General features: G+C 32.1%; 19 protein-coding genes, 3 long non-coding RNA genes and 1 other non-coding gene across 60 annotated transcripts in view; 13 read left to right on the top strand and 10 right to left on the bottom strand.

Annotated features, from left to right (window-relative positions):
• Positions 1-5,299: 5,299 nt before the first annotated feature.
• LOC122516488 (neurogenic locus protein delta-like) lies at positions 5,300-30,624 on the top strand. Its single transcript, XM_043634335.1, has 6 exons — positions 5,300-7,313; positions 9,665-9,967; positions 15,803-15,866; positions 20,915-21,166; positions 24,783-24,843; positions 27,989-30,624. Exons 1-6 carry the CDS (start codon positions 7,254-7,256, stop codon positions 30,144-30,146), a joined length of 2,898 nt encoding a protein of 965 aa, XP_043490270.1. The 5' UTR covers positions 5,300-7,253; the 3' UTR covers positions 30,147-30,624.
• A 13,804-nt stretch (positions 30,625-44,428) lies between these two features.
• On the top strand, positions 44,429-46,035 carry LOC122516265 (serine/threonine-protein kinase RIO3-like). The gene is made up of 5 exons (XM_043633939.1): positions 44,429-44,741; positions 45,018-45,142; positions 45,229-45,410; positions 45,505-45,605; positions 45,758-46,035. Exons 2-5 carry the CDS (start codon positions 45,048-45,050, stop codon positions 46,019-46,021), a joined length of 642 nt encoding a protein of 213 aa, XP_043489874.1. The 5' UTR covers positions 44,429-44,741; positions 45,018-45,047; the 3' UTR covers positions 46,022-46,035.
• A 1,338-nt stretch (positions 46,036-47,373) lies between these two features.
• LOC122516263 (FAS-associated factor 2) lies at positions 47,374-51,414 on the bottom strand. The gene is made up of 8 exons (XM_043633938.1): positions 51,084-51,414; positions 50,924-51,004; positions 50,607-50,835; positions 50,330-50,516; positions 49,099-49,272; positions 48,902-48,997; positions 48,509-48,821; positions 47,374-48,430 (listed from the first exon to the last, which is right to left on the bottom strand). The coding sequence occupies exons 1-8, from the start codon at positions 51,141-51,143 to the stop codon at positions 48,266-48,268; spliced, it is 1,305 nt and encodes a 434-aa protein (XP_043489873.1). The 5' UTR covers positions 51,144-51,414; the 3' UTR covers positions 47,374-48,265.
• A 156-nt stretch (positions 51,415-51,570) lies between these two features.
• Positions 51,571-52,460, top strand: LOC122516264. Of its 3 annotated transcripts, none has more exons than XR_006303525.1 (3): positions 51,571-51,742; positions 52,167-52,256; positions 52,322-52,460. It is a non-coding gene; the product is annotated as an uncharacterized LOC122516264 (long non-coding RNA). The 3 variants fall into 3 exon arrangements; XR_006303524.1 differs by lacking the exon at positions 51,571-51,742 and adding an exon at positions 51,749-51,998; XR_006303526.1 differs by lacking the exon at positions 51,571-51,742 and adding an exon at positions 52,004-52,089.
• A 70-nt stretch (positions 52,461-52,530) lies between these two features.
• On the bottom strand, positions 52,531-56,778 carry LOC122516260 (2-hydroxyacyl-CoA lyase 1). Its single transcript, XM_043633936.1, has 12 exons — positions 56,563-56,778; positions 55,165-55,306; positions 54,989-55,073; positions 54,695-54,876; positions 54,408-54,584; positions 54,060-54,301; positions 53,788-53,973; positions 53,633-53,708; positions 53,332-53,569; positions 53,122-53,229; positions 52,927-53,050; positions 52,531-52,856 (listed from the first exon to the last, which is right to left on the bottom strand). Exons 1-12 carry the CDS (start codon positions 56,605-56,607, stop codon positions 52,761-52,763), a joined length of 1,701 nt encoding a protein of 566 aa, XP_043489871.1. The 5' UTR covers positions 56,608-56,778; the 3' UTR covers positions 52,531-52,760.
• LOC122516261 (sialin-like) lies at positions 55,528-66,618 on the top strand. The gene is made up of 6 exons (XM_043633937.1): positions 55,528-55,764; positions 55,842-55,918; positions 61,068-61,917; positions 62,000-62,319; positions 62,393-62,637; positions 66,377-66,618. The coding sequence occupies exons 2-6, from the start codon at positions 55,849-55,851 to the stop codon at positions 66,539-66,541; spliced, it is 1,650 nt and encodes a 549-aa protein (XP_043489872.1). The 5' UTR covers positions 55,528-55,764; positions 55,842-55,848; the 3' UTR covers positions 66,542-66,618.
• A 793-nt stretch (positions 66,619-67,411) lies between these two features.
• On the bottom strand, positions 67,412-74,851 carry LOC122516372 (arginyl-tRNA--protein transferase 1). 5 transcript variants are annotated; one of them, XM_043634121.1, is made up of 10 exons: positions 74,720-74,851; positions 73,723-73,840; positions 71,907-72,079; positions 71,669-71,795; positions 71,464-71,594; positions 70,961-71,391; positions 69,682-69,843; positions 68,011-68,183; positions 67,675-67,936; positions 67,412-67,601 (listed from the first exon to the last, which is right to left on the bottom strand). In XM_043634121.1, the coding sequence occupies exons 3-10, from the start codon at positions 72,001-72,003 to the stop codon at positions 67,446-67,448; spliced, it is 1,539 nt and encodes a 512-aa protein (XP_043490056.1). In that variant the 5' UTR covers positions 72,004-72,079; positions 73,723-73,840; positions 74,720-74,851; the 3' UTR covers positions 67,412-67,445. The 5 variants fall into 5 exon arrangements, with proteins under 5 accessions (XP_043490056.1, XP_043490055.1, XP_043490057.1 ...); XM_043634120.1 differs by lacking the exon at positions 74,720-74,851 and having other exon boundaries at positions 73,723-74,289; XM_043634122.1 differs by lacking the exons at positions 73,723-73,840; positions 74,720-74,851 and adding an exon at positions 72,518-72,757.
• Positions 74,852-75,464: 613 nt separating this feature from the next.
• Positions 75,465-80,426, top strand: LOC122516374 (prohormone-2-like). 3 transcript variants are annotated; one of them, XM_043634127.1, is made up of 9 exons: positions 75,466-75,647; positions 77,067-77,187; positions 77,257-77,349; positions 77,427-77,562; positions 77,678-77,887; positions 79,446-79,547; positions 79,685-79,752; positions 79,840-80,084; positions 80,284-80,426. In XM_043634127.1, the coding sequence occupies exons 2-9, from the start codon at positions 77,067-77,069 to the stop codon at positions 80,371-80,373; spliced, it is 1,065 nt and encodes a 354-aa protein (XP_043490062.1). In that variant the 5' UTR covers positions 75,466-75,647; the 3' UTR covers positions 80,374-80,426. The 3 variants fall into 3 exon arrangements, with proteins under 3 accessions (XP_043490060.1, XP_043490063.1, XP_043490062.1); XM_043634125.1 differs by having other exon boundaries at positions 75,465-75,647; positions 77,067-77,349; XM_043634128.1 differs by lacking the exon at positions 79,446-79,547 and having other exon boundaries at positions 75,465-75,647; positions 77,067-77,349.
• Positions 80,427-83,089: 2,663 nt separating this feature from the next.
• On the top strand, positions 83,090-83,524 carry LOC122516505. The gene is made up of 2 exons (XR_006303584.1): positions 83,090-83,224; positions 83,329-83,524. It is a non-coding gene; the product is annotated as an uncharacterized LOC122516505 (long non-coding RNA).
• Positions 83,525-83,834: 310 nt separating this feature from the next.
• LOC122516042 (FHIP family protein GK23746-like) lies at positions 83,835-90,403 on the top strand. Of its 9 annotated transcripts, none has more exons than XM_043633565.1 (11): positions 83,838-84,117; positions 84,470-84,640; positions 84,760-84,971; positions 85,079-85,559; positions 85,653-85,898; positions 86,684-86,731; positions 87,869-88,036; positions 88,152-89,426; positions 89,527-89,725; positions 89,946-90,102; positions 90,181-90,403. In XM_043633565.1, the coding sequence occupies exons 2-11, from the start codon at positions 84,491-84,493 to the stop codon at positions 90,341-90,343; spliced, it is 3,099 nt and encodes a 1,032-aa protein (XP_043489500.1). In that variant the 5' UTR covers positions 83,838-84,117; positions 84,470-84,490; the 3' UTR covers positions 90,344-90,403. The 9 variants fall into 9 exon arrangements, with proteins under 9 accessions (XP_043489508.1, XP_043489504.1, XP_043489500.1 ...); XM_043633568.1 differs by having other exon boundaries at positions 83,838-84,140; XM_043633566.1 differs by having other exon boundaries at positions 83,838-84,314.
• Positions 90,404-92,573: 2,170 nt separating this feature from the next.
• On the top strand, positions 92,574-99,444 carry LOC122516041 (nuclear factor related to kappa-B-binding protein). The gene is made up of 15 exons (XM_043633563.1): positions 92,574-92,997; positions 93,197-93,445; positions 93,529-93,761; positions 93,836-94,101; positions 94,233-94,585; positions 94,666-94,997; positions 95,075-95,317; positions 95,405-95,638; positions 95,734-95,955; positions 96,035-96,405; positions 96,490-96,810; positions 96,922-97,111; positions 97,212-97,977; positions 98,106-98,471; positions 98,571-99,444. The coding sequence occupies exons 1-15, from the start codon at positions 92,992-92,994 to the stop codon at positions 99,024-99,026; spliced, it is 4,608 nt and encodes a 1,535-aa protein (XP_043489498.1). The 5' UTR covers positions 92,574-92,991; the 3' UTR covers positions 99,027-99,444.
• LOC122516040 (inositol-trisphosphate 3-kinase B) lies at positions 99,065-104,248 on the bottom strand. 4 transcript variants are annotated; one of them, XM_043633560.1, is made up of 8 exons: positions 102,555-104,247; positions 102,028-102,398; positions 101,484-101,805; positions 101,134-101,383; positions 100,952-101,032; positions 100,511-100,879; positions 100,149-100,361; positions 99,065-100,053 (listed from the first exon to the last, which is right to left on the bottom strand). In XM_043633560.1, exons 2-8 carry the CDS (start codon positions 102,350-102,352, stop codon positions 99,724-99,726), a joined length of 1,890 nt encoding a protein of 629 aa, XP_043489495.1. In that variant the 5' UTR covers positions 102,353-102,398; positions 102,555-104,247; the 3' UTR covers positions 99,065-99,723. The 4 variants fall into 4 exon arrangements, with proteins under 4 accessions (XP_043489495.1, XP_043489496.1, XP_043489494.1 ...); XM_043633561.1 differs by having other exon boundaries at positions 102,028-102,392; XM_043633559.1 differs by having other exon boundaries at positions 102,028-104,247.
• Positions 104,249-104,657: 409 nt separating this feature from the next.
• Positions 104,658-105,952, top strand: LOC122516777 (protein FAM136A-like). Its single transcript, XM_043634892.1, has 3 exons — positions 104,658-104,932; positions 105,121-105,261; positions 105,340-105,952. Exons 1-3 carry the CDS (start codon positions 104,846-104,848, stop codon positions 105,532-105,534), a joined length of 423 nt encoding a protein of 140 aa, XP_043490827.1. The 5' UTR covers positions 104,658-104,845; the 3' UTR covers positions 105,535-105,952.
• A 44-nt stretch (positions 105,953-105,996) lies between these two features.
• On the bottom strand, positions 105,997-120,887 carry LOC122516775 (DAZ-associated protein 2-like). Of its 7 annotated transcripts, none has more exons than XM_043634889.1 (6): positions 120,727-120,887; positions 111,258-111,326; positions 111,035-111,132; positions 110,789-110,953; positions 110,520-110,695; positions 105,997-106,139 (listed from the first exon to the last, which is right to left on the bottom strand). In XM_043634889.1, exons 1-6 carry the CDS (start codon positions 120,740-120,742, stop codon positions 106,127-106,129), a joined length of 537 nt encoding a protein of 178 aa, XP_043490824.1. In that variant the 5' UTR covers positions 120,743-120,887; the 3' UTR covers positions 105,997-106,126. The 7 variants fall into 7 exon arrangements, with proteins under 7 accessions (XP_043490824.1, XP_043490822.1, XP_043490819.1 ...); XM_043634887.1 differs by having other exon boundaries at positions 111,035-111,138; positions 120,727-120,885; XM_043634884.1 differs by lacking the exon at positions 120,727-120,887 and adding an exon at positions 120,572-120,720 and having other exon boundaries at positions 111,035-111,138.
• A 481-nt stretch (positions 120,888-121,368) lies between these two features.
• LOC122516774 (V-type proton ATPase 21 kDa proteolipid subunit) lies at positions 121,369-123,349 on the top strand. Its single transcript, XM_043634883.1, has 5 exons — positions 121,369-121,709; positions 121,849-121,897; positions 121,977-122,060; positions 122,134-122,539; positions 122,620-123,349. The coding sequence occupies exons 1-5, from the start codon at positions 121,640-121,642 to the stop codon at positions 122,650-122,652; spliced, it is 642 nt and encodes a 213-aa protein (XP_043490818.1). The 5' UTR covers positions 121,369-121,639; the 3' UTR covers positions 122,653-123,349.
• Positions 123,175-126,994, bottom strand: LOC122516773 (carnitine O-palmitoyltransferase 2, mitochondrial). The gene is made up of 7 exons (XM_043634882.1): positions 126,767-126,994; positions 126,614-126,663; positions 125,181-125,742; positions 124,505-125,038; positions 123,910-124,402; positions 123,611-123,803; positions 123,175-123,491 (listed from the first exon to the last, which is right to left on the bottom strand). Exons 1-7 carry the CDS (start codon positions 126,809-126,811, stop codon positions 123,362-123,364), a joined length of 2,007 nt encoding a protein of 668 aa, XP_043490817.1. The 5' UTR covers positions 126,812-126,994; the 3' UTR covers positions 123,175-123,361.
• Positions 126,995-127,769: 775 nt separating this feature from the next.
• Positions 127,770-131,144, top strand: LOC122516772 (mesoderm induction early response protein 1). Of its 3 annotated transcripts, none has more exons than XM_043634880.1 (5): positions 127,770-127,912; positions 128,021-128,156; positions 128,412-129,473; positions 129,564-129,691; positions 129,830-131,144. In XM_043634880.1, coding segments are annotated over exons 1-5 (1,959 nt in total). In that variant the 5' UTR covers positions 127,770-127,910; the 3' UTR covers positions 130,461-131,144. The 3 variants fall into 3 exon arrangements, with proteins under 3 accessions (XP_043490815.1, XP_043490814.1, XP_043490816.1); XM_043634879.1 differs by having other exon boundaries at positions 129,827-131,144; XM_043634881.1 differs by lacking the exon at positions 127,770-127,912 and adding an exon at positions 128,249-128,328 and having other exon boundaries at positions 128,065-128,156; positions 129,827-131,144.
• A 421-nt stretch (positions 131,145-131,565) lies between these two features.
• On the bottom strand, positions 131,566-138,130 carry LOC122516771 (nucleoporin Nup188). The gene is made up of 6 exons (XM_043634877.1): positions 137,930-138,130; positions 137,529-137,739; positions 136,957-137,424; positions 136,761-136,885; positions 136,154-136,682; positions 131,566-136,084 (listed from the first exon to the last, which is right to left on the bottom strand). Exons 1-6 carry the CDS (start codon positions 137,959-137,961, stop codon positions 131,651-131,653), a joined length of 5,799 nt encoding a protein of 1,932 aa, XP_043490812.1. The 5' UTR covers positions 137,962-138,130; the 3' UTR covers positions 131,566-131,650.
• Positions 138,131-146,693: 8,563 nt separating this feature from the next.
• Positions 146,694-148,658, bottom strand: LOC122516598 (flavin-containing monooxygenase FMO GS-OX5-like). Its single transcript, XM_043634534.1, has one exon. It carries the CDS (start codon positions 147,952-147,954, stop codon positions 146,695-146,697), a length of 1,260 nt encoding a protein of 419 aa, XP_043490469.1. The 5' UTR covers positions 147,955-148,658; the 3' UTR covers position 146,694.
• Positions 148,659-148,994: 336 nt separating this feature from the next.
• On the bottom strand, positions 148,995-152,525 carry LOC122516031. Its single transcript, XM_043633545.1, has 5 exons — positions 152,401-152,525; positions 152,136-152,313; positions 151,041-151,868; positions 149,452-150,968; positions 148,995-149,027 (listed from the first exon to the last, which is right to left on the bottom strand). Exons 1-5 carry the CDS (start codon positions 152,506-152,508, stop codon positions 148,995-148,997), a joined length of 2,664 nt encoding a protein of 887 aa, XP_043489480.1. The 5' UTR covers positions 152,509-152,525.
• A 2,580-nt stretch (positions 152,526-155,105) lies between these two features.
• On the top strand, positions 155,106-155,180 carry Trnaf-gaa. Its single transcript has one exon. It is a non-coding gene; the product is annotated as a tRNA-Phe (tRNA).
• A 6,593-nt stretch (positions 155,181-161,773) lies between these two features.
• On the bottom strand, positions 161,774-162,218 carry LOC122516475. Its single transcript, XR_006303578.1, has 2 exons — positions 162,161-162,218; positions 161,774-161,893 (listed from the first exon to the last, which is right to left on the bottom strand). It is a non-coding gene; the product is annotated as an uncharacterized LOC122516475 (long non-coding RNA).
• Positions 162,219-167,888: 5,670 nt separating this feature from the next.
• LOC122516394 (cysteine-rich motor neuron 1 protein-like) overlaps positions 167,889-243,793 on the top strand; it is a gene marked incomplete at its 3' end in the record, with an annotated part of 339,788 nt that continues 263,883 nt past the window's right edge. Inside the window, 6 exon segments of one of the 11 annotated variants that reach the window (XM_043634157.1) lie at positions 170,137-170,297; positions 170,580-170,658; positions 171,079-171,570; positions 179,601-179,743; positions 217,220-217,444; positions 225,565-225,621. In XM_043634157.1, coding sequence (XP_043490092.1) covers positions 171,422-171,570; positions 179,601-179,743; positions 217,220-217,444; positions 225,565-225,621 — 574 coding nt within the window. 11 annotated transcript variants of the gene reach the window in all.

Genomic DNA, 243,793 nt, shown 5'->3' with positions numbered 1-243,793 from the left:
TATATCGAAAGAAATATAGGCGCGAGGACAGGCCATTTACCTCGGAAGAAGAAGAAGAAGAAGCGCACTTTGGGAAAGTCGACATAGCCGGTGGCGCTTACACTCACTTTAAACCCTTTCTCCTCCCTTTCTTCCCCCTTCCCTTCCCTTCCCACCAAGTACACGGATAAGTCACAGTGAACGGGACGAACGTATTCATGATACGTAGATATAGTGAATTTGCTGAAGTGGTGAGACAACGATTAAACCGACGGTACATTGATACACGCATACACCAGCTGAAGCGTTTCTTTTACCATAACAATACCGTGGTTCGTCATAGTCATCGTAAACGCGCTTCGGTCGTATTGTTCTACGGTTTCCCACACGCGATGTGTACGTGACGCGAATTCATCGTCTTAATGGGACTGCGACGAAAGAGAGAGATGAGGAAAGAAAAAAAAAGAGAGATGGTAAAAAAAGTATCTCCTTAGAAGTTGTAGGTATTTTTTAAAGCTTCTCAAATATTTGCAGAAAATGTCGTATATTCATTTAAACCGCTCTCTCAAATCGATTGACATTTTAAATAAAAAATTAGAAAAATTCACGAAGTTGTATACATTGTCGTATTATTTATTGTTCAACAGACATAAAAAGTATTTGTTATTTAATGGTGTTAATATCATATTATTAAAGAAATTAATTGTAAATATAAGAAAAGTTGAGAGCATCCGTTAAGTATACTTTGATATTAAAATTTTCATATAAATCGGAAATTAGATCGATAATTATCGATTTTTATAAAATGAAAAATACATTTTTTCGTCGAAGTTTCGAGAAACGGATTTTGACAGAATTATTCGCTTGAAATTTGGTTAAGAATTGTCTTTTGTTAGTTTTAAATCAAAGATGACAAATGAAGAAGGAACGAAAAAAAGTTTTTTCAAAGATCCCATTGAACCTTCTGGTCCCTTTTTCTTCTCCCCTTATCTTCCAACCCTTTTCCCCCTTCCAACTAAGAGATGTAACCCTTTTACCTTTCTTCCTTTCTCGTTCTTCGTTTCACTCCCTCACTACACGTCTTCCGACAGACCGAAAGCGAGCGACAGATGCGGCTGTTGCTGCTTCTTCTGCTTCTTCTTCGAAGAATCCCATCCGTCTCCTTTTCGATCATTTTCATAGCATATACGTAGTAGGTACACTGCAGGTATACACTCCTAGCAGCTAGCTAGGCATAATAAATGGATATGCGAGCTTTTTCTATTTCAATGTGTTGTAGTTGGAATTATCTACTACTAACATAGGTTTATCGTAATTTTTTCAAATATTATTTCAATTTTTCCAATCGACCGTATACGCATCTTCCATTTTTGAGAAAAAAATTGAAAAAGAACTTTTAGATTAAACGAATAAACAAGATGAGAGAGAGAGTTGGCAAACGCGATGTAATAACCAATAATAATCATCTATAATTTTTAAAAATGTATGGAAAAAAAAATGATAAGAAAAGTATTTAATAATTTTAAAAATTATTCGTGTTTTTTTTTTTTACTTAAAATTTTATTCAATTGCTTGATATTATAGACAAGGATAGACAAAAATTCAAGTATATATCTTTCACAGTTTAATATTTGTTTAGGAAGTTAGTAGGTAAACGAAGGAAAAGAACGTATGCGAGATAAACAGGATGAGGAGAGCTCTACTCTCGGAAAGAAAGAAAAGAAGATGGAAGGAAGAGAAGTTAAAGAACGGAAGGAAGAAGGAAAGAAAGGAGGTCCGCTTCGGGCCGGGAGAAACAGCAGCTGCATCACTCGATACGTATCGTGTTGGGACTGAGTGTGGTGGGGAGTATACCCGCCGGGGTTACTCCAGAGAGATTATTATCGGTCGGATCAAGAGCTTCGTTCAAATTCGCTAACATTCGGAAAAGTTCGGGCGCGTGGCACCGCGTGCCGTTCCCCCACCATCGAACTGAACCAAAAGAGGACCTCAGACCCGCTTCTTTTCTGACCTACCATCGATACATTTGGTGACTTCGATTTTGTTACTCGTATTTATATATATATAAGATATATTATTGAAGAGTTTTAAGGTAAACCCCAAATTGTTTCTCTGCAAATACAAAGTTTATATTATTTTAAGTATTATTTACACTTATATCTATGATATCTAATAATAAAACGATTACAATTAATATCCCACCTGCAAATACAAAGAAACGACATTTAAGGTTTATTAATATCGCTTCCTCAATTATATCCCTAACTATCTTTTTATTTAGTTTTTATCACAATAAAATACAACAATCCGCTATTCAATTACTCGTGAATCCCCCCCCTATGCGTTATAGACAATTTATACCCGCGCGAAGCGCGGCAAATTTGAATTAATGAAATTTATTTCATTACGTATATATGTGTTTTCTACTATTTTATTGTCCCGATCAATAGCGATCGAATGTATTTTAATTGATTCGTAAGCCTTCTTTTTTTTTATATCTACTCGTAATACGATCTAAAAAAAGCAGAAGATAACCTAAGTACTATATTCACGGAATCACGTTTTCGAGAAACAATACGACTTCGATGAATCACGACATGTTCAGGTTTATTATTCCGAGCGACGCCTTCAAGCGTGCCGATGTACGAATGCATCCTACGTTTCTTCATGCTTTCTGTTAAAAGAAAGTGTACTTACATTTCCCACGGTGGTACCAAATTCGAGATTTACTCCTGTCTCGTCTGTCCTTGATAGTTTCCCAACACTTCGTAATCTCCTGGCGTCAATATTGAAACAATGATCGTTAGAAACAACCTCTTAGAAGAAATAAATCTTGAAATTTGTATTGTTCGTTGGCGCAATAATTTCAATTACCTTGCTTGGCACACAAATGATATTCATGAAAATATGTATTTTCTTCGTTTATTTAAAAATTCCGTATAAAATAAGCTGCAAAAACCTTAAAGAATTTATGAGTAAATTGGTAAACATAGATGCAAACAAGTTTTGTAAAAGAATAGATTTATATTTGACTAGAATTACGAACTATATGTTATTAGTTCTAAATTATGAAATAATAAAATAAAGTAACTAATCTAACAAAGAATGTAAAGTGATGTAAAAAGCAAAAATTTAAATAATATTAACTAACAAAGTAGTAGATGAATGATAACGAAGAATAATTCATTCAATTATAATAAATATTTTCTATGTTGAAAATAAAACATGAAGAATAAATTATTAGTTGGCTAATTTTCTTGGATAAGCTTACATTCTCACTGATATGTGAACGAAATCGTAGTTTGTAAGGACAATAAAACTTGGCTCTTGGACGATTCATTGAGTTTCTTGTAGCCAAGTATATGCATATGTAGTGTATACGGTCATACGGTAAAGAGAGCTCGTACGTCGCGATCTCGCTCGTAACACACGAACCGAACGAAGCCCATACGTATGTATGTATTCGCGATCGGCCGTATGAATGAAAGAGTGAGGAAGGAAGGAAGGAACGAACGAGCGTAGAACGAAGGGAGTCGCGTGACGGATCCACGTGCTGTGTGTGCGCCAGTTATGGCAGAACGTAACTACGTTTACTGCTGGCTTATACACGCATCAACAACGTATATGATACATATATAAATATGTATATGTAGATGTGCGCACGCGCGCGTACTTATATATAAGGAAAGAAGAAGGAGTTTTAGTTTCTTACTTGTACAGGTTACATATGCGTGCATTAACGTGGTAGTCGTGCACGCAAGAGAAGGACGGAGTCAAGTGACGCAGTGAAGAAGACATAAAGAGTAAGGGGATGAAGTTAAAGAAAGAGAGTGAGAAAGAGGGAAAAAGAGGGAACTCGATGTGGCGGCGAAGGTAAAGAGGCCGGAAGTGGTTCCATCTGGCTCCCCCGTTGGTTTGACCTGTTGAACCACTCGTGACCGGAAGTATAGCATACACCTACGGGCTCTATGGAGGCACCACTTTTTTCTCGCGACGAACGATACGACAAAGGCTTCTTTTTACTTCACGATACTTTATCATTTCGGAACCTGGCGTTATTTACCAGATATAACGTAGCCGTGATTTACTTACCGGAGTTGCTTCGTTATTTTTCCACCAACTTCTCATTTTTGTTATCATTGAATAAATATAACCGCGTAAACGCCGATTGTTGTCTCGCCTTCGCGATTATTTTTTTAAAGTGGATGATCGTTAACGATAAGACTCGGCATCAAATTTCCCATACCGTGTATTTAAAATCAAATCGACGCTCTCTTCTCGTTACGGTGGAGACGTAAAGTGACACTTGGCGGAGTTTATGGCGGGGGTTGAACTTGTAATAGCTAACACCGGGGAGTAAGAACGAAAAGTGCGATTCGTTTTGGGGAACAATAGATCGCATCGATACGTGCTCGAGACAGGTCCAGAGCATTATGTTCCGAGCACAATACCTCGAGCAGGAGGCAGTATGTGCACCGTAATAATCTGTCACCCCCGAACACTGGCGCGTACGGAGTATGTTAGGGTTCACCGCACCCTATTTGATAAATATGACGTCACGAACAGAAAGCTCTCGAATAGGAATCTTTTCATATTTTATTCCGATAGTAGGAAAATTCAGATACCACGAGCGAAATTCGCGAAATTGAGACAATACGAGCATAATTAAAACTGCTTTGCGAATAAGGGTAAAAAAGGGTAAGGGTAGAATGTGCGAGGTAAATCGGAAAGATTAGTCGAATCAGAGAGGAGGGTCGGGCGATTTCACGCATCGTCGCTAGTCTCGCTTCACGTAAGAAGCGTAATTCGCTGAAAAAAGGAGGGGAGTGTGACGTCACGAAGTGTAGGACGCGGCGCGTGCCAGCGGGTCCAGAAAGAGAGAGAAAGAGAGAGAAAGAGAGAGAGAGAGAGAAAGAGATGGATAGGAGAAAGAGAAAGAGAAAAAAAGAGAGAGGGAGAGAGAGAGAAAGGTATGGGGTACGTCTGGTAGTGGCATAGGGAGAGAAAAGAGCGAGAGAGGTAGATGGAGGAAAAAAGGGTGAGGTGGCCAGGGTGTCGCGCGGCGGAGGTAGATCGTGGCACGGTGGTGGGGGTGGGCGCGTGCAGCCGGCCTGCAGCTGCCTTCTTTCTCTCCCCTCTTGCTCTGCGCACCAGCCAGAGTCCCTACGGTCGCACTCTGCCACTGACGCAGCCGCTCCTTGTGCCCGTCACCCCTCTAGCGTGCGCGTTCTGCCACACAACCCCTCTCTACGGGGAGCCGGCGGGACCACAATTATAAGTAGGGGTGCTCCCGGCCTACTGCCTTCAGTCGAGGGTTGAACTCGCTCTTGTCACGCTCGCGTATACGTTCGTCTTTAATAGAAAACGCGAGAAACACGCGCACCGAGTGTTGTTTACGCACGAAGGACGGCGTGTTATTTATATCGGGAATAAAAGTTCGCGTTTAATACGCCAAATAAACGATAATAAGGAAAAGGACGAGTAGGATAAGAACAACGCAAACTTTCTCAAAGAGAAGTGAGTTTCGCGCCCGGTAACTACACGCACGCGCACATATTTCGCGTCTTGTCGGTAGATCAACCTCGCCATCTGCCGGCCTTCCAATCGGATACAGTGTGTGCCCTGAGAGTCTTCGGTTAGTCAATGTCAGGATGCTTGCCGTTCTCCCCGTTGTGTGGCGCTGATACAACTATTTTGAACCACTAGGACGAGAGAGAAGTCAAGAGGAGAGAATACGGTCTTCTCGGCGAACGAAAGAATAGGGATATTACGAGCGGTACGAAGAAGTTACTTTCACGCGAGAGAGGAAAATAACAAGTGTACAGAGGAGGGAACATTTCTTGCCGGTGGATCCAGTGGTACTTGGTTCTCGAAGAGCCGACTTTCGTGACTCGTCTTCTTTCCTTCTCTCCTCTTTTTACCTCTTCTCTCGCTCGCTCTTTTGCCTCCCACGAAAAGTCATTCCTCCCTCTTGGAAGTCCCGCCAGGAGCAAGAAAGCAGAGCTTTTCTCTCTCCCTCTTGCCAACGTTCCACCTCCAGCTTGGTCTTGCTGCAAGTCCTGCCCTACCAGCGACAACGCACCCTTTTCTTCGTTCCTGGGCCTTCTCTACCTCTCCCCACCATCACTACCGCTATTCGCACGCTCCGTCTCTCTCTCTCTCTCCCTCTCACTTGATCTTCCTGCTGCAAGGAGGGCAGACTCGGCGGCTCGTGTCAGTAGTGTGTGCGAGACAGTGCGGCAAGGCAGTACGGCGAGTCAGTGCACGGCGACTCGTCGTTGTGTTGCGACGGTTGGCGCGGAGAAGAGTGTTTAAGAACGTGTTACCCTTTTTTTCTCTCTTCTCCTCGGTGCTGCTATTTGCGTATATTTCTGCAACAAAGTATGTTCGTGGGGAATTGTCGTCCTCTTCGTGCTTTTTCTTATTATTATTATAATTTATCAATTTTTCATGGCTAAAGTAGTGCTTCGTGCTGCTACTACTACTACTTACTGCTACTACGTTACGACAAGCTGCGAACTATCGCATTGAGGACCTCTTTCTTCTCTCGCTATCTTTCTCAGCGTGGGAACGACGTAACAGCGAGGAAGAAACATCGAAGAGAGACCCCTCTTCCCTGCTTTGACCCCTCCCCCCTGATCGAGGCGTCGTCCTTCCTTTATCTTCATCTATATCTATATATCTATACATGTATGTGTTTTTCGGATCGCGTCTTTCTCTCTCTCTCTCTATCTCTCTCGCTCTCTCTCTCTCTCTCTCTCTCTCTTACTCTTTGCAGTAAGTTAGAGAAATAAAAGGAATAAAGTGTGATATATATCGGGGGAGTGTGAAGTGATCGTGTGCTCGAATATAAAAAGGGGAGTAATTAAGCGATATTCCCTTACAAGCTTATTACAAAATTCAACACGATTTTTCGATTTTCGGAAAATCTATAATAAGGAGAGTAAGTGAAAAGTGCTGCGAACGGCAAGACGCTGCCAATCTTCTTCGCGAGTTCCGAATACCGGACGGTGTATACGCATATTTAAAGGAGGAGGAGGAGGAGGAGGAGGAACAGCAGCAGCAGCAGCAGAATTAGCAAAAGAAGGACTAGGATATATCTCGACTGAAAGAAGGAAAGAAGAGGAAGGAACGTTATCGTGGCTATGCAGCCTCGCGAAGCTATTACCGGAAGAAGATAACGCCGACAGTAAGTCGGACAAAAGACGAATCACCACGGTGGTCCACGCGCACAATAGACGCGTAAACATTTGGAGGCTTCGATTAGCCGAAACATGTGGACCATGATGTTAGTGTGGACGGTTGCCGCCGTGCTTCTACCGTCACCCCATGTGGTAAGTTTCATATGTGTACGTTTACTACCCTCCTATCTTCCTACAATGAGAATATGCCACTGCTCGAGACGCCCTTTACCACGGAGACACGGAAACTTTGCACTAGAAACAGTCGATTGTGAACCTGTAAACACACCGAGACGTGTGAATGGCGATGTAAATACGCGAACTAGGATAAATAAATAAATTGATTAGTTTCGTTGCGATTAGAGAACAGCAATTTATATCTTTCCCTTTGAAGCTCGCGGTAAATAGACGAGGATAGGTTATCCCGTTTTTCAAGAAGAGATTCCCCGAACTTTATTTCGCATTACGCATGAAGATCCCTACTTCTTTTATTCTTTTTTTCTTCTTTTACTACATGGCCAGCTGGATCGCAACAAGCTTATTCTTCCTGGGAGATGTTTCTTTCAATTTATACTCTTCTTCTTGTTTTCTCTTCTCTTTTTCTCTCTCTCTCTCTCTCTCTCTCCCTTTTTCTTCGACTCTTTCCTTCTCTTACCGTGCGCCGGCAAGAGGCGGGGGAAAAAGTATCGAGATACGCTGCATGCAACTCTAAATCTGGATCCACTCTTTTAGAAGTGTCTAGCTTCTCCTCCCCCTTCTCGAGACCGTTCCAGGCGCAAGCAGCTCTCTTTGCTGGTAGAAGAGCCCAAGCTTCACACGCTATACCTACCAATGGTTGTTTCTTCCATTTGACCTTCATTCATCGAAGATAGTATCACAGTTCAAAGGTTTTAGACGCGCCCTGTTTGTTTCCAAGATGCCGCTTTTTTGGAGTGCTGCGGCAAGGACAGCTATTATTCATAAAAAAGATGCACGTCCTTTGAAATGATTTTGTGACGAAACATACCGGCGGCCTGTTCCGAGAATACGCAACGGCGGCCATTCTCGTTCCCTAAATAACCTTCCAGCGCGCCAAAAATGAGAATTTCTCATCGAGATATCTTCCCGGCGCGTCTACAACCCTTTTCCCGATGAGATTACATTCGGCTTAGTAAGGACTATTCCAAGAAATACCAGCTACGAAATATACTCGTGTATTTTTTCTCATTCATTTTAAACATTGACGTCACGTTCGTCATCGTAAAATAGATTCCAGATTAATGAATGAGAATCATATATCGAAAGATATCATGAAAAAAACTAATGTTTTGACGTTTGTCCTCCATCTTTTTCAGAGGTCGTTTTATTTAGAATGTCGAGTACCTAAAATACGTTTACGCAACAAGTATTTTCGTATTTATAAATGAAAATAATTCCTCGATGGTTCGACTTTCTCTTATGTTACATTTAAAATAAAAAGATATAGTATATTTTTGCAGAATTCCGAGATGACGTATCGAGGGTGGGAAGGTGTCCCATGAAAAGGCTAGTTCGTTCTTTCGACGAGTAGGTGCGGACGTGCATCGAGCACGTGACCGCTCACAGCGACCTCTTTGCAAGTTCAAATAGCCGAAAGGCGTGTATCGCGCCTATCGGCTTGTAACAACCACCACTGCATACTACTCTATTTCCGTCTTCTTCCGTAATACTTGGCACAAAGTCGTGTTTCCTATTCGGTAAAAGACTATCATTTTCTTCCTTCGTTACGAATCTAATTTGTTAAATGTGCTGTTTAATGAACGTGCCGAAGGGTGTAGAAACCGACGTAAAATGTATGAAAAGAAGAAGGAAGAAGAAGAGACCGGTCCCTTGATCGTCGTTTACATACCGTGGAAGGTTTGCCATTAATTTGTTAAAGAAGAGGGAGATAGCGCGGTCTCGCGTGTTAATGTATTTACGGGCCACATCTTTCCTCCTTCTTTCTCTCTCTCTCTCTCTTCTTCTTTTTTTTTATTAACGCGAAACCGCCCACTAGCAAAAGTACCATGCGCGCGTGCGTATACACTCCGAAAAGGCACAGTTTTTTTTCACTCTGTAACGGCCCTCTTTCTCTCTTTTCCTCTCCTTATGCTCTCTCTGCTTCCTGGGAGACGCGATTGCGCGCGCGCGCGCGCACTTGCTCTTGACAAACGCCATACGCGTGCGCAAAAACACGCGCGTGCTTCGAGCCTCGAGACCTTCGGTGTCTCGTGCCTTCTTCTTCGCGACTGTCGTCTCGACCCCACGTCGTTTCTGTCCTTTCGATGGAACCACAAGTAGAGCGGAGCCACGTTTTGCCCGACAGATGTTGTCTTCCCGTTTTTCTTTTCCTCTTTCTTTCTTCTTCTCTTTCCTTTTTCTGCAGTCACTTTTAAAATTTAGCAATCTTAATGTAAATCTTACGATTAGTCGAGCGAAATCGAATAAACCGAAATAATAAGAGCTCTGTGATATTACAAACGATTAAATAAGCACATTTTTTTCAGGTAAACGCTTCGGGGGTGTTCGAACTAAGGTTGAAGTCGTTCGTTAACGAATACGGAAAGGATAGTCTTGGTAAGTGCTGTTCAGGCACTACTTCAAGAACAGGCGAATGTTCGGGTGCTTGCAAGACCAGGTTTAGGGTATGCTTGAAGCAATACCAAGTGAAGATTGACACAACGACACCGTGCACTTATGGAGATGTCGTTACACCTGTCCTCGGCGAAAACATCGTTAATCTTAGTCCAAACGTCGCCCTACCTAGTTTTACTAACCCTATCAGATTTCCATTCGAGTTCACATGGCCGGTAAGTTATTCATTATATATTTATCTTATTTTCATAAATAATTCGCATTATCCGTGCCATCGCATTTGTTTCGTTTGCTTAACTTACATTAGTACGAATCAAATTGATCATATAACAAATGATGCCAGATGCACTGTCAATGAGAGAAAAAAAAGGAAACAATAAGAACGACAACATTTGTCTTTTCCCTTTTTAACCGTTGCCATTATTATTGTTTATTCCTCGGTTTTCTCGTTTTCAAAAGAAACTACCTATTTACTGTAATTTCCCATAATAACGTATTACGTTGGAGATAATTGTCAGGTTAGTTCGATCGAGGAACATTGAAATACTAATTTGAAAAACAGCGTTGAGTGGTACCGCACACAAAGTTATGATCGTTACGATGAAGGAAGTTGTTCGTTATGAGACCCACCGGTTTGGGACCCTACGATATATAACTGTTGACTTTAACGAATTTAGATGACATGCGCTTGACCAAATTCACTAAAAGTAATAGTAAATATATAAATTCAGTTAATACGCATGACAAATTGACATTTATATTTAGCAGACAAATCTTACCTATGATGACCGTGTGTTATAACAATTTCTTTAACATATAAAAACTTAGAAGAGGAATCGGGTATATATATAAAGTAGCAGATAACATTATGCATCCCCTAGGATTAATACTTTGATCCTATCGGCACTTCTCACATAGCTCAAGCTATGTGCTATCTGGTAGTGCACAGTGTGCCACTGGCAGATGGCTAGGCCTTTTGTGCCTCTGTACGTCCCTCGTGTGTTGCCCCAACTCTCTCTCTCTCTCTCTCTCTCTCCCCCCCTTCCTCTTTCTCTCTCTTTCTCCCTTTTTTCTCTCTCCTCTTCCATCCCATCTCTCTCTCTTGCAAACGAAGTTAATTTTACTAACCCATATGGCGCCCCCTGCGCGCGTTCACACTCCACACACCAAACCAACCAGCCAGTCTCTTTCCATCAGCATCTCTTCGTCTTACACGAGTCTACTTTTCCGTTTTCCTTTATACTCTCGTTCTCTTTCAGACACATTTATATATTATCGCTTGACGTTACGAAAGTCTGTTATGTCGGGTCTGAAGTGACAGAGTATTTCCAGAAAAAAAAAAATATCAATTAAAAAAAAAAGATACCTAAGGTAACGAAAAATATGATTAAATGAAAAACAATGAATGTCCAGAACGTGACACGCTGATTATAATATTCTTAAAATTAATCGAAATAAAAATGATGAGATATACGAGAATGGTGATAACAAAATCGTGCGTAAGTAGTCAGGATAAATTCGACGAGTCCGAGAAGAGTACTCATTTTAATCGATCACGTCGTCGTACGTTTGCCTCGCCTCGACAAGAATCGCATACACGATCCCCGTTCCTAACTCGTATTCAGGTGTGCGTGTACTCTGCGCTTTTTACGCTTCTCTCTCTCTCTCTCTCTGTCTTTCTCAGTGCGGCAACCGAACGATTCAAAGAAATACGATATTTTTAGAAAACTGAGAGAAACTCGAAAGCGAGAGCTTCGTGAGTTTGCACATTTTTACTTCTTTCCTCTTATGCCTTTTTCTCTGTCTCTTTCTCGAAGAAACGTTATGTGCGTATGTACAACACGGTATGATGTCCGCGGAACGTGCGTTTGCTTCAAAGAAGAATAAAACAGAAAGACAGAGAGAGAGAGAGAGAGAAAAGGATGCGGTGTCAACTCAAGTGTGGGATGGAAAAAGAGAGAATACGACTAGAGAAGGTGGGCCCGAAGGGAAAAAGAAAGAGAAAGACGAAGAATGGTGGTCCCACGGCCGAAAAGGCTGCGTGATTCGCGTCCGGGAGAGAAGAAGGAGCGGAGAAAGACGCCGAATGAATGGCTGACTCGGCGCACGACGATGCGCGACTTCCACGACGCGAAACGTTTAGCATAAATTACTCTCCTCTATGCTATGAGAAAGAGGAAGACGAAACGTTCTTCTTCGTTCGTTCGTTCGCTCGCTAGCTATTCGATAGACTCGTCCGTTCGGCTTCTAAAAGTCCGCAAGAGCGCGTAGTTCTGTGTATTTTTAGTAGTTTCACCGCGAGCTACAAAACTCACGCGATCGACCTCTTTTCCCTTTTTCTTCTTCTTCATCATCATCATCATCATCATCATCATCTTCATCATCATCATCATCTTCATCATCATCATCATCATCCCCTTCACTCCCTCGAGCTAGAAGCGCCACCTTGTGCGCCTATTAACGATAACACGCTAAACCTATGCTTATGATCGGTTTCTGTTTAGCGAAGTTATACAAGAAATAAAAAAACAAGCAAGCAGGATCGATGATCTTTTCTTCGATTTCCTTTGAGAAAGGATCAGCGAAATGAATGAGAAGGAAAGAGAGAGAGAGAGAGAGAGAGAGAAAGAGATTGTGCGCGGCACGAACAGTGCTCGAACGCTCGACGAAACTCGTAAGAGAAAAGTACACGAGGAGATATATAACTGACATAGTGATCGGTGCAAACGCACCACGGGGTCATCGAGCTCGAAGTATAAATCACCTGATCTATAGTGAGCAGCTATAAAGATATTTCACTTTTTCAAATTGAATAACTCTTTTAAATTACACGAAGTGCATTTCAATTGTTGATTATAGCTACAGAAATATTAATGTCTGATATATGAAATCGCGTGAAAAAATTAAGAAACAGTTTTCTTTCTCGAGTCATTTTACTAATTTTTTATCAATCAATTTTAAAAACAACAAATATGTATCTATCCGTTAAGTAAATCTTATTAAATGCTGTAAATATCATGACAATCTTTATACGTGTCAGATTTTTCTAAATATTTATAAAAATATTAGTAAAGATCATTGAAAAAAATGTATTTTTTAATTTCTTGACATAATTCATACGTAACACACCATACTCCATAGTTATTTCAAATTTATAAATATTTTCGTTCGATCTAAAGTAAATTATTCAATTAAAAAATATTCTTGAATATTTTTATAACTGACTGTATATTTCCACGGGCGATCGTTAGCACACTGTATTATGAACATTAGCTTGCTAGGGATCCACTAGTTCGATCTCTCTTTTCGGATCAGACCTATTTCACGTTCATATTACCATAGTCTCTACCAGACTACTAGCAGACTTCCTCAGCATTAACGTAACACGTTATGTCTGGCCGGAGGCAAAAGGATACATTGGTGTCTCTTGCTTCCATCATTCTCCCCTACGTTTACACCAATCATTTGTTTCTTTTACCGTTTTACTCGATGATTATTCATAATAATTTTAAGGACAACAAAGATCAAAAAAAAATAATAATAATAACAACAATAATAATAATAATAATAATAATAATAATAATAATAATAAATCGTGTGCGTGGAAAAGAAAGAGAGAAGTAGTTAAATAGAAAGGGGGAAGCTGGGAGAGAGAGCCGAGATTGGAACAGAGAGGGAAAAGAGAGGCCGAAAGAGGAGCGCACTGGCTCCGAGAAAGAGGGACGACTGCTACTACCTCAAGGAGAGTACAGTGAAGAGGGAAAAGAGAGGCGAGAGAAGGTGGAGGTATGCCGCGCAGCCGTGGGAACAGACTCCCGAGTGAACGAGCTCTCTCGCCCTCTCCCTCACTCTCTCAATCTTTCTCACTCGCTCGCTCGTTCGCTCTTACTCACTCTCTCCGTCCTGCTCCTACCACTAGTGTTCACCTGTTTCCGTCTCTTTCTCTCTCTCTCTCTCTCTTTCTCCTTCTGTTGAGTTCAAGCCGACGAAACACCGTTCTCTTCTTCCTCTTTTCATCTTGCGCCTATCTCGCTACCCTCCTCCCACTTCCCTCTTTCTCTCTCTTTCTTTCTCTTTCTTTCTCTCTCTCTATCCTACGCTTGCCTTTCTCATTTTTCTTTCTTCCTTCGGTTCCATAGCTTCTCTCTTCTCAACTTTGGTCGCGAAGAGTTCTCTTCGCTAACCGGACCTCGAAACACACACCCAACGAACACACATTGTTCTCCGAATACCGAGCCGAGCTTTTTCAGCTTTTTTGCCGACATAATTTCGATCTACGTAATAAATTAACGGGCGATCACGGTGGCATTTGTCTCCTTGACAATTTATTTCCTTCCCTATCGGCGACGTTTACCTCTTTCTACCTACCCTACCTCTCTCGTCTTTGTCACGAAAGAAAAGGGCGTTCAGCTACTTCTCTTCTCTCTCTCTTCTTCTTCTTCTTCTTCCTTGTTCTCTGCTTCTCTCTCCTCCTTGCCCCATCTCTTCTCTTCTTATTTTCCTTTCCATGCGCTTTCACGAAGAATCTCAGAATAGTTGAGATTCTGCCGGTACGCTAACGGAATCTTTTTGCGGACCGGGTATCTTTCTCTCTTTCTCTATCCCTCTCTTTCTTTCTCTCTACGCAAGTAGTCGGTGCCAAAGACAAATCGCACTGTTAAAGAATATAGCCGGTGACGCTCGAATGATCAAACAGTAGAGTAGAATAAGGTGGGACTGAATTACTGTAATTTAATCCGCGTGGTAAGAATCGCTTAATAGAGTGCCGAGATGCTTTTCAATCTGGACACACCATTCCTAGTTCTTTTTTATATTATATATTTTTATTTTTTTTTTTTTTTGAAGTTATACTTCTTTTGGCGCGTTTGGAAAAATGTGTTGGGAGTGTGTGTGATTTTTTTCCGAGCGACACACCACGAAGTTTGTCGGTATTTACGAAGCGCGGCAAAACGATTTCAAATTTACAGCATGAAGTCGTCTTTTTCTTCTTTTTCCACTTTTTTTTTCTCAAGCGGGTCACCCATCCAAGTACTAATTGTACTCAGCGCTGCTTGACTTAAATGATCGAGCGGGAAGTAGTTCTATCACCGCGCCATGACAGTTGACGCATAAAATATTTCGATATATCTCCCTTATATTTAGTGTAGATCGATTGAAAATATGTTTCCTTTCTTTTCTTTGTTAAATAAATAAGTAATAATAATTAGTTGCTTATGTTCTCATACTTCCAATCCAATATTTTTTTCATGTTATTTTTGAGGTTATATTCGTTTCGATACGCCGTGCGTACATAAGTACACACACCAGTTTTTTTTTTTTAATTTCTTTTTCATTTGATAATTAACTTACTTCATATTCGTAATATTAATTAGCAAAAAATATTATTCGGCAACGGATTATTTGTTCTTCCTTATCACAGGGCTCACTATTATCAAAGGGGATGAAAGCAGCTCGTTTACGCGACGTCGGCCGGATATAAACATTTATTATTCAACGTGCGACAGCGACTAACGAGGTCGTCGTGTATAATACCAGCGTCTCTCTCTCTCTCTCTCTCTAACTCTCATCATACGTGTGACGTTAATAATTAAACGTTGTATTATCACCGTGCACGTAACAGAGTAGTCGTACGTGTAGTGCACGTACTCGTTACACAATATGTACCGTCGTATGTTACTCTCCACGGCGTCGTTACACGCTATACATTACCGATCGTAAACAGATTTATGAATGCGCAACACTCCTATCTATGTCGAATGATTACCCTCTGACAGTGAAATGCAAAAGAAAATTATTATCACGATCTTTATTATTTATTTATTCATTTTGTTTTATCTTCTTTCCTTTTATCCAGGAAAATCGGATAAATATTGAAATCAGATCTTTCTATTCTCTTTTCTATTTTATAAGCATTACGAACTAGTTGGATATTTTAAATGTTCCAATAAGAACATATAAGTTACCGCAATATAACCATAAATCTTTTTTACATGTATTATAAATAATGAAAAATATATCAAATAAAATAAATATCTTTTGTATTTTTGCAGGGAACGTTTTCTCTGATCGTCGAGGCCTATCACGACTCAAACAATACAACGCATCATTCACTCGGTGAGTAATATTTCTCTTTTCTTAACATTAACCTTCACGTGTCACCCGATATTAATTAGCGAGGGTTAAGGGGTATTCGAAAGCGAGCTTGCGTGAGCTTATGAGTAGTTCATACAAAAAAGAAAAAAAAAATAAAGAAAGAAAGAATATAAAAGAGACAAGAGAGAAAAGGATTATCATAAAATTAGTCGTCCAACGACGCACGAGCCCTTCTTGATGCGTGACACACGCTTCTGCCTGGCTGCCTGGCAGAGTTCTCGACGATAGATAGATAGGAAGTAAGAGTGAGAGAGGAAGAGAAAAAGACGCGAGCATGTGCGGTCCAGCTGCCCTCCCGAATCTCGATGTGTCTTGCATCGTGTCCGAACTAGTCGAGAAGCGACTTCCGGCCTTGTCACGACATTCACCAGAGACACGAGACGAAACTTCGAATCTCTTTTCCCAGTAGCAACCCTCGACTACTCTTCTGTCTTGACTCGACTAGCTCGTGCTTTTCGTCATTGAAACGCACGGGGAAAATGAGCCAGACCCTCTTCTTCATTTTTTTTCTTTTGCTTCCTTTTTAATACTTTATTTTTTTACAATATTTGCCTTTCGATCTCTCATCATCAACAAACTTCTGTTTAATGATTTGAAAAAATAGTTTATATCATCATCTCTCTTCCTCGTTTTCGTAGCGTTTCTCGGTTGATGCTTTTATGACCTGTTTTTCATTTATATTCGTCGTCGTACCGAAGCAGTTATTACCGCAACACGTCCCACGTGCGCATGCACAAAGTACATCTCGATGGATCCGCCGGCGTCCTCTTGCTGCCATACGCGCGGAGGATAAAAGAGGAGCTGAGAGGAGGACGCCCATAGACACTAGTGTTTCCTTCCTGTGTAATCGTAGCAGCCACCTTCCACTACTCGTGGTTCGTGCGAGTAACGCGATACCCTTCGTAGAACTTACGTTAGAACACGTTGTATTACATACATTCGCACACAACACGTATAAGTATCTCATATACTTTTACTTACTCTTGCTCGATGTTTTGAGAATTTTTGAATTTATACTTCTTTTGGCGCGTTTGGGAAAATGTGATAAGAGTGTGTGTGATTTTTTTCCGACACCAAAAACGACACCACGAAGTTTGTCGATATTTACGATGCGCGGCAAAGCAATTTCCAATTTACGGCTTTTTTTTTCTCAAGCGGGTCACCCATCCAAGTACTAATCGTACGTAGCGTTGCTTGACTTAAATGATCGGGGGGGAACTAGTGCTACCACCACGCCATAGCCGTTGACGCATAAAGTAATTCGATATATCTGATATCTATATTTTTATATTTTTTTATTCTTTCTTATATATATTATTATTATTTATCTTTTTTCTTTGAAGTTATTTTTTTGAATTTATTTTTGAGGTTATTGAGGTTATATTCGTAACTTCTTACGTGCGTACATAAGTATACGCACACTAGTTTTTTCATTAAGAAACAAACGTGATGGTCGAATTTATTTACTTGATCGATCATTATCGTTTTGATTTTCTGATAAAAATAAGAAAAAGAAAGAAAGCGAGCGAAGAAAGGAACAGACAGAGACAGACAAACGGGCAGAATATAAAAACCGTTGGCTCTTCATACACGCGTGTAACACGAATTCTTGCGCGCGAGCAACCGTCTCTGTGTGTATGTGTGTCGCGCATGAGAGCACCGCGCGGCCGCGTGTAACTTCCGCTCTCGCCACCCGCACCGGTAGATACTAATTACCTGACGGTAGGACCTCGAGGAAGAAATTAAGTAGTCGCACACTTCTTATTCCGTTTTTAAACCCAGTCCTGAGAGTGAACAAACTCGTATACCTACCGAAAACAAGAAACAAGTCCTTCGTGTCTAACAATGAAACTCGACATGAGAATATATATATATATATATATATCCCTAATAACATTTTTCTTTTTACTCTTTTTTCGCGTGTTAAAAGACAAATACGATGACGTCGATGAGATATTAATGGAGAACTACTCGCCCTTTATTTCCGCCCTCGCGAGCGTGTGGATTTTCTATGAACGGACGGATGAATGAACGGCGGACCCGTGTGTATGAATGAATTCAAATACAAAGAGGGATATATATATATATATATATATATATATGAACGAACGAATGAATGAAACGGAGATCTCAAGTCTTGTTTAATAATACGCGTTACGATTATTTCTTGAGACAGTAAATATGAATAATAAGAATTAATTTAACGTTATAATTATATATTGATTTTACACATATTAGATTTTTCATTTAATTGAATTTAATAGAAAACAATTTTGTGATAAGGAAAATAAAATGTGATATAAATTGGTAAAAAAAATGATAATATATATATTTATAAATGTATGTTAAAAATAAATTAGAAAATAGAAAAGAGTATCTAGCGTTTTTTCTATAATGTTCACTTTGCTAGAAAATTGTCTGAATTTTTGGGCCTTTATCGTCGAGACATTAAATCGTATACCGTTTTGTCGGTGATATTTTCTCTCTCTCTCTCTCTTTTTCTCTCTTTCTCTCTTTCTCCGTCTAGTGTGCCTCGAGTATAATATAATACCCACAACGCGGAGGCGAAGCGAACCCTTTATTGCCGTGCGCTGCTCGGATGCTGCTTCCTTTCTCAGGCTCACACCCCTTCTCACCCTCTGTCTACTCTTCTCTTTTCTCCTCCTACTTTTCTCTTTCCCTCTCTTTATTTCACATACACACGCAAATATACACATACGCGTATACAAACACATTATATACTTCGCTTTTCGAAAACGAAATCTCACACAAATAATCACATCCTTATTTAATGTAGTAGTAGTAGTAGTAGTAGTAGTAAAAAAAGCTTCGGAGAGTTTAGAAATATAAAGTAGCAATTAGGAAAGTTTCAAATTATCCCATTTTCCTTTCTACGATCGAGTACTATAATGATATCCTTATAACACGTAAACACACAAGCTGAGAGAGTAACTTTGTCGACATTCGCGAAGCTTACGTCATCGTCGATCATCGACCCTCTCTCTTTCTCTCTCTCTCTCTCTCTCTCTTTTTCCCGTTCGGTTTCGATGGGGAGACAGTAGCGGTGATATGCAAGTCGTTCCACTCACGATGCACTCGACTCTCGAGATGATCCAAAGCGAAAAGTTTAATCGATCGTTTCTTCTCTATCTACCGATAGCTCTTCTCTTGTTTTTTTTTTTTTTTTTTTTAATGGTGCATCAAGATAACATAAACAGCGATCGAACAACCTTCTCATTCACTCGAACGTATATATCCTTTGACAACCGGTTGCAGAATAAATTTGGGTCGGAAAGAGATGAAACTGTAACGGTTAAGTAATTTCTAATTGCATCATTGTTTAGCCAAAGATAAAGCTCGTTAAATAATATAGAAATAACACTATTGACTACCTGCCAGCTTCGGGCTATACTTCGGCAATCGGCCGTTTCTGAATGAACAATAGAAAATTCCGGCTACTCACGGCACTCTACCGTCGTTAATGAATACTTTGAATCGGACTGGCCTCGAGCTTACCGGGTGTTTACAAGCGGTGTACACTGTATGTATACATCCTCACGGTCAATGGTCCAAATTGTAAAAGATATAAGAAAGAAAAGCTACGACAATAGAAATATGTCGTTATAATAATGATCAGTGGTATTAATATACAACCGGTGTATTTACGTTTTGCAGGCGTATTTCTAATCTTTGTTTAGAATTATAATCATTATCCCATTGTTAAAATCTTGATCCGAGTATTTACTAATGTGTAATTGTATTCGATGATCGAAGAACAATAAACAAATGTTTAAATATGCGTGTACTGTAGATAATAATAGTAGCAGACGTCGGATCCCATCGATGCTTTCGGAACTCGTAAGAGCATCACCTGGGAAGAAGAGATGGGCCAATAAACTGCTTCTCTGACTCCCGTTTCGCCGGCAACGAAATACTACTTTCCTTCTGGGAAGGAAGGCCGGTTTCCTTCTTTAACTATCCCAGGACACGCCATCGGGCAAAGTGTTTGTTCTTTTGTTGAGTTTTAGCTACCTTCAGTGGCGTAGCCAAAAGATCGATCTGCCTCGGGTCTCTCGAGCGCTATTACATTTAGTGTTACGGAACGATCTGCCCTCTTTTTCACTCGATCAGAAGAAGATCGATGAGAATCAACGAAGCCAGCTGGCTGCTTCTTGCTAGGCTCTCTTGTTCTCGTATTGTCGTTGGCAATAGTGGTAGTGATAGTTGTAATGGTAATAGTAGTAGTATTAGAAAAAGTAGTTGACTTAGTATTAGTAGTGTTAGTAGTAGTAGTAGTAGTAGTAGTAGTACTGGTACTACTAGTAATCCCTGGCCCCCGCAAGATCTGTTGCCGTGAGACAGGACTTTTTTCGATGATGGTGCACCTGATCGAACCATCCTAATCTACGTGGCTATTATGATAATACGTTTAGACGGAAGGTTATGTGCGGGGCCTGCTTTTTCTCCTTCTTTCCTTTTGCACGCAGAAAACAGGTAAGCAAGTGGGAGGAAAAGGAAGAGAGAAGAGAGAAGGACGGAGAACGCCTCTTTCCCAGAGGCAGAGAGCCACAATGTTTTCTTTCTCTCTCTTACTCATTTGCTCACTCACTCTCACTCTCTCTCTCTCTCTCTCTCTCTCTCTCGCTGTGGTATACGCTTACTCTCTTTGTGCCGGATGCGTACCGCCAGCAGAGTAGCAATAGCGGACGAACGTCCGGCCTCTCCTCTCTTTCTCTTCATCACGCCCCTCACTCACGTTACTACTCGTCTTTTTCTCTCTCGAAGAGCCGGTACACTTGGAACGCATCATTGGTCGACTCTCTGCCCCTGCTCGGGCTCCGCACGGCTAATTACATCTTCTCTCTTTCTCACTCTCTCTCGTAAACTCTCTACCGTACATCGCCAAAAGTCGTGATTAATTTGTACCTAATAATACCCAAACGTAAACATAATAGAAGGAAGGAAAAGGCACGTATTTGATCATTAATCGATATCTATGTATTTTGCAGAAAAGGTACTGATCACCAGGCTAACCACGCAAAAGTGGCTCGACGTGGGCTCGGAATGGATAGAGGAAGAACATAGGAGTGCCCATTCACGAATGGTCTACGAGTATAGAGTGACGTGTGCGGCACATTATTATGGAAAGGGCTGCGAAAATCTTTGCAGACCCAGAGATGACAACTTTGGTCATTACAGTTGCAGCCCTACTGGCGAACGCGTCTGTCTTTCGGGATGGAAGGGCGACTACTGTGCTACTCGTAAGTTTTCTTATCACGATACTCGTCGTCTGACTTTATTCGTATCTTTTCCATCACGACTGCACACGATTGACGCAACCTTCGCGTTTTTTTTTTTTTGTTGTTTTTTCTGTTTTGTTTTTTTGTTTTTTTTATCGTTCCTACCGCGATTAAATGCAAATCTTATACGGCTTGTTTTGTTCGCCGCTTACGTAACGTCGTACCGAACTACGTTCCGCGTTTGAAAGTAAAAGTAGTAGCCCCGATGGTACTCGCAGCAGCAGCAACAGCAACAACAGGAGCGAGGCCCACTAGTTGATCTTGGAGGGACTTGTCTAGACGGAGATTCACGAAATGAAATTCTTCCCCTCTTTCTCTATTTTCTCGGTCTTGTCACGTTCGAGCGAATCCGAAAGCGAAGCTTTGTGCGCTGCTGACGGCTTAGGCCGAGAGAGACCAAACTCGGCGATGTCGGCGAGACTCTACGGCTACGGCATCGGCACGACTCGGTGTGTCGGCGCACCGGTGCAACGCCGGTGCAACGTCGGTGCAGCGAGCTGCTCGAGAACGTGCAGCAGCTTCCCACGCTTGGCTAGCGCGTGTACGCGAGACTCTCTCTCTGGTCTGGTCTCTCTCCCTCTTTCTTTCTTTCTTTCTCTTTCTTTCTCCCGTTCTCGCTCTCTCCCCCGTCTCGGCATCCTCTTTGTTGCTCTCCCGCTCACTCGCGTACCTGAGCCTCCCGTCGAGAGCGTACGACGAAGGCGTGCAGCCCCCGTCTCTCCGTTCCCGCCCCCGCTCTGATCCGATCCTTGCACATGCACGCGCTCCGACCTTTCTCTCCTTCTCTTTCTCTCTCTCTCTCTCTCTCTCGTTCTTTCTTTCTTTCTTTCTTTCTTTCTCTGATACACACATATACGTCAGAGTTCCTCAGGAATTGGCCGCCGAAAGAGATGCGCCGTGGATTCAGCGTTGCCAATCGTTGTATTAGACATTCCTTTTGAAGAACTTGATTCCCTTTTCACGGAAAAATTGTTCCCCCTCGGTTCGAGTAGATGTTCTCATCTGGAACATATTTTTTCTCGGATTCGATATATATTTCATAGTTCAAACGGACAATCTCGATACTGTGACTATTCTTTTAATTCCATTACGACCTTGTGGTTTTCTCAAAGTCTCCACCTTGTTTCGTACGCAGCAACCTGTTCTTTTTTACTGTTTATTCAGCTTCTACACGTACGTATGACCGTATTGGGCTCGTTCTAGTGTAACGGTTACGTAGAGAACATTGAGTTATAAGAACGAATAGGTATCTCGTATCACGAGGGATCATCGAGGCGGAACGCAATCTCGTTTTCGAGGCTGTTCCTCGAGGCTGGAGACACCGACCAGCCCGTTGGTAGCCAAGTGCCAAGGCAGAATCCGAAAATGCGAGGCTACTTCGATCTCACCCTTGATAGAGCTAAGTCAAGCTGCTGAAGAAAGGTCTCCGATCGTGAACCCTGGCTATCGGTCGTTGCACCCTTTTCTTCTCGAGGAGAGCACGAGTCGACCGGTCGGCAAAGTTTGCGCATTGATTACTAATAGACTACTTACTCTCTTCGTTTCGTTACATTCCCCGGCATTCGAGGAATCATGAGTTCGTGCTCGGTTTTGCGAATCGGAACTTTCAAGAATCGGAAGGCGCGTCTCGCTTTTGTCACGCACTTCTTGCTGCGATCGGCCGATCTTTTCTCACGTCTCTCTGTCTCTCTCTCTCTCTCTCTCTCAATCTTGGAAAAAAAGAATATATGTAGACGTATACACGTACGTACTTATATATACGCGTTTATACGAGATCTCAATAACGCGATTGAACTCTTTGGTTCCGAGATTCTTTGAAAGTCTTCACGATCAACGTGAGAAATAAAACTAACGTTCTAATCGTTTCTATTCGTTGAAAAGAAAAGAAAAAGAAAAAAACAGAATTTTTATAAGAAAAAATCCTGTATAAATTGTAGAGCCCACTTTCTTTCTTTCTCGAAAGCTCACTCGCTCGCTGAAAGGATTTCGAAGAACATCGAACGAAAAGTGGCAAAACGCGTTCTTTCGGAACGCATTATACCAGAACATCGAACTTTCACTCGCTAGCTAGAAATGTTCCTCGATGTATAAAATCATGAAGTCCTCCTCATGTAGTTTCATGATCGAAGGAAAGCGTGCTTACGAGCCGGAGCAAAGAGCTTGTTCGCGCACGAGCCATCGTAAACCCGTTCATCGTTCTAACTTAATACTAAAGTGGAGAGACACGAGAGCAGCTGAGGTGCACGTGAATTCTTTTCCCCTTTCGACTTAACGTCGTAACAGCTACGTTTCTCGTTCGGGGAAGCGACTACGCGCAAGGGGTTAACGAGATATAGAAATAGGGGCTAAAAATGAGTAAGGGTGACTAGTAGTAGTTCGAGCTTGCACCGCGGAGATAGCTTTCGGCACCGCAGACGGTCTCTTTCGGGGGTACTACGACGTTACATGGGGATTGCGGGGAATAAAGGCAGCTGCAACGCGAGGCCATGCGCGAGTGGGCCTGACAGCTGCTGCGAAGGTCGGTGCTTTAACTAACAGCTGCACCAAACTCACGTTCACAGTCCATTTCCATTGGCAACCTTCTCCCTTTGCTCCTCTTCTTTATTTCTCTCTATCTCTCTCTTGCTCTTCTTCTTCGATCCCCTTACTACGACCTCGTCCCGCGTCCTTCCTCTTTGGGCGACGATATTTTTCCAAAGTCTTTCTTCATCTCTTTATTATCTATACCTACCTGCGCACAACTTTTCATATCTTTCCGCATTCAGCAATTTCTAAGAGAGCAAGGTGTGCGAGATACAATGAGTACCCAACCTGCAGGTAGTCTAAGGGAAAAAATCTCTCCCTTTTTTTGTTGCTCTCTGCTTTTCTATATTTTCTTTATCTCGAAAGCACTGATTCCATGCTTCTTTGAGTCCGACTATAATATCCCGTGGGATCTATAAATATAATGGCGTCTTCAATCACCGCGCTTCAACTCATTGTTTATTTTGCTCGATCTTCCTCGAATAGTTCTATCTCGGCGTTGTACTTGGTGCCAAGGTTACGGTCCTCGGTGTCCGATCATCGGCTCGCCTACCTTTAACCCTTTCTTCCGAGTCGTTTTCTCGCGATGGCATGACCCCGATCGAGGAGGGAACGTGCACGCAACTACGGAACTCGCGTAATCGAAGTAGTCACTGTGCTAACCACGCACGAATCCGCAAACATTTGCGGTCAGCCCATTCAACGTATACACATATCTCTTTAGGAATGTTCATTCCTGTTCTTTAACAAAAAATTATAATTGATTAGCATCATCTTTCCATTCCTTTTATGACCGATGGAACATTTAATGAGTAATAATGTCGACTTTAAAGGATACGAGGCTGAACAATCGAAAGAGAGGATTTCGATTCTCTTATTCAACATTCCGATCCATCGTAAATTATCCAACTCTCCGGTGACTACCATACGCGTGTGTATATGCATCGTATATATCGTAGAAGTTGTACGTATCGCTCGTGCAGTCGTGAGGGACGCGATCGACCTCTCGCGGAGCGTTGCCTTAACCTTTTGGATTTTTTCTTACTCCTTTCAGCCCGCTGCCTGCCCGGATGCGACGAGCAGCACGGACACTGCAGTCAACCCAACGAATGCAAGTAAGTATCTTCGCATACATACGTATATATATATGTACACCTAGTTTGCGCGGTTTCTCCACATGCATGAACGAACCTGTAGATGCATATATAGGGTGAGTCAGTAACTATTGCCATTGAAAAACAATTTTTATATTTATATACTTATTTTAAGAAAAAAAATCTTAATGCATTTCATATAATAGACAGCTGAATCATCGAAAGTACGCTTAACACTTTCATGTTGTATATAAATTTTGTTGAAATAAATTGACGTATAAAATGAACCAATGAAAATAATTCAGTTATCTGGCAAGTAGTTATCGTATCACCCTGTATATATGCCGACTTTTCTATACCTGTACCACGTTCCCCAGACTCGGATGTTCCTTCCAACTTCTATACGCATTCTACACACACATGCATACATCGACGTATACGCGACGCTTGCTTGCTTCTTCATGCTCGAAGAAGAAGAAGAGAACGAAGAATTCGAAGCGTTCGGCTGTTTTCCGTCGAACGAGACTCGCCGCGGCCCGTTCGAAGGTGCCGATCTTTCTTCTCAGCCAACGAGACGATTCTTTCCCCAGTCTCCCTTCTTCCATTTTTCACTCTTTTCCCCTCTTTTCTGCAACGTGTCGTTGAACCTCGGTACTATTACCCTTCACTTGCTATTTTCGAAATACACGTATTTTGGTTAACGCACAAGCGATTGTATCGTGGCAAGTGAAATTAGCGAAGAAAGAGACGAGACAGAGCGCGAATCTCTGCCCGACCGGCGCTAACCCGGGCTTTGGAGTTAACTCGATCATCTAATTACTCTACGACCGGGGTTAATTGTCCCGTTAGCCGCAGGCACTAGCTCTCTCTCTCTCTCTCTCTCTCTCTGTCTTTCTCTGTCTTTCTCTTTCTTTACGGTTGACTCAACGTGCCGCCGTGTCTCAGAACTTTCCCTCCTCTCTCTTTCTCTCTCTCTCTCTTTCCCTTCCTCCGTATCTCTCTTTTTCTATCTCGTTAAATTTTCTTATCATTTTTTGTTCTATAACAAAATAGATAAGAAGAAGAATTTTTCTTTTAAAAGCATTGCTTGGAACGAGCATGGCGTCTTAAAAAAGAAGTAGAGCTCACGATTCGAGAGAGAGAGAAAGAGAAAGAGAGATTAAAAAAAAAGAAGAGGAAAAGAGAGATTCTCGTGCCCCTATTAGATTGCGAGTATTCACAAGAGTGCACTATGTTGATGATGCGCGCATCCATGGCGCCATGCAGGTATAATATGCCAGCTCGATGTTTCCCAACTGTGTAATTGGGTTAATACGTTTTAAATAAACTACGTACACACGCATTCGTCTTTGTCCTCATCCTCTTTTTGCCATCATTTGTCTATAATTCATGATCGAATGCCAACGTAATTTTGTAATTACCGAAACGAAAGAAAATACAAAAAATAACGATGTTATCTTCATTTCTTTATATTTTTTTCTTTCTTTCGTATCTCGCGATACAACGAATTTGTTTTCAAGTGACTATAGAAAATCTCGATATGATCGATTGTCGTGAGAGAATATGAGGAAGAAAGAGAGAGAGAGAGAGAGAGAGAGACTCGTGGGATATCGGCCCCGCTCGTGATACGTGAAAGAATCACGGCTATGGTGTTCCATTGAAATTTCGGAGTCCACGTTCGGCCGTGCGTTCGTCAGTTGAATACAGATGACGATGCACAGACTATGCATCCTTGTACGTCCTCTCTTTTTCTCTCTCTTCCTCCGCGATTCGAATGAATGTACTGTATTACTGTGAAACGGACTGTTCTATTCGCCTCGATCCACGCAAAGTGAACGGACTTCGAACGTTTAACATCTGAGCATCGTCTTTTAATCCGATCGTAGGAACATTCCAATGTTCCTACGATCGAACTGAAACAACGGATTTCTTTAGAAATTAAAATTTTTTCTACGTTTTCCTTTTAAAATTCAAATTTTTCGACTTAAATCGGAGAGCCATCAGAGATTGGAACGTCTTGTACGCGACGCGACGATACTCTCGAATCTCGTCGTTATACGGAATTTGTTTAATAGTATAGTAGTAGAGTCATGCGATGTCCGAAGTGCGCTCGTGCGGCCGCGACTCGACAACCGTGCGCGGCATGGCGCAGATCGCCAATATATATAGGCGGATGGGTATTAGTGGGCAGAGCGAGGCGCGCGCACACGCACACACAGGAGCGTAACCTTTCCTTGACCCGCATACTGAACGGCTGTGCCGAGGCTCGAACCGTGGGAACACTACTCGACGACTCATCCCCACTCTCTTACGAATTCTACCTTCTCTTCTGTCTCTCTTCCTCTTTCTCTCGCTTCACAGATCCTCTCCCCACCACACGTCAACCGTCTCCACCGTCACCGTCATCGTCATCGTCGTCGTCGTCGTCGTCGTAGTCGTAGTCGGCGTCGTCATTTTCATTGCTTCGTCGTCGTCATTGTCGTCGTCGTCATCGTCGTCGTCGTCGTCGTCGGGACTCTTCTCTCTTCACCATCCCACCTTTCATCTCGTTCTCCCACTCTTTTTCTTCCCCCTTCCTCTCTACTACTCGTTACCTGACCGGCTGGCTGTCCTCCTCTTTTCATCTTTCTTTCTCGCTCTTTCTCCATATAACCCCTTGGACAACGTAATGGCCGACCACCATATACCTCTTCTCTACCCCTTCCTCTTCCTGTACCTTCGTCGTTTCTCTTCACACAGCCTTTATCCACCTTTGTATGTTCTTCGATATATGTAGGTACCTACATTTTCACCCTTTACCTCCTCCCGCGCGCGTGTTCACGTTTACACACAGAGACAGACAGACACACACAGAGTCAAACACACAAAGATACTTAGCCTCGCACACAACGTGCACTTTTCCACAGCAGTAGCTATCTCGAACACTCGCTTCGTCTCTCTTTTCTGTCTACCTCCGTAGCGTATTTAGATACGATTCCTTCTCATACGTGAGAGCACGAATTCTCTCCCTTTAAACAGGCAAACGAGTTTCGAACGGATACCAAGACTTTTGATAATAACCGTGAAGAAGATACATATTTATGAAAATCATATAATATGAATCTTATATCTAATGAGATGAATTAACAAGCATATATTTGATTCCTTTTTTCATTTTTAATTGCAGCTGTCATAGCGGTTGGGAAGGAGCCTTTTGTGATCAGTGCGTGAGATATCCCGAGTGTCTTCATGGCAGTTGCCAAAAGCCTTGGGAATGTCTATGCGACGAAGGCTGGGGCGGACTGTTCTGCAACCAGGATCTAAACTACTGCACGAATCACAAGCCCTGCATGAACGGCGGCACCTGCTTTAACACCGGCCAAGGATCGTACACCTGCTCTTGCGCGCCGGGCTTCACCGGCACGGACTGCCAGACACCGCTTTTGGACTGTCACTCGAAGCCATGCTTGAATGGAGGCTCCTGTTCGATGGAAGCAACATACTCGAACTCGAGCGTATCCTCCGGTGGCGGCAACAACGCAAACGGGAATCATCATCATCATTTGGGTTCTTCCTCTTCGCTCGATAGCTCATCGTCATCGAGCAAGTTACAACGAGCAGCTTATCGATGTACTTGCCCACCAGGGTGGAGAGGTCGCCACTGCGAGATGACATCGAGATCATGCCGAGATTCGCCTTGTTTGCATGGTGGTATCTGCGAGGATGACTCATTGAACGGCTATATTTGTCGTTGTCCAGCGGGATACGCGGGTACCGATTGCGAATCCCAACTCGATGAGTGCTCGCCGAATCCTTGCACGAACGGTGGCACCTGCACCGACATGGTGAACAATTATCGTTGTACCTGTCCTCCTGGTTTCGCTGGAGATCGTTGCGAGATCAACATCGACGATTGCCAAGGCGACCCCTGTCTCAACGGTGCCACGTGTGTCGACTTGGTGAACCGCTTTAGATGTCAGTGCGTACCTGGATTCGTTGGAAGACTCTGCCAAGATAAGGTCGATTATTGCCTGGCGAAGCCATGCGCGAACGGTGGTAGATGCATTTCAAGAACAAATGATTATCGTTGCGAATGCAAGCCTGGATTCACCGGGAAGGATTGCAGCGTCGACGTGGACGAATGCCTTAGCGCGCCCTGCAAAAACGGTGGCACCTGTAGGAATCGAGTGAACGGTTTTCTCTGTGAGTGTCCGAAAGGTTGGCACGGAGAAAGTTGTACGGAGGAGGTCGGTTTCGGTGGTACGGCAATTTTACCGGTGGCATCAGCCGCAAGTTCGTCCAGCGAAAGTGGTACTGCTATTTTACCGGCAGCAGCGGCAGCAGCCGCTGCGGTACCACCCTCGGGTGCCAGTTATTGGTCGGGAAATTTATCGAAACACGTAACCTCCGCAGCCGAAGCTAGAGACGCCGGTCTGACGACCGAACACGTAGTGGTGATAGCGACTATCTCAACGGCCGTGCCAGCTTTTGTCTTGGTCGCAGCGCTGGCAGTAATGTGCATGAAGAGGCGGCAAAAGCGCGAACAGGCGAAGGCGGACGAGGAGGCGAGATTACAGAATGAAAGGAATGCGGTACATAGCAGCATGAGCAAGCGCAGCGGAGGTGTTCTCGGGGGCGGTAGTAACAGCGTCATAGGTTCGACCGGCGGTGGATCGGCCGTTGGGATCGGTAACGTCGGGCTTCTGAATGGTATTACCGGTGGTTGCGTTGGTAACGGAGTTACCGGTGGTGGAATCATTTCGGGCGGGGGTTCGATCTCCGGATCTGGATTGATCGGTTCGGCTGGTGGAAGTGTCTGCACTCTTGGCACTGGAGATGCCCACATGATCAAGAACACATGGACGGCAAACAAAAGTGTAAACAACGCGAGTAGCGTCCGGCAGGATGACTTGGATTCCTCGTTTCAGACCGATGTTACCTTGGATAGTTCCTGCTCGGGCTATAAAGCAGAACCGGTGCTTCAGGACGGTAGAACGAGAACGACGAAACAGTTGAACACCGAAGCAGCAGCCCACCGAGCGTCTCATCTCTTCCAAAAGGAGAAGGATTGCTTAGGTCTGGGTCTGGGTCTTGGTGTCGCTGTACTCGAAAATGCCAAGAAGTCCTCGGTCTTCGCGAATACTCCGAGCGATGCTTGTTGTGCGGCGGAAGCGACCCTGTTGAAAAGGCCGACAACGGTGACGGAAAGTTCTGGTCCACCCGGCAGTGGAGGTGGCGGCGGCGGAGGTGGTGTCGTCGACAGTGCCTGCGGTGTTTATGTTATAGACGATCATTACAGGCACGACGCGACCACGCTAGCGACAACACTTGCGACGGAAGTGTAGCCTCGAGTAATACTGTGACATACAAAAGAACGCGTGCTTGGGACACGAATCAATTAGAGAGCGCGCGAATCACGAACTCGTATTTTCTCTTTTTCTTCCCCCAATTTTTTTTTCTCGTTTCACCCGACGCATCAGAAACCGTGTCGATCCTCATTCTTCTTCGATCTGAATCAATGCACGCATTGAAATAACTCTTAGAAAGACTCGCAGATTCTTCGTTCGTATTTCCTCAAAGGCGTCTTATTTACGACGACGAGGGGAATAACGATGACGATGACACTGACGAAGATGACGACCACGACAACGATGGTGAGATAATCATTAAGATCTCTCGTCAAATCGAGCGACGGACTAACTATTATAAATAGAAGCTCGTGAATCGAGTTAATAAAGTAACGATATGCTGTGGGGGCGGTTGGCATATTAGCCACTTACCCGTCTTTAGATGTTAATAATATTGTCATGCCTCAAAACAAAACTTTGTACAGAACTAATTTATTATTATTGTTATTTACTATTATTACGATTACTATTATTATTATTATTATTATTATTATTATTATTAATAATAATAGCTATTATTATTATATTAATATTATTATTATTATTAATATTATTATTATTATTATTATTATTATTATTATTATTATTATTATAAATATTATTATCATCATCAATTATTATTATTATTATTATTAATATTATTATTTTTATTTTTATTATTATTATATTATCGACATTATTATATTGTATCGCATTATCATTGTTCCACTAGTTCTTTTTTCAATTGCGTGACCGTGCTTTGTCCTATCTTCGACGCGATATGGTAACGGAGAACAAGCTTGTATTAATGCGTACATGTATGATCGCGAATGTGTGTGTGTGTGTGTTCTCGCGCGTGTATGTTGCGTATGAAGGAAAGGGGAAGAGGTTTGTTGAGAGAATTCGAATCAAAATTTTCGACCTGTACCTTGTTCGCGCGAACATGGGAAATATGAAAAACATTTTTTGGGTCTCCTGTAGATCGTATGGATCGCTTAAAAAATATGCCTCATCTGAATGATCATTGTATGATGACTTATCATCATAAACTAACATCTTCTATTAATAAAAGGGATAAAGAACGAAAATTAATTCGGATTTTAGCCCTTTTTAAAAAAGATCAGCAAGAAAAAATATTGAACAAGACAGGTGATCCAAAAAACGGCGTAGAAAAGATTTCATTTCTCATGTGTCGCGCGATTAAAGAGGAAACAACAAAATATAGAATGGAAAACCTATTTCCGTTAAGGGATCAGTGATCCGACCCAAAGGTACAATACCGCGACCTCGTTTTTTTCTCTACGCGCAGGTAGATTGGAAATTCGTTCGATGAACCTGGGTCCCAATCGATCGGCTTTCCTCTTCGTCAGTTAGAAAACAAAAATTATAATAATATAAAGCATTTTGTTTATCGCTTAATTATATTGCGCACGTGTTTTCGGCGAAACAAAAAAATTCCATCGTTTCTCGGTCATTAAAAATCTAATCGCGACTTATGTGTATATAAATTATCTAATGTGTGTATATATGTGTATACATATGTATATATATACACACATATATACATTTAAATATGTATGTATAAAAAAAAGTACCGGCGTCGTCATCGGTAATAATGTATCAACAACGGAATGGATTATTTCGAGTGTTTTTCACCTTTTTTTTTTTCGTGTGATTCTTTATTTCTCATTTTCCTTTTTTTTTCTTTTTTTTCGTTTTTAGTGTTGAGTATTATAGCAAAATTCGATTTATAAAAAAAAATCCGAATGAATCTATCGAATTGATCGGGGATCTGCGTTGAGACGCGTTAGTGAACCAAAAAAATTAGTACACAGCTAGATTTGATTTTGGTTTAACAACGCAAACAACGCGTGCCTCGTATTCGTTCGATCTGATATCACATCAATCGTTTCGGTATACTGTCATTCCCTTTATGTATATATTAAAATACATTTCTTTTTTCATCGACGAGTAAAGAAAACATTTAAAAAAAAAAAAAGGAAGAACGCTCGTTATCTTCGACCGTCGATGGTACGAGAAATGCGATGAATATATGTTGTTTTCGCACGGTTAATAATGATTAATTAATTTATTTATGAATGGTGATTATCGCGTATTATGAATCAGTATGCCGATAGTGATAATGATGATGTGAAAGTGATGAGAGATGACGATATATATATATATATGTATATACATATATGTTTTGTATATATATGTGTATATATATATATATATATACATATATAGAAACGTACGATGACGATATAACGAACAAAGATTCGATGATGTTCCTGTTATAAATAATAATAATAATTAAAATAAACGAACAACTTTACCAACTAAGTCATACACAGGCTTTGGGTCTTGATTAGCGCGATTTAACGAAGGACCTAGGCGCTTATAATTATTATAATTATATCGTACGCGGTTCAACAAAGTGATGGAAAAACGGGCAACGTTCGGAGGATCAGCGGAATCGATTTTGTATCGTGTTCCTTCTTAATAAGGATAACAACAACAACAAAATATATATATATATATATATATTAAAGTAGAAAATCGAAAATGGAAACTAAATATAAAGAGAAAGAAAATTAAAAAAAAAAATAAATAAATAAATAAATAAATAAATAAAAATAAAAGAAAATAAAACCCCCGACGATCCTAATCTGCGAGACGAATCACGTACATAAGACCGATTATATTATATAAATATAATGTGTAATAAAGCTGTTGTCATTTTTTGTACTTACACTTCTTTGAACAATTTGATATCGTCGCCTTCTTCCATAAACGAGCGATCAACCCATTCCTGATTCCTGCCTCTCGTTATTACTTCTCTTCCCCCTTCTTCGCGACATTTTTTCAAATTTATAAAACCCGTCCACCGACGAATTTGTTTTATTAAAGTAAACTTCATGGGGTAGGTCACGCATTTACGTGATCCTCGTGTTGAAGTATTACACGAACAAAATCTTTTAAAACGTAATCATCTCTCTTTCGTATAAAAAAAAAAATAAAATAAATCAATAAGAAAATAAACGTGCACAAGAAAATAAATAGAAAAAAAAATAAAAACAAGCAGAATTATACAAGAAAAAAGAAAGGAAAATTAAATATTTATGCGTTGTCATTGATATGTACGATATATAAAATAGATATGATAATTACGTGACGAATGTGTATAGTTGTATTAAAATTGTATTGGTATATGTATTACTATTATGATTATAATACTAATGATAATAATATTAATAATAATAATAATAATAATAATAATAGTAATGATATTAATAAAATAATAATAATAATAATAATAAAAAATAATAAAATGATGATAATAAAATAATAATAATATAATTATTATATATATATAATATATATTAATTTTTATTATTTAATATATATATATATGTATATATTATATAATAATAATTTTTATTATTATTATTATTATTATTATTACAATTTATTAATTATGACGCGCTAATTATTATATTATCACGATCATCATCATTATCTTCGTCATCATCATCATCATCATCATCACTTAGGAAGTCTGTAAATAGATAAAGAATTGTCAATATTATTATGTCATGCAGACGACAGTCGAGGATCAATAAGGATATATTGAAAAAGAAACACAATGCGTTTTACATATTATATATTTACCCTTTTTACAAACGACGGATTATTCAAGTTTATCCTATTCAATCGAAGGAGCTACGAAAGACAGGAAAGGAAGGTTCTTCCGAAAGTAAGTTAAAAGTAGGAAGTTGCATCCCTTAGGAAACGAAACGAAATAATTCGACTGACGTTTTGCTTTAATGGTCACTTGTAAATCCTCATTTTTTATTGTCTCTCTCTCTCTCTTTCCCTCCCTTTTTCTTCAAATTACTAAATTTGTTATTAATTCATATATTTTGATTAATTCATTATGGACACAAAATTTTAGAAAAATCAATCTTTTTTTTCCATGTATCCATTGTACATAATGTTAAGAATGTAGTACAAAAATTCTGAGATAAAATTTCCATTATTTTAACTTTTACATAGCTTTGAAATAAAAATGGCGCGATATTTCAGAACGTTATCAGAAACTTTTAGATTTTAAAGAAAAAAAATTAAAAAAAACTACGAAACCGATTCCATTGTAATTTTTAAATGTTATTCTATACACTATTAGCTATTGAAAAAACTTGAATTGCATATTTACTAATTTAAAAAATGAAGAATATCGAAAATTAATCATTTTTAACGTACTAATTTTATACAAATCTAATCCATAGCAGCATTCATATTGACAATGAATAAGAATTTTCTCGAATTGTTCATTTGGAGTCAGTAAAACAAGAGAAATCATCTACGTGAGTCACTGAAAGGATTTTAGAAACGTATATATTGGAAGTTGAGGTGCTTTAAAAAATCTTTTTTTTTTTAAAATTACTTTTTATTAATTAAAAATATAATAATAAGACCATTTGACCAGAATGGTCCCTTGACTCATTTATACTATAATTCTTAATACGAGATATTATATCAGAGATATTCGATTGACAATTGGCCCATATCATCGTGAATTTTATTGAAAGATATAAAATTAAACTGTCTTTTAATTTTTATTTTTATTAGAAATATTTAACAATCGATACCGACGACCAGAAACTTTTGAATAATTTAACAATAATTTAACAAAGTAGAATCTTATAATAATGCACTATATATATATAGATATAATAGTTCTGAATTTTTTATATATTGATTATAAAACACTTGAAGATTACTCCATTATTGATGATAAGTCACATTTGAGCTACCTATTTGTCAAATTAATTAATTTAATATAAAACAAAAAATAGAAAAAAATTAATAAAGTATGTAATATAGATTGTCTTCTGATATATTATTAAACGGCCATAAGAATTATTGCCATTCATTAATATTAAGTCTAATTATTAAGGACATTTGTTTTTATTATAAAAATTTAAGTATTGATTAAGTTGTTTGATAATAAAAATTTTTTTAAATTCTAAAAGTGAAGTTAGTCACTTTGACCTGCGAACAACTTGGTTATCGGATTATACCTTTTACGAAATAATCTTCTGAGTTAATAAATAATATTCCTCAAAATGAACTTCAAGTTGATTATTCGTGTGACCATTTGCAAAAAATAAATAAACATGTTAAACATAACAATTAAATTATAATATGAAATATAAAAGAAAGGTATGCAATTAACGAAACTACGAAATGGAAACTTTGAAAATATTCTAATTCGAGTTAGTTTGCAATCTTTGTTCATAAGCATACATATTCGAAAGGCACACATCGAACATAGAGGAAGATGTGGGCATACACACATATATACATACACATACGCGCTTATACATCAGACAGCAGTCAGGGAAACTCGTGAAAGTACTCGAAAGAATGAGATACATCGGCCGCCTACCCAGAAATCATCGTGTCGTTGGTTATTACGCGATGGTTATTACTTGCTCCACCGTTGCAAAGCCATTACGAGCGAACCTTTGTAGCATTCTTCGTTTCTTCGTTTCCCTCTCTGATCACCCCACTTCGTCTTTCCTACTTCATAAACTCTTTCAATGTTTGTGACAATGCCTGTGTACGGATTTTCTCCCCCTTTCTTATAGTAAAACAAAAAGAACAATTTGTAAATTACATCTATAGGAATACAATTAATACACAAGATCTAACCACAATAAATTCTTAGGAATAACATTTAACGTATAAGCAATCGAATATGTTGCTTGAAATTCTTTGTTAATTCGTTTCAATAGAAATAAATATTGCATAAATATCTACGTCTGACATACACGCAACTCTGTGACTACTTATTTATGTACATATCAAATATTAACTGCCATTGCACGAACCAATGCCGCAAAAGTGTTATATCATTCGCAATCTTTTCTATTTTTTTTTCTACGAAATTTTTAATATAATCTTTCCATTTCTAAAATCCTTCGTTGTTATCGATTCGTAAAAAGTTTGACGAGTAAATTATTTATCGTCCTCGCTATCAACGAAACAATCAACGCGAACGATTAAAACGTTTTTTTAAATAATTTATATCATTCGCATTTAATTTATTGAATTTCTTTTGCTACGTGAAAGCCGCACGATCTCAATATTCCAGCTACGAATCGATCGGAGAAAAAGAAAGAGAGAAGCAACTGCTTGCTTCTCCATTTGAGAGGAGAACGCTGATGATCGGAGTGAAGAAGGAAGATCCTTAACTCTGTACCATGTATAGTAGTTATAAAGTTTGCCAGGCCGATATGCCGAAGCGGAGGGCAAGTGAAAGTCCCACGAAAGACGTCGTTACATCGTGTAACACGCATACACACACACACACATATATAGACACACATATGCAGCACGCTACTCATACATACAAAGAAAGAGAGAGAAAGACATGCATATACCCTATGCTTTTTCCTCTCTTTTTAGCACGCGTGCATACACGCGCTTATATACCTTACGATGCTTACGTTATCGCGACGACGCATGCACACCGTACGCAAGGTAAAACCAGCGTGTACTCCTCTCTTGCTACGTGCAGCTTTTTGTTCTGCCAGAAGGAATATCATCCATGGTGGAAGAAGTTGCTAGGCTACTACGCGCGCAAGTATCTTGTTTTTCATGGCAAATACACATTTTGCATTTCAAACTTCTATCCATAGAAAGAAGCAATTGTCTTCTTGCCCTCGTATGGAGACAGAAGAACTATAATTAGATTACTTAAATATCGTTCATTTCTTTCGTCACGCTTATACACGCACATGTTTGTGTGGTTTTTGAAGTTATACTTCTTTTGGCGCGTTTGGGAAAATGTGATATGGGTGTGTGTGTGTGCGTGATTTTTTTCCGAGCGCATGGTAAAAATCGACACCACGAAGTTTGTCACAGTTTTTAGGATGCGCGGCAAAGCGATTTCAAATTTTACGGCATGAAGTTCGTCTTTTCTCTTCTTTTTCCTCTTTTTTTTCTCTCTAGCGGGTCACCCATCCAAGTACTAAATCGTACTCAGCGCTGCTTTACTTAAATGATCTCGAGCGAGAACTAGTGCTATCACAGCACCATGGCCGTTGATGCATAAAGTAATTCGATATATATATATATATATATAAAATTAAATAAATAAATAAATGAATACAAATATAATACTAATAGAAAAATAATCGGCTTACATTAGCGAATATTATTGATCATCAAGGAGGGTGGGGAACAGGTTTCTTTATCAACTATATTCTATGTAAAAAGAAAATTTATAATAATAACAATAATAATATAATAATAATAACGTTAATTAAAAAATGAACAAGGAAAATTAAAAAGTTATAAGAAAAATTAATAATGATGATAATAATAATAATAATAAATTTTTTCTTTTAGGTTATTTTTTTTCTTTGAAGTTATTTTTGAGGTTATTGAGGTTACATTCGTTTTGGTACGCCAAAGAAGTATAACTTCTTACGTGCTTACATAAGTACACACACCAGTTTTTTTTCCAATTTGTCAATATCTCTTTTTATCGTTAATTTATTTAAATTAATAAATCACAGCCGTTCAATATCGAATTAAATACGATATTTAAGATTTTTTATAAGATATATTTGGTTAACGTATAATACACGTTTGAACTTGTTTTAAAAATGGAAAAAAGTATAATCGATTTCGCATAGATCCTTGTATAAATAAATTAAACATGTTAATCCTCTTTTTGGCATGGCATCGAAAAACCAATCATTAGTATTTCGTGATGATCCTATTATGGCGCAAGAAAAAACCCCTTATTTCTCTCTCTCTCTCTCTCTCTATTTATCTATCTATCTATCTCTTTCTCTCTGTTTCTGTAACGCGAAAAAATTAATTGGCGGATGTTATTCGGGATCGATTTCCCACGATTCGCCTATGGTACGTTGAAGCACCTAGTGAGTGCTACAAATCGAACCGGTCCATTATCATCGACAACCGGTACATGAGTCGTTTCGTGGCCCGTGTGGCCCTTTTAACAGACGCCAACACAGACTATTTGCTTCCGCAATTGTTCATTCGTTTTGATCGCCGAACGGAAATCCGTGGCTGGGTATTCGTTCGCTGGCAAATGGATGCTTAATGTCCCACGATATCAGAGGAAAAGAGGAACACAAAAGAAATGACGTTCGATAGTCAAATATCCTGTAATTTACACCTTTTCCCACGTGTACATTGTCGAATGATTTTATCGATTCGAATAGTACCAATCTAATTGTAAAATATTGGATAAAAAACAGGGTCTTTCCAAAGTCGCGTTACCAAAAAAATACAAACGAAACAAATAATCAATATCGGTTTATTAATAAAATTGCAACATTTGTTTTCAAACAATATTACGAATTGTTTAATTTTGTAAAACGATTTTTGGCATACCCTCTATAATAAAGATTTAATAAATATTCTTATCGTCGATAAAATAAAATTAACGTTTGATTAATATTGAATTGTCGGAAGGATTCGTATCGATTTCGAAAGAAAATTTAAAAAAAATCAAAACTTTTATATTTGAATAAATATTTAAACACATATATAATATCAAATTGAACTTTCCGGGTAACTCAACGTAATAAAAAAATCGATGAAAATTTGTTACACGAAGATTATATTTTATCTACTTGTCTAGTGTTTAACCGATCGAAGTTTAACGGTCTACCAGAATACTACCACTGTTGTTTTACTCATATCCTTAACGTTTAGCATGGCAGAAGAGAGAAGGGAGGAAACGTAAGAAAGTTGAAGAAGAAGAAGAAGAAGAAGAAGAAGAGAAAGAGAAGAGTCTCACCATCTTGGAGACTGGATTCGACTCAACTCATCTCGACTCGACTCGACTCCGACTCTCGCTTCTCTCGGTACCTTCGATATTTTTTCGAGAGGGAATCCTCGAGCCGGAGGTGCTACCATCTGACCTCAGAGTGCCAAGTGCCGCTAAGTTTATGCCCTCTTTGCGATCCACTTCAATGTCAGGGTCAATGCGCGCTAAACTCGCGAGTTTACCAAACTAAACAAAATTTACCCAAACTACCTATTTACGCATCACATATGATGAAATAATAATCGTAATCATGGACTATTAGAATTTTCCATTGATTTGTTAGCTTCTATCCGTTGATCCTGCCGATTGTATTCTAAAAATGTAGATCTTAGAACGATTATCTTAGGTACAGATCGAGATGGAACGTTTGACGATTCGTTACGGGAACTCTATGAAGGAGTTAGTGATATTGGCTCGATTTCTCGTACCATAAATAAAGCAGCTTCGTGAAGACTATGTTAGAAGAAAGGGATGGATGATGAAGCGGAGATGGGGAAAGGGAGAGAGAGAGAGAGAGGAAAGAAGTTGAGGAAAAAAAGATCGTAAGCCGTAGGTCGCATCGACGATGCAACGATGCAGAGCGTCACGATACTGCACGGTACGGTACGGTACGGCACGGTACATTCACCAATGACCGAGTGGCACGGATCTTCTCCCATCCTTTTCTCCCTTCTTATCTTTACATCGTGCAGGTGTACCTATCTCTCTCTTCCCTCTCCCCCATCCCCCCTCCCTCCCTATTTCTTCTCTCTATGTAAGCATATGCAGTCTATGCGCTACGATACGAGCTTAGTCCTCTTCTCGAGTGTAGTTTGAATATTTCTACCAGCTCTCCTCTTGAATATACTATATTAATAGTCCTCCTTTCGTGGATGATGTCAGTATACTATACTCAATACTCTTTGCTTTTGAGATCATCCGCGTAGACCAATGCCGATAGGAATAAATCATGCGAAAGTACATTTCCTTTTCCTAGACGCAGGTATCCTTCGATTTAGCGACTTTGAACTTTCTTAAGCATCTAATCTTAAACATCTTACGTTCCTGGAACTTGGCATTCTCGCTTAGTGCATTAGAATGCACTTATATAGAATGCATACACACTAGAATGATTGAGAAACAAAGTGAGCGGTCTACTTTTTCCTCTCCTTTTTTTTTATTTTTTTTTTTTTAAATATGGATCGTCGATTGTACGATAAAATAATAGTCGATCGTCAAAACGATTCATCCGTACATTATTATAGTTAGTCACGATACGAGTGATGGATATTTTTCTTGGAGAAAAAAGACAATTGAAGAAAAGTATGTATCGATGGGACGGAACTTCGATCGAGTTTCTCTTTTTAAATGTTCACGCCGAGTATAGTTACTATTGTAACTATATTACTATTGTTATAAAAAGAAAAGAAAAGAAAAAAGAAAAAAGAAAAAAAAAATACTTTTCCACAACGAGTGCCGATGCTAATTACAGAGCCGAATGAATAACGAATTGCTCAGGTATTCGCCGTTCTTAGCCGGAAGTCGCAAAAGCAGCGAAGCGCTCATTTCGTAGCGCTCTGCAGAATGTATTACATAAATAAACGGAACTTCTCGTTGAACGTTATATAAAAGTTCGCATTCGTGGAATCCATAGGCGATGACGATAACGACAAGAAACGATGACGACCACGAGGACGCACGTTGCGATTCATGAAGAAGGCGAGGCTTGTCTTTACAACAGAATGTCTATTAATGCCTGAGAATTCCAGCCGCTTCGTTCTCATCCAATATCCATCTTCTCTCTCTCTCTCTCTCTCTCTCTCTTTCGCTCCCTCGCTAACTAACTAACTAATATTTTCACATGAATCAACTAGAAAATACACACACACGTATATGATATATTTTATTTGATATCTTGTATGGTAAATTTCCAATTGAAAATTTCAATAATTCTTTTATCAATGAAATTACAAGTCAGTCTTTATTTTCTCTTTCGTCTTATCAAAGTTAAGGATCAACATTTCGTCGCTTTCTTTCTTTTTATTTCTCTTTCATTTTTTTTTTACTTCTTTCTTTTTCTCTCTCTCTCTCTCTTTCTCTTTCATTCTCTTTTTTTTTTACTCTTTTCTGAATATAATTAAGTGTAATTACAAGCGAGAAGCAATTAAAAGAAAGAAAAGTAAACCACTTAATTCTCCAGTAGTCGTTAACTCGTACAAAGTAATTCAAAGATTGTGTCTATATAAGAATTCGCACGAACGATTTAAAGATTTTAATTACTAACGAAAAAAATAATTATTCAGCATATATATATCTAATGCTTCTTTCTTTTGTCTGACAGATACGATAAAAGATGTTAATGATTAGGATTCTAAATGCAATTTTCGTGAGCGTAATAGTACCATTAGCTGGATATCGATCATTTCCTATCAGGGTTCATTTCAACCCCTAAATGGCTTCTTCTTATCAAAGCATTCCGATAGGAAGAAGCTTACATACACGAGAAAGTTATTCGTTTCCTCGTCCAACTCCACCTCCAGATCTACCTCCTCTTCCTCTTCATCCTTTTCCTTCTTCTCCTCCTCCAGCACCTCTTTAACCACTTCCATCTTCATCTTTTTCTTCAGACTTGTACGAAAGTACAGCAACAGCAGCGTTGTAGGTGGCTCCTTTGAATCTTGATTTGCCAATAGCTCGGCGCTACCAACAACACGTAAACTAAGGAGCATGCAAACTCCGCTTTGAAAGGCAGAAAGCTTAGACGAACCTCACGACTACGTCATCTTCGTCCTATCTCAATCATGTTAAGTGGATTTTATCTTCGTACTCGAAGCAACGACTATCTATACTTACGGAAGCATCGATGCTCGTCTCTCGTCCTTCGTTGAAAATTTTACAGTACCACAGTAAGCTGTCCACTTTCTTTTTCTCTTTTTCTCTCTAATACCATACGTTTTCAAATAAGTTCATTATGGGAGAATCTTGTCCACAGAGAAAGAGTTGATGAAAGACCGTTAGGAGTCTGCCGGAAGCTATCAAAACTCTCACACATAAAAGGAATTTAAGAAAATTGTTCTTAAATATGCTAGATTATGGATGTATTCAAATACTTTCTTTAAATAATTTTCTATTTATTTATACATTCTTACAATTTAATCCTTACATCGTTATTTTGGAAAGAAATTTTAACTCTTTTGTTATTTATAAACTCGACAGCTTCCATGTTTAATTGCAATGAAACGTTTAATAATCGCAAAATGATATTAAACTTCTGACAAGTAAAGTTATTATCTTAACTAATGGAAGCAAATTAAACAATAGAATATCGCAGCATATATGTTTTCTTGCTATTTCTAATTGATCGCGGGAACTTATTTATACACCTTGTACAATGCACTACTAAAGTGGCTTTTAATCGAGAAATTTATTTTTAATTTTATCTCATTTATTTTCCTGATTTAAAAATTTGTATGCATTGTATAAATAATGTAAAGTTACTTTATTTGTTTTTATAGGCGTTTCTTTCAATACGCATTTTTTTCTGGTAATCTATTTTCGTTTTATACACATGCAATGGCAAAGAAGTCCATATTAGCGATACAGCGCCACACCAGTCTCTCCGTAGGTAAGGGAATAATCTTCATGTATTTTACAGTTAGAAAATGATTAACCAGTTAGCTGTAATTAACGAATATATTAGTCATGGAAAAATAATAATATTTTATTATCACTTCATTTTTGCGGCATAATTTAGATACACTTTTCGAAGAGATCATAACAGCTAGCCGATAAATAGCAAATGGTAACTTTACGGCTACTTTATCCGCGTGACGAGTATACTCGTCATAACACAAAATATTGTCATTTCTCCATGACAAATATATTCGTTAATCATATACTATATACAATAACTTACTGGTTGAAGGAACCATTTGATAGTTGTTTTATATTTTTTTAATAAATGTTTTGTGAAACTACTAATAAAACGATGAGAAATCCACTGAGCGTTACTTCTACTAAGAAGGATAACGATGTAATTGAAGAAATCGAAATAAAATCAAAGGGTTGAATTTATTTCAGTACGTAAAGTACGAATGAATATATTCGTTACGCATCTGCGCTAATAGAAGCAGTAAACCATCTCGAAAATAACGTTATCTATTTGCTGTGTATATTTCCAATGTATTTACTAGATAATCACGTTAGATTGAAAAACTGAATATTTTCATTCTTCGCGATTTCTCCCTTATTTATATCTTTTTTTTTTTACATCGAGAATAGTCACCAAGAACTCTTAATAATCCAAAGTTTAAATACTTTATTCAAACTATATTTTCTTTAGTACAATAGCGACAAATCAATATGTTTTTAAATATACAAATTAATTATAAAATCAAACTTTTGAAAAGAATATACACATTTAAATATTACCGATACATATTAAGAATCATATATAAAATTAGATATTCTCTCGAGCTTGCAATATATCATACCGTACGTTGGTAAGAAAGATAACAGACAATAAACATTGTTTGAATAATCAGTAGAGAAATTGTTATTTTTATCTTATGAGATTTAACTGAATATAAACTTATCATACAGAAAATTTCAATCAATACATACATTCAAAAGAAAATTATTTGAAAAAATTATTATAAGTTTTATTTTAGTAATTCCAAAGAATACAGAAGTACATAGAAGCTCACAAATCCACTTTTTTCTAACCAGATTCATCTTAGTTACTAACCTGATCACCAGTGGGCGACAGTAAGTACTTAATGCGATAACGATACAAAATACTATCAAAGAACTGTACATCTATCAAAGATCGGTACAATACTATCAAAGAATACAGTATTCTAGCTACTATCGCTCTCTGGTGGTCCCGGTAGTAACTAAAATGAAACTGGGTAGATAAAAAAGGGTACTTGTGAGCTTCTATGTACTTCTGTATTCTTTGGGTGCATCCCCATTATGACGCTTGACGCTGATTTTGAGCGTCAAATTATGACTCTATTTAGTTGAAATAAGTGGAGTCATGTCCAGTGTCTAATTGTAAAAAGCTACAGATGAATGTACTATCCATTTGTAATAATAGTCTTGCAAGGAAATACATAGGCAAGAGGAATGGTACATACATTCCATCTATACCTACTTTTAATATTCTCAAGATCCACGAAATAAAATCTTTGTGACACTGTTGTAAAATCTCTACGTTTATGATAAATATATTTACGTTTCACAATCAATTACAGTATTCCTTTAACACTCTATTAGATACTGGTTAGACGTGTTTTGTTCTTTTTTACATTTATGCATAAAATTATCAATTATAATCTTTCCACCAATAAGAAAAAATATTAAGCAAAAATAGGGAAATAAAGAGACTTTGTAACTAAAGAGATCCGTAAAGGATTCCCCTTTATGCGGGTGCCAACTGTCATAAATAAACAGTACTTATATGTATAGTCCAAATGAATATTGTACAAAACAAAATTATATTGCGCTCCATCTAACTATCTAGGCACAAAGTTAAATTTGTAGGCAGTTCCTTATTACCGTATATTCCTTGATATTCGTATAAAGTCAACGAGTGATTCTATTTTTATATTATACTCTATTTTTCAAACATATATCTCAACGTATTATAATTTTACGTTTTGTTATAAAGGTTCGTGTCTCTCTTCTTTTCGGTGGTAAGTTTATTTTGTAAAACAAAATATTTCTATATTTATATATATATATATATTTAAATTCATCGAATAATTACTAATTATGTTTTGAGAATTACACTTTTTATTGCAACTGATATCGATATTTAATCTTTGTAATGATTTCAATGTCATGTGACGGACAGAATATAAATATATTAATCTTTTTCATTTATCTATCTAGAAATGATTAATATCTTATCTATTTCGTAAATAGTTGCAATTTTTGATATATATAAAAGGAATTTATTATCTGTTTAGCGATTTCTACATAGATATCATATTCTAATAATGACTTCACCGTGGAGAAAAATTCAATCTGTCGAAGGACCTCTCAGTTTATTGGAAATTACTTCTGATCAACTTGCAGAAAGCTTACAAAAAAGGTAATTGTATTGATTTATATAAAAAATATTTTGACAGATGTAGCAAGGTATACATATCTTACTTTATATTATATTTGTTTACATAGAGAGTTTGAAAAATGCAAAGACTCTTTAAAAAAAGAACAAAATTCAAAAATATATGATACATATGAACCAAGTGATACTGATAATGATGCAGTAATTGCACAACTGTTACAATCTCAATATAATCAAGAATATGATACTATGTTAAAGCGTACCGAAACGAAGGTTAACCGTGATTCCAAAGGTTACCATTTTTATATACATATATATATATCTAATTTATATCGCTTTGGTTTGTATCAAATTGTATATTAATTATATCAATGTTTCTGTCATAGTAAATATTTCATATTCTAACTATCGAATGTCTTCATTTGAGGAACCTGATGAAAGAAAAACGGATACTGATAATACAAATGAAGATTTTGATCGTTTTGTAGTAAGTAATTATACAATGAATTTTATTTATAGGTTACCAAAAAATACTATACAAATAATTACAAAATTATTTCTTAATTAATATATTTAAAGAAGTTATACATTTTATCAAATAATTATAATAAGCGGTGATACAATGAATAAATATTTTAGAGCATAGAGAAGGAGTATGCTTCGATACCCCGTTGTGGCTACAAAAAAGTAGGTGAAGGATCACAGATTGTAACAAAGCATGATATGTTAATGTCTTCGAGAATAAATGCATGCAGGGTTTTTAAATTTCCACCTGGTATTGAGACGGGAGACACAGCTGGATTTGACGTGAAGTTAAATAATAAGGTATTTAATAGTTTACGTGCTCACAGTCATGCACAATGGTCAAAAGAAAAAGCAAAGACAAGACCTCATACTAAATAAGATATCAAAAAGTACATACTCTATTATTGTTAATATTATTGGTTTCTTTTTTTTTAAATAGTTTCATGCGATAAAAATGCAGTATTGCTTTTTTATTATATTCTTTATTAAATTTATAATTTTAATTGCAATACATTGTAAAATCCAAAAAAAATGCTTGATATTAAATATGTATAGAAGTATTTGATATGACAAAGTTCATAACTATTAAAATTTTATTATTTATATCTTCTATATTTTTCGCGAAATAAAATTTATCGTTAAAGTATCAAATTATGGTTTTTTCCAGATATTTAACCATGTATTTTTTTCTTCTTTTTTTTATTTATTTATTTATTTATTTATACTGTAATTCGTAAGAGAAACTGTTTTTTCTTACCTTTTTGATATAAAATTACAATACGTACATGGGAAATACTATAAATATCGGAAAATTACATGATTTAGATAGATGAGTGTGTTTATTAACATTTGATATTTTGATATATAAATAGTTTTTTAAATGATAAAGTATTAATCGCAAAGCACCTTCCAGTGCGATGAGACTAGAAATTTGAGGAATGGTATATTGATTTAATTGCATCAAATAAAATGTAAAAAATATAATCTTAAAATTACTATATGAGTTATGCACAAATTTATATAATGTAAAGCAATCCTAACAATGCAACATAATTTCATATATTAATTAGTAATATCATCATTAAACATTGAATAACGAAAAGATACTCAAAATTTATTTATAATATCCTTATGCGCATTATCTTACTAAAAAAAACCATCAAATCATATTAATTATCCTTATTTAAATCCCATTTGCAATTAATATAATTTTCCAATTCATTTATTGGATATAAAATATATATAAAATTTCTTTTTTAATGTTAATTGTACTTATTATAGTTACTAAAATTTATATACTTACGTATACGTTAAATATTTGAAACAGTAGAAAGCAAGAATGTAAAAAAAATTAATACATGAAATATTTAGACACATAAAATATGTTTTTCTTTATGATAAGTTTATATATCGTATATAAATGCTAGGAATGCATATCTATTCCATTCGATACAGTTTTTTGTGCAATAATTTTTAAAAATTTAACTTATTCGTTCATTTATAATTTCATATTTTACATAAATAAAAATAACTAACAGAAAGGTCAACGTTGCTGTTATGTTAAGTATATAATGAGTTACTTAAATAGATTCTAATTGTTTACTTTTTTTTTTGGTTTATGCAACCAATATACAAAGTTATAAAATAAGTTATACTTTTCTTAAACATTCTGCTTTCTTGTAATTTAATATATTTACATAGCCATGCGAATAATTGCATAAACTTTCATATGCAGTAAAGTTAGTTTTGTTTTAATACCATTTTTATCTGCATAATAACAAGCAATGTAGAAACGTGTTACAAATTTATTAAATCATATTTAAATGCAATAAAACCAATGGTGTTAGCATTGTTTTTGTACATAATAGTATATAAATGCCAATTAAATACTAAAATTATAATTTTTTTAATAAAACAGAAACATAATGTATAATCCAACACACATTATATCTTTTTATTACTAAGTCCCATTTAAATCAAGATATTCTTTATTTTTATAAAATGCTATTTGCGTTACATAGTCTTATATTTTATGTACGACCAATATGATTTGGAAAATACTTTTCCTTGAATTGTACATAAATCTTTTCCTTTATCAATCTTTTAGATCACATGGTAGTAACGCATAAGGATTTAAAATAAAATACTTTACTTTATTAATATATATATATATATATATATATATATAAATTATCTCAAGCAAACTATAATGCACATTTACCTGTACTTTGAACAAAAACGTTATTATTTCCTAAATTTTTCAACAAAATTAAATCTTTTTCTAGTTAAATATTTCAAAAACATATTAATTATGGCCGCCATTTGTAAATACCAATAATTTTCTCCAAAATTATAACACAACGAACACCTTTTCAATTCTTATCTTTTTATCATACTGTTCATATAATGAAATTGTTGTATAATTATATTCTCATTTCAGTAGACTGAACTTTGCATAAAATACTAGAATGTATCAAATATATATATATATATATACATATACATATATATATATATATATATATTATAATCTTTTGATAAGTTTCTCTTGTGATAGTATCATCTTTTTATCGGAATGATACTTAAAATATTAAGAATGAATTATTGAATTATTAATCAAGGTTAGTCAGCTAAATCATTAACATGCAAAACTTCTCTATGGGTTAAGCCAGCCGATGATAATGTTGAGATATCTTTGCATGGATATAGAATTCTTTTAGGATAACTCGTTGTTATTTCAAAACTTGCAGGGGAATCCGGTTGACTAAATATCCAATGATATACATCCTATAAATAATATATTAATCATTAATATTATTCTTACAAAATTAAACTTTACAATTAAAAAAGCAAATATCATATTACTTCAATTGTGTCAGACATAAGAAATCGCCTTTTCATTGTCCTTTCACCCAATTTAATTTGTAGGTGACAAGCATTAGGATTAGCAGGTTCTGGTTCTACAGGTATTTTTTGCACAGTAAGCTCTTTTTCAAGACGAATTCTTTCTATTTCTTGCTCCTGCGCATTCAATTGTTCTTTTTCACGTGCCTCCTGTTCTTCTCGAGCCCTACGTTCTTCCTCTCTTATACGATCTTTTTCCTGATCTGCACGTAATGATTCTTCATATGCACGATCTTGTTGTTGACGTAATGACTGTGCAGCACTACGCTCTGCTCTGTAATGCATAAATAGTTATATTAAATCTTGTTACTTTATAATTAGCTAATTCTATGTGATTAAAAGTTATTTTTTTACCTATCTTGACGTGCTTGTATTAAGTTAATTTCATTCTGCTGAATAATTGTTTGTAAACGTAATATTAAATCAGTAGCAGACGGTGTACCTTCCATCCTAAAAAATTAATTTTTTAAAATATATAAGCTTAAACTGTTAGCTATGTTTTATGATAAATGAAGTATATATTTCTCAAGAATTTTATTTCTGCTACATACCGTCCAACTATCGTCATTCGATTGTCTTTCAAAACGATAATAGCCAGAAAAGGATAAGAACCAGATTTAAGAGACTCTGCAACTTTATAGCCTTCTCCAGATTGTACATTACAAGCCCAAAATAGTGTATGAGTATTTATATATCGTATAACTTCAGGATCGTTTAATGTATTTCTAGAGTAAAAACTTATTTGATGTTAATTATTTAAAAAAAAATGATTTGCTTATTGTATCTAATTCGCTCCTTATTTACTATGTATGTTACCAGAATAATGGAAAATCAGGCAATGTTAGCAATTCCCCGGCATTGTCCTCAATGCAAAGCGTTTTTTGATAACGTAGGAAATGTATTCATATCTTTCAAATTTCCTAGAAATTCTGTAGAATGACAAATGAGAAACTGGTAAAGTAAAACAGCAGATATGAAACATTTCGTTATAAACCTGCTTATCTTCCGATACAATAAGGAACAAACGATACAGATTTTCCATGGTAATTTCTACGAATATCGGTTTAAACGTAATATATTTTTCTACTACGATAAGTAATAGTGGGCCTTACATAATAAAACACCGTTATTAAAAGTTTCAGTTTATAGAGGTGCGCATAGTATAGCAGCACGCCACAATCTCAGAAACCTGTTCCATGCTCGCTTTTGTGTGTTTGTGTGGGAGCGGAGTGTGTTTAAATGTAGGATGAGGTTGTGTATGTGTGTGTGTCTGTTGCCCAATAATGTATTCTTTTCAATATTGCCTAAATAGCATTTGGTGTTCTATAGAATGTCTAAGTCCAATGCTTAAGAAAAGACAGTAACAATACTTCTGTTTCCTACGTTATCAAAAAATGCTTTGCATTGAGGACAATATCGGGGAATTGCTAACATTGCCTGATTTTCTACTATTCTGGTAACATATATATATATATATATATATATATATTATTATAAATTAAATCACTCATTTGTCAAAATGATTAACTCCAAAATACAAAACAATAGAAAAAAATTGATAAAGTAATATACATTGTTATATCATTTATTATTGAATAGTCACAAAAATTATCATTTAGTGATGTTAAGTCTAATAATTAAAGAAATTTATTTTAAATATAAAAAGTTAAGTATTAATCAAGTAATTTAATTAATAAAACTTTTAAAAATTCTAAAAGGAGTTAATAGCATTGGCCTGCAAACAGCTCAATTATTTCTAATATTAATTGCTACAAAAATTACCTGCACCATTGATCAGTATCTTGGGCCTCATCTTTTTGTAAATAAACTAACAAAAATCTTAACTCTTGTTTGGCATCAGATAGAGCCTGACTGTAAGAACCCTGATAAAATACAGGATGGGTAATGCCATAACGTTCCTCATAAGATCTAATGAATGTCATTACATCTTCCACTGGATCAGAAGAAACTTGAAAAAGAAGGTATATTTAATGTTTAAATTATTTAAATTATTAATTATGTACTAATTTTATGTTTCAATTATGTTTGTTATACATACTGGGCCTGACTTCTGATCTAAATATTGCTAGAACTAGCTGCAAGATACTGCTTACTATATTATAACACATAGAAAAGATATAAGGTAGGAGACCACCTCCTCCACCACTCGAACCAGCAGCGTGATTAAAATATATTCTAGAACTACTATCGTCAACGACTTGTGGTGGTCTTGATCGTGAATCTTGTGCATACATTGAAGGACGTCCTTCATATAAATTTAATTGTTCCTACCATAACATAAAATAATGCTTTTTCATTATGGACTAAGCGATTAAAGATTGAACAATTTTCGGTTAGGACGGTATTCGCTAATACCTGAACAGCCACTTCCAAATTCCAATTATGCCTTTGCAGAACATCTCTACAAATAGATAAATCTTCTATTCCTGTCAAATCCTAAAAATAATGGGTACATTTAATACTGTAATTAGAACTAGTACTTTGTATTATAACATAGAAAAATATATTCATTTACCTGAAATTGAATAACTTTTTCAGTCTGATCACCATTTAATTCCTCTAGGAGGTCTGCCATGACAATATTTTTGTTGATGAAATGTGTAAATATTAATTTTTTAAAACTTTCCTCACGTTATAGTAAATTCATCAGCTGATACAAAGAATAAATGTACAATCAAAATATCGAACAAACTGTGCGAACATTTGTAGATTTATTACAAAGAAATTAAACTTTTAATTTATTTATCGCAAGTTTTCACGGGTTTACACTTATTAACGTTACAATACGTTTCGTCTCATTTCTTTGCTTTCCGCCGAATGTTTTCGATGTCATGTCTCTTTACGATAATTTACAATTTTAAGGTTCTCTTTCATGCGACACGACTGTAACTAACGTCATATCCTTGCTTATCAAAAGAGCACCAATCGACGAACTCCTATATTGTTATTGGTAGTCCATTATTATGATCCTTAAGTAACGTTTCATAGAAATAAATATGTTTCTTTTTAGATTATCTAAAGAAAACGAGTTACAAATATAAAGTAGAATAAATACTCTCACGATCACTTTTAAAAGAGATAAGTAATATTTTCATATATTTTTAACAAAGGAAGTTATTGTGAACCTACTGTGAATAACCAATAATATTCTCAAATTTCTCAATGAACTGATTGGTTGGTAGTCAATAAATAGTCTTAATATTAGTAGTTTAAATTGTGTGAAAGTTATACTGTTTTTACAATTTTCAAACAAGTAGTTTTTGTATTATAAAATTAACGAGAACATATTTCCACGTATCTGATTGATTATATATTAAATCCGTAATAACAGATGGAAATATTGTACTTCTTTTTGTGATATTGTTTTCCTTTTTAAAAAATAAACTAAAATTATTTAATTTTTTAAAACAATTCCGAAATTTTAGGAGAAGTATGTAAATATATATTATCATGAACTCATTCTATATTTCTGACAATATATTCATTAACCTCAATTTGATTCCTTATTATCACGTATAATGGTTATACTCAATATACAATTTTTATTTCGATAAAATAAAAAAGAAGTTATTCTTCTACTTCTTATGTTTTTTTTTAGAAACATGTTTGAAGAGGAAAGTAGTAGTGATGTTAACGAAACATTGATTGAAGAAGTATTAACAAACATTTGGAAAATTACATTGAAAATGTAATGATATTAAATTTTATGAAATATTGTTAACATTTGGTAATACGATACTCTTTAATTTGTAGAAAGAGAGAATTAGAAACAATAAATGACCTTGTAAAAGAAAATGGAGATTTCTGTTCAGCAGTCATACATACAAACCAGAGCTTAATGAAAATACTTGAAGAAAAAGGTATAGATTTATCTGCAATTGAAGAAGAAAAAGAGAAAGATGAAGATAGTAATATTTTAAATTGGGAGAGTGAAAGTGGATCAGATATCATAAATCCTCTTGTACCAGTTATAAATAGATTTTCCAAGATTCCATAAAATAGCTAATAACTAATTCTAATAAATAATTACATTGTAATATTATACAGTTTTGTAATTTCTTTTTTTACTATAATTTAAACGAAATTATAGTTTTATATTTGCCATAAATATTTCCATATATACCACTATAAGACCCAGTAATTTATTATTTTAAATTAATTATTTAAATTTAGTAAATTGATTTCAAAGATTTCAAAGATTAGACTTGGTGAGCCAAGTATATTGTTGTTCTTTGCGATCAGCTTGAGGATTGATCATTATGTTTATTAAATTTGGACCATTTAATTCCTACAAAATTTAATTCTTTGTTAAAGTGAAACTATTATTTAAGGTTAGAGTTTTTCAGTTAAGCACTTACTTCAAATGATTTTTTTAATGCTTGCTGAATGTCATCTATAGTTACGCAGAAGTGACCTTTCTTTCCAAACATTTCCATCATTTTTTCATAATGAGTTTCAGATGTTAAGCTATGAGGTGGGATGCTTTACCACAAAATTTTTAATTAGAAGAAATCTTTATATTCAATTATGTGTAATTGTGTAGAATAACTTACGCTTCTGTTGGCTCACCAGACGCTTGTATTTCTTTAAATGTTTTACTATCTAAACCAGTATATATACCATTATTATTTATTATGATAATAATAATGGGTAATTGATATCTAACAAAATAATATACATTAAAACAATTATGATCAAGTAATAATAAAAATACTTTCAAAAGAGTATCTTGGATTTAGAAAAAAATTAAAATGAAGTATTACCTAAACATAGTTTCAATTTCCATTCCAGAAAATCCAAATGCACTATCTCCTTCAATGCAAAGCACTCTCTTTCGAGGTGCATTGTCTTTACAATATAGAGCAGCTGCAATTGCAAAACCTAGACCTACACCCATAGTACCAAATGTTCCAGCATCTAAGCGATGACGAGGTAAATCATTTAACAGAATAGTACGTCCAATATCCATTGTATTGGCACCCTCAGAACAAATTATACAGTCTATAGAAATCATAAGATATAATTAGTCTTAATATAAATTATAATATTGAGATATAAACTTACCATTTGGTATAAAATTTTGTATACATTTAAAAACTGTGTAATAATTTAATGGTACTGACTCATCCAAGGACATTTGCTGCAAGAAAAAATATCATATACAATTATCAATAATATTTCAAAATGTTCACAATATAACGTAATTAGTGCTATTTTACCTGTACAATTTTTTTATTTTTATCTGCTTCTGAATGAAGTTTATTCCACCATTGAGCGTTTTTAGCAAGTGACCATTTTCGATGCTGTAATGGTTTTATTAAACACTCCACTGTACACTTAATATCAGCTTGTATAGCAACTGTAGATGGAACGGAATTGTGCAATTCTTCTGCGCAAAGATCAACCTAAAATGAATTTGATTTATTTGTAAAGTATTTAAATAAATCAGAATGCCAATATAATTAATTTCTTATAACACTAATCTGAATACCTGTATGATTTTAACAGTGCTTTGAAATCGAGGCGGACGCCCAAAATGCAACATCCAATTGAGTCTAGCACCTAGTAATAATATTACATCAGATTGTTGCAAAGCATATGTTCTTGCACTTGAAACACACAATGGATCTGTATCTGGAACAACTCCTTTTCCCATGGGTGTTGGAAGAAAAGGAAACTTGATTAAATGGATAAGATCCCGAACTTGTTGCTCAGCTCGAGCGTATGCAGCTCCTGATATCAATTATTTGAAAACAATTATAATTTTATCAGTATTTTAAAAGATTATTATTTTTATAGGATTTTTATATATTTTAATTTAGAAACGAAATTGTTTTACCTTTTCCTATTATAACCAATGGTTTTTTTGATTGTATTAATATATTAACAGCTTCCTCAATTTTTCTACTATCAGGAAATATGAGTGGTGGTTCAGGGCAAGGTGAGACTAGTGCAATTTTATCTTCATCAACCATTTGTGTTAATATCGTAGCTGGTAAATCTAAGTAAGTTGCACCTTTAAATAAAAGATAAAGTATTACATTTATAGAAACTTTAAACAATAATAAATGACATAAAAAATAATAGAAAATAAAATATGAAATAATATTTATAATATACATCTACCTGGTCTACCATAGGTTGCATATCGTACTGCTTTTTCTACATGCATAGGAATCAAAGCTGCGGATGGTGGTCTTGCTGCATATTTACAATAAGGCTTACTAGCCTCTACTTGAGGCCATTCTTGAAAACCACCAATACCTTCATGATCTTGAGAACATGAACCTCCTAATACTAAAAGTGGCCTATAATCAATAATTATTCATAATTAAAGATTTTGTTGGGTAATTTAATATCTTATTACATATATTATTAAAATTATAAATATTACATTAGATTTATATGAAATATTCTTACCAACAATTAATTTGTGCATTAGCCATGCCACCAATAACATGAAGTAAGCCGGGTCCAGATACACATAATACAACTGCAGGCTTTTCTAATCAATCATAAATTTAATATCATTAAATTTATCTTTTCTCCAAATATATATAATGTGTTAAATATTGAATTTGATTAATAGTATTTACTTGTTAAGTAACCATAAGCCTGAGCTGCATAGCATGCAGATTGTTCATTTCTGAATCCTAGATATCGCAGACCTGCTACTTGCATGTTAATAGCTAGTTCTATTACTGGATGTCCGCAAATACCAAAAACATATTCTAGTCCCTATAAAATTATATGAAAAGTTATATAAAAAAAAAAGTTATAAGGTGTAAAACAATAGTTAATGAATAATGATATCAAATTTAATCAAGTCAGTAATTATTGGATCCAAATTAAATTTGATTGAAAAGGATCAAAAGTCGTCATTATTATCATTAATATTTGTCATAAAAAATAAATAGAAATAGATTTGAAATAAATAGAAATAGAAATCAGAAATAGAGTACAATTTATTCTATTTATAATTTTAATTAAAAAAGTTTGTATAAAGATATGGACATAGGGATATGTATACAAATGATTATTTGACTTGCAGTGGGAAAAGCAAAGATAAGCTTTTATATTAAATCTATATATATTGTATTATTACGTTCGTAAGTTTGTATCGTAAAATAGTTCTTAATACGCTGATAACGAGTAAACAACAAATAAGTTATATTTTTGTCAAAATTATTACATTAGTAAGAGAACATATATCAATAACTATTCGTATTTAATTTACTCGTAATAATGTTATTGTGGAATTATTAATTTCTAGTAAAGATATGGATTATGGAGAAGATAATGTTCGAACACCACTTATTGAATCACAGAAAAAACATAAGAATCATAGAGGTAAGACAAACAAAATATTACAATTGGTTCGTCTATCATTTGTGTATTTAAAATATCATTAAAATGTAATGAATAATTTATAACCATTAATTATATAACCGTTTTTGTATAATACTCATAAATAGTTTATATAAAGATTTATACAATAATATATATATTATAATATATTATATTAAAGAAACTCTATCTATTATTTATTTATTATAAAATCTAAATTTTCAAAATCATATGAATATTTTGGTGACAAAATTAAATTATAATGTTCGAAGTTGGATCAATAATTTTGAAATTTTCTTCTTTAGAAAAGTAAGAAATTTGTTTTTCGAAAAGATAAGAAAGAGAACTTTCTAAGTCATTAACTGTCACTAATTTGAATAAGATAGTTATATATACGCCAATACAATTAAAAATTATAATATACTTTCTAAATATGAAATTACAAAACAAAGAAAATAATTAATTATGGTTATTTAAATAAATTCAATATCGAATAATACAAATTTCATAGTATAAAATTATATTCAATTATGTTCGTTCATTTTCAAAGTAGTATTTATAATAATAAAAATAATTATAGAAATAAGATGACAAACATGAAATTATTCATAACCTCTAAAATCTAATATTAATTTATAAAAACGCACTTGTTCTTTAAGAGCCTCTGCCATTATTTGATTACCGTCTTTCATTTTTTCTGAAAATGTCAAAAAACTCAGTATATTAAAATAAACTATTTTATCTTATTTCGTTTTGTTTAAATCAATGATTAAGCAAACGTCAAGTAAAAATATTTTCACAATACGTCATAAAATGATATGCCGTTTAAATAATTATCGTAACTGATAAGTCTTGAACTTTACTTAAACAGATATTAACATAAAATATATAACGTGAGGTTTTTTTCCGAATAAATTATTATAACTAAAATTATCTATTAAATTCATTCGTACTAAGGATATTACTTAGTTCCGTAAATATTCATTAAAAATATATTATTTAATTGTGAAATATATATTAGGAATAGAATTAGAATTTTAGGAATTAGGAATTTAGGAAAAAATATAATTCTCATTACTTATTTTCCTTGGAAAATCTAATCAGTATTAATTCTAAATTTTCGAGAAATTTTCTTAGGATTTCAAATATTGTGATCTCCTGACTTATAAAAAATTATTTACAATTCATAAAAAGACAAGATTATCAATATTCTTTTTGAAAGAGAAATACATTACTTTAAAATTTATCTATATTTCTTTTAAGTTTAAGATCATAAATCGAAAATAAGGAAACCTAAGTAGGTGCACTTACGACAATATTTGATTTGAAGATTATTTTTATATGGATTTAAAGAAGTTATATACGATAACTATTATTTTCGAAATTATATATTAAAGATCTAATGGTAAATTTAAATCTTTCGTAAATTTTTAAAATGTTATTTATTTATAATTTTTTATAACATGTACTTTTTTATAAGAACAGAAAAATAATTAAATATATTGAGGGAAAAACTAAGAAAAAAAAATAAGAAAAGAAATATTTATAAAAATATTCGTAAGTGATCGTAAATAAATTAATTCAAAAATATATGATGTAAATACGAAACAGCTATAGGAATGACAAAATTAAATGCTATCTATATAAAATTATATTAAATTATTTATAATTCGGGTTTAAATATAAATAATCACCCGCCATTTTATAACCGCCATTTCGATGAACAAAGTATTCCAAAAAAAGGGAGACTATTGTGAAGAATAACAAATGTGTGATTAGATACTTTATAAGTAAATACTAAATTTATTACAAAGTATATGTAAATATCATCATATCTAATCATTATTATCATATCATCATATCTAATCATTATTATAATAAAATATAAATATGTTATTAATTGATTTATATGAATAATTTTTAAGTTGCTACCCTTAAGATAAGCTCATCCAAACCCCACTACTGCACTTTTACCTGTTGTAAGATATATAAATACGCGGTTTGATGACCAATGTCACCAGTCCTTCATCTAGGTTGGTAGAGTCTATTTCGTGTGACAAGTTTTGAACTTTTTATCTTGTAACATTTTTAAAAGTATTTTCACGAACAAGTATTGTGTTAAGTAGAGATCGTTAAGTGTACTTTCTTTTTTTTTCTTTGTTTTGCAATGAGTAGAATGAACAAGAAGCTCCAAATATACATTTCAAGTAAGTTATTTAATTCGAAGATTTGAAAAAACATTAAAATATTTCGTTATTAGAAATTTTCTTATTAACACTTACAATCAATATACATATTTTTTTATGATGTCTTAAAATTAATGGGGGAAACTCACATGCCTTTCTCGAATTTCTTTTTTTAGTTATTACTTTTTTCTTGACAACTTAAAAGAGCAAATTAATAAAATATTATTACTTACAAAAATTTATGAAGAATATTAAATCGCGAAAAATATGTCATTCTTTATGCAGCGCGCAGTGTAACTAATTGTAAGTGAAAGTAATGCGTTTTTTAAACACGATAATCTAGTCGTTGGTAAAAGTAGCTCTAACAATATAAAATGCACTCAATTCCGGTTAGTTAATAGTACAGTTATCCATTAATTACAATTTTCATAAAAGTAATTTACGATAATATTATTTTTATGAATAACATGTCATTTATATATCGAATCCGCTTACTTTCTTTCGATGTTCTACTCTTGTTGTCATTATTGTCGGACGTTTATATTGAAGAAAGTCAAAGGTTTTCTTTTCTACTTTACAGTAGCGTAATATGATTAATATTGGCGATTTTATATTTATATTTATATGTATATGTAGACATTTTTTATACACATATCTAATTGGATTTTATTTGCTATTTTGCGATATCATTTTTGGAAATTCACGCGACCTGATTTTTCGTTATTTTCTCTAGTAATATTTAAAAAATATTTATTTTTTCTGCAGAAGTGTGAAATAATGAAATTCAACGTAAATTGCTGCGCCATTGTCAATCCTTCGATCCTCGGCAAATGTAAATTTCTTGTAGTTCGACATGACGATTACAATTGCTTTCGGCATTTTTGGGATGGTTTGCATTTTGCGTCCGTTACTTAACCTTCTTACTTGAAGCCTAACTTGTTTGAAGTATCTTTTAAAACATCTATAAAATTTATCATGTTTTACAAATAATAAATAAGGATGTTATTTTTCATAAAATAAACGAAATAAATACGATTAGAAGAGTATTTATTTATTATTTTCATCGATTGACTACAAGGTTAAGAAATTATAGATCATATTACATAGAAAAATCGATGCATACTTCTTCACAAATATTTTGTAATTTGATAGTACAGATTATCCTAGCAAGTCTAGCAGCTACGACAGTTCAAACGGTATAACAAGAGAACATATAAATTGCAGTTTTTATTTCACGGTGATTTCTCGTACCTACCTATTCAAGTCACGATATTACAACATCGACGGTTAATATGTAACCAAGTGCTTTCGATGCATCCTTGAACATGAACTATCATGATTCTTTAATAAAAATAATTAAGTAGAATTTTTAATCCATAATTTCGAGATCACTACATAATCATTCGAAATTTTTGAATTTATTTGGAGATTAGTTATATGTATAGTCGGTCACAAAAATATTGGAACACCAGTAATATTTTGACGTTTACATCTAATGTCGTTAACAAATATACAACAAATAACAAATTAATATTACACTCTGTTGCAATACAGTCTATGGATGTCAGAAACAAAAAACTGTTGCTTTTTTACATACGTTAGTTTAAATATTGCAGAAAAATCTAAAAAAAACACGAATTTTTATGTCACAAAAATATTGGGACATTTTACAAATCTTAATAATAAAATTAACTTACATTTCTATTTATGATTATTTAATATTTTGTCGGATACCCTTTATTTTTCATGACATATTTTAAACGTTTTGAGATATTATGTATTATTTTCTGCAACTTAACAATACCAATTTTTTGCCTTTTTTTCGTAATCTACGATCTAATTCATCCCACAGGTTATCAATTGGATTTAAGTCAGATGATTGAGGGAACTGGTTTAAGTAATTTTTTACAGTTATAGAGCAGGTACTCTTGCACTATACGGGTTTTATGCTTGGGATCATTATTCTGATAAAATTTAACGATTAAACGAACTTACCAATGTGAAGTTCTATCGTAATTGTATGAAGCGCCTTGTGATCTGAGGGGAAAGCGCGTAATACAATTGAAAGTTATTTTCAATACCCATATTTGCAGCACTCTTTTTTAAATTATGTTTTAAAATGTTTTAATATTTATTTTTATCTAAAATGTCGTCTATGAAAACCAATTTTCTAACACTAAAACTGAAGATACTTCCCTATATCATTACGAATCCGCCGCCGTATTTCACCGTAGGTTTTAAATGTTTCAGTTTAAGTTCTTTTCTTTGTTTTCGCCATACTCTAATCCTTCCATCCCCACCATAGACATTAAATTTACATATAATATTTTATAAGCATACATACACTAAAATGTATTTCATATAAGTTTGTACTTCGTCACTGGATAAAGTATATTTTTTCAATTCACATGTCAATGTGAACTCGAGAACCTTCGAGAAAATGAAACTATTCTATTGAAAAAGAACAGTCAACTTCATGATTATATTCGTTGCTATAACGATTTAAACATCATAATACGGTACAGTTAGAAACGATTAGAAATAAGAAAGTTTCCATTCCAAGTTCAATTTTAAATAATAGATCTTGAAGATTCATATAGATTAGTGATCGTAATAGTCCTATCAGCTTGTTGACGGTGATGTGCATCAATGTTTACTGCAATGTACGTTTGGTAATACTTGATCACCGAGTCGCAAATTAATTCGTTTTTCTTTCCCGTAATCATTGTCTTTAAAGAAAGAAAAAACGGCTAGCCTGCGAATCGATCGTCGAGTACTACTAAAACGTATGTATTATTATTTTTAGAAGATATCCTACATTCATCTGGAAACTTTTACGTAAGTTACTAGAAATCTGTAAAACGATCCGATCAAATATCAAGCGTCTGAAAGTTTAATGTATTAGTCATTCCTACTACATAATTATAAATTAATCAGTTAAAAATTCCTCATAACTGTTATTTCAGGATGGATTCCAACAAGGATATTAATATGCTTAATGATGTTCACCTGTTGCTGGACCAGTTACATGTGTCGTTTGCAAATGCCTATCTTAGCGGTACCAATGATCAAGGCTCTTCCTAGTGAATCTGTAAGCGGTGCTTGTGTGAGTGATGCTGAACGTCATCGAAGATCTCTTCTAAAATTCGAACCGGTTGATTTTATTGAAGAGTTTACCTTGATTAGAAGATTGAACTTTCACGAATCTAAAACTATTGAGGTGGAAGGTGGAGCCGAACGTACTCGTCGACAAACGGATGATAAAATCGAGCAACAAGTTCGACCTTCAAATTTTGAGCTTTTTAATGGATTACCTTTTGATTGGAGTCCTCAAATTCGCGGGCAATTAATAGCCGCTTACAGTTACGGAGTTGTTCCTGGAAGTTTCATCGGTGGTTTGATATCCTTAAAATGGGGTCCCAGACGTGCGGTTCTTTGGACGTCCATATTAGCGGCCTCTATATGTCTAATCAGTCCTTTGATCGCGCAAATCCATTGGACTGCTCTCTTAATCGCTAGAATTATTATAGGAATTACAGGAGGTGTCACTTTCCCAGCTTGTCACACATTAGTCGCCAAATGGGCACCTCCTAATGAACGAGCGCGTTTTGTTTGGTCTCTTTTAGGTGGTACATTTGGTACTATCTTTACGTATCCCATGGTTGCTGCTATCGCTGATTATATAAATTGGGAATCTGCATGGTATATACCTTCCTTGTTGATGTTTGTATGGATAATTTTTTGGGCATTGTTAGCCTATGATTCACCAACGGAACATCCGGGTATAAGTGAAGAAGAGAAAGAGTATATTTTAAAGTAATTTATCATACAAATAATTGATTTTGCTTTTTATGAGTAAATAGTCAATATTATGATTACTTCTTTTATATACTTTTAGTGCTCAAGCTGGAACAGTCAAAATGCAAAAACCTACGCTAAAGCAAACACCGTTAAAAAAGATATTTACTTCGATTCCGTTCCTCAGTCTTGTTGTTTGCCACTTCGGCAATCTTTTTCTACTCTACTTCTACCAAAATTCGTTGATGTTGTATATGACGAAAGCACTAGGTTTTCAACTTACCAAAGGTGGTGCTGCTGCTGGTCTTCCTTGGGCAGGAAGAATGCTATTTGGCTTTTTTTTCTGTTGGGCCGGTGATACTATTAAAAAGAAGGAAATTATAAGTATCACTAATCTTCGAAAAATTGCGACTGTATTTTGTAAGTAGTAAATTTTTACAAATATAAAATTGTAATTTATAAATATATAATATTATTGATATTTTTTATTTAGCTCACCTATTGCCAGGAATCTTTCTAATATTAGTTGGTTATGCTGAATGCTCTCTATTTCTCGCTAACATATTTTTGTTCCTTGCATTGGGTTTCAACGGAGCAGCAAGTATAGCGAATCTCTCAAATAATCAAGATATCTCTCCTAACTTTGCCGGCTTTTTATATGGTATAATGAATACTGTTGGCAGTACTGCTGGAATGATAATACCAGTGTTGGTGGAAGAAATTGCAGGCAAACATGGGGTAAGTTTGTTCATTTGATAAAATTAATTTCACAAGATTATTGTAATATACAAGGTGTTCCAAGAGGTTAACAAAAACCTTGTGCAGAAACTGCACAATCGCATTTTTTGCATAGACAAAATTCTTTTTTTTTCAATTCATAACGAATCTTTAATCTAATCATATAATAGCTCCAGTTAGACCCAATTAAAGAATGGTTGTATACTGTAGTAAAAGAAAAATGCTTCTTCTTAAAATAAATAAGTATGTGTAGATATTCACTGATAACTACGGGAAAAAGGAACATTTAAAATAATATCGAAACTGTAAAAAAATGATCATGAACAGGTTTTGCTTGTATATAGTGAAGTCTACTAGTACTCGAAGATTATGTACACATTTGCAAATTCCACATAACGGTATAAAAAAATAGGATAATTGTTAACAGGCTTATCTTAAACAAAGCGATTTCAAAGTTATATATATATATCTAATCTTTTTGCATTTTTTATTTTAATTATATAAATATGCTTATGAAATTCAGTAGGAATCTTCTGGAACACTGTATATACACCAAATTGATCAATAATTATTACAATTCATTTATTAATTTTCATGACTTTTGCTTTTGTGGAAATAATAGTTTTTCAGTCATTTTTTATTAAACTTCATGATTACCGTGTATTGTTGTTAATTATATGTCAAGTATACATACATCGCACTTGCATAATAAATTTAATCCCTTGGCCTACACGACATCTGTCGATCGCGCGAGCTATAGTAAACAAGAAGTTCGGTCGCACGCTGTGCCATTTCGCTGTTCAAAAGAACGAACGAAGCCTCACACTGAACTAAACAAATTATCCAATTTTGTCAAAAACAAATGGTAAAAACAAAATTATGATTAAAACAGAATACTTACATTCCAAGAAAAGATACTCGATGTGAAATAACTTCAATCGCTGATTCAAATAATAATACGCGGCATTTTATGCAAAAATTCCTAACCACGAGCGAGACTCGTAGTTTTAGCTTATAGCACAAATTTTTTACCACGAGTCTGACTCGTACATATACGTGTATATGCTTCCTCAAAAACGCCTAATTATTTCGGGTAAAACTTGGGGATTCCACGATTAAACTGAATTATATAATTTAACGTTTATATTTGCATTGTGAATCTTATTGTTAGCATAAAATGAGTCCGGGATACAAAGAGGCAAGAGAAACTATACGTTCATTCCATTTATTTCTACTTTCTGATTTTTTGTAACAAAGTCGTAAGATCTCTATATTTACGGTGAGCATACTTACGTTTTACGGTTACCCATGAATAAAAAAGCATTTGAACGCCTACGTCAATGCATTATCGCTTTATCCTACTGTTTCGACGTGTTCCGTTCTTTTTCTTCTAGTTAGCCGTTATGAGCCTTTTCACTGATAGAGAAAATATTTGTGGTATAAAGTTATGCCAAGCAAAAGTAAGGAAGCTACTGGCTCTTCTGACCAATAAAACCCAAATTCCTTATAGAATTCATTCTTGGTTGAGGTTCACAGTAAACGGTTAAATATTTGTTTAATCGTAATATTTTATTGAAGTATATATTATATGTATTTACATATGTACACATGTTGCATGTAAAATTGCATTCGGATACATCCTGTAAATTACTTATCTCGTATTATTGGTGATTTTAAATAGTTTTATACGTACATGCTTTGCAAATGAAGTGACTTTTTGCACGTCTAATACTAACATAAGAGACTAAATAATAGTTTCTACTATCTTGTACTATATCATTTATCTTATAATACAGATCGTAACTTATTAGATATGTGCCTTTCGTGGAAAATTGCTTCTTTCATATCAAACCCTTTTCACTATTCATTATTAATATTATGTTCTTCATCTCATAATACAAGCGGTTTTAAGTGTTTGTATATTATATACGCTTTGCGGTTAAAATTCCTTTTTACATATCCTACTGTATAATTAGTACTGCTTTGTATTTTGTTGTATATCTCCTAATACGCGTCATATTGAACTATTATATCTACACGTGCCTTCTGTATAGAATTCCTTCTGTTATATCCAGTATATACCTTGATACTATGCTGTACAATGTTGTGTATCTCATATTACGTGCCGTGTTGTGCAATTATATGTGTGTTTTATGTGTAAAATTTCTTTTTACATATCATCACAGTACTATCCTATAGTATACTGTGTATCTCATAATACGTGCCATATTATTTCGTTAAATATGTGATTTATGTGAAATATTGCTTCTCTTATCTCCATAATACGAGCTTTACAAATACATATTTAAAAAAGAAAAGAAGAAAGAGTATGGAATTTAAATTTACTCGCGTCATCTTTAAAGTACTATGACGAATTTACTCATCATTCTTAGCTAAAAGGTTAACGTTATTATGCCAGTTTTCTTTCATCAAATTCATGTTATTGTGTATAGTTATTGGATTAGAAAGGTAATTCGCCTACGAAATGTTGAAATAGTATATTCCAAATATATAGGAAATATTTTTATATATTATAGAAGTGAAGGATTTGTTTTCAGTAAGACTCGTGATAATAACGACTAATTGATATTACTCGTTTTTATGTAAATCAATAATTTCTAGTAGATAAAATTTTATGCGCAAATCGTGTCAATAAAAATTTCACATCGCATTGATTTTCGTACACGCTTGTCTCTAATGTATCAAGCATTCGTTATTGTCAACCGTGATGCTTCCATACGCATTTATAGTATACAATAAGGAGCAAAATTTATTCAATAGAGAAAATCTTTTTTCCTGTGATCAAAGCTTACGATATTGAAAACAAATATTACTGACATATTTTTTACTATTCTCAGAATAGTAAACACAAAATAAATAACATTTACCGAGTCTAATAATAGTTGTTTAAATTGATGTTCTGTCTTTACTTATTACTCTTTAATCTACTCAGTCAACGAGTATAATTTACAGTTATCATAATAAATTCAGTATAAAACGAAATGAAAATGATTTTACTTGATATTAGAAACAGAATTATTTCTCTCTTAAGAAATATTTTATCGACACAAAATATTGCTGAAATATTTTCAGTTAGTCAGAATGCAAGATTCATAATACTACCTGGAATAAGAAGATGACTAAAATTATTAATAGTTCTTCTTATCATCATGCAATAAAATACATTAAAACATAACATTCTAGTTTCTTAGAATTTGATTAAAAGGTATTAGAAATCTTATATGATATCTCTACAATTTCTTTTTATTATCAAGAATAGTAATTTTGTTAATAGTAGCTTTTTAGAAATAAATTAAGACTATCATATAAATAGCTGAAAATATGTAAAATTTACATGATTTTTTAATAATTTAATGATTTTAAAATAATTTAAAAGAAATATGAAAAATAATAAATTTTAATTGCTCATGAAAAATAATATCTACAACATACATCAAAATTATTGCATAATGATAATTATTTAGTATTACGTATCACGTTTTATTTTATTATATAATAATCATATTTTATTTATTTGTTATAGAATATTTTTATATATGCATTTATAGGGTGTCCGAAAATGTTAAGACCTTACGTATATGTAAGTTTAATTCTGATCTTTTCGGACATGCTATATAGTAATTGTTTTTTTCAATTATCTCAATATATTTTTTCAATAATCTTGTATTTTAATAACTCTCGGCAATCTGATAAAATATAAGTATATTTTTTTCTTTAGAATCCAATTCATAAGTGGCAAGTACTATTTTGGATTGGTGCTGCTGTTTGCATTTTGAGCATGATTATCTTTCTTGTTGGTGGGAGTGGAGAAATACAGAAATGGAATGAAATTGAACAAGATGCAGATACGGAGGAAACAAGGGCAGAAAGTGCAAGGACATAGAGATAGATTTTTAATATTTTTTAATCGAAAAAATGGAATTGGAGAAAAAAAAATATTGATATAAAACCAATGTTACTTTAATTGATATAATATATTATACAATCAAAATTTTATATAAATTATAAAAATTTCTAATGGCAACATAAAAAAATTATTAAATTATTTATTCTTATTATAAATTTTTCAAAAGATCGATTTACCGATTTTATTTTTATTATTTAAATATGTAAAATGTGTTTATGTGAGATTTATTGCATGTAGAAAAATAGTAATTGAAATTGTCTTGTTCCGGAAACAAAACGTGATGTTACATAAATGTCGCATATATATTGCTTTCATAAATGTGTTTCATAATATCTAGACATCATGATGTTATCATTGATAATCATGATATATTAATTTATCCGAAACGTTATGGTTACGTTAACTAAAGATTATTGTTTTTATTTAAATAATTCTTTAGAACAGCTCAATTTGAAGATAGCGATAAAAATATTTGAATAATACGTTCAAAATATTTACAATATGTACAATATTGTAAATTAATTCTAAGGTAGAAGAAGAGAAATATTTCTGTAATAATAATTAGAAAGTAAATTATTTTTCATAAAGGATGCAATTTATTAATATATTATACATATTTGTTTTATAATATTCAAATTTTAAAAGAAATTTTTAAAAATTAATTTTTTGTGTCTATATAAGAAATTAATTGCATTTTAATAATTAAATATATTTGTCTTTAGGTAAAAACACATGTATTTGTATGTAATAATTGTTTTTTTTTTTTTTTCAAAATTCATTAACAGCACAAAATTTAGAATAACAAATAAAATTATTCATCATTGTCATTAAAGAAAATATATATACTCTCAGAAAAACAATGTCATTTATTTTTTAGAAATTAGCTACGATAAAGAAGTAGACTTTGCGCACATTTCATTCCAACTAGGCTAGCGTACATTTTTAATTCGTTTTCTTCTCGTTTTACAGTCTCTTTATTCGCACGTATTTTATAAATTTCATAAGGCATTGCTATCTCACGATATAAAATTAATATCTGAAAAAATACAATTTTTAATTAAAGTAAAAATGTAAATAATGTTCTGAAGAAAGAAAGGGTATAAACAAACCTTATTAATATCAACTATACCATCTTCATCTATGGCATCTATATCCTCATTGAATCTACAATACTTATTTTTATCTAAATTTGCTAAACAAGGTTCGATGTCGCACCAAACATAAGTTTCTGGACATAAAAGCTTAGACGGTTTCATTCTAGCTTTGTATCGCATCTTGGGGCAAGTATGTATATAAAATCCCATGTAGTAATATTTTAAATTACTTGCGATTTTATTAAGATGTCTTGTTAAGTAAATTTCTCTTAAGGAACTGAGAACAGTAAATATACATATATTTCATCTGAAAAAAAACTTAAGAATTTCATCATTGTTCTATCCACTGACCTGAATGTCCCTAAAGAAAGAAAAGAATATTCTGGATCATAAAAGAAATATACACTTGAAACACACGATGGCAAAATATCTATAACGCCAATAGCAATCAGTTCATTGTCCAACCAGTATTGCTCGTGAAAGGAACCATACCCTTGAGGTGGGCCATTTTCAGGTGTCCATTCCTTTAAAATTACATATTCATGTGTATCATATAAAATATTTTTATATAATTATTAATTATATTTTTGATGTTTAATTTAATATATAATTGACATTAGAGATTTTATATAAAGTATATATGAATAACTTTTAATAAGTTCAAAATATTGAATGGAATACAAAGTGTACCTGCAAAGGACTCTTTACAAGAAAATTGACAAATGTTTTTTTATTACATTCCTGTGGTTCATCTCCGTGAACCGCCATTTGATATTTTTGGTAAAGATTTGCACTTCTATCAAGAGTTTTAAGAAATTCTTCTGTCATTACCCTCAATAATTTTATCTAATAAATTTGTGAAAGTAATTGTGAATAGAAAAAATACAGTTATTGTATATATAACATGCAAGGTAAATCATCAGTTTTTGTTATGGAATTTTAATATTTTAAGCTAATATTAGAGTTAATCTCTCATAAAATCTAAATGGAAAACAATCTTATACACATATTTTTGGTGTAGTTCACCTTGTATGTTGAAAATAAATTATTAATTTAAAAGGTCCACTTTGCTCCAATATAATTTCTTCTTTAGATAAATAATATGTGTACAACGTTTTTAAAGATAAGTACAATATCAGAATAAACAACAATTTCTATTATTTACACTATGTTATTTGAAATATTTATGGAACATTATCTAATACTTTTGAAACTATTTTGTTGTTTCATCTTTTTGAATTTTATATATTTTATGAAACATTGAGAAAATTTGTTATGATCTAAACAGTCCTAGATTAAATTATTTATAAGAAATTATTACTTATTGAATCAAAATTAACACATTCTAGACCAACGATGTAGTCTAATGTCATTTTAAATTCTTTAGCGGAATACCATTGATATAGTTTTATGTCATTTCAAAATCTGTAGCTAAATATTGGTAACGTAATCCTGTATTATTAAATATTAAATTGTAATTGTTAATTTATTTGTTAAATTTCATCTGATTGTTAAATGTTTAGTTTTATTTTATTTTCTTGTCAAACTTGTCAAATTATAGTAATGTTTTTATTATTCTATTTTTTATGGGTTTGAGGGAGTCTTATTACAATACCTTCTCACACAGCCTACCTTTCCAAAGAGGTTGTCTTACCACCTCTTTGGGATCAACAGTACAAGTTGTTCCGAAGTTGTCACTTATCGAAGTACTAATTGTGCCCATTGTTACTTAACTTTAGTGATTATACAGGAACTAATTTCCCCAACAAAGCGAGGTTGTTTATTTGTTATAAATTGTAGTATTATTTTTTAATTTAATAATATATTTTAGATCTCAAAAATTATATGCGGTATCCAGCTAAACATCTAGCCCGAACAAACGCCAGTCATGAATGCGTTAATTGATACTTTTACATAAATACAAATAATATACGATATCAAGAAATGTAACTAAAATTTTTAATACTTTCGCTCATTTTTATAATATTTTACAGTTGTGATTTTGGCACATTTAAAATTTACCTGTAATGGAGATCTCACAAGAAATCTTGTATACTGTTGCTCTGTAATCTTCTCTGTTGGAATCCGGTGTACTGTGTTTTGATATTTTTTATAGACCTCATAAGATTTTTTTGAAGACATTAGATACCCAGAGCTCATCGGCGAGGTTCTAACTAGTTTCAGCTTATAAAAGTCATTAATTTAACACAAATTTATCCAATGAAAAGTAAATCAAATTATCTTTAGATTAAAATACATAAGTCTCCATAACAGTTAACAATTGAATTGGAAGAACAGAAAAGTATTCTGTAAAAATTATACTCCTTTGAAATTAACAATCTTAAAGTTACAGAGCACTAATATATAAGACTAATTTCTTGAATATTTAATGACTTATCTGCAACATAATGTTTCATAAGCTTAAATTTAAAATACTATTGGAGAAAAGAGGACCATATTAGCAATTGCAGAATGTTTTATTAGAACTATTATGAATAATTTAAATTATTAAATACATCAGATTTACTATATTTGCAATGATTACTCGAAATAATCTTCTGTTTTAATGTACAAAAAATGTTTTCTTTCTATAATAATTATAGTTGATGAAAAAATATATAAAAACCATGTATTTTTTTTCCCTTTCTTTTCACAATTAACTAATCCTTTTTTAGAAATGATATAAAAATAAATAAAACACGTGATAATATACAGTAAAACCTCTTTTTGTGCGGTCCTTTTTTATACGATTTTATTTTTGTGCGATTTATTTTTATGCGGTATCTAAATCTCAGCAGCGTTGCTACCAGTTTTATGTTTTCTTTCAATGTACATATACATGTGTGGACGAACTCTGATTACATGGTCTCCTTGACGACGATGTATCCGGACTTCGCGACGCTGTTCATCTGATTTAAACAATCTCCTAACAATTATTTAATTTGATTGAAAGCATTTTCACATCTATATTTCGCAAATAATTGATGTATTTTCTAAGTGCGACTTTTTTTATGCGGTCCCTATCCGCCGCATAAAAAAAAATTAGGTAGTATATCGTACAAAGTTGTTTATAATATGTAAGTATTTATAAAATTACCGAATATTTTTTTGTACGATTTTTTTTATGCGGTCCCTATCCACCGCACAAAAAGAGGTTTTACTGTATATAAATATTAATATTTCTTTTGATAGTACAAAAGAGAAAGAAAACATTTTGATTGATGATTATTATTAATGAGATACTGGAATATATAAGATTTTTGTAACTTATTTAAAACATTTTTATCTTAACATATCTTACCTCTAATTTTTTGGTTCCAGTCCATATTTCTTCAAAAAATTCTTCCAAAGTTTTAACATTATTTTGTTGTTTGCTTTCTTTAAAGGCAGTTTCAATCTCTTTTAATGATTTCCCTTGAGCTAAAAGTTTCTTTTGTTTGCGTTCTATGCGTAAAAGTTTTGCTTTTTTACAAGGTATATTGCTAGAATTATTACTTCCTTGTATTGTACTTGTTTTTAAAGCAACGGGTATACTTCCATCAGAATTTGTCATAGAAGTACTACTGTCTAAATCTGATTCTTTCTTTAAATCACAAACATTCTTGCTACAATTTAATGTATTAGGATTTAATTTTTCATTAGGTTCGTTATCTATAGATGATACATTTAATTTGATAATATCTTTTTGCGCTAGTGTCGTGGGTTTATTCGGAATTTCTTCAAAATTTATATCTGTAAGCATAGCAGACTTAAGGTAAAGAATATTCAACATTGTATTCTAAATAACTATAATCATAAATATACCAGTAATATCTTGTCGTTCATCATTTGTATCCATAATATCATCTTTCTTTAGTTCATTTTTTAAAAATTTAGTCATACGTTTTAAAATTTTTTTTTGTGACTTGGAAATTTTAAAGTTTAAAACTTCACACCTGTAAATTACAATGTACCTGTAAATTATCAATTTATAGATTGTTTTATTTGTATATAAAAAAAGTATACTTACTTGATAGTATACATTGGACAACATGTTTGATCCATTGTAGGTTTATAACAATAACTACCACTTCTTCTCCATCCTCTGTCTATTAAGTTTTGATAATCATGAACTGTCAAATAGTGTGCCCACATGCCTATAATATTTTTAATTATTCACATATGTATACACATAACAATACTGTAGATTAGGTTATGTTGTAATATTTTATAAACTATTATTATTTTAAGAAATATGATGCTTTTACCATGACTAAAATTTGTATCTGGACTTTTACAGTAACCACATGCATGTACTTCTTCTTGAGCATAATACTCAACAATACTGAGACATTTACGAGACATCCTCTTTTAATGTTTATTTGATTTCGTCCAACAATCACAAACCGACTACTTAATGTATTTTTCACATATTGTAATTCTATAATTAGAAAAATGGAACTTGTTATGAACACATTTTTGATCATACATTAAAACCAGTTGTGTAGTCAATATTACTAAAGATTGCTAATAATCACAAGATCATTTCAGAACATGCTCTTTGATGCGCCATCTTGAATTATTGGAAACGAATAACGTCCAAGTACGAATTTTCAAACTCAACAATAATTAACTCAAATCATTTTAGGAAGTCCACGGATACTTTAGACTATTTCAAACGTACTAATTGTTTTTAAAAAAATATTATTTTTCTACATTTATTTTAATATATTGAAATGATTAGATAGCTGGAACAATATATTGTTTAAAATCAATATATGTATTTATATATTAACTTAGCTGACAAAATAAAAATTCTATCGTGACATCATTATTAATTTTGGCAGATAATTAATTAAGTATTTGTCAAAAAAATAACCTGCAATAATTCTTTCAGTAGTTTATGAAGAAAGTAGCGGTCGCTTTTATGAATGAACCTATCTCTTTCGTATGAACGAACAGCTATTATTATGGTTACACAAACATTGATCTGCCTTTTGGGATTCCCCCTTTCAACAATTTATGATTTACGAACGGGATTTATTTGTTCTATTAATTTATTATATAATTGTAAGATAAGTAATGACTTTAATTTCTTTCAACTTTATTATCTGAAAAAAGACATATATCGTGTATTAAACAAAAATAATAAAAAATAAAAATACATCAACTTTTTTTTACAAGGTTTTGAAATAACACAATTTAAGTGTTCCATTTCTTTTACATAATTTATTTCTTTTAATGTGATTTCAAAATCATTTTCCTCCTATTCGTTTGTTTTATTATAATGCATTTAACGAAACATTTTCATTAGAGTGAAGTGTAAAGTTTGTGTTATCAGATGTATTAGAGTTTAAAATAGATACATATGCTTTTTTTACAAATTTACGTTATTTTAATTGGAATTATTATCAAATTTACGACAAATAATTTATTAAATGTTACTTCTAGTATTATTAATTTTAAGTTTTTTCTTTTTTTTTTTTTATATTAATGCGTTAATAATTTTATTATAGTTAATAATTGAAATATATATATATATATTTGATTTTACTGTTAAATATATTTATTGTACATAAATACGTGTATATATAGTTTATATATATATTAGTTTTGATTACTCTTCCTTTGACGGGTTTGAGGGAAACAATTTATATATAATGAATAAAATAACAAGTTTTTTTTTCTATTTGGAGAACATCTTCGATAAATATTAATTTTTATTCTATTTTTGTATCTATGACCTTGAATGTAGATAGTCGATAAAATTGTCTTTAAAAGGACAAAAATTGTAGGGGTTAAAAACGCATCCACTTAAAAAAATGACGATGAACTTCCAATCCCCTTAGTGTCTCCTGGGAAAAAATTTTCCTTATAACTTAATTTGTCTCTTGACAGCAAACAACCATTATTCGAAATATTTCTTTTTATCACTACAATTGTAGACATTATTCGAGTAATCATTCTTCCACATTTTTCTGAGTGATTTGAACATTTCTATTTTATAACACTAAATGGATTCTAATCACAGTTCAATTATTCTTCTGTCAAAGGATTTTTAGTTTAACAGTTCTCTTTTCTCACCTTTCTCTTATATTTTCGTGTTCCGTCATATGCGCGTAAATTCCCCCACCAACTGAGCCATAGGATAGTGGAGATTCGCTGTTTATAAAATCAGCAATTGACGTCAACGGAAACCACCCTTCAGGACGTTAACGCAAAATTAGATCAAGCGGTACCAACAAATGACAAGTATCCTATACTAGAACACTCCTCAACAAGATTCTTCTTTGCTTTTTTTTTCATTCATTTCCATTCATAATACTCGATAATTAGATGGTCCTTCGTTTGTTATTAGCCAATTTTAATTATATTTTTTGAAGAAGAAAAAAAGCGTTTTTTATTTTAATAGGATGTGACGTAGTATCTATTAATTCATTGTTAATGAACATGAGCTTTAAATACCTTTAAAATTATACAATTTTCTTTTTTATTGTTTGTGCACACATTCTCATGAACGTGATTTTACGCAAGCGTATTACTTATCATTATATTGAAAATAGGTCAATTACGGGAAAACTCTATACTGCGATAAACTAGGCATCTTTTACAAACGATTCGATGAAAATTCCATTAAACGGATCGAAATTCTTTCAATTTACAATTACATTAAAATCTAAGAAGATAATAGTATTATTCACAAAATTGTTTACTTCTAAATAAAAATTATTAATTAATAAATTAATAATATACTAATTAATTAATTATTAATAAAATAAAATTTTAAATAAATACAAAATATTTTAAATCGCACTTGCCATATTGATAGCTTCATTATGATTAAAATTGACGAAGGTCATAGGATTTAATTGTTGCTTACTATGCAAGCTACATATAATTTATTTTTATGAAAAAGATTTATTTATATCTCACGAATTCGTCAGTGCACGCACACATTAATAATATTCTGCGTTTGACAATTTCAATGAAACCGCGACAATAAATATTTCCTTTGGGATTTAACATTATCATGCAATGAAGAAGCAAAATATTTATTAAACTCTTCAGCTCCTCTCAGTACCTTGTTATCCCTAGCGATCCACTATAAGTTGACGTAACAGCTACGTGGGTGGTTTACGTTTTCACGTGGGCGTTTGGCCTGTTGCGAGAGATGAATTGGAAGATCTGGTTTGAACAAAAATTTTACCTTGCTTTTTATAATCATCCAGACAAGAAGTAAAACTATTACTGGAAAAAGAAAAAGATTAAATAAAAAAATATACTAATGAATATTTGCAATGCTTAATGAATATGAAAGCTTTTTCACTTTATTATTAAAAGATTTGCAAAAGCTTACGTGAGAGGAATGGAAGAATGAGGGAGAAGAAGCGAATGAAGAGGAGGGGAGGGGGTGGGGAAAGAAGAGAAGGGGGCGGAAACATCCCGAGGGTATCTACGTGTTGGGGTCATTGCGTGGGTAGATCAAATGTATCACGGTAAATGAAAAAGTGTAGGTGGATGCGCGCGTTCGCAATTGCGTCTCTTCTTCGCAAATGACGCGGCGCAGTTATGTGGGCGAAGAAATAGGAAAACAAAAAGGGATGAGAGTGTAGATGAATGTACAGGCATACACTGAAACACAACCATAAATGTACACATATGAATAAGAAAAAACATATACGTTCTTTCATTATATTCTTTGACACACACATATATTCTGTATATTATATATCTATATACTAAGGTAGGTCTGTGTTTGAAAGGTAGACGGAGGGTAGGAAATGGGGGTTGAAGCCAAGGGTGGGGGTGGTTGATCGACCGTACCAGCCACTGCTTTTCTAGTCGTCCTGCCAAGCTCCGACGTTCATTCCAGGCAGATCCGCCAAAGCTAAAAGGACGCGACCAAATCGCGCTACAACTTTCAAAAGGACGAAGAAAAATCGTTCGAACATTCGACGAACTTCAAACTCGTCGTCTATTCTATCTGTGTGGTCACAATAGATATTAAGGTAAATTTTTCTTTTTTTTCTCTCGATTGATACGATATATTATAAAAAAAATAATTATTTTTGTCACTTTTTGTTTCTTTTTTTTTTTTTTTTACATAGCGCGCAAATAAATTTCTTTCATTAATTCTTTCTGTTTTTTTTTCTCCATTTTCTTTTTTCCATCTTCTTCTTCTTTCTCTTATCATTTTCTTTTAACTTTATATTCATATCAATTTGTTTATAAATGTGTTTGGAATGAAATATTTATTAATTAAATATTTCATTAATTTACTGGTACGTTTATATTACTTTTTCAAAAATAAATATAAAAACATATAAGTTCAATCTTATGTCTAGCACACATAATTTTCTCGTCTTATTTAATATAATATAATTGCTACAAAAATTTATGTATACAAATTTAAATAACTGCGACTGAAATATATGAGCACTGTTTTTTTTTTCTTGCACCTTATAAACATGATAGGGAAACGATATTCTAATATCGGTAGCCACGGTTGACGTGACATTTACCGGAGGTATATAAGCGTGCATTTTTAGAGAGAAGATCATGCGATATTAATACTTTCTACGTAATCGAAAACGTCATAGAATACGTCATAGATAGAGACTTTTATCAATGAATGGATGATCACTGGAAATATATCTTTAATTATGAGCGACACAGCTGTGAACGTCGTGTTGCACGATAAGTAACTACAGTATACCTAGATGCAACAAGTGTGCGATTTCTAGGTCTACTATATCCGGCTTTCTGATACAGAAGTTGGCCCGCTTTAATTGAGGAAAGCTTTTCGTGCGATTAGATTATTTACGATCAAATTATAAATTAACTAATGTAGACCCAGATTTTGATTAGTAATCCAATATATCGTTAAAAAACACACATTCTTTTATCAGCTTATTTCAAGGATATTTATTTTCGTTTTTTTTCACTTATTTAATTATTTTTTTATATATTAAAAAATTATTTATTAAGATAATAGAAATTAATAAATTTATCGCATCTACAATATTTAAAAAGTATGTTATAATAAAACTACTATTTTTTGCGTTTCATATAAGTGACTTTTATTGTATATAAAGCATATTATATATAAAATGTTATCACATCGACAACTTTATCGTATCTTGGAGTATTATATTGTTTAGCAATTGTAACACGAACGAACATTTTCTTACGTAGCTTCCTACGAGGTATACCTATAGATTAATTTTTGATCAGCAATGTATACTGAAAATAGACTCTTGACATTCCGCGTTACGTGACATTTAAACTTCCCTCTTTTTTTCTCTCAAAGTGACCTGATGCCTTTAATTGCTTATAATACTAAACGTAAAGTATGAACCCCAATTAGTTTATAAAAAGAACTTTGTGAATTCTTGTGTGGAAAAACAATTGTTATTTATTCCTTACAGATGTTTAATAGTTGGACGCGGTGTTTGTTGATACTTTGCACTTTAACTGCTCTGAGTTTTTCCTTACCCACGAGTTTGAATAAGGATGCGAAGAAAAGCGATCAAATGACGAGAATAAAACGTGAGCAACATCATCCTATCGAATCGAACAAAAATTTTATAAAAGATATCACAAAATTTGTATCCCTAGCGAAACGAGCTCAGGAAACGTTGATGTTCGGAAATCAACAAAATCGACAGCCCGAAAATAGAGGCAACCCTTATGTTTCAAGCACGGAAAAAAGTAAATAACATTAGTTAAACATACAGTAGTTTAAACCAAATCGTATCGAGAATGTGCATGAAACTTTGTATTTTCAGGGTCACTAAACGCGGCAGGATTAGATAGTTTAAAGATGTCCCTTACGAAAGAGAACAAGTTCCCTAATGCAAAATCACCGAGAAATTCATTGGACGAGCGCAAAGTATACAATCCACGTGATAATAAAAATTACGAGTAAGTTCGGGATCGAATAATCGAATTTCTAAGATTCAAATTATAATCGAAATCTATTCTAATTTAAAGTATCTAGCTTTTCAATTGTTCAATTTGTTTTAATATTTCTACGCAGATATGGAAAAGTCATAGTGACCGAAGAAGGTGACGAGATTCCTCAAGTATCGGACGTAGCATCTTATACTCGTTATTACATGAACGACGATCGGCGAAAACGATTAGAAAAATTCATTCCAAATATTCATACAACTACTGTTCCACCTTCGTGCACGGAATATCACATGGCATATCCAACCCAGAACCCGCCGATTCAAATGAAAAAAAAGTAAGTTAACGAATTATTATTATAATCATTATTATCATTATTATTATCGACAGTATTATCATAAGTTCGAATAACTTTCATATTGGCGATGTCACACCTGTAGAATGAGAATCCCAGGGGAACTAAATCGAGTAGTACACCCTGAACTACCCTAAAATACCCAACCATTTGCTCCCTTTTTTCCAACTATCTCGCTGTTTCTTCGACGCTTTCTCTCAATGGGGGCGAGAAAGTTGATGGGAGGGCGTTGCCCTCGGTAGGAACGGCGGTCGGCTTGACGACCGAGTCGTATTGAACAACTCGGAGATGTGTCGTCGTCGTACCGATCAGTAACCAACCCTTACCGACGATAAAAGTATCTTTTCAAGTTGGTCTTATAAAAGAAATTCTTTCTCTATTTACTGAAGCACTGAATCACGTTTCACACTTAAATTTATATTTATTCAAGAAAATGTTTCTATGTATAATACTTGTTTTACATTTTCTACGTCAGCATTCTATTTTTATCACGGAAGGCTATACGTGACGAACACTTCTGTTTGAACAAACGTCGATTAAATGTCATAGGTCGTAGAGTAGATAATCAATTTTAACTATACAGGTGTTATTTATTTCTCTCTCTCTCTCTCTTTTCATCTCTCATCGTATCAACGATAATATTTTGATCGAAATGAAAATAAGTGATATTCTCTCATTCAGAAAAAATCTCTCGAGTCACCCTATACAATCTACTGGAACCTTCTTATTGTTAGATCTTTCCCTTCCATCTCCTTCCTTTACGTATTACGTATAACGTAGCATAAACGCGCACACTTTCTCACAAGCACGTAGATGAAGTTTGGCGCAGACTATCGTTCGATACGAGTGACGCAAAAGAGGTGGGGGATAGTGGAGGAGTTATGTGGAAAAGGGTTGGTAAGAAGGGTGGGAGGGATGTTTTCCACGGTAGTGTGATCGTACGAAAAGCTGAATGGAACCAACCAGGAAAACTAGGTCACGGTATTACTGCCGGTATTACTTCTTATAGAGTCGGACAATCAGCTGATATCAACGCTTAATTATTTTTTAAATTATTTCCTTTCTCATTGCATTGTAAAAAGCTTCTTTAGTATTAACGAAAGATAGAAACAAAAAAAAGAAGAAAATTACCGGACTAGTAATAAAAACTGTTAGTTTTTGAACATAAACGATAATATCGAACGAATTAATCGAATATTCAAATTTAATTAATTGTTGGAAAACTAATGAATATAACGAATAAAAAAAGAAGAATTTTTTGATTTACCTTGTCGAAGTATGAAACCAACGGAAAAGGTATTAGCGTTACGCGATACTCGTGTTATTACGTAGTACCTTGCGTATCGGTAGATCAAATCATTTTTTCTATGAATAAATGATAAATTATCGAACTATCGAGTGTTTTTAAGTGTCCATCAGAAAAAGAAAATTCAAATTATATTTATTTTCGTTTTCGTTTGAATGCGAATTTTAAGGACGAAAGTAATCTTATAATTTATAAATATCCGTATTTAAGCGTTCTGTTGTACGATCATTTTAGCATTCCTATCTACGCGGAACCACGTTATAAACGCGAAGTGGAAATTCACCCTGAACCTGTATGGAATCTTTTATCAATGTGGGGAAACGGACATCGCAACAGGTTACGATTCATTACGTATATATACTTATACACGCGTGTGTATACTTCGATTGACAACTTTGAATTTTTCCTTAATGTAAATTAATATTTACTTTTGTTATACAATTATTCAAAAGTTTGAATTTAAATTGGCACAGATATACGAACGAGGATTACGATAACGAAGAAGACGGTGACCTGATAGAAGATGAAGATCCCAGAAATGGTAAAAATCATCTAAAAATATTGATTTTATTAATTGATACAAATTTCGAAAGAACTTTATTTATTATCGATAAACAAATGTGAACAGCTCTAGCTTGGATGAATGCTCCTGGATATTCTTCGTATCGTTATGGTACAGATACCCTTCCACCTTCTGAAATCGGTATCGTGCACACTCATCCATCTGCTTATTACGATCAATATGAAAATCAATACGGACAACAGTTCGATAATGGTGTCCATCCTTATATCAATCAATACGGATCTCTTTATTCTCAAGATTCCTATTATCCCACAGAGAGAAAATATATAACTACGAAAAAACGAACACCGGTGAGACACGATAATAATTCAAATAATTCTTTAAATTAAATACGTATTTTTTAAAATTTTATGCTTTTGCATTTTTATTTTATTAAACTTTATTTAATAGAAAAGAAAGAAAATAAAAGAGTATAACGAGAAGAGAATAAAAAAAAAGAAATATTAGTTTAAATTATTCTCTATAACTAATCTGATTTATTCATTTCAGAGTTACGATTCGTACGTTAATGTCGTTCCACTACAAATGGGTATCCAACCACGTGCTTATCCTCCCTACCCTCATCATATGGTTTATTAATTTATTAGTCTTAATTAAAAGCATAATTGAAGAATTTTTAATTTCATCGGGAATATTGGACAAAGAAAAAAGAGAGTTTGTAAAACTGTTATGTACAAGCTCGCTATTATTTGGACATAGTGTACGACACGTTTCTTGTAGACACTTCTCTTTAACTATATAATAATCCTTTATCGCAATTGAGGAGAGTGCCCGAGAGTTAAAGACTATTTACTTTAAGAAATACGGTGCTGGAAAAGACTTATTTCAATTTGCAAGAATTTGCTGAAATAGAGGCACCATGGTTTCTTTAATAAACCATGTTTGCGCGTTTGCGCTTATATACGCAAGAATAGGTAAAAATGTATGTATTATGTATGAATTTCTACATACTTTTATTTTTTTTTTTTTTTATAATTTCATCGATACGTTTCTTAACAATTTTAATCTCATTTCAATTAATCAAAATTATGTATAATAATAATTAATCGAGAGATTTTATATATTATTTTGTACGTTAAGTTAGTTTTTATTTATTTTTTTTTTTTTTTCGAAAATATTCGACTAACGTTTCATTATTTAATTTTAATTTCAATTTTTCTATGAAGAAAAGACTGCTATTACTTGCATGATGTACAAATGCAATTTGTAGATAGAAAGTTTTACCTGCCTAAATACACACGAGTAAAAAAAAATAAAGAAAAATATAAAAAATAAAGAAAAAGGAATTATTCTTCAGCACGTTCTTGCAATTTGTTATTTTAAATTAAAAAAACTTTTCTTCAAGTATTCTCTGATGAAGTTCCACTGTTATAATACGATCGACGACTGAACAATGATAAAATTAAAGAAATTTAATTTCTAATTTTTTTTACAATTAACCGTGTAATTATAACGAGATTATTACATTCAAAAGATTGATAAAAGGTATGAATCCGAGTTATGATAAGTAACCTTTTGCATAGTGAAAAGATAATGGCAAAATTTTCAAAAACATTCCACACTTATTGTTAAATATATTTGATATATATATATATATATATATATATATATATATATATATATAATAGTCAATATATCTTTTATTAAATTGACACTCGTCGATTGAAGCACGATTTCAAAATGATCATCATCTATTTCATATACTCTACAATTTTGCAACATATCATTGCATTTATTATAAAATGAAAAACAAGTACAGATTAATCGAAGATAATAGTAATTAAAAACAAAAATATAAATCAAAAATGCGCATTGAAAACAAAAAACATTGTTTTACGAATGCAATAATCACCAAATCGTATGTTTCTTATGTTAATCACTAACTGTTATATTTATTAACTCATTTAAGAGAAAGCGATTTCAAAGTGTTAAGTATCCATAGGGATAAGACCGAGAGTGGTGTTTGAAAATATTTTTCCTCTATATAAAAATACAACTCACATGGCCTTCCATAATAATGTATACTCTGAGGAGACTGAATAATCGCTTTCTCGTAGATCCGCTTAAAATACAAAAAAGAAATAAATTAGTTAATTAATTAAAGTAATAACTTGAAATATAATAGCGCAGACTGATGAGAAATCATAGCTTTTAATGCCTTTGGTAATCGTTTAGTATTATATTTACGATTAGATTTATTTAGAATAAGTAGATATGATTATGAAGAACAATAATTCAGTATTGCCAAGTAATTAATATTATAAATAGTAAAAGTGTTTATTATACTATAAATTAAATGAACAAAAATTTATCGACTGAGTTTGCTACCTTATACTTTTTTAGCAATACTTTAAAAAAAATCTAGTAAGAAAGAATATTAATTATGCTGAAAGAAGTATAATACAAAAAATACCAGAAGATTATTTACTATAATTAATGAATTTATTTTTCTTTCTCGTAGGCTGATTGAAATTTGTATATGAAAAACAAATTATAATTTTCACATACTTTTTCTTACATAATTCTTTATTTTTATAATGTTATTATTGATTATAAATTCGCTTAATACGAAATGCAATTTCGTCATCAGCAAATATGTTACTATTTTAATATATCGTCCCTCCTCTATATTGACGTTGTGCAACATAATATAGATTATTTCAATGTGAAACATTTTATCTTTCTTAATGTAATATATTTTCGATATAAACAAAAATGAAAATACTTGCACTAAAAAATCAAATATTATTAACTTATTCTATTTTCCTCTACATTATGTACGAAAATCATGATTATGATAAGAAATCTTTACTATTATCGATTATTCTACGTTTTATAAGTTGATGACAACTATCATAATATAATATACGAGTAAATAATTATATACTTAAATTAAATATTTAAAATATATTTTTATTCTTACGCTGGAACTGGAACCATAAAAAAAAATTATATTCATTCAAAAAAGATTATAATGATTGTGACTTTAACTAAAATCATGCAATAATTCATATACCGTATCTCGTTGTATGCAAAGCATTATATTCAATATTGGAAAAAATGTAATAAATAATGACATGGAACTCGCGTAGTATTTATATTTATATTGAAACTACCTACATTTTCTAATTTGTTTTATTTTTATCTTTAATTATAAGATTACAACATTTTGGTTCTTTTTTTCATTTCATTAATGATGTTAACAGTAATTAATATTTCCTACTTTATCAATAAAGATAAAACAAAATGTAATACCAATGAATACAGCAGTATATAGAAGCTCACAAGTCCACTTTTTGCGTAACCACATTCATCTTAGTTACTAACCTGAAAACTAGAGGGCGATAGTAGGTACTTAACGCGATAACAGTACAAACTATCAAAGAATACAGTATGCTTGGACTTTCAACTATGGATTTTGAAGGGGACGGTACATAAATCATATATTCGGAGCTTTTAGACAACAATAAACATTTCCTTCGATTAATTAACAATTATTTTAATAATCTAGTGCACTTTTTACTTATATTACAGGAAAATTTTATCCTCGAAATCATCACTGCGCAGGAGCGTTAAAATAATTACTTAAAAACGAAGATATTCTTCGTACAGAAACACGATATATACATTTTTTCGACATACTCTGCATTTTATGGATGTAGGCTTCTCATACTTACACGGGTATTTCAAATTGTTAAATTTAACAATAAACCTTTGAGATTTTCTTCTATTTGAACGCCTTAAAAAACTACTTTTTAAAATATATGTATAAAAATAATTCTGAAGAGACACACATGTGTTTATACATTAAAAATTAAATATAATTATTTAAAATTCTATTACAATATATATAACTAAATTATATTAATATTTAAGAATACTTTATTCTTTGATAGTTTGTACCGTCATCGCGTTAAGTACCTACTACCGCCCATTAGTTCTCAGGTTAGTAACTAAGATGAATGTGGTTACGCGAAAAGTTAACTTGTGAACTTATATGTACTTCTGTTTTTTTTGATAATACCGAATAAACGCCATCTAACGAAACGCAATAACATCAAATGCGTAGATAACAAAGGATTGAAAATAAACTATATGGAAATATATTTATTTACTTAATTTATATCAAAAAATATTATAATTATGTTGTAATTACTTGTAATTAAAATATTCTTACACAATAAATTGTCATAATTTCTAATTAGCATAACTATAGTGTTAGTTTGATTGAAACGTATTAAGTAATTGGTACACTTCGTGTTAAAGTACAATTTTGGTTGTCATCCCTGGTCATAATATTCTTTTTTAATCAGTGAATAATAGGTAATTGTGAATCACAAAAAATGGTATTGAAACTCAATGTATTATAGTAGTCATAGAATTGGTGTAGAATAATTTATCTTATTTGAAAAGCGTGTTAAGGTCGAAATGTCATGTAATTCGACTTATCGTATTCGTCCTGGCACAGTTGGCTTAGTGAATATGTATTCTTTTTTATCGTATGTAGTGGCTTTGTACAGGTGGGCGATTAATGTATTAAGTTAGACATTTTTGACAAGTACTTTGTGTAATCGTGTTTCCAAACATTGCACGTTTATTGTATGCAAGAAACGATCGTTAGAGTGTAATACAGAAAAAATATGAATAAACATTAAATGTTTTCCAACTTTTGAAGGTATAAATTTTGCTCTTAAAAATGAGTTGGTTACGAAATAGTCCATTGAGAACAAGTTTTACTAAACAACGATCTAGAGATTCACCACCAAAAGATGCCGATCCATCAGCATGTTATGATAGCTTCTGCAAACATTGGCAACAAACTTATGAGATCATTTTACATACTATTGTAAGTTATATCAAATATTAGATGTAGTAGTTAAAAATATGTTTTATGTAAATATTTTTCAATAACTTTTATAATATTTTAAATTCATTATACTTAGTCATTTAATTGTATCTTTACAGCCACCAAAGGGAATACCTAGTCAGGACGATGTTCTTGGTGTTGTTAACCACATCGACCAGATGGTAACTCTTCTAGTATTGGAACTCAGAGAGTCTACTTCTTCCAAGCATTATCGTCAAAATTCTAGTGCAACGCATTCTCCATGTTTAGAGTACTTATTAAGTGAAAATTTACTTGTAAAATTATATGAGTGGAGTGTACATACCGGAAGGTAAATATTTCAATTGGTTTTATTATATATATATATATTATTTGAATATGAGTAAAAGTATTACATGTATTTCTTATTATTTTTACTAAACATTATTTTACTTTCAGGTTTAATAATGCTGTTCGTTTAGAACAACTGAAACTTTATGAATTATTAGTATCATACAGCGGTACATTGCTTGCACACGAACCAGTAACAAGACCGCTGTTAAGACTATTAGAAGAATGTGCTAATGACATTATGCTTTTGGAAATAGAAAAAAAATTGGTTGTTCTACTAAATCAATTATGCGTAGCTTTAATGCAAAATATGGCTCTACTAGATCTATTTTTTCATTCAACGGCAACTGGGAAAAATAAGTTAATAAAAAAACTATTTGTTTATTTTGTAACTGTATGTAAAAGTATTTTCCTGATATATTTCGCATCGATTTTCAGGTTTATTATTTTTACATTATTGATACCTCACGTTCATAGGGAAGGAGGTATTGGACAACAATCTCGAGATGCTATGTTATTATGTATGTCTCTTTCCAAAAAAAATGATGAAGTTGGATTATATATTGCTGATCAATCCAATATTTGTCCGGTAAATTATATTTTTCAATATAAAAATAATGTCAAGAAATAAAGCAAAAGATGTATAAATTTACAATATACAAAAAAATGTTTATTTCACTAGGTACTAGCTACAGGTTTGAGTGGCCTTTATTCTTTATTACCTCGGAAACTTCATATCGAAACAGATGATTGGCATCGTTTAACACCTGATGATGTTAATGATATACCAGCACTTATACAACTTATGAATTCTTTGGAATTTTGTAATGCTGTTGCACAAATTGCTCATCCTATGGTTCAAAAGCAATTACTTGAATTTTTATATCACGGATTTCTAGTACCAGTAATGGGACCTGCTTTATTACAGGTAAGTAAAAGATTTTAAGCAAAATAATTTTGTGATTTATCACATAATTTATTTGTGATAAAGAAAGGTATTCACTTAATAATAGCAGTGTACTTTTTAATGATATAAACTCTTAAATTAACTTTTATAGAACTAAATTATTGTGATATATAAAAAAAATTAGTAGAATTCAACAATTCAACAAATCCTTGACATTTTTAATTGCTTTTTTTTATTCAAAATTATTCATACTATATTATTTGTGATATTTTTTTATTTTATTTATTGTTATTCATACACATATATCCACATGTAAAACACAAAAGCTGTTATTTGATTAATCAAAGCGCACGCAATTTAAGACACAAAATTGAATATAAATTTATCACTGATTATTAATAATACCTATTAAGTAGTGTACATTTTAACATTTACAAACTTAATTCTAAATTATTTTTATAATAATTTATGTTCTTTTATAAAATAATTAAAGTATTATTAAATTTAATAATTTATACAATTAAAAAGAAATTTTACTATATTTTATTATATTATAAATATAAATAAATTGCATTAATTTTGTGTAATATTATACATATTATTATAATATTACAAAATTATTATACGTAAAAATAATAAGCATTTACATAATATCTACGTAAAGCATTGCTTAATATTTTGTGTATTTTTCAATATGGTGTTGGTACTGCTAAAACTCAATTTTCATGCTAATGAGGCATAAGTCATTGATGTTATCCTTTATGATTGTTGGTGGCTATCTGGTGATACGCTCATGGTGCTCCTAGGATTCTCTTGGCTTGACTCTAGAACAGCTAGATGCACTGGAGCACCGGGTTAGTACAAAATATATTTTTGGGTATATAAAGATAGTATCTCAGTCAAGAAAGGAAATTTTTGGCATGATAATTTGCTTTTAAAGTCATCTATTGTAAAAAAAAAAAGTCGAAAAACAATTCTTTTTAATGTTGTAAATATAGCATTTTCTACTGAAATACTGTCTTCGTAAAAAATCTTACTCCAAAAAATTTTTATAAACTTATAAAATTCATATCTAATCTTTTAGGACAAAATATTAGTCATAGATTTATTTTAACCCTTTCAGTACAGCTATGTCGTTTACGAATACACTTCTGCTGTATGAATACTTAGATCACTAATAAAGTTCTACTGTACAGGCCAGTTACAACATGAACATAAAATTTGACGATGGGTGACTATAGTCACCATTAGTACACAGCAGACGTTAAACAATGAATGACTATAGTTACCAGTATTATCGAAAGGGTTATCAAAGAAAAGAATAATAGTTTATAAATATTTTGCTTTACATCATATACGACATTGTACTATAGCATATGATACTTAACAAATAACTGTAGTTTCTGAGAAACAATATAAATTTGTATTTACTTATGCTTATGATATTGTTTAATTATCTTTTAATTTTATTATTTCAGCCGAATTTATTTAAACCGCTTTTTTGTCATTTATATTTTTGTGTAATGTGCTTTCTGTAAATTTATGCTTCATAAGATATCTTATGTAAATGGTAATGGTTCTTGTTTTCTTTTAACAAATTAATTTTAATATTTATTTATTTTATGTCACTCTTCAGCACAATATTTTGAGTTAATTACTTAAACCATTGATTATCTCCTTTAACAATATACTAAAATAAAACTTTCGTATTTGTTCCTGAGTACCCTTCTTTTATCACATAAAGTGAATATCCATCTTCATTTATTTTTTTTAAATTTACCAGGTTCAACAATAGCAGTAATTAATTTTATAATACATAAAAAGGCAACTTTTTCATTTTATTACTCTTTAAACAAATAATAACAAAATTCGTAAAGTTACAATTTTGTATACTGTGACATCAGAAAGAACTAATAATTTGAAAGTGTTCTGCAATATTTTAACAAAAATCTGATAATTTTGTATAATTTTTCTCTATGTAATATTTCTAGACAACTGTGGATGAGTTAGTAGCAGCTACAGCTTATTTTGATTTATTTCTTCGATCCGTAACAGAACCAGGTCTACTAAGATCACTAGTTAGATTTTTGCTAGAAGATAACTATGACGAATGTAGGATATTGGACAGTCTTATACAAAGAATATCTTCCAGATCAAGGGTACATATCTAAAATATATTTCAATATATTTTTCGTGAATAATATTTAATCTAATGATAATTTTCTCTCTTGTATTAATATTGTATGTTTGTATATGTTTCTCTCTTTTTTATAGTTATGTATCGTAACTTTGGCATTATTTGATACCTTGATTAACTTAAACTGTGAGGATGTAATGCTGGAGCTATGCTTAGGAGCCTTAAGCCCTTGTTCTCACGTAATGTTATCTCAGCGCCGAAGATTGAAAGATATAGATCCTTTCGGACGAGGTGCAGAAAAATTTTTAGCTTTGATACCAAATTGTTGTTCTCCATTTTCTCCATTGGCTACATCACCTACTTCATTACCAAACACTTTGTCTGCTTCACGTGAAGAATCTTTAAATAGTGCAGATACATTGAAATCGTTACCATTATCAATAAATTATGGTACCAGAATATCAGACAGTCTATATGGGAATTATCATGCTTATCTTTGTGATGCTAGACAGAAAATAACAGCTTGTAGGATAGCATGTCGTAATTGGTCATCTCGTTACGATGGAGAAATATCTCAAGATAATAATACTGGAAGTGCAGTTACTTTAACAGATGAAAATACATTACTTGATCAATCGACAAAAAAAACAGAACAAAATATAATACAATCTTCGGAAACACATTCAATTGCTGTCATTGGTACAAAGGAGAATATTTCTTCCGATAATATATTAGCTAATATTCAAAGTTTACTAGAAAATAAAGAATTAACGAAAAATACACTTAATACGGATATACCAGTAACATCAGATGTAGTATTATCACTTGAAGAACAAGCTAAATTAGATGCTGATATTGCTGAATTATTAAATGAAAATATAGGTTCTTCAGAATCTATTGTTGAAACATTTTTAACAGCAGATAAAAAAGGCTCTGATAGTGGTATAGATGATTCAAATACAGCTATGAATTCTCTACTCTCATTGGGAGAAAGTAGTGGTTATGAAAGTTTCGCATTTAAAGGGTCGTCGGAGTCAACGCCAGAAAATGAGCCAAGTGAAAATCAAATAAATGAACATGAAGAAACAGATTCAGAATTCAATCACGAGCCTAATGTACTTATCCATGATAGTGTAGAGTCTAACTCTATAATATCAGAAGAATCAATAATAAATAAACAAAGTAAAGATACTGCATGTCGTCAAGATATATTTAATGGACAGCCAAATGTTGGCATATTTTTGGATGTTATTTTAAGAAAACTGGAATGTATGACAAGCAATAATTTATATGTTAATTTACATTTAACTGGTCTTATCAGTAGATTGGCAATTTATCCACAGCCATTGTTGCAATCATTTCTATTGAATCATTCATTGGTGTTCCAGCCTAGTATCAGATCATTATTTCAGGTTAATTTATATTATTATTAATATGTCATATATATATATATATAATTTAAATATTATATAAACTAATTTTTTCATTGATATTTGACACCTTTTTTTATAGGTGCTTGCATCTTTAAAGCATAAAATAGATCAGTTTCTATCCAAACATGACAATGTCGACCTGTTAGTGGATCAAGCTAGATCATTTTTAATTGGTCGTGAGGATAGATTAGTAAATGCACGAAAAAATGCATTAGAAGCTACTGCGCAATTTGCATGCAGTAAAAGGAATTCCTTAACAAACGACTCATTTTTAAGAGGTATCATTTCTTTTCTAAACATAATTTAAAGCTTAGGCATATATTTTATCATCTTGTTTATCTTTAACGCATACGGACATGTGTGTACGCGTGTATTGGTTACCATGAAGAAGTACTCTATTTCGAAAATATTTATATAACATAGGTGAATATAAACAAAAGGTTGCAGGTAACAGTATATTATTAATGTTTAGTTTTAATATCACTTTTAACTGTTTAGGTGAACCTAAAAGGAGAAGCTTAACATCGTCCTTTACACAAATGTTCAGAAGAGCAAGTAATACATCTGGCTCAGTTAATTTAACAAATTCTATCAGTCAACCATCTAGTATATCAGAGAATCAATTAGAACCTGTAGGATTTGGAACAGGCTATCGGTAAAATTTCTGTATTTAATGCATTTCAAAAAAATACTAATTATGTAATTTTTAATATAAAAAAATTTGTATTAATAGATATTATATTAGATCATCGTGGGAATCTCCAAGTGAAATAAGCCCAGTACAAAATATAGTATTATGTGCAGTTGTATTAGATGAATGGTTAAAAGAATTAGCAGCTATTACTCAAGAACATGCCATTATGTCACTTACAAATGGTTTAGAACATAAAACATAATACAAGGATCTATAATGATAGAATTGCTAAATGAATCTAAAAAAGGTAAATAGATATTAATAAAAAATAAATAGCTTTGCAAAAGTGTTCATTATTTTTTTTAGCAGGGTTTTTAGAATTATAGCTACACATTATATAAGCTTTATTACATTTTTTAAAAAGTTGTTGCATTAATTTAATGTATATAAGATTTGTATCGTATAAACTAATATGCTTTTCTATTATTTTGAATCGTAGCATCATATTTGAAGGCAAATTACTTTAACTATCTTTTGAATAATTAGTATTTAATTATAAATTACTTGCACATTTGATTACATTTCACATATATGTATATATATAAGTTACATATATTTATGTTACTTATATAAATATGTATATTATAAATATGTATTATAAAAGTAAAATTATCTATAAGATATTCTTATAGAATATATTCTACAAAAATCTATGAGAACGTGAGAAAAAGAGAGAGAGGAGTGGTATTATTATCTTTAATTTATCTAATATTTTAATTTACCAAATTAAATACAAAAAAATGTACAGATTCATCAAAATAACGTTGGGGCAAGTAAGCATCAATTTTGAATAAAGTTTATGCTCGAACATTAGGCTTTCTAATATTAAATATCATTTATATCAGATAGTTTCCTAATAAATTATACAAAGCAAAATAGTTCTCAAATAAAATGTATAAGATTTTTGATTTTTTATCAACACTTTCTCTTATACAAATAAAAATATATATAATAAATATTCTTTTTAGAAAATGTAAATAAGTATATCTATTTTTAATGATTTACATATGATTTTATTGTTATTTAATATATATAAATATAAATATTTTGATGTTTCTTGTTAATGATGCGTACTTATATTAATTGAAATAAGTTTTAAATATTATTTACAATTTTAAAACAAAATATATTCTTGTAGCTTCTTTATGTAATATACTAACATTTTAATATTATTAAGATGACATGTCTATATTTTAAACATTATATTGAAAATTGTAAGACTCGTTTGGCTTGTTTTACGATTATAATTTCAGTAAGGAGTGTTAAATGAATTGCCAAATATAAAAATATCATTTACTCTTTTTTATAAGTATAAAAAAAAAATTATTATTTATGATAAAATTGATGAATTTTTTATGCAATCTTATTATATGTATATTGTATAAAAAGTTAATCTTGCCAATACAATAATCATGACAAAATCAAACAAAAATATAACACATATCAAGGTCTAGTTTTAAATATTCAGGATTCAAATATTTATTCTGATATTTTTAAATACGTATTTGATATTACTTTTGATATAAGCACAAAAATTATATTAAATGGTAAAAAAAATGCAATCCTATATAATGTAAATCAAGCTAATAGTTTTGTTAACTTTAATAATATAATTTTTGTATTGTTCGTTTGTATACAAGATGTTTTCAAAAATGTGGACACAACTTTACAGATAGATTCAATATGCTAAAATAATAAAAAAAGGTTCATATGAACATATGCCCAAAGTTATGCCTACATTTTTGGAAACACTCTGTATACATTTTAATGTTAAATTCTTGCCTCAATGTGATATTATAATTATGATGATATAAAAATAATAAAATTACCTTGTAAAAACTATTTCTCCGATACAAAATAAAATATGAAGATACAATTTATTTAAAACAATTGAATGTGATGAAATTTACTAGAAAAATTATTAATTGTTGTTATTGACTGTAATGACGATCATGCACAATTTTTATTTATTTTAATTAATAACAAAAAAATATATAGAATTATATTATTTTATAAATAATATATTTGATAAGCTATATATATTATTTTTTCATACAAATTGTATATTTTTTTTTATAAATGGGTATATATGCATTCAGTTGTATTCTAAATAATAAATATGTTTCTGAAAATTTTAAAAAGTAATTAAATTCAGGATCAATCTGTAATATGTCTAGTAATATTGGCACCGTTTTTTTTTATAATGACTGTCGATAAAATAAAGCATAACAAAAATGGTAAAGAACTTTAACCACAATCCAGTTAAAATAAAAAAACAATAATTCTCTACCAAGTTTCATTAATAGTAAGTTGTGAATGTGATTAATTATTTCAATATAAATTTAATCTTGTAAAGTTATTAAATTTAATTAAATTTCCGTTTAAATTATACAATCAATAAGATTAATTACATATGTTATCTTTCTTTACTAGCGCCCTCTTAGTTTCCAATAAGGATGGTGAACTAAATACAGAATTTTCTTAGTATATTTCTTTGTTATTAGAGTAAAACATAAAAATATCGAATATTTCTTACTTATCATCGATCCAAAAATACGAAAAATATCTTTGCAGAAAATCTTTGATGCGTAAAAACCTTAACTTTGATTGTATATTCGTAGAATAATGAGTTTATTCCGAAACAGTAGGAATCTATAATAGTAATCATGACAAGTCAAACAATGAATAATAAGATTACGTATAATAGTTTAATATGTTATATTACTTTTTTCTTTTAAAAAATTAGATATGTGCTGGACATTTATTTTATAGTCGTAATAATTGTATTATTTTAATATTTTCTCAAAAGTATCAAATACGTCAAAAACAAAAACGAAGACACTTGCAAATATGGAGGTTGGTTTTCATGAATAATACTAATTTTCATTATAATATATAAACAATTACATTTTATATAATTCAAATATATATTTTATATATTCAATACTATATTTATAATTATATTTATAATTATGATGTTTTTAAGCTTAATATGTTAGTACATTTTTGAAAAGCTTTTATATAAGTAGTGAGATAATTATTTATTATGAATTAGGTAGATAATTGTTCAGCTGGTGGTGATACCGGAGGAGAAGAAGATGAAGATGATGCTTCTACACATGGATCAGTAAGTAACAGTAGCAGTAGTGGCATGAGTGGTAGTAGTACTTCAACTGATAGTGGAGAAGACAGCGGAGAAGAACGGGATTCCAGCGATACAGATAGTCATAGTTCTGCGGATGAAGATGATGATGAAAACGAAAATACAGAATATTCAGTAAAAGCAGAAAGTTCAAATTCTATGGTAAATATATAAAATACATTAATTTCTTAATAAAATAGGTTTTCTTAATAAAAAACTTTTCTTTTTAACTGCTTTATTTTCAGAGGTGGGAAACTTGCGTTGCTGCGAATACAAGACTAAAACTTCCACAAGATCTTTGCGAGAATCCTGCTATCTTCAAAGAACTATTAGATTATCCGTATTTTTGGAATGAATGTCTTAGTGAAAATCAAAGAGAATCTTTATATAGCTTCTTACCGACTTTTCCAAAAGATTGTGATATCGAAGCTGAAATGGAAAGAACACTGCAAATGCTATTCGACAGGGAGGATCATAGGTAATTACATGTTTAAATTTTCAAATGTAATATTTGTAGATATTGTTTTTTATTAATTAAATTAATTCAACTAGATTTGGAGTTGCAACATTAGATGCATTTCATAAACATCTTTTAGCTGGTTATTATAGACCAGATATCAAACGAATGCGCAGTTTGCTGCATAAAGCACAACACAAAAGACTGCTTTTTGAAGAACGTAAAAGATCATACGAACTTGCCAATCAGTTACTTAAATCACGAGAGAGTTTATTATCTAATGCATATAAACAGGGTTTTAGCCACCCTGTACATCGAACAATGTCTAAATTTTATTGGAAGAAACCAAAACCAGCAATGGGTAAGTGACTACTCTTATAATAAATACTAAAATTTTCCTGGCTGTTTACATTTGCCCCACACTTCAGCCTTTTGGCAGAGAAGTATATAGTAACTTCCCGGGGACAATACTAACAAGCAATCAACTGATAGTTGAAGAGAAAACCCAGCTACGCTATTTGGAGGAACTGAGTATCCTGAGGACTGAACTGGGAGCTAGTGCAAGGTTAGCACCTGACACAACATCTGAAAATGAAGAAAATTGTTTATATTATCAACTATCTGGAAATAAACAAAAGAAGAAAAAGCGCTCCATCATGAGTCTTCAAGGACTATCAATCAGGGGGTTGCAGATCAATCAAGAAGATGAAACTATTCGACCTGTATTTTCGACGTTCCAACGAACAGACTATGCATCAAATAGGTCACTATTTGTTCGTGAACAAACAGAAGAAGCATATCGTTTAATGTTAACAGCTCATAAAAAAAGAAGAGCACGAAATGATGTATGTAAAACTTGCTATATTATTAGTGTATTAATCAAATTATAAAGTTTGTAAAACATTTATTTATCTTCTCTTTTCAGATTCATCCAGAATTAAATACTCAGGGTATTGCTCTTGCTGACTTAACTCAAAGAGCACAGACTGGCCAAAAGCACAAGCTTTCAGTTAATACTTCTATAAGAATTCCTCCTGCTAAGAAACGTATTAAACAAGAACAGTCTACACTTTGTCCACCTGTACCAAAATTAATAAATTCAAATTCTATGAAACACGAAAGTGATAACAGTGATTATTCTCATACAACAGACGATAATAGACATTCTAATGCAATGGATATAGATCACAAGTTGACACCCATAAAATCTGAACCTGTAGATGTATATGATATACCTCAAGTGTCAAAGAAAAAAATGTATGATATAAAATTAACAAATTTTCTCGATTTCTTTTAATTATTATTTATTCTTATACTTTTAATTATTTATACAGGAGCCCTGTTACTTCTAGAAGTAATAAACCTATTCCAAGCACAATAGAAATTAAGAAAGAAGTAGAAGAAATAGACTTTGATGATATCAAATCAGAGATTAATACAGGCACAAATGATGATGTTATGCCAGAAACAGAGGATGACGAGGAAAATGATAAAAAAGAACTTGACTTAGGTAGCATTGACATGATGCAAATACCTATTCAACTTGATGATGGTATTGATATTCTTGATGATGTGAAGTAAGTTAAAAATATATTACAATAATATCTTATCTCAGATAAAGAAACTAAGTGTGCATTCTTCAAATTTCTTTTTCTCTGTTTAAGATGTGAGAATGAAAGTGTTATAACTATGAGAGATAAAGAAATTTCAATACCCAGTGGAGAAGATACTATTGATGTTAATAGTGGAGCAGAACTAATGCAAGAAACACATGCGTCATTTTTCTCTTTGCTGAGAGATGCTTTTACCTCTAAAGGAGAATTTAGAATGAGTACTGGAGAAATAAAGGATGCTATCACACAATGGCAAGGAAATCCAATTTCACCACTAAATGACTGGTATGGAAAGACACACACATATAATTTAAAAATAAAACATACATTAAAAACTAATTAAATGTTTTAAATAATTTTCTATACATATTTTTGTGCAGGTATTCCTTAGCATCCTCATGGCCATCATTAGTTCCATTAGCTTTAGGATTTCTTGCCGGTGAATTAACATATTCTCAAGAATTGGAACAACAGCAGGAACGGGAACAAGAACTTGTTCCATACTTAGAAAATAAAGGTAGTGGTGTATATGCCTGGATTGGTGCAGGCAGAGATTCTGATTCTCGTCTATTAGATTTGTGTACAAGATTTCTAATACACAGGTAGCTAAACGTGTTTTTATACAAAAGTTCTTGCTATTTTCTTATGTTCTTAACTGTATATATAAATTATTTTTTTCAGAGACTCGCTAGGGCCATCTTATATTTCATCAGCTGTTGTTTCTGTGAAACAAATATCACAGTTATCAACGTCAAGTAATAATAACAATAATGGAAACAATACAACCAATGGAAACACTAGAAGTGGAAGCCCTGCAGTCGAATCAATTAATATTGATACGAGTTCTCTTGGATCTATTACAGAATGGGAACCACCAAGAGCATTATGGCCTACAGAATGGAAAGTCCGACCTTCTACAATAGAAGAACGCGAAGAGTTTAGAAGACAAGAACAAATGCGGTATGCAGCACCTCATAAAGCATTTACTTATCGCATGCATGGATATGCATCTGTAGTGGGACCAGTCAAAGGCATTTATCAACATAACGTTGGTATGTTCTCCTTTAGTAATTAAAATCATTTTTATTTCTAAAATTATTTTTCTTTCATTATATTTAACATTTTTTACGTAATAGGATCTGGATTAACTAAACCACGAGGGCATTCTTTATTAGTAGCTGATCGACCAAATTTTGTAACAATCTTAGCATTAGTCAGAGATGCCACAGCTCGATTACCAAATGGAGAAGGAACTCGCGCTGACATATGTCAGTTATTAAAAGATTCTCAGTACATCAGAGAACAAGGAGAAAGTGATGATAAAGAAGGGTATTTACATTCAGTTGTGTCAGGTGCTTTAGACAGATTACATTATGAAACAGATCCATGTGTTAGATATTACCCTCGGCGTAAAGAGTGGCTATATCTTCACAGAGCACGTTCAGAATCGGAATTTGGTATGTACTTAGGATCTCATTATTTCATACTTACATATTATTATATATGTATGTATTTTATATATATTATTTCATAACTAACTATACTCTCTTTTTAAAACGATGTTTTAGAAATGTATCATCAACAGCTACAAGGTGTAGCAAAAAATAAAAAAAATGTAGGAAATACATCACGAAATAAATTATTACAAGCGTCTATCAAACCTATCATACATAAGGAGCAATCTCCTAATAGTAGCAAAGAAACTACTCCCAAAAAAGAAAGGCGTGCTGTTACTGTGGTTCAACCTGTTATTACTCGGTAAGTAGTACATATGTAAAACCTATATAAATAAAAATAAAACAAAATACAATAAACTACTACGTAATAATCTAATTTTGATGTATTATTATTACTATAGAAAAGAACAACGTAAAACTGAGGAAAAAGTTACTGTTGATCATTCAACTTCTTCTGAACAACCAGTTGTTAATACAACAACACTAACAACAATCAATGCATCAACATCAGCTATTTCTACCGCTACTAGTACTGCTAGTACTACTGTATCTGTAGCAACGGTTCCAAGCTCTTCTACGCTAACTACAACAGCTAACATAGAAAAAAATAATGTAATTTCTGAAGTTAAAACTTTAACGACGTCAAATACAATTAAAAAAGTAACTAATATAGGAGGAAAACCAGTTGCGGTAGTAAAAACGAATGCGACACAAAGTTTATTACAATCAAGTCAACAGCATTTTCCTCATCATCAAATACAAGTGTCCACATCTGCAGGACTCCAGACCATAAGATTGTCAGGACATTCTGTACTTCATTCTGCTCAACCTACTTCAACAAGTACCAGTTCTTGTATAGGAAACACTACGACAAACTTAGCAACAATATTTCCTAATACTAAAGTTCAAAATCAACAACAATCACAAGCTGTGGTAACAAGTCAAACTGGAAAGAGCATTTTGCAAACTTCTAATATAAAACAACAATCTCAACAACCACATGTATTGCCTGGCAAAACATTGCTGGCATCTCAAATAAAGTTAGTGAGCTCAGGACAAATAAAATCATTACTCACAGGACATGGCCTTCAAGGTCAAACGATATTCATTAAACAATCATCTCCATCAAATAATCAATCTCAACAATTACAGCAACAACAATTAAAGGTACAGTATAAAGATACTCCTTTTATTTTCACTTCATTAATGTCAATCTTTACCACTATTAACAGCAACAGCAACAGCAACAACAACAGCAGCAACAGCAACAGCAGCAACAACAACAACAACAACAGCAACAACAACAACAACAACAACAACAGCAGCAGCAGCAACAACAACAACAGCAACAACAACAACAACAACTTCAAAGAGTTGTGACTAATCAGCAACAACAAATACAGACATCAGGAATGCAACGTATAATTGCACAAATAGGCGGTAAACCGATTGCTGTGCAAATCCAACAATCTCCGCATCAATCACAACAGCAACAGCAACAGCAAAAGATACTAGCGAAAGTTTTAACTAGTACAGGTGGAGGACAACTTATCTCTGTAGAAAGTTTACTTGCACAAAAAGGGTTAAAACTAGCAACCAATACTTGCCATACAAACCAATTAAATAGACAAGGAAAACAAGTCATACAAACTCAGTATCAGGTATCTATGTAAAATATATATATATATATAATTTCGTTTGTAAAATAGATTATACATAATGTACTTAAATTTATTTGTACGTTCGATTTATTCAATTAGGTAGTATCGCAGGGTCAAACATCTTCGGTACAATCGAAAATTATTGCTAGTACACATCAACAATCTCAGTCACCTCAAACTCAAACAGTCAGAATGGTCACAGCACAAATTGCTGGAAAACCTATTGTCCTGGCAAGTGGAAATAAAAGTGTTGGCGTTGGAGTAAGTGGGAGTGGAAACGTAGTTCTTGGAAAACAAAACCCACAACAACAACAAAGCCAACAGCAACCAATAATTCTGCCAAGTCAGTTGCTAAATATTAAAACGTTACATGGTCTTAAGGTGATACCAACGCCTACAGGACTGAAGACAACAGGTGCAGCGGTATACGCTAGAGTTATCGCACCGACAACAATCTCTTCAACAGTAAATCAACAGCAACAACAACAACAACAGCAACAACAACAATCAGCTCAAACACAATCGTCAAAGAACAATTCACATAGCACACCTTGACAAAATTAATATGGTATTGTTTTATTCTATACTTCTTCTTTGTTTTTCGTCCGTTTATATTTTGAATACTTTAAAACTATTACAGGTATAAACCACGTATGATTTACTTGTAAAACTGTAGTTAAAATATGTAGCACTTCATTGTTGCATTGAATTTAGTATTTACAACAGAAAGTGTTGAACACATAGAAATTTCAAATTTTTCATACAACACACACTAAAACAGAACAACAGCTTTGTATGAATAGGAATGAGGTGATGGATAATATATGATTCATAAATGAAAAAAATACGCGAAATTTGTATTATGTATGGAGTATTTACAAATGCATGATATAATTTGAATACAAAGCATTACTTGCTCTTGTGTTCTGAAAATATGTAGCGTTAAGTATAAATAAACTTACATGTAAGAAAATATTAAGTTATTTTTTTACAGGTTTCTGCCTTTGATAAAAAAATCTAATTAGAACACCTAGGTAGCACTAGCTACCGCGTCTTTGGTTCACCCTTTTTTCAAGGATATCATTAGAGACAGTCAATGTGTTCTTACAATATTGTATAGATTACACTTAAAATTAAATTTGCACAAGAAGACGTAAGTTAAGTCTATCTGTTACAGCAGAAAGCTATAAGAGATAAATTAACGAAACGCTTGTGTTATTATTACATTTAGCACATTAGAATAAACTTGAAGTTATATTTGAGAACTTCTTATTTCTTCGAATATGTCAATGAGATTATTGACACCTATTAGATAACCATCTTCGTGATTTCCCACTTGCCATTCAACATCATGTCGAATTTCAGATAAATGTTGTGGTAGAGGTAATGTCTTTGCGAAGTCAATCATCCATATACCGGCATTTTTAAAATCATGCACAAACAATAAACTCGAACCAACAACTTCATGTGAAGCAAAAAATGGAGATGCCTTAAGCGTTGTTCGTATAGCATTAAGACGTTGTAAATATTTTGGAACTGCATGTGCGTAACCTTCAACAAAACGCTTTAGAGCTTCTGTAACCTAAAGTAAAACTTTGAATTATAATATGTAATTATTGTTGAATTTAATATCTTAAAATTAAACTTAACTAGTTTAACTAGTATATAATGGCAAACCTGTTCACGAGTTTTAGTTGTTTTAAAATCTTTCGAAGTTCCACCATGCGCTAATTTTATACCTTCAACGCGAAATCCGAGTGTAGCCGTACTAGAAATGGTTTCTCGCCAAACCATATATCTTGGCTTTGTAACACCTTGTAATCGATGTTCTTCGACACTTGGTGCAGTTGGATCAATTTGTATCATTTTCTCATACATGTCTTTCCTTAGCTACATAACAAAAAATTATACAAAAGTTCCAATGTACATAATACGTAACGTTTTCCTTTCTACGTAAATTCATCACGGTTATTATTATTATTATTATTATTATTATTATTATTTTTTACAGTATTTCGTCATATCGTATCCTATGGTACCTTAGGTCTTTCTTTGGCTTTTGCCAATTCAGATTCAAGATACGTTCGCACTCCAATTTTACAGTCCATTACACAAGGTTGTTCAAAATCTCCCAAAAGATCTTGAAGTTGCAAATATGAGCTAACAATGGATTCCTTCTCTATCACTTTATCTTCACTTTTATTCTTTGTTTTTAATTCTGAATTTTCACAGTTTTCTTCTTCAGATTCTCGAATATTCAAGACTCCTTTAAATTCAGGTACATATGGTCTTAGAATATCATGCATTAGCAAACGGAAACAAGCTTCTTCCTGCGAGGAGAATTTCTTTAAAATAGTTCCCGATGTTGGTCCAGCATGAAAATTTCCTTGATGGCCAGCTAATTGTACCTAAATTAAGGATTAGGAAATAAATTATCCAGAATATCATTTAATATATATGCAAGACCATTTAATATATACCCATGGATATCGTTGTTTTTTATATATTTGAAAGAATGGAGCCCAATGCACAACATTTCTTAATTTTCTCCAGCCAGATGTCTATAACAAATACATGATTATTTTAAGACGAACATAAACAATGTGAAAAAATGCAATCTTAGTATACATCTTTAATTATATTTCTAATCAAGTATACCTACTCGTAAAGATTTAACTGGTTGAAGTTCTTCAGAGATATCACAGTCATCTCCGCTTAAACTGGAAGTAGTAGAACAATCTGATACTTTACGTACAGGTGGAACATCTAATAATACAACTTTTGATTGATCTTTTAGTTCGGAAGGACTATCATCTGTATATTCGAGAACTGGAGGATCATCAAATTTAGTGTAATATTGACCAGTAGTCTCCACACATGAATTTCTTCTGTTTCCTGCTTCGTGCAGATTTCTGAAACAAGTAAAAATTTCTTTTTTATATTATTGTTATTACATAAGTATATATAAATGTCTTAATAAAACTTAATATATATTATAAAATATAAAAATACCTTATAGAAGTGGTATTAGCTTGCCCTAGGCACAAACAACAGGAATCAGAATGTCTACGAAGGCGACAAACTTGAAGGAACTTTATATTTAATGACTCTTGTATCTCATCACAATCTAAACAAGAACAACTACTAGTTTGACTCGGACTCCCACTTGTTCCATCATACTTTTCGACATCAAGATTGGTTCTCTCAAAGTTTTCATCTAAGTAAGAATAATCTGAATAATCGCTAACAACCACGCTTGGTGTTCTCCAATATCTTGGTCGTCCTTCAGTAGATTCACATTCACTACCTTCTACCATGTTAAAGCAATCCCATCCTGTTAAGGAAAGAATAATCTTTTATTCTATTTACTGAAAGTTCTGACATCAAACAAAAAAGAAATATACATTGGAAAGTTTAGATATAAAAAGTTCTAAAAAGAAATGAACATTAATGATGAAACATGATTGATATGATAGTATAATCAAATTCTCTTGTTCTTCTTTCAATGTTTATATTCATTTGTATTTTCTTTCTAGAATTTACTCAAGTAACTCACCTTTTCCTTGATCCTCATCACTTAGTACTGCGCTATCGGAACTGTAACATCTCGTGACCCTCAGTTTGTGTCGATTTTGCTGATAAACACTGTTCGATGTATCGTCATCACTCGGCAAGGTAGAATCAAGACTCCAGCATCGAGCTACCGATCCTCTTCTTCGTTCCGTATCGGGCTCAATGCCCTCATCGTTCGGTGGACTTTTACTTAAGACACGTACAACCGGCATCCTAATCGTATCAAACTTGTCATATCTTTCATTCGCTTCCGTAGAATCATCATTATTGGTATCATCTTCTTTTTGAGGAAGATTCTTCGACTTCATCACGGTGACCCCATTCAGTGGCTGGCGGTTGTGCTGGCAGCTGTAACTGCCGTATTACAGACAAATATTCAACGATACGATCCAATGGAATGGTGGTCGAAAGATCGACGCGCTCGAGCGCATAATAATAAACGTAAATGAGGAATGAATGATGTTCGATCGTTGTTGATTGATACTATTAATTTCACAAAATAATCGTTACCTCGGACTTGACTCTTCTTTAACGTGTGCTCTTTCATTCGATATGATAGCCCATAGTATGAATGTCGTATCGGTTATATTAGACTTTAAATTGAATGCTTTCCAAGGACGATCCCGATGCTACATATCGACAATCCTACTCGACGCCATGTCGCGTTGAGAAACACGAAACTCGACGGGAGTATGCCCAATAGTTGTTCGATACATGCCTTCCTTCGTTCGCACTCACCCACCGTCCCCACTCTATTCTTTAAAGGAATTTCCTTGAAGAAAAAAGTAACCCTTTTTGATAACTTCTTTCTTTCTTCTCCCTATTTTGATTTGTTTCTGTTATTGTCAGTCTCGAACGAGTTCATAGAGTACAACTCAACGTCTCTTGACACAGTAGTTTATCGCTCGTAGTAACACGTTCATATTTATTCGTTTTACAAAGAATTTAGAAAACATCATTTTATAAAGAATATCGAACGATTTTCTTCGATTACTTTATCTCATGTTCCATTTCAACGAATTCGTCTAAAATTTGTCGATTCTTCTTTGACGCATCGATATCGAGACATCCTTCTTTTTAATTTACGCGCGCTTTGTACTTTTCGTCGACTGTCGATTGTTTTGACCATCCTTTTTTTTTTTTAAGCACGCAATCGCAGAGATTTATTTATTTCAAATTAATTAGAAAAAGAAATTGCTTATGGCGATAAACGATAATAAATAAGAAACAATAAGAAGTTCAAGTTCGTGGAAGGCAGGAGAAAGAATCTACAAAAAGTGTGCTTGATAATGCGATTCGGGAAAAAATGTAGAAAGGATGAGGTTGGAAAGGTATACTGAAATTGTTTTTTATTCTTTCGTTTGACGTCACGCGTGCGTCAGAGAAACTGTAGAAACGAGAAAGTGCGATTGAATGATCGTATTTACGATCATCTCGCAACTATACGTTGTCTGGTATCGTTAATTCTTTCTCCTTCTCTACGAACGATCCATTATCTCGTCAGTTCAAATGCCCCTCGGCCACTTGAGCCTATCTGTGTTCGCTTCGTTCTATTCAACGCGTATCAACTACTTGTCGTATAATAATAAATGTTCCTTATTCATTTCGGAATATTTCAAATGTTTACTAGATATCAACGACCTCTATCTATAATTATAACTCAATATTCAAATATTCACTTTCGTATCGCATACAAATAACTCTTGAATGTTATAAAATTCTTTGTTTCAATCGCGTTACTGATCACTTTTCAACTTTGTCCGTTACTTTTTCGTATTATATGACTGTTCGAGATCATATGTATACATTAGTATTATTTATATTCCTTCTGTGTTAAAACTAGAAAACGTCAGGTGTGTTAGAATCATGAACAGGACGAGTAACATTTGTCATGGAATTAGGTCAATGTTGTCTCAAGGCTATTCTCTCTCTTTCTCTTTCTCTCTCTCTCTCTCTCTCTCGTATACTCTAGATAAATGATGACACATGTGTTAATATCGTATCATCGACTTATAAAATAGACTGCATGTTTCATAGTAAAACGTTTTAAATTCTAGCAAACAGAAGCAAATAGTATATTATACATTATCATATTACACTTTCTTTTAAAGATAACGTGATTGGCTAATGCGTTTCCACGGTAACATATACGCAGAATAAGCATCTACAGTATAATTTTTCAAACTATGTATATACTTATTTAGACATTTGTTTTTAAATATCATGAAATATAAAAATTATAAAAAATAACAAAATAAAATTACTTATTTCATTTACAAATTTAATTTAAAAAAACTTAAGAATTGTTCATTTAAAATTTTATATATTATATGTACGATTTTGTATATAATAAAGATAAAATGCCCTAATTTACTTTTTTCTCTTCGTTTTCTAAAGTTCACACGCAACTTATTATGTGCCTATAATTACGAAAGTGGTTAAGTTATATTCTCTTGTTTCGAGATATTCAAAGGATTATATTTGAACACTAAATGAATTCTATATAAAATTGAAATAACAAACATATCTAACGGTTCATTTTTGACAATATCATGAAAACTACATTGAATTAATTTAGTTTAAAATAATGTGGTGTGACATAACTGATAAACTTATTTTTTTTTTTTGACTTAATCACTTTCATAATTATGGGCACATATATATGCACATGCATGCATACAGTTAATATCTAAACATATATAGATGGTCCACTTTATACGTCCATGTGCTTTATTGATTGATAACGAATAAGTCGATTTGACTGTGTTATTTCGTTAAGGTTTAAAAAATATTGACAAAAAATGGTCGCCCAACAAAGAAGACGGGTCGAGGACCTTATGACAAAAATGATTGAAGAAATGGATAAATCATTTTTAAGAAAAATGCAGGTAATTGGTAATAGATATTATTTTTAGGTTATCTTTGCCTCTGAACCTCGTGCTTTATTAGATGATGTAAAATAGGCGAAAATAACACTGTCAATTTAAAATGTTTGTCTATATGCCAAAATAATTCATAAGAATGGGACTTTCATAAATCATAATGAAATTAATAAATTTTTTCTTTTTCAATTTAGGCTAATATGCATAGATGTGCAGCTACTTGCTGTGATAATGAAAGTTACAGCATAATGGAAGTACAAAACTGCGTTGAAAATTGCAGTTCTTCGTTAAACGAAGCACAGAATTATGTTCAGAATGAATTTGTAAGAATACAGGTTTGTACAATGACTTTATATACCTTCTTAGCATTGCTTCTCGTTATACTTAATATATTAATATGTTATACTCATTAGAATCGATTACAAAGATGTGTGATGGACTGCAATGATACGATAAAAGATAAAATGAGTAATAATTTAACACAAAATGAAATAGATAGATATAGCAATGAATTTGATAAATGTGCAACAAAATGCGTTGATACTTATTGCGACTTACTGCCTTCGTTGGAAAAATCAATGAAAAATGTGCTTTCAAGTAAAGTTTGAAAATAGTACAAGAGTAAATAAATTATTCTTATAAGACTTAATAACAAATTTCAACTGTCAATATATATCTTTTGTAACTTTTATAGGTTTTAAATATATAAAATAGATGTGATGTTAATGAAAACTGTTAATATTTAGAAACTTTCTTTTTTTTTAAGTGCATTAATGCATTGGTGGTGTATAATACTTAAAGTTTTACATACTTTATAGTTAGTTTTCCTGTATTACAATTAAATACAGTAGTTTTATTTCAATTATTACAGAAGATTTTACTTTGTCGTTTTTAAAAAGAATTTAATCGCTTCTTTTTTGTAGGCATAAATACTTGTTCATTTGTACATATATAAAAAATATGCACTTGTTCAGATTTGTTCCTAATGTTTTCCAAAAAAATATAGAATATAACAGTTAGAAATTACATTGTCGTTGTAACTTATTTTTTAAACATTTTAATTCCAAATATTCAGTTTCATTTTTTTTCTATTTATAAGTTTTAAAAATAATTCTTACAAATTGGAAGTAACATTCCGCCGCTTCGTTTTTCTTAGATATCATTTTGACGTGTACTGCCTCATCTAATACTCGCTTCTTCTCAAATTTGTTTCCTGCAAACAATAGTTGTACAAGATGACGTTTTTTATTAGACATAGTGAATTAAAAAAAAAGGAGATAACGAACTGTATGATCATGGTATTTATTAACTGGTACATTTGTTCATTGCACCAATACATTTTCGTTTCTCTTTTTTCTCTCTCTCAACATAATAACAAATTCACTGTTGCAATCAATATCTTTTCTTTATTGTTACAATAGACATTACGCTTATTGCACACTTTTCCATGATATAAAACCTTTCCACCACTCTCGCTCAGTACAAATAATTGATCAAAATATATCGCACGAATTCTGATCTAATAATATGTAGAAATCTGCAAAGAAATCGTTTAAATAATAATAATAATAATAATAATAATATTAATATTAATAATAATAATAATAATAATAATAATAATAATAATTTAATTATAAATATCAACGCAATATATTTAATTTTATTTCGGTCTGCTTATGAGTTTTCTATGAAAATTCGATATTGGGCTAGTTTTCTTTTTTTTCTTTTTTTTTGCATTTTTAATATCTATTCGATAATATACTCGTACATTAAATTAAGCTGTTCGGTTCTTTTTTTACTTCAACCTGAGAAAGGCTGTGAGAGGCATAGTGCATCATTATTGCGCAATGTTGATTAGGAACGAAGACGTGCACTCTTCGCTGATATGCAACACACAAATGTTCGTTGAGAGTATCTTGTCGCACATATTTCTAACGATAGTGACGTGAATATTCTCTATCGTACACGTACGTATATTCATTTTTATTTATTTATTTTAGTTATACCAAATGCAATTATTGTGTTATGTTGGTGTGCGTGCACGCGATTTGAGTGCGTGTACGTCTACATTTTAAACATATTTTAATATCGCGTAGTGGAATGGAATGAGTTTTGGAAACTATCAAATTTTTAATTACTGAAAGTATAAAGTATTATAAGTGAATGTTGCGTTATTTATTTCGCACCCTATTATTGTACTGATTGAGATAAAGATCTACTGAATAAAATTTCATTTCTCAGTCAGATCCCTTATCAATCAGACTCTTCGGACTAGATTTTTCTTTTCAGTGTCTCATTGAAATTATGCATTTTCTCTTCGTTAAACGCTAGTCACATCTCAGAGTTTATCTGTTCTCTTTTTTTTCTTTTTTATTTATTCTTTATTTTTTTTTTATTTTTTAATTTCCCCTAGGTACGTCTGTTAAAGAAGAAAATAATAGAAAGATATAAAAGAAATTCCAACTTTCTTTTATAGTTTTGTTTGAAGAAATTTAGCCAGCCACGAATAAATATGTACTCTTTTTAGTAATGGTACATTAAATACCGATCTCGATCGTACAGAAAGAAAATCTAAATTGTTTTTGTTCTTCGTTTTTATTACAATTCGAACAAAAAATCGTCTGATCATAAATTCTGCGAAGCTAAAATGAATTTATGGTTATTTCATATATCACATTGAACGTCAATATGTGCAGTAACGAAAACATAAAGATACATGCTGATTTAACGATCGTAGATAGTTTTTCTTTATCGCGGGTTTGTTTAAGGATTCAAAATTTAAGTAGATTAACTTTAGAGTCTTCGTTTGTAAATATTCTTTTTTCTCTCTAATGTGATTATTATAAGAGATTTATATTTAAGCGGGAGGAAAATGTTCACACACATACTGTTAAAATTGAACAATTCATTTTAAGTGTTTTTTTTTTAAGTTTGCGATACGAAAACAATCCACGATGTTTAGATCCTTTCATCAGTGTTTATTATTCTCATAAAAGTCCAGTGTGAAACGTAATGAGAGTACTGGTCAAGTTTGCCGGAATACCGATTTCAAAAATGTCTAAATAGAACTGTATCTTTTGGTCCTATCCTAAGCTATCACCGATTGTAAATTAGCTCCTTCGATCTTCATTGCTTAATTAATATCGTGTTTAATTGTGTGCCTGCAGATGGGACACGCGGAGTCCTTTCAACAGGCCCACACCGTTTACTATACGCTATTATCGCGGAGCTAAACAGTCATTTCGTAGCTGCGTGACTGCCATTGTCTTCTACAATCTCCTGAAAATCTCTTTCGTCTATCTTTTTTTTTGTCATTTTCACAAAAAAAAGAAACGTATCATCAAAGATTTAAAAAAAATTATTTTTCTTGTTTTTGTTTTCTTTGCACCCGAATTTCTTCTTTTCTCGGTCTTTCTTTTATTTTTTTGGTTTTTTTTATTTTTTCGAATATCTAGCGTCATTAATTTATAACATTTTTTCGACAGTACGAATTCACTGCATCGCTACCGAAGTAATAAATTGCGACACTCGCCTAATATGGCTGACTTCGAGAGGCTTGACCACGTCGTTGGGTATTTTTTTCGTCTGCATCCACGCGCGTTCGATTTGTACTTTGAAATGCTGAGACAACTAATCTGTTACAACTTCGCGAGCTTTCGTCAAAAGCAGTTGCCATGCTATTTATTATGTGTGTATGTATGTGTGTTTGCGTCTCCTGTGTGTACATATTATTTATAGAAAATGAAAGAAATAGACAGTAAGATTGTCGACAATAAATTACATATTTATCCTTCCTTATTTCTTATTATACTTTTTTTTATTACTACTCTCTTTGTTCTGATTGAAGACAAATGTTTTCAAGTGTAGAGAATGATCTGAATTATCTCCTCGTATATATATATATTTTTTTTTTTTTCATGGAAACTCTTTCAACAAAAGCTTTTTGGCCAGTACGAATAAATCCGAGCGCCGCGGACAAAACTTTCGCTTTTCATTTAAATAATAACTTTAAAAAGAAAAGAAATAATAATAAAGAAATATGGAAAAAAAAAAAAAAAAAAAAAAAAAAAACAACTAGAGGGAAGGGACTTCCTATTGATTTTTAAAGAATAGAGTGCGTAATTTTACGTAGAGTAGTAAGTATCTATGTAGTCGAATACGCGAGAATCTACGATCGCTTAATTATCGTCTGTTTTCTTTTTTGGCACTCGAGCCTCGGGCTTACACGTTCGTCGTAACACATTCCAAAAATCGATTACACTATTTACGCGACATAATGATGAAGAATCGAAAAGAATAAGAATAGTACTTCGTAAAAAAACGAAAGGAGGATAAACAAAAGTAAAGTATATGAAAAAAAAGACTTTCAGTATCATAATAGTACACGGATGTTACAATCACGAACGATTCTCACGCATTCCGTTTATTTACGCTCTTATATATCACTTAGGTATTTTCCTCTAAACACATCAGGGCCACTCAACAATTTTTCGCAAAGTACTGACGAGTTTACTTTGCAAAAATGATTGAGATGATCTCACTGACGTTCGTGGATAGAACTCCAGTAAGAATGATCGCAAAACCGGTCGTGAAAAATAACGGAAATCATACGAGTAGCCCCCGTTTTGCTCTCCTGCAATTCTTGCAGGAAATCAAGTCGCGTTTAAAAAAGGCTTCGAACACACTTTGAATATCGATCCCTGTAGGCGAATGAGACAACTCGCATCCGCTGTGTGCACGTATTCATTCAATAACTCTAAAAAGAAGAACACCGTGTTCCCTACTCTCTCTTTCTCTTCTTTTCTTTACGCGATTCACTTTCTTATTTAAATAAAAAATAAAAAAGGAAAAATAGAAATAAACATTTGGAATATCTCGTGCGCCAGTGCAAATGTATTATATAATTCGATGCGATCGAGAAAATTAAGATCAAGAGATATTTCATATATTAATTGTAAATTTTTAAGCGTGTTTCACATAGTTAACATGTGCGTCTTTATTTAAATATTCTTTATAAGATAAAAGATTTCAAAGTAAAACGTTAATCTTTTGCTCGATCGCTTCATGTCGAATTTTTCAACGACGCATCGTTTTAATTTTTATTTAATATTAATTATAAGTTTAGGTAGTTTTTAATAGCAAATAAAAGTAATTATATAGAAACATTTCGTAAAATATCAGTTTGATTTTCGTCGATTTTTAATATTCATTAAAAATCTCAATGATTTGCCTTATCTGTGTTGAATTTCGCACGAGTCTTCCTTTTATGTAGTATTTAATTAATTTTACTGTAATTTTTTTATATATACAGTACACGGATCGATCGTTGACGATTACTCTGAGATCACAATCACAACAGGCTATTTGTATATTAATATTTAATGATGTTATTTGCTTCTCATTAAAGTATTTCTCTATTCGCGTTAAATTATTGCATACAATCGGTCCGTGTAATTAGTATACTAAGTTCATAACTGCTCCCAATGAGAAAATAGTTTAGAGCTCTAACACAAATCAGATTTGCCTACATGGATCATCTTGACAATTATGTCTCCGATAGACTTAGTGTTTCACAAAAGTTATAGAGGTTTACCAAAAGGTGTAACCGCCCTCCGTTCCTCCTCCTAGGAACGAGCCTTTCTTTTGCGACAAGGCCACACTATGACCAGCCATTGCAGCTAATTGTGCAGCATTCGCAGCAACGCCTGGTGGTGGTGGTGGTAAAACAGGCTGTGAGATACCATCGAATCGAGTGCCATCGAATCCATTCTTTGAAGGAAATATAACAATTAGTTATAAATTATATAATCTTCTTCTAACTTATATACAAAGTTAACAAAACCAAAGTATTGTTTAACTTACGGGTACCATGATCGTGGGCCTAACTGGTGCAGGTTGCATTGCAGCTGCTGGATAATATGCTGCAGCTGCAGCTAATGGTGGATAGTATTGCAATGGACCATACGCAGTAGGATAACCTGCCAAATATCCACCAGGATAACCTTGGCCATACATTGGTTGATACATCTTTAAAATAATGTTATTTTTGTTAAAATTCATTATAATAGATGAATGTATATATTTAAGTAAGAAAATTAGTAATCTTACCATAGGATGTGTGAGAGTCTGATCATATGTTGGCTGCGGTGGTCCTTGTGCTGCATATAATTGAGGTTGATTTGGAAACACTCCATATGGTGCTGCACCTGCAACTATTTCGCGAATATTGTTTATGATAATAAACTTTAATTTTTTATCTTTGCTTAGAAATTCAAAACTTAATTTAGCTTTCGGAACATTAAAAATATATTAAAATATTCCTTATGCATACCACCATAAGTAGCAGGTTGAGCTGGGGCCGGAACAAAACCTGTTGGTGGATGTGGTGCCACGGGATACGCTGTAACATAATGTGATACAAAATGCAGGAAGGTTCATTTTTCCGATTTATACTGGCTGATCTAAGCCAATGGTACGCGGTACCACTGCCAAAAAGGACAAACGACGACCCGTTTTACGGCTCAACATGGCTTCTTTTTTTATAGCATGGATCACGTGTCTATAACATTTCTTGACTTTTTATCTTTCTCTCTTTCTTTTGCTTTATTAGAAATATTTTTAGATATTTATTTCCTTACTGAGTACGTAACTCGGGTCGTCAGTATCTAATCGTTTTGGACAACTCGCCTTCATCTTACTCATATCAAACATATTACACAATGTGATTAATTAATCTTGACAAATATTCTATCGACATTAATTTGTTATCTTAATCGATGTTTTAAACGTTACGATTGCAAGGAGTTAATCCAAAACGTTTGGATCCTATAAGTGGTACTCCCACACCCAAGTATATCTTACACATGACATACACCATTTTTATCAAGGTACTATTCAAAGCTCAAACAATGTTAGTCACTAAATAATGGTGAAAAGAAATAACCGAAAGAACGGTATTGCTGCCCTATTGTCACCATGTAAGTTTATCGAGTAAACGCTTTTATTTTTTATTTTATGCTTTTATATTTCAAACGATCATTTAATAATTAAACGCTACAAAAATTGTTTACAAAATAATCGTTGATCCCGCATAAACTTTGATGGTACAAATTGGGCTTCAGAGTAAAAACATTTACGAAACTATCGAAAATCCACAATGCGTCGATTTCTATCGATTGATTGCGATTATTTTCATGATTGAAATCGCGCACAATAAATAAAGGTAAACCGGACAATCGAAAATTATGCATGTTAGTGGATTATCAACAGTAACGTCTTTGAAAGCGAGTCACACTTGAGAATAGCTTTAACAAGTTGGACTTCTGATATCCTAATTCAAAATACATGGCAAGTGGTGGAATTCAAAATCTGGAGCAATCTGTGGTATATATATCTTGTCACTAATATACTAGCATTATTGAACACCATTCAGAAATGATCCAATTTAGATACATATCAAAGTCTTCACCTCATCTGAACATGATTCATAGACATTATCATGTTTAAATGTTTTTTAATTTTTGCCGATTGTTTGGGTTCTTATTTTTTTTAAATTTTCTTTTATTTTTAAGAAAAAGATAATAGTAAAATACAACAATAGTGATTACCAATGCTTGATAGTCAAAAGAATCATTAGGAAGTCAATCATAAAATTAAATGAATAAACTATTCTCAAATGAAAACTCGTGTAATTGACCTACCTTTACTTCTAAAACTAAGATATAATACGAAACCGATCTCAAAGCAAATAGCGTTACGCAATCAAGGTAAAAGCCAAATACATTCGTCTAAAATAGCCAAACCTGAGAAGACCCATAAACTGCTATATTGTTAGTATTAATTTAAAACATTCAATTAAGAAAAAAGTAAACTAGTTATAATCTCTTCATTCGTCATTCTCATTAGCACATTAAATATTATTCATCGCACATCAGAAAAATAATCAAAGTGTGTCAATTGATCATATTCACCGAGAGTTATTCGTATAAATCTTGTCGTAAGTCTTGAATTAAGCGGTACCTTACGGTCAATACAAGAAACGAATTTGCAATAAACTAAATTTGGATATTCAGCTATAACTAAATATATTCACAAGTGCTAATAATGTCGCACATTTACGATGTTCTATCTCAGGTTTGACTTTACGGAAAAACAGAAATTACAAAAAACAGAGCTAAAATAAAGCCAAGGGTAAGAAGGATAATGGTTTGTTTCAAAGAGTGATATTAAAACAAGCCCAGTAATCAAAATTCGATTAGGTGAGGCATTTTAACCGTAGGAATAATTCAAATTCAATTGAACTTTCACAAGTTGACCGAATAGTCATGTTCGGGCGGTGAATGTGTAATTTATACAATGAGTACAGTGGTACAATGAAAATATATATGTATATATATATGTATATATGTATATATATATATATATCAAGTTCCACACATTCAAAAAGTCGTGACAAGATTCAGCAAACCACAAATTTCTGCAAATATCCATAAATAAAGATCAAACATGATTAAAAGTTCTTTATAATTGCGTAGTAATATATTATCAATTGGGCGCTCCTTGCCTCATGCTCGACGATCGTTAATGAAATACTTATTTCATCGCGTGATAGTAGAGTGGTGATAGTAGTAATAGTAGTAGTAGTACTAGTAATAGTAGTAGTAGTAGTAGTAGTATAGTGGTATATAAGTAGTATAGTAGTAGTAGTGGTAGTAGTAGTGAAAGGGCTGCTCGTTAACGAACCGCTCGACACCATCGCAGAACGCCCAATTTTTGTCTTTTTAGTAGTCTAAATTATGCCCTGCGCTGTCGCGATTAACATACGCAAAGTGTATCCTATATATATATATATATATATATTATCAAATTATTTTAATAAGTTTTTATTTATTTATTTTTACTCGATTGGTTAATTCCTTTCATTTTTTTAAAATAATTTTTAATAATTTTCTTCACGAAAATGATATAAACGGGACAAAAATAGAATAGATTTTTTAATTGGACGATACAACTTGCGTATGATAACTAGCTCAAGCTCAGCAGCAGTGGATGGACATGTTGTACTCTAACATAGACGTCAGCCCACACCAAATTTTCCATGGTAATTGAATGCCGCTCCATTATTGAGCATGGAAACGAGCGCTGTTATTATGTCATTTTTTTCTGCGATCCTCCCACGTTTTAGTAATTTTTTTTATTCACAAATAATCGTTGCTCATTATTTTGTTTTTCTTTCTTTTTTCTTTTTCTTCATGCATTCCCGCACGTAAATATATATACGATTAGATTTCTCAGAACATTTAAAAAAGTGTTAAACCAAAGTAAGATTTATCATCACACTCGTTGCCCCATTGGTCGTATCGGAGTGGCATTCAAAGAATAATAAGTTTTATGTATCAGTGCCACGGTGCAAACAATCATCGAATCCAATAACAATTGATTATAATATTAATGCTAATACGAGTTTTACTGGATAAACTTGAAAAATGTCCTGTTCTCTCTTTTCCTCTTACTCTCTCTTTTTTCTGTCTGTCTGTCTTTGTCTTTCTTCCTCTCTTTCTTCCTCCTCTCTCTTTTCCTTTCCCACCTTCCCTCTGCCTCTAACTCTTTTTCTTTCTCTCTACCTCAATTTGTCCCAATGAGCATATTCGACCCAGTTCGCGTCAGAGCCAAATGGAAGGATTTTCGTATTTATTAATTTCTTGCTATTTTTCTTTTCTTTTTTTTTTCTTTTCGATAAACGTAATGTAAAAAAAAAAGATAAGCAATATTTCGACACTGCTCTATCGATAATAAATAACATTTGTAGTCCATCTGTTTTTTTGTTAACAACGATAATTTATCGAAATGCTTCGGTGGAACAGTCGTGCCTCCAAAGTCAAAATCGAGTTACCGGTATGAGAGATAAATTGTTTGTACCTCCAAATAACTTCTATCTACAAGATATATATATATATATATATATATATATATATATATATATTATAAAGTTAAATAGTAGATAATATTGATATAAAAGAATCATATAATATTAAATCACGTTTGTAAGCATCGAATAATTGTAAGATTTCTACTCATATTTGAGGTCGAGAACTTCCATCTTTCGTACCATTACTCGTTTCTTAATAATGGAGGCATTAACACCCTCAAACTTTCGACTAGTTTCTCATAAAACATTATATCATTTAAGCTCACTATTAACAGTATACATGGTATAGTGTCTGCCAACACATGCACATGCAAATAAAAATTTGTGAGAGAAATTCCTATGATCCTAATCACGATGTCCCGATAAATTTATTTTTTATATTTATCTCTCTCATTCCTTCTTTCTTTCTCTGTCTTTTTTTTTTCTCTTTCTGTCTAGGCAATTAAACGCGAAACAAAAATGAAGGAACAAATGATACAATTTATTGTGATTTCTAGATATATTTCGTAAATCTTAAATTAAAATAATCGTTTCAATACGGCGAACAACCGAAAGGAATAGGAAGATCTCTTGGAAATAATTTAAATTAACTATAAAACTATTTCATTATAATATACAAAAAGTTCATTCAAAATATCGTAAAAATGTCCTCATACGATCTCTCCATTTGTAAAAAAAAAAGAAAGCGAATATTTCGTCGATGATTCAGAATCTCTTAATATTGATAATCAAAACAATTAATTAATCAAATTATCTTATATTGATACAGAAAATGGTTTCATTTCTTTATTTTTGTTTTTAATATTGGAGAGAATTAATTCAGAGGAAATTTCTAACATATATAATATACCATAAGCATGCATAATAAATATAGCAACATATCAAATATATAAATGTCCAAGCGTCTTCGGTTTTTTTTATAGAATAAATTATTATCAATATTCTTTTATTTCTTTGCAAACGAAAAAAGATTAAAGAAATTTTCGATGATTCTCATTGCAATTTAATTGATGACGCTTGTTCACCCGTTCAAATATGTGTGTATATATATATATATATATATATATATATACACACTATCTCTACATTACGTTCCAAACATGCAAACTAAAATACAAATACGTAAAAATCATTAAAGCTATACTTGCACATTAACCGATTGATGCAGGCAAACGTAATTTCACTTGACGTTATCGTTTGTATATTATGTATAATTCCACGCTTCCACACGCCCAGAGATACCCACCCTCTCACTTTTATTCTTTGTCTTTCTTTGTCAACTAAGCACAAATTCAAATAATATTTTCTTTTTTATTATATCTTTTTTATTTGTTTCTTTCTCTTTCACTTTCTCCCTCTCTCTCTCTCTCTCTCCCTCTTTTTATTCTTCATTTAATTCAATTTTTAAGCGATCATGATATTACGTTTTTCTTTTAAAATGTATTCTTATTAAAAAAATACTATTATAATTATGTCTACGAAAGATAAATACGTAGATATACATATGTATGTATGTATGTATGTATATATATACACACATACATATAAATACATATATATATATATATATATATGTATATGTATGTATATATACACAGTATATATACTCAAACGATTCAATAATTATATAATAGTATAGAAAGAACTAAGTGTCTTCTACTATTCTCGAATGAAGAATAATTTTTTAAACTACAAACGTGCAAGATCGACCACAAGTTTCGTTAGATAGCAAAATTATGATTTAAATCTCCCACGCGAAAAACATTTATTGATTTTAATTTCATTTTACTAATACTTTGGAGACAGAAATATTTAACAAATTACACGTATAATCACACGAGAGAGCAAATGTTAATTTTTTTTCTTTCTTTCATTTTGTTAATTTTTATTAATTTTTTTTCTTTTTTTTCTTTTCTTGTTTTTTTTTTTTTTTTTTTTTTTTTTGTAATGTCGAGAAACTTGTAGCCCGAGATAAAAAGCAACATGCACTATTGTTAAAAGTGAGCTACAAAGTTTCTATCAAGTAGAAATATTATAAATATACGCTGAGCTTTTAGATACAGCATTCGTGTCCACCCTGGTGTCACGCCGTGTCTTAATCGCGTGATTAATCTCCGATTTTTAACATTTTTTGTTTTTTTTTCTCTCCCCCCCATCTCTAAGCCGTAATCATCATCATGATCTTCATAATCATCATCATCATCATCATCATCATTATTACTATTATTATTATTATTATCATCATCATCATCAAAAACATTGTAATCATCATTATCATTATTATTTCTATTACTATTATTATTATTATTATTTAACGTTACCCATAATTTAATTGATAAGATAGATTCGAATGAAGATCATATTGTGCACGCTCGTTTGGACACGGCGGACACTGTAGAAAAAAATAAGTTAAAAGAAAAAAAGTAAAACGAAAAGACAAAAAAGTATAAATTAAGCAATCAGCCAATACCACGTTTTCAGTACGAAATATTGGTACACCCATATCAATATCTTACGTTCATATTGATTTGGATATATAGCAGCCGACGTCTCCAATTCAAAAAGTATTTTACTCGGTCACGTTTAAACGCATTCTCAAAAAACTTACAAATACGTCGGTGATAGTGTGAGATCCTAAAAGTGATCTTTTGCCTATCTTAATTTCGAATCCTGACAAAAGCACGCGTCGCAATCCTATCATCGAGAACTATTTATTTCTCTACCATTAAATCACGGAAGGAATATCTTTACTTCCGTGCCACGGCCATTCAACGAATCTTTTTCGTTACACGTGGGAAATTCTCTCGATCCTCGATACCGGTTGATCGTGCGTCTTTTTTATTGACGTGTATTGCCTGGAATAAACGATGATGAAATTAGTGGGAAAAAAGTCAATCATAGGCATGGATACATCCCTTCCACGTAACAATTGATCGTTGATCGGTCGATGATCACTATACAGTGAGATAAGTACCACTTAATAGATAAATAAACAGTTCCATTTACTCAAATACATTAACATAATAATGCTTTATAAACAAAATATCAATGATAGCAAGTAAGAAGATAATATATTATTAAAGAAGTATAAGTTGAACTAATTGTAAGACAATTGTTATAATCGAAATCTTATATAAAATATTATATCCACGATGCTACACTTTTATTCTTAAATTAAAAAATAAATATAAGAAAACATAACTCAAGTGTGAGTTAACGAATCATCTAAAGCAAACTACAATAATGAAGTTTACCTCATTGGTAGATATCATGATCAACGCGAACTATCTGATGTGAATAAGTTTATTCTTGTAAAAGATAAAATCGAGATTGAAGGTGATAATATGAATAGAACGATTACAAACTCAAGTGGTACTTAAAGTGCTAAGCAGAAGCGATGCGACCAAGCCTTATTATCTCGAAATGATCCTAACACATGATTGCGAATTACCCGGACTGTCGCAGATCTTAAGGGCCATCCGTTTTCTCGAGACTTTTAAAGACACGAGTAACGAATTCCTGACGATCATAGGCGGGGAAACCCGGGCCGGAAACGGAAGTTATGTTTCATTTTTCATCACTTTTTGAATCAGGAGGCGCACGGCGCGTCTATATCTTCATATATATATATATATATATTAAGTGGTATTCGTGTTTTGTGTATATGTGTGTGTATATATTGCATGTAGATATGCATATAAGTGTGAGTATATATATATATGTAATATACTTAATATATGTTGGTATATAAACACGTAGTGATTTAAGGTAATATATTAAGTAAGGTGAGGTTAGATACGTGGCTTAAGCTGCGCGAACGCCGGTCTCCGAAGCTCCACCTACTGACTGGGATCAAATCGTCTTTGTAATGGTCCGCTGCAAACATATTGACAGCCACAACTGTAGGCACTATTCTTCGTTTCAGTAGCTATACCATCACGGTAATAAGGTCGCAGATTCGCAGGCAGCGTATCCTTGATACTCAATATTACAAAAGGAGTATCGCAAAGGGCCATACCATTTTCTTTAACTTACAAACTAAGCTTTATATATCCTTAAAGCTATACTTTCTGACACTTCACCTGGTTAACGATAAGATAAGATTTGGTGTAACGAAGTATCAGCTTGAGTGTTTAAGTTCTTCCTCATCAAAGGTCGACACGAGGTAAACACAATTAAATTTATGATTATTTGAGTTGTATGTCGAATGAGTATTTTCTTTCAAATCTTATATGAGCTTGTAACTACAAATTAAATACTTGATCTGCACAAAATTATTATGTTGGTGATGCACTGATTAGGGATGGCGCTTGTGACAAAAGTAACATGCATAGAGATTAATTAAACTCAAAGGTTTTAAATTGATTGAAAACTTAAAGAGTTGACAGAGTACTTTCAATAATGTTATGGATATTAAAAAAATTTGCGTTTCAAACAAAATTACTAATTTATGATTATTCTGCTCCCTCTAGTGACATCAAGATCAATGTATTTGTGTTTTTGTGATTAACTTATTTCATACATACAGCAGATATATTTTTTGATAAAGTAATACGATATTACTTTTTGATTTAATTAACTGATATTATATTCTTAGTCTTTGTAATGAAATATGCAAACTATGTATATTAATAACATGCAAATTTTGAATGAATTTTGTTTCTTAACTGTTTTTAACACAAATTCGAAATTCATATTAAAACTCATATAATTATTAATATTTATCTTTTATATATATAATTACATGAAAAATTACAATTAAATGACTTCCAGAGATATGTAATTTAGATAAATAAAGACTTTGGTGATCAAATTTCTTTTATTCTTTCTCTCTTTTTTTTTCTATGTATCCTACATAAGCATACATCTTATATATACACGCGCGCGCGTGAATATATCTATCGCGTATAATCTATATATATATATATATATATAGATTATATTTGCATTAGAATTTTTATAACATACAATAAGTTATAAAATTTATATGAACATAATATTGTAAAATTTATTTAGACAATTTTTTAATAATAATACTATCATTTTTATATGAATATTTACTAAAAAAAAGCCATAAAGATACTTTTCTTTTAGTTACAATGTTAGATTTCATAACGTCATTTATCTTTTTAAATACCAAGATGATAGTTTTTTAAAGTTCCTAATTGATCCGATATTGTTTTTAGATATACAATTTAATAAGATTCCCCCCCCCTCCCCATTAAAAAATGAATTTACTTTATCGCAATATAACATACGTTAACTTTCTAAAAAAAAAAATCATTTATTTTGGATAATTTCCTCGGAAAGAAACGGTTAATGGCGTACTATTAGACAAAATTGTCAAAAACCTGTAGAGCGTATATAATTCGTAAATGCAGATGCATGCTGCACGTTTAATATATATTATCATTTGCTTAACGAGAAGAACATCGATAAAGTCGCATTAAATCATCTCAGCCCGCTAATCCTTTGATATTTTCATTATAATAAGAAATCTAATCTATATTCGTGGCAAATGAAATTTTGGAAATAAAAATATAAAGCAAGAATAATCCGGGACAAACTCTGGAGGCCATTTTGTATTTCTCACACACAGTATGCGGTATTGATTTATCTGTCACTAAAGACAGAGAGAATTGAGTTTTTTCTCGTCGATGCACGACGGTGATCCGATCACGTAACAACAATACGAGCTCTAATACAATCGAACGTACACCGTGTCTCGCAGGTGTCGGTCGGCATCGCTGGTATAAGAAACTTTCCGTCATACGAGTGACAAGTTGTTACTCGCGACTCGAAAACACGGGATAATCTTAACGAATGTAACACATATCGCTAATCGTACTGCGCGATTACGGCGTATAGTTACCTTTCTTGTCGGTCATTATTGCTTAAAGTTTGCACAAATTCTAGAAAAAAATACGGTTATTCCTAATTAAATCACCGATTTAAGTCACAATACTGAGGAGACAGGGAACGGCTGTGACACTTGACAGACACTAGCGCCCTTTATTGAGCGTACCCGTGGCTCTACTGGCTCGAACAATCTCATTGGTTCTAAGCTTAGAAATTCTTAACCAATTATCTCACAGCTATACTATCATGTGTCTTCTTTACATAAAAGTATACATCTTAACGTGCACGCCTCAGCGAATCAAAATGCTATACAGTGACGTCATATTGTATATTAAATCTATCTTCGTTTTTCATTGGTTATTTCTTATATATTCATACACTATAGGTTATACACATGTGCGCGCGCAATACATTTTATAAATATATAAGCTTATTCAAAGTTGCAAATTTTTCACTTATTGAGACAGGATATAGATTAAAAATAAAATTATTATTTATGAGTTTATTATAAACAAAGTACAACATTCATATAAAATATAATTAGCAATTAATATGAATTGTGACGTCATTATCACGCGTGCGCATATGTACCTTTAAATAAATCAGTTCTGTTTAATTACACTAGCTGGAGCTACTGCTATTTGTTTTAGTATACTTTTAAGCCGGAAGATAGTGCTTAACAGAAACTGTCTGTTTTACCTGGATGACAATTCTGGGACAACACAACTAAAATCTTACTTTGAGCCCCCCCCCCTGATCAGCAGCACAGAGTAGTCAGTCACATGATGATGGGTGTGTGTGCGTTTTTCTGAATATATCAGTATATGAAGTATCTATTTCTTTAGTGTTTATAAATTAATATTATTTCTTTGTAAAATTTATTGATTATCATCACTTAGTGTAAAGATTCTTTTCAAGTTAATAAAATGGCTCAAATGCGAAGTATATTGGGTACCACTTTTGCAATTACTTCTTCTATTACAATCGTAATTTTAGGTATGTGTCTAAAATTTTTTTATAATAAATAATTTTATAATATTTATCATTCTTTTAGATACATACATGATTATATAACAGTACTGAAATATTATAAATAGTTTAAGCGTGTAAAATTAAATGTTAACTCTTGTTACAGTGTTGTATCATGTATTTACTGGCAAAGGAGAACGTGTCAGTGTTGCATGGTAAGTTATGAATCAAGACCTTTATAATTTAGTTCAACTAAATGATATTAGAACGATATCAAGTATTTTCATTATTTAGGTTTTTGGAGAAAACATCACCATATATGTGGGCTACCTTAGGTATTGGACTTGCAGTTGCATTATCTGTAGTTGGTGCAGCATTGTAAGTTTATAAAATATATTTTTATATTAAAAAATAAGACTAACTTTACTATAAATTTATTATTCTATTTTAGAGGCATCCATACAACAGGAGTATCTATTATCGGCGGTGGTGTTAAAGCACCTAGGATAAAGACCAAAAATTTAATTTCTGTGATATTTTGTGAAGCAGTAGCTATTTATGGTTTGATTACTGCTATAGTATTGTCTGGTATGCTTGAAGAATTTACTTATGAAAAAGTTAATTCACCTGATGGTTTAGATGTGAAAAGTCAGAATTGGCTGGCAGGTTATTTAATGTTTGGAGCAGGACTTGCTGTAGGTCTTGTTAATCTTTTTTGCGGCATAGCTGTAGGCATTGTTGGTTCTGGTGCGGCATTAGCTGATGCAGCTAATTCTGCACTTTTTGTTAAAATTCTTATAGTTGAAATATTTGGATCAGCTATAGGTCTTTTTGGACTCATTGTGGGTATTTATATGGTAAGTAATAATTGAATAAAATTATTAATTCAATATTATTGTATTATTGTTTATAGATTATATTCTTTTTATTTCCATAGACTTCAAAAGTGAAAATGGGGAACAAGGCATAAATGCATTTATTAAAATAATGCATGAAACAATACATTGTGGTTCGTCATGTTTCATTCCATATTTTATCATCATTAAGTAAACAAATGTAGAAAAGCAGACTTCTTTAATATTATCAATGGATACCAAAATGTTTCATAGATGATGCACATAAAATATAACTTCGTGTAACATATACATAAGACTATTTGTGGATAAACATTTCAAATGTTTGACAACTTCCTGTGCATTGCTAAGTTTTTAGCATTGTCACACTTATTATTGTAGTTCAAAGTATATATTATAATAATAATTTAAGTTATAATTCTTTAATTAATGTATAATTTAGTGTATATAAAGTGCTCATTTCCCAATCGCATTTGTGTTCATGATAATAATGAATATGAATTCGAAAATTTCGTTAATCATAAAAAATTCTGTTTCTTTATAATATTTTTTAATCTAACAGATATTTTAATGTTTAAAAATGATGGAATTTATTTTATCATTAAGCAAAAGTTAGAGGGTGAATTAACACTTATAAAAAGAGTAAACAAATATTTATTCAATATCATGTAAAATATGAATAATTTAGATGTATAAAAGTATCACAAATATCTTAAATGTAAAATACAAAAAATAGTGTGATGAAATTTGTGTACTGTATACTTCATAAACAACATTTAATTTGGTCTTAATATATAACATTTGCATATGTTATAGAATTTTATATTATTTACTTATTAATAGTCTATGAATTTTTTTCAGTGCATTCTCTAAGTTTTTTGCATAATCACTGACATTACGATTACCTTGATAACCAGTAGTTATAGTTCCTACCATATTATCGTGTATTATGTACCTAAAAAATATATTATTGTTTCTTGTAGAAGAAATATTTTAATTTCACATTTGGAAGAATTTAACTTTTAATATCTTTATAATATTATATATCTTGGAATTTATAGAATATTAATTTACCCAATTCCATATCCATCATTTACGACAGGCCCAAAACCACCGCAAAGTATTGCTGGACTTGATAAAGTAGATGTAGACAATATATTATGGTTTAAATTATTGTATGATGGATCTTCAAATATAGCAGGCATACGTGTACCTGATTCTTCAGAAATTGATTTTAAGCTGAATAAATGTCTATCAAATCCTTGTCCTGTGATAGTATAATAATAATAATGATAATAATAATAATATATCGAAAAATGATTTTTATAACTTTATAAAAAGATATTCAAAAATTAAGAATTAATTGAACTTACCCATGGCAGCTTCTTTTATAAGTTTATTGTGTATAAGACTACAATCAAAAATCAGTTTTTTCAATTCTGCAGTAGAAATATCAATATTTTTCTGTGTTAAAGCTACACAAGCAGCTTTAGTTTGGGATGTACATGATCTAATAGTTTCTGTGCGCCCATGTTTAAAAGCTGCTGTACTGCAAGATTCATAAGTCGGTACCATTTGACCTTCCTGTTCATATAATGCTAATTGAAATGCTAATTGCATTATTGCATCTGTACTAATCCCTATTTTTTTACATTCGTTTTTACCCAATCCTTCATATAAAATATGACTGAAAAGTAATTGCTTTATCCACATTTCATAATTTTTTCGTTCTTCCTCAATAATATGTTTAATTTTTGAATCCAATGCAAATTCAAGTTTCTCAACTTTTAAAAGATGCCTAGGAGAAAGATCTTTCACATTTTCAGGATGAAATCTTGGTTTTTTTGATATATCTGCTTGTACATCCTGCAACAATAAAAAACTATTAAAATTTCTATTTTCTTACATAAAATATTTCATATCAGCATAAATACAAATTAATATTAATTTTCATCCTTAGTATCTTACATTGAAATATCTAAGAACTGATACTCCATCTCCCCAAGAATGTTCAAAATTCAAACCAGCATATCCATCTTTTGTAACAATTAAACAGAAAGATTTATCAAACCAACGATTTGTTCCATCACTATGAAGGTATGTTTTGAATAATTTGTTGTAATCATCACCGATATGATTATCATCCAATATCAAAGTAAATAAAGCTGAATCTATTTTTTTTAAATTATTTTCATTTCCTATATCTATTAAATGTAGTCTAGCAGATGCCCATTTATTGCGTTCTGATGTTGTTAATATGCCAATAGGATATGGATTGTAAGGCTTGTCATCTTCCAAAATTAATTTTAAAGAAGCAGCTATTTCACTAGGTTGTCGAATATAGCCATTCTCATCCAAAACATCAAATGCATAGAAATGACCTTTACGCATCACAATTAGATGACGTCCTTTAGCATCGTGATAAATTTTATCTTTTCCTTGTTCCGGTATCCTACTTGTATTGAAGAGACGTTGATATTGTGACATATCCAATGGAAAAGCCTGCGAGAATAATTTCTTCTTCTAACAGCTTAAGAAAATATATAACTGAATGTATTCCATCCAGTTATTACTTGTTAATATTTTTGGTAATCATATCTGTAAAATGTTTGCTGTTGATCAAACTTTATTTATATTTTCTTACCTTAAACAAATAAGCACCATACCAACTTATACTAGATGGAAGTAATCCTGTAACTTTTTTAAAGAGCTCAGTATCTGATTTTTTAGGATTCATGTGATATATTTCTGGTATTAAAATTTCTTTTCTTAAAGATTTCATAAATCTTAATGAAGATACAACAAGATTAGTAGATCTAACCAACTGATCATTGTATCGTGTATCAGTCTCTGGCAAAAATACTAGAAAAGGATTATAATTAATGGGTAATGGTTTACGGTCTTTCAAATACATATTAAACCAAGGTTCATTAATATAACTTGTATGGCGATTCTTAGAATCTTTTTGAATAAGCTCTTTTTGTAATTTGGGTCCATCTTCATTAAGAAAACGTGTAACCAGAGACTCAGTATTGCTGAATTTTTCTTTATTTAAAAGAGGTCGCTGTGCATTTAAATACTTTTGACATGAATTTTCAAGCTTAGGAATTGGTAAACGAGGTAAGGATGGTTGAAAATGCATGGTTGGAACTTTACTCATCTGTATGTATTGATATTCATCTGATGTATATGATGATAGGGTGTTCCTGAAAATAATTAAACGGTATAAGCTACAGTGAATTACATGAGTATTTGTACTTGTTCCTACTGTAAATTTTAAATATTTAACATTTGCTTGTAATGTTATTAATATATATATAATAGAAAATATACAAATGCATACAGTGAATCACTATTTTAGAGTTATCCTCAGAATCCTATTTTAGAGTTATTAAACTTCCAAATTAATATCAATTTTATTGCAGAAGAATATTTTATTAAAAAAAATATAAATTCACTTAAATGATCAAAAATTGATCTCACAAGAATATTTGTATCTACAAAAGATATAGTAATAATACAATAATTAGTTTTGTAAGTAATAGTTTGCTGGACCTTCTTTGTATTTTATAATAATTTTGAGATGATTGTTTATACTCTTATGAGATCTACTTTTTTATCAGCTTTGTAAAATTTTACTTTTCTTATAATAAAATGCTCTTTCACAATAAAATTTATATTAATTAATAAATTAAATAATTATAAAATATATTTCTGTATATAAGAATTTAGAAATACTTTAGAAGAAAATATTTATTGTTTTAAATTGACAGAATACTCCTATGATTCACTGTATACATTTGTATATTTTCTATAAGTAAACATAAAATAAGTTTTTATGTGTAATTATAACAGGAAAGACTATTGTATAAAAATAAATATATATATTTCTAATGTAAATATATTTATTCTATTGTGTTCATTGCTATTGTGAATAGTAGTGTGTATGTGTGCGCGCGCGTGTATATATATAGATGCATTAAGTATAAGAACATGTATCTGTATTTTTATCAATTATATTACAGGTTCGACAATATTAATGATCGATATGATCGATATTTGCGATCGTATGATTACCTTATATTCGTTATATTATATAACGAAAATCGTGTTCCTACATAATTAACCTGAAAAAGAACAAACGATTAGTATTAAACTCAATATTATATTTATTAATATATTTTTATTGAATATATATATATATATATAATAAATAATAATTTTATTAACCAATATTTTGTGTGTGTTATATGCGTTTACTGCCAAACGAAACATAATTTACGTAATTTTCGATAAACGAAATAGAAATTGAAATTATATCCCGATGAGTTTCGTTAGTGATATGTCAATTTATGGAAAAATGCAAAGATAAAAATTCTAGATAAGACTAATCAAATGTAATCATCTTTTAAAGTTCATTTTCATTAGTGATTACTACCATATTTAATCTTAGTTAAGGTCAATTATATATATATATATATATAAGGTCATTATATATACATTATATATATATTAAATATATATTTAATCTTAATTAAGGTAAATTATATATTTTACATTAATATTAAATAATTTAATATTAATTTCACAAAATTTATTTTGATATTAGATATTAAATATCGATTTAATATTCGATAAAAATAAAAGATAGTTAATAAAAGATACCAATTAAAAAATAATTATGAAGATATTTTTAAAGAGAAAAAGATTATTTTTATTGGTCATTGTAAAAGATGATCACGATTTTCCCGCTCAATGAAAATTGTTCTTATATATTATAATATCGCGGTACGCGCCACCATATTACATGCGTGGATATAAATAATAGGGTGTACATCTTTAAACTTTTTCACATATGTATTTTTCGTAAAGCTGTTTGTATAAATTTTGTCAAATATTATTTTACATTATGTGCAATTGTGTATTAAAAATTTGTAGAATAAATCGGGTTAATTAATACTTTGTTGACTAATGTTCGCTACACTAAAAGTTTGAGTTGTATATAAATTCGATAGCTATATCGAGATTTGACGAAAAATGATGTATAAAAAATAAATAATGTTGAGTCTTATTTTGTTATTATTAATTTTTTCATGGAAAGAATTACAACACACGAACAAGAACAAAACGAAAATACTATGACAATTGGAGGTTAGGTTCGCGTTGTTTTAAGTATATACAAGTTGTACATATTACAGCTGACTATTGTATTAGACAATAGAAGAAAGAATGATAGTGTAATGTGTTAAATTTTATGCTAAGTATCAAGTTTAGTGCATCATGTCAAGTTTTCGAAGGTAAATCGTTTGTATGCTAATGGTCTCTTACAATACTGGTGCAGTGTCCTGTCTTCACTAACATAATTATTCAAGACATGTAAGTATGTTGATTAAATAGTCGTATTACAAGTATATAAGTAAATTTTATTAACAGTTATTAATATTAATTTTTGTGTTAATTATAAAAGAATTTGTGATTTTATAGGGCAGACAGAGATTTTGACATGGGTCCTGCCACGGAGATGATGGTAAATGATTTTGATGATGAGCGTACACTAGACGAGGAAGAAGCCTTAGAAGGTAGTGAGGATTCGCACAACGAGTTGTCCAATTTACAAAAGGTATAATCGTTTACTATTTCTTATTAATACTTTATAATTACATCTTTGTACTCTTATACTTTGTAACAAACGTCTGATCCCAACTATTCTAGGATCAAGCCTGTGAAATGAAAAAATCAAGCCAATAAATAATTACAATTATGATAAGTTTCTACAACACTTTGGACTCAAAGTGCGTTCTTGTAGTGAGATTTCATGCATAATATACAGCTTTGGGTTGGTGTAATAATCATTCATCTTTTTATCTTCTTTCAGGAAGGTGATATGCCTCTGAAAGATCTGCTTGCGATGTATGGATACGGAGATCCCTCTACTGAGAATTCGAATAGCTCAGATCAAATGTTACTTCCGACTGGAAACGATGATCCAGAAGGTGAGGATCGATATTCGGACAAAGGTGACAATGATGCGGATGATGACGATGACGACGACGAAGCTGATGCAACTAGCAACGAACCTGATCTTAAACAATTTTATACTGAAATGTTGGTGAAAAACAAAGATTGCAAATCCTCTGTATCAGGACACACAGGAAAAGGAAGTAACAGTGCAAATATTACTGATTGTGGTAAAAGACATAGACTTGATGATGAAGAGGACGATGACGAAGAAGTAGAAGGAGAAGAGTGTCCATTGATAAATGATCGCAGTGACAATGGAAGTACAGGAGTAATGCAAGCAACTGGAAGTAGAAATTCTTCCTGTTCTGTTATTGGATCACGTGATGGTTGCTCAACAGGTAATGGTGGCAATGGAGGAGAAGGTAACAGTGTTGGTGCTGTTGCTGCTGATGGAGGAGAAGATGGACTAGTTAGTGGTAGTATTGGTGGTGGTACATCAAGACTTTTACGAAGTGTATCACGACCACAAAGTGAAGAAGAAGAAGATGATTGTGATTATAGCCCAGACGAGGAAGAATGGAAAAAGACAATCATGGTTGGTAGCGATTACCAAGCAGCAATACCAGAAGGTCTTTGTCGATACGATGATGCCTTGCCTTATGAAAACGAGGATAAAATGCTTTGGGATCCTAGCCATATACCAGAGGAAGAAACAGAAGAATTCTTAGAACGGGCACAATTGCCAGCAATGAAAACAGGCTCTTTACCTGCAGGTTCTCACATCAGAGATGATGAACAAGCCTTATATCTGTTACTACAATGTGGTTATAACCTAGAGGAAGCATTACGAAGACGTAGAATGAATGTTATTCCATCGACAGATGCTGTTAGTTTGTGGTCAGAAGAAGAATGTCATAATTTTGAGTCTGGTTTAAGAAGTTATGGAAAAGACTTTCATCTTATTCAAAGGAATAAGGTATGGAATTCGGAAAATTTTAAGTCAAACTAAACGTATTACTGAAATTCTATTAAAATATAGTATAAATTAATAGTAAAATTCTCTTAGGTGAGAACAAGATCTGTCGGAGAATTAGTGCAGTTTTATTATTTATGGAAAAAGACAGAGAGACACGATATATTTACGTATAAGGCTCGTATAGAGAAGAAAAAATATGCTTTACATCCAGGTATCACGTGAGTATCTTTTCTATAGTAATTCACGTTTGAAATATTAAACATATAAAAATATAAAAATAAGAATCAACATATATGTGCATTGTGTCGAGCATAATGACATGTAGAAGTATGACGGAATAATTAAATCGCAAGCAGGGACTATATGGATCGATTTCTTGAGGAACAAGAGGGTGTCCGCGATCGTAGCAGTTCACCGAATGTTCACTGTCTGTTGTACGGCGATGCGAAACGGCAAAGATCCAATGCCGGTGCAACGAACAATGACGATTCGAAATCCACAGAGCCATGGGTCTGCAATGCTGCTGACGCACCTTTCACGGATATGCTCCGGATGACCCAATCGGTTACACCACCTCCACCGCCGCCACCTCCACCACCACCACCGACTCCATTGACAGCCTCTATGTCAGCAACAGTAACAAACGCAAATACTTTATTAACATCTGCATATTGTTCATCGGCATCGCGACAATCCGATTGCTTGTCATCCGAATCAAATTGTGGGAACTTGCTTACGTGGTCTAATACAGGCACGCGATCTCAATCTACTCCTTCTGTTATGGTGACGAAAAGCATTAATACAACTATCACCACAATGGCTTTAACGACGACTGGTACGATGAGCACAATAACAACTAGTCCTAGTTCCGGCTCGAATACAACTTCAAATAATTTGTATCATCAGCGAGTCTCGTCGTCATCCAGAAGTAATGATTCAAACGATTCACCATCACCAGAGCATATTTTACCGCACTTGCCTCCTTAGCGTCTAACACGACCCTTGGACTTTCCTCAAAAATGGTGGCGGATGTCTTTATGTGTTCGGATTGATCGGACACTCACTCCATTACTATTGTCGTAAACACGTAATATTTGTTAGTATCAGGAAATATATTTTTATACTCTATCGTAATATGATTATCGATCGTTCTTGGCGCGAGTTAGCCGGTGAAATGTGAGACGATGACGCATATTATATAAAGAAAGATATTCATTCGCGAGATATAGAAGTCCGTGCGAGGAACTATATAAACAAAAAGAAGTTTTACTTCAATAACAGTTCGGCATGGATTTATAAATACAATCCGTTGAATCGAGATACAATTATATAGCTTCTACCTATTTATATATTTTATCTTTTCTATGTTGTTGCTGTCGTAAATAGATCAACATTTCGAACTAATAATTCCTCTCTCACAACAGAAACTATATTTCATTATGGAATATCTCTAGAAATGAACGATCAAGATTAAATTACAGTCAAGTATGAGTATGTAAGTTCAGCACCTTTAAGCGTACATTTGTAAGTTTATTATCCTGACAAGAACGTCTATTTTCACCTGGCACTGAAACGCGCGAGAGTGCAATCGCGTTGTACGATAATTTAGTCTGACTAAATAAGATCTTGTCAGACGTTTACAATGAACAGATTAAACAAAAATATTTCAAATTCAATTGTATTTCCTTTTACATATCCTTTAAAATAGATGTTTATGTTATGTATTAATATAGTTCACGCGATATCAAAAATGTTTCTATTTTTTTTTTTATAAAATCTTTACATTATTTATTTGTATTATATATACTGTTGGCTTATACGAGCAGAAGTCTTCTGTTTGGAACACACCCACATACATATGTATATTTTTATTATTAAAATTAATATGATATAATTTCTTTTCGTGATATTTTAGATTTAAAAAAAGTACAAATGATATACGTTAATTATAAACAAGCAGGATTATATTTATTTATTTTGCTTTTTGTTAAATGCCTTTACTTCTTTTTCATTAAACGTATTTAATTTCTTATGATTTTATTATAACAATATCACTGTACAAATAATATAAGATGTTTCTTTCTTTTCAGTCTTTCAGCAATCTGTATATGTATTTACTTATAAAAAACATTAACTTTAGAAAACATTTTACTTCTTATGTGGGTTATATGTCAAGGTTAGTAATGCATTGAATCTAATGATTCTACCACAGATTTCAATAATTTTCCCATTAATGGTAAAAATTGAACACTACTGATATTTGCTGCGAAAGTTCCAGTAGTTAAAATATTTTCATCGAGTCTCTTTTCGAGAACATCTTGTTCATTTTTAAAGGAATCATCGTCAGCATTCGCTAAAGTTACTGGTACTTTATTGATGGTACTATCTTCACGAAGTCTAGCATTTGACATCTTTTGAATAGGATCCACAGTATCTTGAATCGTTCTCACACTCTTGGCATCAACATCAAGAAGAGATCCCTTGACTTGCCAAATGTCAGGAGTACCACGGTGTTCAAGAAAATCAAAGAAAATAATTAATTCTGTGGCTGTTTCACGTGCTATCAGTTGACGATCTCGTAGCGCTAATCTTGGACTCCTAATACCTTCAAGAGCTTGACAAAGTATCAGTACAAGATTGATTTCGAGCGCTAATCTTGTATTATTTTCGTCCATCGATTCGAACCAGGGATCACTAAATTTATTTGTATGATTTTTTGCTACACTTGGACTATCATTAGTACCTGATGGTGTCCCACTACCGCCCTTAGCGACGTGTCTTCCAGCTGCTAAAGCAGTTGCTTTTGAGAGAATAGTATTCTCACAGATAAGAGGATCATAGGGTCGTCGAACGAGACGTGGACTGCTTAGTAATGGTACTGTCACATCAAGCCCGCTAACATATCCAAGATAATCAGCAGCTATATTTGCTGATGCAGATCTTGAGGTTGCTGAACCTGAAGCAGCATGTATGATTCTTCTTAAATCCTTGCTTGTGTGCATTCGTCGAATATTTTCAGGTGCGGCACGTTCCCATTCTCTCTTAGCAGAGTCACTTTTATCCTCTTTACCAGGTTGATTTGTTGAAGATATAGACAATATGCTAGTTGTATGTATTCTCGAATGTAAGGCTTGTGTAAACAATTGTGTGGAACTAATAATTGTACCATAAGTTAACCGTGGACCAGAACTTATACTCATTTGAGGTGCACCAAAGTTCATTTCAGCCATTGGTGTATACCAAAAATCTTGCGTGTATATGGTATCGACGAGAGTATTCAATCTTGGTGAGAAGTAAACGAAACACAAAGCACAAGTAGTATTAATTACTATCAATTTGTTCACAAGTAATTTTAATTCACCGCTAGGTAATCTCTCATCACAAGACTTTAGCTCTTCTGCACTCTCCACGCTTATACCATCAATTATAAATTTTAATATTCGTGGTCGCAATAATAAGTTTACAGTACTGTCATATGCAAGATACATACATTTGATCAGTGTTTCACGTATATTAGATGGTATGGAGTTCCAAATATATTCTTGAGTTGCCATACCATGAATGAGAGCAACCAAGCTTTGGATTAAATCGGCAGCAAATAGGTCAGCTGTATGTCTGAGTAATGTTGATACTGCCATGAGTTGGTACTCATGAGAATTTAAAAATATCACTATAGGTTTTATATATATTGATGGAATTTCACTTGTTACTAAGCCCATAATGATTTCTAATCCAAGAGTATAAATTGGCCACCAATCCTGACATCGCCATTGACCGTTGGGAGTATCATCATATAGGTAATCAAGCATACTGCTACCGATATCTACTGGTGGTATTAATGCTAGCCATAATTTAGCAGTATCATTCTCGTTTATTGACTTTGGACAATAAGGCGAACGTGTTATTATGCTAAGTAAATTCAATGCCGCTGTACTAAATTTGAGGTAAGGATACTTTTGTAAAGTAATGCAGACACATGTTATCAGCTCAGGTATCATTTGACGAAGCTGAGCACAACTAGCTTTTCGACGACGTTTAGTTGAATGACTACGTTCTACATAAGAACGTAGAAGTTGAGTCACCAGACAGATTGTTAATGTCGCTGGTAAACTCTTGCGGGTACTTTGGACAGTTTCTATATTCATTTCTTCTGTACCTTTCACAGTACTCGTATCTATCAATGATATTTCTTTTTTGCTAGCATTTTGTGGAAATGCCTGTTTTTGTTTAAGTAATTGAATAGCTGATTCTCGTAGCTCTTCCAATTCATTAGTAGCAATTATACATGAATAGTTTAACAAATATTCAAGACTAATTGTGTCCTCTGCAAGAGTGCTTTTTATTAGTTGCACACAACCAAGTAACAAAGAAATTAATGTTTGACGTAGAGATTTTCCGTATCCTCGGTATTCTTGACCAATCTCTTGGGTAAGTTTCATTAGTTTGTTTTTAAAAATTTGTGAGTCACCTACACACATATGTTTCCATGAAGTAATACATCGTAATGATAGTGAAGCTAAAAGCATAGCTCTTTTTGCGATACCAGTATCATTTAGTTGTTTTAATTGTTCAAGTAAAGCATCTAAAGAGAGTTGCGTTATGAGTTGTGCTTGTGAAACATTGATAGAATAATTCTTTGCATTTCGTTCGTCTGTAAGAGTAACAATAAAATTGTACCATGATTCTAAGTTCTTTTCATATAAACTTTTTAAATTACTATCATCGTGCTTCTGTTTTTTTTTTGTATCCATATTTTCCTCAACTGGCATTATCCCCAAAACATAATTCGATAATCTTTGCCAGTGGTCCTTAGTTTTATCCAATAACTTTTTCAAATTCATAGAAAAATTATTTTCCAACAACGGGCTCTTGAACAATTCTAATGTAATAATATCTAAAAGCTGTGAATAGCCTTTAGCTACTGGTACTATTTCTCTAAAAAGAGGAGCGAAGAGATGGCTCCAAAATTCTTCTCGTTTACGGAAGAAATTTACAAGAATTTCGTTGCGATGATACCACATTGCACGCAATAGAATCATCGTACTTTCGTATAGTCTATCATAAACGATATCCTCTTCTTTATATATTCGACGTAAATAAAGATCTAGAAATTGACTGCAACCCTCTGTGAGAAATTCGTCGACTGGTCGTGGAAATATTCTTTTACGTTCTGCTTGATGCATTATGTTAAATAGAGCTTCAGTCAAACCAGGTTGTTTTTCCAAACAAACAGCAACCAATTCGAGAATGGCAACTTTGACTTCTACCGCACACGTCGGTGACATTAATCGAGAAGCAAAAGTTTCCCTTATTGCTGTACCATCCATGCCCATACAAACTAGCAGTGACATAGAGAATCCTTCTGCAAATTTCGTTAAAAGTCTGACAGCCATTGCTTGCAACGAAGGACTAAACCACACATATAGATAATTAACTATAGTTGGTACTATTAAAAGACTATTTGGTACTCGCGGTGAAGAATATAAAGCAATCTCCAATGGAGATCTGTCATTGTATTCTAGACCAAAAGATTGTCTAAACATCAATAATCGATTTACTATCGATAATGCCAACTGTACACTTTTTATGGCTTTGAATCCTTTACCGCTTATCCAATCCGTTTCCGTGATCATTTTATTATGCAGGTTGCGCTCTCCTGTACGCACTAATTTCAGTAGTGCATGTCTAGGCTCTAAATAGAGAAGACTATATGTAACAGTTAATTGTAATTTTTTTCTTATATCGTCATCAGATAAATTCGAATCAAGTACACGGTGAAGACAGAACATACTCTTTAGACAAATTTCCAATCTTTCAGCATCATTTTTAAAATACCATGAATCCAGTTTTGGTAATACACCTTGTAAAAGAAATACTATCCCTGGTATTTCGATCATATACATAGCTTCTTTATTGTGCTTTGTTATTATATAACTAGATAAGGTATCAAGATATGCACAGAGAATTGGATAAGAATGTTCTATGGTTTCTATACAGGATAGCCAAGAGGCAATTAAACCACCATCGAAAGAAATTGCTTCAGCAAAGTCTGAAGGGTTTTGATACCAATCGTTAAATTTTGGATAAACTCCTGCATGCATTCGAGATAGAATATCTTCAGGATATCTTAATACCAGCTTAGACGAGATACTTATACATGCGGTGACGATTCGATATATGTTTGGAGGTAGAACTGGATAAGAAAATCTGTTAATAATTTCAAAACATAGTTCTGTTGGTATAACCATATTTTGTGGTATATCTATATCTTTAGCAAGTAAAGATTCCAACAGTTTCAATCCTTGAGTAACATTATCCAATAGACTAGTTTGCATATTACAAATATTTGCTATCCCACCACCTGCCTGTGAAAATAATTGTTCTATTCTGTGATGTAATGCATCCCAATAACTAGCTCTTGTTTTGAATAATACTACTTCGTTATCGCTGGATAGTACAAGAACATTTTCTCGCAAACATCCTGGTTTAATAGAAAATAGATTTTTATGTATCGTACATTCTCGTTCATATGGTCTTATTGGTTTACTTTGATCTCGCTGTCGAGGAACTTCTAAAGTTAATGATGTTAGCATATCTAATTCTTTTATAATCTGAAACAAGTTGTTTTCATTTTATCAATTATTTTATTTAATATTGATTTGTATTGTAATATACTTTACCTTTTTTGCGCTATTAATTGAAGCACTTGCAAGCCCAGTTGCAATGTTTGTAAGAGGTTCAAATTTATAAGGAAACCATTTAGTAGCAACATTATATATAACCCATATACCATCATTGCGTTCATCCCAAAATCTAGTTGCAGTTTCTGGAAATTTGACTGTAGAAGCAACAGCATCAAAAATGCCATTTAATGCACATAATCGATCTTCATCGATAAAAGCACAGACCAATGTGAGAAGATTGTACACACTACTGCGTACAATTGTAGCATAATAGGTCTCTTCTTGAATCATTTCACTTAACATTAAACTTTGAAGATAATGAAAGACGTCAAGTTGAATAGCTTTAATACCAAAGGGTTTAAATTGATTTAATAGATCAACATTCTCTGGATCTATAGCATAATTTGATAACATCCATGACAAAAGTAATGAACTATCTTGTATGGAACTGTCACGAATGCATTTATGTTCGATAATATCTTGCATACTATCTCGAACACTATTTATCCAAAATTCCATTTCAGGACTAAAATAAAAAGATACGTATTAGTCCAATTTAATCGTAAGTAATGTAGTTAGCCAATTGTATGAGTAAAATATCTACTGTTTTCTAACATCCAGTGCAACAAGGAGTAGAGCTGCTTGACTATACTGTATTTCTTGAATTTTTTTATCTACTGCTGCCTTATCTTCATGACTTTTTGAATGAATCAATCTACGTGGGACACCCTTTAAATGAATATAAAGGTTACATTAAAAAATATGTAATTTCTGAGTAATACATAATAATATGTTCTTACCCAAATGCTTCCATAAAACTTATTAAAATCCTTTGCAGGTATATGAATGTCATTTACAATTACAGTTAATATGTGAAGTAGTTCTCTCATTTCAATAAGGGTACTATTATATAATTTATGCAAATGTTCTTCTGTACATAATTGAGACCTTACTGGAGCATTAATAAACTTTAATGATTCTACTTGCTTTTGTACAGAAATCAGAAGTTCACCTAGTAAAACTACATCAAAGAATTTTGTAAATTGTTTCTGATTTGGATGTCTTTTATTATCTTTATATTCAACTATCAGTTTTAAACATTTGATCAGTGTTACTCTTTCAGAATAATAAAAGCTCCAAATATCATCAATTAAAATTTTCATAGTACTCAGATCTGTCAGTTGAGAAGCAAAAGTTTCCGCACAGTTACGATATTCATATAGCATGAAATTGCAAACTAAATCCCAGGTAATCATTGCGTCCAGATTCTAATAATATAAAATTGTGTTGTTTTTATATTTAACTTGTTAAAATATTTTTTAGTATTAAATTTATGCATGTTATACAGTAATCAATGTATATAAGTACTTACAATTAATGGAGCAAGTTTACTAATTAAATCATACATCCGGGGGGGAGGATTTTGTTTAGAAATATTTTGAAGCGAAGACTCTGTATACACTTGGAAAAATTGTAAACCTTCTTTGAGTAATTTCGTTCCATTTATAAATTCATCTTCTACAAGTTCTTTATCACAACGACAAGTTGTTCCAGATATTACGGACCATAATCCCTTACAATAGCTATTTTACCAAAATTCAAAGATAACATTAATAATCATAAATAAATATTCAAATTTAAAATAAAACTTATTTAATAGTTATAAACTAAGAAACTAGAAAAATTAACAGTTTGATAGCAGTATTATTAGAAGCAAAAGAAATATAACTGTTATAATTTTATAAAAAAATAAATGAAAACTTGAATACTTACGGTAGTTCACCTAATGGTAGCACGTTTTCCATGATGAAAAATTAAAATACAATAAATATTAATTCTATATAAAGATCAGAAATATAAAACTTTAGATTCCAATTCATCCATAACCTCTTATTTCGTGCGTTTATAAATTTACACTATTGCGAGATATTAAAGAATACACAGAAGTACATAGAAGCTCACAAGTCCCTTTACTAATTTATCCAGATTCATCTTTGTTACTACCGAGACCACCAGTGGGCGATAGAGGTACTTACTATCTCCCACTAGTGATCAGGTTAGGAACTAAGATGAATCTGATAAGAAAAAAAGTAAGCACAAAAAAGTTAGCATAAAACCTCTAGAATTAAGAAAAATGAAGATATACATTTAATTGCTAGCTATCTGCTAATTTGAAATCCATATTTGCTATGTCTTTTAATTAATTATTTAATTAGTTATTGATAATTAAAAATTAGAAATTTTTTTTTTATTTCTCAGTAAAGCAACGTAGTTGGCCACAGCAGAAAAAAATGAATAAGTGCACTAATTTGCTAACAAAATTATTAATAATTAAAAATCAAAAAACGTCATGAAGAGTTTATATGTTATACGTATACGCAACCACAAATAATAATTAATAAATAAACCACTAATACATAGAGTTAAAACATTTCATATCATCTAATCGATAGAAATTAATTCGATAATATAAAAGTTTCTAACGTTTAATATTTGAATCAGTATTGAAACAAATAATGGAATATTAAATAATTTTGTGTGTGTCATGTAATAGCTATATATAATATTATATTATTATGATCAAGAAAGGAATTTCGTATGTAATAAGAAAAAAGCACGCGCAAGACCTTAAACCGAAGGAAGAAAAGATTTCTTTCTTAGGGATTTATTGTTATTGCTCCTTCCCTAATTTTTTTTAAATAACTTAAAAGAAACTACGAAAAAAATACAAAAGAAATTATGAAAGAAATTCAAAAGAAAATACAAAAGAAATTCAAAAGAAGAAACTACGAAAGAAATTCAAAAGAAACTATAAATACCTATAAATAGAATCAAACATAGCAACGCGTTTGTCTTTTCGTCGGAGAAGGAGATTGCTTTCTTTGTCGCAACTGATTGTTATCTCTTGTCTGTAAATACGTTGAATTCGTATCTTGTGGCCAACAACATCGAAGTATAAATATATTTTATTTTCTATAAAATTCATCTTAATTGTAACGTCTAAATCTAACGTGGTCTCTCCACGTTACATATTGATCTGTGTATTCTCGTTTTTTGATTAATATCTGATTAATATCTTTTACCGGTCTAACATAAAACAGAATTAATTATTTTATTTTGAATATGGAATTAATATCCATATTCAAAATCCGTTGCTTTTGAAGAGTACGTTACAAACTATGATCTTAAGAGAGCTATATTTACAACAAACACAGAAATAAAGGACTACCTGTGATGTCCTTCTTTGTGTATAAATTATATATACCTAATCGCAGTAAAGAGAAAAAAAAGTATTGTTAATGACTTTAGTTGGAAATATTCTATTTCAAGAACGCGATGAACGTTTGAGGAGCAGGCCATAAAAACAAGAAAAATATTCGATTTTAAGGTTTAAAATCATGTAATTATGCTTCTGAATTTGTCAAGTCGACAGAGATAATACCAAGCAATCGTACTTTAAAATCGAACTAATAAAATAAATTAACAAGCAATTACAAATTGTAACAATCGCAGTTGGAACTCAAAAAAGAGATCTTTCTTATTATGAAAAAAAAAATTTGAAAGTAGTTAGATAAGCACATTGTAACGAAACTAGAAATATACATAATTAATTGAATTTATTAATAAGTATATATAAAAACTCTTCATTTTGAATTTTTTTAAAACTAATTTAATTAACATACACTGGTATAATGATTACGAGTTTGCTAATAAAAAAATGTAGACGCATTTACCTCCTGAGTTATGAAAAAGAAATCTCTTATCTTATTATTAGTTTAAATTTAATCGTTATTTTTTTTTTCGAACTCTTACCAATCTATTTCTTAGAAAGTCAAAAGACGTGATCTCCTGTTATTCGTTTTCCTGCTACCACTGCTTGCGCTAATGTTTGCGGTACATCTTGCTATTGGTCACGTTACAGAGTAACTCTTATGCTATTGGCGGAACACTTTTAATGGGCGGGGTGGAGCGAGTCTGTTGGTAGGGCTGGGCAACGAGACTTCTTTTGAGATGGGATGGAGAAATGTTTAACCGTATTCACTTCTCATTGTCTCTCGACGGTTACAACAAGCTACAAGGAAGTCCATCTATCCTGAAGTTATTGGCAGTAATTACGAGTAAGTTTTACATTTATATTATGTTACTTGACTGCTTAGTTGCAGTTTAATCCATTTGAGACAGCAATTTTTTTTGAACACGGTCCCTAGAAGCGAAATTTTTTTTTCTTTGTATTATTCACTTTTAATAAAAAAACGTCTTTACTGAGGTAATCACGCAATTTATAAGTGAATTCGCATAAATAAGATGATTGTACACCGTGTGTGTACCTCGCTTCTCAGAATATTTTTATTGCGAGGAGCGGATTGAACTCCATGTAAGATAAAATAAAAATATATTATTAAAATTGTTAAAGATCTATTTCAAAAAAAGTTAGATAATATTGAATCGTCATTTTTCGCCGGTGATTGACATTCAACTGTTTTTCCAATAGTAAGTAACGCGTGTGGCCTGACTGGGATTTCCTTAAGAATTTGCGTGGCGCTCAATGTGTCAATAATGAAGAACAGAATATAATACAAAGAAAGTTTTTAATAAATAATAAAAAGTCAAAAAAATAAGTTGAGTAATGAAGAAAATAATATAAACGAAAAATAAATTTAAAAAGAAATGTCTAAAGGTAATAAAGTAATGCAACTCAGTAGTGAATAAGAAAATTTAATTTGTAAATACATTTTTAGGAAATAATACACTGATCATAAAGTAGCTATATATTAGTTTATTTAGCCGTGCTTGGTATTACATATTCTATTTTGCAATATTTTGTTTTCGTTCAATAAATAATTATACACTAAAATAATTATCATACTAATTAAATACTTATCACGCTAAAATAAATTCTGTTTGACTAGTACAGAAACTAAAAAAGAAACTATAAAAATAACTTAAATGAAACTACGAAAAAAATACAAAAGAAATTATGAAAGAAATTCAAAAGAAAATACAAAAGAAATTCAAAAGAAGAAACTACGAAAGAAATTCAAAAGAAACTATAAATACATATAAATAGAATCAAACATAGCAACGCGTTTGTCTTTTCGTCGGAGAAGGAGATTGCTTTCTCTGTCGCAACTGATTGTTATCTCTTGTCTGTAAATACGTTGAATTCGTATCTTGCGGCCAACAACATCGAAGTATAAATATATTTTATTTTCTATAAAATTCATCCCAATTGTAACGTCTAAATCTAACGTGGTCTCTCCACGTTACATATTGATCTGTGTAATCTCGTTTTTTGATTAATATCTGATTAATATCTTTTACCGGTCTAACATAAAACAGAATTAATTATTTTATTTTGAATATGGAATTAATATCCATATTCAAAATCCGTTGCTTTTGAAGAGTACGTTACAAACTATGATCTTAAGAGAGCTATATTTACAACGAACACAGAAATAAAGGACTACCTGTGATGTCCTTCTTTGTGTATAAATTATATATACCTAATCGCAGTAAAGAGAAAAAAAAGTGTTGTTAGTGACTTTAGTTGGAAACATTCTATTTCAAGAACGCGATGAACGTTTGAGGAGCAGGTCATAAAAACAAGAAAAATATTCGATTTTAAGGTTTAAAATCATGTAATTATGCTTCTGAATTTGTCAAGCCGACAGAGATAATACCAAGCAATCGTACTTTAAAATCGAACTAATAAAATAAATTAACAAGCAATTACAAATTGTAACAATCGCAGTTGGAACTCAAAAAAGAGATCTTTCTTATTATGAAAAAAAAAATTTGAAAGTAGTTAGATAAGCACATTGTAACGAAACTAGAAATATACATAATTAATTGAATTTATTAATAAGTATATATAAAAACTCCTCATTTTGAATTTTTTTAAAACTCATTTAATTAACATACACTGGTATAATGATTACGAGTTTGCTAATAAAAAAATGTAGACGCATTTACCTCCTGAGTTATGAAAAAGAAATCTCTTATCTTATTATTAGTTTAAATTTAATCGTTATTTTTTTTTCGAACTCCTACCAATCTATTTCTTAGAAAGTTAAAAGACGTGATCTCCTGTTATTCGTTTTCCTGCTATCACTGCTTGCGCTAATGTTTGCGGTACATCTTGCTATTGGTCACGTTACAGAGTAACTCTTATGCTATTGGCGAAGCACTTTTGATGGGCGGGGTGGAGCGAGTCTGTTGGAAAAAACAGAAAGTCTGTTGGCTGGGCAACGAGACTTCTTGTGAGATGGGAGGGAGAAATGTTTAACCGTTTCACTCCTTATTGTTTCTCGACGGTTACAACAGGCTACAAAGGAAGTCCGTCTATCCTAAAGTTATTGGCAGTAATTACGAGTAAGTTTTTCATTTATATTATGTTATTGGGCTGCTTAATTACAGCTTAATGTTTATAATTTATTTACGTTGAAATTATTTGGATCCAAATCTTATTTACGTTAATAACTTCTGAAATCGGAAGCGTTCATTTGTCATTTATCATCGCATATCTTTGATTTTCTAATTTCATAAATTATGTGTACTAATTATAAAGTGATAAAGAGGTAAAATTTGCTAATGAAGCGCTAAAAGTTATTGCATTGAAGATTCTTGTTGAATAGTTCTGATTAGAACCATGGAGACTACATAAGAAGTACGAACTCAACTCAAACTCATTGCTAAAATCTGTCCACACAAATCGTATACATATTTAAACTTTTTTTTTTCGCCACTAGTGTTGCTTATGTGACCTTTTGTACTGCTATGAATATAGTAACGTATCGATGCGTGAAGTGAGCAAATAATTCTTAATCTCTTTCTCTAAAACTCTTATTCATTATTAAATTTCGGATGTTTTCGTAAATACATATTCTTATAAAAAAACAGATAAAGTAATGAGACTAAAGGACAAGTACTTATCATGATCAGGTGGTGTTCAAAATACATTTTTACTTTGCATTTTTTACCTAATGCATATACTCTGCATATTTACATTCAAAAACATATGCAGTATATGATTACATATGTTATTTATCTTATTTAAGCACATTTCGTGCTAACAATGAATATCTTGACTAAATACTTTGATATATCGTCTGTCTTTACACTTTAATGTATCATAATAATTTTCAAGAGTGATAATACGTAATGTATAATATACTAAATATAGATTACTAGAAAGTATGTTCTCATGACTTTGAATCACTCACTGAAGGTTAGATTTTTAATATTCATTTATTAATACACTAATATCATCTGTAAAACAAAAACACTAAAGCCGTCGCGGGACGCTTGGCAAATGTGAAACATCGAAACTATTTTCTACAAGAAATATGCATAAAAGGATGATTTATTAATTAAAAAATCAAAAATTAAATATCAAAATTAAAAATTAAAAATTTCTTAAAAATCGTGACGGTTCAATTCTTTTATTCACTTACTTCTATTATTATTATTATTATTTATTCTTACTCCGCCCCTTTCGGGTTTGGAGGACTTCCCTTACAATCTCCTTCACTTACTTCTATAATAGTAATATTCGATGTTTTCTCTGATAGTATTACTGTGACAATTGGTCGATTACTCTAAAAATATAAAAGTGTTAACGGAAACTAAAATTTCTTTTTTTACACTGCTTCTTGTATAGCATCTGTTAAATTATTAACTGCTTTTTCTATTTGAAAAGAGGTTTTGAGCGGAATATTACAGTTCAATTTGGATTTTAACAATAAGATTTATTTAAAAATCATCATGTACTTTCATTACATAGATTTGGTGATTTTTCATATAGGTTTGTTCTGATATGTGATTATTATGGGTGAATGGTCAGAGCTGAGTTCAAGAGTTGATTCAGTTTTAAAGTGAGGATTTCTAGATTTTTTTTTATTTTTTTTTATTTAATAATATTTTATTGACCCTAGAGCCTAGGCTCCCTAAAGGCCATTAATTACAGTAAAGTACAATATAATGTATAGATAAAACAAAACAAAAATTAAAATTATGTAGTTATTATTAAACTTATCATTATATTAGTAGTAACGCACAGTAAGTAGATAAATGTAAAAAGAAAAAAAGAAAATAGTAAATAATACATAAATAAAAGTATAACAGTTCTATAATAGTGGTATAGTAATATTGGTTCAAAGCAATAAACATATGGTTTTAAAGAAAAAAAAAAAGAAATTAAATTAAATTAAATCGTAATTCACAAAACACGCTGAATATCTCTATCAATAAAGTAGGTATAACATCTTAATCTGAATTCTTTATAGTCACTTAGAGCTACGATATCTTCCGGTAGTTGATTCCACATACGAACAGCAGTAACCAAAAATGATTTGTCATAAGTCCTGGTTATTGCATAAGGTAAACATAATACATCCAATTGCCTGACAGCACGACCACGAACAGAAGTAAGAATACTATTTACACTAACGTCAGGAACCTCTAGAATTTTTCCGAGTTTAGCCACAGCAGCTGGTAAGCTCTCCAAAGCCGCCTCTGGGAGACCCGAAATTACAAATTGGTCGCGCAGTTGTTTAGATTCCATGTACAATTGACGCATTTCTATTTCTTGGATGGCTTGCAATTGAGAATTGATTGATTGGCCAACCATACCAGTTGCGTCCGATGATGACGCAGATTCAATTGCACCAACTCGTTTTTCTAAAGCTTTATAATCTTCATGTAGAGAGTCATATTTGGCATTAGGTCGCTTTTCTAAAGCTTTATAATATTCATGTAAAGAGTCACATTTGGCATCTATTCTGTCCAGTCTTGCAGTCATCCCATCCAATTTCATATTAATTTCCTCCAAAATAGAAATTGGGTACTCATTCTTCCCTGAACACATAGGACATTTGCTGGTAACAAAGTCCTTGACTTCGGATCTTGAGTGAAGAGCATATCTAACTTTGACACAAGCCAAGTGAAATTTATGTTTACAAGTATCCCGGGTCGTAGCAGCGAGATTGTCAACAATTTGACGTATACAAATACCACACCACTCTGTAGTTCTGTCAGGCATGGTGTAGGTGGCAATGTTAAGATAATAATAATAGAAATAATATGACAGTACTGTCTGAATACGATATAAACTGTGGTTGAAAATCAACGGCCGAAACACAGATTAATGGCTTTTAACATACACCCAAAATAAAAAAACTCCAATGTTACAAATAAAAATAACGAAGCACTATGTAAAGCAGTAAAAAAACATAAAAATTATTTTAATTATAAATTATAACACAACTAAACACAGCAAAATGCAGGAGCACACTTTTAAACAGCCGTATACTTTACTACGCCATCTATCACTCCCTCCTCTCATTCACTCCTATTTGTGTTGGATATGTATGAATGTAGTCCTCGTGGTGAAGTTATTTTTGATCCCAAATCCCAATTTGATCAACGCTGGGCGTTGAAGTTACCATTTGCAATTCCATTGCCCACCTCTCAATTCTGGCATTCACTTGTCTTCGCTCTAAAGTTAATTTCAAGGCATTATAATCAGTTATAATTTTAAATATGATACAAGAACAGAATTAAAGGTCCAGTTTTAATTGTTGTAATTGTTGCAATTGTCATTGTCAATTTTCCCTTCAGCCGAGATAAACCTTTTCTTCTTCGTTGATGGTATAATTGTCGGTAGACATGCCAGCAATTTTGATAAAGTTTTCGTTACTTGTAACGTTGCCATAAATCTCTGAAGCCCTTGACCAGGAAGGATCATTAACCGTTTTATAAATCTCCTTCTTTTCTTTGAGTCCATCGAAGAACGATATCTCTTTCCTTTTTAGCGTGATTCTGTTTCAAAGGAAAAGAAGATTTCTCCTTCTTGCGGGATAGAAATGTCCGATCCAGTATTATAAAAGGTATTTCGAAAGAGAGACTCCAGAATAAGGAAAAGGCCATTGTAAATGACAAATTACCGAAGAAAGCGTACAGCTGAAAAATCATTCGTCAAGAACTTTTATAATGGTTGACGAGTTATATTTCGTTTCTACTCTGTTCAACCGTCAAGTATAATATATATTTTTATATACAATTGATATTTTTAAATGCGCGCAATTTCAGCTCGTGATAGTATAAAGACGTAATGACAAAGGTAAGCGCCGTTAGTTATTTTGCTGAGAAGTGCACAGCCTCGCCAAGAAAGAAATTCTTCAGCTTGATCTTTGTAATACTCTTGTGTAAATGTATAAGAAAACGTTGGTCATGTCACTTTGTTCCTTGTAATACAATATAGTTGCAGTAAATCGATTAAAAAATGTTAAGGCGAAGGGCAAGAGTATCGAGAATACGAAGGCTAAATCGATGATAATCCAAAAAAATATTCTCCTCACTGAGTTGAGCATAGGGTAAAGAAAGATCGGAAAAAATTCGCTTCGGATACGCGAAGATATGTAGTTGCATTCTCTTATGTTATTCTGATATTTTTTCGATATTGCGATGGCTACCCCTTCTTTTGCCCTGATTTGTTTTTCGACTCCACTATAGATCACCAGGTAGGTGATCAGGTATCTTCAAAGTTGTACGAAGTTATAATCGTCAATAATTTTGTATCTATCTTCTCGGTAATGCACTAAATCATCCAAAAACCGCTTACTACTTTCATTATGCAACTTCGCCAACACCGGTGGTAGCCGAATTATACCAGCTGTATTTGCCAAATCATCGTAATATTGACCTTGATCAACCCCCATCTGATGAAAGTGTTTTTTATTCAATCCATTTTTAATACGATTTTCCAATTCTTTCGACTCTTCTTCCAACATTTTCGTCTTCTCTGGAAATGTTCTCTCTCCATGCCAAAAACGTTGAAGAAATCGTACCTGCAAATCAAACATACTAAATGCACAAACATAAAATGGTAATCCCACAATAGCAAGAGTAGGATTTACAATAGAAACGAGATGTTTCCAAAGTGGAGTTACCATATTGGAATCAACCCGAATTCCACATTTTTCCGAAAGAAATGGAAAACTGTATTTGTATCCTGTACAATAGAATATAACGTCGACTATTTCCTTACTGCCATCTTTAAAAACTGCATCGTGTTCGGTCAATTCTACGACGTCTGTTTTCTGGACCACGTTATCGGGAAATTTAGTCAATATCGTATCTTTTGAATGATGACTTAAAATTACGCGTTTCGCCTTCGTAGATATTTCAAGTGCTAAATCCATACCAGAAGGACCAGCACCAATGACAACGACAGTTTTATCATTAAAAATGGTCGGTACTCTGTAATCGTGACGTTGCAGTTGATTTCCTTGGAAAATATTTTGTCCTTTTAAATTCGGTATAGAAGGATCGAAGTAATGACCATTGCAAACCATAATTGCATCGAATTTTTTACTTTCAACAATATTATTCTTTAAATCTTTGACCTTGACCAACCATTTATGGTCACCCGAGATCGGTTCTACATATTCGACGTTATAAAGAAAGCGAATGTATTGTCGCAGTTTAAAATAATCGCAATAAGAATTAAGAAAATTAAGTATTTCATTGCGCGTTAAATAACTTTCTGTTCGATCAGGTATCGGAAAATCAGGAAATCCCATTACTTCTTTCGGCAAATTCGTCCTCAAACTTTTATACATGCTGGTATGAATCGGTAAATTGTACCGATCCAAACCGGTTTCTTCTCTGTAAACCCAAGTACCACCGATTTCTTCAGTTTTCTCGTAGCAAACAACTTCATCTTTGTAATTACCGGAAGTGAAATGTCGTAGAGCAACTAAACCAGCCGATCCTGCACCGATTATTGCAAATTTCATCCTTGGAATGAATAAATCTTTCTAGTGTCTTAATCATTCCCCTCATTTCTTCCTCATCTCTTGCCATCAGCGCGATGTCATCTGCATATGCCAGCGAATACACCTTCTTGCCTCCTGACAGCTCCACTCCTCCCCATCTTCCCTTTTCCAGCTCTTCCTCCAGGTCCGCCAAGAACAGCACAAACAGCAACGGACTTAATGGGCACCCTTGCCTTACCCCCTTCTCCGTCCAGAATTTGCCTCCTAACTCTTTCCCTACCCTCACTCTAGCACTGGTCTCCCTCAATACCTCCTCACATCTTTTCACCAAACTCACCCTCACTCCCCTTTTAATCATCCCCCTAACCAGCTCATCCCTGTCCACCGAATCGAATGCTGCCTTGAAATCCACGTACATGATTATCATTTTCGCTTTTTTCTTAGTTGTTTCCCTGTTTATGAGGTAGTTCAGCACATAGATATTGTCAATCGTTCCCCTACCTTCCCTAAATCCCGCCTGCGTTTCCGGTAATAACCCCTTTTCTTCAGACTCTCTTTTCAGCCTATTCTCCAGTATCCCCACATATATTTGTCAGCACGACAAAATATTGTAGGATGTTTAAATTATAAAAAAATAGTGAGGAGTGCGATCAGAAGTAACAATTTATTAATTTAACACTAACTCTTGATTATACCGTAGCTGGACTTACACTGAACTCGGTTCGAACCGAAACGCTCCTCTTTTATATTCCCCTTATCGCTCTAGAAACCCCTCGGTCCTTCTCGAATATTCATCTATTTATCCACGAGAAACACCGAGTGGTTTCCATGCGACGAAACATGAAACGCATTTCTCACGTGGTATCGCCCAAACAAACGAATGCCGGAAAGAGAAAGTTTCTTTTCTTTATTTCCTATCCTTCAATATTAAGAACGAACTTTAGTATTCTTACTTCTGTTCGTGGTCGTGCTGTCAGGCAATTGGATGTATTATGTTTACCTTATGCAAGAACCAGGACTTATGACAAATCATTTTTGGTTACTGCTGTTCGTATGTGGAATCAACTACCGGAAGATATCGTAGCTCTAAGTGACTATAAAGAATTCAGATTAAGATGTTATACCTACTTTATTGATAGAGATATTCAGCGTGTTTTGTGAATTACGATTTAATTTAATTTAATTTCTTTTTTCTTTAAAACCATATGTTTATTGCTTTGAACCAATATTACTATACCACTATTATAGAACTGTTATACTTTTATTTATGTATTTTATACTTTTATTTATGTATTATTTACTATTTTCTTTTTTTTTTCTTTTTTACATTTATCTACTTACTGTGCGTTACTACTAATATAATGATAAGTTTAATAATAACTACATAATTTTAATTTTTGTTTTGTTTTATCTATACATTATATTGTACTTTACTGTAATTAATGGCCTTTAGGGAGCCTAGGCTCTAGGGTCAATAAAATATTATTAAATAAATAAATAAAATAAATAAATGGTTGCTTCAAGAATGTTTCCGGTGATCTTTTTGATGACCAAACGCGTACCGTTACATAATTGAGGTGGATTCAAATTACGGAGGAGAATAATAGGGGAACCAATCTTTAATCGAAGATTATGTGGTGGCATTCCAGGGATATCTAATGAATTTAAAAATTCAATCGGAAAATTTACACTTTCATTTTCATCAACAACAGTATCGATTGATTTAAAAGACATCAGATCGCCTGGTAACAACTGTTGTATCTGGAAGTTAATTTCGTCAACATCAACGTTTTTGGCTGCCAAAATCGCCCGTTGACTAAGCCATTCATGATTCAAATAATTATTCTGTATATCCGGGAAAATACTCTGAATCAATTCATTTTTATCCTGAACAACAGTGCAAAAATTGTCTGGTAGTTTAATGCATTGCGTATTTGGTTGCAGTTCTATTTTACCGTTCCCAATATCTAGTAGTTGTTCGGAAAATATTTGTGCTGATGGATCATTTTGCAATTGTACTCGCATATTTATGGTCAATCGAAGTGTTTCAACACTTCGCCATAAGAATGATTGTTTCAAACATGCATTAATCTCATCCGCGAAAGTAGAGCGAGGTATAACCGGTAAGGTCTGCCGGAAGTCACCAGACAAAAGTAAGATAGCACCACCGAAAAGTTTATTATTGCTGTTTAAATCTTGCATAGTTCTGTTTAATGCTTCAAGTGAATATTTGTGTGCCATTGTGCACTCATCCCAAACTATTATAGAACTCTTCCGCAACACTGCAGCTATTCCACTATTCTTTTTGATGTTACACATTGCATCTGGTTTATTATGAACGTCTAATGGCAGCTTGAATGTTGAATGTGCTGTTCGCCCACCATCCAGTAAAGTAGCCGCAATGCCTGACGATGCTACTGCTAATGCGATTTTTTGTTGCGACCGTATTTTGGCAAGAATCAACGATATTAAAAATGTCTTACCGGTTCCACCGGGTGCATCCAAGAAAAAAAAACCGCCTTGTTCAGCAGCAACAGCCAGCATAATCCGATCATAAATAATTTTTTGTTCTGCTGTCAGTAATGGTTCACTGTTCATGATAATTGTTGCTAAACTTCCATGTTCATATTGATTTTCTCGTTGTAAATCGGTATTGACTAAGTCGGTGGCTGGACGATTAGGTGATGGCATACCATAATGATTAAGTGGTAAATTTGAAATAAGAACACATAAATCCTCGATCAAGACCAATGCTTCATTGTACATCTCTGGTGTATAATCTATGTTTTGGCATTGATTTGTTTGTCTAATTCGGTGCAAGATGTCTTCTGTCATACAATTTTTATATTTTTCCCACAAAGTTTGTGCTTGCGAGGGATAACATGTCGTCAAAATAATTGCAAACAACTGACGAATGTTATTCGGTGTTGATGTCAACGCAGCATCAGCAAGCGTTAAGTCCCAATGGTTATCGTCTTCTAGCAATTGCAGTTCACGACATGCATCCTGGTATGTATTGAATACTCGACCATTAACTGTTCGTAAAAATTCAAAAGACGTTGGTCCGGGAACATTCACCAATAACAAACGTAAATAGAAGCACTCACGTTGCTTTGGATGTACCGTGTAAAGTCTCCCCAATGTCTTAGCTTTGAATATGCCTGTAATGGAAGGATGTGGTTTTCCTTGTTTCCGTGGCTCCCATTTTTTACTGGATTTGTTCCATGTGAAATAACGTGGAACATCACCATACACCAATGTCTTCGCGAATTGGCCAAAAACATCAGGTTTTTGACACAATGTAAAAAATTCAGTTAGAGTCGTTTTCGGAGCTTCGAACGCTCTTTGGAGAACATTTTCTTCAGTGAAGTATACACGTTGACCGTTTTCAAGATGTATTGCCAGATGTTGGACAGCAGGATCTCTTTCGTGGATGGGAAAGCTGAGAATATGCCAAATAGCTTCATTGCTGCTAATGTATCTGCCCATTTGGTATCGTGCTATTTCGTCATTTTTATTTATGTTTTGTACTTCAAATATGGCCAAATCACTGCCTTTGTTTACATATTTACAAATATACTTAATTGATTTAACAGAACTGCAAAGCTCAACATTGATATGAGCTTTGTAAGTTTTTGAAAGTAGTGGTGAGTATGGTACCACCCACTGATTATCAAACTCAACTTGATTTTGAAAGTTCGGCAGTCGCATTGTAAATGTATGGCCACCATTCTCAGTACTTCTGCGGCGATACATTGGATAACCATCAATATCCGTGATCGTGTCATTCGTATGCGGCTTTGGGAAGTTTTTTTTACATTTTCCATTTTCCATGCACGGCGACGTCATGTTGAAAGCACCGCATGGCCCATGGATCATGTGTTTGGTGACAATATCAAATAATTCTTGATCAATTAATGGGTCTGGAATTTCGGCTGAAATTATTTGATCGATTTCTTCAGGACGGATTCTATCTTTAAGCCAAACCAAAATGTGGGCATGAGGCAAACCTCGCTTTTGCCACTCTATCGTATACAGCCAACAACGTGTGATACCAAAAATTGAATATTTAACAATAAAATCAATTAAGGATTTCAATTTTTGTTGCCTGTTGATGGAAGTAACTGAGCGTCTATTTAAGCTAAATTTACTAAACCATGGTTTGGACGTGTTGACGTAGAAGTTATTTCTATAGTAGTTACCTTTATCAATGTTCGAAGAAATGAACCATTCGTGGAATTCAGACCACATCCTGTCCTTCCATAGTTTTTTAAAATCGCTTGCAGGGAGAAGAAGGGAGGTATCTCTACCGGTGAAAATAGCCCTCTTAGCAACTCTATCAGCAGCCTCGTTACCGATGATACCACAATGTGCAGGGATCCAAAAAAGCTTAACCCTTTTGTCTTTTAACTCTAACTTTCTTAGAAGGTCTCTGATCAAAAAGACCAGATAGGATTTTTTACCCACCATTTTATCAGACACCAGAGCTTGAAGTACACTCTTGGAGTCTGAAAAGATTACGAAACATTTGAACGGAGATTCCTCGATAACCTTGAGGGCGTGGTAGATAGCCATTGCCTCTAAGGAGAAAATTGAAGCTTGTTTGGGAGCTCCAAAAAAAAAAAAAAAATTCACTGACTTTACAACAAAGCAGATATATACTTGATAACACAAAACAGACGTGCAATATTTAACAACTCAAACGAAAGTGCGCGACTTGAACTTGGTCTGAGTGTCAAGCAGCTCCATCTAGCGAGTCGCATTACAGTTTGGATTTATCCCCAAACTTACATATATATATATATATATCATCCTAAATAAATTATATTAAACTATTATTACATCATATCAACTTAATACTAACAAATTCAACTTATTCCGAATTTATAATATATAGTATTAGGTGTACAAATAAGTTTCCGCCGTTTTTTATTAAAAATTAAGTATTTATTCTAGAAGAATGGTAATTTTAAGGTTATATAAAATACTGTCCATCACTTGCAATGACTTTTTCCCATCTCTCAGGCAACATTCGGATCCCACGTCGGAAGAACTCCATGTCTTTGACGCTATCGACGAATCAACCAAATTTTTGGTATCTTCATATGATTTGAACCGCTGCTCCGACAGAGCATGTGCCATGGACCTCCGCGCCGCGCTATCTACATTAAAACGGCGGAAACTTATTTGTACATCTAATAGCATAAAAACCGATCATCATTGCGTACGCTGGTATAAACCTATACAGAAGAACGCATTCAAATTGATTTTTTATTTTTCCTAATCTCACAGATTTTGTTGGTACTCGCTTATTATACATATCTTCAAATTTCAAATTAGTACTTTTCTCCTTTTTTATTACCTTGGTGTAAGCAAGAAGAACCCCGCTGACTAGCGTAGTCAAACAAGTGTCAATCCTTTTATCTTTCCACCCTAAAAGTAGGGTGTTGGCCCGTCGATACGTCCTTATGATTTCTTTGTGGAGAGAAGAATTGTTATTGAATATTAGATACTTTTCTACGAAGGTTCCCATCGTCGATAAACATGGGTCTTTCGTGTCAGATGAGGAAACATTACTATAGTTAAACACCAACAAATGTTTGTGAACTTTGGTATATTAGTAGTAATTAAACTTTGCATGTCATTTGTTTAATTACTGCGGTAGGCTTTACCTGTTTTTTTATTTTAACTACTGATTGTAAGATAAACGTAGAATGGAAAAATTTGAGAATAGTGAGACTGTAGGCGTATATTTCTAAGGTGGAAAAATTATCTTGTAAAAAGTGACGGGACCTAACTAATACTTGGTTATCGTACGAAAAGTTAGGAATAGTTTTAATTGCAGCAGTATAGGTATCACGTTTGGTTTTAAATTCATTTACTTTATTGTGAATTAATTCACCCAGACTAATGTTGTTGTTAAGGTGCCTTGGAGAGTTTATAGTCTCATAATAAGCTTCAAATATTTAAATTTTGTCCTTTTGGTCCATTGTAATAGACATTTTGCTCTACAAAATGACTTATGAGGAAGCTACCTAAATAGCCCTAATATTTAACGGGTTAAATCATTATTTGTTTTATAAAAAAATATTATAAAAATTTGTCTACATCTAGATTCATATGGAAAAGAATAAATAACAAAATATTTTTAATCTACTTATTAAATTTAAATTGCAAATATGTTTTTTCTTTTCTACTTGAAATGAATATAATTATGAACCTAATTTTAACACGCTGTTCTATGTGTATGTAGTACGAAAGTTAACGAAATGTAAAAAAAATTAAAAAAATAACACTTTATTTCTCTGCTTAAGAAATTGTTTCTTAGTTTTATTTTAGACTTTACTGAACATCAACGTTATTAATTTTTGTACCAACGTAATAACGTTTGGGTACAAATTGTGAATGACGAAAATCGTATGCACAAAATGAGTGAATGTCGGCGTCGTTCGTGGGCGATGTTGTTCTAAGTGCGCATCATCGTGTATCGAACGGCAGCTGGATGCGTATGATTTATGTCGATCAAGGAGGAGTCTCCAAAAACAGGCTTTTCGTTGGTGCGACATGGGTTAAAAGGGCGTTTTTGTATTCTCGAAAAAATGGTCGCTAGATACAGTTGCATTTTTTGCACTGATATATTTAATTATTGAAAAAATACATTTATACGCTAATTCTCTTGAAGGCTACTACAAGCATTTTCTGCTGATGCATAGTGTTTAGCTGAAAACACTAAAAGATCCGGTCCAAATGTGGATGATGAGTGAATGTCGGCGCCGTTCGTGGGCGATGTTGGTGTAAGTGCGCATCATCGTGTATCGAACGGCAGCTGGATGCGTATGATTTATGTCGATCAAGGAAGAGTCTTCAAAACAGGCTTTTCGTCGATGCGGCATAGTTTGAAAGGGTATTTCTGTATTTCCGGAGAATTGATCGCTAGTTACAGTGGTCTTTTCTGCACTAGTACAGGAAGAGAGAGTGCATGTGCAATAATTAAGGACTTAACAGGAGGTTAAACTTAATGAAAAGACATTCCTCCATACAACTATGGCTTGTAGTCCTCTCATGAGAGTTTTTATTATAGCGACTATGAATATTAATCATTATTAATATATGTGGGATGCGAGCACCTCCAAGGTGCTCGCAATAGGCATTCGTGAGGAGATTGGACGGTGGGCCCTGGATAGCTCAATGGTTAAGAGCAGTCGCCCGAAAAGCGGAAGATCCGGGTTCGAGTCCCGGTCCAGTCAGTCCAACGGCCCAATTTTTTCACGAATCCTACATATATCTTTATTAATATATTAAAGATTAGTTACAAAAGAAACAAGAAACAATTTTTTAAGTGAGCTATTTTGATTATTTCTAGAGTTCATTTAGCACAGATTAAATAATAATTGTTCGGTGAAATTAAGGTACTTGACCGTTTGTATTGCGCGCGAAATCGGTTAGGTAGCCTTAGATTGGTCGGTATTACAACCTAGTTAGGACGGATCATCTTCAAAGATTAGTTGCTCTCCAAGGGGTGGTGTATAAGGGCCCGTGATTAGCTCATTAGGCAACTTGTAAGTATAGGAAATCAAAAATAGTCTTAGAGTGAATATGCAGTTCCAGCTCATTTGATGTTTTATACAGAATTCTTGCAGTAGTGTCGCCGGCTATGAATGGTATTCTTGACGGTGTTTCTTCAGATTCAGTGCAAGTAATCCATTCGGAACTGTCTGACTGTGAGTCTTCTGTAGTATAAGTATCACTGTCACATTCACTGTCTATTACTCGGATCTTTCGCCTTCTGACACCTCTCACTTCATCACTATCGTCACTACTGCTGTTATTCTCTGTATCTTGAAGCTCTCTGTGTACAGCCGAAATTTCCTCGTTAAGCATCGTGAAATCGAACTCATCTTCACTTGAACTTAATTCAGGATCAAGTTCCATGTTTTTAGGGATCAAAAACTTTAAATTCTATAGTTTCAGTTGTACCGACTGTCAGGTTCGAACTAATGCCGAAAATGCAGTCCGGTTCGTGGTTGCGGACTAATCCCAGATAAGAAAATCTTATCTCCATTTCCCTTTATACTTTATAAGATTATATAAAAAGAGCGTAAGAAAAAGTAAACGAAGAAATTAAACGAAAACAGTTAGTCCCGCGTATCGAGTTACCGCAGCAAACCAAGTGGTGATTGAGAGTCACCTCTCGACGGCAAAGGGTTAAAGAATATACAACAAAAAAATGAGATGCACTTAGATTGATCAGACAAGCTAAAAATCGAGGAAATTATTACATTCCTGGTGAAGCCAGATTAGCATTTGTTATACGTATTCGTGGGTTAGTACAATTTTACATATTCTATTTGTAATGTGCATTACAGGCCAGCATTTTCGATTCACTATATATTAGGTGTACAAATAAGTTTCCGCCGTTTTAATGTAGATAGCGCGGCGCGGAGGTCCATGGCACATGCTCTGTCGGAGCAGCGGTTCAAATCATATGAAGATACCAAAAATTTGGTTGATTCGTCGATAGCCTCAAAGACAAGGAGTTCTTCCGACGTGGGATCCGAATGTTGCCTGAGAGATGGGAAAAAGTCATTGCAAGTGATGGACAGTATTTTATATAACCTTAAAATTACCATTCTTCTAGAATAAATACTTAATTTTTAATAAAAACGGTGGAAACTTATTTGTACACCTAATAATTTAATTTTATTTCATTTGGTTTAGTGTTAATCAAGTCGCACCAAAAGTACGTAAAGTACTTCAACTCTTCCGCTTGAAACAAATCAACAATGGTGTCTTCGTAAACTGAATAAGGCCACCATAAATATGCTTCGTATTGTGGAGTCATATATTACTTGGGGATATCCAAATTTGAAATCTGTTAGAGAATTGATTTACAAACGCGGTAACCACCTTCATCACGAGGGGCCTAGTTGCTTCAACCGGACTGGACCCCGTCAATCCGGTTCCTGCTAGTTTCCCTTGCGCCTGCCTTCACGGCACTCCTTCTGGAAGTGTCCTCCCGCACTTCCAGCACGAACTTGCGTATGCGGAACGTGTTTCCCGCGGAGCCGCCACCTTCGGTCTCCCTTCCCGACGGAGAGAACCATCCCCGCCGGCGCACCCATCCGGACATCTCTCCGTCGTCCTTTCAGCCCTTCCGCCACCGAACGCATTGAAATCCTGCCGCCTAGGCATGGGCTTATAGGCGCAAGCTTCCCCTCGTTGAAAGCGTGATACCTCCGACGACCTGGCTCCGTAGATCGTTTCGAGCTCCAACGCCCACACCGCTGCAACACGCAACGACTTGACCCCCTCGACTTTAAGGGTCGTCCGAACCTCAGGGTCCCTGATCGCATTCAGGAATTGGCCGCAAGCGATCTTATCTTGAGTCTCGGCCGTGCACTCCGAGTACACAAATCGGGCCAGGCGCTCCAAATCCGCGGCTAGCACCGCCAAATCCTCTCCAATTTTCCCCCCAAAGTAAACCTACGCTACTCTAGCTGTCTCCCCTTACTCTCTTCCCCCCTCTCCGTAAAAGGAGCAAGACGGTCCGCGTGCACCACGCGCTTTTTACCCCTACCAACACTAAAAACTAAATCATTAATCTTATTAAAAATAAAATAAGGTCCCTCACAATCACTCTCCAGCTTCTTTGCCCTTCCTTTTTCCCGCCGAGGATTGTACAACCATACCCTCTGTCCTTCTTTAAAATCCTTCCTCTTGGCCCTTCTGTCATACCAAGCCTTCGCCCTACAGGACTTCATCTCCATCCGCTCCCTTGCGAGCGAATGTATCTCCTCTTCTAGCTTCGACCTGAGCCTTGAGCCATAGGTCCTCGAAGAAACTTTCTCCTCTTCGCCTGGAGGACACCCCCGCAGCAAATCCAAAGGCAAGCGTACCCCCCTTCCTCCCAGCATTTCCGCCGGAGTAAAACCCGTTGCCTCATGCTTCGAAGTCCGATAAGCAAGTAAGCACATCGGTATCCAACGGTCCCAATCCTTCTGATCTTTGCTGATATACTTGGCGAGGTAGTCAGTAATCGTTCTGTGCTGCCGCTCTATCTGTCCGTCCGATTGTGGATGTAGCGCCGTAGTCCTCGTCTTGCGGATTCCAAGTCGTTCCGCAACCTCTTTCATCAGCCGAGACTCAAAGTTCGTGCCTTGGTCCGTATGGAGCTCCAACGGAACCCCATAACGTGAGACGACTTCTTCTACGAATGTCTCCGCAACCGTCTACGCTTTGAAGTACCTCAGAGGAAATGCCTCTACCCACTTGCTGAAGCAATCCACGACAACGAGCAGATATCTATTTCCCCGTGTGGACTTCGGGAATGGACCCAGGATGTCCATCTGCACCCTTTCGAAGGGCGCCCCAACGTTGTAGATCTGCATCTTACTACTCCCCTTTTCCGTAGGCCCCTTTCTAGCGATGCAAACGGGGCAAGCCTTGCACCACTCCTCGACATCCCGTTTGCAACCCAGCCAATAAAAACTCTCCTTAATCCTGCTCAGAGTTTTATTGACTCCAAAGTGTCCTCCCGCCGGGTTGTCGTGCGCCATCTTAAGGATCTCCTTGGATCGAGCATCCGGAACAACTACCTGTAAAGTGAACGTTTTTAAGTTCGGATGCTCCCATCTCCTGAAAAGTACCCCTTCTCCAAGACCAAGGAATCCCACTGCGCCCAATAAACTTTCGCGATCGGCCCAAGCGCCGAAATTTCCTGCCAGGACGGCAAAAAAATTTGTGAATATTAAACTTACCTCTATATATATAATATAATTCACTATATAATATAATATAATTCACTATATAATATTAAATAATATAATTCTATATTGATGCTTTCTCTGTAAAATAAGAGATTATAATCTAATCAATATTAATATTTACAAGACCTATACTATATTACTATTTACAATCCTTAAAAATTATATTCTACCTTTTAAAATAAGAGAAACAACAATTAAAGTCGGTTATCTTTCAGAACACTGTTTGAAAGTCACTCGTACGGTTAATCGCAGCTACAAATATATTTTCATTTAACGACCTTTTATAAACTAAATACGTTATCACTTTTCATTGCCTTATATACCGTCATAGAGGCGCGTAGATCATACTTTGCGCGCGAAGTTTAAAGAGAATATATTCTCTTCAGATATATTATTCAAAAAAAACACATTCGAAGTGTGTAGAAACAGCATACAAAACTTACACAGCACTAGACTTTTGCAAACCGAGATACGTAATGTGAACTCCCGTCATGAATAGTAAAGATTCAGCGCCTGACGATTTGTTAAAAATGGTAGGTTCTCAAAAAAATTTGAATAGATTAAATAATTTAATGGTGAAACAAATCGAATGAGTTAATTCTTGAAAATAAAAAATCCTATAATTTTGTTAAATGTGAACCATATGGCGTTTCTCTTATAAATTGAATACCAACGTTATCTTTGTTATACTTGATTCGATAAAGAACCAAAAATTAGTACGATATTTGGAATTTTGCAAAAATTTGCACGACTCAATGATTTTTCAAAAAATTCACGAATTTTTAAAATCTATACCGTTCGACTAATGTTTCGCGAATTTTGAACGAATTATACAAAAAATCATATACATTCTCTGCGCACGCAAATTCTTAATCTTTTTCCTTACATGTTTCCTACATGTCTATGTTTAGGTACAATGTGCATGTTTAGGAAACTGTAGAACCTTAAGGTGCAGCTGCCGAAAAACTGGGGTGTCTTGCTCAGAAATGTGCAAGAATTGCAATGGGCAAATGTGCTCAAACATTTATAAAAATAAAGAAGACAATTCCTCAGAAATTATAGAGGAAGAAAAAGACGAGGATGCCTAAAATATGGCAAAAAATAATATTGACGAGCCTCTCGAGGTTTAAAATTATTAATATTTTTTATAATTACCTTCATTATAATATACGAAAATATACAAATAAATTTTTGTGAGGTAAACAATTTATATCAATTAATTATTCTAATTAATTTTTTGCCTCACAAAAATTTATTTGTATATCAAATTAAATACATATTTGAAAAAGAAGAATTTTATATCCACACATAAAATTAATCCAAGATATATATGAAAGGATATTCTAAAAACGTGGAATTTATTTTTTGTCTATACATAATTTTAATTCATTTTTATTATGTTATAAGAAAACAGTAAGGTAGCGGGTAGGTACTCCTACACGATCCCGGTGGAGGATAGACCTACTTCAGGGATGCGACCCCTGCCTACGCAAGCCTTGGATTATCTCCCAAGACCATACGGGGGAATCCATTGTCCCATCCAGTATCCTTGTCTAAACCTATAAATTTCCCTAACACACCATCCTTACACCATCTTCCAACACGTCTTTAGCCAGCGAGGAAGATTAAGGCTAAAAACCTCTCAATATGAGAGAGGCTTTTGTCCACCAGTGGACAGTATAGGCTGATGATGATGATGATGAACTTTTTACTTCCACTAGCACTACCGTGTAATTAAAAAAAGTCAACACCTACAATTTTACGTAAAAATTTTAACTGATACTTTTCTAGAACTTATTTTTTTTTTTTTTTAGAGATATTGCCTTTTGTAATTGCAAGGTAGAGCAGTATTTATCATCATGTTTTATATTTTATTAACAAATAAAGAATTCATAAAATTGTTCTATCAAAAAAGGAAAAATATATATACTTAAGTGAAAATGATAGAATAAACAGTGGTAGGAAAATCTTAGGTCTCCTATGAGAAATTTGCACGTTTATGATATAGAATATGAACTTAAAACTACTTTAGATACTATATTCTACTTTGCCATAATATTTAATTACAAATGTCTTGGATAAACATTCCATTTAAGAATAATAAATTTAAAACATTTGTTGTTCTGTTTGTTTTATGAATTATAATATTTTTCAAAAATGTTATGAATATCCAAAACTTGAGCACCTTATTGAAATTAAGAGAGATGATTTACAACAAACAAAACAAATCTGGAATATCTTTTAAATTTTCTAATAATATTAAAATTTACTTACTAAATGCTTCTGATGGTATTTGACCACGCTTGAAGAATTCTTGAAAAGCGGATAAAGCATTTTCATAATTCCATTGTACTTCTTGCAGGCATTTTAAACTCCATTCCAGATTAAACTCTTATGTTGGGGAAAATAGAAATTTATTTAGAGTAAATGATGCTAATAGAAGACAAAAGCTATTAAAACAAGGAAAATTGCCTGTAGTATCATTTATCTCTGAAATGTCACAAACTAAGCACTTTTTAAACACATTCACGATGGATATTAGTCTAGTTACTGTAAGTGAAGGAACAGTTCCGGAATTGTCGGAAACTGTAAAACAACAAATGATTGTAACATTGAGCCAACAAACAAATATGAATCTGGAATGGAGTTTAAAATGCCTGCAAGAAGTTCAATGGAATTATGAAAATGCTTTATCCGCTTTTCAAGAATTCTTCAAGCGTGGTCAAATACCATCAGAAGCATTTAGTAAGTAAATTTTAATATCATTAGAAAGTTTAAAAGATATTCCTTTGCAAATCCAGTTGACCACATAGAGCTGCATATGTTTGAATTGCTTTTAAAACATTTTCTGTAGCAGATTCATCAGTACTGAAAATGTTTTATGATATTTATTAAAATATCAAGTTAATAAGAAAATATAAATAATTTGAAAAATAATATCCCATGGAAAAGTACCTTGCATTAATCAATGGACTTAATGCTGCCAATAAACCACATCAACTGGAAGTGATCAGTTGTACATGCAATTTTTGTTCAAATTCAGTCGTTTTATAATGACTTTCAGCATTTTCTTCTTTGTGTCATTAATTGCAAGAGCAATTGATCGTATTATATCTAATAGACATCCATAAGCTACACTAATTCCATAACCAATTGGTATTTGTGGTGGTTCAACTTTATCAAGCATTTCCAAACTGAAACATATATTTTTCTACATTTATAATTATGTAAATATCACACAGATCATATTTATAAGAATTCAATATTAACAACAATAAAATATTAACCATATATAATACTATTATAAATACCAATACTGCTATTCCTACTACTATTATATTATTAGAATGATAGCAGCAAAAGCAGTAATAACAACAGTGGTGGCAATAATAAAATTGAAAATCAGAGCAATACCAAATAATAAATTACATTTAAGAAAATTTAATAATAATCATTCTTACTAGGTAGATTTGGTATGTCCACTTGTAAATGATGCTACTACTGGTAGCCAAATACTGGTAGCGCGAATAAAATCCAGGTTGTGGAGATATGCCAGGACCAACGGGTATACCTGTGAAGATTGGAGAACTAGTACCTTGAGGTATTGGTGTATTTGCTGCTATGTAAAATATACATATATATTGATCATTCGTATATTATTTTATTATTAAATCCATAATGTAATTACCTGTTCCAGTTTGACCAATCATTTGTGGATTAACAAAAAGACTATGTACATAGGCACCTAAACTATTTACAATATCTTGAAAAATATTTGTTGCGTGTGGTTTCAAATCATAGCACTCACAAAAATTTGTTAAAAGATCTGCTTGTACAGTCATCTTATGCAATACTTCTAATGCTAAAGCTCTTTGCCAGGTAGGCTTGTCTGGATCCAAAAATTTAACAATCAAAGACAAGAATATTTCACACTCAGTTACCTAAAATAAAATATAATCCTTATTAAAATATTATCGAATTATTTTTATATCCGATGTTAAGAATTTATTTAAACTTACCAAAAGAGAATGATACTTTTGTATGAGGATAGACACAACTCTTAATAAACGCATACTAATCGGAAAATAAGGTTTATCGAGTGGCGTTGCTTGTTGTATCGATGCTGGCACAGAGTTACGATATTTAATATTAGGAGAAAACAATTTAATTACAAGTGCGCACACTCTTTCCTTTAGTAAGAAACTAAATTCAGGATGCTAAATAAAATAGAAGAAACAAAATAAAATTAATTTTCGAATGTTTTACTCTGCTTAAATTTATCTAAATAACATGTTTTTTTTTAAATAAGCATAAACAAGTGTAAAAATAAGTTTACTTGGACAGTGTTGTTAAAGTGTGAAAGTATTTTTAACCGCTAAATTTAAAAACTGGTTCGAGGCAGTTGCAGCGCACTCTGTAATGAAACTTTATTTGCTCTACTTTTCGGGGACACTTCTGATACTATACGTTCGTGCTCCTTCTATCTAATAGTCGTCTATTTTATTTTCTAATCTTGATCCTAAATACCTATATATTGTTACGACCCTGTTTCGAGCCGTCCTTGGAAAAAGGACGTGAAGGCCGTTTCCAAGCTACGAGTTGTTGATCGAGAGAACTTGACAGGAGCTCGGAAAGCACGGACGTGTTCGTATTACGGGAAACTGTAGAAAGGGCCTTAACGGTTGTAAGAGTCCGCGCTGTTAAATAAAGTTCTGTTCTTGTTATTTTACGAAATCTGTGTTTTGGGCGGGAGCGTTACATTTTTGGGGGCTCGTCCGGGATACGTTTTGATCCGTTTTGTACGGAAACGTGCGCGTGAGTTTTGTATGGCTGCCAGAGGTCGTCGGGGAAGGCAGGCAGAGGAAAAGGAGCGGGTTCATGGAGCGGAGTTTCAGGCTCTCGCGTCGTTGGTGAAGGAGCTTAGGGAGGAGCTGCATTATCAGCGAGGGAAGTTGGAGGAGCAGGAGAGGAGAAACGCTGAATTAAACGCGCGGTTGGAAGCTACGGACGTTGCAGTTCGAAGTGGACCGCAGCTAAGTATTCCTTCTTGCTCTCGGGGGGATTTCTTAGGATGGGAGCGGATGGAAATGAAGTCCTGTAGGACGAAGGCTTGGTATGACAGAAGGGCCAAGAGGAAGGATTTTAAAGAAGGACAGAGGGTATGGCTGTTCAATCCTCGGCGGGAAAAAGGAAGAGCGAAGAAGCTGGAGAGTGATTGGGAGGGACCTTATTTTATTTTCAATAAAATTATTGATTTAGTTTTTAGTGTTGGTAGGTCAGGTAGGGGTAAAAAGCGCGTGGTGCACGCGGACCGTCTTGCTCCTTTTACGGAGAGGGGAGAAGAGAGTAAGGGGAGAAAGCTAGAGTAGCGTAGGTTTATTTTGGGGGAAAAATTAATTTTATTTTAAGCTGTTTAATTCGGGAAGTTTTCTGCAGTTCTTGTTTTCCGTTTAGGATGCGTATGAAGGTCCCTTATAAAGCTCTAGAGAAAGACGTGGTTTCCCGGGGGAAGGCGTTCAGTTCCGAACTACTCTGAAGGGAAGAAAACAGTCCTGGGAAAGGCAAGCTGTCCTGGAAAAAGAGCGAGGCTGTGGAAGCGAGGGAACGTCGAGCCAAAGAAGGAAACGGAAAGATTGCTGGCAGGCGCGTCGGCCTCCTAGGGGTTTTTACGCCATGGTTTTCCCTCTAGGCGGAGTGAGTTGATGCTCCGGGTGAATACCAGGTCGGGTTACGGCGAAGAGAAGGCCATGGCAGAACATCACATCTCTGAGCCAAAGTTAGGGCGCCAAGCGAAGACCGCAGTTGTCGGGACGACAATTTCGAAGAGGGGGAGTAGTGTTACGACCCTGTTTCGAGCCGTCCTTGGAAAAAGGACGTGAAGGCCGTTTCCAAGCTACGAGTTGTTGATCGAGAGAACTTGACAGGAGCTCGGAAAGCACGGACGTGTTCGTATTACGGGAAACTGTAGAAAGGGCCTTAACGGTTGTAAGAGTCCGCGCTGTTAAATAAAGTTCTGTTCTTGTTATTTTACGAAATCTGTGTTTTGGGCGGGAGCGTTACAATATATATGATGAGAATCTGAAATTGATTTCATCATATTACGGTAAGAATTGAATTTCTGTAACAAGAACTTAGGATACTGTAGAAACACGACGGATAAGGTGGCGGAAGGAACCAGGAACTTGAACTCTATTGGTTCAAACACTGATCGCCACTACTATTTTTATGTAACATTTATTTATTCATAAACTATTACAAAACAAGAACGGATAACAAAAATGCGTTGTTGATCGAGCACGTGTAACTTCTTAATTCTTTTCTTTATTTATTATAACGGAAGAAGAAAGTCCCCCTAACTATGGAAACATTAACGTTCCCATAGAAACGTTGTTAGCCGTGATAGAGTGCTAGCGCTAAAGTAGCCTAGACAAAGAATCAGCGGTGAGGATGGCAGCGCCAGTCGTCACATAGGATAAGGTAGAAATATGCTTATCGACAGCAGGCCGCCACAATGCAGAGTACTCAAATGCCATCTAGAATCTCGGACTCAGAAATAATGTTCGCGCGCACCACCTTATCCGTCGTGTTTCTACAGTATCCTAAGTTCTTGTTACAGAAATTCAATTCTTACCGTAATATGATGAAATCAATTTCAGATTCTCATCATATATATAGGTATTTAGGATCAAGATTAGAAAATAAAATAGACGACGACAACGCGCGTTTATTATTGCTGTGTTAATTTTTATTATATTACTAGTACGTTTTTCCTTATAAAAAGAAAAAGCATGATGACAAACTAAAACAAAGTTAAATTGTGTTTATAGAAAAAAAAATGAAAACGTACAGAGAGATTAAAAATACCACAGGAAGACTATCAATAAGTAAGAAGTTTTCTTTATAAAAATTGCCTTGGAGAAACTTGCGACGACAGTGTGAGGTATGAAGCAAGAAAAATGGTAATGGAATTAAACGTTCCAACTTAATTGGCGCTGCTTGTAAAAAAGGAATCCATGGAATTTGTACAGCAGAACACTTTTGTAATAACTGAGAATAAAAAATATTTTTTTTTTGTAACAATTACTTTTTATATAATAATTTAAGCTAATAATAACCTTTTCCATTATTTTCCGAAAAGTATAACTGCGCACTTTATTCCGCACTTTTAACATATATACAAGAAAATTCTTCAGCATTCAAACGATTAATGTCTAGTAAAATTTTCAATTTAAAAACATGGTAAGAGGAGGAGACTGTGTAATTATCAATACTTTTATTGTTCATAAATTTAAAATTTAAAAATTCTTTATCAGACATTTAATATAACTGGACGAAGTCCTAATAAAAAGAAGAAGAAGACATTTAGCGATACATATGGTTGTTGCTATGTGCTTATACGGATCTAGTAGCCTGTATTTGGATTCCAGCTATGGATTAAGATGTAATTATTTCATTAGTTCCAGTAATTTACGATCCTCTATCGCTTGAATCACATTTTAAACACATTATTACGTTTGCTCAAATGTCCAACATGGATTGAGTCCAGACAGCGAAATAATTTTGATTTTAGATTTCGCATCATGAATGAACTCATATACGTCATATACTTATAATCAAAAATAATACGAATATCTTAGATATATTATTTCAACGTACATAAATTGTTTCCAACCATGATAGATTGTAGTAAATCATTAACTGTTCGTTATGCTTAAAAGTGGAATATATTCTATTTATTAATTAAAATTAAATTAACATATTCATTAAAAAGTAAATTCTGAATTATTACATCCAACCCACAAATTAAAAATTCATTCAATAGATTAATTACATTCATTTGTTTATCTTTATCAATTATATTTTTAATTTTCAAATTAATTTAAATAAATTTTTAAAGATTTTAAGATGAAATTAATCTATTATCCTTCAAAGTTAAATATATAAATAATATATAGCAAAACATTACGAGACTCTAGATATTTTTTGTTTTAGGAAGGATGACTTTAAGCAACGTGCGTATTAGTTATTATTAACGGTTGTAAAGTTTTCGGAAGAAATCTTAAAACAACGAACAGAGTTCCTATTGGTATTATGTTGGCGATCGTGTTGTATGCATATATAAATATATCTATAAATAAAAAAGGTTAAAATATATGGGTATTTTTTTTGTGCCACGTTGAAGTGCGAAACTTTTTACGTGATTTTTTTCTTGATTAAACATGTATATATGGCATGATTTTAAAAATCTCTTTATTTTAATGAGCTGAAATTATGTATTTCGTAGATGGATTTGAAATAAGTGAAGAAATGCTTTTGAATGTTTTTTCTAAAATATATTAAATGAATTAAATTTTTTATATTACTGCAACTAAATAAAATCAATCAATATATATTTCATCCGTTCGAAAGCTACAAAAATTAATAACTTAAAACTTTTTTTTTCTCATAAAATCACTTAATTGCTGGTTAACTTTTTTTCTTAATAATTAAACTCAATACAGATACTAAATGAAATTTTGTTTATTACTGTTGAGTTATATTTACTTTTGAGTAGTTCATTTTTTAATTTATTTACATTCAATCTAAATATTAATAAAAAGTATAGTTTTATGTTAACGAATGCTAGAGAGGAATTATCAAAATAAGAATTAAAATCTGCAAAATTGAGTATTAATTATTACTAATCTTAGAAACGAAATCAACGTGCGCGTATATTGACGCGATGAGAGCGTTTTAATGAATATTTGATTAATTGAAATATAAATAAATAAACATTTTATTATTTTTTACAGTTGGACATGAAACGTATTAAATATAAAGAAGTAACAAAATTTCAGAAAAAGCCAACGTTCATCAAGAGCCGTTCCGTAGTAGACGTTGATAAAAACTTTGAACGAACGTAAGAAAGAAAAAAGAAAAAAAAAAGTAAAGCTGATAATCAAAAGGAAAAGTGGTAAAGTAAAAAAAAGACGAAAAAAGGAAAAGAAAAATAAGAAGTAGGAAGAAGAAGGAAGAAGAGGGAGGAGGAGGAGGACGAGGAAAAGGCTAAAGTAAAGGGGTGGAAAAAGGTATGCATGTGCGTGTGTGAGAGAGAGAAAGAAATAGAGATAGAAAGAGAGAGGGAGAGAGAGAGAGAAAACAGTCATTGGGGCGCAGACGCGTCAAGCCGTGGGGTGGTCGGTGAGGTTCGGGGTTGTTCGGGGTTGTTCGGAGTTTCTCGTCGTTTGTAACCTGTACGGTGGTGGCCAGTGCACGTTCGTCTCGAACGTCGAGCGCCTCGCGTGCTCGCGAATTGTCGTTCTCTCACTCTCTTTGTCTTTCTGTCTCTCTTTTTCTCTCTCTCTTTCTTTCTGTCTGCCTATGTATATATCTTTGTCTCTCTGTCTGTTTCTCTCCTTCTCTCGCACGATATCCGTCGCGCGTTTTAACCGGGAAATATAATCGTGTGCACAATGTAAAAAGTACGATGATGATGTGCGTGTCGAGCAGAGGAGAAGAACAATACATAGAGATCAAGTTTTTGTTTATATTTATCATGAGACCAAACAGCGAATAATAATCTCGTAAATTATTAATCTTCATTTTTTTCATTCTTCTTCCTTGTATCTGTCTTCTTCTCCTTTTGTCAGATAAAATAACGAAATAACATACAAGGGGACACACTCCTCCTTCTATTTTTTTATTTCTATTTGTTTTTACTATCCTTTTTCTTTTATTTTAAATCGAGTTTGGATTGACATTATTATCTCTTATCTTTACTCATTTCTTTTCGCATTATTTTCTATTAGATGTTCTTTTCAACGTTTCACCTTTGATTTTTCAAAAGCTTTGTAGAAGAAAATCATTTCGAACAGTATTTCATCTCTTGAAATATTCCTTTTCTTCTTATTTTTTGTTCTTCCTTTTACACTTTAATGTATTCACCAATGAATAATGTAATAATTCGGTATAATATCTCGGGAATTCGTTCCCCCCTCCTTTTTAACCTCAAAGGAGTATTCTTCTTCGGTTCGAATGTACTCTCGATTCCCTTTCGATTACGCTTGAAATGCATTTTATGTTTAAACGGTAAAACAATAATCTCTCTCTTTCCATTCGGTACTTTTCCTACTTTATTTTTTGGCACCATTTTTACAAGGTATTTCAAAGATTTTACGATAAAAGATTCGCATTTTCTCTCTTCTATCATCTTTTGTCATCATTTTGAAACGATAAGGACACACCACCGAGATCGTTCATCGAAGTTGATCCTTTAGCATATCGAGTTTCGAAGGAAACTTGCAATATCTGCCATCTCACAGAATAGTCAATGAGAATATACCAAGCAGTATAATCTATATATATATATTTCATTTCGTTGTTGGTGCACACGTGTTGCCACGATGTATGTAGCTAACTACATAGAATACATACGTGTGTTCTCTCGCGATTTTCGTTGCATACATATATACAAATATTCATATTTACCATCATATATTGCATTATAGTTTATGTCCATCGGGAAATACTTGCATGTAACAGAGATAGTTTCTCCATGTTTCTTACGCAGCACACTCGTTTCACACACAACTCAAGTAATTTTCATCGCTTATTTTGAGTTCTCTCAAACAAATATACATATATGCACATATATACATGTACAAATATATAAATTTATGTGTGGATGTGCGTGCGTGTCTCTTCTTCGTGTGCACGTTGCGGTCTAATACGGCATTGCGGGTAAACGTTGAACGTAGATCGAATACGAGGGCGAATCTCATCTTAGGAGCAACTTTTCAAGTTGGAATGATAGTAGTGAATGTAGTTTCATCGATAGATCCTGATGTTCTTTCTAGGTTTCTCGAATATGATCGATCGATTTTGGAAGACGCTTTCCTACAAATTCTTTTCTTTCTTTGTTCTCTTTCTCTCTCTCTTTCCCTTTCTGTCCCCTCCTCCTTTCTTTCTTTCTTTTCTTTCTCTTTTCTTTTTCTTTATCTCTTTATTTCTTTCACATACACATTCATACATTCATTCACAGAGAACATTTGCTTGGAAGCTTGATTACCTCGAGGGATTCCCTCTCAATCCGTACCATCAGCCATCACGCTGGATGGTATAATTACAGGGTTGACGTATAAAGAAAAGGAAAATGGGCAGATTTGTTCTAATTTATTTTGGTTTGAGGATAAATCGTGATTCTTGAAGATTTCAGAATTGTTTCCATTTGATATATCATCTGAGATTTTCTTAATAGTATGGGTTTTCAAGTTCAAATATTGAAGTAAAAATTAATCGAATAATTTAAAATATTAATTTATATTTCATATCTCATATGTTTACGATGGTATACATTATTATTATGTTTTCACAACTTTTTGTACTATAGTTTTCACTTTATAGTTTTAATTTTTTTTTCTTCTATTTATTAATAATTTAGATAATAAAATTAGAAAATTCTCGTGACGAGATTTATTTGACCTTACTTATGTCTAAAATAAATTGATATTCCTACAAATGGTGAAAATTTGCAATTTTGATGAACGAAAAACGTTCGATTAATTTAAACTAGGATTGTATACTAATGTAAAATTTATTCTTAACATTCTATTAGAATGGGTAATTACCTCTATATATTCCATCATATTTCTAAAATAATTACTTTATTTTTATATTTAGTTAACAATTTGTAAATCGATCGCATAATTAAATTCTCGGTAGGGTGACTATTTCTTACAAGTACGAATCATAAAATTTCTTCGGAGGAGATATTCCCGTTTCTCGTATAAATCAAAAGTCGACTTTTCGCTATCGGATTCTCGTTGCTTCTTTCATTTTCTTCCTTTTTCTCTGATTCTCTCTCATTCTCTCTTTCTTTCCTTATACTGCTTGTACCAGTAGCTCTCTCTGCACCCTTCGATCATAGTGTTTTACGCGAAGGGAAAGGGACGGGACGGGATGGGACGGTTATTCTTAGATGGTGAGTCGAAACGAAGTGTGTACGCGCATCGGTGTATTCCATTTATCACTCTCATCGTATTCGTCCTCTTCGATTCGACTCTTATATATATATACATGTATATATGTATGTGTATATATATACCTATAGATGCAATGTACCTCCAGCTATCGTAATTCACGAACGTGTCCTTTTAGCGTGAAAGTCGAGAAAGAATTCTCTCTTTTTGATAGTATTTTTTTTTTTTAACATACACACACACACACACACACAAATTAGATACGAACAAGTAAACGATATACCTATATACATAAACGTGACACGCATAGAAAATGATTTTAGCACGGTCAGCCAGTAGTAGTTCGTGAGAGAAAATAGAAAGAAAAATGGCAAGGTAGTTGTGCGTCAAATAAAAGAAAGAAGAAATCGGGTGAGTTTTAGATGCGAGCCAGTGCATCGGGGGTGATAAATCGGGGCGCAAAGGCGCCGTCGCGTCTCCGTGTTTGCTCTTTTCTCGACGTGATGCTATTGCTCTACAATAATCCTCTGTGCTGCTACTACTACTACTACTCGTGATCGAACAATCGTGAGTGTTGGATTTTCTCGTGGGAGAACGTTAATCGGACTGATTTTTCTTCTGCGAAGAGGAACAGGAAATAGTGGTAGAGGTTAGAGGAGGGGGAAAGGGAGGAGATAAAAGAGTAAAAAAGAAAATAGGAAAAGATCAAAGAAATAGATAGTTAAGCGGAACAAACGAGAAGAGGAGAAGAAAGAAGGGGAAAAAATGAGGGCCTCGTTGTTACTCCTGGGGGGCATCATCGTTGTTCTCTCGATCGCGGTTGCAAGGGCACTGTCCTGTGTGTGTTCGCCCCTCGAGTGTGACATACTCACCGACGAGGATTGTCCTGGAGGCCTCACCTGGGATCCCTGCAGGTAACTAGTCTCATTTCCTTTATCTACAAGTTTCTATATAACTGTTTGAATAGCATGTTTTTATATTATCCCGACGGGATATCAGAATAAAACTTATTCGATGTGTTATAACTGACCGGTTTAGTTTAGTTTTATTTTTTCTTCATTTATACTTTCTCTTTTTCGTGTTTAATATGTAGTTTTAGAGGTTAGGTTTTAGTTTTAGAGGGTAGGTTTTATTTTGTTTTTTTTTTTTTTTTTTTTGTTAAAGAAATATTGTTTATTGAATATTATTGTACACTTGGAAAGTTTTCTCATACTTTTCTTACTTTTATTTTCTTGATATCGATATTGAATTATTTGTGAAATTATAGAACGAAATTGAATGATCCTGGAATAATTTTTCTTCTTTTTTCCAATATAATTTTTAATTGTTACGATTTATTAATTTGAAATGGTTATTAATAAAGTTAAAACATTATACAATTTAGGTACGATCACATTTTGTTTGACATAAAAAATGTTAATCCCTGATCGTATATTTCTTTAATAAGATACTATGAAATAAATATGGTAGATAGCAATATACACGTTAATTAAACATCTAGGAAATTTTCACGATAGGGGTAGAAGCTTTTAGGTTCTCATTAAGAAAGCTGACATGTTGAAAATAATTTCATAAGAAAACTTGTCGAGAGTTTACTAGACAAGATGTTTTTAATCGCACACGTTGACCATTTAACTTACGAAGTCAAATTAATTTTCATCTTTTTAACGATTAAATACAAAAAAAGAACAGAAATAAAGAGAAAGGAAAAGATGGATCGTTTAACCGAGCACGAACGAATAGTTTTTAAATTGTTACAAATGACATCTTGTTTGAGATTAGTAAAAAAAAAAAAAAAAAAAAAGAGAAAAACAAAACAAAATTAAAAAGTAAAACCGCAGTAAACGACGAACGGATAATAATTATTTTTATTCTTTGAGCTCAGGTAAGTGGTCCTTGGAGAAAACGCAATATCCAAGCTTTTGTGTACTTAATTAAACGAGCGGAAGAAAAAAGAAAGAAAACAGGGTGGAGAAGGGAGGAGGAAGGGCATTAGCTCAGTTGAATGCGTACTTAACGTGAAACAATTCGTAATGGATTCTTACGTTCTTTCTATTTTTACGTCAGCATAAATGTAGATAAGCGTGTTAACGTCGAAATATTCTATTTTGAAATTGAGTTAATGACCAACCATATTAATGGTTGGTTTCAGTACACTAAATTAAGAAAAAAACGTTCATGGCATATATATATACATTTAATTATTTTTTTTTTTTTTACACAATTTTGAAATAATACAGTCAAAGAAAAAATATCATCTCTTATTTCTTTTTTTTTTTTAGAGAGAAATAATGCATAGGTCGTGTTATTGTCCTCAGGTGTATTTAGATATTTAAAAAAATCTTATGTATGTTATTCTTTACAAATTTACGATAATGTTATTAAAATTATTATCAAGTAGCGAGAAATTATTTACTAATTGTTATTTCTAATATTTTTAATTTTGGAAGTTTTTTATTTTTCTTGTTTTTTTTTTCTTTTTTATTAATTTTACTTACTGTAATAATTAAAGTATGTATGAATTTGATTTCATTGTAAAATTTTTGTTGTTTATATACTTAGATACGTATGACTCAAAATATCTTAAAATTTATGAAATTTATAGTCCTCGTTATTTTTTTTAATGAATTACGAATTAAAAATAATTTGTTCGTATCATACAATTTTTGTATTATATAAAACGTATCCAGCATTTGATTATAGGTAACGTATCTCTTTTTCCACGTTCGTTTTTACACGGTTCTTCCTTAGAAACATACGTATCATGCAAAAAAATAGAGTTAAGCTTGCATACATATATTTATATTTTGATGTATAAAATATATTAGAAATATACTTGAAACTCGAGATTATCGAAATCTCGAAGAACGAAACTTGACGCTCCACGAAGGTTCCTTTTGTCGTGGCATGCTCTATTCAACAAAGTTACTCTTCCTTGCATTAGATAACCGTGTTACCCTTTTATATCAGAAAGCTCTATATGATGAGTCGTTTAATGCTTGTATTTTAAATATCTTTCGTATTTTTAAAAAGATACCAACCAATCTCGAGAAATATATCAATGTAAGAACTGTAATATCTACAAAAAAATGATATAAAATTTGTTTGCTCGAAATAACAAAAATTCTCATTATCATAGTCACGTTGAGATCAAAATTGGTCAAGTTTGTTTTCATTTGCGTTGTCGATTGATATTGAAATTCTTGAAAGATCAAAAAATTTCATTTTCTATACAAACTTTGAAACATTTGTTTTTACTACTATGAGTCATTCGTTTATTGTATGAAAAAACAAAGTATTCTAGGGGTGATTTTTATTTCAACTACCGTTGTAACGTATACGCGTAGACATTTGAGTACAGGATAATGTATTGTGACTATTTTAAAATAACATTCAACTCGCATTTGTAAAAGACTCGAGGGAAAAGGAGGTCAGAGTCGTTTACGGACATCTTGAATTACTGTTCACAATCTGTATCCATTTATCGTTTTTGGTTACTTCTACAATCCCGGTGTCCAGTTGAATATCTTTCTTTAACTTATTCAGTTATATATTTCTCTCTTTTTACTTTTTGACTTGCATCATATGTCGATTTGGAAGAAGATTTATTGACAATCGTAGGGAATGAAGAGAAATTCTATTCAATTAGAAAAAATGTAGACTTTAAAGGTTGTAAATATATTTTTTGAGAGAGATAACTTAGGAATCAAGTTAAATTACTTTAAAATCAACAATACTCAAAACTTATTTACCTTTTACCTTTTACTTATTAACTTATTTAACTTATTTAACTTATTAGGGTATACTTTCTGAAAGAATTGGCAATGATTCTCGTAAAATTGCAATGTATTTTATTGCATTTAATGAACTGGTGATAAAGTGAAATCCATTTATTTGATTGTTTCAAATTCTGCATCAAACATTAATGAACCACAGTTTTTATTTGTTGACTAATCGTAACTATTTCGGATTTTCAGAAGACCAAAAATGCATATTTCTTAGATTTATGTTTCTGTAATTCCTAAACGTAGCTGCATTAATAAATAATACTTTATTAAGTTTATTTCTTAATTTTTTTAATGCCTACTGGCAAAAGTTTATATGATTTTTAACATCTCTACCATAAAGTTCTTGGTGAAATGAAAGGGCAATAAGATGAAATTTGTGTTCATGAAGTAATCACGCTACACTTGTTTGGTTAATTTCACTTTCTCTTGCGATTTGTTAAGTACTAGCATAAAAGTTTGTATTCACTGTTGCCAGAACGTTAAATACATTTGTTTTATTTTTTACTGTCTTCGCCATTTTATATTTTTTAATTTCAACGCTACTAGTTGTACGGAATATATTTATCATATCAGAATAAGCAAAAACAGATGGACAATTACGATTAGAAAATTGATCCTTGTATAATTTTAATGTAAAAATTTTAATGTAAAAGAGCCAATATAGAAGATGCGATAGAACCTTCCGATTTAATTTCTATATTGTTTTACGAATCATTTTTACTATTTCCAATCTTTTGTTGTTACAGTACAACTTTTTCACGAAAAGAACAATTTATCCTTGGAAAAAAAAGAAAAGGAAATTTTTTGCACAAAAAAGTAAGTTGGAACAATAGGTTTAAAAAAAGAAAAAAAATATTCAACTGCACTGCATATAAACCCGAAATTCAAACAATGTAAAGTAATGAATTATTTTCGAGTACACCTAATATATACATTGCATATATACGTAAGTAAATTATCGAATTCTTTCATTTCTTGTACTTATAAAGATAAATGAGAAAACTCTCTCGAGGAATTTATAGAAGACTTTCGTAATTGTTTCGTCGAATTGAAAACGTATCGATATGTTTCTCTCTTAAGTATTCCAGATGAAATTGACGAGATTTCGATAGAAGTTAAGCGATGAGCAATTACGAAATACCTTTGCGAACTTGTTCGGTGTGACGAACGAGATTTCTTCCCCTTCTTTTCTCACCCCTCCCTCCTGTTCCCTCTTCACTCATTTGAAGCGACCCTTTTTCTTGACGCTCTTTGAAATTGCACGCGAGAACGAGAGAGGAGCGGTCCACTTGAAACGGGAGGAAGTTACTTGTAAGGTGAACAATTTGAACGTAATTGCTTTTCGAGTGGCGAGAGCCGTAGGTTCGATAGATCTGATCGATCTCGCGAGGAGGAGTGAGGGATGATAGGAGAAGCGGAGTTGTGGGGGGGGCAGGGAAGGGCGAGAAGGAGACAGAATCGAATAAAAATTGCAGGAGATTGGGATTTCGGATTGATTCGTGAATCATGACGTGACTCGTTATTGCCAGCTTCCGTCGAGCGAGGAACGAAAACCGTCGATCTGCTGACTCCACAATATAGAATCCTGTTCACCATTGTTCCCATTCCTAACTCTACATTTTCCTCTTCTGCTTCCTCTACATCCTTTCTCCCTAACCATGCCCGATATCCATTTAAACTTTTAATTTCGCTTAATTTATCAAAAATCGCATTTCCATCCGAAAACTTTCTTAATAGCTTGTCACTCGTCTCTCGTTCATTCTTTTTTTTTTTTTTTTTTTTTTTAATTTTCGTGTATGCAAATTCAAAAGGTATTTAATAAATTTATGCTTAGAACGGGAAATCATATATAATCGATTTTAATTTATTTTTACTAACCCATGTAATAAGATTTTTTGAAGAAAATGGCGAATCGAGAATAATTTGGATGTCATTATCGCTGTAAGTCATATTGTATGTTTATTAATAAATATTATGACAGGTAAAATAACAATAATTTATTTTAATCGTCCTGGAGGAAATTATACAATAATTATTTTCGCTGTCCGGTGAAAAATTAATATCATTATTATGCATTATTTCGTTACATATATTTAACAATGAAACATTTGGCAAATTTAACAATCCAGTCGCTTGCAATGATGATCGCAATTTTTTAGTAGGTATTTATCAAAAAATTAAAATTAATATATCTGACAGAATTAAAAGTAAAAGGAGAACACTTTTCATATTGCTCACCATAATGCATTTTTTCGTCAAATATTGTCGGCATTTTTGAATAAAATTGTTGCAGGATTGTTTTATTCAAAACTAGTTCACGAAAATAATATTATTATAAATTATAAACTTGCGCCTGAAATGATTGATTGAAAGGTTTGAAATGCATCGATTACGGATAAAATGAAATCTCGTCACGAGGGAAAAAAAGGTTGTGTTCGTTGGTCAAATCTTGAGCTTGAAATGTTAATTCCGATGGCTTTCGTGTGTTCATCCTCGTTTGAGAAGAAGAGGAACGAGGAGGATTGTAACGATCATACAAAATACGAGAGTGTCGAACGAAGCTAACGTAATACAATATTTTAGCCATAGTAATTTCATCACGTATCTATGTACTTATATATGTATGTGTATGTGTATGTAATACGTATTTACACGAAGCTACTTCTCTTTCGAAAGAGAGTAATCTTTATAAAATTCAACTTGTATGTTATCTGTGTAGATATATTTATACGTGGGTATACTTGCAATCGACATTTTATATGAAAACGAATTGCTCGAATTGAATTTCAAAAGGAACAACAGAATATCGTGAGAAGTTTTGTATCCAGGCAAGCTTATTTCTTATCATTTCTTTTCGCCGACCTACCCTACGAGAACGTTCATTTTTTTTAACACTCACCCTCTCTGCCACTCCCTCTCCCTTTTTGCTTCACCCACTTCCTCTCCCTCCGTAGATAAATTTCATTCGATATCTTCCATATTCTGTTTTCTATAAATTTTCTCCTTTTTGATCGTATCTCAATAACAGCTTGAGAAAAAACAGATTCGTTTCTTCCCGTTTATTGTGTTGAATATAAAGATTAATGTAACCAAAACAAATGTTAACGTATGATTATACTTTATCCATATATATTTTGAGTTAGTTAATTTATACAAAATATTATTTGTTTTGTTTAGATTTTATGTAGAAAAATCTAAATTTTTTATTTTTAATCTAATAATACAAAACACTATTGTTTTTCTTATTTTATTTATAGAAAAAAATTTAATCAATTGTAGAAAAAAATAGATTACATTTGAATACGATCAAATTTCTATCATATGAGCTTCCTTTATGTGAATATTCTACCATATGCACGATCTCTACAATTCGAACGTTATATTAGGCGAACGGTATTCTTACTACAGTATTGTTCGTTTTTCATTTGTTTCTTATGGAAAACAAGTTTCTATTGTTAACTTTCATTATTTAGTTATTAAAGTTCATAATATTGTCTTGAACACCATGTATGGATTCATGATTCGATCTTTTAGAAATTCTTTGTACCGCCGCACTGTAAAAAACCGTAAAAATAGTAAAATTACTAGCTAGGGATCTACTACCATACTAATTTAATTCTTTGTTATTAAAGTTCATAATATTGTCTTGAACACCATGTATGGATTCGTGATTCGATCTTTTAGAAATTCTTTGTACCACCGCACTGTAAAAAACTGTAAAAATAGTCAAATTACTGGCGTCGTGGTTTTTATCAAATAATGAAGCTTTATTTAATGCATATACTTCGTAGGCTAGAGAAGAAAAGGAATTATGTAGCCTGCAGGTGAAGGTATGGTTATCTGTAGCTGAGGCACATCCAGCTGACAACACATAATATTGGATGCTGTTTATGTGACGAAATCGGAACGCGGTCGGAGAACTTGCGTAATCGTAACTGTAATGACATTCTAATTTATCTATTATTTGAATAACGATCCGTTGTTAATGCGCACCGCATCGTACTTTGTTCATTTTCTCTGTAATGAAAATGGAAAATTTTAAATTGCTTAAAAAACTATTTAGTTTTTTCTCTCTCTCTCTCTTTTTCTCTCTCTGACTCATACGCGTTTATGTTTCATTATTTTCACACGAAACTACCATCGAATTTTCATCTCGTTTCGTTCAATTTCGTGCATATTTACCGTTTTGTGTAATAATGATGTTACGTATAGAAAACGGGAGGAAATTGTTGGGGTGAGAAATGAAAAGAAGAGAGAATTAGAGAGAGAGAGAGAGAGAGAGAGAATAAATTGTCACGCTGCGTTAAATGAGATCGTTTACTCTTTGTAGGAATTTATTGAAAAATGTTCAATTTATAACAGTTGTTCTGTTAACATAGTATTCTAATTACGAAACATGATTAAAAATAATATTATTTTTGCCAACGTTTTTATCTAACTCGAATCGAACGTTTTTTCTTACGAAATATTTATACTTTAGAGTTTCCAACGAGTCTGTTCAAAAGGGCGGAAAATTCAAACTTCTTACGTTCATTTGAAAGTTAGCCCGTAATGCGTTAATGCTTTTTATTCGCGTGAGCATTTTCTTTTTTTTTTTTATTCTCTGGCCAGTTTTCTAAGTAATTGAAATGGAATTTTTATCTTTTCTACTTTAACATGCAAACTACATGTTTAATTTAAAGAAATAGAAAAAATATTTATACAAAAATAAACCAGTCACCACAGATAATTTCTTAGGAATATTATAACTTTGAATATACTTGTTCATTGTTTGATTATATTGTTTCTTAGATTAGGTGCAAAAGAGGAATCCTATGAAATACTAACAATTACATTTATATTAATTACTAGTGATATACGAATACTAATGTGCCGGTGAAATTTCACTATTCGACAGATACTCAAGTCTTGTAAGTTACAAAATATTATAATTAATTTTTGTTTATTTATAAATACTTACTACCAATGTTAGTGCATAATATGCAAACATATGTATCGTATTACAATTAATAATGTAGAAAATACAGATCTTTTTCTTTTCACATACGTACCGTACGAATACTTTTGTTCTTCCCCACTGTGTATACGCACGGTCAAAATAAAATTATACATTTTATGTGTTCCTTTCTTTTTCTCTCTCTCAATGTATTTTCCAGATGTTGCAAAGTATGTGCGCGCGTTGAAGGTGAACCATGCGGGGGTCTTTTCGGCTTTTCCGGGAGCTGCGCGGTCGGACTGCAGTGTATAATCAAAAATCTACTACCTCACACGCGGGAAGTGGACGAGGGCGTCTGTGCGAGTAAGTTTTTAACGAAATTATTTTCTTTCCACGCGGTTCTACCGTCATGTCTAACTTTCGTTAATTTACAAACGCTTCCCCTCTCTTATTATTCGAAATTAAATATCGCGGAGACGGTCAAAAGAACAGCAAGAAATTTATCTAAATGCGTATTCGCGAATGTTTCATATATTTTATTCAAATCTTTCTTGTTTTTCTCGTTTGATATTTTATTCAATTTTCTCTTTTGATTTTTCATGGATTAATGCGAAAGTAGCGATCTCTTTTGTGTTCGAAACAAAAAAGATTTGTATTTGCTCTTTTTGATAAAGTTAAATATATAAAATGAATAGTAGAGAAGAAAGAGAACCGAAAAACAGCATTTGTTTATTACAGTTATATTTGGTATATTAATAAAAGAGGACGATAGAAGGAATTTTGGGAAGTGAACAAATTTGAAGCAAAAACGTAACGCATGCTTCTGTGAATTTGAATTTGTTCTGATAAGGCAAACTAACTTATCCCATTTAGTCGAAGCAACTTTGAGAAACTCATAGAAAGTATCATCGAGTTAATGACAATAACATACATACTTTTAATTGCGATATTTTGTATTCGCTGAGACAAAAATAGAAATTAATTGATAATCGTTGAAGTATAATTAATCTTTTTTTTTTTCTGCTCACGTCGAATCTTTTTCGTTCAAAAAAATCTGCGGATCGTAAAATCCGCCGTATCGACAATTTTAAACGTTTTGCCACGCATGTGTCGAAAGGATGATAAAAATGTAATAAAACATATTCATATTTTGCGGATATTTTAAAATACTTTGTTTTTGCCGACGTACTCGAGGATCGTTCTCTCATCGACGTCGATGAAAATTTTCACGTGTTGCGGATAAAAATTTAATGAAATTTTTTTCATGTTTACTCGCGCAGGTGTCGGATGGAAAACAAAATAACAAAAAAAAGAACCCTAAAATTCCGGGCTCCGCACACTTTACATTTTGCACTTTGTTTATTTTTTCATATTTTTTTTGTTTCTTTTTTCCCCATATATTCACGAGAGAAATAGACGAGCAAATTATTTTTCCACCGTGAACGATTATTTGTAATTGTTCTTTTTAACTACTTTTTAGATAGGTATAAATAATATATAATATTTGCCTTTTATGCGATACGATTAAACGTGGACATATTCTTGCTCCTATTTTTTTTACGATCCTAAACTTCTTCATTCCCATGTGATTTTTTTGTAGCGAGTATAATACGTATCCGCGAGATAAAACTAATACTCTATTGTACTCTAGCGGGAAAGTAAAAGAGAAAAAAAAGGGAGATGAGGTACTTGTATATGTATTTTGGACGATCTTAATGTAAAACATTACGTTGTATAATGTTGGGCCAGATTGCATTAAGGATTGCATTAAGGAATTATGTATATGTTATTTTAAAAATGTTTTATCCTGTTATTCTATAAAATAGCTAAATATTATGGAATATTTTGACATTTTAGGAAAAGGATACAAAAAGAATTTTATTTTACACTTTAACTAATACGCAAGAAGTACGTCTGTTAGGAACTATTTTACTCTTTTATTTTTACTTCAAAGTTTTTCTAAACACTTTTTCTTTTCTTATCATTGCGCACGCATAAATGCACGATTAATCAATTAACTGCACTTGCGAACGTTTCCATCCAATAAGTTTTACGAGGTTCATGATCGATCGATGGGGGAAATCGAATTTCGCACGTTTCTTCTAAAATTAATTCTTCCTTGCACTTTACAGTAGAATACCGCCTTTTGATTTGATACTTGACATTTTTTACGAGTCAATTTTTTTCAATTTTTTTCAATTAAAACAAGATTGTCTTAAGTCGATGTCCAGCATTAAAAAAAATTTTCTTACAGGTTTTTTCCCACACATTTTTAGGCTTAAGTTTTCATTTCTTTTTTCCAAATCGAGCAACTGTTCGAGTTATTTCAAATGTGATAAGTAGATTTCAGTTGAAACCTCCCTAGTGGTTTACCCTCTTGCGCAAGCTGCTTTCTTTCCGCTTTATACCGTTCCAGGGTCTTTTTTCATTCAGCTTTCTTTCTCTTTGTTTGAAAGTTCTTGACACTTCTACTAAGACAAGACTATTATCAACCATTCCATAGGCTCCAAACTGAAAGGTAACTACTACTACTACTACTACTACTACTACTACTACTACTATTACTACTACTTCTATTACTATTACTACTACTACTATTGCTCTTATTTCTTCTACTTGCTGCCTAGCCACTCGCGAATTTAATTGAGCAATTTTTCTGCCAAGCCTAAGTGTTAAGTACCTAAGTGTTATTTGCTAGGAAATTTTCGATACTAGGAACCTTCTCATAGCTTCATTTTCCTAAGTCCCCTTATAGAAGGAATTGAGTGAAACCTTCTGAATTTTCCTTTAGATCCGACGAGAAGAAAAGTGTTGAGTACGCGTTTCGATGTTTTATCGAATATCATCTACTTTAGCTTTATGTGGTTTAAAATACTTCATTTTGATAGTGTTTTAAAATGAATTAATATGAATGAATAGACGTTGTTTATTTTATCTTCGAATAATATCTCAATAAACGATGTAAATCATTCTTACTTAGCGGTGACATTATATCGTCCTTTTTTTTTTTGTTCATTAACAAGATAATCTCTCATCTCTGGAATATTTATCGAGTGGAAATATTATTCGTATTTCCATTTAGCAAAATATTCCGCGCGTGCGTATATTAAACTGATTTGATTGTTGCTAAATCATGGAAAAGAGATCACCATTTACAATATTAATTTTGATCGAATGTGAAATAAACGATAAGTATTTATTCGCTAATTATGCATTTCCAATCAGAGTACCAATACTTGCACAATTTAGCGGGGAAGTAAGTGTATATATATATTGTTTAATTTTAATTATTAGATTTTATCAATGTTATTTTGTGAATACGTAAGCTCGACGATTGCCGTTATAGATAGGAATAACAATTTTCATGTATTTTCCACGGTAACTAACTTTCTACCTCGGCTCTCTCAGTATCAACGACATGTTTTGCAATCGTGCAAATCGGTAGACTTGCTGTTGTTGTTGGAATCATCGATATTAAACTTTATTGAAATATGTATCGTTGCACGGAAAATTTTTCAACAGAAATTTTGCCAACGCTTACAAGTATAATCGAAATAACGATTTTTGCTTCTCTCTCTTTCTCTTTTTTTTTTTTATATATATATATATATATGTTATATATATTCGACTCGTCGATAAATTTTAAATCTAAATTACCTAATTTTTTAGAATGGAAAGAGTCTCTTCAAATAAAAAAATGTATGAGTATTGAATTTCGTATTTTCACTTCTTTCATACAGTGACTCTCAGAAATATTCGGACACCAGTGTATGGCAAGCTTTACGACTTAATATCTCAGTTATTTAAAAAGGAATCGTCTCCGTTCCTTTTTCTAATCATGAGCGTTCTATTCATGTTACTAAAAACATATGATTAGTTTATAAAATGTACATACTTTATATAATAGACATGAATAAAGGAAATAATGCCACATTTTCGGGTCACAAAAATATTCGGACACTATCAAAAATAACATCTTTGACACAAAATTTAACATTAACCACCCCACTTTAATATTTTGTTGCATAACCATTTTGTTTTATGACGTGTCTTAATCGACTCGGCATATTAGAAATTATTTTTTTTACGTATTCTATGGATATGGATGACCATTCGTCTTGAATCCTTATTTTTAACTCTTCTTTTGAGCGAATGGGCGTCCTGCGAATCCGTCGGTTCAATTCATCCCATAAGTTTTCTATGGGATTAAGGTCCGGCGACTGTGGAGGAGGATGAAGAACTTTGAGGCAATTGTATAATAAAAATTCCTGTACAATACGTGCTTTATGCTTAGGATCATTATCCTGGTAAAATTTAAAGTCTTCTGAAATCCCCATTTTTTCCGCACTTTGTTTTAAATTGTTCTTCAAGAGGCTCAAGTAAGCATTCTTATCCATGATGCCATCGATAAAAACTAAATTTCCAGCGCCGGAAGTCGACATGCAGCCCCAAACCATTACGCTGCCACCTCCGTGTTTCACCGTACCTCTCATATTGGCAGACCGAAACTCTGTATTCTGCTTACGCCACACCATACGTCTTCCGTCGGAATCGTAGATGTTAAATTTACTCTCATCGGCAAATATAACATTACTTCACCATGAATTTTCTTTAGAAATATACTCCTTTGCGTAGTTTATTCGTTTTCTCCTATTTGCTTCATTAATAAAGGGTTTCTTCCTAGCAACCCTACCATTATAGCCATGTTCTCTTAAAGTTCGTCGAATTGTTTCTGCCGAAACCTTCTTTTTCGTCTCTACGAAAACCTCACTGGCTAGTGTTGGTGCACTTAAACATGGATTGCACTTAACTTTTCTTACGATTCTTCTTCTATCTCTCGCGTTTAAAACAGGTGGTCGGCCGATTTGGGGGATAGATTTAATACGATCCTCAGTATTGTATCTTCTCACAATGTCCGACACAGTACTTTTGCGACTTTTTCGACTTCCGGCGCTGGAAATTTAGTTTTTATCGATGGCATCATGGATAAGAATGCTTACTTGAGCCTCTTGAAGAACAATTTAAAACAAAGTGCGGAAAAAATGGGGATTTCAGAAGACTTTAAATTTTACCAGGATAATGATCCTAAGCATAAAGCACGTATTGTACAGGAATTTTTATTATACAATTGCCTCAAAGTTCTTCATCCTCCTCCACAGTCGCCGGACCTTAATCCCATAGAAAACTTATGGGATGAATTGAACCGACGGATTCGCAGGACGCCCATTCGCTCAAAAGAAGAGTTAAAAATAAGGATTCAAGACGAATGGTCATCCATATCCATAGAATACGTAAAAAAAATAATTTCTAATATGCCGAGTCGATTAAGACACGTCATAAAACAAAATGGTTATGCAACAAAATATTAAAGTGGGGTGGTTAATGTTAAATTTTGTGTCAAAGATGTTATTTTTGATAGTGTCCGAATATTTTTGTGACCCGAAAATGTGGCATTATTTCCTTTATTCATGTCTATTATATAAAGTATGTACATTTTATAAACTAATCATATGTTTTTAGTAACATGAATAGAACGCTCATGATTAGAAAAAGGAACGGAGACGATTCCTTTTTAAATAACTGAGATATTAAGTCGTAAAGCTTGCCATACACTGGTGTCCGAATATTTCTGAGAGTCACTGTATATATTTTTTCTCATTTTATAAAAATGAATTATTCTATGAATTACAAAAATGAAGAAGAAAAAATACTGTATGCTTGGTTTTACCTCAATTCGTAATTGCAGGTAGTTTTGTAATATTAATTGGTATCTCAAGTTTTCGTTAGGACTTTCGATATGAAGTACTTAGCGAGTTTCACGATTTTTATATATATATATATATATAAAACTTTATAAACGTCAATGATAAATGAAAAAAGATGAAGAAAATTCTAACAGCGTATATTAGCAATTAATATTTGTTCTAATTTTCTCTTTTTCTAATATAAATTCAAAAAAAAATTTTTTACAGTTGCGTGCTTTTTTGAAGTCACATATCGATAAATATCGATTTGTTTATTCTTCACTCTTAATTTTTTTGTCCATTATGACATATATATATATATATATATATATATATATATTATTTTATAATTTGTATTCTTGTTTAAAATATCGGAGTAAATGTAGTATTTTTTTTAAATTATTAATATATTATTAATTTGTATTTAATGGTTAATGTTATTTATGTATATATAATTAAGTTATATATTTTGTTATAATCATTAACAATTTTGTATACATATTTCAAAAAAAATATTGCGAATTTTTAAATGTTCTTAACGCAAATTGCTTGTATGGGGGTCGATTTAATAAAATAGCTTCTAGAAATAAGTCTGTCATTTTTCAAAACGTTACAAACGATCCGGACGTATACGTTGAATGATAAATGCGTTGTACGCAACTCGCTCGAAAAAGAGTAACGCTCTCGAAAGCGACGGGACATAAAATTTTTTATTGATTTTCGTTCGTCTACGGTGTGTTTCGTTCTTCTCTGGCGAGGATGGATAAGTCGACATTTTACGTGAGAAAATGTATAAGGAAGGTGCTCTGCAACGAAATCGGCTTAGAAGTTACATTGACTATCTCGTGAGTTTCGTTTATTCTTTGTATGAAAAATATTTTGTCGAGTAAACTTCGCGAGAACATCTGAAAATGCAATATCTCTTAAGAAAGTATAGGCGAGTTTGTGTAAGGGTTTTGTAGAAAATTGACGTATGTAGGTTACGATGATTTGAAATTGACGAATACGAACGATCAGAGTGGAATACGTATTTTTACAAGCATATATCTTTTTATTAGTATTAATTATTAATTATTTTTTCTTTCTCTCTCATTTCCATTTTTTTTCTCGTTTTTTTTTCTTTTTCCTATTCCATCAAACTGGTAGAATATTGTTACTATTCTGACGTTAAATTAAATGTTATAGAGTTTGAGTTTTGAACGAGAGAAAACTATTCTCGTATATATACAAATATTTTTCTTGGTTAAATATACTCCATATATATGATATCTTTTATTGAAATAAAAATAAAAAAAGAGAGAAACAAAGAGAATGAGAGGGACTTTTGACGTATTGAACTTTTTTTTGGCAAAGTATACTAATTTTTCTTTATAATTTCGTATCTGTTATCTTCTTTGCTTTTTTTTTTATTACTAATTTTCGAACAATAACTTTAATTTCAGTTAAAAAGAGAACGTTTAGAAATATATATGTTAAGAGTTTATGTTCATCTGTAAATTCGAGATAAATGAACGGTTCTCGCGTGAACATCGTTATGTGCATTTAGGTATACTTATAATTACTGCTCTAATGACACTGGGACAACATCAATCGAAGAGAATTTAATCATGTTTATATCATTAATATGAACAACCAACAGGGTGTTATACGATTAAACTTTCCAATAATTTTACATATTCGGTGTGGTTACGTTTTCCACACATTTGATCATTTGTTTGACTAAAAATAGTATGCGATGTGTTCTCAGTGAATTATCGATTGCTCGTCGTAAAATGATTTCTTTATTTATAATTATTATGATTACTTTATTTATTCAAATTGTTAATAATTATTTGATAAATTTTTACGAACAATTTGTACAATTAAACTATCGAAAAAAAAAAAACAGAAATATATATAATTTACTGTATATACTTGTATACTGTATACTGTATACTTATATACTGTATACTGTGTATATTTATACGTATACACATATAAGAATTTGTAGAAAATAATATTCTATAAATAAATAAATATCGAATCAAATATTCGATACGTCGAGCACAAAATCATAGATTATTCCGTTGAAGTTCATTCAGTATACAGTCGAACGTCCAGAAACGTTTTTCAATCGTATAAATCAGGACAACTACAACGAGACGAGATCGGAAAGATTTATTGGATAGGATCGTAGAGAATGGACGAGTGGGAACGAAATTGATGAATTTCTTTGTTGGCCGGCATAGTTTTAGAGAACCATTTAACGGATTGCGAAATATTCTCTTGCGAGATAAACGTCTAGCGACGTTTCATTTGATATAAATCTAGAAAGATTTTTCTTCAAAATTCCATGCTTGTCATGGTTGATGTTATTGACATCATACGGTACGATAGGATTCCTTCGGATTTTTCTGTCACGTTCGAAGAAAATTTGAATTTCCTTTCCTGGAATATAATGCTTATGAGATTACGCAAGCGGAAAATTTGAATTTCATCGTGTTCTTCCAATTCGGAAGAATGGACATATAAATATCGGTAAACAAGGATCTCTAGAAAATTGGAATTCGATATTTGTCGCTGAACAATAAGATCATCTAACTGACTATCTATTCGATTTACTCATGAAATTGCTTCTTAAAAAACGGTATTGTGTATTAGATATAGATCGGTACGTATGTAATATAAGCAAGGTTATCATCTCAAAGCATTTAAATTGATGCATATGCACAATGTACTTAATAGGAAAGCCAATGTGTTCAGTATTCATAGAATATCATCCTAGCTCTATTCTATGTCGAAAATAGTAGGAACAAATGAATTCAGCTCCTCTATATTAACATTCTGATGAAGCCTTTCGAAAATATTCCGAGTAAAAGTAGTGTCTTTATGTATTAGAGCTATAATAGTTACTTTATTAGAATGAAAAAATATGATAATTACTTAAAATTTGATTAAATTGTTGTCAAATAATATGTAAATAGGAGTATTTAAGTTCAATGGATTCATTTGAAGTTTATCAAAGTTAATTAAATATGAAATATGGATTTATGTAGTGTGCTTTCCATTTAAATGCAGTTATCTTAAGAATCATTAGTTATTCAAAACAGTGTTTAATGCAGAAGTTACTTTGTTTCAAGCCGGTTATTATGTGATAGTAAGAAATTTTGATTATGTGAACATGCTTTCGAGATTTCATGGTAAGCTTTGTTTTTTAAATAGAATTATATCTTTTCATTTAGTGAGAAAGAGAGAGGAATAGAAGGAAGAGAGGAGAAGAAGAAGACCACTGTTTAGCGATCATAAAATAATATAAATAATTGTATTATAAAATAAATAACATAATATCAATTTTTTTGTGCTTAGCTCACTACTATATTTTTTACGTGAATGCTTTGGTGCACTCGACAGGTATAATTGCACTTTATTTTTTAATGCTACTACTTTTTTTTTTTGACAAAATATTAAATATCTCGTAAAGTATTAAAATTTATATGATCTTGGGTTAATAATTTTATACGTAAAATAATAAAAAAGATCGATTAGTTAAAAAACCAATATTAGGCTTGCATTGAAACATAAAAAATGCAGTTGCATTCGGCGCGTGTATCGGTGCATCCACGTAACAAATAAGGTGATAGGAAGTTAAAACGTATTATGCCATATAATTTTTTCCTGTATTATATTTTTATTTTTTTTTTGGAGAAAGAGCAGTAACCGGTACCAATTTCCAGAATCATCTTGTATAAATATATTATATATATTATATAAATATATTATATTATATAAATAATTATATAAATTATATATCTTTGCCTTTTTCTCTCTCTCTTTCCAAGGTTATTAATATCAAAGGGTATATTTTAACGTGGATAATCCATAAAGTTTGTTCGAACTTTGCTAGAAATTTGAACAACAGCAAAGTGTATCACTTCGTCGTAAGTGTATCTATCGTTGTGCTCGCGTGTGCATGCACTTTCAGTGCATTAAACCTTCCACTAATTTAATATACCATCGTGAAATGCATATTACTGAAAGCAAACAAAGGGAGAAGGTTAAATGTGCTGCCCGAGAATGGACATTATATATAATGTGGTTATGATAATGATATTAATTATTATATTTGTTTAAGAATGATTTGTTAATTGTTAAATTAGATTAGATTAGGAGTAATGGATTATTGTAATAAAATATTTAATGATTTATACAAATTATTGGACAATGTGTATAATTTTGTTTCGTTTATATTATAGTAAACTTTCGTATAACGCGTATAACATACAGCGCGAATTTCTATAACATACTAGATTATGTGGAAATCCCTGCATTTAAAAATGAAATTTGAAATGTTGCTAAATTGCGGTTTGATTACTCAATTTTCTTTCTTCAGTTGCGGTATCATTGAGTAACGGGGAGAGGGTCTTTCGATATTTCGCTTCAAATAACCACTGGTAGTTTTCATGGTTACTACTCGTGTTATACCGTGAGATCCTGTATGCAATTGTATGCAACATTATTTGACCCAATGGCCACTTAAGGGGAATAGAGTTATCTTCCCCGAGAGTAACCAATGTGCCTATGCCTTTGTGCCATTTCTTATGCACCGTCTGCTCGTTCAGGTATTCATTGTTCCATCGAGTCCAAAAGTATTGTCTCATTTGTTGAACATGTTGCCAATGCGATAGTCGACCGCATGGTACGTCCCTGTAATCGACAACTGTAAAATGACAAACTTGTTAGCGAGTCACCTATCAGGAAATGGCCTGGCGTGAAAGCACACAGGTTATTTGGATCGTTTGATAAGGGTGCGAGAACATAGGTTTAGATGCTTCATATGTGAACAATGTTTTTTTAACTATCCGAATCAAGTGGTGTTTGAAAGATTTCACCGCGGCCTCCCAGAACCCCCTCCACCCCCGAAATGAGGTGATCGTGGAGGAATGAAGTACAATTTAATGACTTCATTCGCTAGTTTTTATGAAACGAAAGCTTGTAATTTGTTTGCTGCTCCTATGAGATTTGTTGCATTGTCTGAGTATATTTCGAAACAATTCCCTCTACGAGCCGTGAATCTTCGTAATACTGCTAAAAATATTTCGGTTGATAAATCGCTGACTACCTCTGAATATTTCGCTTTTGTGCTAAAGTAAACGAATACACTGCTATGTATACTTTGATACGTCCGCGATTTCGATAATGTTTTTCCTTTATAAATATTGGCCCGCAAAAATCTACACCGGTGTGAAGAAATGGGCGGTTTTGCTGTAGGCGATTCATAAGCAAATCGTTCATTTGATAGTTGGGAACGGTTGGTTTTAGTCTTTGACGAGTAATACACTTGCTTGTTATGCGTTTTACACTAGTTCGCTCGTTTATTGGGAAAAAAGCTCGCAAACGGCGTTAAGCGTAGCTTATATACCACCATAACCTATCTTTTTCGTGGTTTTCGCATATTATAGCGTCCGTAATGAAGTGCCTTTTTGGTATTAATGCTGCGTGTTTTTTTGATCATACAGCAGATTACTCCTTGTAATTCTTTTTCCGCTAACTCTTAGAATCCCTTGATTATCATTGAATGGACTGAGGGCTATAAGTGAGGTTAGAATATCTTTTCCGGATGTGATTCGTTCAATGATTTCGGGAAAGAATTCCTCTTGTATGAATTTTGTTATGATAGTTTGAGCATTTTTTAATTTACTCACTCTAAGCTCGCCAATAACTCTATCTCCGTTAGGCCTTCTTGCATTGTGTGTAAATCTGATGCGATAGAAAAAAGCAACCGATATATTTATCAAAACGATAAAATGTTAATTACGTTATATGAGAGCTTATATTATATTTTTATTTTATAAATAATATGTCTCTCTATGCAGAGCAGATTTTGTAGAATAGTTGTAACAGAATTAGGAATTATTTTGGATGGTTAAGTTAAATACTATATGTGTTGTGCTCGGAAAATCATTGAGCGTGGTAGAGTTGGGTCGCCATTGGAGAGAGACGAATCGCTCGTGGAGAAATGTTTCCGATTTAGCGGTCAACCGGAAAGAGCTCCTCTTCCGTAATATTTGAAATGAATTTCGGACAGATTTCTCTTAATTGATGGATAATATCAATGTTAACTATTGCATATATATGAAAAAGTATTTTATATTTATTATTATTTTTTTTATTATTATTATTATTAGTATTACATATTAGTGATTAATAGAATTCAACGAAGAGGGAACCGCATTATCGAAAGATTGCGAATATTCATATTATTGATTACGCATGACAATTTCAATAATTATGTAAATTGCAGTAACATGTTCAATTAAATTTGCATGGGTATGTACGGAATTATGGCGAGGATTATGGCACGATCAAGAACGCTTTATATATCGTCGATACACGTATACATTGTAATACCTTATTTTGTATAATGTACGATTCGATCGATAATACCATTTGTTTTCATATCCGTCGTTTAATTATCAATTTTTGTTATAATAAAACAAAATAGAGTAGATACTTCGGTTATAAATAAAATTATTCGGAATATAGATGAATAATCGACACCAATTATCTAGATAAAATGAAAATTAATTGATCATTGTCACCAATGATAATGATACAAAGTACACACGTTTCAACTTATTTCAATTCTCTCAAAATATAAAGCTAGTTACAGTAGTATTCGTATATGCGTTTCTACTATTAATTTAAAATAATTTATATTTACTTATAATGCAAAGTTTGAAAGTTTATATATGATATAGGGAAAGTGGGAAATGCAGGCATTGTGGATAATAATTAGGTACGGTTTATTTATATTAATTCCAAGGTATGACGAGCCGTTTTTGTCAATGTAGGAAACAGAAGAATTCGTATCTGTATCTTTTGTTGTTGTTAAGACTGTGCGTACCTCTATAAACTGAAACTTAACCCTTTGCTCTCGAGAGGTGACTCTCAATCACCATGGGGTGTGCTACCGCAACTCGAGAGGTGACTATCGCTCATCACTTGGTTTGCTGCGGTAATTCGATACGCGGGACTAACTGTTTTCGTTTACTTTCTTCGTTTACTTTTTCTTACGCTCTTTCTATATAATCTTATAAAGTATAAAGGGAAATGGAGATAAGATTTTCTTATTTGGGATTAGTCCGCAACCACGAACCGGACTGCATTTTCGGCATTAGTTCGAACCTGACAGTCGTGACAGGTGAAACTTCAGAATTTAAAATTTATGATCCCTGAAAACATGGAACGTTATTGTGACACTTGTCCCGACAACCCGGGCATGCATCTCGGCAGTTGTTATCTCAAATACCATATCGATATGCGTGCAGCACACTTGTGATGTGTTCTTCTTTTTCCTACATTGACAAAAACGGCTTGGTATTGCGGACAATGTCTAACTTTCCCTTCAACATATACATAGAAATTAATTTAGGATTATTATACATTTAAATTGATACAAGTTTTATTGCAAACAAAAAAACATTTTATAGTTAGAGAAATATAATTTCTTTTTTTAATAATAAAATTTATTTCACAAGATATAAAAAATTTATTTAATAAATATACTATTTTCGTAAGTACTACTTGGCTTAACCTTCTTTGCATTTCACGATGGTTTTGAAATGATTGACCATACTTTCGTATAAAATCTAGTTACATTTCATAAGTTTACTGAATAATTATTCGATTTAACGCGTATATGTATATATATCTTTACTGAAATGAAAATAAATAAAGAAGATCTATAAATACAATCGATAGATCTCACATTGTAAAGTTCATTCCTTATGATCAGATAATATAACAAGGATAGACAAATTTCGTTGAGAAGAAATAAAACTTTTGTTTTATTTTCACGATTGGTTCCCACAAAAGCGTTCGAACAATTTCGTTCGACTTTCAAATTGTTCGTAAGTCCTCCTCGTCTGTTCGAGAGAGAAACCGAATACTCCTGAGTAAGATATTCTTCGGTGGAAAGAAAAGTGGTTGAGAGACAAAGGAAAAGTAAGAGAGAGAGAGAAGGTAGGCTTCACTTTCACATTGGACCGATTTTTTGTTCCTTTTGTTTTCTTCGATATAGACCAAGACCAATGATAAGAGAAATGGTAGAAGAGACCGGAAGAATTTCATCGAACATCGGGTTTTAGGTTGGGACTCAAGGGTGACTGGGTTCCTTCTGCAAATATCGAAGGGTTTGAGAAAAGCAACCATTATCTTACGAGGAGACACGAAAAGGTCCATTGAAATGAGATGAGACAAGGTAGTTCCTACGACTTCTGTGATCATGCCGCGAAAGGGAAGGGTCGGAAATGAGAGTGATCGTACCGGGATAGGTTGGGGGTGGTTAGGAGAGGACTGGGGGATGACCGTTTGAAGAAAGGTAGGGATATCGAAACGTTTACGGAACATTTCCTTCCCCTTTTCTGGTAATGACGTTATTGCCTTTCAAAAGTGTAAATGGGCATTGAGTTACGTTTATCTTTGAACGATTCCTTATCTGATAGTTGCTGGCATTTATTTTCTGCAAATATCTTGATTATATTCATCGTTCAATGGAATATTCTGGAAATGTAAGTCGAGTTTGTTTACTTTGATTTTTATTTTCTCAAACGATGTTACAAATTTTAAACTAGTTCGAAAAGTACTATATTTTAACGGAAGAGGAAATTTAATGCTTCGTACATTTCATAGTTTTTCATTGTGTGTTCATTAGTTAAACTAAATAGGGAAAACTTCGCATTTTTGTAAAATATATATAAAATATTTATTTATTTTATATTTTTTTGTTTATAGATAGTTATAAGAAAATATTATAAATACACGAGATACGGGTATACACGAAATTCATCAAATTAAGGGTATATTACTAAAATGTATTTTTCTTTTTTGTTGGTATAAATGAAAACGAGAAATGTTTGCCAGGAATGCTGTTAGTTGGAGTGCGAATTGCCAACATGTGAATCGGTAACTCGTTCCGATGAAAATTAAACTTATTGTGAGATAAAAAATATCTTTGCAATCTCAATTTTTTGTTTCTTTTTTCAGAGAGATTAAAATAATGTCGTTTGTGCAATTCTTTCTCGAAAAATCATCGTCAAAATTATATACCATGTATATAAGTTAATAACAATGAGTACGCGCAAAATAAATAAAAAAAGAAATGAACAATACTTATCGCATTAGCGAATTTAACGAATTGCAGATACATTACTCGAGACTAATTAATTAAAATCAAACGTAAATATTGAAAAATGTAAGAGAAGAAAAGAAATTGAATTTAATGTGAACTAATGATTATTATTATCATTATTATTAATTCATTAAAGTCTTAATAGAACAATGACAAATTGAAAACACGTTTTACATACCTCTCTAACACTTTGTTATTAATTATGTATTTAACAAATTTATACAAATTTTTTTTTTTTGAAGAATAGCTGAAACTGGAAAACATTTTTGATAACGTTAAAACGGAAATACACTTATTGTTATTTGATTATTTACGAAATATATCTGAAATTCGTTCAAATAAATAATAGTTTCGCTTGCTTCCTCCCGCATTTTTTTCTTTTTTAAGCGATTTACATTAAATGGGAAAACGATAAAGTAGCTCAATATTGTTGCAAGCTTTTGAGATATGCAAAATTGGAAAACGAACAGTCGAGACCTCGTTTTCCATTCAAGTCTCCGTTCGCTTGGCGGATAACAAACAATACAACGCTATGAATTCAGATGAAAAACGTTCGTTTTTTCCTTGATCGATCATTAAAAGAAAAGAAAAGAAAAGAAAAGAAAAATAGAGGAAGAGGTAGAAGGACAGGAATGATATTCGATTATAAATATCTAACTTGTAAAAGCAAAATAATCATTTTTTGATCTGAGAATCAATGATTGCTTTGATAAACAATTACGTTTACAGAGAACCAATTTTTACGCGGGCCGAGAAATTTTTTATTAATACAATACCGATGGATAATAATTTATAACGATAAATATTTTTAAATAAATTCTAATATTTTACATTTTAGGTTTTCAATTAAATTTATTAGAAGAAAAATCATTACTCATTTTTAAAAAATAATTTAAAAAAATTTTTAAAATTAAATTTTTAATAAATTTAATATTATATAACTTAAAGCTTACAGATATACGAGAGCGAAACGTTATTGATATTGGCAGAAAAATAAAAGCAATAGGAAAGCAATGACTTCTCGCAATACGTGATACATATTCTGTATAGGTAAAGAAAAATTTCCTTTCGTTTCCTGCTCCAACGATAATCTGGAATAAAGTGAGTGATCCTTATACGTGTATATGCATACATTCATACATAGCATCGAAAATTCGCGATGAATGAGCTGAACCTTTTACATTGAAGAAACGAAACTGATATGTTATCGAATAAAAATTCCTTCATGCTTATTTCATAAGTTTTACAATAGGTTCCAATATTTTTTCTACATATATATTTTTAAACGCATTCTCATAATGTACTTGAAAATGTTTCTGATTTTTATCAATGACATTGGGTTAAAAATAATTGAATAACATGTGGATATCATTAATTTAACGAATTAATTATTATCAAATAGATATTTGTCTACAATACGTCCATCTGTACATTCTATTTAGAGAAAAAAAATCATTAATCTCATTATAAATGATTTCATACTTATTTAAATCGTCAAACAAAAAAAGTGTCGATATTATTCGACATGGGTGTGTGGGCATCATAAAAAAATCATTTCTTCAAATTAACTCTATAGATGAATATTTTACTTCATACGCTTTTCACATCGAGAAAGAATCTTTTGTTCGTTATAACAATTTAACTAACGGGTTCCGTTGACATGCACAAAAGTACTCGCTAACTCGACTTGTTATCGATTCGATGCGACGTATATAATTCAACAAGGAGGAGATGGCTTCTATCATCCGATCGTCGTTGAACCATTCAATGAAATGATCCCGACTCGAGAACATCGAATCAAATCTATACATCTTCATAGCGTCAATATTTCCGACTTCCTCGTGAGTTCTATTAAAGGAAGTTATCAAGATGAGTGAATTGGTGGGAAAAGGAGAGGGGGAGGAGAAGGAAGGGGTAGGAATGAGGATGAAGGTCCTTGATAAATTCGATCTTCTCTTTACACAAAAGAGTATGTCTCTTTCTCTCTTTCTTTCTTTCTTTCTCTTTAACTCACTCACTCACTCTTCCTCTTCTCTCGAAAGGATGAAGTAACGTCATGAGAATTTAGTGAATGCTCGCACTACGCAACTTTTCCCATTAAACGTTATACGACGTGGCGCCAATCGCAATGCAGAATTTCTACGAACTGGCTTAATAGAGCGGCGACATTGGATTCCATTTCCATCTTCTCTTACCCTCGTACCGAAACCACCATCCAAAATCCCACGATGTAATTGTCTGATATCGCATAAGGATAAATAATTGTTCGTAGGTATGCGCTCGGAGCTGTGAAATATGTTGGAATTCATCTCTGTATAATTTCGTTATAGAAGAATTCCCACGTAATTTAACAAAACATAGCAAGATTGTGTTTAATAGAAATGAAAATAGAATTTCTCTCGTTTTAACATTTTTTTTTTCTTTTTTTTTTGTTTGAACATCATTTTCATATTTTTGTGTGCCATTAACTCGATAATTATATTAAAAAATAATTATTATTAAATAATAAAAATATTTATTATTAATTATATTAATAAAATAATTTATGACGATAAATTTAGAATAATTCATTCGTTTGACAATATTAAATATTTTTTTATTTTATACTTAAATTTGGTTGAAAATATTGAGAATAAATGCATGTGCAAATTGTTTTCGAATTTCAAGTGCAAAAGGTTAATTCTTTGTTTATACTTCGGGTATTTCAATTGGTATCAAATGAAGTTAAATAACGATATTTCTGGTTAATACATTTCTTACATTTCTAGGGTCGTTCAATAGTTATATTCCTTTTGTTTTACCTTCATTTTGTTCACGTAGGTAATACTCTTACACGTAAAAGTAATTTTTTCAAGCTCAAGGAGAAAATTCTTTATAAGAATAAAATAAGGGAAAATGAAAGGTGAATGAATAGCCTTCATTAAAATATGAACAATTGAATAAATGATACAGGTGAAAAATATTTCATAAATTGCCTTCCTTTTCTAAGAGTTAATGATATTAGGTTAGATTTTTTTGAATTTAATGACGTAGATTATTACTATTAGTAGTAGTAGTAACTTTGTATGAATTTTGTAGATTGTTTGCAAAATTATTATGAAAGTATATATGTAAGTGTAATTAAAAGGGGTAACTAAGAGTAACGTGTCTCAGGTTTTTTAAGATTGCGAAAATTGTCAAATGTTAGATATATTATACGAGAAACTAAGAAATACCAGAACCCGTTAGCAGGTATAAAGAGACTTTCATCGGCTTGACTCAGGTAATATAAGAAGAGAAAAAGGGTGGCTGAACTGTTGAAAGTTCTTGACCTGAAAACTTGCTACGCCTCATAACGGGTAAATACTGACTCTTATGACGGAAAAAGAACGCCAAGGGTGAAGAAACATAGCGCGGGAAAGGCCAGTTTCAAATACATTCGAGATGTCTGATTTCTGAGGGCAACGAACTTTGTTCTTTCTTTTTTAACAGTCGAAAGAAAAAAACAAAAGAAAAGGGAAAAGGACAAATCTTATCTTTTCCACCCTTTTTCCGTTGCTCTAATTCCTCACTTATTTACAATATGTACTTTTAACTATACTATAACGAGTTTATCACGAAAACCAATGAATTCTTCTTACTCGTTTTAATTGTCATTATTTTTTAATCTCTATTTTTTGAAATTACTATCTTTGATTATTCATCATTCAATTAACTTCCCTAGAAAAAGGTGGAAACGTTTTTGATAATTGTTTTATTTATTATTAAGCTATTAACTAGTTTCATTTATTTCTTACTAATTGTTAATATTTTTCTTTATTGAAAACAAAATGTAAAAGTCAAAGTAATGAAAATTTTCTGTTAGAATCTTTGTATTACATCCTAATAGGTATATATTTTTTCTGAAATTGTTTACCAAACGCAACTTCGATCCATAATAGTTTTATTGTTTAATTATTACGCATTGAAATATGATTTTTGAAGTTATACTTCTTTTGGCGCGTTTGGGAAAATGTGATCGGAGTGTGAATTTTTTCCTAATGACACCATGAAGTTTGTCGGTATTTATGACGCGCGGCAAAACGATTTCAAGTTTACGGCGTGAAGTTGTCTTCTCTGCTTCTTCCCCTGTTTTTCTCAAGCGGGTCACCCATCCAAGTACTAATCGTACTCAGCGCTGCTTTACTTAAATGATCGAAGCGAGAACTAATGCTGTAACCGCGCCATGGCTGTTGACGCGTGAAGTTATTCGATATATCTCTCTTATATTTAGTGTGGACTGATATCTATATTTTGATATTTTCTTTTTCTTTTTTTTATTCTTTCTTATATATATATAATAATAATAATTATTTTTTTTTTTAAGTTATTTTTTTCTTTGAAGTTTTTTTTTGAAGTTATTTTTGAGGTTATTGAGGTTATGTTCGTTTTGGTACGCAAAAGAAGTATAACTTCTTACGTGCGTACATAAGTACACACACCATTTATTTTTTGTTTGTTTATATAAATTGTTCAGTATATATTCATTTCTTTTGATTTTCTTTCGTTTTTACAGAAAAGAAAAGAAAAGAAAAACGGTAATGAAACGCATAGGAAATTTCACATGCGACTGGGGGAGCGTGGAGAAAATGAAAAATTTCTGTTTGGACAGCGACGAAGAAGTTCACCTGTCCTATGCATACGCGTATCATACTAGCAAGCTTCACCCCCTATGTCGTATGTTTAATGCAAAACTGCAATGGGGACATTCTCGGTACTCGAGAAGAAAACCCTTAACACAAGGACGACGCATATCCAACGACGGAGCACCGTTGTCACACGGAAGGATAATTTTACTTCTCTCTGAAAGAATTCCAAAGCAAAAGACACCAACGACGTTGTATATTCGATCTTTTCTTCTTTTATAAGAATCTTTTATTTTTGAAGAAAAAATCCTATTTTATAATTTTTCATACTCGATAGAATTGTTATAATAGAAAACATTTTGTGGTCAAAGGATTTTAATAGAAACAAAAGAAAACTTACAGTAAAAGCTGTATTTTTTTAAAGTATAAAATAAAAAGGATTTAATTCGATTAAAATTTACAAGATTCAAAATAAGTTTACAAATCACATATTATCGATTCTAATATACAAAAAAAAGAGTAATTAAATATTATATATGTATGTATGATATAGAATAAGGTTGTACCTTTGAATTGTTTAATTAATTATTGTATCAATAACGTTTCTAATGGCAGATAATTGTTTATAACGTCAACGATATTGGTTCATTCGATCCATTTTTGTTACCGACTTAGATACGATTTAGGCTAAAAGTGTTAATTTAATACGATTTGTTAATTTTATATTAAAGCGTATAGATATGTTGAACTTCATTTAAAATAAATGAAATCAATTTTAAAAACGAAGTTTATGAAAAACACAAATATTTTCTTGTTTATATATAAAATTACGCAATTTATAGGCGTATTTTCTTATTGGGTACGATTTGAACAATTTTATCCGATATAAAAAAAGATATCTCCGATGTATATGGTCGAGATTTCACCGTTCGTATTTTTTTTAGAAATAAATATACAAGGATCAATCAAATAAAACCTGATATTTTTTTGTTTACGCGCCCTATAGGGTTAGGATTGGAGTAGGGCTGTTAGATGTAGCAGGTAGGGATGTTTTTAGGGATGTTTTTGTTAAGATTTCTTCACTTTTACGTTGCATAACGAATTATCGTGAAGTTACTTACGCGTAATACTGTAAAATATTATAGGACGAAATCTTATGTAAACTCGAAGCACAGTTTAAATAAGAAGCGTTTAAGATGGTATTATATATAGTGTGAACATCCGTTTATGAGATGATGCATTTTGGGAAATTTATTTGAAAGAAAATTTTTCATCTACAATGTTCTTTTTTCGTCAATTATATTTATACATGTTTGAAGTAACATCACAAATTTTTTTACTTCAAAGCATTTCATTGCAAACTGTATAAGTTAGACAATAATTGTACAAAAATACAACACATAGAAACACAAAATACAAAAATATATAAGATAGAACGTAAAGCAATAAAAAAAGAACATATCACAAATCATAAAGCGCAAGTGCTTTACCCATCCGTTGACCGAGCTGTTATTCATCCAGAACATCAACGTGTTCCACCCCAAGGGAAAACCATGGATTCAAATCTTCCAGGAGATCGTCGCTACAAGGATCTCTACCTTTTTCCTCTCTCTTTCTTCGTGAAAAATTTTATTTCATAAATTCCAACTGATCCTCGATTTATTCGTGTCGTTTGTTCTTCGATCACGCTAGTTAATCAGGATCCTACTGTATATATGCAGTTACGTATGTATATATATATAATATTTGATTTTCGAAAATTTTCTGTCGATTTACAGTAAATATATATTTGCTAACAAAAATCGACACGAATTTTTCGGACAATTCGATAAATATCTCTGAATTTATATGAATAACTTTTTATCACCTTTTTTTCATACAGTTTTTTCTTATTATTAAAAATGGATACATACAATTATTTAAACATTTTGAAATAAAATTTAAAGGAAAGTGCAAGAAAATTGGGTATTTATGTACAAATACTCGATTTGCTTGAAACTATACCTGTATAATTTAGAGAGTCATACCACCATCCAATATTAATAATGTGTCAGTAAGTGTTCTGTAATATACTTATAATAATTAATAAAATATATCATGGCAAATTTTCAAATACTTTCGCGAGTCACTGTAAGTACATAACCTAAAACTAGGTATTGTCTAGATTTGTTTTTACAAATAACAAAAAAAAATGTTATTCGTATCCCTTTCCTTATCTACCAATTAAGAATGTATGATTAAATAATCATAAGTATCTATAGGTAACACACACGCACATGGTGTGATCATCAAATGCGTCAGTAACGATAAAAAGAAATGTCGGCTGTTGGGTATTGGTATTAATGTTGGTCGAGGTAAAAAAAAAGTTGAATCGTGAGATGTAGTTGCAGTGTGCAGATACTCTTTTATTTGAGCACTACCTTTGACGGCAGCCGAATGCTATTTACGTTCTCTTCGCGCCTCATTCTCCTTCCTTTTGCAGTCGAAATAAGAGGAGAATGGTCGAACAATGGCTGGTTATTTCGGTACAAAGCTGGGCTGTCAGTAGCGATGGCGTTGGTGAATGGTGATGCTCGGGTTGGCCGGGGGTGAGTTTCACGATAAAAAAGAAGAACGCACGCGATCTCGTTGCGGTCGTATGTACGTAGAAAGAGAACAGACTCGTTAGGAATCCCACTCGATGGCCACACGAACATTCGATTGCTTGTGGCAAAAGAGCGTGAATTGTATGTGTGCGTTTGCGTGTGGTATTGCATTGTGTTCTGTACGTACTTGTTCATCATTGGAAAAAAAAAAAGTTCATTTGACCATATTTTCTCACCAACCGTTCACAGAAATATTTTATTCTTTGTTAAGATTGCAGTTTTGTTTTTAGCTTTGTTTCAATCGTGATATATTATGTTACATAATGATGGATTAATTTCGGTGATTTTATAAAATATTTTCTATTTGTTTTTTCTTTTAGACATTACGAAGTGACTTTTGATCGATTTTTAACGTTTATATTTACAATTTTTCGATCTTCTCGTAATACATAAGCTTTTCGAGAGAGAATGTATTTTCTTTTGAAAAAAAAATATATATATACTTTTGTTGTCGTCTAAAATTGGTGTTACATAAAAATGCAATGCACGTTTATACTACGATAAGAAGAACCATTCTCAAAGATTTGTTGCTCGACATTGAGAAGGCAACGAAAATGCTTGAACCAATCCTTTACGTTTATATATCTTGATTTTCCATGAAAAGGTGGTCCAGTTACTTCAGAAGCAAAGAACGTCCTTCGTGAAATATTTAGCTGGAGAACGTTAGTTTACTTAGTCGCCCGCATTATACCAATTCGATTTCGAATGATTTCGTTGATTCTGGCTGTTATAAATTTGATCTAACTTTAACTTTGATTTCTAGTAAAGAGGAAGGTATATATTGTTTTTATTTATTATTAACGGTGGCATACTCATATAAAGAAAATTAATTTTAAGTATTTTAAGTATTATTTATTACATTGAGTATATATTATACGTTAAATATTAATTAAATATTATAAATATGAAGAAAAATTAGGTCTAAGATATTAATACTTCTCGATTAAGAATAAAGTGTACTTAATAGGAATATTTTTACAAGATTAATTAATGGAATGTGCAAGCGAAACTGTCAACAGCAGAATTGTTGTTTGCGATTTGAAAATAACCTTACGACATCGAAGCAAGTAAGTTGGTTGCCCTGGGTTTAACTAATTAAACCGTCACGCACAAAATGCGATCGTGGTGGTGGCGGTGGCCTCGAGCCATCGGATAGCAAATTACTGCCCACTTTGTACGGTAATTCGTTACGTGCGAAAGAGTGAAATAACACGGTTTGCTCTCTAGCTCTCTCTCTTTCTCTCCCTCTTCCTTTCTCTATATGAAATTGCCAGAAGGCATCCAATAAATGTCCACGATATAACGAACGATCAAATTCACTGTTCAAATTTTGTCTCCCTTTCCTTTTTTCTTGTATCTTCGATATATTACGTTAAACACGAAAGAATATGATAAATTCATTAAAAGAAAAAAATTAGAAAATATTTGTAACCCTTTGCGATCGAATGCATACGATTAACTCATATATGCCTCCAATTAAATATAATATATTTTAAAATTAAATTAATATCTAATAAAATAATTAATAATTAATAAGTAATTATATACTTAATGAACCATAACATTTTAATATTTTTGCAGCAACCTAAAATTAATATATTTATTACGAGAGAAGCCTGAACCATTTTGCTGATTCGTTTGTGAAGGGTTAATGATTATTGAAAATTATTGAAACATTAAAAAAAAGTAACTTAAAAAGTTTGTGCATACGAAATATGTAACTAAAGTATGCTTCTCTGAGGGTTCTTGCTTTTTATTCATAAAAGCACAATTCTGTGCATTCGTATAATCGTCCACATAAGTTCATATATGAAATATATATATATATAATAAATATAACGTCTATTCAAAAATATTATGACATAGTTGTAGTGTATATACACACATTATATATATAATATTGTATGCATGTATATACGTATGTAATTTATATATAATTTGTTCGTACTTGTGACCGTTACTTTTTCTCATATCCTTCACATTTCAGCGCATATTTCCGTCTTCGAAATAGACCATTCTTGGTTTATTGGATTTAACTTTTCCGCTAGAAATACCCAATTCTGCCTTACTTTTTGTTTTCCTCCTGCGATTTTATTTTTCAAAGCATTTCACTTCAAAATATCAACCTATCATGACCTTTCATAAGAATTCTTTTTTATACAACAACAAAAAATAGGATTATATTCCTTGAGATTTTATTGTGAAATTCGTTAAAAAGAATTTGTTTTTCTTTTCAAAACACATAAATAATTTTTATTTGTATCTATATAAAAAGCACGTGTTGTGTATATAGAAATATCAGAATATAGATATCAGTCCACACTAAATATACGGGAGATATATCGAATTACTTCATGCCGTAAATTTGAAATCGCTTTGCCCGCGTATCGTAAATACCGACAAACTTCGTAGTGTCGATTTTTGTGTCGCTGTGCGCGCGCATCGTAAAAATTCACTCCCATCATTTTTCACTCAAACGCACCAAAAGAAGTATAACCTAAAAATAAAATTTACTTTGTATTTTTTTCCGTGGCTACTTTTTAATTAATAAATATTAATAAAATATCATGTTGATTGAATATCCCTTACCCCATTGTCACTTATCAGTACACAAAACACATGTTCGAATGTGTTAAATGGCAAGATTTTAGTAGGTAAATTGCGACACATTTTTAGGACAAAAAATCGATAGCATGTACAATAGAATAAAGTTGGCCAGCCCCTGTGATATATCATTTCGTTCGAAACAGAGATAACAAAATTTTCCATTTAGCTAGTTCCAAACGCAAATTTTGCAGAAGTTTTCTCGCAAAAATTGACTATCTTCGGGAAAGAGGCTGAGATACATTTGAGAAGAAACGACGCAACTTTTCCCGTCTAGCGTTAACTTGTAAGTAACGGCCTCTCATTATAATGGTGCTTAGCTATGCACGAGAGGCTTGCTATCGCGCTTTATATTCCAGGCGCAAAATTGACCCGGTCTTGATGGTATCTCGCGTAGTTTAAAACGCCGGGAGAAGTGCTAGAAAATAAAATTACGCTACATTTTGAATTATCTCTCTGTGTGTGTATATATATATATAGCAATACATAATATATATCGGTAATTTTAATAAATGAACGAAGATAAAATATTAAATTTTTTCTTATAATTTATTTGATGATATAAATAATTTTAAATCTAAAGTAAATTATTAACCAATTAGCTGTGATTAACAACAAGTATACTAGTCGTATAGAAATGGCAATATTTTGTTATGATTAATATACTCGTCGTGCGAATAAAGTAGTCATGATTTGTTAGTTAAATTGGAATTTTAATAGAAATTAAATTATATTCGTAAATTTCAAGATGTTTCAAATTTGTGTAAACCAAGACGAAATAAAACGAAAAGAAAAATATAAATAATTATTATAAAAGTGCTATTGTGTATGGTGTGAATAATTTCAAACAAACTCAATCAACTAAACTTGACACTATACGTGTCAACAAACATAATGTATGTATTTTTCTAATATTAAAAAGCACAATTCTAAATTAGACTTTTTTCTTATAATTACTGAACTCGTTGTTAGTACCAAAATACATATCTTATATGAGTACTTATATGAATAACCGCGGTCTTTTTGAAGCGAAATTAAAGCTGTACTTGATCTCGGTGGAATGCACTAAAGTAAATAGAGTGCATGCTTGTACGATTACATGAATACCATCAAATTGTCGAATCAAATCTAGAGTATTAAGAAATTTCTCTCGTAACGAACACGACTCCATTCGTAATCATCACAACTCAGAAAATAGAATGAGAGAGGATGAGTGAGAGTGAAAGAGAAAGAGAAATGCAGAAATGCACACGGTAATCACCGGAAGGCCATTATCATCGCTTACTCCTCATACTTTCCCGGGGAGCATGAAATTCTGGAAAGCGTATAAATGCAATCGGACTTAAACATAGATGTACACATTATGTATCATACACAAAGATACATAGTCACGCACACATTAAAAAATTATATCGTTTACTGAGTAAGGATTCGTCGTATGTATCCAAGTGAGTTTGCATAAAACTTACTCTAGTTCCTTTCTAGTTTTTAAGTGTGTCCTGTAGAGATACATACGTGCGTAGATTGTATTGTATAGAATCGATCGATTGCTCGCATTATTTCATGCGAGCTGTTAAAGCAGCAGGAGCAGGAGCAGCAGCAGCAGCAGCAGCAGCAGTAGCAGCAGTACTATTAACAACAGTAGTAGCAGCGGTAGCAGACAACCTGTGTTATTATATCGAATCTATGTACGTGTCGATACCAGCCGATTGAGCTTAGTCTCTCTAGTTGTGTGGATGTATACGAATATGACTGATAATACGTGACATTGTTACACGTGTGAAAACGGTATACCTGACATTCCCTTGTGTGTCACGCATGACATACGGTAGATCCGATAGAAGAGATATCTATGTATGTACATGTGTGCGAATTGTTACAAAAGAGAACTTCACCAAGAGATGACCCGAATGTGTTCTATCACTGGTCTCGCATGGATTTTAAATTCCACCTATTTTTTTATTTCTCTGTCCCTCTCATTTTTACTCCCTGTACTATAGTCGTTTTTAGTTTCCCAGTAGCTGTACCTCGCTATGTTTCGAATTTTTTTTTTTTCCTCTATTACAACGACCAGTAGAGAATAGTATAGAATATTTTATACGTATGTTAGCTTCCATAACTTCCAAGTACATAGAGAATTTTCTGTGTTTTTTCGACCGGTTATTTTCAGATTTTCTTTTTAATAGCTGTATTATATGTACGGCTAGAATTTGAGGCTTTAGAGAATTTTCAAGATTTTTTATTATATCTCTATCTACGTACAATGAATCATAGGTATATTCGTAACCTTTCCTACTGTAAATTTTCTTCTATTTATTGATATTTACTTGTAATGCAAACTTTTAAAATTTCTATATATAGAAATCTATTTTAAGATTATTAAACTTTCACTAATTTTACTTTTCTTATAATAAAATACTCTTTTGCAATAAAATTTATATCAATTTGAAAATTTAATAATCCTGAAATATGTTACTGTGTATACAAATTTGGAAATATTGTATTTCAAGAAAATATTGATTGTTTTAAATTGATAATCTGTATAAATCTGTATAAATCTGATAAATCTGATAAAATGAATATTCCTATGACTCACGGCATATCATTTGAAAGATTAATAATTGTTAAAGAAAATATGCCTCTTTTTGTTTCCTTTAAATCGTAATCGTTATATTCGAAAATTGTAATATACAGTAATCCCACGACTTACGAGTACTTGAAGTTACACGGTTCTTGATTTATTGTAAACATTTTGACTAATCGGACTAATATATTAGGTCATCAAGTATGAAATGTTCGTATTAGAACTGAAAGTAAGTAGAGTAATCGGATGTTTCATACTTATAGATCTAATACAAACAATATACATAGAAATGCGAGTGTGCAACAATGGAAACTAACTGTGTGTGAGATTAGTTGAGCGACAGTTGAACGAGAATATGGAAGATTCTAGCGTTAGTTTATTGGAAGGGTGTGTGTTTATGATGAGATATATACGTGGATCGATAGTTGCAGCGAGATGCAAACACTTGTATCCCGATTTATGCGAATTCTACTTAAGCGATTTTAGTCTGACTTATACTTATATTGTATCTTCGGTGGATGACTGTATAAATTATTTCTTTTGAATTAAAAATTGTCAATTGATTTGAATTTTCAAATGGCAACAAAACTTTGGCATACAATATACATACATATATAACAAAAAACATATCGATTTTTAAAGAGATGAAACGTCAGCACACATATATTTCAAGTAGAAAGCATTATATAACATATTCTACTTATTTTTCAATGTCATTCGCATTTCCATTCCATTCTGTTTCGAAAAGGTGTCATACTAGTCAATGATCATCGAGAATAACAATGAAAATTATGTCAAAATTGTTTGAGTGATGCGTAGTGTCGCCTAAACGCGAATTTGTCGTTCCAGTTGAACGGGAAACAAATCAGAGGAATCGCAACAATGGAGAAGATTGATGAGTAAGCTTAATGACGGAGATTAGTACGGGTAGTTAGGGTATAATGATGATTTTGCGATGGCACGAAGCTCTTTGGTAACGACGTGCACGTGGTGTTTCAATTTCATGCGGTTAATTAGGGTATAACGCAGCAATTTCAGAGGGAAACCTGTATCTCTTTATCTCTCTCTCTCCCCCTCTCTCTCTTCCTTTTTTATTCAGAGAAAATATGAATTCAAGTTGACCTGTTATACCTACTGGAATTTTACAACACCGGATAGGAGTACTATGCTTTAAAAATCTTATTTTTCATATTGTTTTTTTTATGATGTGCAAGTAATACAGAGAGAGGTAGCGAGAGAGAGAGAGAGAGAGAGAGAGAGAGAGAGAAAATAAATAAAAGAGAAAGAAAATTAATAATTTGTTACACTATTTTAATAACATTTATTAAAAGCATTGAAACACATTTGCAAACCAAATACTAAATAAATAAATTACAAGAATAATAGAAAACAGATATAACTTAATAATGAGAAAAAAAAGAGAGAAAGGGAGAAAGAGAAACATACATTTATAGAGTATTCAATATTTATATTAAATAATTCAAGTGGAAGATATATACGGTGTATAGACGTATTTCAAAATTACTGTATGTCGTTTCATGTTATAGTCAATTATATTCCCAGATATAGCAGATATGCAATTTTTCCGATAGATTAATATTTATTCATTGACTTTAGAGATGCAATAATTTCTTTCTTTTCCTCTCTTTTCCGTTTAAACGAAACGTGAATACATATGCATAATATCATTGAGAGAGAAAGAGATGAGTTAAAGCAGGTGCGATTTGTAGCATTGCGAGTAAATTTCTACTGATGTTATCTACGTTTTACGAGTTTATTTATAAATGACAAGAAAAAGTATTGTGTTAATGTATGACAATATATATATATATATATATATTTCTTTAAAAATGTCTAATTCTGTTACTTTAAAAAATAACTAGGCATTGCATGAAATTTCTAGGTATTTGGGAAAAAGCATAAAAAAAATTTGATTTTATATTTTTACTGATTCACTGGATTTTTACTGATATCACTGGAATATGAACAGTATCAATAAATTTTTGTAGGTTATTTTTTTAAATAAGACTTCAAGTTAATCGGTATTTTTTTAAATGTAACTATACATTGTTTTTTTTGTGATATTCTCGTAGAACATGAAAAAACGAATCAAAATATTCGATATGATCATATTATTTCGATCATTTATTTTCGAAATAATAACATCTAAAGATATTTAAAAGATATTGAGTCATATTAATTAAATCCAATGTAAATACTACTTACTTTAGGAAATTTAAACTAATTACATAGACTATAGGTGCTCATAATGATGATCGCTAGTTTTAATATATATTTGGAGATTTTAAATTAATTCTTTATGCACATTTCTTATGTCTTGTGATTTTATCGATTGACACGTAGCTAGAATTTTTTGTTTCATATTTTCAGGTGTGGTTGGTTTTTTCTGATAAACTACATATTTTTGTTTACCCCATAAATAAAAATCTAATGGGGTGATGTCAGGGAAACGAGATGGCCACTATACAGTATACCATCATCCGATCCAACGGCCTTTAAACTTTTTATCTAATATTTCTCTTGCATATTTCGACTAATGTGCAAGAGAACCATCCTGTTAGATTTATATCATCGAATTCGTTGAAATACGTTTTTACTATCGTTGTTATTATTGCGAGAAAGATATTCATCAAGTAAAATATACTTACTTTTTCCATCGATTAATATTAAATGAGGATATGTAAAAAGAAATTACTTCGATTTTTAGATATTTAAACTTTTTACATTACGGTTAAATCTTTTAGTAAAGATAATAAATAATAAATATCGAAAATGTCCAGCAATGTTCATTCTCTTTTACGAGGCATTTGTTAAATAGTGTTGGCTTTTTCTGGGATGGAACGTTAACGACTCCATATAACGGAAACACGTTTACGCGAATGGGTGCGTAGAAAATGTAACAACATTCTCACCGATGTCTCTCGATCGTTAGTTGTCAGTTGTTGCCTGTCATTTGATTTAACGTTATTATCCCAAAATTGGGATTATTAGCCGGGTTGAGATACAGTTTGTCTTTTGAATTTTTTATTGCAACTCACGGTCTCCAAAGACATGAAATTTATGACCAAGTACGTATTCGAATTGTTCATCAAGATAAAATCAGCAATAATTACGTATATTTTACCGTACATCAAATGTGGATTATGTTTATTACGTCGTTGGTTTATACAAAATTTAGATATTATTTGATCGATCGAGAAAAAAGTCGCAACAGACTTAAAAATACATCGCTTTTCTAGGAATAATTAATCGTTCCTAATACCCTTTCACAGATGAATTCTTCCGCGGCCATTAAACACAGGACTCTTAGGAGTTAAAGGAAGATTGGAAGGTGGAACTAGGTCGAACTTCATTAATATTACGTTTTATTCGCTTTTCTTTCGTTTCTCTTTCGAATCGGGAATAAAAAAAGAGCGAATGTGTTCTGGTACATGGAAAAAAAAAAACAAAATACGAATTCGACAGAGAAAGAAAATGAGAAGGAATAATGTTATTTTTAGAATAAGCAAACAAACGAAGTTCTATAATCAACGAAAATTCAGATTACGTTCGTACATATTCGTTTATTTATCTATCGTTAAATAAAATTAAAGTACATCTACGATCAATCTTTTAGTTCACTTAATTGCATCCCAGTAGATATAGAGGGTTTGAAGAGAAAAAAATGAAGATTGGAAGAAAACGTTGAAACTGTCTTCTTCTCTCTTTCTTTAGTTCTACGCAATTTCTGTTTACATTAAGGATGCAAATGCGATCGTGGATGAAAATATCTAGAGCTCGCTATTTTCTTGTCTATATTGAGTCACCCTTTTATCCCCACTCTTTCTGTTTTACCCTCCTCGAGGAGGAGATTTCCTTCAGAAAATGAAACACTCTCTGATAAACGCGCTTGCTGATTATTACGAGACTTACTTATATAACGTTTGGAATGATGTCGCGCCGTTACTTTTCATAATTTCATTCACTTCGGTAATTGTGAATCTCTATTTCATTGGGTCTAACTAAGTATACGCAGCAGAAAAGCCACGAACCGCTGTACATCATCACCTTAACGTTGTTATTGCATCCTCTATAGCGGCTTCTATAGGTGCATGGAATTTTGAATTTCCGGCCTGAAACGATTCGTGTATTTTTCTTTTTTTCTTTTTTTTTTTAAGCACAAACGCGTCCTAAAAGTAATCAGTATAATGAAAAGCCTTTGATCGCAATTATTTTTTCATCAAAATAGGATTTATCAATATCCTTTGAAGTTTTCGCAAAGTCATGAAGTTTTTATAAATATCCCGGATATTTTCGTGTATCTATACATTATTCGATTGTAGCCACGAATTGGTTGAAATAAATTTAGGCCAAATTTTACGCATAGTTCATTTATTTGAACAAAGGTTGCCGTATAAAATTTCAAACTGATTACTCGTATATCTTCACAAAGTATTGTTCATTTTCATTTTAACCATTTTCGTGGTTATAAAAATTATTAACGGAATTGATTCCTTTAAAATTTCCCACGGAACTTTTATCTCGTACAAGATTGTCCGATTCATTTCAGAAAAGGGAAAATTATAAATTTAAATAATAAACGTTTTTTTATGGAATTTATAAGAGATACTTTTGAGAGAGAGAGAGAAAATTAAAACGAAATGACATCTATTTTTAATATGAATTACAAAAAAGTGTATTATTAAAAATGAATAGTATAAAAATAATGATGATACACGAATAATAATAATAATCATCGCCATTATAGAATCAAAAAGAAATTTGTGGATTGAAATCTCCCAGTGGATAGAAAGTTGCAAAAGAATAGGGAGCTGACCTCGTCGGTAGTCAATAATGCGAAAAAGGTTCGCCTTTTCGCTAGTGTTCAGTGGGTGCGATCCCCTGCTTAGATTGGCTCCCAGAGGCTATCGGGTTGGTTCAATGCTCGATCGATGTTTATCTCGTTATCATTCGGCTATTGTCGATGTTAGAGAAATATCTTCTAAATATATGTTATCAACACGATTATTTAATATTACTACTATCAAAATATGCCTCATACAAGTTTCTTCAAGATATTGTCTCTTATATCTTTCAAATTTAAAATACAAATTTTGTAAGAGATACAGATAATATTCAATTTTAATTTTACTATCGAAAAAGATCGATTGAATATTTTTTAGTTTTCAGGGATCGTTCGATACAACAATTATTATCGATATGCGTAATAATACACTATTATAATTACAGGGACTTTTGATCTTCATTTATTCAGACCAAATCAATAAATGAATTAAATTTATTTAACGATTTATTATATTATATTGCAATTATTTATATTAAAAAATAAATGAAAAATAAAAGATGACTTTGTTCGTCATCGTAATAACCAGAACAAATATTCCATGTATTTATTAGCATAGATCCTAGAGTATTTATTATCAATGAATTATATTTTGTATTTTTGAAATTGTATTTGTTACGTACAGTCAAGAAAAAAACCTCGTATTTTACGAGAACACCAAATACGCACGATTAAGTTATACTCGGATCAAACAAAACCAAAGCATACAATCATTCGCCTATACATTCTGCGCATTCTCCGAATTCGCATTGCACGATTTTCCGGAAAGATCATCGATGGAACGCACGTAAAAGCGGAAATGTGTGTTCCGACGTTGTTGGTCGCGGCCAATTGCTCGCCGGTTTTCATACGGACCATTAACCTCAAATGAATTCGCGTTAGATGTTAGCTATGTAAGCATCCTTTCCCCTTTACCTATCTCTTTTTCTTCGTGTTATTGAAATCGTCAAAAAATTTCATTTTATTGGTCTTTCTTCTCTTTCTCTTTGCTTTTTATTTCTTTTTTTTATTACAAACTAACATTTTCATGCTTTTACAGCTGCGCTATCTGTATTAAATTCGTTTGCAACATTACGCATAGCAACGCGTAAAACGGTTCAATATGATATTTCGGATTATAACTAAAACACGTTTATCTGTTTTACAGCTACGAATTAAACTTATAGTTTATAATTTTCCAATCACAATTATAAGCTATCTTATTAATTCATTATTTTCATTTACTCTAACATTTATAATCTCTCCTCTAAATGGCTCTTATGTAACCATCCTAACCTATAAAATGTTTATCAATGGTAAAACAAACGTATCAATTGTAATTGGATACTATTTTGATGCTTCATAGTTAGATCCAATCATATCGCGTTTTTGTAGATCGTTCGTTCGATTACTCGTTAGTTCGAAAAGATCTTTATTAATGGTTATTGAAATGTCATCCAGAAAAAGACATTATTGCAAGTTTCTCGGGGGGGTTAGGAAAAAGTATCAGAACGATTAAACTAATGTAAAAGTTATATTTATTCGTTTGTACGATTTCTATCCGTATCAAGGATCTTTATCATGTTTTAGTTGGACGGGGTATCAACTTCGTGAAATTTTCTTAATCGAATTCCATTCGTAGATCGATACGAGATATCTCGATGCATGGTCGAGTTGGATCAATTAACCGGTTCACGTTCAGGCCATTAAGTCGAAATGAATTCGCATTTAGGCTATCCTTGCGTATTGGAGAAACGATCATCAAACCGATCGGCAAACTCGATTTTACGGTTTGCTCTTTTGCTCTGCTACGTGGATTATTGAACTTACAATTAGTATCGGTTCGGTATTATCGGCGATCGGTAGGGTACCTTCGATCTTGATTAACTAACTTGGTTAATTATGTGCATTGACCTCCTTATATTCTATCAGCTTCGAGCGTTCTCCTATGGCTAACTCCATTACCACGATTAACCAGCTCGGTTATTAGAGATAATCCTAGTGTAATGAAAGTTAAATCATGTAGTAGATAGACAAAATTATTAATACGTTAATAATTATATTTTACAAATAATAATAATAAAATGAGAAGACAAATAACGTCATTAATTATGATAGTGGATTGTTAGGCTAATAAATAGAACAAATTTACTTTATGATTTATTTTATAATATAAATAATTGTAATATTAAATAAATTGTAAAATCAATTTTTTTCCACTTGTAATAATTAGTCACTGTCATTATTATCGACTCAAATATATATATATATATGAGTTAGATGCGTTAAAATATTTTTACGATGAATGAAGTTTTTAACAATAAACGGCTAAGAAGTTTAGTTGGATATTTTGTTTTTTAAAGTAAATTTAAAGAGTTTTGATTATAATAGCCTTAAGATAACAGGAACGTTAACGTTTAGTTTCTCGTAGGTACACAATTGAATTTGAATTTAACTATATATATGTTATCTCTTAGTAGGTAACAACCATCATTTCCTCTTGGGAAAATCGAAACCGATTATGTTGCGACTATGAGCATATTGCTCTGCGTACGACACGTTGTATACATTTCGTTGACATAAAGCAAACAGACATTCATGACATAGTAATCTCGGATACTAGTTATTATTCTAAAATGAATCTTCGTCATTATAAATTTTATTTCATTACAAGATAATCTTTTCGTAAATCAATAAAAGATAATTATATATATAAAATAATTATCTAATATCGATTGACAATTATTTTAAATATTTTAAATGATTTATTTCTTTTCGGAAAATTTAATATACCTGGTTTAATTGTTTAATTTAATAATAAATCAATAAAAGACAACTATATATATAAAATAATTATCTAATATCGATTGACAATTATTTTAAATATTTTAAATGATTTATTTCTTTTCGGAAAATTTAATATACCTGGTTTAATTGATCGTAAATCGAACATTCTTTATTGAAATTTAAATGCGTTTCATATGCATTATTTGTTATATTGATACTCGATGATATTGGTCTTCGAAATAAGCTCAAATTGAGTTAATATATATGCGATATAATGAAAAGGGTAAGTATGATAATTAATTTTGAAATACGTTAATCAGTAGGTATGAATTAATAGATTTGAAATTCCTTGCTTATTATAGGATTCATTTAATTAACGAATCTTGTTAAGCAAGTTCTATGATTAATACATAATTCATTTATATCATAAATACCAAAATGTGAATGTTAATTATAACAAATTAATCTAAAATCAGATTATATAAGAATATCATCTTTTTGTATTATCTAAAAATCAAAAAATAAATTTTTTTTTTTTCATTCTAAATTACTGTTAAAAAAAACGAAAAAAAAAATAATGTATAGGAATAAATAAACTAATTTATTCGAATAGAAAGATAAAATTTAAATCTAATTGGGTTTCAACTTTTATATTTAAAGCTGTTATTTAAATTATTTAATTGTTATTGTCATAGGAGTAGCAGGATTAATACTAAATGCTTTAGTTTTTGTCTTTTGGTCTTAAAATATACAATATAATACATTTATTAATGTGTATAAATAATTTATAAAAAAATAGAAGATTTGGAACGGAAATATTGGAAAATTTGGACGGGGAAATAAATTATAATTGATTGAACGAGTATTTATTACGATAACTTAAAAAATTAAAAACGAATTGTAACAAATGGTTTTACATTTGACAATTTATATTTTGACCAATAGAGAAAAAAAGAAAAAGAAAGGAGAGAGATATAAACGTATAATCGAGTTCGTTCGATTTTTAGATCTATTTGAATGAGTTTGATTTTAAAAAATACAGATTCGTTAGCTCGGTCCTTCGACTTTAAGCAATTTTATTTAACGAGATAGGTCGTAGAATAAAATTCAATAATCCTGTTGTCTATTCTGAATTTTCTTTCTTTCTTTTTTTTCTATTTTCAGTAGTTTTAAATACGTTTGTAGAGATTGGAAAGAAAAATGATATTACAAATCGATGTTAAACGTACATGGTATTTTGTAAGTGGTCGAATAAAAGTCCACTGACATTGCTCGCGTAGGGATAAATAATTCACTTTAGATCGTTATAGCAGGATGAATAATGAAAGTCGTGAGTTACGAACGTATCGATCATTACGTGGGTGCATCGTTTACAAGAGAGAGGAGTGGTCCTGCCAAAATTCCAATCGTGTAAGCACGTTTACAATTATTCATGGAGACGGACATAAGCTATCAAAAATAGACCGAACGAATAAAAATAAATATAAATGGAATTGCAAATACGATACGAGCTTACACGACAAACTAGCTGCTGTGGGTACTCCTCGGTTTGACGTCCACTATATTTCAATTCAATTAGGATTGATATTATGGAATTTAATGAGAATCTAGATTGGAATTTGATTCTGTATTTTGTACTTTCATTCCAAATTTTTCTCGTAAATTTGTTCGAAGTGAAACTTTTTTGTCAACCAACTTTTTTGTGACTAAGGAGGTCACTTCTCAATATTAATAGTTTTCAAGTAAAAACCTAGTAAGTATGACAATGTTTGATTGTAAGGGACACTCATCGTATATATAAATCAATTGATTATTTACTGTATGATAATACGAGTTTCACTTCTATCTCGTTTGAAGGCCATGCACGTTCTTCTATATCGATTCTTTTATACAGAATGATACTTGTATTGGTGACAATAGTGTCGAATGCATGAACGATAATTGTCAAAGGGTATATCGAATATGAGAGAGGGAAAACGAATCAAGATCGGATGCAATTTCCTTGACTACATTCGACTGAAAGAATTTTTTTGTACCTATCAAGAGAGATAGATTATTATAAATAGGGACACTTTAATAAGAGCTATTTTAAGAGTAAAAGCTACTTCAAAGAAAGAATGTACAAAATAAAAAGTATGTGTAAATCTTTTAACATTATTTCTGAATAAGGTGGAGAGAAGACACAATTGTACATTCTATTCAACTTTCTCTTACATATAAATTAGTATTATCATAATATAATCATAATTTTATTATATTATTAAATTATAATATTATTATTATGACCATTGTTCAAATTATTTTTATTATTATAATTATTATCGATACAAAAATCTTAGAAACCTATATACATTTTTTAACGATTACGTCTTTTCATTCTTTAAATTTCTATTTCTTCATAATTTCTTTTCCTAAAAACTTAAAAACTCAAAAATATTTAACTTGTAATATAATAAATATAATAAATTACCAAATGCATATATATATATATATATACAAGATACCCAACGAACTATTATCAATTTTATAAGAATATTAAAAAAAATCAATTAAATTAAAAAAAATTTTAAAGAAAATCCTTATAAACAGAATATACTTGTCCAATCGTTCAAAGATACCATTCCTGTTTCTTCATACTTGTTCTATTTACTTTTTTCTTACAACTGAAATGCATCCAAAATATCGAGCTCGCAATATAACAAATAAAATTAATTAACCAACACATATAATAAATATTAAACGAATCATATTTAATTTGATTTAATTTCAAAAGAATATGTTAAAAACAGAACTTATAAAAGAGTATTATGTTAATAAAGATATAAATATAATCTATTTCTTTTGTCTTTTTAATTTCAGAGATACCAGGAAGATGGCGGAGGCATTGTCCAAACGGACCAATAATGTCAGGTCCTGGTTGCAACCTGGTTGACGATGGAAGCTCCGACGAAAGCGGAAACGCGGTTGCGAGCGGGAAATGTGTTTGCGGACCATCCGTGCCCTGGTGTCCGGGCGAACCACGACCATATGACTACAGGACCCGGCACGAGTGCAAGCTCAATTTGGCTGCGAAAATTGCCTACGGTAAGGGAACACATAAATATCGTACAAAAACCTATCCGTCGAATCGACTCGCCTTGATTGCCTTCCTTGTTTCTATCAGCGCTTTTACAACATTTATGTCATGAGTGAATAGGTTGACTCTTTTTCATCGAAATAGAACGTTCTTTTATTACTTTTTTTTTTAGCATGTGAGTGGGAGGGAGGGGGCGCTGCGAGAAGAGAAGGAAAAATTTAATTTTAACGTTTGATTCGATTTTTCGGCAGTTCATTTTATTTTATTTTTTCATTCTTTTTTCTTTTTCTCCCCTTTACCTGTCATTTAGTTTTTATTGAACAAAATTATTTAATTTTTTTTTTTTTTTATTTCACTCGGTGTTATTTTTTTTTACTCTTCCGGGTTACGTTTATTACCTAAATGTATTTATAATTGCGAGCATTTTTTACGACGTTAGGTTAAAAAAATCTAGTATTCACGTTTAGTTTAAAATTTATTTTTTCTATCCTTTCGAAGTTGATATTTCATTAATTTTTTATTGGCTAATCAACATAATCGATTGATGAGCTTACTGGTTAATTATAAGTATAAAGAGAATAATTGAATATGTGATTTCCGATCAGATAATATGAATATCTGATTTCTTTGTCAATCATCGTTAGTTTGTTTGATAAAAAGCAGATAAATGAAAGAGAGGTGTCTGTCTCTTTAAAAGGTCTTTTCTGAAATACTTTCTATTTGAACGAGAAGATAACAGTTTTAAAAGGCTTTTGATTTTACTGAGGAACACGCAGACGAAAAATTGATTGAGATGAGGATAACGTTGATTGACGAGAGGTATCTGGGAAAAGCTCTATGTGCTACTTATCTAAAGTTTAAAATCTAAATTTTATTATTGGTTATATCTATGTCTTTTTTTTTCATTTTTTATTAGCTATTTAAAAAATTATCAGAAAAGCGAAACTTGTAGTATAAAATCTAAAATAACGTAAGAATTGGAAATATTTCGATAAAAGTTCTGACCCATGGCTTTATATTGATTTTAAATTCTAATTCAGCTCGTTAATGTTTATAATTTTATTCACTAAAAATCACAATAATTCTTGAACTCTTGATAATTAATAAGTTAATTAATAAATTATGATGCTCAGTTTTACATTGATTTTCGATACGAATGTATATCCATGCTGTTTATATTTTTATGCACTGAAAATCACTATAATTCTTGAACCATTGATGATTAATAATTTAATTAATAAATTATAATATTCAGTTATACATTGATTTTCAATACGAATATTCGTGCTTTGAATATTTTTATTAATTGAAAATCACTGCGATTCTCTCTCTCTTTAACTCTTGATAATTACTTTCTTGATCGATGTAACTTTATATATGTCGCGGTGGCTGTTTTAAATATCATTTTCCTTTTATTCCTCTGTCCACGTTTTTTTTTTCTATCAGACTGTGGTAGACCAACACAATAAGGACAAAGGAACAAAGATTAAATGGACATCTAGGACGAGGATATTAGAATATGACAAAATAGTGGACTAAACGTTAATGAAAAGAAAATATAAATAGCAATGAGGGAAAGAAAAAGAAAAGAAAACTTGAATGACGGGAAGGACGAGGCCGTGTGTCGGCATTAATGAGAAAAAGAAGTACATAGATAGAGAAAACATGACTTACATACGGCACATCGTATGGTCCTTGGCTCGTTCGTTCTATATTCATTTTTTATTTTCTTTTATGATTTTAAATAGGATAAAAATTCAACGGACCAACTTGTCGACTTGCTGCGGAAACGTAATACGATAAGCATATTTTTCTATTGGGCATCGGCTTATCGGTTATTTTGGGATACAAAAAATTCTCCGAAGAGATTTAATTATGAATCTTATTGTCAGACGGAATCGTTTTATTTAATAACTCGAAACTTTGTTGTTTTGCTCGTTAAAAGAATTCGTTATTGGAGATTTATATTTATAATAGTTATTGATGGAAAATATTTCAAATGTTTTCAATTATTGGTGCTGTTAATTGTAACAGTGGATTTAGCAAGTCAAAAAATTGTAAACATCGATTTTACGAATAATATTATATAACAATTGTACGTGACTTTATTTTTGCACAATTTATTACTTCTAACACGATTTCAAAATCATTCTCTACATATTTATTTGTTTCGTTGTGCAACGAATTTGACTTTTAATATTTTATTTTTTTCAGTTTTTTATTCGTTTATAATTTTCGCAGTATTTCGATTAGAACTATTATCAAGTTTGCGATTAATAATTTATTAAATGTTATTTCTAGTATTTTTAATTTCAAGTTTTGCATTCTTTCTTTTTTGCCATATGTATTTATGCGTTATTAATTTTATTTTAGTTAATAATTGAAATAGAAATGAATTTGATTTTACATTTATTATAGATATTCGAATTAAATCTAATTTAATAATTAATTTAATCTAATTTATTATTTAGTTCTTTATATATTATATATTATTATTATATATATGTATTGTTATATATATGTTTACACCAAATCCGTTGAAAATTTGTATTCTTAGTCCAGAAAATTCGTGCCAATTTATAAATCTCTATATTCGATTTATATTTTTAATTTAAATAAATAATTTAGTTATATAATATTTTGTCGAAATCGGCATCAGTTTTCCAGGCAACAGGTGTAACGTATACATATACATTACGTTGCCAGGAAAGTTAATGCCGATTTTCAGAAATGTTTGTATATAAATTAAAAATATTAATAAAATATATGTAGGATTCGTGAAAAAATTTGACTGGACCGGGACTCGAACCCGGATCTTCCGTTTTCCGGGCGACTGCTCTTTAACCATTGAGCTATTCAGGGCCCACCGTCCAATCTCCTCACGAATGCTTATTTAAGTTTGGCTTGGAGGTGCTCGCATCCCACATATATATATTACATTTATTATATAAACCCTGTACGACCATTTTAAGTAACCTAAGTAACAGCTCGCTTCCAGTAGGTTCTGCATGTGCATCGTTCAATTATTTATCAGTGCAAGAGTTGATAATTGTCTTCTAATACAATCAACGTTTTAGAAATAAACAGTAAACGTCTAAATGTTTCTCAGCCGAAAATTGTTCTATCAAAATCGATTGAAGATAATACAAATTCATCTCGAAAATTTTCTATTAATTTTCTAACGTTTAGAAATGAAGAAGCTACGAGTGTGCGTTTATAATAATCAGAGTTTCAATACAAGTTGTTGTTGTTGATAAAGTTGATCGAGTGTATCTAACTTTTAGTTTAATACAAACAGCTTCTAACAACCTCTCTTCTACTCTATAGTTTATTAAACGAATTCGTTCTCTGGTAAGGACAGCTTGACAGGTTGAACGTTAGAATCCTTCCTCCGGTTTGCTAACTTTGTTAATAATGTGCCAATTTTTACATGAATCGAGATTATCGGAAAATGCTTAAGCGTTTTCATAGAAAGTAGTATTTATATTTGCAACCGTTGGAATGTAACAAATAAAAAAACAAATAATAATTACAAAAAAAAAACAGAACACAGTGTCATCGATTGGTTCATTAGTTTCAAATAATATCGTTAAAAGTAAACTTCAAATTATCGTTACCACCGACTTTAGCGTGTTTTCAAAAGTTTACGCAACACGTTGAATGGAGTTGTAAAAATAAAAAAAATATAAAAAAAAGAAATCTTCGAAAAGGTCACAAAAAGACTTAGGAATACACACACATCTTCCTGAACTTATTCTTACAATTAGATAATTTAGCTATCTATTTAACTTCGCAAAGGAACAATCTGTTCATACCTTGTTTCCTTCTTTTACCGTTAAAGTACGTATGCGATCTAAGTTTTCTCTCCAACGAATCGAATTTAACTTTCCTCAGGATGGCAAGGGGTAACTACTTTTGTTACTCACTCTTTCTCTCTCTTTCTCTCTCTTTTTCTGTCTTTTACTCTCTTTTTCTCACCAACAACCTAGTAACGACACGAACATCCAAGTGTTTTTAAATGGACTTTTTCAAGTTGTTCTACGAAGAAAGAACGAGTTAACTATCGATCCTGAATAGTTGTTCTGTTTCTAGTATGGAAAAGACCGATCATAATCGTCTGCCAACTTGAAAGGACAATCTTGAAAATAGTCAAGACAAAATAGCTTTGAAAATGACGATTTCTTCTTTGTCAATGTGATAAAGTTTGTGATAATAATTAAGAGTTGTCTATGACATTATCAGAAACTTTTATCGATCGGTTTTTATTGTTGAATAACATTTATGTATTGAGTGAGTCATCTTACAGTAAGAATGAATATGAAAATATTTCTTGTGTAAATAAAAATAATATTTTCTTTCCAGAAAACATTTTAATTAAGGAGAGACTGATAAAATAAGGTCGAGATTTTTTTCCTTCAGATCATAAATATTTTCTAAAATATGAGATTAAAACAAAATTATTTACTTTTATATTCTTCTTATTACAAGAATTTTCTTATTAATTTTCTTGCGATTTTAACCGATTGGATGCCGAAGAAAATATCTTCATTTATTTATCAATGAATAATATATATTTTATATGTTTTTACTGTATTTTTTATAAATTACAGGATTTTCTAAAATATGAGATTAAAAAAAAATATGAGCTTTAAAAAAAAAACATATATTTTAATATAGAATAAGATTTTAACCGATTGGATACCGAAGAAAATATCTTCATCTATTTATCAACGAATACTGTATATTTCATATGTTTTTACTGTATTTTTTATAAATTACAGGATCCGGTATTTTATAATCGCGCGTGATAGGTTTAGTATTAAACACGATAGAAAGTAAAATAAAAGATTATTAAATTAACTTAACGTTAAGTTATAAATGATATAATTTACATTTTATGATCGTAATATACAGTGATATTTATGTTAGTAAAAGCAGATATCTGGTGATGTTAGAAAAGTAGGAAAGCGTTTAAGGGTTTCTCCTTTTTTCATGAGAGATGAGGAAAGTCGAAAGCTAACGGAGAGTTGGTTTTCAGGGGGATAGGAAAACGTTTATGAAAGATTCGGGATACCCTTGGTGATCCTTCGAACCCTTCACAATTTCTTTGGGCTCGTTCGTTTATATATGAGAAAGGTTTTCCCTTCTTCACGGAATCCAATCAGTTCTTACTTTCATAGCATGGCGGAAGATCGTAATGTCGTATCCTCACGGAATTGCTGCCTCGGCAAGGCCCTAAGGAAAGCTTTGGGACCGATTGAGATGCATGCAGAATTTCCTATGATATCCTGAATAATTTTTTCCAATACTTCTACGAGACCTTTCTTTTTCAAAAAAAAAGGGGAAGTAAGAAAATAGAAAGTGAGAAGTTTTAAAGTTTCTCGATGAAATAACAACGAGGTGTGATAACTAGTTTTTACCCCCTCCTCCCTCCCCCGATGTCTCTTGTTAATTTTAAATGAAATTTTATGATTCTTGGAGTTCTTTTAAAAAGATGATAAAAAAGTAATTTTTTCATAGTAATAAATTGTCAATAATAATCTCGAAATTTGCTTGGAGGATACAAGATAAATAATATATAATAAAACAAATATAATATAAAATATAAATATATATATATTCCCCTCTCTGTCTCTCTGAAAATATATATATAGTATTCTTATTAAAAAAATTTAATCATAAATGTTGAAATAGCGTAATTTTATTTTTATTGACAATAAGATGTTTCTTTAATACGAAAGATGTACGTGCTTGGGATAGGACAGTTAATAGGAAGTTAAGACTGATTCGAAGTCGAATTATGTCAACGTTTGATATCTTTTTGATGATCTAATTATAAGATAGGACGCTTGGGAGTGTACAAATTACAAATCCCAAGATGATCAAATAAGGATACTGAACGTTCCACACAGGTATACTATGTAACTCGTAATATAACTTCCTGGCCAATAACTTAATAATTAGGTCATTGCGCTAACGCTTTATTGATCGTTAGATTTGAATTAAGTTTATTCGGGCTCAACTATCTTATACATATAGAGTATGCTGTAACAGATAATATATCTTTTTTTTTTTCACTCTTATTCGTGGGATTTTTATTTCATAAAAATTCTTCTAAAAATTCTTCTAAAAATTTCTCATCTGTAACATACAGGATCGGGATAATGAATTATTAATAAAATTAAAACGAACGATGTGTTCGTTTATTTTTAAAATCTATTTCTTATTTTGAGCCTCGCGTATAATATAATATAAATTCTACCATAACGAAACTCGTATCTTTTGGTACAATTTCGATCTCGAATATACAATAATTTTGATCTTTAATACATAATTTTGTTGAAATATTTTATATGAAACATTGTTAATAACGTATTTCATGTATATAATAATATCGTACTATCGGAAATTTTACATTTAAAAGAACAAAATTAAAGAATGATAGAACACGGGACACTTGTGTTTTATATCTGCAAGTATGTATAATGAAATATTCTGAATGAAAAATTTGACGTGAAATATTTAAACGTTGGAAACGAACGAGAGCTGTGGTACTAGTGAAAAACGCGACGGAAAGATTACAACATTGAGCCCTTAGTGCTGGGACTGAAACTTTCGTTGGATGGTCGTTGATGTCACGTTATTAGCCACTCTCGTCACGAGATGTAGTTAAAGCGTCAGGGCACGTTGATTGTAGCGAAGAGTTGCACGAACGCGTACGTTAATATACATATATACACACCTATACGAGTACAGAGAGAAACGCGCGCAAATATTAACAGCAAATACAATATATATATATATTTGTGTGTGTGTGTGTTACGTAGCCTAGCAAGAAACGAGAGATAGAAGATTACGTTGAGTATCCCACGGCAGGTACTTTCGGATATCCCGATATTTATTTAGGATCCAAGTTAATGGCGCATAAAATTTACTCCCTGTATTAACCAGCCAATTCATTCTTTGATATTTGTATAATAAAAATATCTTTGCGTAGATGACGTCTCTGTTAAATTAATTGCACCTAATGTACAATCGAAAATTTATTTTTCATTTTGTTTTAATGTTGTTATGTTTAAATTTTAAAGTTTTTTCTATTTTATGGGGATGGGGATTGGGGGGGAGGTAATTAAAATTATTTTCATTTCTTTTCGAAAAACCGCAGAAATAAAATCAAATGAAACAAAATCGATCGTACGTGAATATTATGTTTTGTTAATTTATTATTTTACGTTTTCGCAACGTCATTTATATGCAAAAATACAAATTAGGAGATATCAGGATAATTGGATAAGTTTGTTAATTTTTTATTTTTTATTTTCATTTGCTAAAATGTACTCTTTGGCTGTTTATTTATACGTATCGTGAATTAACGTTTGGAAAAATACGTACAAAATAAATGAAAATATGTTTATTTGACGAAATCAGAATTATCTGTGCAATATTCTGATATGATTTTTAATAACTACCTTAATTACACAAAATATGTTATTTCAGTAATGAGAATTATAATTTAATTATAATTTAGTTGTTCATATTATATAAGTATAATTCTATATTTCCATTATAAATAAATGAAACAAACAAATGAAACTTTTTCAATTGAATTTAATCAACAGAGTAGAAAATAAAAAACTTATTTAAAAAATAATTGATAAATGCATTATTACAATATGTTTATCGCACTTTATGTGAGCTCATTTTTTTAAAAAAGAAATACACATTCAATCTATTCCTCACTTTGCTCTTGAGAAAATGTATAAACTTACTTATATGTATAGGTGAAGCGATAAATTTAAATAAGAAAATGTTGTTACGTTTTAGGACTATTTTAAGGGTGCGTCTAAAAATACGTCAATTCTTAATTGTAAATGATCCGCTTTGGTAAAAGACAAAACAAAAAATATGATTTAATATAGTTTTTATTTTGCGGACGATTTTAGGATGAAAAAAGAATAAGTTGCAAGAAAGTATCATTTTTACAAATTATTTATTAAATTGATAAAAAAATAAAAGATTATTAAATCTAAGGAATTTTATATCGTTATAGTGTGAACGAAGTAATAACTTGTTAAGAGTAATATCAAGAAGGTTGTTTTCTAATAGTGATAATCTTCATCTGTTTCAGACGACCTCCTTAATTCCGAGGATAGAGCGAACGTCGTAGTCGACGAGAACGAGAACGGTGAGTCACTTTCAGCCAATTTCCAAAGTTTCACTGCTGTGGAGTTTTAATTGAGTGTATTTAGTATTCATTGGCGATTGAGTTTAAGGGATTAGGGAGGGAAATTACGCGGATATTCTTGCCAACCACTAACGAACTATGCCTGGACCACTGAACTATCCCTTATTCCTTCTTTTTTCTCTCTCTCTCTCTATCTCTTGCTCTTCTCCTTCCTTTCTCACACGTTCTTTGTCGTGCACCAACAATGATAACCGATAAAACCCCTCTTATAATCTGTTCACTATTATAAAAGAACTCCCTTACAGTTCTTTTTTTTCTTTAACTAAACTATTTTACAGAAAACCTCTCTATGCCTTTTACCTTCTTAAAGAATTCAATAAAGGTATCGCCGATTGTTGTAACCATTCAAGCAGAATTCTATGATAGCACAATTTATAATATATAAGTATGTATTCGTATATATATATACGTAAATATAATGTTGGAGTCATTTAAAGTTCCTATTCTACAAGTATATATTTTTTCTCAATTTCATGAAACAGCGAACGCTTTTAAGGATAACATTTTTTAACACGAAAAAGAGAAATATATGAAGAAAAGAAATTCTTATTTCCAAGATACTATTCTTATTTAATATATTTTTATACTTATCCCTTTTCTCAAACGAATAAGATATTTCAAATAACTATGCGAGTCTATTTTTGATATTTTGTAAATCGATTTTGTTTTGTTTTTTTTTTCATAAATAATAATAATAATCGTTTATTCGTTAAGGTAATATATCAAATAATTGGACAAAATTGTGTCCCAGTTTATCTTCATTTTCAAAGTCGAAAGCTCTAGACGTACTTAAATTCTTTTGTTAACTAATTTTCTTCCTTTCAATTGCGTCCCAAGAGAATTGGAGCTTTGTAAACGGGAAATTGTGTGTGTGTCGTGGCACAGAGTCCCTCAAGGACTTCCTTGTAATAAGGTACGAAATGTTTTCTCGCGAAATTTAAACTCTTGGGAATTTTCCGAGAAAATACATGCACGAGAAGAAGAGGTTAGGTGTATACTTTGGCATTAGGAGATCATTATTCACAAAGTAGGTCGTATATCCTTGGTTTCGTTGATGTATCCCATGCCCATGTGTCTGAATAATTTTGATATTTCAAGACATTGGTAGAAAAAACGGCAAGAGAAGGTACCTCTATCCAGAAATACATTTCATCAACATTTTTCTATATTGTATATTTTATTTATTATTATTTATATTCTTAAGTACTTTAAAATGGATCTTTTATATTTACCTTTTCTCCAATTTAGCGAAAAGTTTTTGCAAACCTTCAAAACGAGAAAATGAAAATGATAAAAGGAAGAGAGAAAGAGAAAGAGAAAGAGAAAGAGAAAGAAGAGAATTGAATTTTCAAGCGGCTTATTCGTAGGATCTTCTTAGAAAAGTGTAGTTCCCTCGAGTCGAGTATTATATTTTTCCTATTTTCTTATCCCACGACGATACAACAAGTTTCGCTTTATTTCTTTACGAGTGATACTTTCTCTCAACGTTTCTATTCTTTCGATACATGAGGAAAGTATTTACGATAAGAACGAAGTACCGTGAAACGCGACCAGTAAGAAAAATTACAGTCTTCGAAGTAAAGAGACGTTACTTCTTAAAGCTTTCTTTCCCTCTCTCTTTCTCTTTCTCTTTCTCTCTTTCTTTATCCTTTCTTCTTTCTGCCTATTCGCTTCATGTCATTTTTTTTTCTAATTTTTTTTATCCACGTTTACCTCCGTCGCGCGCTCGTTAAGATAATATTTAAAAAGAGGTTAAATCAAAAATGGTAACTTCTTATCTTTTCTTTACAACGTTTGCCTATCTTCATTTTTTTTGTCTTTTTACAAAAGGGTTTCCTAATACAAGATACTTCGTGTCTTTACCAAGTTGAATTTAAATTCCAGTTTTTTGGTTTATCTTTCTTAACATGCCTCTTTCTTTCTTTGCATTTTTGTTAAGATTTTCTTTTATCCTCTATAGGATCGTTTCTTAAATTATAATACGTGTACCATTAATTGTACATTACGTTATTTTTCTTGATACAATTTTTACACTAAATATTTCAGTATATATTTAGAAAAATTTATTTTAATATTTTAACGAGTTTTATATTTACGAATATCATTAAATAATATAAATTTATAACGTTATATTCCTTGATTATAAACATTACATTTTACTAATTATTTAACACACATTATTTAACAAATAATTATTAAACACTACTTCCAACTTTTTAACGAAGAAAGAAAAATAAATTTGAGATTTTATTGTTGATCTTTAAATAATTTAACTTTGTATAATTTTTGGTTTTATTAAATTATATTTTAAAAATGTTAAAGTTATACAATTTCTTTTCGACTAAACGGCATCCTTCTCACTGCGATACTCTACTACGATAATCAGGAAGGTTCCTTGACATTGATATTATTAAAAAAAAAAAAATAGTGTACGCGTTTAAATGCGAAATTATGTAAAAAGAATCTTAAAGAATCACATACACGCGTATTAAATTAGAAGTCTGTAAGAGTGCCCAATGGAAAAGCAAGGCTTTTGTTGTACGCTTGAGTTCGTAGAAACGAGCGAAAAGTAATTAAATAGTTCTGTGTTACCGAGATATGGAGATAAAGTAATTTAATTTGGCAACGAAGCAAGCTTTCTCCCACCCTCGTTCCTCTCTCTCTCTCTCTCTCTCTTTCTATCTATTTGTCTGTTGCTCTTTATCTGTCTTTTACATATTCCCTACCACTCACTCCCTTAGCCATCTCCCATTTTGTAAAACAAGTGATAAGAAGTTCGTACTCCCTTCTGTAAATTCGCTCGGTTCTTTCACAGGTCGTAGTTGTCTAACAAGCGAGCGAAAAATGTAACAAAGACTTTTACAAGAAAAAACTTGACGACAATAATCGACAATATAACAAAAACTGATGTGTGTACTTATGTACGCACGTAAGAAGTTATACTTCTTTGCCGTAACAAAATGAACATAACCTCAATAACCTCAAAAATTACTTCAAAAAATAACTTAAAAAAAAAAATAATTATTATTATACATATATAAGAAAGAATAAAATAAAGAAAAAGAAAATATCAAAATATAGATATCAATCCACACTAAATATAAGAGAGATATATCGAATTACTTCACGCGTCAACAGTCATGGCGCGGTTACAGCATTAGTTCTCGCTTCAATCATTTAAGTAAAGCAGCGCTGTGTACGATTAGTATTTGGATGGGTGACCCGCTTGAGAAAAAAAGGGGAAGAAGAAAAGAAGAGACAACTTCATGCCGTATACTTGAAATCGCTTTGCCGCGCGTCGTAAATACCGACAAACTTCATGGTGTCGTTTTTCCAAACGCTCGGAACAAAATGACTTCCCATTACATTTTCCCCAATGCACCAAAAGAAGTATAACTTCAATAACATCCGACAACGGACACGTCCGAAATTTTTGTTCGAATTTGATTTGAAATAATTTAAAGAAATAATTTGAAGAAAGAAAATCGGATCTTTTTATTTTTTTATTTTTTTATTTTTTTTTTTTCTATGCGGTATAGGGAGAAGAGGTAAAGGATGAGGAAGAAGAGTAGGAGGAAAGAAAAGAGAATACCGAGAGAAGATGTAATTCCTCGTAAGATACACTTTTGTGCGGAGAAAACGTCCGAGTCGCTTTCGAAACTTCACTTCCGTAGTACGAACTTCGAGCAACTTGGAATAATTAATTGTAAGAGGTAATGCAGCTTCAGGAATTCATTTCGTGATTCTACGACTTTTTATGTTCCTTTTGGTGGTATGAAACTGGAACTGTTACAGAAGTAACTTTTTCTATTGATTTTCACTTTAATATCTTTATGCTAAATAATCTTTTATTTATCGGTTTAAATGAATATTTTTCTATGATATATGTATATAATATATATATATTTAACATGAAAAATATATTCGTACGAATATATCTATGCTTTTTTTTTTATTTTTTTATTTTACAAATCGTTTCATTACAAATAATTAGTTTTTTTATTTAATTTTTATAATGCCGAACAAAAATATATTGTTGTTTTATATTATGTCTTTTGCATCAAATATGAATAAATAATGATGTTTTTAGTTCCTTAAGTACTATTTATTAAAGATAACCGACTCCTTGAATTTTTCTAATAATTAGGAATAAACATTATTAATACGATTTAAAAAAATATTGAAATAACACTAACGAGTAACTGGTCTTGCTTACTGGTTTCATGCTGAGCCATCTTTGCTCGATTTTTCATTCAAGTAATTTGCCGTTTTGACGCATTAAATAAATTATTTCAGCGTGTATCACCGGTTGTATACAAAACCTGAATGGAAAGTTTAATGTATACCATCAGTGGTACACGTGGCACGGAACGTGTTAAATAAATTATACAAATCGTAGCTACAATAGAACCCGATGTTGAAGTAATCTCTGGATTGGCATGGTTGGAGAATATGTACCGTTAAGAACGTTATTATCATTTAAGCATATGTTTCTCTAGTTGTATCTCACGCCGATACGATTGTGCCTTCTTTCTCTGACAATGAGCACAAACTCGCTTTAAACTTAATCCCAAAAGCTGGATTTAAGCTTCGCACGTGGGGGTGCTATGTTTCTCCACCCCCGCATGGTACAAATAATCATCCTGTTGCTCCTATTTCAGCAAATATTATTTCGACAATGACTTTTATTTACCCCCGTGCGTGTACTTCAACAATTGGATAATTCTAGCAAATGTTATTCATTTATTAAAGTTGAATAATCAAGCATCAACATACACATATACAGGGTGTATATATTTTACATAAATTTCTCCAACGTGCAGTCCTCTGGTGACTGTGATAAGCTCTCGCTTGCTTGCTGTTCTCGTTAAATACAATAACGAATCTCACCTCTCGCTCGTCTACAGAAGTATAAAGAGTCCTTATACACTTCGCTTACTTTACTTCTCGTCGGGTTTGTGGTAATATAAAGGGTAGTTGTACTTCGCTTGCTTTGTCGGTTCTTAATCGGTTCTTCGTTGGTTCTTTGTCATCTAACAATAAGATGAGTCTTCGTAGGCGTCCAGAGGAAGAATAGAATAAGTGTCTTTGCTAATGGGCCCACCAGGGCGTACGTGGTGGGGGTACGAATGGTGGGGGATGTGAACATTAGCGCTTCAAAACTCTCTACAGGACTAAGGTGTGCACTTTGAATACGTGTTAAGAGTCTACGATTGTTTCCGATCGTACAGTGTACTATGGATTACTTTATTAAGAAAAAAACAACAAAATAATTAATATTCTTTTATTGATTATATATGTTATGAAAAATTATATTTTATTTTCATGTTAAAATATTGTAGGACGAGCGCCTCCATGTCAAATACTTAAATAAACATTCGTGGAAGGATTGGACAGCCCTGGATAGCTCAATGGATAAAGAGCAGTCGAAAAAAAAACGAATAAAAATGATTTTGATGAGTATATCATTTCGATTATTTATTAAATATTAATCTCTACATATAAAAATCTAACGAAATAAAGCTGCTCATTAAACGTGGTTGAGAGAAATTTTGTGATTTCTGCGTATAAATTTTACGTTTGAACGAATGAAAAAAAAATATTACTCGAAAAATAAATTCAAATATATTCAGTAGAAGTTAGAGATAATATTAAAAACTACATTTCGTTATTAATATATATTTGAAGATAAAAAATTTGTTAGATCTGATACTTGGAATTTTGAATTTATGTGTCCATTGAATGAAACATTAGGCGGCGATGTTTCAGTTTTCACAGAATGTAAAAAACTAACCAAAGATAAAATTGTAGATTGCCCTTTCTGACCAGTCAGAGTTTTCGAGAGTAGTACGTGTAAAAGAGAGAAAGAGAGAGTGAGAGTAGTACGAGAAACGGCCTTCGAGCTAGCTTTTACGATCTCAGTAAACCGCTTAGAACTTTTTCCGACTGATAACTCTGCTTCAGCTCTTTTCCACCGTCAAAAAGCTTTTCTTTTTTCCACTTGAAACGTTCCCGTATTATCCAAAGTTGTTTCTACAAGAGAATCGGCTATAATAAACGCGTCGTTTTCTAAGCTCGCGTGTTCTTCTTATATCACGTTATATACCATTATACGTTATCGACACGCGAGACAAGATTTTTGTTCCTTTTTTTTTCAACTGATCGGTCATGTAGGAGTAGGTGAAAGAATAAAGAAAAAAAAAAATAGGTTTTCTTTATATACCTATATCTGTATAAAGTGTTCGCGTTATTATTGCGTGTAATGCTTTTTTTCTCATAAGCTATAGATGTATGAAGAAATTTAAAATAAAAATACTTATTCATTATTTGTTTTTTTTTTTTTTATTCATTATCTATGCACGATATAGTCTCAATCGATTTTAAAGACTTGTAAGGATATTTTTATCATACTGTAGAAATTTTTAATATGAATTTAGGATATAGTTAATTATGACAGTTAACTGTACACAATTACAGTTGTTTATTATTAATTGTGACATGTAGCAAAATCGAAATAAAATCAATTTTTCAATTTTGTAACTTATTCTTAATCCACTTTTATAATTATCGACGCAATTTAAAACAAGGAAAATATATAATAGGTTAAATCTTAAAAAAATAGTTGATTAAAGGATTGTTGAATATATATGTATAAATTAATTTATTTAAATATTATGTTTTATATGATACATAAAAAATATTACAGTTTGTAATTGTAATTAATTGAAAACTTGTATTTGAACTTGTTGACTTTTTAACTGAAATTATTAGATTTATTTGGGAAAAGTGAGAGGATAGAGGATAGCCTAAAATATAAATTACTTATTTTATGTAAATATGTGCGTACGCGTGTTGGTATATGTGTATTTCTACAATAGAAAATAAATGTACAATATACAATGACTGCCAAAAATATTCGGGTATTACAGTATGACTAATTCTATAGCTTCATATTTCTGTTGTTTATTAAGCAATTACCTTGGTTATTGTTTTCAACAATAGGTCATTTATTATTGATAAACATATACAATTGATTTTAAAAACTTTAATATATATTGCATCGTAAGAATTATTACACGAAATAATGTCACATTTTTAGCTCAAAAAATACTCCAACAATATTCATTTATCAATTATTTAATGTAATCTAATATTTAAAAAATAATTTTAAAATAATGCCATTTTAATCGAGGATAAAGAATTTTGAAGCAATTATTTAATAAGAGTTCTTGCAAAATACGTGCCTAATGCTTAGATTGTTTACTTAATAAAACTTAAATCTATTAATAATCCTAATTTTGTCGGCAATTGAAATACATTGTTTTTAAATACCAAGTTTTCAACTTTGTATGATGAAAATGAAGCACCAGAACATTACGTTGGTTTCTCAAAATTTTACCGTTCTCTACCGTGATGTTAAATTACTTTTCTCAATGATTAGCATTGTGCAATTAACGTAAAGTTTTACAATAAATTATATACGTTTACAACTAGAATAATGAATGGTTTGTCGTTAATAATAATAATAACCAGAGTGATTTTAAAACAAAGGAAAAATGAAGTTCAACAAATTAATCAAAATAGTGTAGGAATATTTTTGGGAGTTACTGTACCTTGATATAGGAAGTATACGTACGTTGCACAGATAAAACAGATAGCTTGTATCGGGTTCGATGTGATGATCCTTTTCGTTGCAGAAAACGTGCAGATAGGGATGGCACGAAAGCGAGTACGATGCTAAGGAATAAGAGAAAGAAGGTGGAAAAGACGGGGGTGGCGAGTTTAGAAACGTTCGGAGTCACAATATAGCGAGATAGAAAATTGTGTCATGGTATTCCGCGACAAAAACTTGCCGCGTCGGCTTTTGATACGTTTTCTGAATTTTCTCTCTTACGATACCGGACTCTCACATTTCGTTTTATATTTCGAAAAAAGAAAGTTAGAACAAATAGTATTATACTATGATTTCATGCGAATAAAATTATCGAAGGATTTTTGTTTTTTAATCCTATCTGTTTTCTTTCTCTTACATCGTTTTGATTGTTGAAATAAAACCGTTCTTTAATTTACGTAGTACTTTTTATACATGATTTTAATTTGTGCAGTTAAAGAATTTATATAATATATTTTATGTAGTGTACCTTAATGGAAAGAGAAGAATCATAACGTATTTATTTATAATTTAAATCGATTAATATTTTTATATAAAAATGTATTTTAAATGCTGTATAAATGCTGTATAAATAATGTAACATTGAAATATTTCTTATCTTTCGCTTCGAAATAAATTGTAAAAGACATTCGTTTCTAAATAAATTTGTTAAGTAACAAAAGATAAAGTAAAATATTTTCTTTTATAAAATTGTATTATTTTTCAATCACTTTGCTTCAAAAATCTTCACCATTGAAGATAAAATCAGGATAGAGGTTTTCTTGATTTGAAGAAAATCGGATTTTCGAGAGACGATATAAAGAAAATTGTATCCAAGTTCTAAGGTGAAATTGGTTCCAAAAACAATACATTAAATAAAAAATACAAAATTATTAAACAATTATAAATTGTAATCTTTCTTATATAAAAAGAAAATTCATTGTATTGTGTGTTACTGATAAGAAAATTGCATCGTAAACATGTGTAATTACTAAAAAAAATATTTATTCGTTGACCTTCAGGTAAATACTTTTATACGCAGAATAATAAAAAACATCGATTAGTTAAAATAAATAATTAGGTTCCAATAAAAAGTAAAGCGCAATAATATCTGGCGAATGTATTAGTAATTCCCAGAATCACCCCGTGTATACTAATACTATTCTTCTAATAATCGTAAGTACAAAAATCTTTTTCCAAACTTCAAGCATTCGCAAAGAAAATTTCTTCAAACTTTTAATTTACGATATTTACCGTTTCTTAACTACACTTTTAAACTAAGAAGAATCATTAATTTTAATCTTATTATCAGTTTAATTTTAATTTTGTATAAATTCTATCATATAAATAAACATATATTAATACTTACATTGCTTTAATGAAAACATTCACGTTAACACGTTCATTGCCAAGAAAAAGCAAGTATAGCAGTTTGTGCCAAAAGTTTTGTCTAAAATAAAACAGCAAAACTTTCATTAAATTTAATAATTGTTAATTAAAAAATAAGTTTTACAGCGGAATTTATAATATTTGGAAGAAAAATAAAATATTATCTCCGTACAATTTTCTTGCTGTACGACTTTTTTTTGTAAAAAATAGCACCCAATTGAAAACGTATGATGCGAATTACGAAATATTTCATAGTAAAGATATGTAACGCCAAAGGAAAGTATTTATCGAACAAAATTAGTGTTAATTAGTGTAAACATCCAATAGAGGACGGATGAATCCTTAAATAGACCGATTTATAATCTATTCGACTAAATATAAAACACTATACCGTAGATTCCGCCAATTAGGAAGTTGTCTCGAAATCGTGAAACTTTATCCGGAACGTTGGAAAGTAATCCTGGAAGTACGGTTGACCGCGTTGTTATCATCGTCCCTCGGGAAATTTACAGTTCTTAAAGGATTCAGAACGGTGTCCCAGAATAGACAAAGAGGGTGAGAGTGAAAGAAAAAGAAGGAGGTAAAAAGAAAGAGAGAAAGAGAGAAAGAGAGAGACAGAGAGAGAGACAGAGAGAGAGAGAGAGAGAGAGAGAGAGAGAGATGGACATTAGAGTGGTGTGAATCCTAACGAATTCATTCGTTAAAAACTTACTCCGTTTAAAAATGTGATGGTGTTAGTAGAAACATTTTTAGTAGTAGGGGGTATTGTTGCTGTCGCTGGCTGACCTCGCTTCGCGCTAATAGCAATAAACGAAATTACTCGAAACAGGAAGAAGCAAACTGGTTCCACTTCAAATCGGGGACATTTTACGTTTGCAAAATATAAACTGACAAATCGAGAATAAGAAAAGGAGCAAGTTCTAGTCTAACGGAAATGGCATACTCGTTCTTATCAATTTGACGAGTTTTTGTACTTTAATAAATTTACTGTAAAAATGTATTTTATATTATATTATGTGTAATTATTTATATTATAAAATAAGTCGTGCAATTAATTGTTTCAATTATTTGACTTATGGTTAGTATACTGTATATAATTATCGCAGAAATATGTAGATATATTTTTGAAAATAATTACGATACAGTAGTTTCTTTTTGTGTTCTTTTCATTAACGTTCTTTTGAATAACGTGCTTGTAAAATTTTTTAAAATTTCATTTATTTTTTAACTGTATTTAATTCAAATTTTTGGTTACCAAAGAAAAATTATGTATAAAAAAATGTGTACGTCAGAAAGGGAGGGTAAATTTTTGTATTAAAAATTAAATGAAATTACAATTCGTTTTTTTATTAAACGATACATGTACAACGGTACATTTATTTTTATTTTCATATATTTCATGATTTTTGTTCGAATCGATTGATAATAAATCTATTAGTAAATGTTAATCAATTTGGGTAATAAAATAAAATTACAAAAATGCGTACATGTTAAATGTTATTATTTAATAACAATTAATAAAACTGTAAAAAAGAAAAAGATGTTATCGGGCTGCAATTAAACTTATATCATTTTCAACAAACAACGCTCATTTTATGCTTTTATTTTAACGAACTCGTAAGGATTTGTTATTAACAATATGAAAAGAAGTCATCCATATATAACGAAAATTAATCCAAAATTGGATTTATAACATTTAAGAAAAAAAAAGTCCCTCGTGTATACATATTTTATCGAAAAGATGGAAAATTTTTATTGAAATCGTTGAATATTAACGAAAAATACGGCGGTTAGGATCAGACGGACGGTCGACATTAACGTTGAGATAGTTTTCGTTAAATAATTATACGTTCACGTTGCTTGACTTTAGTCGCTATGCGAAGAAGAAAGAGACTTTGTTGGCAAACTTCTCAGGCGGAACTGGATTTCAAAGTGCTCGACGGTACGACACCGGCGTCATTAATTCTCGACGTAGAAGAGGAGGGTTCCAACAACGCTTAACGTATTCTACTTGTAACGGTTCTATTCGCTTTCTCTCTTTCTCTCTTTAGTGTTATCGGGTAGATCGTTCGTGAACATCGCCGTTACGATAATATTAGCAATAAGTATTAAATTATTAGGTGCGTTCACGTCGTAATACTTTGGTTAGTACGACGAAGCACAGAAACATAAATTTTCATTGTTCTGTTTATCAAATATGTCTTATTTATACGTAAACAAATATAACATACATATATATATGCTATAACTGTAATAATAATTAAATGATTAGCGTGGCGTAATGAAAATTACGTATATGTATAATTATATACATACGCGTGGATAAAACGTAGGTTTCTTTCTCTCTATATACATATATATACATATTATACAGTAAATTTCAGGAGTATTCATATCCCCACTGTAAATTTAAGACAATCAATATTTTCTTGTAATACCGTTGTTTACACTTATTCATTCTATTGGTGAAAAGTTGTTAAATGAAATAACAAATAAATACTATTTATAAAAAAAAATTAATTGTATTTTTATATCTTACGTAGATACAAGTACTCTTGTGAGAATAATTTTTGATTATTTCAGTAAAATTATGTTTCTTTAACAATAAAATGGCAATAAAGTTTTAATAATCTTGAAATAGGTTTCTTCGTAGAATTTTGAAACTTCGTGCATTACAAGGAAATATTAATTATTTTCAATTTACAGTAGGATCGAGTACCAATGCTCCTGTGACTCACCGTAAATTTATATATATATATATATATATATATATATACACGCAGGACAAAACTCGTTTGGATACTCTCAGTAAACTCTGGCAATAATTCTCAATTACGTAATTCCCGTAGATAATCGTTGAATGCATCTTTCAAAAATACTTTTAATCGACCACTAGTTCGAGCCCCCCCCTATACAATTCCATGCAATCTATTCTATTACTCGATATAAAAGCTGAGCTTTTTTCATTAAAACGTTGAGAAAGAAAGTTTTCGAATTGGTATGACCTCTTATAAGATGCTTTTCACCTTGCCCGTTCCTTTATTTTTTCTTCGTCCTTTATCCTTATTTCTTCTTCTCTCTCTATTATCTATCTCTTCGAATTGATCTAAATAAAAAAAAAAAGTAAAATAAGGAAAAAATAGGATAAAAATCGTACCGACTCCCGACATAAATTCATTCACGAGCTCGATATAAAGCTTTTGCGATGTGAATTCGTTGTAAGAACGAGGAAACGACCAATAAGGTTTGATATTTTACAAATAAAATAGGAAGGAATAAAGGCAGGGGTAAAGAGGAAGAGCAAAGCCAAGTGGACAGCACCGGAGCCTTGATATACGAGCTAGTCTGTGGGCTTTTCTTTTCTCTCTTCGTCCCTCGTTTGGCCATCGCAACGCACGTTTCACTAGTGTGTTTATTTCCCTAGACGGGTTGGAAGTTCCGTCGGATGCCATTACAATCTCAGGGTCACAGGGTAATTTGTCTCCGTTAATGCCGTGCCTCGGTCCCAACCTCGCGCTCATTGCGGTTCGCGGATAAATTTCAATAAAAAAATTCGCCGCAGATAGGTCCCCGTAAATCTTCACTCGTACCGGCTACCCCATACTATTGTTGTTGTTGTTGTTGTTGTTGCTGCGGCTGGCGCGTTTTATCGGTCGATGGCGATATCGAAAAATGTAAAATATTATTTAGAGAGAGATTATATATGTTGTATGTAAATGCATACATTGATTAACCTTGTTTTATATTTATCCGTTCATCTTCTCCAAATGCGAAAGAAATGATAAGTGGAATGATAAAAAAGATGATAATTTCTCATTTTGTTTTCTTGTTTTTTGTTTTTTTTTTTTTTTTTTTCAACGATTACTATCTATTCTTTATTTTCTTTTTAACCATATAGAATTTCGTGTTCGTATTTATTATATGCGAAAAAAGATTAATCGAGATTAAACGGATAATCGAGATAAGGGTGGAATTATTTAAAAACAAAAAAAACACGTTTCTTCTACATAAGAAGAAATTTTCTTCCGTAATTATTTTTACCGGATTATATCATAAAAAATAATGTAAGAATCAAATCCAAATTAGAAAACGACAGCACCTTATATATATTTTTTTTTTTATTTTACATTGGACGAGCAAAATATATTCCGGATAAATTGCTTTGGATAAATCGAAGGAGAAAGGAGCAATCAATCGTAGTCTCTAGGATTTTTTGTCTCTTTTTTTATCTTTTCAACTTTTCTTTTGTTTTCCCTTCTTTTTCACTTACAGGAATATCCTCGAACGCGTTCGAGCTAGTTTCTGAAGCTCCTGGAACTCTTTCCGCGTATCTTGGAAACGTGTTCTAAGAGTCTCTGTCTCTCTTTTGGTCGTTTTTTTCCCTTATTCCATACCTTTCCTCGACTTGCCCGACACGTAGAACGAACAAATTTCTATTGTATATCGACAATCGCCCTAGCAAGCCGTACGTCGGAGACATAAATAACGAACGGAGAATCTCAAGGAACCTTGCAGTACCAATTCTAACCACCACTACCGTCATATTCACCACTACTCTCCTATTCCTTCTTATATTCGAAAATTCAATTTTGATAACGCTCGACAGAAGCTCAGACTCCTTCCTCGACCCATTTATATTCCCCACCATTTTCCTTAACGTCCTTACTTCTTCCCCCCTTCTTCACTCTCTTTCCTCTCTCTCTCTCTCTCTCTTTCACTTTATGTATTTTTATACCTTTCTCTTTTTCTTTTTTCCTTTTCTCGTTTCCTCTCGCTTGCGTTTACAGTTACAGCTCGAACGAGCGTAATAATAGATCAAATTGCAATTTTATAACCTCGAATTTTCAACGTCACGTCCGATCCAACCTCGGTCGTTCGTTTTCGCGAGGAAAATCGCCGGATAAAGATTTACAATCACAGAAATATCGTTCTCCCGGTGGACACTTTAGTGTAACCATTGAGAAAGATATTATTTATCGCTTCTACTTGTCCTCCATGAATCCTTTAAATAACATCGAAAATGTGAATTTCGTGAATATTTTTCTTTTCCTTTTCTTATTCCTTTTTCTTTTTCTTTTTCTTTTTATCTTTTTTTTTTTTTCCTTGAAAATTATTCCGTTAGCATCGATCGCACGTTTTCGACCCTTGCCAATGGTACCACAAAACTCATTAATCTTTGAATAACAAGACTATTTCTGATATTCCACGTTAGTTTCCTCCTCGATCATTAAGGCCGGCTCGCAATCGGTGATATTTTAGTGAGAAACGAGAAATCGTTTTGTAGTTGAACAATTAAGAAATCTAAACGAAACTAGGAAATAATACGATTAATCTTTTATTAGAATATTGTTATCAATGCTTTTAGCTAAAATTATACACAGAAATACAAATACTTTACTTTAATAGTCATCAAAAATAACTTAAATAAATAATATTATTGAAATCTCTCTCAATTTTTGGCGTGGTTAAAATCTTTTGACCTTAAACTGTTTTAATTACTGGCACAATAGTTAATTAAACAATATATTATTCGATTTTTACTTCTAAAATATATTGAGAATAATTTCATTAATATCTGACGAAAGTCATGAAAAGGAAACTACAAAAAAGAAAAAGAAATAGAAATTTAAATTACAATATAAAGAAGAATTGAATTTTCCTATACTTTTTATACAGTTACTGTTAAAATATTGTATTAATTACTGTTAAATAAACTCAATGCGACTTAAATAAACATTTTATTTTAATTCAAGATCGTGAATAATATTGAAAACTTAATTATTTCATCACTTATATTAAACTGTCACACTCGTATTCAAGAGACACTGATATCGATTAAATACAAATGATATTAATAAGTATTGGAAATGATATTTCACAGGATATGATATTTTTGGAAATTATAATGTAATTATAAAATTGTACGAAATAATAATTATTCGCTATCATGTTTGAACTGTCCAAATGACAAGACGTGTTTTCGAAAGGCCAAGAAAATTCTCTGTATTATGTATAAACTATAGCTACATAAAAACTATGTATGCACAAATGTATATATAACTGATATAGAAATCTCTTACATATTAATTTACATATAAATTTTAAACAGTAGAATAAAAGTGTGTAATGGTGAAACTAGCCAAAGGGCAATTTCAAATCTGAACGGATCGTACGAATTCCACGAGAATAAACAAAATGTTCAATTAACTTTGTCAAAAATTGATGATAAATACATTGCTAAAACTAGTTACGATGAAGTTTAAAATAGCTAAAATGCAAATTGATAATCTGTCTTTTTAAGATTTCATGTTTCGGGTTTTATTTTGTTCTCTCTCCATTTTTTGGTTTGTCTTTGGGAAATGTTTTTTTTTTTTATCACGTCACCTCGTTTAAATATAACCGATATAATTCCGTTTGCGTTCGATAGATTATCTCATTAAACATGGCGGCCGCGTATGGACGTTCGTTAAGAATTCAGAAGAGGCATTGTTATATCGTTCAACGAACTATGCGATCTTTCTCGTAATTTAATATTCTTCGACATAACGTCTCTCTCTCTCTCTCTCTCTCCCTCCTTCTTTCTCATTTTATTTTTTTAAATTTTTATTCCATTTCCCGTTCCTATATAAAATATCCAGAACGTCGTCGTAGTTTTATTTTCGAGCTACTATGCTTCGGTGAACGCGAGAGCATCTATCTTATCGCTTATACTTTATGTCTCGCGGACAAATTTTCTTTTAAACGTTCGACCGAGCACAAATTGAAAATGCTAGTCTGCGGAAGGAAAATTTCAAAGTTATGACGCGAAGTTGCGTGTTACAATTATGTTTATTTATAATCGATTTGCTTGAACATTATTAAAGACGACATTTTTTTCCTAATTAAAATATGATTTTATTTTTTATTCTTTATTTTTTTTTTCTAATCTAATATAATGCGTGAAATTTGTAATATCGAAGAAAACTTTTCTCTCGTCTTAGAAAATTCATATCAACTAAGTTTTATTCTTTTTTTTACATGTTCGAAAAAAGAATTCATAAAACGAACGAATCTTCGTTTGACATTATTTTCTTTCATTTTATTATACATTGTTAAAAGAAAATTATTGAAAAATGCAATAACGTTTTCTTAGCTTGGCAAATAAATTTCTGAGAAAGATTGAAGGTAGAAATTTATATATGTACATTGATAACTTATCAACTAACTTATTAGATTGATTCATAAATAAATGTATTAACAATATAAGAAGAAATATATATTACAATAAAACGATATTTATTTATTTATATATATATATATACGATTCATAAATAAGTAAGTATTGTTTTATTGTAATTTCTCATCAACTGTTTACTTATGAATCGATACAATCAATAACATTTTTTATAATAACAATTTCATAATTTCTATCATTTAATTTTTTTATGTAATGTCACTTTATAATAATAAACTCATGAATTATTGTATTTAATGATTACTTATTTAATGATTTAATTATTAATGATTTAATTATGAATCAAACTTATATAATTGAGAAAGGATTCAGAGATTAAACTTATATATTTTTTATATAAAAGAAAATGTACCGATACGAATAAGTCGATGCACATTTCAGAGCGTTATGCACGGTTTCGCGTTTTAAACGTTGGTTAACTAGGAACATGATGTGTTAACCGTTCCTCAGAAATTCAGAATGCACTGCGGTGAGTTTGCTTCCCTCTTTCTCTCTCTCTCTCTGTATTAAGAAAAAAGAAACAGTATGAAAAAAGAAAAAAGTGTATATAGTATATACTACTATGCATTCATCCTCTTTTTTCTATTTGCTCTCGTGATAGACCCCTGTACACATCGTAAAATATAAAATACGCAAGCACGAGCAGGGGTAGATCTTGTTGCAATTTTCATGAAGCATGCAAAGATCATGCGAACGTGTCTCGTTTCTCTTTTCTCTTTCTCTCTTCTTTTTTTCTTTTTTCAATTTTTTTCTCAACAATTCAAACGACGTATTATTTCAACAGAAAAATTTCGGAGCCCTCGAACTAAAGTTAGAAAAAAAAAAAATGTTTCAAGAAAATATCTATTATGTTATTAACAAAAATTTCATATTGCGACAATCAGTAGTATGTAAGGCCACTTGTTCTATAACGTTGCTTAAGAATGTTCTTGAGAGTGAGAAAATGTTTGATGGTTTGTTTATATTAATATTGATTTGAATGGAACATATTTTAATAATAAAATCGTATATTTATATCTTTAAAAATGTTGAGTAGAACCAATTATCTACAAAATAATTTTGATAGCAGTAAAAAATAATGAACCAATGAGGAGATAATCATGCTGCAAGTGTTAATATCAGTAACCAGTAAGCTGAATCAATTGAAATCAGTTAATTTTAGGATGTATCAAATATTACATGAGGTTATATCACGCGTATCATAACACGTTAAAAAAAGCTTATTAAAAAATCATAATTGTCCGTGAACCCTAATGAAAAAACACATTAAAACCTGAAGAAGACTCTCCGAGGCTTTTTAGTATTCCAGGTCCACTTACCGCTAAATTTGCCACTGATACGGGGAGAAATAAAAGGAAGAAGAGGATAAGGAGAAGGTACACGAGACACGTTTGCGAAAATACCTAATCATCTTTCGGATACATAGGGACAGGAGATAATAAAACGAAGTATATAGCAAAAAGGAAACTACTTCTACCGTCTCTTTCTCTCAATTTCTCTTTCACTTTTACTTCTATGTAAAAGGATCTTCTTAGATTTCCATCTATCTTCATAACACGTAAACGCTCGCATGTGTTGAATTTTCATTGAAACTTTTCTAAACGAGGCTAACCTGTCATTTAAGGACGGTAAGTAACGTAAACTCCCTTTCGACGTAATCACGCGTCGAGTGATTTAAAGGAGATCAAGGCGATACGTTCAGCAAATTAAATTCGTATGAAAGGATAAATGAGCCTAGGATGTATAGAGTACTATGTGGGACGACGACTCAGCCTAGAAGCGGAAAATTAAACGCTAGTATGATTTTAGGTGAGCAATTTATATGTAAATGACACTGC

This window comes from Polistes fuscatus, unplaced genomic scaffold, assembly GCF_010416935.1.
Source record: "Polistes fuscatus isolate 324 unplaced genomic scaffold, CU_Pfus_HIC Scaffold2, whole genome shotgun sequence".
Taxonomy (NCBI): domain Eukaryota; kingdom Metazoa; phylum Arthropoda; class Insecta; order Hymenoptera; family Vespidae; genus Polistes; species Polistes fuscatus.
The sequence above is the reverse complement of the archived record's forward strand: the minus strand, read 5'-3'. Positions and strand labels throughout refer to the sequence as shown.

What these genes read in the sequence shown, in the direction of transcription:
- LOC122516488 (XM_043634335.1), top strand. Translation starts at nt 7,254, where the DNA reads ATGTGGACCATGATGTTAGTGTGGACGGTTGCCGCCGTGCTTCTACCG. An exon ending in TTCTACCGTCACCCCATGTG is followed by an intron (nt 7,314 to 9,664) that starts GTAAGTTTCATA and finishes CATTTTTTTCAG; the next exon opens with GTAAACGCTTCGGGGGTGTT. An exon ending in TACAACGCATCATTCACTCG is followed by an intron (nt 15,867 to 20,914) that starts GTGAGTAATATT and finishes TGTATTTTGCAG; the next exon opens with AAAAGGTACTGATCACCAGG.
- LOC122516265 (XM_043633939.1), top strand. Translation starts at nt 45,048, where the DNA reads ATGACTTCACCGTGGAGAAAAATTCAATCTGTCGAAGGACCTCTCAGT. An exon ending in GCAGAAAGCTTACAAAAAAG is followed by an intron (nt 45,143 to 45,228) that starts GTAATTGTATTG and finishes TTGTTTACATAG; the next exon opens with AGAGTTTGAAAAATGCAAAG. An exon ending in GGTTAACCGTGATTCCAAAG is followed by an intron (nt 45,411 to 45,504) that starts GTTACCATTTTT and finishes TTTCTGTCATAG; the next exon opens with TAAATATTTCATATTCTAAC.
- LOC122516263 (XM_043633938.1), bottom strand. Translation starts at nt 51,143, where the DNA reads ATGGCAGACCTCCTAGAGGAATTAAATGGTGATCAGACTGAAAAAGTT. An exon ending in ATTTGGAAGTGGCTGTTCAG is followed by an intron (nt 50,836 to 50,923) that starts GTATTAGCGAAT and finishes ATGTTATGGTAG; the next exon opens with GAACAATTAAATTTATATGA. An exon ending in ATACAAGCACGTCAAGATAG is followed by an intron (nt 48,822 to 48,901) that starts GTAAAAAAATAA and finishes TATGCATTACAG; the next exon opens with AGCAGAGCGTAGTGCTGCAC.
- LOC122516261 (XM_043633937.1), top strand. Translation starts at nt 55,849, where the DNA reads ATGGATTATGGAGAAGATAATGTTCGAACACCACTTATTGAATCACAG. An exon ending in AAAAATTGCGACTGTATTTT is followed by an intron (nt 62,320 to 62,392) that starts GTAAGTAGTAAA and finishes TTTTTTATTTAG; the next exon opens with CTCACCTATTGCCAGGAATC. An exon ending in AAATTGCAGGCAAACATGGG is followed by an intron (nt 62,638 to 66,376) that starts GTAAGTTTGTTC and finishes TTTTTTCTTTAG; the next exon opens with AATCCAATTCATAAGTGGCA.
- LOC122516260 (XM_043633936.1), bottom strand. Translation starts at nt 56,607, where the DNA reads ATGAAAGACGGTAATCAAATAATGGCAGAGGCTCTTAAAGAACAA. An exon ending in ATTGGTTATAATAGGAAAAG is followed by an intron (nt 54,302 to 54,407) that starts GTAAAACAATTT and finishes AATTGATATCAG; the next exon opens with GAGCTGCATACGCTCGAGCT. An exon ending in GCACTGTTAAAATCATACAG is followed by an intron (nt 53,974 to 54,059) that starts GTATTCAGATTA and finishes AATTCATTTTAG; the next exon opens with GTTGATCTTTGCGCAGAAGA.
- LOC122516372 (XM_043634121.1), bottom strand. Translation starts at nt 72,003, where the DNA reads ATGTCTCGTAAATGTCTCAGTATTGTTGAGTATTATGCTCAAGAAGAA. An exon ending in AGATACAAATTTTAGTCATG is followed by an intron (nt 71,796 to 71,906) that starts GTAAAAGCATCA and finishes AAAATATTATAG; the next exon opens with GCATGTGGGCACACTATTTG. An exon ending in TGAACGACAAGATATTACTG is followed by an intron (nt 71,392 to 71,463) that starts GTATATTTATGA and finishes CTATGCTTACAG; the next exon opens with ATATAAATTTTGAAGAAATT.
- LOC122516374 (XM_043634125.1), top strand. Translation starts at nt 77,067, where the DNA reads ATGTTTAATAGTTGGACGCGGTGTTTGTTGATACTTTGCACTTTAACT. An exon ending in CCGATTCAAATGAAAAAAAA is followed by an intron (nt 77,888 to 79,445) that starts GTAAGTTAACGA and finishes CGATCATTTTAG; the next exon opens with CATTCCTATCTACGCGGAAC. An exon ending in CTACGAAAAAACGAACACCG is followed by an intron (nt 80,085 to 80,283) that starts GTGAGACACGAT and finishes TATTCATTTCAG; the next exon opens with AGTTACGATTCGTACGTTAA.
- LOC122516042 (XM_043633565.1), top strand. Translation starts at nt 84,491, where the DNA reads ATGAGTTGGTTACGAAATAGTCCATTGAGAACAAGTTTTACTAAACAA. An exon ending in AGATCATTTTACATACTATT is followed by an intron (nt 84,641 to 84,759) that starts GTAAGTTATATC and finishes GTATCTTTACAG; the next exon opens with CCACCAAAGGGAATACCTAG. An exon ending in AAACGACTCATTTTTAAGAG is followed by an intron (nt 89,726 to 89,945) that starts GTATCATTTCTT and finishes TTAACTGTTTAG; the next exon opens with GTGAACCTAAAAGGAGAAGC.
- LOC122516041 (XM_043633563.1), top strand. An exon ending in CAGAAAGTTCAAATTCTATG is followed by an intron (nt 93,446 to 93,528) that starts GTAAATATATAA and finishes CTTTATTTTCAG; the next exon opens with AGGTGGGAAACTTGCGTTGC. An exon ending in TACAGCAACAACAATTAAAG is followed by an intron (nt 97,978 to 98,105) that starts GTACAGTATAAA and finishes CAACAACAACAG; the next exon opens with CAACAACAACAACAACAACA.
- LOC122516040 (XM_043633559.1), bottom strand. Translation starts at nt 102,352, where the DNA reads ATGAAGTCGAAGAATCTTCCTCAAAAAGAAGATGATACCAATAATGAT. An exon ending in TGATGAGGATCAAGGAAAAG is followed by an intron (nt 101,806 to 102,027) that starts GTGAGTTACTTG and finishes TTTCCTTAACAG; the next exon opens with GATGGGATTGCTTTAACATG. An exon ending in AAGCCAAAGAAAGACCTAAG is followed by an intron (nt 100,362 to 100,510) that starts GTACCATAGGAT and finishes TTTGTTATGTAG; the next exon opens with CTAAGGAAAGACATGTATGA.
- LOC122516777 (XM_043634892.1), top strand. Translation starts at nt 104,846, where the DNA reads ATGGTCGCCCAACAAAGAAGACGGGTCGAGGACCTTATGACAAAAATG. An exon ending in CATTTTTAAGAAAAATGCAG is followed by an intron (nt 104,933 to 105,120) that starts GTAATTGGTAAT and finishes TTTTCAATTTAG; the next exon opens with GCTAATATGCATAGATGTGC. An exon ending in ATGAATTTGTAAGAATACAG is followed by an intron (nt 105,262 to 105,339) that starts GTTTGTACAATG and finishes TATACTCATTAG; the next exon opens with AATCGATTACAAAGATGTGT.
- LOC122516775 (XM_043634884.1), bottom strand. Translation starts at nt 120,599, where the DNA reads ATGCCGACCGACACCTGCGAGACACGGT. An exon ending in CGACACCTGCGAGACACGGT is followed by an intron (nt 111,327 to 120,571) that starts GTACGTTCGATT and finishes ATTATGTTACAG; the next exon opens with CGTATCCCGTGGCACCACAT. An exon ending in TCAACCTGCTACTTATGGTG is followed by an intron (nt 111,139 to 111,257) that starts GTATGCATAAGG and finishes TTCGCGAAATAG; the next exon opens with TTGCAGGTGCAGCACCATAT.
- LOC122516774 (XM_043634883.1), top strand. Translation starts at nt 121,640, where the DNA reads ATGGCTCAAATGCGAAGTATATTGGGTACCACTTTTGCAATTACTTCT. An exon ending in TCTGTAGTTGGTGCAGCATT is followed by an intron (nt 122,061 to 122,133) that starts GTAAGTTTATAA and finishes ATTCTATTTTAG; the next exon opens with AGGCATCCATACAACAGGAG. An exon ending in TCATTGTGGGTATTTATATG is followed by an intron (nt 122,540 to 122,619) that starts GTAAGTAATAAT and finishes TTATTTCCATAG; the next exon opens with ACTTCAAAAGTGAAAATGGG.
- LOC122516773 (XM_043634882.1), bottom strand. Translation starts at nt 126,811, where the DNA reads ATGTTTCGTTTGGCAGTAAACGCATATAACACACACAAAATATTG. An exon ending in ATAACACACACAAAATATTG is followed by an intron (nt 126,664 to 126,766) that starts GTTAATAAAATT and finishes GTTCTTTTTCAG; the next exon opens with GTTAATTATGTAGGAACACG. An exon ending in TATAAAAGAAGCTGCCATGG is followed by an intron (nt 123,804 to 123,909) that starts GTAAGTTCAATT and finishes ATACTATCACAG; the next exon opens with GACAAGGATTTGATAGACAT.
- LOC122516772 (XM_043634879.1), top strand. An exon ending in AGTTGTCCAATTTACAAAAG is followed by an intron (nt 128,157 to 128,411) that starts GTATAATCGTTT and finishes ATCTTCTTTCAG; the next exon opens with GAAGGTGATATGCCTCTGAA. An exon ending in ATCTTATTCAAAGGAATAAG is followed by an intron (nt 129,474 to 129,563) that starts GTATGGAATTCG and finishes AAATTCTCTTAG; the next exon opens with GTGAGAACAAGATCTGTCGG.
- LOC122516771 (XM_043634877.1), bottom strand. Translation starts at nt 137,961, where the DNA reads ATGGAAAACGTGCTACCATTAGGTGAACTACC. An exon ending in AGTTTTATGGAAGCATTTGG is followed by an intron (nt 136,886 to 136,956) that starts GTAAGAACATAT and finishes ATTCATTTAAAG; the next exon opens with GGTGTCCCACGTAGATTGAT. An exon ending in GCACTGGATGTTAGAAAACA is followed by an intron (nt 136,683 to 136,760) that starts GTAGATATTTTA and finishes TTTTTATTTTAG; the next exon opens with TCCTGAAATGGAATTTTGGA.
- LOC122516598 (XM_043634534.1), bottom strand. Translation starts at nt 147,954, where the DNA reads ATGAAATTTGCAATAATCGGTGCAGGATCGGCTGGTTTAGTTGCTCTA.
- LOC122516031 (XM_043633545.1), bottom strand. Translation starts at nt 152,508, where the DNA reads ATGGCTATCTACCACGCCCTCAAGGTTATCGAGGAATCTCCGTTCAAA. An exon ending in CTCTGGTGTCTGATAAAATG is followed by an intron (nt 152,314 to 152,400) that starts GTGGGTAAAAAA and finishes AAGCTTTTTTGG; the next exon opens with ATCCCTGCACATTGTGGTAT. An exon ending in TCACCGGAAACATTCTTGAA is followed by an intron (nt 149,028 to 149,451) that starts GCAACCATTTAT and finishes AATTCTTTATAG; the next exon opens with TCACTTAGAGCTACGATATC.